Source organism: Camelina sativa, chromosome 16 (genome assembly GCF_030686135.1).
Source record: "Camelina sativa cultivar CO46 ecotype springtype chromosome 16, ASM3068613v1".
Lineage (NCBI taxonomy): Eukaryota > Viridiplantae > Streptophyta > Magnoliopsida > Brassicales > Brassicaceae > Camelina > Camelina sativa.
Genome location: NC_141895.1, coordinates 24,974,605 through 25,225,958, shown reverse-complemented (window position 1 = coordinate 25,225,958; position 251,354 = coordinate 24,974,605). Strand labels below are relative to the sequence as shown.

General features: G+C 34.8%; 39 protein-coding genes, 2 long non-coding RNA genes, 7 other non-coding genes and 14 pseudogenes across 75 annotated transcripts; 28 read left to right on the top strand and 34 right to left on the bottom strand.

The window, feature by feature from the left end:
• Positions 1-10,999: 10,999 nt before the first annotated feature.
• Positions 11,000-12,229, bottom strand: LOC109129545 (uncharacterized). The gene is made up of 3 exons (XM_087492812.1): positions 12,206-12,229; positions 11,549-11,619; positions 11,000-11,156 (listed from the first exon to the last, which is right to left on the bottom strand). The coding sequence occupies exons 1-3, from the start codon at positions 12,227-12,229 to the stop codon at positions 11,000-11,002; spliced, it is 252 nt and encodes an 83-aa protein (XP_087348938.1).
• A 546-nt stretch (positions 12,230-12,775) lies between these two features.
• On the bottom strand, positions 12,776-13,387 carry LOC104751881 (signal peptidase complex subunit 1). The gene is made up of 2 exons (XM_010473929.3): positions 13,254-13,387; positions 12,776-13,174 (listed from the first exon to the last, which is right to left on the bottom strand). Exon 2 carries the CDS (start codon positions 13,170-13,172, stop codon positions 12,894-12,896), a length of 279 nt encoding a protein of 92 aa, XP_010472231.1. The 5' UTR covers positions 13,173-13,174; positions 13,254-13,387; the 3' UTR covers positions 12,776-12,893.
• A 146-nt stretch (positions 13,388-13,533) lies between these two features.
• Positions 13,534-14,901, bottom strand: LOC104751880 (peroxidase 17-like). The gene is made up of 3 exons (XM_010473928.3): positions 14,550-14,901; positions 14,263-14,454; positions 13,534-14,178 (listed from the first exon to the last, which is right to left on the bottom strand). The coding sequence occupies exons 1-3, from the start codon at positions 14,748-14,750 to the stop codon at positions 13,585-13,587; spliced, it is 987 nt and encodes a 328-aa protein (XP_010472230.1). The 5' UTR covers positions 14,751-14,901; the 3' UTR covers positions 13,534-13,584.
• A 2,078-nt stretch (positions 14,902-16,979) lies between these two features.
• Positions 16,980-19,197, bottom strand: LOC104751879 (pentatricopeptide repeat-containing protein At2g22410, mitochondrial pseudogene; annotated as a pseudogene). Its single transcript, XR_015584826.1, has one exon. The product of XR_015584826.1 is annotated as a pentatricopeptide repeat-containing protein At2g22410, mitochondrial pseudogene (transcript).
• Positions 19,198-19,212: 15 nt separating this feature from the next.
• LOC104751878 (uncharacterized) lies at positions 19,213-23,532 on the top strand. The gene is made up of 15 exons (XM_010473925.2): positions 19,213-19,749; positions 19,834-19,922; positions 20,031-20,097; positions 20,189-20,304; positions 20,466-20,532; positions 20,620-20,668; positions 20,833-20,918; positions 21,004-21,263; positions 21,362-21,417; positions 21,508-21,593; positions 21,676-21,768; positions 21,866-22,142; positions 22,226-22,725; positions 22,823-23,057; positions 23,143-23,532. The coding sequence occupies exons 1-15, from the start codon at positions 19,561-19,563 to the stop codon at positions 23,367-23,369; spliced, it is 2,397 nt and encodes a 798-aa protein (XP_010472227.2). The 5' UTR covers positions 19,213-19,560; the 3' UTR covers positions 23,370-23,532.
• A 706-nt stretch (positions 23,533-24,238) lies between these two features.
• Positions 24,239-24,312, bottom strand: TRNAI-AAU (transfer RNA isoleucine (anticodon AAU)). The gene has a single exon. It is a non-coding gene; the product is annotated as a tRNA-Ile (tRNA).
• Positions 24,313-25,567: 1,255 nt separating this feature from the next.
• On the bottom strand, positions 25,568-25,641 carry TRNAI-AAU (transfer RNA isoleucine (anticodon AAU)). The gene has a single exon. It is a non-coding gene; the product is annotated as a tRNA-Ile (tRNA).
• Positions 25,642-25,663: 22 nt separating this feature from the next.
• Positions 25,664-28,917, top strand: LOC104751877 (mediator of RNA polymerase II transcription subunit 18). 3 transcript variants are annotated; one of them, XR_015584827.1, is made up of 9 exons: positions 25,731-25,934; positions 26,080-26,179; positions 26,264-26,321; positions 26,441-26,797; positions 26,886-26,974; positions 27,801-28,132; positions 28,249-28,339; positions 28,421-28,660; positions 28,822-28,917. XR_015584827.1 is itself a non-coding variant. In XM_010473923.3 (6 exons), the coding sequence occupies exons 2-6, from the start codon at positions 25,899-25,901 to the stop codon at positions 26,986-26,988; spliced, it is 654 nt and encodes a 217-aa protein (XP_010472225.2). In that variant the 5' UTR covers positions 25,664-25,748; positions 25,868-25,898; the 3' UTR covers positions 26,989-27,268. The 3 variants fall into 3 exon arrangements, 2 of the variants coding, with proteins under 2 accessions (XP_010472225.2, XP_087348173.1); XM_010473923.3 differs by lacking the exons at positions 27,801-28,132; positions 28,249-28,339; positions 28,421-28,660; positions 28,822-28,917 and having other exon boundaries at positions 25,664-25,748; positions 25,868-25,934; positions 26,886-27,268; XM_087492047.1 differs by lacking the exons at positions 27,801-28,132; positions 28,249-28,339; positions 28,421-28,660; positions 28,822-28,917 and having other exon boundaries at positions 25,727-25,934; positions 26,886-27,268.
• On the top strand, positions 28,810-29,945 carry LOC104753936 (kinetochore protein NUF2 homolog). Its single transcript, XM_010476114.2, has 4 exons — positions 28,810-28,936; positions 29,006-29,163; positions 29,267-29,362; positions 29,635-29,945. The coding sequence occupies exons 1-4, from the start codon at positions 28,810-28,812 to the stop codon at positions 29,704-29,706; spliced, it is 453 nt and encodes a 150-aa protein (XP_010474416.2). The 3' UTR covers positions 29,707-29,945.
• A 264-nt stretch (positions 29,946-30,209) lies between these two features.
• TRNAM-CAU (transfer RNA methionine (anticodon CAU)) lies at positions 30,210-30,294 on the top strand. The gene is given in 2 exon segments: positions 30,210-30,247; positions 30,259-30,294. It is a non-coding gene; the product is annotated as a tRNA-Met (tRNA).
• A 1,098-nt stretch (positions 30,295-31,392) lies between these two features.
• Positions 31,393-31,477, top strand: TRNAM-CAU (transfer RNA methionine (anticodon CAU)). Its single transcript is given in 2 exon segments — positions 31,393-31,430; positions 31,442-31,477. It is a non-coding gene; the product is annotated as a tRNA-Met (tRNA).
• A 117-nt stretch (positions 31,478-31,594) lies between these two features.
• On the bottom strand, positions 31,595-34,906 carry LOC104751875 (DNAJ heat shock family protein). The gene is made up of 8 exons (XM_010473921.3): positions 34,716-34,906; positions 34,149-34,286; positions 33,728-33,869; positions 33,578-33,635; positions 33,373-33,415; positions 32,988-33,036; positions 32,765-32,851; positions 31,595-32,664 (listed from the first exon to the last, which is right to left on the bottom strand). Exons 2-8 carry the CDS (start codon positions 34,256-34,258, stop codon positions 31,813-31,815), a joined length of 1,341 nt encoding a protein of 446 aa, XP_010472223.1. The 5' UTR covers positions 34,259-34,286; positions 34,716-34,906; the 3' UTR covers positions 31,595-31,812.
• Positions 34,907-37,528: 2,622 nt separating this feature from the next.
• LOC147925940 (defensin-like protein 71) lies at positions 37,529-38,024 on the bottom strand. The gene is made up of 2 exons (XM_087492046.1): positions 37,872-38,024; positions 37,529-37,721 (listed from the first exon to the last, which is right to left on the bottom strand). The coding sequence occupies exons 1-2, from the start codon at positions 37,954-37,956 to the stop codon at positions 37,567-37,569; spliced, it is 240 nt and encodes a 79-aa protein (XP_087348172.1). The 5' UTR covers positions 37,957-38,024; the 3' UTR covers positions 37,529-37,566.
• Positions 38,025-46,082: 8,058 nt separating this feature from the next.
• LOC147925939 (uncharacterized protein At4g04775 pseudogene) lies at positions 46,083-46,591 on the top strand (annotated as a pseudogene).
• Positions 46,592-46,861: 270 nt separating this feature from the next.
• Positions 46,862-49,123, bottom strand: LOC109129544 (uncharacterized; annotated as a pseudogene).
• A 5,310-nt stretch (positions 49,124-54,433) lies between these two features.
• Positions 54,434-57,119, bottom strand: CYP79B3 (cytochrome P450, family 79, subfamily B, polypeptide 3). Its single transcript, XM_010473920.3, has 2 exons — positions 55,860-57,119; positions 54,434-55,307 (listed from the first exon to the last, which is right to left on the bottom strand). The coding sequence occupies exons 1-2, from the start codon at positions 56,856-56,858 to the stop codon at positions 54,675-54,677; spliced, it is 1,632 nt and encodes a 543-aa protein (XP_010472222.1). The 5' UTR covers positions 56,859-57,119; the 3' UTR covers positions 54,434-54,674.
• Positions 57,120-70,443: 13,324 nt separating this feature from the next.
• On the bottom strand, positions 70,444-70,930 carry LOC104751873 (uncharacterized). The gene has a single exon (XM_010473919.2). The coding sequence runs from the start codon at positions 70,835-70,837 to the stop codon at positions 70,454-70,456; it is 384 nt and encodes a 127-aa protein (XP_010472221.1). The 5' UTR covers positions 70,838-70,930; the 3' UTR covers positions 70,444-70,453.
• Positions 70,931-72,189: 1,259 nt separating this feature from the next.
• Positions 72,190-74,782, top strand: LOC104751871 (ubiquitin carboxyl-terminal hydrolase 4-like; annotated as a pseudogene). The gene is made up of 6 exons (XR_015584825.1): positions 72,190-72,523; positions 72,832-72,942; positions 73,104-73,202; positions 73,346-73,534; positions 73,813-73,994; positions 74,359-74,782. The product of XR_015584825.1 is annotated as a ubiquitin carboxyl-terminal hydrolase 4-like (transcript).
• LOC104751872 (calmodulin-binding transcription activator 3) lies at positions 74,723-80,327 on the bottom strand. Its single transcript, XM_087492044.1, has 14 exons — positions 79,866-80,327; positions 79,074-79,193; positions 78,871-78,986; positions 78,621-78,709; positions 78,457-78,499; positions 78,149-78,359; positions 77,939-78,049; positions 77,537-77,826; positions 77,338-77,395; positions 76,880-77,244; positions 76,122-76,801; positions 75,516-76,044; positions 75,100-75,420; positions 74,723-75,001 (listed from the first exon to the last, which is right to left on the bottom strand). Exons 1-14 carry the CDS (start codon positions 79,903-79,905, stop codon positions 74,873-74,875), a joined length of 3,102 nt encoding a protein of 1,033 aa, XP_087348170.1. The 5' UTR covers positions 79,906-80,327; the 3' UTR covers positions 74,723-74,872.
• Positions 80,328-82,283: 1,956 nt separating this feature from the next.
• Positions 82,284-83,041, bottom strand: LOC147925938 (uncharacterized). Its single transcript, XR_015585458.1, has 2 exons — positions 82,687-83,041; positions 82,284-82,598 (listed from the first exon to the last, which is right to left on the bottom strand). It is a non-coding gene; the product is annotated as an uncharacterized LOC147925938 (long non-coding RNA).
• A 3,232-nt stretch (positions 83,042-86,273) lies between these two features.
• LOC104753934 (UDP-glycosyltransferase 84A1 pseudogene) lies at positions 86,274-87,518 on the top strand (annotated as a pseudogene).
• A 368-nt stretch (positions 87,519-87,886) lies between these two features.
• On the bottom strand, positions 87,887-89,361 carry LOC104751870 (ras-related protein RABH1d). Its single transcript, XM_010473917.2, has 4 exons — positions 89,109-89,361; positions 88,797-88,867; positions 88,522-88,722; positions 87,887-88,414 (listed from the first exon to the last, which is right to left on the bottom strand). Exons 1-4 carry the CDS (start codon positions 89,223-89,225, stop codon positions 88,180-88,182), a joined length of 624 nt encoding a protein of 207 aa, XP_010472219.1. The 5' UTR covers positions 89,226-89,361; the 3' UTR covers positions 87,887-88,179.
• A 5,323-nt stretch (positions 89,362-94,684) lies between these two features.
• TRNAR-ACG (transfer RNA arginine (anticodon ACG)) lies at positions 94,685-94,757 on the top strand. Its single transcript has one exon. It is a non-coding gene; the product is annotated as a tRNA-Arg (tRNA).
• Positions 94,758-94,921: 164 nt separating this feature from the next.
• Positions 94,922-96,632, bottom strand: LOC104751868 (uncharacterized). 2 transcript variants are annotated; one of them, XM_019237594.2, is made up of 5 exons: positions 96,315-96,632; positions 96,125-96,201; positions 95,829-95,952; positions 95,445-95,744; positions 94,922-95,341 (listed from the first exon to the last, which is right to left on the bottom strand). In XM_019237594.2, the coding sequence occupies exons 1-5, from the start codon at positions 96,435-96,437 to the stop codon at positions 95,072-95,074; spliced, it is 894 nt and encodes a 297-aa protein (XP_019093139.2). In that variant the 5' UTR covers positions 96,438-96,632; the 3' UTR covers positions 94,922-95,071. The 2 variants fall into 2 exon arrangements, with proteins under 2 accessions (XP_019093139.2, XP_019093140.2); XM_019237595.2 differs by having other exon boundaries at positions 95,445-95,735.
• Positions 96,633-98,190: 1,558 nt separating this feature from the next.
• Positions 98,191-100,161, bottom strand: LOC104751866 (putative FBD-associated F-box protein At5g53635). Its single transcript, XM_019238271.2, has 4 exons — positions 100,042-100,161; positions 99,027-99,933; positions 98,798-98,944; positions 98,191-98,690 (listed from the first exon to the last, which is right to left on the bottom strand). The coding sequence occupies exons 1-4, from the start codon at positions 100,068-100,070 to the stop codon at positions 98,394-98,396; spliced, it is 1,380 nt and encodes a 459-aa protein (XP_019093816.2). The 5' UTR covers positions 100,071-100,161; the 3' UTR covers positions 98,191-98,393.
• LOC104702766 (DNA oxidative demethylase ALKBH2) lies at positions 100,118-101,998 on the bottom strand. 3 transcript variants are annotated; one of them, XM_087490358.1, is made up of 8 exons: positions 101,824-101,974; positions 101,673-101,752; positions 101,427-101,520; positions 101,072-101,290; positions 100,856-100,972; positions 100,578-100,770; positions 100,246-100,476; positions 100,118-100,161 (listed from the first exon to the last, which is right to left on the bottom strand). In XM_087490358.1, exons 1-7 carry the CDS (start codon positions 101,857-101,859, stop codon positions 100,274-100,276), a joined length of 942 nt encoding a protein of 313 aa, XP_087346484.1. In that variant the 5' UTR covers positions 101,860-101,974; the 3' UTR covers positions 100,118-100,161; positions 100,246-100,273. The 3 variants fall into 3 exon arrangements, with proteins under 3 accessions (XP_087346484.1, XP_019083474.2, XP_087346485.1); XM_019227929.2 differs by having other exon boundaries at positions 100,118-100,476; positions 101,824-101,998; XM_087490359.1 differs by having other exon boundaries at positions 100,118-100,464.
• A 186-nt stretch (positions 101,999-102,184) lies between these two features.
• On the top strand, positions 102,185-105,013 carry LOC104751865 (bifunctional aspartate aminotransferase and glutamate/aspartate-prephenate aminotransferase). The gene is made up of 10 exons (XM_010473915.2): positions 102,185-102,618; positions 102,770-103,016; positions 103,107-103,200; positions 103,281-103,384; positions 103,472-103,720; positions 103,807-103,920; positions 103,995-104,078; positions 104,171-104,341; positions 104,424-104,537; positions 104,656-105,013. Exons 1-10 carry the CDS (start codon positions 102,488-102,490, stop codon positions 104,794-104,796), a joined length of 1,449 nt encoding a protein of 482 aa, XP_010472217.1. The 5' UTR covers positions 102,185-102,487; the 3' UTR covers positions 104,797-105,013.
• A 2,241-nt stretch (positions 105,014-107,254) lies between these two features.
• Positions 107,255-110,079, top strand: LOC104751864 (inositol-3-phosphate synthase isozyme 2-like). Its single transcript, XM_010473914.3, has 7 exons — positions 107,255-107,799; positions 107,942-108,010; positions 108,086-108,469; positions 108,569-108,911; positions 109,016-109,192; positions 109,292-109,480; positions 109,567-110,079. Exons 1-7 carry the CDS (start codon positions 107,612-107,614, stop codon positions 109,747-109,749), a joined length of 1,533 nt encoding a protein of 510 aa, XP_010472216.1. The 5' UTR covers positions 107,255-107,611; the 3' UTR covers positions 109,750-110,079.
• On the bottom strand, positions 110,071-111,735 carry LOC104751863 (uncharacterized). Its single transcript, XM_010473913.3, has 4 exons — positions 111,401-111,735; positions 111,262-111,322; positions 111,017-111,161; positions 110,071-110,520 (listed from the first exon to the last, which is right to left on the bottom strand). The coding sequence occupies exons 1-4, from the start codon at positions 111,603-111,605 to the stop codon at positions 110,266-110,268; spliced, it is 666 nt and encodes a 221-aa protein (XP_010472215.1). The 5' UTR covers positions 111,606-111,735; the 3' UTR covers positions 110,071-110,265.
• Positions 111,736-111,766: 31 nt separating this feature from the next.
• Positions 111,767-111,840, top strand: TRNAI-AAU (transfer RNA isoleucine (anticodon AAU)). The gene has a single exon. It is a non-coding gene; the product is annotated as a tRNA-Ile (tRNA).
• Positions 111,841-113,020: 1,180 nt separating this feature from the next.
• Positions 113,021-114,231, top strand: LOC104751862 (ethylene-responsive transcription factor ERF056 pseudogene; annotated as a pseudogene). Its single transcript, XR_015585328.1, has one exon. The product of XR_015585328.1 is annotated as an ethylene-responsive transcription factor ERF056 pseudogene (transcript).
• A 10,006-nt stretch (positions 114,232-124,237) lies between these two features.
• Positions 124,238-127,109, top strand: LOC104751861 (putative trehalose-phosphate phosphatase E). 2 transcript variants are annotated; one of them, XM_010473911.3, is made up of 12 exons: positions 124,238-124,391; positions 124,523-124,755; positions 124,855-124,995; positions 125,381-125,452; positions 125,535-125,627; positions 125,744-125,800; positions 125,915-126,016; positions 126,105-126,182; positions 126,290-126,359; positions 126,488-126,558; positions 126,658-126,750; positions 126,836-127,109. In XM_010473911.3, the coding sequence occupies exons 1-12, from the start codon at positions 124,388-124,390 to the stop codon at positions 126,890-126,892; spliced, it is 1,071 nt and encodes a 356-aa protein (XP_010472213.1). In that variant the 5' UTR covers positions 124,238-124,387; the 3' UTR covers positions 126,893-127,109. The 2 variants fall into 2 exon arrangements, with proteins under 2 accessions (XP_010472213.1, XP_019093502.1); XM_019237957.2 differs by lacking the exon at positions 124,238-124,391 and having other exon boundaries at positions 124,462-124,755.
• A 9,974-nt stretch (positions 127,110-137,083) lies between these two features.
• On the bottom strand, positions 137,084-138,208 carry LOC104751860 (NDR1/HIN1-like protein 13). The gene has a single exon (XM_010473910.2). The coding sequence runs from the start codon at positions 138,088-138,090 to the stop codon at positions 137,224-137,226; it is 867 nt and encodes a 288-aa protein (XP_010472212.2). The 5' UTR covers positions 138,091-138,208; the 3' UTR covers positions 137,084-137,223.
• Positions 138,209-139,180: 972 nt separating this feature from the next.
• Positions 139,181-140,667, top strand: LOC104751859 (PLAT domain-containing protein 2). The gene is made up of 3 exons (XM_010473909.3): positions 139,181-139,388; positions 139,528-139,886; positions 140,065-140,667. Exons 2-3 carry the CDS (start codon positions 139,815-139,817, stop codon positions 140,542-140,544), a joined length of 552 nt encoding a protein of 183 aa, XP_010472211.1. The 5' UTR covers positions 139,181-139,388; positions 139,528-139,814; the 3' UTR covers positions 140,545-140,667.
• A 2,574-nt stretch (positions 140,668-143,241) lies between these two features.
• LOC109129543 (uncharacterized) lies at positions 143,242-143,775 on the bottom strand. The gene is made up of 2 exons (XM_087490431.1): positions 143,714-143,775; positions 143,242-143,470 (listed from the first exon to the last, which is right to left on the bottom strand). Exons 1-2 carry the CDS (start codon positions 143,773-143,775, stop codon positions 143,242-143,244), a joined length of 291 nt encoding a protein of 96 aa, XP_087346557.1.
• A 3,650-nt stretch (positions 143,776-147,425) lies between these two features.
• On the top strand, positions 147,426-151,402 carry LOC104751858 (crossover junction endonuclease EME1B). Of its 8 annotated transcripts, none has more exons than XR_015585139.1 (12): positions 147,426-147,819; positions 147,954-148,124; positions 148,224-148,288; positions 148,509-148,658; positions 148,733-148,883; positions 149,015-149,128; positions 149,733-149,908; positions 149,981-150,035; positions 150,133-150,251; positions 150,584-150,673; positions 150,767-150,881; positions 150,982-151,402. XR_015585139.1 is itself a non-coding variant. In XM_087493075.1 (12 exons), the coding sequence occupies exons 1-12, from the start codon at positions 147,564-147,566 to the stop codon at positions 151,168-151,170; spliced, it is 1,647 nt and encodes a 548-aa protein (XP_087349201.1). In that variant the 5' UTR covers positions 147,433-147,563; the 3' UTR covers positions 151,171-151,402. The 8 variants fall into 8 exon arrangements, 5 of the variants coding, with proteins under 5 accessions (XP_087349201.1, XP_087349203.1, XP_087349202.1 ...); XR_015585138.1 differs by having other exon boundaries at positions 147,433-147,819; positions 149,035-149,128; XM_087493075.1 differs by having other exon boundaries at positions 147,433-147,819; positions 149,019-149,128.
• Positions 151,403-153,214: 1,812 nt separating this feature from the next.
• On the bottom strand, positions 153,215-154,432 carry LOC104751857 (putative thionin-2.4). The gene is made up of 3 exons (XM_010473905.3): positions 153,853-154,432; positions 153,681-153,758; positions 153,215-153,559 (listed from the first exon to the last, which is right to left on the bottom strand). The coding sequence occupies exons 1-3, from the start codon at positions 154,076-154,078 to the stop codon at positions 153,462-153,464; spliced, it is 402 nt and encodes a 133-aa protein (XP_010472207.1). The 5' UTR covers positions 154,079-154,432; the 3' UTR covers positions 153,215-153,461.
• A 645-nt stretch (positions 154,433-155,077) lies between these two features.
• On the top strand, positions 155,078-156,268 carry LOC147925937 (uncharacterized). Its single transcript, XR_015585137.1, has 2 exons — positions 155,078-155,708; positions 155,888-156,268. It is a non-coding gene; the product is annotated as an uncharacterized LOC147925937 (long non-coding RNA).
• A 7,138-nt stretch (positions 156,269-163,406) lies between these two features.
• Positions 163,407-171,982, bottom strand: LOC104753932 (protein CELLULOSE SYNTHASE INTERACTIVE 1). Its single transcript, XM_087493073.1, has 8 exons — positions 171,701-171,982; positions 171,156-171,341; positions 170,633-170,706; positions 167,365-170,434; positions 164,659-167,203; positions 164,110-164,564; positions 163,908-164,024; positions 163,407-163,818 (listed from the first exon to the last, which is right to left on the bottom strand). The coding sequence occupies exons 2-8, from the start codon at positions 171,219-171,221 to the stop codon at positions 163,681-163,683; spliced, it is 6,465 nt and encodes a 2,154-aa protein (XP_087349199.1). The 5' UTR covers positions 171,222-171,341; positions 171,701-171,982; the 3' UTR covers positions 163,407-163,680.
• A 3,021-nt stretch (positions 171,983-175,003) lies between these two features.
• On the bottom strand, positions 175,004-175,554 carry LOC109129580 (uncharacterized). The gene has a single exon (XM_019237987.2). It carries the CDS (start codon positions 175,428-175,430, stop codon positions 175,224-175,226), a length of 207 nt encoding a protein of 68 aa, XP_019093532.1. The 5' UTR covers positions 175,431-175,554; the 3' UTR covers positions 175,004-175,223.
• A 5,716-nt stretch (positions 175,555-181,270) lies between these two features.
• On the bottom strand, positions 181,271-184,516 carry LOC147925935 (uncharacterized). The gene is made up of 7 exons (XM_087493070.1): positions 184,127-184,516; positions 183,723-183,808; positions 183,204-183,350; positions 182,989-183,097; positions 182,415-182,538; positions 181,759-182,032; positions 181,271-181,660 (listed from the first exon to the last, which is right to left on the bottom strand). Exons 1-5 carry the CDS (start codon positions 184,251-184,253, stop codon positions 182,426-182,428), a joined length of 582 nt encoding a protein of 193 aa, XP_087349196.1. The 5' UTR covers positions 184,254-184,516; the 3' UTR covers positions 181,271-181,660; positions 181,759-182,032; positions 182,415-182,425.
• Positions 181,553-181,995, bottom strand: LOC147925936 (uncharacterized). The gene is made up of 2 exons (XM_087492811.1): positions 181,759-181,995; positions 181,553-181,660 (listed from the first exon to the last, which is right to left on the bottom strand). The coding sequence occupies exons 1-2, from the start codon at positions 181,993-181,995 to the stop codon at positions 181,553-181,555; spliced, it is 345 nt and encodes a 114-aa protein (XP_087348937.1).
• TRNAV-CAC (transfer RNA valine (anticodon CAC)) lies at positions 184,500-184,573 on the bottom strand. Its single transcript has one exon. It is a non-coding gene; the product is annotated as a tRNA-Val (tRNA).
• Positions 184,574-184,704: 131 nt separating this feature from the next.
• LOC147925933 (UBP1-associated proteins 1B-like) lies at positions 184,705-186,129 on the top strand. The gene has a single exon (XM_087493069.1). The coding sequence runs from the start codon at positions 184,705-184,707 to the stop codon at positions 185,905-185,907; it is 1,203 nt and encodes a 400-aa protein (XP_087349195.1). The 3' UTR covers positions 185,908-186,129.
• Positions 186,130-187,516: 1,387 nt separating this feature from the next.
• On the top strand, positions 187,517-190,875 carry LOC104751854 (UBP1-associated proteins 1A-like). Of its 4 annotated transcripts, XM_087493067.1 has the most exons (4): positions 187,572-188,602; positions 189,754-189,845; positions 190,030-190,161; positions 190,259-190,875. In XM_087493067.1, the coding sequence occupies exons 1-3, from the start codon at positions 187,572-187,574 to the stop codon at positions 190,047-190,049; spliced, it is 1,143 nt and encodes a 380-aa protein (XP_087349193.1). In that variant the 3' UTR covers positions 190,050-190,161; positions 190,259-190,875. The 4 variants fall into 4 exon arrangements, with proteins under 4 accessions (XP_010472204.2, XP_087349193.1, XP_087349192.1 ...); XM_010473902.3 differs by lacking the exon at positions 189,754-189,845 and having other exon boundaries at positions 187,517-188,602; XM_087493066.1 differs by having other exon boundaries at positions 189,754-190,161.
• Positions 190,059-192,175, bottom strand: LOC104753930 (uncharacterized). Of its 2 annotated transcripts, none has more exons than XM_087493071.1 (3): positions 191,694-192,175; positions 191,253-191,396; positions 190,059-190,648 (listed from the first exon to the last, which is right to left on the bottom strand). In XM_087493071.1, exons 2-3 carry the CDS (start codon positions 191,373-191,375, stop codon positions 190,229-190,231), a joined length of 543 nt encoding a protein of 180 aa, XP_087349197.1. In that variant the 5' UTR covers positions 191,376-191,396; positions 191,694-192,175; the 3' UTR covers positions 190,059-190,228. The 2 variants fall into 2 exon arrangements, with proteins under 2 accessions (XP_087349197.1, XP_087349198.1); XM_087493072.1 differs by having other exon boundaries at positions 191,253-191,427; positions 191,694-192,036.
• A 29-nt stretch (positions 192,176-192,204) lies between these two features.
• LOC104753927 (pentatricopeptide repeat-containing protein At2g22070) lies at positions 192,205-194,958 on the bottom strand. 2 transcript variants are annotated; one of them, XM_087493065.1, is made up of 2 exons: positions 194,320-194,943; positions 192,205-194,140 (listed from the first exon to the last, which is right to left on the bottom strand). In XM_087493065.1, exons 1-2 carry the CDS (start codon positions 194,359-194,361, stop codon positions 192,452-192,454), a joined length of 1,731 nt encoding a protein of 576 aa, XP_087349191.1. In that variant the 5' UTR covers positions 194,362-194,943; the 3' UTR covers positions 192,205-192,451. The 2 variants fall into 2 exon arrangements, with proteins under 2 accessions (XP_087349191.1, XP_010474408.2); XM_010476106.3 differs by having other exon boundaries at positions 192,298-194,958.
• A 4,096-nt stretch (positions 194,959-199,054) lies between these two features.
• LOC104751850 (non-functional target of rapamycin complex subunit LST8-2-like) lies at positions 199,055-201,056 on the top strand. Of its 2 annotated transcripts, XM_087493120.1 has the most exons (10): positions 199,055-199,346; positions 199,445-199,549; positions 199,626-199,738; positions 199,838-199,907; positions 199,986-200,063; positions 200,138-200,254; positions 200,353-200,435; positions 200,522-200,601; positions 200,685-200,744; positions 200,833-201,056. In XM_087493120.1, the coding sequence occupies exons 1-10, from the start codon at positions 199,215-199,217 to the stop codon at positions 200,937-200,939; spliced, it is 945 nt and encodes a 314-aa protein (XP_087349246.1). In that variant the 5' UTR covers positions 199,055-199,214; the 3' UTR covers positions 200,940-201,056. The 2 variants fall into 2 exon arrangements, with proteins under 2 accessions (XP_087349246.1, XP_010472197.1); XM_010473895.3 differs by lacking the exons at positions 200,522-200,601; positions 200,685-200,744; positions 200,833-201,056 and having other exon boundaries at positions 199,104-199,346; positions 200,353-200,439.
• Positions 201,057-201,450: 394 nt separating this feature from the next.
• LOC104753926 (F-box/kelch-repeat protein At2g22030 pseudogene) lies at positions 201,451-202,671 on the bottom strand (annotated as a pseudogene).
• Positions 202,672-204,379: 1,708 nt separating this feature from the next.
• LOC104753925 (F-box/kelch-repeat protein At2g22030 pseudogene) lies at positions 204,380-205,903 on the bottom strand (annotated as a pseudogene). Its single transcript, XR_015583917.1, has one exon. The product of XR_015583917.1 is annotated as an F-box/kelch-repeat protein At2g22030 pseudogene (transcript).
• A 1,531-nt stretch (positions 205,904-207,434) lies between these two features.
• LOC104751849 (E3 ubiquitin-protein ligase RKP) lies at positions 207,435-213,401 on the top strand. Of its 2 annotated transcripts, none has more exons than XM_087491271.1 (11): positions 207,435-207,851; positions 208,143-209,730; positions 209,858-210,664; positions 210,780-210,940; positions 211,078-211,216; positions 211,384-211,467; positions 211,601-211,882; positions 211,960-212,091; positions 212,257-212,456; positions 212,552-212,756; positions 212,823-213,401. In XM_087491271.1, the coding sequence occupies exons 2-11, from the start codon at positions 208,237-208,239 to the stop codon at positions 213,129-213,131; spliced, it is 3,813 nt and encodes a 1,270-aa protein (XP_087347397.1). In that variant the 5' UTR covers positions 207,435-207,851; positions 208,143-208,236; the 3' UTR covers positions 213,132-213,401. The 2 variants fall into 2 exon arrangements, with proteins under 2 accessions (XP_087347397.1, XP_087347396.1); XM_087491270.1 differs by having other exon boundaries at positions 212,543-212,756.
• A 751-nt stretch (positions 213,402-214,152) lies between these two features.
• On the bottom strand, positions 214,153-215,286 carry LOC104751847 (elicitor peptide 6-like). The gene is made up of 2 exons (XM_010473893.3): positions 214,751-215,286; positions 214,153-214,472 (listed from the first exon to the last, which is right to left on the bottom strand). Exons 1-2 carry the CDS (start codon positions 214,973-214,975, stop codon positions 214,377-214,379), a joined length of 321 nt encoding a protein of 106 aa, XP_010472195.1. The 5' UTR covers positions 214,976-215,286; the 3' UTR covers positions 214,153-214,376.
• A 2,661-nt stretch (positions 215,287-217,947) lies between these two features.
• Positions 217,948-218,975, top strand: LOC104753924 (protein MIZU-KUSSEI 1 pseudogene; annotated as a pseudogene). The gene has a single exon (XR_015585136.1). The product of XR_015585136.1 is annotated as a protein MIZU-KUSSEI 1 pseudogene (transcript).
• A 1,123-nt stretch (positions 218,976-220,098) lies between these two features.
• Positions 220,099-221,305, top strand: LOC104751844 (stress enhanced protein 2, chloroplastic). The gene is made up of 2 exons (XM_010473890.2): positions 220,099-220,789; positions 220,874-221,305. The coding sequence occupies exons 1-2, from the start codon at positions 220,433-220,435 to the stop codon at positions 221,141-221,143; spliced, it is 627 nt and encodes a 208-aa protein (XP_010472192.1). The 5' UTR covers positions 220,099-220,432; the 3' UTR covers positions 221,144-221,305.
• On the bottom strand, positions 221,255-224,530 carry LOC104751845 (uncharacterized). Its single transcript, XM_010473891.3, has 10 exons — positions 223,224-224,530; positions 223,035-223,130; positions 222,856-222,930; positions 222,684-222,752; positions 222,309-222,385; positions 222,115-222,203; positions 221,911-222,040; positions 221,757-221,847; positions 221,599-221,664; positions 221,255-221,507 (listed from the first exon to the last, which is right to left on the bottom strand). Exons 1-10 carry the CDS (start codon positions 223,389-223,391, stop codon positions 221,388-221,390), a joined length of 981 nt encoding a protein of 326 aa, XP_010472193.1. The 5' UTR covers positions 223,392-224,530; the 3' UTR covers positions 221,255-221,387.
• On the top strand, positions 223,718-225,080 carry LOC104753923 (F-box/kelch-repeat protein SKIP6 pseudogene; annotated as a pseudogene).
• A 180-nt stretch (positions 225,081-225,260) lies between these two features.
• Positions 225,261-228,124, bottom strand: LOC104751846 (shikimate kinase 1, chloroplastic). 3 transcript variants are annotated; one of them, XM_087493063.1, is made up of 13 exons: positions 227,895-227,975; positions 227,671-227,754; positions 227,496-227,530; positions 227,151-227,398; positions 227,012-227,064; positions 226,862-226,916; positions 226,704-226,776; positions 226,459-226,546; positions 226,271-226,353; positions 226,055-226,184; positions 225,881-225,959; positions 225,702-225,766; positions 225,261-225,622 (listed from the first exon to the last, which is right to left on the bottom strand). In XM_087493063.1, exons 4-13 carry the CDS (start codon positions 227,359-227,361, stop codon positions 225,554-225,556), a joined length of 906 nt encoding a protein of 301 aa, XP_087349189.1. In that variant the 5' UTR covers positions 227,362-227,398; positions 227,496-227,530; positions 227,671-227,754; positions 227,895-227,975; the 3' UTR covers positions 225,261-225,553. The 3 variants fall into 3 exon arrangements, with proteins under 3 accessions (XP_087349189.1, XP_010472194.1, XP_087349190.1); XM_010473892.3 differs by lacking the exon at positions 227,671-227,754 and having other exon boundaries at positions 227,895-228,124; XM_087493064.1 differs by lacking the exon at positions 227,671-227,754 and having other exon boundaries at positions 227,496-227,599; positions 227,895-228,068.
• A 6,248-nt stretch (positions 228,125-234,372) lies between these two features.
• On the top strand, positions 234,373-236,031 carry LOC104751843 (F-box protein At2g21930). Its single transcript, XM_010473889.3, has 2 exons — positions 234,373-235,474; positions 235,592-236,031. The coding sequence occupies exons 1-2, from the start codon at positions 234,466-234,468 to the stop codon at positions 235,786-235,788; spliced, it is 1,206 nt and encodes a 401-aa protein (XP_010472191.2). The 5' UTR covers positions 234,373-234,465; the 3' UTR covers positions 235,789-236,031.
• A 687-nt stretch (positions 236,032-236,718) lies between these two features.
• On the top strand, positions 236,719-237,614 carry LOC104753922 (F-box protein At2g21930 pseudogene; annotated as a pseudogene).
• A 3,393-nt stretch (positions 237,615-241,007) lies between these two features.
• Positions 241,008-242,279, top strand: LOC147925932 (F-box protein At2g21930 pseudogene; annotated as a pseudogene).
• Positions 242,280-243,957: 1,678 nt separating this feature from the next.
• On the top strand, positions 243,958-250,871 carry LOC104753921 (putative F-box protein At5g44220; annotated as a pseudogene).
• LOC104753151 (alkane hydroxylase MAH1 pseudogene) lies at positions 246,944-248,592 on the bottom strand (annotated as a pseudogene).
• Positions 250,872-251,354: the final 483 nt, after the last annotated feature.

Genomic DNA, 251,354 nt, shown 5'->3' with positions numbered 1-251,354 from the left:
TCATGTTTGGGAAGAAAGTTCCGCCGGATGTAAGATCTCGGATTAAAACGGTAATTGGAATTTCCAGTGAGGGAGGTATGGGTTCTTATTTGGAAATACCTGAAAACCTTCAGGGTTCCAGGACTAACGTTTTCAGTTATGTTAATGATCGTCTGGATGGGAGAGTTAATGGTTGGTCGGCGAAAACCTTATCGAAAGGAGGTAAAGAAATAATGATCAAGTCGGTGGCGTTAGCTCTTCCAACTCATGTTATGTCGTGTTTTAAATTGCCACAGGCGTTGACAACCAAACTTACGGGTGCCATATCAAACTTCTGGTGGAAGTCTAATGATAAGGCTGGAGGCCTGCATTGGGTAGCTTGGGATAAACTGTGTGAGGACAAATGTGATGGGGGTTTGGGTTTCCGCGCTTTGGAAGAATTTAATGATGCAATGTTGGCTAAGCAATATTGGAGGTTGATTCATTACCCGAACTCTTTAATGGCTAGAGTGATGCGTGGTAGATATTTCCGGAGAAAACATCCTTTACGAGCAACTAAACCATATTCTCCATCTTTTGCGTGGAGGAGTATTTTCTCCGTTAAGGGACTAGTGGAACGAGGGGCACGGTGGATAGTAGGCTCGGGTTATGACATTTCGGTATGGAGGGATCCTTGGATACCCGATCACCAGCCAAGACCAGCGAATGGTAGGGGGAGAGTTCTACATCCTAATTTGAAGGTCAATCATTTAATTAATCCCCTTACGATGGATTGGCACTTGCCCATTCTAGAGGAGTATATGGATCCAGTGGATATCCCGCTTATACAGAGTTTGGCGGTTAGTAAGTCTTTTCGTTCGGATAGACTGATTTGGCATTATACTAAGTCCGATAAGTATTCCGTGAGGACTGGCTATAGGTTAGCACGAGAATTTCAAAAGGAAGCCGAATTTGGGCCACCGTGCACTGTTTTACGAGCACAAGCTTGGAAACTTGAGGTCCCCTCAAAAGTTCAACATTTCTTATGGCAGGTGGCTTCTGGTTGTCTCCCTATAAAGGAACGGATCGCTCATAGGGGTGTATAGTGTGATGTTACGTGTCAATGGTGTGGTTCTGCGGTGGAGTCTATTAATCACGCTCTTTTCGTGTGTGAACGTTCCCGTTTGGTTTGGGAGCTAACGCCGATGCATCTTTCTTCGACAGGGTTTCCCTACGGATCAGTGTATTCAAAGTTGGATTTCTTATACTCCAAGGCCTTGTCGAGCTCTGGGGGTTCGGGTATTGGATTTTTGCTGCCCTGGATTTTGTGGATAATTTGGAAGGATAGGAATAAAAAAGTTTTTCAAGGAGTTGAGGCTGACCCAATTGATATTATAAATCAGGCGTCAACCGATAAACTTTTGTGGGAGGAGGCTAAGTCCTTCTCGGGGAACTTATTGACTCCTCAGCCAGTTCCGGAGGAAAGGGTTGTTTCTGTTCGGTGTTAGGTTAATGGGTCATAGAAAGGATCCGACCCTTTAGAGGGCTTGGGTTGGTGGTATGGGACTTATGAGGATAAGACGTTTCTTTTGGGAGCTCGCAGTCTTCGTCGTAGTTCCTCTTCCCTTCACTCGGAGCTTAATGCTTTGGTATGGGCGATGGAGTCTCTTCGGGCGATGGGGATTAATTGTCAGAATTTCGAGTCAGACAGCGCTGAACTGGTGGCAATGGTGCAGGATCCGGACGACTGGCCAGCAATTTCGCACTTATTGGAAGACTTCCATTCCCTCAGATCATCTTACTCCTCCTTCACTCTGACACAGATTCCGCAAACGTCAAACGCCCGAGCAGACTGTCTTGCTCGTTCTTTTAGATCTTTAGCTTCTGAATCTTCTTTTGTGAATTCTCTTCCTAGAAATTGGACAACTAATCTTGAAGTCACTTTTTAATTTATTTAAATGTAAGGTTGAAAAAAAAAATGTTTTAGATACATGTGGATATATTAATCACCAACCTCGAGTTTTAACTTTTAATAAATCCCCAAAATACAGTAAAACTGTCTTTTTAAAAATGAATACAGTAAACAAATAAATGAAGAAGATATATATATATATATATATATATATATATATAATTAGTTCATACATTTAGGAAAAAATAAAAGTAAAAATAATTTAATCAAATTATGATAAAAAGTAATTAGTTGGAGGAGTTGACTTCATTCGTGTGGTGAATAGTACACTGCCCCGATTCAAGCGCTTCTAAGTAAATGAATGGTGTGACACAAAATTAATGTGTTTTGGATTTTTATACATGTTATATAATCTTCTTGATACTATAGTATAATTATTTTTAATAATATCTTTAAAATTAAGACAAAAACCACGCATGTTATCAATTATTAAATATGCTGTATATGATAAATTCATGATGTTACTAAAAAAAACTATACTTTATTACATTACAAAAGTCACTGTACATTTTTTTGGCTTAGAATTCAAATTAAAGTGGGTTTATTAGTAGTTTACTATATATACTATACTGTTTAACCTTTTTTAAAAAAAAAAAAGTGAGAGAGATATGATTCCAAATTTTATATGTATATATAATTATATATATAAGTTTTTATGATAACAAAAGGAGTATAAAATTTCCTTTTTATAATCTACTGACAAATTGCTAAAAAAGAAGGGCCCACACTGTAGCTACTTTCTTTATACGAAAACTAAAAGGGGCCCACATACCCATGTGACGTGGGACCTAAAACGCATCAAGAGATGTCGTTTTCCATAGTAGCCATTTGTCACTTTCACTTTTGTCTATACATTTTTTAAAAAATTATTGAAAACTAATAAAATAAAAGACCTCGCAGTCGCAGGGAAAGGCTATAGAGGTCGAGGAGGAGGATGATAGGCACGTGTACGGTCTACATTGTATCGCTCGGATCATCGACAGCTCAACTGATATAACTATTCACAGCCGTCCATGTCACCACTTTATTCATCCATTCATCACTCGACACCTCATTACTTAGGAATAGAAAAAGATTATTAAGATACTGTTTGACGTACACCTTATACTTTGTACGTATATTAATATATATATATATATATATATATATAAATGCACGAAAATGAAGTATAATAGTTTATGCAAGAGAGAAATTAATGAGTTACGGGTATAATAAGTTATGATTACCGATGATATAAGGAAAACATGTAGTCAATAATAATTATAATACAAATATATAACTAGTTACTTAAATATTAAACTTTACCTTCTATTTGAAAAAAATTATGCTCGTCGCACCATTTGGGTATGTCGCATTGTCTTTCTCTCTTTTAAAAAAAAAATATATGTCTCATGTAACTCTTTGTATAATTTTTATACTAGTGATATATTTCTAAACTGTCCCATGCACTGAAACGAATAATGAAAATACTCCTCTTAGGTGGCGTGGTGCGTCAATGACCAAGTTGGATCAAGTTTACATATAACTTTAGATTTTAGAAAAAAAAGATACACAAAAAACATCTTTATAATATTTTTTTGCCTAATTAACATTTTAAAATGCATATATATTAGCTATGGAAAAAATAGGATATGAATATAGAAAGCAAAATAAAAAACCATAAAGTAGGGGTCTACAAAATTCTTTTGTTACTAAACTGAAATAGAAATTTTAGACTGAATTCTAAAACTTTAATAGCCTGAAAACCCTAAGCCGGTTTTAATTAATGTAACCGAATAATTTATATATTCTGTCATGGTTTTCCATATCTGCTTTTATAAGTTTAAACTTTCTTTTTGCTGATTTTCTAGTGTAAATTTATTTTTTTATTCACTTTAATGTTTTAGGTGGCGAACACTTGCGTTATGTGTTTCACTTTCTCTAGGCAAATAACACTGAGAATCGTAGGATCTCTATGATCGCTTTTTCATATTTAAATGTTTTAAGCATATATCTTAGATTTCATTATTTAACTAAAAGCTATAATGATCATTTTTTAGGTAAAGCTTTTTAATTGTAATTAATACCTAAAAAAAACAATAAAGTGAATTGCATTTCGACGTGATTCATGCCTTTTGCATGGTTTTATTTCATTACCATGGTAACAAATTTCTGGAAACAAGCATAACAGTATTAATTAGAAAAGCCCGTACTAATTTTTTTTTTGGTGCCAAGCCCATACTAATTTTTAATGGGTGAATCAGGTGAATAACCTAAAAAAAACTAATGAAAAATATAGCCACATATTTAAAATAATTAGAGAAGTTGGATCAAGGGTATGGTAAATTATTTTCAGTGGTGGTCCGGCAATTTTCCGGTGGTGATCCGACGGTTCGCCGGCGGTAGTTCAACAATGGTCCGGTGATTCGCCGGCGGTGGTCCGGTGATTCGTCGGCGGTGGACTGGCAGTTTTCCGGCAGTGGTCCGGCGATTTTCCACCGGTGGTCTGGAGATTGCCGGAAATGACGCCGGTGTCGACGGTGGTAGTAGCTAGAGGAAAACTAAACTCTAGAAGATTGTATATTGCGAATCCAAGTAGTGATGGTGATAAAGAGATGGAAGTGGTGGTGGTAGCAAGGAGGTAAAGGTGGTGGTGGTGATATTGAAATAAATGTGGAAAAGTTGTGGAAGGACAAAATAGTATATATTGTAGTTTAGAGAAGATATATTAGGTTTTAATGGTTAGAGTAGTTAGTTCTTTAATTATAATTTTTTTGTTAGTCATACAATGCAATTTCCCATTTTTAATCTATATACATAGAGCCCAACATAGGTATTAACTGACAGTTAACTTGTTTTTTTTTTTTTGGGACAAAACTGTTAACTTGTATACTATGTAATTTGAATATTTATTGATTATAATTTGTTACAATGTAAAGTTAAATATCATATTGACCAATTAAGTTCATCACATATTGCATTGCAGTGCATTTCTCTCATATATTAGCTTTTTGCTTCTTCATCATATCGGGCTGAGCATAATCACAAGTAAATAAAATGTGATATAGTGATTCTTCTGCTCCAGATTAACAATATCACTTACATGTAAGATCTCTTATAATTCCTTTTCTTTTTAAACGCAACAGGATCCAAAAATTGTTGATAATTTTTTAAGGAATCGACTTGGACGTACCTTGCAATTCATGGAAGTATTTTGCTTACAGTTAAGGATATAAGAATTCCCTTCTAATTTACAGTTGTACCAAAGAGGCTAATTTGATGTATAGCTAAACTTAACTAATTTAATGGAAAATGAAACCAGTGCAAGAAAATACATAGTTAAATTAGCTAGTACAAGACCTTTTGCAACCCTTTTATATTACGTAGTTTTCTACTATTATTTTAGTAGGAAGACTATTGAGGCCTAAGCTAATTATTTAATCGTACTATTTTATCTTTTATTCTCGCTTGTCTTTTAAACTAATATCATATACGTAAACAGTACCATTTCTTTTCAAGAAAAAAATCATATTGAAATACAAAAAAATGTATTGTATACATATAGCAAAAAATATAATATATTTAATTAAGAAAATAAAAACAATCTAATTAACAAAGAAAAAGTTAGGTGTTTATCAAAAATTACTCTTGTTATTGAGAAACAGACCCCGCTTAGCACATGTGTCGGTAGTGGTGGATCTAAGAAAAAATATTAGCATGAGGCATCGTTTATGTAGGCATCGTTTAAAAATAATTTGTGTAAAGTTACTAAAAATTACGTGAATTTTATAATAAAAAATTACTTCCATTGATTTTTATATTTATATATATATACTAATTACATATATATCACAGAAAGTATATATAGATTGTAAATTATTATATAACTTTGACCAAAAATATGTTACCTAAAAAATGATTTTAATTAAATTTGCTCAAAAGAAACTTACATGTAAACATTAGAAAATAAATTATATAATAGAGATAGAGCAAATCAAAATAAAAGTAATAATGTGAAGATATGTCAACCAAACGAAAATGGGAGAAGGAAGACTCTAATTTATCATTGTATATCAAAATTAGAAAAAGCAAACCGACGCGAGAGAGAAAAAAAAGAGAGGGTTGCCGCCGGTTCGTTAGATCTGCCTCTTCGGTTGTCCTTTCGGCGCTGAAGAGGGCTCCGTCCATTAGTTTTTTTTCTTCTTTGTAGTCTCGTTTGCTGTCTACTCCCGCTCCTTGTCTTCCTTTCGCGTTGGTTAGGTGCCTCTCGACGGTGGTGGTTCCGGTGTTATCTTGGCGCGTGAAGTGAAGTTCCGTCCGGTGAAGGCTCTGGTGCGACGTTGGCAGATAGCGTCAGATTCTATGGTCAGATCTGGCGGATCTGGGTTGGCGGCTTTGCTTGCTGTTTTGTCTCCGGTAGTTTGTTGGCTTCGGTGAGCAATGAGGGATGAAGCTACTCTTTGACGAGCTTTAACGGTCGGGTTTGGGTTCTTCAGATCTTACCTCTCATTCCAGCCACGACAGTGTCAAGAAGTAAGGAGCGGCGTCATTTAGTTTTCAGTCCGGCCAAGGTGTGTGCCTTGAAACATGGCGGAAGTGATATAGCTCTTCGATCTTGCACTGTGAGGTGATGATTTGCTATCTTGTGCTCCAATTTTAATTTTTAGAAAATTAGCATTCTGGTTATTAAATGGTTAGTTCGGAGAAGCATCTATTTTGCCGATTTAGCTACATGACTCTTGGTCGGGTCAGTCGGATTTATTGTCCGTTTTTAGGTTCAAGACCAGAACAATGAAAGCCTGAGAGACCAAGCTCTTCTGATGATGCGCCTTTGGGTGTTGAAGCTATTGGGACAAGTTCTTCATATCGATCATGAGGTTCTCATAGCTGGGATTTGATTTTTTCTCAGTTTAGTTTTTAGTCTTCTCTGTGTTAGTATTTGTTTTCGTGTCATTAGGTTAATTTAGGTGGTTTAAGAGATGACTTCACTCCGAGTTGTGGTTTGTTGTCTATCTCGTTGTGGTTAAAAAATGCAATGGTTCTCGATTAGGTTGCGTTGGATCCGCCTAGTAATCCAGTGTTGTACGTGATCAACCATTGCATTTGGTCCAAGTCTTTAAAGGCGAAAATTAATGTGTTATGATTTGGTTGTAACTTGTTGGTTAATGAAAGTTGTTGTTGAGCTAAAAAAAAATAAAAATTATCATTGTATATCTATATTCTGCACAAATAACTAATTGATCTAACAAATAAGTATACATTACACTTGATTATTATTATTTTTTCAAATCAGCATCGGGCATGTGCCCCACCTTTTTCGTATGTGCATCCGTTCCTGTGTGCTGATGCCTGAGGGTGTAAGTGCACAGAGTTCAAGAATCCAATTTTTATTTTATATGTTAATTTTTATTTTTTTAATAGCATATATATTTAGATTTTTTTATAAAATAGCACTGGATCTGCAGAAATTTTGAGCTGGGCCTGTTGAGAAACAATAAGAAATTTGAATCGAAGACAAAAAAATAAAAATTTGAATCTAGCACATCATGTCTATATGTCATTAATACATATATAATACCATACACTTGTTAGGTTTACGTATGTTAATAAAGATCACGTGTTTTATTAATACGTAACCACTATATCTAGCGAGAAATATTCAAGAACACCCAAAGTTATTTGACATGTTACATAACAATATGGTATGCATGGATATGGATTTTTGCATACTTAAACGAATCAGTTCACGTTACAGCCGATCCACGAGAAATCTTAGGAAATTAAAGCGGGAGGAGAGTTGTGAATAAAATTGTTTAGTCAGGAGGACTCATCAAGATTTAATTTTTCTGTAAAAACGAAGATGCACCCAATATTAAAAATAACTTCTTTTCTTATTAAAAATCAATTAAACAATTTTACAAAATATATTTAATCAGATTTATACACAGTCAACACGACTTATCAATGACCAATTCTTAATTTAACCAAAATCTCTAAAAACCCTAAAAACTTATTCATTTAGTTCTATAAAATTATTCTTCAACGGCCAAACAACATGTTTGCCTAATAACACAATATATAGGATACCATCGGTTAAAAAAATTTATATAGCACATGCAGTTAAAGACATAAATATATTACTTGGTTTAATTCATAAATATTGTACGATTGTCAAAAAGTTACTATTTAGTAAATGGGTGATTTTTTTTCCTAATTTCACTATAATTTTAAAGTTACACACGAGATAAATTAAAGAATTACATACTTGTTATTTTTTTACGTTTTATTATATGCAAATTTTTTTGAACGGTTAGTATTTAGGGGTTTGAAAATGTAGAAATGATATATACCATTCATACCTTTTTTTTTTTTTTTATATTTATCATTCATACTTATAATTCACTTGTTTGACTAAATCCAAATATATAATAGTAAATTTTAATAAAACTAAACGTAACTTCTGAAAAAATTATCATTACAATTTGGATTATCACTTATTCGAAGTTTCGATCATATATACGTACTACATAAATTCTAAATTTGCCAGTTTAGTGTATTTAATTATTTGCGGCTGGTAAAAAAAAAGTGTAATTTGACCAAAAAAAAAAGTGTAATTATTAGCAAAAATTTGCTTTTTTGTTTTCCCATATTTGGGAATTTTGATTTAAATATGGGAAATTTTGATGTTTGTTTTTGATGTTTGTTTTTTAATTTGTCCATCTATGCGGTAAATTATTGATAATGCATAAATTATCTTTTAAAAAATAAAACTAACTTTTAATCAATTTTAAAATTTAAATTTCATAAAATCAAATTAACAATTAAGAAAGATGAAGATTTAAAGTTGCCAAAAGGTGTTTTTGATGAAAATATAGTGTTTTAACATTGAAAAAAAAATGTTCTTCAACATTTAGAATACATCTTCTACTAATTGTATATATTCTGAAGATATTAGATTATGAATTTTATGTACTATACAGATTCTTAATATTGTAGATTACAAATTCTATGCACTGTATTTCTAATATACCAAACTTCTAAAAAAAATGTATAGTCGGACAAAATCTAAGAAAAACATTCTATAAAATCAAAATTCCCATATTTTAATACATCCGTGTTTTCGAGGGCCCGCTTGTAGAAAATCAAATGCTCACTAAGAAATATAGCAATGGCATTTGATGGTGAGACGTGTTCACTTCAATATATTTACTAATTAATAATATCATATATACGTTAAAAAGCACATTGTCCCAAATTTTCAAAGATGGTTGTATATTTTATGTAAAGATAAAGATATACAGCTTCGAAGTCACATTAATTTGTCTATATGAAAATTTGAGATGTGATCGTTTTTTTTTTTTTTTTGAACGAAGAGATGCGATCGTTAAGAATGGTCTCTTTCAAGGCTTTTGTTCTTAAAATTTTTCCAGTATTCTAATTTAGGAAATTAGGAGTTGTTGCAAATTTCTTAGTGGTAGTTAATATATAGTAATTTTCTTCGAATAGTTATCTGATCACAATCCAATTTAAATTATTCAAAAATAATTGATCAAAACATGATTAGTTGTAAAATATGTAGGGTATATAGGATATTTGAAAGATATGAAATCTAAGTTTTTGGGATTTAGAAAATACACGAAATTTTTCTGTAAAACGCAATATTTCGAATTTTGAAATATGAAAAGGTATGAAACCCCCATATAACCCGTAAAAAGATAGCCAAATCGTTTAAGAAATGAAAGAAATCTCAAACAATACATCTATAAAAATTGTTTATAGTTTGAAAGATATACCAAAACCCTTAAAAACACACACACATTTTGGCAATAGATAATCAGATAACATTAATAACGAATTTATTCCACACGGTTAGTTTATTGTAAACTTTTTCATCGAAGAGTTACAAAACTAAATTAAACACACAAAAAAAAATTGATTAATCACAAAGTTTAGTAATTAGAAACAGAATATGATTAGTAACAACAACTAATAAGACACGTTGAAGGAGACAGCTTATACGGCTCGTATCGGCTCAAAAAGATAGGTTAAGTAACGCTTTATTTTGTTTTCCTTGTCTTGTGTCTCGAAGTACATGACACGTGTCGGTTTTTACAGGTGGTCCAGAGGGAATAGTTCGAGTCAGCAATTAATTGGGCCAACCTCTTTTTTCTTTGGTTGCAGATGTTCAAAGTCAAAAAATTCGGCCTTTTAATTTTTTTATTTAGAAAAAAAAACCATTTTTAGCCAAAAAGGAAAATTTATTGCTGGCTTGAAAAGAAAAAAAAAAGAAAGAGAAACTTTATCATATGGGTGTGTCTTCTTCACATATGCACACAAGGTGTTACTTTTATCAGTTTTATACTTTTATGTAGTAGACTTAATCCAATTAGAAAGGGAAAATAAAATTCGAGCTAGCTAATGTACATATTTTTAAAGAATTCAATACTTTTAGTAGTTATTTTAACAATTATCAGAAAGCTTATTTACATTTGTATCGTATGAACAAAAAATTAGGATTAAATAATGGGTATTTTTTATAACTTTTCTTTTGCATAAATCATCAATTACTACTTCTCATAAGAAAATAATAAAGCATAGACGACTAAGTAACTCACGCACATACGAAACCAAAATGTTTACATGTTCTTCTATTGCTTTTGTTGGTTTAAAGAACAATACAATTAAAATCTTAATAATAAATTAGATAAAAATATAAGATGTGATAAACATAATTTGGGTTAGGGACTTTAAAGTTAAATATAATTAGTTCTTTGAAGTAATTAACGACTTAAAAAGAAAATCATACTGTTAATAAATATTTAAGAGATATAAAATGGTAAACTCATCACATTTTGTTTTAACAATAAATACACTAAATAACTATACGTTAGAGGTTTATTTGTAAAAGAAATGTGTTAACAAACTCGTAAAGAAATTAAGTATATACTTATAACACATGATTATCTTTAATTATATCACACTTTTTCGACTGTATAACTTTTGCAAACAAAGCTCACCCATATATAGCAAATTAATAAGTATTTTTTAGCAACTAAAGTTTTCGAAAAAATAAAAAAAATAAAGAAAGTACTAAAAAAAGAAAGAAAGATGAAAGAAGAGTCGCTCTCGCTCCGGTGAGGATTTGTCTGTGAGCGACGACGTCTCTTGCTTGAGAATGCTATTTTGCTTAGTTGATGTCTCCATCAACAGTGCCCGCTTCCCACACGCCACGCCAAGATCGCTCTTTCTAGCCGTCGATTAATTTGACTTCTCGACCTCATTTATAGTATACATTAAAATACTTTATAATTTTTTTTTTTTTTTTTTTTTGATATCGATCTTTAGAATTTTTGTGTACTAACTTACGTAGAATAATTAAAAAATAGTCGTCTATTTTTATCCTTTATCTTTCTTTTATTAATAGTAGCTCAACCAGGGTTTTTAAAGGAATGCTAATAAATGTTCAAGGATTCAAGAGCTCATCATCTTACCACTTCAAACTTAGTATTAATTATCTATATAATTGTTTTTATCTATAAATGGATATTTTAACGTTGTCTTCTCGTTTGAAACTTTGAATGCGTATGTTGTTTGATTAGTAGTTAAAAAGGACAGTGATCTCATCGAAATTAGGGGTACGCATATATATAAATATAATCGTCAATCCCCACAAATGCCTCGATGGTCAATGTCTCAGTGAATGCAACAAACTGATCAAATAACACAAAGTACAAACAGAAAATGACTACTTAAAACTCGGATCAAGTAAACGTGTATTCTAATATTTTATCACATCCACACATTTCATCTAATGAATAAACCTTCTATTAACTGTGATCTTTACAAAACAAAAAAAGTGTGTTGACACAAAAATAAATGTATGTTTTACTATCGATTAAGTTAAATAAGGAAAAAAAACAATGATTTGGGCTTTGAAACACCCTTTTCTCTAATTAGTGGGCTGCTCAACTCAAACGAGATCCAAATATAAACAGAGGAAGTTCTAGCAAGTTGTTTCTCTCAAGTTGTCTCTCTAGAGTTGAACATAGTTAGGGTTTCTGTATTTTCCTCTATTGTTCTCATCCACACATGATATGGTTTTGTTGAGATCCCATAGGGGATTCTGGCTATGGCTACTTCCGGAGAGTTGTTTTCTCTTTGTTTTATCCATCCTCACGGTGATGATGAAGACTTTTGAACTGGTTTGTTTCTTTCTATTGCTGATCTAAGTAAACTACCCTTTTCAGTTTTCTTAACAGTTCTCGTTCACAAGCAATCTCAAATCAGATTCTGAACCTGTACGCTGTATCCAACTGTCATTTCGTCATCAGAAGAAGACTGACTTATCAATGGTCCAGTTCTTTCACAATCTTTATGCGGAACTCACACTCGCATCTTCCTTCTCCGAGTATTAGATCTGGTTTGGGCAGAGGTTATGTCCAAACCCAATTTGAGACGGCTGATTCTCAGGTCTCTGTTTCCAACAAAGCAATTCCCCTATCACCCTTGTTCATCTATATTCTGAGGGTATGAGCTCACTACCTATCTGCTTCCCGAACCTCTCCGGAAACCAAACTAGTGAAATCATCTATCAAGAGACTAACTATTTCTACTTTGAGAACAACACTTAACGCTCAATAACAACAAAAGGAGCAAATCACATTACACTTAACGCTCAATAACAACAAAAGGAGCAAATCACATTACTGCCATTGGTTTGTGCTCACAGGGTCAGGGTGGTTCAAAAGAGTCTCATCTAAACTATCTTATGATTACAGCCTAACACATTCAAGTTCCTATGAACACAACATACTGATGATTACTTCAACGAAATCACAAATTCTTTGGCAATAAACATAAGAAAGATAAGAATCAAACCCAGAAAATTTTCAATTAATAATACAATTAAGATTCAGATCCAAAACAATCTCATAGAAACAACTCCTCCGAGAGAGAGAGATAAAGAGAGATTTCAGAATCAGACCTATTTCTTAGAAAATTTCTTCTTAGAAGCAACGGGAACAACTTGAGGTTTGGGATGCTTCTCGGCCTCACTCGGATCTAACCACTTTAGAGGATGAAGATTGTAGAAAGGCCAATTAGGTACAGTGACCAGAGTCGTGAGAACAACACCACCTGCGTAGATCAGCATCATCGTCCTGAACGATTCCGTTGCGTATCCAACAACCAACGCGACTACGCCGGAGATCACCAGTAAGATCTGCATCAGCTGCTCCACCAGTTTCTGCCCTTGCCAATCCATTTCTACAAAAATCAAAATCTTTAGATCCTTTTCCCGATTTGAAATCCATAATCAAACGATAAAAAAACGAGGATTTGGTACCGTATCTGAGAAACCCTAATTCCACAGCAGAAGAAGGATCTGATCTCTCTCTCACGCTTGAACGATGTGCAAGAAGAAGAAAGACAAGACTCGTCTTTAAGACCACGAAATCGGTTTTAAACACAAACCGGGATTTTTTTGACGGTTTGATTACTCTTAAACCGGTTTATGTTTATTTGACGGTTGGGACTTGCGGACACAAAAAGTCTCACTTGTCTGTGTGACCACGAATCTAAGATACAATGGCAGCTTTATTAGGAGAACCAAGAATCTTGGCATGTAATAAAAAGATTAGTATCATTAAGATCTTTTTTCTCTCTCTTTTACAAATTCAAGATTCAAGCAATGCATCAACAGGTCTTCTATTAGCAACCCTACAATTAGACCTAATCTCTCCAGGTTTCCCAGATTGCAAATCACCCATCTTAACCATCCCTTCTTGAAACGCCTTGAAGAACTCGCCTTGGTCCTCACTAAACATCTTCACATACTCTCTCGTCTCAGGAGTCGTGTACAAAGTCTGGTCAGAGTTGAGAAACCCTCTCCCTGAGACCAAGTCTTTAAAGTACATGTTATCAAAAACATGAGGCGTTGCGTCTAGATCTCCGGTCACGTTCTGGTCTACGCTCAAAGGACAAAGCTTTTCAAGCTTGGTACGGTAACCCGGTTCGAGAGCTGGATCCGGTTTACCAGACCCGGATTGGTTATAAAGTCTGAACATGATAGAAAAACACCGAGCTTGACCAATCGAGTGTGACCCGGATAAAGCCACCATGTCTTTAACAGAAAGATTGAATCTTTGGAAGAGATCGATCAAGTAAGTAGCGTTGGCTCTTGGACTCGGCATTATATCGTCTGAATCTTTCTGACTCGCTGTTAAACTGTCTTTTCTCCCTAGCTTCACCTCCCAATCCGGTCCTCCTGTCTGGTTTCCAAAAGACCAAAATCACTAAACCGAAATGACTAAACCGGGAATTTGGAAAAGATTTGATTATATAGGAATACTTACAAGAGCAACGGCGTCACGAGAGGCCATGATAACGATGTCGGCACAAGAGACAGTACCAGGGCAAGCTTTCTCCAAAGCTTCTTTGATGTCGTCAACGACTTCGAAAGATCTAAGAGAATTGATGTTGGAAAGTGCGAGTTTCTCACCAAGCATGTTTGGTGTGTCGTCAAGCAACACAGATGCGTCACATCCCTTATAAGATTTAAAAAAAAACATTCAGAGAAAAAAATAATAAAATAATCAAGAACAGAGGAGGCCAAAAATAAAAAAGATTGTGTGTGTATTACATCGACGAAACAGTCGTGAAATTGGAGACGCATGACTGAAGCAACGCTTCTTGCTTCTCTCATCATAGCTTTCTTCATTTCGCTTCTTACTATGGATTCAGCTTCAAGGCATGTCTTGCTGTAGAATCTTGGCCGGAGAATGTCTCCTCTGACTACCGTCAAGAGTGTTAGGTAAAGGATGAGATGGTGAAGAAGAGACATTCCTTTTTTTTTTCTTTTTTTTTTGTGGTGTTGTTTTTTCAGTAGTGATGATGAAGAAGAAGAAGAGACCTTGTTTTGGTTGGTTATATAAAGAGGTTTTTGGTGTTATTTAGAAGGATCTTGTGCAAGTGCAAGTGTCTCGTGTCGTGGTGGCCTATCCAATTTCCATTTAGTATTTAATACATTTCTAATTATGGACTTAGTTCTAACGAGCAGTTAAAGTTGTAATAGACTTATGGATTATGGTCAATGGTCATAGACTTATGGATCATAGAATTTTGACTAACATTAATCCTGGTCAATGGTCATAGACTTGGATTATGGCAGCTTCTTTATCGTAACAGTGTAACGTACCAATAGCTCAACTGGTAAAAATTCTTTGGGAAGAAATCTTATAAAATGCTCTAATCAAGTGGATATACAGGTCTAGGTCCGAAACCTCTTAATAATTCAAATAATAATAGTAATGTAACACACATTGCCCAGGAATTTGTAGTCAATTTGTAATGAGAGGGACTTGGGAAGCCAACTAGTTTTCAATTTGATCTAAGTTTAATACATTGTTTCTATATATTCATATAGATAGGAATATATTGTTTGTGGCTCATTTAAATATCTAGAAAATGATATAGTTGTGCACCTTCTTTAAATGTTAGTGTAAATCCCTTTTTAGATATAAGATTTATCGTTTGTCCAAAAAAAAAAAAAAAGATATAAGATTTATCGTAAGTTATAAAAAAATAGTGTAACACACATCTATTGATAGGATTTTAAAGGTCATGGAGAAATTTAAATGAAACTTTTCAACCTTTTGACGTAAAACAAAACGAATTAATAGCCAAGGCACTTTTTGACTATGTAAAAAAGGATATAAACCTTATCTTCACATTTGCGTTGGGTTGGCCAATAATTCAAACTATAGTATATACTACCAAAAAAAAGACAATGCATCTTTTATTGTTTTGTGTGACCAGTGTAGTCTGTAAACGTATGTGAGGTTCACACTAAACAAAAAATAAGATGATCACCATAAACAAAATTAAGTATTCCAAAAGTTTCAATATAAATATTATTTTAACAACTTGGCGTAAAATTAATTAAATAAATTAAATATATTGTAGATCATTTCACATAAAATTAAATTATAATCGTAGAATGATACTAGTATTTATTTTGGAACAGAAAGTGTTTTTAAAACAAATTTCCAATTTTAACATTATAAACGGTGTAGATTGTGCTGCTGTGTTTGAATTGAAACACACCTAACATTGATAGAGGCAACATCCGTTAAAGTAATACTCCAAATATATACTGTACTAGCAACTACTATAAAACAATCTTAACTTTAACCTTGTGTGTATCGATAATTGTCAATCTATAGTACACACGACTATACAAAATAGCACAGTTTAGAAAGAATCGTTGGACACGAGAAGTCGATAATTACTTGTTAATTATGGTCTTTTATCTCTTAAGAATACTTCTTGTACTAGAATATGGTGAGTGGGGGACTGAGGGGTGTCGTGAGATAAGAGGATTGTTGTGACAAAAGGAGGCAACAATTTGAGCCATTGGTTCATATTTTTTTTTGCAACCGAACAAATTGAAGTTTTCTTTTAGAAATTTTATTTTTAGTTTATCTGAAACCTCTAAAAGTGACTGACACTAGAAGTCGTCATCATCATGACTTCGCGTTCGTGGGTACCGATACGCTCTGCCGTTTAAAGATATTATGTTGTCCCCATCTTTAGTTGTCAATTTTTTTATATAGATTTATCACACGTCGGACAAAAATCATAATAATTCGTATATATATGACTCGGAGGTACCTAGTTTCCTGAAAAGCCCTAGAAGGAATTCAAATCGGGGAATGGAACGCACATGGAGGTCATTGTATTTGAGGTTCACCAAACCAATACATACCAAAATAAGAGAGGATATTAATAAATACTGACCTACATTTTAATTCATTAAATATATGGGTTTTCCTTAAAATGTATTTGGTAATTAAATGGTACAAACAAATTTATTGAGAAAATTTCAAAGAAGGAAGAGAACAGAAGCGTAGTAAGCAATTCAGATCTGCAAACTTTCTCCTTTACTTTATGGACGCTATGATTCAGAATAGATCCTAAGTTAATAACGACGACCTAGCTTCAAATATGCTCTAACTACAGCTATACATGGTTCCTGATTTTCTACTTTGAGAATGTCATCTTCACTATGCAGTTTCACAAAAACATACATATCGTATTTCATTTAATCCCAATGTATAGCAGTAGTTAGAGCATATTTGAAGCATATTTGAAGCTAGGTCGTCGTTATACATGTATATTAGACCAAACATGCCCTAAATAAGATTCAGCAGTTTCATTTAATCCCAATGGTTCTAACTTCTAAGTAATGTCATGTCCAAATAAAGTACACTCAACGAGCTCCGCCCCATATGTCTTCCAAGACAATGTAAGCAATCATAGATCTTCTCAGATTCCGGTCTCGATTTATCCCTAACGATGAACTCAACGAAAACTCCATTAACCTCGATAGAACTACAACCAGGAATCTTCTCTACACCTCTCTCGTTCATCATCCTCCTCGCTCTCTTTGCATCTTCCCACATATTAGCCTCTCCATACATGCCATCCAACAACACATAGATCCCACTATCAGTCGGATCAAGTTCGAGAAGCTTCTTAGCCGCTTTCTTCCCCAATGCAACATTACCGTGCACCCTGCAACCGAATAATAACGCTCCCCAAACTGCAGCATCCGCCTCCATTGGCATATTTTCCATGAGCTTGTCCGCTTCTTCCAATAGCCCGGCTCTCCCTAGCAGATCAACCATTATAGAGTAATGTTTCGGTTGGGGATTTAGGTTGAATCTAGACTTCATCTGAGAGAAATAATCACGGCCTGCTTGGATCAATCCAGCATGGCAACAAGCTGACAGTAGCCCTATGAAAGTGATCTCGTCAGGGGCTAATCCTGCATCAATCATTTCATCAAAGTATGATATAGCAGTGGATGCATCTCCGTGAAGTGCTAAACCTCCGATTATAGCTGTGTATGTAAGCGAGTTTCTTGTTTGAATTCCGTGAAAAACATTAATAGCTTCCGAGATGTTACCACACTTGGCATACATGTCGACCAATGAAGTTCCTAGCGCAACGTTGAGACTAAGATTGCGTTTCTCGATGTAACGATGAATCCAAATGCCAACATCAAGAGCACCAAGCTGAGAACACGCAGAGAGGCAATGGATCATGGTGATTTCATCAGGCTTTGTGTTACTCGTTTGCATCTCCTGGAACAATGCCAAAGCGTCTTGACCACGCTTGGCTTGGACTGATCCACCGATTATTGCATTCCACAGCACAACATCTTTTTCTTCCATATCATCGAAAAGTTTCCTTGAAACATCAAGCAGACCACTTCTAGCATAGCCTGAAATGATCGTAGTCCATGACACGATTGTTCTCTTTTCCAAGTTATCAAATATTCTCCGCGCCTCGTGAACATCTCCGCATTTTGAAAACATATCCATCAGAGAATTCGCAAGAGGAACTGTTAATCTCAGTCCGTGTTCTTTAATGTATTCATAAAACTCTTTCCCAAGATTCAAATTCCCCAACATTGCACAAGAAGAAACCAAACCAATCATCGTCACATCATCCGGCTTAACTCCTTGAGACTCCATTTTCTTATAAACCTGTATCGCCTTCTCTGCATCCCCAATCTTCTTATACCCATTAATCAAACAATTCCAAGAAACCAAATCCCTCACAGGACTTTCATCGAACACCTTCTGCGCATTCCCCATATCACCACAAGAAGCAAACATATGAATCGACGCGTTATGAACATGACTAACCAATTCCAATCTCAGCTTTAAAACATGCCCGAGAATCATGTGACCTAAACTATTCAACCCAAGATCAGCACAAACCTTGAATAAAACAGGGTAAGTGAAATGATCAGGTCGACACTCACAACAACCATGTCTAAGCATCTGCTTGTATAACAAAAACGATTCTTTAGGACTCTCGCTCTCGGAGAATCCTCTAATCGTTACATTCCAAGAAAACGCATTAGGGTTATCAACACCTCTCAGAATCTTCACACAGTAATCGAGATACCTTGATTCTGATAACGCGCAGAAAGCAATTAACCGGCTTGAAGCGAATGGGTCTAGAATCAAGCTAGTGAGAACCATCTGAGCTTGAATTTGCTTCAAATGGAACAAAAACTTGCATTTTTCGAGCAGTGAAAGAAGAGGGTTGTGGAGAACGAAGCTGTGAGTGGAGTTCCAGTTTATGGGTTTGTCTCTGTGATGGGGAAGGGATCGAGTACGACGCTGAGAATAAGAGTACAGCGAACGATTGAGTTTTGGTATGAGAGGACGATGAAGAAGAAGAAGCTTGGCCTTTCTCACATTCGATATGTTCATCGGCCGTTAATTGTCGCCGGCGAATTCGCCCGGAGAAGATTCAGAAGAACTTATATGTAAGCAAAATTACCGAACCGAATGGTTATTAACAATTCTGAACCGGTTTCATCAAATTGAAGCTGAACCGAATCAAACCGAACCAAATATCTCTAATTAAACCAGATTCAGTGATGCTGTTTTAAATAGAATCTGGGCCATCAAACGAAAGCCCTAAAGCCCATTAACAAAGCCTGAGAAGAAAACGAAGAAGAAACAAACACACTTCTCTTCTTCAGTTCTTGTAAAGTTTTACTCAGAGATATTATTTTTCGAATCCGGCGGCGGAAACCGAACTTTTTTTTGGTTCCATCGGAAGCTGCGAAGATGGGAAGAGGAGGAAGACACAGAGGTCGTTCTCAGAGAAAAGATTTCAAAGAGAACAGAGAAAATGTTTGGAAACGTTCTAAATCCGATACTACCGTTGATGGTTCCGATAACGCCGCCGCACCGGAGCAAAAACCTACTTGGGAACCTATTATCACTGTTAACCCTAATTTCGAAGAGTATTACAAGGTAACATATTCGCGATTCTATATTGGATTAATGGATTTGATTTTTGGTTGTGGTGGTTTTAAACTCTTGTGTTTGTGTTGTTAGGAACAAGGGGTAGTGAAAGCTGAAGAGTGGGATTTGTTCATGGAGATTCTTCGTAAGCCTTTACCTGCTGCATTTAGGGTTAACTCCAAGTAAGTAATGCTACTGTGTTATTTGTTCTTAGTCTCAATGAGGGTTTAGGGTTTAGTCTTGGATTGCTTACGAGATGCTTCTTTGTTTCCCACTTTTATGAACTGCAGTGGCCAGTTTTGCGATGAAATTATATCAATCTTGGAGAATGATTTTATGAAATCACTTCAGGCAGAGGTAATACAATGTTTGTGATTGTCATTTTATACGGTCTATCTCTATTATACTCAGAAACTTATTTATCTCATATTGGTTTTTGCTTTTTAAGGCCATAGAAGGTGGTGAATTGGAGGCTATTAAGCCCTTGCCTTGGTATCCGAAGAATCTTGCTTGGCATTCTAATTTTTCTCGAAAGGAGATTAGAAAAAATCAGACACTTGAGAAGTACGTTTTCACTAACATATGAATGCTTCTAGTCACTTTATATTTACTAGAATGACCTATTAAGGTTATTTAAGCATTTCTAGTTACTTTGTGTATGGTTTAAGAACTAGTGTGTTTGTTGTGCTAGACACATGATGGGTTCTTCATTGTGGTCTTTTCAGGTTTCATGAATTTCTGAAGTTAGAAAATGAAGTTGGTAACATCACTAGGCAGGAAGCTGTTAGCATGGTAAGATGGTTTAATACTCTTTTCCACCATTAACATTGCCTTGTTGTTACAAACATTTACAAAGCGTTGTTTAATTTAATCGTGCAGGTACCTCCCCTCTTCCTAGATGTACATCCAGATCATTTTGTACTTGACAGTGAGTGAATTTTCATTTGATATTGTTTTGAGACCTAGAAATTTCTAAAGGCTCGCTCAAACAAGTATCTGCCTTGCAAAAAGAAGAAATGACCATGACTAAATTCGCTTTCCTGGAAAGTATGAAATCAATGGTTACTGATCTATTATCTTTGTCTCTAACAGTGTGTGCTGCACCGGGTTCCAAAACTTTCCAGCTGCTTGAGATTATACATGAAGCATCAGAACCAGGATCTCTACCTAAGGGACTGGTTTGTGTTGCTATACATATCTTTTATTTTCTAAATCTGGTGTTAGGTAGATAGATGATTTGATTGTTCTTCCCTTAATAATCAGGTGGTGGCTAATGATGTTGATTTTAAAAGATCTAACCTTCTCATTCACCAAACAAAGAGAATGTGCACATCCAACTTGATAGTGACGAATCATGAAGGGCAACAGTTTCCTGGTTGTCGTTTGAACAAATCCCGAGCTTCCGAGAAAGGAATAAGTGAAAGTATGCCCATTAATCAACTTGCCTTTGACCGTGTTCTGTGTGATGTTCCATGCAGTGGTGATGGTACACTGCGCAAGGCTCCAGATATCTGGCGGAAATGGTATTTTCACCTTTGCCATTTTAAGCCTATCGGCAATGTTATGAGGCAATATATGGCATTGGTTCTTGAATTTCTTATTACTTTTGGTTTCTGTACAGGAACTCTGGAATGGGCAATGGACTTCATAGCCTTCAGATTATTCTTGCTATGAGAGGTAATTTTTTTAATTTTTTAACATGTCTCAAATGGAATTGCTTGTAGAATGACCTTGCTATTGTAAACATGTCTGCTTGGTCTTGTCCAGGTTTATCTCTGTTGAAAGTTGGTGGAAAGATGATTTACTCAACTTGCTCAATGAACCCAGTGGAGGACGAAGCTGTTGTTGCTGAGGTAATATTTCAAACAACTTCTTTACGTTTCATTATAAACCTGTTATAGCTGTAACCGCATAATAACCCTTGCTTGAATTCAGATTCTAAGGAGGTGTGGAGACTCTGTTGAACTTTTAGATGTTTCCGATAAGCTTCCTGAACTTATACGAAGACCAGGTCTAAAGAAATGGAAGGTCAGTTTCTACCTTCACTAACGATTGAACAAACCCTCATCTCTAGAATCGAGTCGGATTTACTCATTTTTGTTTGCCTTGTCTTTGTTTAATTCAGGTGCGTGATAAGGGTGGGTGGTTTACTTCTTACAAAGACGTTCCACAAAACCGTAGAGGCGGAGTTCTTGTGAGTATGTTTCCTTCTGGGAAAAACATCAAGGACTTGACTAATGGATCCGAAGAAACAGATAATCCTGTGGTGGATGCTACTCCTGATGAAGCAGCCGAGGAAGTCTCTGATCTTCCACTTGAACGTTGCATGAGGATAATGCCTCATGACCAGAACACCGGAGCCTTCTTTATCGCGGTCCTTCACAAAGTTTCTCCCTTACCAGGTGAACTTTTTTTCTTTTGGGATAACTTCTGGTTTGTTTATTCACCTATGGATCTGTAGAACTTATCTGTAGTTTACTCACAGAATTTCAGGAGAAACCAAATCCAAAAAGGAACTCTTCTGCTAAGCCTGCTGACTCGACAGAAAAGTCTCCGAGTACAGAAGCTGTTGTTACAGTGGATGAGAGTGCAGCGGAAAAAGTTATTGAAGCAGATTTAAACAATGAGAAAGATGATAGCTTAGAGCCTGAGAAGAAAATAACAGAAGGAGAAAGCATCACAGAAGATAAAGAAGCTACTTCGAGTAATGTGGGAGACAAGAGAAAAGTACCGATGCAAGGGAAGTGGAAAGGCTTTGACCCTGTTGTTTTCGTGAAAGATGAAACAGTAATCAATGGCATCAAGGAATTCTACGGTATCAAAGATGAATCATTTCCATTGCATGGTCATCTCGTGGCAAGAAACAACGACACAAGCAGCGTTAAGAGGATTTACTATGTTTCAAAATCGGTTAAGGAAGTTCTTCAGTTGAATTTTGCAGTCGGGCAGCAGCTTAAGATCGCTTCTGTTGGCCTCAAGATGTTTGTAAGTACAATATTCTTTCCTCACTTGTTGTTTCGGTTGATTAAGCGCAAGCTGCAAAAGTGAAACTTAAGAGTTGTTGCAACTAATTGAAACACAGGAGAGACAATCGGCAAAAGAAGGTTCAAGCACGCTGTGCCCATTCCGCATATCATCCGAGGGACTACCTGTGATCCTTCCATACATCACTAAGCAAGTACTTTACACCCCAATGGCAGACTTCAAACTTCTATTGCAAGACAAATCGATCAAGTTTATGGATTTTGTCAACCCACAGTTGGCCCAGAAAGCAACTGACCTTGTCATGGGAAGCTGCGTGGTGATTCTCAGTGATGGTGCGTATTAATTGGTTTTCATAAGATAATATTTTATTTTTGATCGCGTAGTGTGTGAATTTCATGGTTTTGCTGGTAACCTCAGGTGAAGAACCAGTAAAAGTGGATGCGTCAACAATAGCCATCAGTTGCTGGAGAGGGAAGGCTAGTTTGGCTGTAATGGCCACTGCTGCAGATTGCCAGGAGCTGCTAGAGAGATTTGCCGAGAAAACACCAAAAACTGAAGGTGGTTCGGTAAACGAAAGCAATGGCGATTCAGTAAATGGAAGCAATGGCGATTCAGGCGGTCCTCAAGCTATGGAAACAGCTTAAAACTCTCCTATATAACTTCAGTTGTACTGCTTTTTGAAAAAAATTCCTCATCACCTCCAAATTCTTTTTCATATAAGCATCATCATGATGACTTTTGATGGAAGGACATAAAAAAGAAACAAAGATTTTGTTCTAATTTCTAAACCTCTTTATATTTCAAAAATCTGAAAGTACAGGACCAATTAACAATGTTTGATCGTGTAAAAGATCTCAGCCAAAAGAGTGTTTCTCTACATTTGTAGAGTTTAGTGCCGAAGTCTCTAAGAAAGAAAGTCCTTTCTCTGCAAATTCTTTGGCATCTGACCTCTGATTCTCTTAATCCGTCTTGTTTACGGATCAGGATGATGACAGTGTTCTTATCGGCGTGTGCTCGTAGTTCTTCTAACCATCGAGAAATGTGCTCAAACCTTTCGCGTTTTGTCTTGTCGTAAACCAACATTGCACCAACAGCATCTCTGTAATACGCACTTTTAACAGCCAAAGAACAAGAATGTCACTAATCAAAGCACCCACCACATTACTATAATACTATAGTAAAATGATAGCTTTGGAATCCACACTGAATTCAAAAAATGATAGCTTTGGAATCCACACTGAATTCAAAAAATGATAGTGAACCGAGCGAGTAGCTGCGACTTCCCTACCGTCTGAATCGCCGATCAAAACAACCTTGAACTCGTTGTCCACTTTACTTCCTCCAGCCATCTTCTTGACTGAGAGATTATTAATTTTAGATTTAGATTAGCGAGATACCATTACATTAATTACCCAAAGCATTCGGCGATCCGATTTAGATTTCGACAGGTGTATGTATAGCCAGCCGTTAGATGAGAACCAAAAATTGTTTTTAAGAAACAAAATTAAAAAAGTGGCCTATACAGGTATCGAATCTGTGACCTTCGCGTTATTAGCACAACGCTCTAACCAACTGAGCTAATAGGCCATTTGTTCTAAAGTCTCCATCGTATATTATAGTTGTTAAACTATCTAAGCTTAAGATTTTATATCTTTTACCATCCTCTGAAATAATCCCGTAGCCTCACTCTCATCTCCATTATTAATATATACTGAAACAATTTGATTAGTTTACATTAAGAAAGGAGAAAACTGAAACAATATGAACCTGTGACCTTCGTGTTCCATGTGATCTTTAGTTTTACATTTCCATCTTGAATCCTTGTTTTGATTAGCCACCAAAACTTGTTTTGCGATACCATATTAATTACCATTAAATTCCAAATATATACATCCTTATTATCAAGGCCGGTCTGAACAAATTAGAAATGGTGAAATGTAAATAAAAAAAACACACAAAAGCAATGGAGCCAAATTCTATTAACTAAAAAATTAAGCCATACGCTATTATTATATAATAATAGACTCTCAAGATGTGGCCTAGTTAAGTAATTTTCTTTTTTTGAATTGTGGTAATAGGTCTCTCTTATTAACATAACGCTTTAATTGTTGACTGAGAGGATCAGTTCTGCTTATTATTTACGGAATCTAAACTTGGATACCACACACACACACATATATATATATACAATTCAATCAGTATCTAACTGTCTTGTTCTTCTCTTTTGTTTGTAGAGAAGTTTGAGTTTCTCTTCATCCTCTCAAAGAAGGAGAAGAAAGCCAAGCATGCATCTAAGACCATTGAGCTTGCATCTAAGTCCCTTGGATTAAATTAAATCTCTTGTCCATGGGAGTAATCCTATTGCATTGTCCCTTCTTATGTTCACAAACACACTTGTGAGGGAGTTCAAGATGTTTCCAAGAATTTCCATTTGACATGTTTATTATCTAAATTCTATCAGGAATGTTCCCTCACGATGCAAAAATGAACATAGTTGAACAACGATCATAATAAGTTTGGTGATTTAAAAAAAAAAAAAAAAAGTTTGGTGATAAAATTTTAACTTGTTTTTTTTTTTTTTTCACACTTTGAATAGTTGACACTACTTTTTCACATTACGAAACTGGTTTTTTTATTTATAATTATTAATTGAGATAATAAAATACTAATATAACAAATCATATGTATAAAAAAAGAATTATACCAAAAAAGTTCTAGGACTAACTGAGCTAATGAGCCTTTTGGTGATATTTTATCACGTTAACCATAACCGAGAACAAAAAAACCAGTGTGATGGCTCAGTTTAAAAGAAGAGATTTTAAGACAAAAGAAACATAAAAAGTGGCCTATACAGGGATCGAACCTGTGACCTTCGCGTTATTAGCACGACGCTCTAACCAACTGAGCTAATAGGCCATTTGTTTATTTTGTTATAGGTAGAGAATTTAACTACACTAAATAGTTCTTGTAACTCTAAAAGAACCCTGCGATTTACTCTCGAGGACGATGGTATTGATTTCACAGTAAGATTTGGTTAAATTTTATTCAATATCGCCTTCGAATTTGGTTTTGCTCAGAATTCACTTTCTCGGGTTTTAACCGGGAGATTTGTGATCGATCAATCTTTACTGGGTTTTTGCAGAAGTATTTGAACTGGAGAAAACAACAATTCAATGGAGTGTGTAGTTCAAGGAATCATCGAGACACAAGTGCGTTTGCCTTTTTTTTCTTTTTGGGTTTACGAAATATTCCAAGTTAATTTAGCTTTGATTCGTTACCAAATCGAAAAACCCTAGCTTGAAAAATTCAGAATTTGATTAAATTATTGTTTTTTTTTTCTCTCAATTTTTGCAGCATGTTGAAGCTCTTGAGATTCTTCTTCAAGGTCTATGTGGTGTTCAACGCGAACGTTTGAGAGTTCATGAGCTGTGTTTAAAAAGTGGCCCAAGTCTTGGTAAAATCCCTTAATTCACATATTGAAAGCATCCTATGAATCATAACAAAACCACATTGTGAAATCTTTCCCCTTTTCTCTCAGGAGTTGTGTCCTCTGAAGTTAGGCTTTTATGTGATCTTGATCAACCAGAGCCCACATGGTACATCTCCTTCTTCATTCAAAGGAATGTAATTTATGACATCTCGAATCGTAGGACGGTTAGACCTGGTTGTAATAAGTTCTTGCTTCATTCAAAGGAATCTAATTTGTGAACTGTAGGACTGTTAAACATGTTGGAGGTGCAATGAGAGGTCCTGGAGCTGATCAAATCTCTGTTATGGTAAGAACTATGGTTGAAAGTAAAGTAAGCAAGAACGCCTTGCGTATGTTCAATGCACTCGGTTACAAACTAGACCATGAGCTTCTCAAAGTCGGATTCGCCTTTCATTTCCAACGGACCGCCAACATAAGTGTCTCTGTGTCTTCGGTTAATAAGATGCTCAAAGTTCATGCTATAGATGAGGCAGTTCCTGTTACACCTGGGATGCAGATTGTTGATGTGACAGCTCCTGCAACACCTGCGAATTACAGCGAAGTCTCTGCTGCGGTCTCATCTCTCTGCGAATTTCTCGCCCCGTAAGATCATTTTTGTCATTTACCCCTTGTAGTTTATTTTACAACACTCTGATCTTTGATGAGCTGATTCAACAATGTTATGTTTCAGGCTTGTTCACTTGTCGAAACCATTTAACTCCACGGGAGTTGTGCCAACCGCTGCTGCAGCTGCCGCATCTCTTATGTCGGATGGAGGAGGTACTGTATTGTAAACAGTTGGATCTTGTGTTCTATCTTGTCAGATCTTTAAGGTCCATTGTAGTCAATTTTATTTTTCAGATCACACAATGGCTGTGAAATCTCCTGAAGCATTAGAGTTGGATTTTTAATGAGTTAGGGATCTTTAATAATTGCGGAAGATTTTTGTTCTTCTCTCACCCTTTTGATAGTAAGATGTTCCATTGTTGTTACTAGACTGAAAGATTTTGAAGCTTCTTTGATTTGAAGTGTATTGTGTCTACCAGCTTAAGAAAATATGTACGTTTGACAAAAGCTTCGAACATGATTGAGATCAATGTCTTTCAGGAAAACTGAGACCAAAAACTTGATTGTTCATAGTTAAAAGCAATGGAAGAACTGGGCAATACATTGTTTCATTGTTGTCACTTGTGTCAGTAAATTGAAAAATTGGGAAGCTTTAGTTTGGGAGTATTGTGTCCACCAGCTTGACAATATTGTGTATTTTGTAGTAGCTTCGAACATGATTAAAGGTCATTCTTTAGTTAAGCAGAAATCTTTTACAATCTCTTCAATATGATATCAATTAAATTAAACATTTGTATTCGGTATTCATTGTACAATCTCTTAGATTAGGAAAACACTCTCGGTCAATCAGGATATGATATCAAATACATTAAACATTTGATTTCGTATTCATTGTACAATCTCTTAGATTAGGAAACACTTTATATTATATATGTAACGGTTACCCTCTTGAAAAAGATTTAACACAATTCAGTCACTGTCGGGTTTTTGTTTTTCCCTTTCTCTTATACTGTACTCCCTTCGTGTTTTTTTTTGTCAGTCACTGCGACCTTCTTCTTCACTTTCATTCGAAATAATCGAATCCATCCATACACACAACAACAAATCGAAACTGAATTATGTCAGCGTACGAGTATCCGAGGTTATCTCGTCTGAAGAGAAAGGGCAAGTCGATTTTGAGTTTATGCAGCAATTGGAGAATCCAGATCATCACGTCACCACAATGCAATACTCGGATCTCTATTGCAGAGTGAAAGACATGCTAGATAGTGTGGATTGTCCATTACAGATGAATTACAAGGATCTGATACGCCCCGAACCATCCCGGACCGAGTTTTTCATCAGTTCACTTATGAACTTTGCTCTACACAGGTTTGGCCTTCCTTCCTTCTTGCTTACAGTTATACCTCTGCAAAATTGAAGTTAGCTGAGTTCTCTCTCTAGTGATTCAAAAATTGATGCTCTCAATGATTATTTTTATGTACCAGAGATTCAAAAATGAATAAAATAAAAGAAAAGGCTGAGGAGTTGACTCTCCTTGACGAGGAGCGTAAGCAGTCGGAGGCAACGATTGCCCAGGTAATGCAACGAAAAAAAAAAACTATATCTATCGCATTAGATATCCATTTCTCTTCTTTCTGAATGGGTCTCTTCATGCAGTTGAATGCAGAGATTGGAGAATTTGATGAAGCCGCTGAATGGGATTCACCCTTTGTCCAAGAGCTAGAAGCGAGGATTGAAGAATGTTGTTACTTTATTCTAAATGTTGTTACTTTTGATCGTACGTTTACCATCATATTAACATTGAGGTAACAAAGTACATTTAACTATGGTTGCCTTTTGCAGGCATTCAAGAAAATTTCAAAGTCATCTTCGCAACTGCAGTTAATTAACGAACAGGTGACCAAGCAACAGAACTCCTTCCTCTTTCATTTCTTGTAGACTGTGAATCATGTATTGTATATGTGGAAACACACAGACCCTTCCAATTCTTGGTATACAATGTATTGTGTCTTTGGATATATATCTTTCATTTTTATGTGTGTTCAATGATGTTACAGGTAACCAATGCGAAAGCTGTTGACAAAGAATTCAAAGCACTTAAATCTAAGCTGAGCGAGGATGGAGTAGCGTACAAATCACATGAGGCGAAAGTGGCTGAGCGGGAAAGAATAGGCGAGTCATTGTTTATTTCTTCCCTCTTTAGATATTGTTCGTAATGTAATTATCTATTTCTCTCAACAGTGGAACGGTTGAACAAATCATTGAAACAACTAGAGAAGGAAAAAGCTGTCATGTTTGATGATTGGACAAATCAACTCAATAACCTAAAAGTGGAGGTTGAATCCAGAAGACGTGAACTTGAAGCCAGGCAAACGGATGTGGAATCAGTAGTAGCTGTGGTAATGCTCCCTTTCTTTTAATTACCTAACAATATGAGTTTTTGTTGTGTACGATGCTTCATCATCGCCTTCTAAGTTTTTCTTTGTTTATATATATCAACAGGTTGATGACAATAATGCCAAGATTAAGCAGGTGAGAGAGTCAGGAGAAGCTAAAGTGAAACGGTTAGCCGCTAAATATGAAGAGATCGTGAAGCAGGTTTCTTTCGTTACCAAAACCATTATTATTATTATTTCAGTGAATTTCGTCAAGATAAGACAGATCTATTATATATTCTGAAGATCATGAAACGTAGGCGGTTAAAATATGTTGATTCCCTGATCTGAACTTTGGAGTAAACAGTTAAAATATTTAACCATGAATACAAAAATGCTTTATGTTACAGCGAATTAAGAGATTTCCAAAAGTTAAAACACGTACTAAGCTTCTTCGTAAGACATATACTGAGTCTTGTTTTTGATATTTTGCAGTTTCGTGAATACAAGGTGTCGTTTGATGCGGTTCTACCAAGCCTCCCAAAAGGTCAAGGCAGTTCTGACTGAAGCTATATGAAGCATAATGAGAGAGGGATTCTCATCTCTACTTACCTCTTCTTGTCTTAAGACTTCTTTGATCTGCTGATCATTTATACCTTCCAACCGTCACAGGCTTTACGGTCCTATATGTTCCTCGATTAAAAATGATCGAGATAAATTAAGGTAGAGAGGGAAAGAGAGAGAGAGAGAGCTTGTAAATGACCACATTTCCTCTTCAAATGGTTAAAAGAGTCGATTAGATATTATTTGCTACAGTGTGACAAAAAAAAAAGATATTATTTGCTACAAAGACGAAAAGACAGTACTAATTTGATTCGAACTCGTGACCTCAGTCTCAAACACAAAAACAAAAACATAAAATCACCACTAGACTATCGAAATTCTTAATTGTTAAATACAAAGATGTATAAAGATTGATCATTCTTAGTTAATTAAGCAGAAGCTGTAATGTAAGTTTAGCCTTTAGAAAACATTGTTATAAAATATATGCTGTTAATAAATTTCAACTTGGGGTGGTGGCGCAGTTGGCTAGCGCGTAGGTCTCATAGCTACTGAGTGATCCTGAGGTCGAGAGTTCGAGCCTCTCTCACCCCAATTTACTATTTTTACTTGCTTGTCTGCTTAAAAATTCAGACGAAGTCATTCATTTTTTTTTCCATTATATTAGATTAAAGGTTTACAAGCTTCCTTTGAAAGAGGAGCCGACAAACAAGTTTTAAGGCTTGACTTGAAACCATAACATTGAGAAGATAAACGAAGGGGACAACAAGTCCTCTAGATAAAGAGTTGCCCCACAGAGGGAGGCCGCTCGTAGTGAAGGATGACCGACCACTGCTACATAGTCAGCCATTTTGATACCCGTTGACGTTGCAAAAGAACGAACTCGCTATTTGGATTCCGTACGTGTACCAAAGGTCCCTAGAAAGGGTGGTAACACGTTGGACAAGACGAGAGTCTTGAAAGATAAGAACCTGATAGGACACTTGGGGAGAATGTTGTATTGCCCAAATCTTTATGAACCTGAGAAAACACTTGAAAAAGGTCTCGACGTACTTCCAATATTGATTTTTCTGAGTGGACAGCAAACGCCAATGACCCAGTAGACAAACAATGAGAAATGGCTGAAATTCGCTTTACTAGCGTCCTTAGCTTCCACATGTAACCACACATGTTAAATTTCAACATCGGAATGTCTCGATTACCCTTAACCGGAATGTCAAAGATAATGACTAAAGGTTCTCGGCTTACAAGTATGTTCCTCCAGAAATATCTAGGGAGATCATGATATTGCAAGACCGGAAATGGAGTCATTCATTTTTTATTCTTGGAGCTTTGGAACTGAAACCCATTTATCATCATCCAGTCACCAATAAATTCCAATTAGAATGCCTATCTGTAAAAGGATCTTTGATTTGAAGAGTATTGTGTCTACGAGCTTAAATTTTTGAGAAAAACTTCGAGGATGATTAAGATCAATGTCTTTCAGGAAACTGAGACCAAAGCTTGATTGTTCATAGTTAAGCAATGGAAAAAATTGGCAATATGATGTTTCATTGTTGTCACTTGTCTTAGTAAATTGAAAGATTTTGAAGTTTTAGTTTCATTGTCTTTTGCAGAAGTTGTGTTGTAAGTTTCCGCCTTTATAAAAAACATATTTATGAAATATATGCTGTTAAGAATCAACTACAACATGGGGTGGTGGCGCAGTTGGCTAGCGCGTAGGTCTCATAGCTATAGAGTGATCCTGAGGTCGAGAGTTCGAGCCTCTCTCACCCCATTCTATGACTTTTTTACTGCTTGTCCTCTTAATTTCAGACCAAGTCGCAGTTCCTTTTTTGATTCTTGGAGCTCTGGAACTGAAAAACCCATTTCCAATCACCAATTAGAATGCCTATTTTTAAACCCTTTAGTACATTAAGACTCAAAATTCAGACCACAAGAAATGAATTCTAAACGTAACTTTTCCCAAGACTACAACAACAATCCCCCTCCACTTGCTTCTTTAATGCTTCCTCTTTTGCAAGAGCTATTACTAAATATCACAAGCCAGAGTTGAACAATGTATATATATAGAGATTCACATTGTCAATGTCAAAAAAATTGTGTTTCTAATCATCTACTGGTGCTATTAGCAGTCTTGTTCTTGCTCACATCAGCAAGCTCTTCAATAAGTTTCTTCTCCTCTTTGCTCAATCTCTTAGGTATCTCCACTTGCACCCTCACCAACTGATCCCCTCTCATATTACTTTTGTTCAATACTGGAACTCCCTTTTTCGCCATCACAAGCGTCGTGCTAGGTTGTGTCCCCGCTGGTACTTTCAAATCTACCGTCCCATCCACTGTTGGTACTTTCAGTGTTGTCCCTAAAATCGCATCAATATACGATATCTTGCAAGTGTAGAGAATATTTGTATCGTCTCGTTTCAAAACCGGGTCTGGTATAACTTCTATAACAACAAACAGATCTCCCGGTGACCCGCCTCTCTTCCCTGCATTGCCTTCTCCTCTCACTCTTAACCGGCTACCTGAATCAACCCCGGCTGGTACTTTGAGGCTTATCCGTTTCGTCTTCCTCACGCGTCCGTCTCCAGAGCAAGTACCACACGGTGTCGAGATCTCTCCAGTACCGTTACAGGAAGAACAAGTCATGACTTGTTGGAACACGCCGAGAGGAGTTCTTGCCGATGAAACCACTTGACCTTGTCCGCCACACGTGGTGCATTTGGTCGGTGTGGTTCCCGGTTTTGCACCTGAACCATCGCAAGTCCCACAGCTCTCCAGCCGAGATATCTCTATCTCTTTCTCCATCCCGAAAACCGCTTCTTTGAAGTTCAAGATTAGCGAGTAATACTCATCTTGACCATCCACGGCTCTGCTTCTTGAACCTCTACCCATTCCACCTCCTCCTCCCCCACCAAAGCCTTCAAATAGTGACTCGAATAGATCGAACGGATTACTGAAATCCTAATGAAAGTTAATATAAAAAAATCAAAACCAAGAAGTGATCAGAGAGTTGGCTTCGAGTGTCAATAAAGAATAAATCTGTAAATTTTGAACAACATACCCCCATGCCTCCCATCCCACCAGCACCTTTAACTCCGGCCTCACCATACCTATCGTAAAGAGATTTTTTTTCATCGTCTGATAAAACCTGCAGAACAAAATTTTGTTCTATAGTCAACAGAAACATAAAAAGGTTAAAAAACACCTCTAGAATTAAAAAAAACATCTCTAGAAGTTTGAACTTGCATAATGGAAACAAAGGAGAAGTTGGGGTTTCATTTCACCTCATATGCATTACTTATCTCTTTGAATTTCTCTTCTGCGCCAGGATCCCTGTAAGAACATAATAAACATGTAAACAAAATGGTCACAATTTTCTAACTTAGAATTATCAGTCTTGAAGGCACTGAAGACTGATACTTCTATATTTCAGTTTCTGAGCATTTCGTATTTCACTAATGCCTATGAGTTTTGAAGGTACACAATCTATGGAACAACACAACCTAAATTTCTAAGTTTTCCAGTCATCTTATTTTTTTTGGCATATCTTACATTTTGCTAACAGAGATCAAGGTTCTTATCTTGTACTTGAGTATCGATCCTAATTCCTATCCTCTTGTTCGCAAGATATACAGCACTAATCTTCATCAAATGAAGGTTTTCACTTACTTGTTCACATCCGGATGGTAATTCCTAGCCAGCTTCCGATACGCTGAAACAAGAGCAAAAAAAGATAAAATCAGTGTCATACCAAAGAGTACAAGTTAAAAAAAAACACAAAAAAATTAAATCATGGGTTTGATCATGCATGGAAATATATGCAAACGATCCATATACAAGAGAATCTCTCACATTCAGAAAAATGGAAACATACCACTTTTAATCTCAGATTTGGTTGCATTTTTGGAAACTCCGAGTACCGAATAGTAATCCTAGAAGAGCACACAAAAGCAATCAAGATCATGATAAGTAGTGAAGCTGAGATATGCGTATTGTGCAAAGGGAAGAAAGTAGGAACACATACGGCATCAGCTCTAACAGTGAAACGTGATCCTCTGCGAGGATGCATATTTCTGGACGATCCCGTCATTGACAAGAAAGGCAAGGACCCATATGAGAACATACTCGACTTTGAAGCTCCCAAACAATTTATTTGGTTCATGGAACTGCAAAAAGTTGTGAAAACACCCTCCTTTCAGATTATATAACTCTTCCTAAAACTATACCCTCCTTTTACACACTTTCCAAGGAACACTAATAAAACTCTCAGTCTAGAAATCACATAACACTAACTTATAATAGCAACTCTACGATGACTAATAATCTTAAGATGTGCAAAGTGAACAAAGTAAAATTCTTTGAAAGTCTTTAAACCAAACTAGTTTCAATTCTACTCTATGTCAAGAACTACTAAATGCAATCCAGAAAGAAAAAAAAAATCATACTTCTGTTGGCGAGTGGATTGGACTCTGCTGGGGTAATAAGCTCTGACTGCAAATTGAGGACGAATACTCCATTGAGCAACACATGTACTTCCAAATTGTATTGAAGCCATATATTCTCAGCTCAATAATACACACTCCCTGCAAACACAATTAGGTTAGCTTTTATTACTCTCTCTATAAACGCAGAGTGCTAAACCCAAACCCTTGAGCAAAAAACAATACAGATTTCAAAAATTCATAGACAAAACATCAATTTCAATTTCAGTTTAACAAACATACTTCAAAAGTTCAAACAAGCAAGCAAAGACCCATCACAACACATATACATAGGAGTTGTTCATCAACTAGATTTGTATATATATATATATATATATAAAAAAAGGCAAAACATTTCTAACAAAATCCGATGTGGGTTGTTCGAAAAAAACACGAGCTGGTCGGGTAATTAAATTAAGCGGCGGATTCCATACGCCGCAATTTTTGCCCAATCCAGGGTTAAAAGCAAAGGAAACTATGTGAAGACAGAGAATGAGTTCTCTCTCTCTAATGGAGTAAGGTGAATCTTACCGTAATCAATGGTGTACGACGGGAGAAGGAAGAGGCGAAAGAGAGAGAGGGAGAGAGAGAGATAAGAAAACTGATGATGATGAGTTTAGTTTAGACTTAAGACAAGAAGAAACGAATGAAAGGAGTTCGCTAGAAGAACGTAGCCCTTTTTTTCTTAATTTTTACCATTTTTTTTAAAATGAAATCAAGACAAAAAAAAATTATATTAGGAAGGAATTAGGTTGTAAATTATTTTTGAAAAAAAAAAGTTTATAGATGAATAATATGGAAATTCAGTTAAAATGAAAGTGATATCTCTCTCTACTTTGTTGGTATTATCTCCATTTTTTGTTTTTATATTTTATATAATTTGTTAAATATAATAATATTGTCTCTGTTGTAAAAAAAAAAAAATGTTTTTAGGACAAAAATCAACATTTTTTAAAAAAGTAATCAAATGAAAGTATAATTTACTTTTTGTCGCTACCACTTTCACTAGTAAAAAAGTAAGAGCAGGAGCTGATCGAATCTGTGTTATGGTAAGAATGTATATATATATATATATGGTTCAAAGTATAGTAAAGCAAGGACATGTTGTATCATTGTTAATGGTTAGATGTGTTTTGGTTTTATGTAATGAATTGTTCAGATCACGTAATAGGTGTCAATTCTCGTGAACATTAGAGTTGGATCTTGAAAAATCAAAAACTCGCATAAGATTTTTCTTCTTTGTGTCAGTAGTAGATTTGGTTTCCGAGTCTTGTGTCTACACAGCTTAGCAGTCTTGTAAGATCACATTCCCAATATGGCAATATCTATATCTTTTCTTTCGTAATCATCTTTTGGTACTAGCTAGTGGCGATTTAGCAGTCTTGTTTTTTTGCTCATATATATCAACAAGCTCCTCAAGAAGTTTCTTGTCCTCTTTGCTCAATCTCTTATGTATCTCCACTTGCACTCCCTTTTTCGCCATCACCACCGCTGCTTTCATTCTTGTCCCTAGAATTGTATCATTGTAGGAGATATCTTGCAAGCCTAGAGTATATTGGTTATATATAGGTACGTACCAATATACTCTAGGCTTGCAAGATCACCCGGTCACCGCCTCACTTCTCTTCTCCGATATGCTGAAACAAAAGAGCATGGAAGTATGAATCAATGTCATAATTACTAGAAGTACGATTCATAACAAAACACAAAGATCCATTATATCCAGTGATTCTGTCACATTTAGATGAAAAAAAAACTCGAAAACATACCGCTTTTAATCTCAGATAAGGTTGCACATTTTGAAACTCCGAGGACTGAATAGTAAACCTAGAATTGCACACAACCAACCATAAGCAATCAAGATCATAACAAATCAGTGATCTAAGCAAGGCCCTGTTCGTTTCATCATTTAGCATTTACATCTAAATGATCTATTTAAATGATACATCTAAATAGTTCATCTCAATGTCAAATGATCCAACAAACAAGATTAAAAAAATAGTTCATTTGGATGGTTTTATCACGAATTCCCTTGTTATTTTTGGATGAACCATCTTCATCCAAATGGTCCAATTAGAATCATCCACATGAGTTTCAAAATTTTGCCTAAAATTTTAAAACTCATATCAGATGATCTATGTGAATGATTCTAGATGATGCTATTTTTTTTGACAAAAACGAACAACATTTGAATGGTTCATTCAGATGGTCCATCCAAATGATAAAACGAACAAGGCCCAAGTCACAGGAACACATACTGCATCAGCTCTAACAGTGAAGTGAGATCCTCTTCGGTTCCACATATTTCAGGACAACAAGGGCAAGGACCCATGTGAGAACATACTCGACCTTGAAGCTCCCAAAAAATTTATTTGGAACTGCAAGGTTGTGAAATAAGGATATTTAACTCCTCCAATAAATCAAATATATAACTCCAATAAATTTGGATCATAACTGCAAATTTATTTGGATCGTGGAACCTTTTAACGATATGTGATTCAGATATATAACTCCTCCAATAATTCAAAAACCACTAAATAAATCAAGAACTAAATACAATCCAGAGACTTTAACAGTAAAAAATCATACTTTTGTTGGTAGATTGGTTCGAATCTGCTCGGATAATAAGGTCTCACTGCAAATTGAGCAAAACAAGTACTTCCAAATTGTATTAGAGCCATATTAATTTAGTTAGCTCAATTACACTCCCCTGCTATTTACACAACTAAAATAGCTTCAGGGCCTCTTTACTTCTTCTATATACAAATGTACAAGCAATCGTGAATCAAATGCTACAGCCCACCAGTCCTAAGAAGACAAAAAATAAGCCGAAGGGACACTTTGTCGTTTCGATGGGTTTTAAACAAACTAAAACAGAGGAGAGAGATATAGACAAAGAGGCGAAAACACACATAGATTTATGTACCTTAATCAATGGTGATAGAAAACGGTAGCTTCGATACCAAGTCAAGAAGCCAAGAAGATCTCGAAACAATAGGGAATCGAAAATCCTAAAAAATTGTCGAACACGAAAAGTTTACGGAGAGTGAGTGTTCGGTCGGCTAAAAAAGCCCTAACAACTACACTATGTAAATGTTTTATTTTTACATTGGGATTTGGGATAGTCACTAAAATTGGTCTAGTGGTAGTGGGTCTGTAAAATTCACATCTTCAACATATTTTGGTTTTTTTCGTTTTCTTTTCTGCACCCACAACAATATCAATCCAATATATATGGTTTGGTGAATTCATCGTATTGTGAGAACTTAAAATAATTGAGAAATTGAAACATATTTTTGAAAAAAATAATAATCAGTTTGGGCTCCTCATTGATCGTTTCTTACTTTCTTTGTTGTAATCACTTTTATTTTATTAAAATTTTTCATTTCTTACAACAACAGTTAAAATTTGGAGCTAAACCAATACATCCTCCATCAGAATACCCCCTGAATTGTGTACACTCCACCTTGCATTCAACATCTGTAAAAGCTTGCTTACATGGTTTAATGCAATAATCATATCCAAATCCATTGACCGCTGCATAAATATAACTGAGTTAAAAAAATATATATATATATACATACACATGTACATATAAATTGGTTTTTACTAATTTGTTTGTTAAAATAAAATATTCAAAATTTACTTTATAAAATAATCAAAGACAGAGGAACAATAATAACATACATGGTGAGGCTAAAGTGTTGGAGTTTGAAAATGAAGTTGCCAGTACTATAAGAACAAAAAAGAAAAAAGCTTTTGTCATACTCATTTGTTTGTTTCTAAATGTTAGGTTTGTTGTAAAAATGAAGAAGTCCTACAATGCTTTATTTATCATGACTCGGTCGATGGTTTGAAAAGTAAGGGGGACGAGAAAAATAGAAAATTTGACCTACAGTTGTAAAGAGATAAGATTCTCATTATATAGTCAAAAATCTTACAATAAAGATCATTAGATTAAATGTAATATTTGACTGCATGAATTAGAGGGTGTATTGAAACAATGATTTGATAGGATTTTATAGGATTTAGGAAATTTGAGATTTGAAAAGAGTTTTTAGAATATTTGGTAGAATTGTTGGATATTTCATTTTAAGAAAGAGAAAAAAGTTTGTGATTTGGTGAGATTCAAAAAGATTATGTCGGGTGATTTTAAGAGATTGTTTTAGAATAAAAATAAAAAAATTAGATTTCAACACAAAATTGAATAGGCAAATAACACAGGCAGCGATTCAGCAGTCTCATAAACTTCCTGATAATGGCCTAACGCGGTGGAGTACTGTGGTGGTTTTAGACGTGGAGAAGATGGGGAGCCAATGAAGAACAGAACGTCTCGTGTGGGACAGAAAAATCGTAGATATCCTTGTTGGCCCTCCATTGAAGGATGAAGTGATGAAAATCATGCTCATATATAGAAATAATTTATAGTTGGCCACAGTACTAGATTAGATTCAAGGCTTGTTGTCGTTGGTGGTGGCCATCATGCCATGGTCACGTTGAATTGGAAGTAAAATGCAAATGTTGTAAGGAAGAGCTATTATCGTTGTCTCCTTTTTCCAGAGAGGAGTGGTTACTGGATTTTTTTTTTTTAACAAATGCTTCAAATAACACCTCTAAAGGTGTGAATTTTATTATTTGGATTTCTTATGCAAAATTGTATCTAAAAATTCTAGTGATAACGGAAAGAAACAAACAACAAGTAGAGTATACCATTAAAAGAGTTGATTTGAGTTTTTTTTTTTGAAATCTTAATACCATTAAAAGAGGAGTACAAAATTAGGAATGTCCAAAATTTCTTACTTAATTACTCAAATTGTGTGAATTAATTATAAAGGAGATGTTTAATTGAAATTAAGAAGGGTATTTTTTATTATTAAAAACAAATAAAAAAGATTGATCCGTTTATTGTGAAGATCCTCGTGTTTTTGAAGATTCAAACCATGGCTGAATATAGGACTCATTGTTCATTGTTATATCTTAAAGTATACAATATATACAATCTAAACAACCGAGTGAAACGCTGAAAGCTAATGAGAGAAAAAATGATTAGGCAGTTTATCTTGTTGTCTTGGGGAAGTTTCATCGTTGTCATTGTTATGATCCTTGTAATTGGAAAGAAGTAGAAGTGTTTATGTTAGAGATAATTTGATAACTCATAGGTAGAGGATCCATTGAGCCTCTTGATCTGATAAGTTCTTTGATGTTTGAGGACAAACAAAAGTAGAAGAACAATGGTCTATCTACCACGACCCTTGCCACGACCATTTCCACACCCAGGAGGACGTCCAAAAGTTTGTCCTGTTGCACTTGTGTTAGCTAGAGCACTTGAATGTTGTGGAACTTGTGATTGTTGTGTTGATTGGCTTTGAACAACATGTGGTGTCGATTGGCTTTGAGCAACAAGTAGTGTTGGTTGGGTCTGAGCTCTCTGCCACCTCTTTGGTGCATTTAGGATGCTTCATGGATCATCATTATCATATCAGAGTTGTGATGTGTTAACCTTGCCATTACTATTTCATATCATATTAAAAATACATGGCCAAATTAATTACCAAACTTTTCCTCAGTCTTCCTTTCTTGCGTGTATGAGCTAATTACACAACTTGGTTTTTGCAAGTTCCCTTATTGTGACCTATTTGCTTACAATTTCTACAGGTCACAAATTTACCTTCAAGCGTGAGATTTGTTGGATTACTTGATGATTCACCTGGTTCTTTTATCTTATCAAACTTCTTTGGACACCCTCATTTTTTCCTCTTATCAGGCACAAAAATTGGAACTTTGCATGTTCTCCTCCACAATCTTTCCCCATTTACAGAATATCTGTTATCCTTGTAAGTAGCTTGCCAAACGGTTACGAACCCTAGTCGCTTTTTTTCTGGGTTCGCGATTTTTCTGAATTGTGGCAATGAAGAGAACAATGTTCTAGAGACTTTTTAATTAAGTTCTACTTCTGTTAGGTTGCTAAAACTAGAATGATATTGTTTAGAATTGAAGTTTAAGTTCCTTGTTATTCGGTTTTTGTTTTGTGACTTTTAGTGGTTATTTATTGGTTTAATATTTTTGGTGTTGTTTTCGCTGGTTTGCTGTTGATTGTTGGTTGTTTAATTCGGTAGGCTGATTAGTAAGTATGAGATTGTTCATTGATGAATTAAAAAAAATGAGTTGGGTTGTTAACTTAAGAGATCACAATTTCTAACAATTTGTCGAAAGTCACAAAAAGAACATTCTGGTCATGGTGGACCTTCCAGATTTTCATCATTACCAAATCGAAGTCTGACTAACCAAGGTCTATTGCGATAACTTGCATTTATTTCTAATATTTCTCAAAGATCATTTTGATAACTAGGGCTGGGATGACCATACAATAACAACAAATATATAAACCAATTTCATTGAGTTTGAGTATTTGACATAACAATCTACATGGTTTGCTGACTGAACCATGGCTAGTATAAGGGAGGTTCACAATTGGAGGGAAAACCATTTTCTCTCTCTCTCCCTCTCTTTGTGAAATTATTTAGACTTATAACAGTTCAATAAGATTAGTTATTGAGCATACAAGAAATCAAATCACCAATTTATATTAAAGATAATTTCTATCATTTCTTACAACAACACTGAAATTTTGGTGCTAAACCAACACACCCTCCATCCGAGTACCCTTTTAACTTTGTACACTCAAACTTGCAGTCAGTGTCTGTATAATGCGGTAAACATGGTTTAATGCAATAATCATATCCAATCCATTGACAACCAATTTAATGATAAAGAAAAATAATTCACACATATACATATAAAATTGGGTTTACTAATTTTTTTTTTAAATAACATATTCAAAAATACTTTATAAAATGATTCAATATAGAGGAGAAATAACAACATACATGACGAGGCTAAAGCGTTGGAGTTTGAAAACGATGTTGCTAATACTACAAGAATACAATCAGAATTTTTTTTTATCATATTTATTATTTTCTCTCTGATTTTTCTTTTTTTGGTAAAATTAAGAAATCTCTGCAATGCTTTATTTATAGTGACTCTTACTCTCGATGGTTTTGAGAAAAATATAGAATTTGACTGACACTTGTAAAGAGATAAGATTCTCATTAAATAGTCAGAAATTTAACAATAACTATTATTGAATACATTAAATTCAATGCAATAACTTTATATATTGTCATTAATGTTAGAAAAGTTGAAATCATAATTAAATAGCAAATCCCTCCTATTATTAAATCCAAAGTACAAATAAGAAATAATTTTACTAAAGGTAATTAATTACAATCAAATATCATTATAAAGTACATGATAAAATCAAATCAAATCATTAAGGGTTCATTAATAATTGTACATTAGATAGTTAGGATATATTTCGGGTTATGAGTCAAACCCAAAATTAGTTTTTTTCTTCTTTTTCTAAACTATCTAACGTACAATTATTAAAAATCACTTCTCATAATCAAATCAGCATTATATTTTGCTAACAAAATTGATGGTTATAACCAATATTGGTCAAATGCTTCTTTAACAAATCTCTTGCCAATTTTCATTTACATTCACAAAGAGGGAATGCAATAGTGTAGCAATGCTTTAGCAAAGTATGGTTGTATTGATAAATTGTATTATGCTAATTCTGTATTGAAGCCACTTTGGCTACTTGAAACTTTGTGTAATGACATTTGCTAAATCAATATATTTTATTTTGGAGGAAAAAAAACTCAATATTAATCAAATTAAACTTATCTCACACAATTTCCTTACAAAAAAGCAAAAATCATAAGCAATCAAGACCATAACACAATATTGATCTAAGTCTAAATACATATATTGCATCAGCTCTAACTGTAAAGCGAGATCCTCTCCAATTATGCACAATTCTGGAAATGAAGGGCAAGGACCCATGTGAGAACATACTCGACCTTGAAGCTCCCAAACAATTTATTTGGGTCATGGAACTGCAAAAAGTTGTGAAATGAAAAACCTTTTAACGCTATGTGATTCAGATATATAACTCCTCCAACTAATAAGAAGTAAATCAAAAACCTCTAAATAAATCAAGAACTAAATACAATCCATATATTTAAACAGTAAAAAAACCATCCTTTTGTTGGCAGGTTGGTTTGAATTTTCTCAGATAACTGCAATTGAGCAAAGCACCTACTTCCAAATTATATTAGAGCCATAATTTAGTTCAATACACTTCATGCTAATGATACAGCTAAAATAGCTTTAGGCCTTCAAAATCTTGGTCTCTTACTTCTTCTATATATAGTACATAAAAAATCGTGAATCAAATTGTCACACCCTGGTTTCAAACTTGCGGAGAGGTTTAAAAGAATTGATTTGGTCACCTATGTCATCAAAATGCACTTATCTTTTCGGTCAAGGGTCCTGAGAGAACTTTATAGTTAAGCGTGCTTATGCTGGAGTAGTCTTATAATGCGTGATCTTCCGAGTAGTGACTGTCGGAACTGTGCGAGTGAAGACAAAACACAGGGAAAGATCATGTGGTGATTTGTAAAGACGGTAAACAAGTTTTTAAAAACCTTCCAGACGTAGCGAACCGACCGTCGAATATAGATGGGCTCACGGACGTAGTGAGAGGACGTGAGACCCATTAAGAAAAGTTGGCCCATGGACTAGGATTGGACATGGGGCCCACAAAGAGGTGGCGGTCGGGGTGTTACACAAATGCTATAATCCTTTGAGCGACTTGATATTCTTGTTTGTGATATTGCTTGTTGTATGATCCGTGTCTGCATTATCTTAGGTATCACTTGCATTGTTCCATTAGTACATGACCATAGTTGCATTGATGTATTATTAGTTAGGTAACAAGCATTAGGCGGATCATGTTATCCCATACGTCTGCTCTGTGTTGCGTGTAACTCCGTAACGTTAAGGTTTACGAAGGTTCAGATTGGGTCATGCTCGGCCGGACGCTACATGACTATGTAGTATGAAGGGATGTAGATCTCTTTTAGACTTTGTGTCTAGGAGTGTAGGGAATTGCCTTGGGATACCATGTATTCATAGAAGACCTTACTTAGGATAGAAGCATGCATAATCATTATCTCCACTGAATACTTAATTCGAGTCTTCATGCATTTGATTGTATTACTTTGCACTTGATTATACTTGTTGCATTGTATCATTGATTGTTGGATGGATCTGTAATGCTTGCTGCTTGGGGATAGGTAGATGGGTAGGATTTTTTAGGTATCGTTGGGTAAGATTTTTCTAGATATCGGCCTCACTAATTATTAGATTACTTATGATTCTACTTTATTTTTCCCGAAATCATTAGCCAAAAGATCTCCGTAGTAGCGGCAACGTGACCTAATCGAATCAATGTAGATTTTACAGATTTTGTAAATTCTTACTATGTATATTATGTATGGTTTTCAAAAAGGATCCGAAAGCTATATAAACGTTTTGGTAACGATTTTCGCGTATATTATATATATATGTAAAGACTCGAATTTTCAAAATATAAATTGTTATTCCAACTGATATTAAGTCTTGTCCGGACTTAACACAACTATCGCTCGCGGTACGGGCTGCAAAGCCTTAGGCTGTGTTTGAGAGGTCGGCCGCTCGCGGTTAGATGACCAGGGCGATTGGATTCATTCCGAAAGCCTTGGTTGTCTGACTACGGGAGTCCTAAGTAACGTTTCCGATTTGTTCTTATATCTAGAATGGGTCGGGGGTGTTATAGACACTCTTCTGGTTTTGATCGACATGAATGATACTAGGATTTTTGTATGTCCTAGCAGGTTCAATTAACCTTATGTAGTTGTAGTACTTAAGGTGTCAATCCAAATGGGATGTTGCTAGTCACTCAAGATGCAATCAAGATTTCACAAGTCAAGACAATTCAAAGAGAGTGTTTTTATCTAACAATCCTAGAATGATGAAAATGCAAAACGGAAATGTGTTCTAGGACTAGAAACGAAAATGCATGACAGGAAGCGTAAATGAATAAAAACAAAAACGAGTCTAAGCATGAACTAAGAGGCAAGAAATGAAACAGTCTCAGGAATGTAATAAAATTCAGAAAGAAAGAGGTCCTAAGGATGGGAGTAATTGATGTCGGTGAAGTCTCCTAGTCTACAAAGTGTTTAACATGCCACAAGCAATCTATCCCTAGACAATGAACATCACAACTTAGCTAATCCAATCTCTTGGCAAAAGTTACTCAGACTCAACCACTTCCATACCCAGCTCTCGCTAGAGAAACATGGTTGAGCAGGCATGACAAACAAGTTCGTTCATGTCAACAAATATCCTAGACAACTAATCTCTTAGGCTAGGAACGTAAGTCTCTGGCACTTGTTGGTCAGACATTTCATCAAACACCTTTTGGGTGTGGAAATGTCTCGAACCCAGTTCCAATTGATCAGAGAGAAACTAGCATTTCTAACACTAGTCCAGAAGGGAATCATAAAAATCAAAGCTTAAACACTCTACATCTTAAGATCCTCCACCTAGTCTATCCTATCCTCAAGGACTACTACACTACTCAGATCCGAAAATCATTATCCAAGATGCAAACACAGAAAACATTGAAACAAGCATTATTAGGTAGATAAAAATAAGATGAACAACTTTTGAGAAGAAATCAAATACAAAAACTGAATAAACTCGGAGATGTCGGATTACAAGTCTGAGAACGTTTTTAGGTGGCTAGGTTAACCTTAAGAACAAAAACGAAAATGAGATAAAAGATAGGATGTATCCAGCCAAGACTTAACAAAATGTATTTATAGTAAAAACATGTAAATCTCTAAAACTTAAAACGACAAGGTGAAGAGTTGGATTGAGAATCTCCTGAAGCGTGTAAGACAGAACGTATTCTTGACATGTGCGAATGAGTCGGTGTGCGACCAGTCCTCGATTGGTATATGAAAGTGCCTAGAATGATGTGAGTGAAAGTGGCTCGAGCGTGGTTGGTGAAAGTGGCTCGAGCATGGTCGGTGAAAGTGGCTCGAGCTGGATGTATACACATCCACTAAAACGATGATAACTCTTGAACGACACTTCCGATTGGCTTGAAACAAACAGCGTTGGAAAGATGACTCAATTCCCTACAACTTTAATTTATACGTCAAAAGATAATTATCACTCGAGTGGAACGGCTCGAACGGGGTTGTGAGATTGGCTCGAGAGACGGTTCCGGAAGTGTTGTGAGATTGGCTCGAGAGAGGGTTCCAAGAATGTTGTGAACTTGGCTCGAGAGAGGGTTCCGAGAGTGTTGTGCAGCGGATGGGTCGAGTGATGCGTTCCCGACTGGTGACTTGAGAATGGCTCGATTGATGCGTTCCCGACTGGTGACTTGAGAATGGCTCGAGTGATGCGTCTGGAAGGTGTGGCTCGAGCGGATGCGCTTCCAACGTCTCCTAGATACCTGAAATACTTCGAAATGTACAATGTATGCAAGGATGATGCAAGAGCTACCTAGACATGCAAAGTGTATAGAAAAGACTAGAAAATGATACAAAACAATGAGTTATCCTAGGGCCGACGGTCTATTTCCCCACGAGAAGTATTGTATCGAATCAGATAGATCTCGTTCTTTACCCTCGGTCTATATGTCCCCGAAATAAAAGTTCAAAAGCTATATCTCCCCGAATAAAAAGTTCGAAAGCTATATCTCCACAATTCTGGATTATATTGGTTTACCGTCTAAACCTGAGACCAAACAAGATCTGTCTCGAATGTAAACCAGATGTTGAACCAGTTTGGTAATAAAACCCGACCCATTTGATCATAAACCCAGAATCCCCAAATAAAACCTAAAATCGATTTTCGTTGTTCATAATCGATTACTTTTATTGAGTTTGGTTCTTCTTCTTGAGATTACTTCTTCTTTCATTTACGAGTTTGAGTATCACAATGAGTAATGTATCATCCAATTCCACTGAATCTAGTTTGCAAGGAAGAGGAAGGGCTATCGGTGTGCCAAAGAGATGTTGGTGCGGAGAAGGAATCATATCTTTGATATCGAAGTCTGATTCCAACCCTTACAGGAGATATTATCAATTTGCCGTAGCTAATAAGGTAAGTCGATTTTGTTTTATTTTTGATTTTTTCTGTTTTCGTGTATAAAATTAGGAATGTTGCAGCTTAGGAATGATGAACACACTTTCAAATGGGTGGATGAGGCATTTGTCAATGAGATAGACACATTGAATGCAAAGAATGCTGACCTTGAGAAGCAGCTGAAAGAGATCAGAACAGAGAGGTTTGAGTTTGAGAAGATGGTCTATGAGAAGATGGAGAAGGAGATATTTGAGAAGGTTGAAGATGGTTTGTCTGAAGCCAAAGCAAGCCATAAGAAAATCATGATTGTCTTAGTCTTCTTTTGTATGATCATGATTGGTCTCACTAAGCTACTAGGTTGAAGAACGAGATGAGTGTTGTTCCTTTAGTTTGTTGTTGCTATGTTTTTGTTTCAGTTGTAATATGTTGCTATTAAAAGACTATGAGATGGTAATGAGAAGCAAAAGTTAAGAAGTTATGATCATTAATGAAATCCTGAATCGTTCACAAAACAGTTAACAAAAGACATCTCAATTTTTGACAAAAGACATAGGGATTACAAGTCTATGTGGTCGAAAATACATTCAAGACAACCACAAAATTAGAACCCTATTTCTACTTAGCTAGTTTGATTAAGCTTGAGTGAGTGAACCTTGGCTTGGTTCCGGTTGACTTGGCTGCAAAACAAATATAAAACATTGAAATATTAGTAAACCGAAACAAGCTCCACAAACTGAAACCATGAAAAGGAAAATACATTCACCTTGGGAAATTCATTCTTGTGGAACCTAGAATTATGATTAGCTGCTCCACAAATGCCATAATGCATGATTCTTTTTTTCTCCTTTGGTTTCTTCTTAGTTGGCGACTCATTAGCACCCTTCTTCCTTTTTTTGTCAGGCTTTGTCTTCTTCTCTTTAGCTTGATCGTTATCTTCATCTGGTAAACACACATTAGGAGTCTTTGTTTCAGGCCAAAACCGTGGACCTCTCTGTGGAACGAGGCCTTCGGTGTTATTCCTTTTCCATATAGCTGTCCGGAACCATTGACAGACATAGTTCTCAGCTACAAGTGTTTTGTCGATGATGACTGCATAGGCATGTTCACATGGGATGCCACATATCTGCCACTTCATGCAAGAACAAAGCATCTTTTTCAGGCAGACTCTGTGTTTATCTAAGCCATGCGTTACTTCATATGCTCCATTGGTGCTTGAGCTGACCTTCGACTCAGATGCATACTTATGCTCTTTACCTAGAAACAATGCAACATATGGAGTACAAATCCCTGCAAACAAGCATACACAATCATTATCGTGTACAACCATAAACAAACATCATCATTTATAAGAAAAATGAGGAAATTACCTGTGTGAGAATGAGATTCTGCAGACCTTTTGGCAATCCTCACCATCGCAAGTCGTCTGATTGTCTCTAGCATAGCAATGAATGGTTTCTCTCTTGCCTTGTTAATGGAGCTGTTAAAAGACTCTGTGGGGTTATTATCAACATCTTCACAATAACTCCCAATCTTGTGAAATGCCCTGCACCAGCTTTTTGGATTTGTTCTCATGACATCATTGTACACACCAGTATCATAGCAGTAGATCCTCTCCAAGTGCCGCTTGTAATCCACCTCATTGTAAGACCATGCTAAATCCCACAATAGTGGCTTCATTCGGGTTTTATTACCATGATGCTTCTTCAAGTTCCCATAGATGTGTTGCACACACATTCGATGCTCCATTTTTGGTAACTCCAGCTGAATAGCCTTGATCAATCCCTAAACAATAAGAATAATCATTGTTAGTTACCATAAACAAAAGAACTATCAACATCAGTTACAAGCCAAGAGATAAGAAATTACCTTTTGCCTATCAGAAATCAGTATAAAGCCATCACCATCATTCAATCCAAGGTCAGTCTTCAGCAACTTCATAAACCAAACCCAATTGTCTGTGTTTTCAACTTTAACCACCCCCATGCTATTGGATAAATACCATTGTTTGCATCCCTACTTAAAGCTACCAAAAGCTGTCCCTTCACCTTATTCTTTAGGAAGCAACCATCAATTCCTATTAGAGGCTTACAAGTCTCTTTCCATGTTCTTCTTATGTTGTCAAAACAAACATAGAACCTATTGAACATGTCTTTCCCATCATCAGTTGTCACACATTCAACCTCTACATGTGAATCCTTGTTAGATTCTAATATCTCAGCAGCATAATCTCTTAATTTAGCAAACTGTTCATCATACTCCTTATCAATCCAAATTAGTGCCTTCTTTCTAGCGGCCTGACATTGATGCCTAGTGACACTAATCTTCCACCTTTCCTTTATGATTTCTTCCATTTTCATTGGCATGAAGTACTCAGGATTATCTCTAATCTTATCAAGAAACAACCTAGCTATATGTGGAACCTTGAACATCTCACATTCTCCATTAGGGATACAACTATGCTTATCATTAAACTTTCTAATCCTCCACATATTATCACTTGGCAGAATTGCAGCATACACCTTCCACTCACACCGTGAACCATCATCTCCATTACAAACAACACATATAAAGCCAATTTTGTTTTTATCATACCTGTATTGCTTCAGATTGTTTCCAGTTCTGAGAACATAGTCCGTCACTGCTTCTTTGAAAGCGACTCCACTGAAGAATGTCTGCTTATCATACAAATGCCCATCACCGCGCCTGATATGTGTGTGAACTGGCTCTGTACCGTCACCGTTTTCATCGGTATCACTCTCCGGATACACATCATGGCGTACTGGTGGTTCATCGACGAACTCATTCACCAACTGGTCGATGTGAAAGTCATCTCTGTCGTTGGCTTCTTCGTCGAAATCTCCACCAAACTCTGCATCTGAAACGACAATCGCCATTATCGTTGTCTTCGCTAAGGAATTTCGATATTGATTTTGGATTTCACTATCTAGGGTTCTTCGCAAATTGGAGTTTTTTGGATTTCACTATCTAGGGTTCTTCGCAAATTGGGGTTTTTCGATATCGAAGTTAATCGGGTCGAAATCGGGTTTGCTTTGGTATAATGAAGGTTTAGTTTTTTTCTTAATCGGTTAGGTAAATAGTAAACCGATATAATCCACGATTATGGGTTAATTGATGTAGAAAAATTAAACTGTGGAGATATAGCTTTCGAACTTTTTATTCGGGGAGATATAGCTTTTGAACTTTTATTTCGGGGACATATAGACCGAGGGTAAAGAACGAGATCTATCTGATTCGATACAATACTTCTCGTGGGGAAATAGACCGTCGGCCCGTTATCCTAACTAAAGTATGATAAATATATGCTAAGGAGAGACAAAATATAGACATATCAATGAACACCTGGCTAAGGTTGCGTCGACCGATACACACCTTGTGTCGATCGATGCAGACACCTTGTTTGGACCGACATACTCCTTGTATCGATCGACGCATGCTCGACATTTCCCGAAAACCCTAATTAGCGTCGACCAACACCTCCACATGCGTTGATCAATGCTCGTTAGGTTCTTGCGCCGTCTTCTCACTTGCGTCGACCAACACACGCCTTGCGTCGATTGACGCAACTGTCGAGCATCAATTTTCTCGAAGCTCCAAATCAGATCTTCCTTCCCAAACGCACCAAACTCCGTCCAGAGTCACATAGGAGTCTCACAAAGCCTCAAGTACCACGAAAACACTCCAACAAACCAAGAAATCAACCAAAAAATACATTACCACGAAAATCAGAGAATCTCAAGCTTAGATAAGTCATGGTGATGCACTCACCTTTGCAATAAGAAGATTATGACCAAAGAAAACGACGAGAACACACTTCTAGCAAACTTCTAACACGATCCCAATCTCATATCTCTCAAGAACAGCTAGAAATCTTCAAAAACTCACAAGAACTCTCAAGAACACTTTTCTCTCTTCTTTTCTCTCTGGAACGACAAATGAGCGCCTGTGTAGATCCTTAACTCGACTTCCAGCTTATAAATCCCGGTTTAGGGCTTTCCTTAACCCAAACCGCTCTAATTCGATGATTTAAAACAAAACGATCGAACCAAAATTTGGTTGTGTCGATCGATGCACCTATTGTGTCGATCGGCACCCATCCGTAAACCAACCAAATCGGTTTGAGGATGTTACATGTTACTAGTTATTTTGTTTATTTCCAGTTTATCATTTGTGTTATTGAATTGGTTTTGTTGGTATTATAGTTAGCATGTTTTTAATTGGAAAAATTAATTAATAATTGTTGACCAAAAAAAATTAATTAATAATTATGAGATTATTTATTAATTGATTAAAAATGGATGCGATTATTTCAGAATTGTGCAATATTCTTTATATAAAAAAAATATCTAGCATTCGATTAACTTATATATGCATTGCACAAGAAAATTTAAGAGTTCTCTATCATTATTTTTTATCTAAAAAAACAAAATTTACAAATAATGCATTGCTTGATTCATTGAATTTTACTCTCCCTCTCCCCCTCCCTCTCTCGAATAATGCTAAGCCTTTGTAAAATTATTTAGACTTTCTAAGCTTATCTAAGTACAATAAGATTAGTTTGAGCATACAAAATACATTTTTATTTAAGCAAAACCAAGTACAAGATATCAAATCATCATTTTATTATAGATTATCCATTTCTATTATTTCTTACAACAACACTTAAATTTTGGTGCTAAACCCATACACCCTCCATCCGAGTAGCCTAACAACTTTGTACACTCAAACTTGCAGTCAACATCTGTATAATGTGGTAGACATGGTTTAATGCAATGATTATATCCAAATCCATTGACAGCTGCATAAATACAACCAAGTTAAAGAAAAAGAAATATATATGCACACATATACATATAAATTATAAATATTATTTTATAATATAATCAAAAATATATGAACAATAACATCATACATACATGATAAGGCTAAAGCGTTGGAGTTTGAAAACGATGTTGCTAGTACTAAAAGAACAAAAATAGCAAAAGCTTTTGTCATATTCATTATTTTATTTCTTATTGTCAATTTTGTTGTAAAAATAAGAAGTCTCTAAACTGCTGTATTTTATAATGACATTTACTGTCTTCACTTGTAAAGAGATAAGATTCATATTAAATAGATATAAATCTTACAATATACACCATTCAATGTATTATATTAATGCAATATATATGTATACAGAAAAGAAAAGTTGAAATCATATTTATATAGACAGTATATGTTATTATGAGTCAAATTTAACAAATTTGGAATATGGTCAAAGATTTTTTGGGTAACAAATTTAGTAATACAACATATTGAGTCAAAATTATATATATATATATATATACTGTATTAACAAATTTAGAAATCAGTGTTAAGTTGAAATGACAATTATCATATGTATATATATATATATATTTTGAGTCAAAACTAACATATATATATATATATATATATATATATATATATATATATATATGCATGTCTAATAGTATTTGGAATATGGTCAAAGAGTTTTTCTGGTAACCAATTTAGTAGTACATTACATATTGTTAAAGTAAGCTAATGAAGTAGAAATTGAAATAGATGATACCAATATTATAACACTTCATGATTTTCTTTGAAATATTATTTATTAAGTTAAATCTGTAATGAAACTTAATTAGCCTATCATTTATTGTATAACATGATGTTATACACTTAATTTAACAACATCAAAATATAAATATTTGTCTTTTTCTTATTTTCTATTTGTTTTTTTTTTGGTGCAAATTTTTCAATCTGTATATAATATTTAAAATCTATACATTAAAGATATTGGGAGAAAAATATTTTAAGTTCATTATTTTCTCTTTTTATTTATTATTTACTATTTTGTAAATCATAAATTAATTAATATAATTTATAATATTTATATAATTAAAAACTATTTATGCATTAATTGATTTATATATATCTCTTATATTAATAGAAAAACATTCTCACCTAAAATGTTGAGGTGTCGCACTCACAGAACTCGAGACATTTTTTTATTTGTCGTCAGTTTTTAATAATATATACATTTATATACGATTGTATTTTTCCAAAAAATTAAATAACACCCAAACTGATTTAACTAATTTCTAATCTAACTTTGTTTTCTACATTTTTTTATTTTGTTTTTTTTACAAAGTTCTAATATTGTTTCAAGTAAAAAAAATATGTTTTTTTTTCTAAAAACATTTTTTTTACCAGACATAGATGCACCATACAGCCTTTACATATTCTCATCCTTTTTGAACATATTTTGAGAAACGAGAAGACTAATAATAACCCGTTTGGGCTCCTCATTGAGATAATATCCAAATGAGCACCATAACTTAGGTAGCTACAAAAGTAATTAAAATCATACGGGGAAACATCTCCATTTTCACCAATTTTTATATTATTACTATAAAGATTTTATAGTTTTTCAATTATTTCTTACAACAACAGTTAAAATTTGGTGCTAAACCAATACACCCTCCATCCGAGTACCCTCTGAACTGTGTACACTCCACTTTGCATTCAACATCTGTAAAGGCTCGTTTACATGGTTTAATGCAATGATCATATCCAAATCCATTGACCGCTGCATACATATAACCAAGTCAAAAATAAAGAAATATATAAGAACACACATATATATATATATATATATATAAATTGGTTTTACTATCTTTTAAAATCTAAAATATTCAAAAAATACTTTATAAAATTTTCAAAGATATATGAACAATAACAACATATATGATGAGGCTGAAGCCTTGGAGTTTGAAAACGATGTTGCTAGTACTACAAGAACAAAAATAGCAAAAGCTTTTTTCATATTCATTATTTTATTTCTTATTGTTAATTTTGTTGTAAAAATAAGAAGTATCTGAAACTCAAAGGCTGTACTTATTTATATTTTATAGTGACTCTTACTATCCATGGTTTTGAAGTAAAAAAGAAAAGAAAAATAAAGAATCCGGCCTATAATTGTAACGAGATCATTAAATCTTACCATAAGTATCATTCAATATATTAGATTCAATGCATTATTTGACTAGAAAAATTATTGTTATAAAATTATATAACAAGTAGTTATTTTGAGTCAAAATTAGCATATATATTTGGATTCCTACTCTTTGGAATTTGGTCAAAGAATTTTTTTTTCACCCACATATTAATTAAAATATACCTTTATGATTACCCAATCTGGAGGAGAAATGGTCAGAGACTTTTTTTGGTAACCAATTTAGTACAACATTACATATTGTTAATGTAGGCATATGAAATATAAATTTTACTAGATGATACTAATGTAACTACACCAATTGATTTTTATAAAATATTTATGAAGGAGTTTTATTTATATTCTTAAAACTAATGACATTTTCTTTAATTTTCAAAAAACTTGATTTTAGTTATATAAATATACTTTGGCCTTTGGGGAGTGTCTTTAAACCATAACTATATAAGGCTAACCGTGAAACTAAATTACTACATTAAAAACCGTTTAAAACCTCTATCTGGTATATACTGGACTATTTGTGGTTGAATCGATAGATCGGGGTTTGAATGTTATGAATTAGTAATGACTTTTAGACTTGGACTATGTCGGCCGGTCAAATTTAACACATCCTTTCAATGTGCCTGACTTCCTTTGTTTTTTTCTTTCTTACTCCATAGAGAATTATTGTTTACAAATACATGTAATGGTTCAGTTGTCTATTTTATTTGTCTAAGAAAAAATCTAGAATCTCTTTTTGATAAAAGAAAAACAAATGGAGCTAAATATGCAGACGTTAAAAAATAATATAATTTGTTTTGAGCATATTCGAATTCTCTGGCCTCATGGCCCTCATGGCCTCATCATATCCATTATTACAAAGTTTTTACGATTTGGCGATTGTCATGCCTCATGGAATGAGCCTCATCTTTGTTTGTAACCTGTCCAATTAACTAATCCACATCAATAAAACATGTTTGGAGGTGTTCCTTTAAACTAGATCGCATTGCACCAATCCTTTTCTATTCGAAGGTCTAAGTACCAAGCCACTAAAACCAAGCTTTTGCAGAAGAGATGCTCCTACACTTTATAACGCTTGTAGCCTTTTTTGCATGGTCAACGATTTTTGTATGTAACCATTTTAGTAATTATACGTACAGACATATTGCTAATGTTAATGTACACTTGTCGATAATGTTACGAACCAACTTGAAGTGTTGGAGATTATTTTTGCTGAGGTATCAAGCAACAAAAAAAATATATATATAACGCTAGAGGAAACACAGTTTAAGTATTCCCCAAAAGACCAAAACTGAACAAAGTTTGGTGAATCAAGGTGCATGATTTACCAAAATTTTGGTCATACGCTTATACGTACATTAATATTCATATATAATACATGCAAAAGTCTTCCCCGAACATTACCGTACTTCGTCTCACTCCACTGTTGGGTAAAGATCCTTTGACAATCTTAATTCTCCGACCATAAGCAAAGGCTTCGAAAGAAACATATCATGACTCGATTCCATAAGCTCTACTCGTGTCTCACCTCCGACTAGTTTCCATTTAAACCCTTGCAAAAGCCTCGCGAGCATCATGGTGGTTATCGCCGTACCTAACGCCGGAGCAGCACATCCTCTCTTTCCAGTACTAAACGAGATAAAGCGGAGATCATTCTCCGTCAAAGTCACTTCCGAACACTCATTCAGATGCCTCTCCGGTTTGAAGCTAAGTGGATCAGACCAAACCTTAGGGTTACGACCAAGACCGTAACGGCTAAGTAAAACTTGACTTCCTTTAGGGATATGGTAACCTGCGACGGTTGTGTCGGAGAGTGCCACGTGTGGGAGGTTGAAGGCGGCGACGGGATGAAGACGAAAAGCTTCTCGGATAATAGCTTTGAGGTAGTTAAGTTTTGGGATATCAGATTCTTGGACCAATCTTTCTTTGCCGACAACTCTATCGATCTCTTCCATAGCTTTGTGGAGGATCTCCGGTTTGTTTATCATCTCCGCCATGGCCCATTCTACGGCGTTTGATGGATTGTCCGGCGCCGCCATTACAAGTTCCTACAAAATATATAAATGAGTTTTATTATAGTTTAAGCAAGTTGACAAATAAGAAATCCTTCTAATAATCTTATAACCAAAAAAAGAAATGATTCTTATCAGTTTATGATTCTATGAATGGATCCAATACATGGGTAACATGACTTTATGCTGCTATACATAATATGTTTTCTTGATGATATTTTTTTTTATACATGTTTTTTTATCCTTAATATTTGTTGACAAAATTAAACAAAAAAAAGAGTTATTTTGTATACAATCTGTTTTTTTTTTAAAGATGCTATTTAAATCTTGAATGGCCATATCTGGACTCACCTAAATTTTGACGTTACTTGTTTCGCTTTCACGATATTTTACTTTACCAAAACATGAGACATTTAGTTTTTTCAATAATTTTAATTTTATTTTAATGAATAGAAATTTCAACATTCAACTCAAAGAAATGTCAAACTATTTTTTGCGCCGGTATTCTATAATATGTAAAATTTTTACACATCTAATTAAACTTTAAAGTAATTGAAATTTTTATATACGAAACATGTCAAAATATACCTTAATGGTTGGTTTGATTTCATCAGCGGTAAGCAACGGCTGGCCATTTTCGTCCTTGATAGAGATGAAAATGTCTAGAAAATCTTGGATCTGAGTTCTTTTACCTTCTCTCCACATCTTAATCCTCTCGTCAATAACAGGATCGTGATATTTATCCATAATTGCACTAGCTTCTCTCATGATCTTTTCATGTCCGTTTAGATCCAATCCCGTAAGCATCGGTAGATAATCCGATACACAAAACGCAAACGTAAACCCTAACCCCTCGAACATAGCATCCATATGCTCGATATCTTCCACGGTCGGTCCACCGTTGGTTTCAGTCTTCTCCGAGAACGTCCTCGTCCCGAACATAAGCCTCTTGATCGCATTTCCACAGTAATGCCTCGTAACAAACCGGAGATCGACCGGTTCGGAATTTTTAACCATGTTGTAAAGCCAAGCGGTCAAGTGATCTGTTTCCTCGGCTCTATTGTCGTGTAGCCATCGGTGTCTTGCCGGACAAACAATCTCCGTCATGATCACTTTCCTCATCTTCTTGAATTGTTCGCCGAACGGTGTGATCACGCATGTTTTGTAGCCGTTGGAGAGGATCTTTTGAGCATAAGTGAGTGGTCTTGACGCGAACAGTGCGTCTTGTTGCTTGAAAATCTCACGTGCTATCTTAGGACACGTAACGGAGATCACGTGAGTGTTTCCTAGACGTACACAAAGTATCTCCGTGTTAAGCTCTTTCATGAGGCTATGAATCCACCGGAAAACTGGACGGTTTTTGAGCATCGCCGGAATCATTCCAACGATTGGAAAACCGGTGGGTCCTGGTGGGAGAGGATGCAACTTCTTGTTTTGTGAAGATGACTTTATTTTCTTGAGTATCATCATCAAGAGAGAAATGGCCACAAAGGCTTGGAGTATCGTGAGGAGATACATGTTGCTAAACGACGACCCGGGACTTGACTTGCTCGTGAGACCAGAAGAGTTTGAAGCTGAAGTATCCATTAAATATATGATTTGTATGGAAGAAAGAGAAGAAAAAACTATGTGTTTTGTAATTAGGCTAATTGTTTCTGCATGGATCCTTGTAACACCTTGTTATTTATAATGTCACATAAACACAGGTTAAGTGACGATGATACCCCATTTGTTGCGGGGAGGAAGCAGTGTGGAAGGTATAGGTAGAGTTGGACCGACTTGGTCTCTACTGATGAGTGTCACCATATTGAATATATTTTTTTTTGGGCGAATAACAAAAATGTAATTAGAAGATAATACTATTATAATTTATTTATACTTGTAAAATGAATTTGTTGGTGACCTGCCAAAATTCCTCGTGTTATATATGCACTCAAATCTAACAAAACACTAGTGTGTTGATTTTTCTACATTATGCCGTTGTTTCTCTCTACATGCATTTTCTTTGATATAGTAATAAGTTTCAAAACTTTGAGATTCAAAATTTGCTGTTGATGACGAGGCCATATAGCTGATAATTTCCTTGTGTCTGTATTGTGTCCCAACGTCACCAGCCAAATTCTAATTCATATACTGTATTCACAATGGATGTTTTTTTCTTTAAAAATAGTTAGCTATTAGTTAACAGGGATTGAAAAAACCGTATGTACTGTATACCATCATTTTTAAGCACAAAATTATGCTTAAATAGAGCACGTCTATTGAGAATTTTTCATGTGGATATCTTAAAATATAAAACTTTAAAAAAAAAAAGAGAGTGGATGAATTTTCAAATGAAAAACTTAAAAAAATCCAACAGGATTTGTCTTTCATCGCTTGGTTCAATTGTGTTAAATTATTAGTAATTTTTTTGTTTAAGAAACTCAATAGGAATCTAATGGATGAAATGCTCTAACTAACAAAATCAGATTAATATTTTTAACTAATTAATTGACTAATTAACTTAATAATAATACTTTTGGTAGGTCGTGTGATATATCCCCATAAATTATTTGTCTGTAGTATATAATATTCGATTAATATCAACATAGATGTTTTGCTTTTTGGAGAACAACAGTAATAAATGTCTCTTCAGCTTTTGGCAATCAGCCAATTATAGACAATAGTTTCCAATGTGTCGATTAGTTTTTCCGTGGTGTGAACTATTAAAATGAACAATTATTATATGAAAATATCTTATCAATGTAATTCGTATCGTTATATAATACTCTTTTTGTTTTAAAATATAAGATGTTTTGAGTGAAAGCACGCAGATTAATAAATAACCACTTTAAAAAAGTTCAACCAATCATCAACAAAATTGAATAAAATAAATAATAATAAAATATAAAAGTAATCTAAAAGTTACTTAGAAAGTTGAAAATATCATATATTAAAAAATAATGAAAAATCTCTAAAACATTTTATATTATGAAACGGAAAGAGTGACATTAGAGGTGTAAGATACTTTAAAAAAATATAGGTCCGATGAGTAATATTTCTAAGGTCTGTTTAATTTGGTATATCAATTTGAAACAGATGTTACGTAAATGCTATACAAAATCATTAAAATAGAAAAATAGTTACATTGATGTATACAAAACTATAGAATAATGAAAGAAACGAAGTTATATGATGCTTCTTGTCGAGAAGTCTTAGTGGCTACCATAATCAATCTATGCGATTTTTGTTTTTTTTTTTGCTACCATCTTCTTGAGTTTAAGTCTAGGTATCCGGAAAAAGGTGGAATCGTATGGAGTATATATTAAAAAAAAAAAAAATGTTAGCGATGGAAAATATTGGTATAGTTCACCTGCCAAAATGCCTCGTGGAATTGATGGTTGGTCAAGTTACTAACCATGTCAATGTCAAATATAGTGGTCGGCCCTACAAATGTATACTGGTAACGACGACCAGTGACTTTACGCGACGGCTAGACGGTAAAAGGTCGGACATGATCAACTCAGTACATATATCAATACCAAGCGTGAGCTTCACGTGGTGGATATATGGAACGATTACTTTACAATACTTGCATGGATTTCAAACTCAAAATTATTTGATAACGAATATATTAACATGCATTTTTCTATTATTTTGATATTTTTTTATGTGAAAATATATTATATTATTCGAGATGATGGCTTTTATAATCATTTATTTTGATTAATAATATATTTTATAGCTAGGATTAGTTTCATGTTCTATAAACTGAACTAATTGCAGGTCGGGTTGATTAGGTATTTCGGACCAAAGCAGATCAATCGTGGTTTGAATTAGAATTAAGATAATATATACTTTGTGGTTGATACCATAACTGATATCATGTGTTTTCGAACGAAAACAAATTTACGATAAATGAATTAGTTTATATCTATCATATATTACTATACATATATATATATATATATATATATATATATATTATGTGTGCCTCTAATTTTCGATGTTGGATCTTATTTTAAACGTAGTATACATCATTGTGCAAACCGTAGCTATTAGATTTGTACCCAAAAAAAAAAATTCCGTATCAATTAATGAAACCTAACAACATGCGTGCATGCATGCTTGTCTATGCATTGATAGATGAATACCCAAAATCGAGTATATATCCTGGTCCATACATCATACATGATACATATATATATATATATATGTGCATAATTTACATACCTAAATATTTGGTGGTGCATGTTTAACTAAGAAAAGCAAAACGAAGATTGCATTGCAATTGGGAATGTTATGAAAATTGGCTTAGACGGCCGAGCTAATCTAGTTTGTAGTTTTGACAATGGATCACTTGAAATATAAAAGTATAAAACAGATTTAATCAGTCTATAACTGACTAAATAAAAATGATCTGATGTGTAGGCCGATTCAAGTTCAACTTATGGAAATTTTTATTAAATAATATGGTTGATTATCCGAGGTCTTTTTACCTACCTAGGAACCAACCTAGCAAAGTTCAAAGATACGGCACGTGATTACTTTACTTACTGAGTTACACAGTAGAAAAATTATGTTAATTATTTGTTTTCCTGAAAAAATTACTACAAAGGAAAGATTAGAGAAATACTATAGTCTGCCACATGCTCACTTTGCTAGCAATGTCGACTAAAGGCGAATGAATTTGAGAATTTTGTTATATAGTTTATAAATACATAATAACTAAGGATTCAGAACAGATCATGCATGTGGTTGTGTAATCATCTAAATTTGTATATAGTACTTAAAACACTAATCGAAGTAGTAAAAACAGTTGTAGAAACAAGTGAAGCATAGAGTGATCACGTTCAAATATATGACTTGGAGAAAATTTGTATGCCTCAAAATCGTGGCATAGAATCTGCGTTTACAGTATTTTTGGATGAGATTACAACTTCTATTGACTCTTTTAATTTTTTAAAAAAGTGGTGAATAAAGAGAAGCAACAGTAGAAAAATTGCATTAGATTGTAAACTTTTTTTTTTAAATCACATTTTAAGAATTTTGAAAAAAAAAAACAGATAAATTTGATCTAACAAACAAATTATTTTCTTTGACGTAAATTTTTGTTTTTTTTTCTTTGAAGGGTAATTTAACATTTATTTTTGAAGAAAAAAAAGAAGAAGAAGATAACGGTAGATATGTAGACACAGAAGAGGAGCGTGAGAGTTTGTTTTCTGACTTTTGGAGGATTGAAATCGAACAAGACTACAAGTGAACAAACATGCGTATGATAAGCTCTTGTCGATGAGATTGTTTTGCAATTTGACAATTCGTTTTGGGGTTTTGGAATCAAGATGTTTTGTTTCAATAGGATTTCAAAACCTTTCAAATCGTCCTGCAGATTCTTAATCTTGGGATATATTGTGAACAGTTTGGTTTTTGTTTTTGTTTTTGTTTTTGTTTTTCTTTCAAAACCCAAGAAGATTCATGGGCAGACACTAATCTAATAGTGTTCTGTCAGATTCTTTTTGGGGACATTGTCCCTTGCAAACTGTGAATTGAACTGGCTGGGTAGTGCATGCATGTGTTGGGAGTTGGAAAAGAGGTTTCGATGGGAATGACCTACGGGTTTTAAGTCTTAAGACAAAGACTCAATAACACAAAAGAGCTCTAAGAGTTTGAATGGGAATGACCTACGGGTTTAAAGTCTTAAGACAAAGACTGAATAATTCAAAAGAGCTCTAAGGGCATGTTTATAGGGAGATCAGTTTAGGATGTTTTTAGAGTATAAATATTGTGAAAATAATGTAAGATCAGTAGTTAAGAACTTTTGTTAAAAAGTTAGTTATTGGGAGAACATGTTTAAGATCTTAATATTTAATAATATAATATTCTTATAGAAATTTAAGAATGTTTAATAAATACATAGATTAATGTTTAATAAAAATTTTAAGAATGTTTAATACTATTTAATAATATAATGTTTATTAATATTCTTAAACATATTACAATTATAAAAATTTATAAAATAACATTTTAATTGCAAACTTATAAAACTTTTACTAAAATTCAAAATACAATGCCATATTTTTATGAAACAAAAAAAAACATTGTAAATAAAATTTTAAAAAAAAACAAACAAACATATTACTTAATTAATTAAACAAGACAAACATTTTATTTAATTAATACATAGATTAATGTCCAAATTTATTCCATATATTTTCAACCAATCCGAAAGAGACACGTCACACAAGATCAGACCCAAGAGTTCTAGAATAAGATCAGTGAGCCTGATCTTAAGTCCACTATTCAATTATTTTCATTTTTAAAATGCCTAAGAACATCCCATGTGTTCTCCCTATAAACATGGCCTAAGAGTTTTGTACCCACGGCTTTCGATGGAAACGCCTATGGCTTAGAAAAATTATAAGACAAAAGAGCTCTAAGAGTTTGGTACCCACAGCTTTCGATGGAAACAACCTATGGCTTATAAAAATTATAAGACAAAAGAGCAAAGTCTTAAGACAGAGACTGAATAACACAAAAGAGCTCTAAGAGTTTGGTACCCACGGCTTTCGATGGAAACAACCTGTGGCTTATAAAAATTACAAGACAAAAGAACAAAGTCTTAAGACAGAGACTAAATAACACAAAAGAGCTCTAAGAGTTTGGTACCCACGGCTTTCAATGGAAACAACCTATGGCTTAGAAAATTATAAGACAAAAAAAAAGAGCAAAGTCTTAAAGACCAAGACTAATAACACAAAAGAGCTCTGGTAGCCACGGCTTTGGATGGAAACAACCTATGGCTTAAAAAAATTACAAGACAAAAAAAAAGAGCAAAGTCTTAAGACAAAGACTGAATAACACAAAAGAGAGCTCTAAGAGTTTGGTACCCACGTCATTGGATGGAAAGAACCTATGGCTTAGAAAAATTACAAGACAAAAGAGCAAAGTCTAAGACAAAGACTGAATAACACAAAAGAGCTCTGAGAGTTTGGTACCCACGGCTTTGGAGGGAAACAACCTATGGCTTATTAAAATTATTAGACAAAAGAGCAAAGTCTTAAGATAAAGACTGAATAACACAAAAGAGAGCTTTAAGAGTTTGGTACCCACGGCTTTGGATGGAAACAACCTATGTCTTATATAAATTATAAGACAAATAAAGAGCAAAGTCTTAAGACAAAGACTGAATAACAGAAAAGAGCTCTAAGAGTTTGGTTGCCACGGATTTGGATGGAAACAACCTATGTCATATAAAAATTATAAGACAAATTTGGATGGAAACGGGCTTGGAAAAATTAGAAGACAAAAGAGCAAAGTCTTAAGACAAAGATTGAATAACACAAAAGAGCTCTGGTACCCACGGTTTTGATGGAAACAACCTATGGCTAAGAAAAATTACAAGACAAAGAGCAAAGTCACAAAGACTGAATAACACAAAAGAGCTCTAAGAGTTTGGTACCCACGGCTTTGGATGGAAACAACCTATGGCTTAGAAAAATTACAAGACAAAAGAGCAAAGTCTTAAGACAAAGACTGAATAACTTAAAAGAGCTCTGGTACCCACGGCTTGGATGGAAACAACCTTTGGCTTAGAAAATTGTAAGACAAAAGAGCAAAGTCTTAAGACAAAGACTGAACATATTACTGACAGACACACGAGTTAAAGAAGTTATAAGACAGAGATATTTGGCAAACCAATTTAAGTGTGTTTAAGCAGAGGGCCATTTAAGCTTCAAAAAACAAGGTAAGTAAAGGGGCATTTATGTTCAATGGAGACTAACCAATTATGATTTCCTCAGGTATGTGGTTCTGAAGGCGTTCAAATGGACAAACTTTGAGGAGATTACAAGTGTAGCAGACTTCTTTAACAGGTATGTATTTTTAAAATTTGTTTGTAATTAGTTGATTTAATTATGAAAATCACAAGTATGAGACAGAGACGTGAAATAAATACTAATTTTGATTTGTTCAGGTATATGCTTGAAAAAGGTGTTCATACTCAGGTATAGACTTTTCTCAACTTGTCTGTGATTAATTGTTATTATCACCTTTGAAAATTACATGTTTAAGTTAACTTATATACATCTACGTAACGTAAAGATATTAGATATGTATATCTAAAACACCATTCTAATTAAAGATGTATCTTGAATAGTTGTCTTGACATTATTAATTTCATTGATCTAGTATCTGTCCGATTGTAGAAACTTATTGTTAGCATATCCATTGTTAACTTATTGTGTCTCTGTTTCGGTACTTATATGTAACATAGAGTTTCTCATTTCGGTACTTATTGTAGTCTGTCGGATTGCAGAAACTCATTGTTAACTTATTGTGTCTCTGTTTCGGTACTTATGTATCACAGAGTTTCTCATTTTATAAATGGAACTGCTCTTGTAGTCTATTGTAGTTTTGAACGTAGATGAGACTCTTGCAAATGATGGTAGTAGTTTGCTTGAATCTTGAGTGTCTTTGTTTTACCTTATGCTCTAAAAACCCTTTTCGATACTAATACTCTCTGTTTTGGTGCTTCTATGTAATATAATTTTTTTTATTTTATGACACTGATAGAGATCATAATTTTATTTCTACTAAGTACTATCTAAATTAGACTTGCTAAAGTCATATGATTTGTTTCCGTTTCTATATTAGGTTTCTCTTTTAGTAAAGAGCTTAGGTTTTAGAGAAGACAGGAAAGTTAGACATAAAAAAAAAAATCTTAGGATTGGACAAGGGTTTTCGATCCTTGTAGGGAGAGCTTGTCTCTTTGTTTATCTTTCCTTTTTTTATAAAATCAGTTATATTTCCAAGCATTGTGACTTTTAACTCCATCAGAAATGAATGCATTTTGTAGTTGCTTATAGATATTTTATTTTAACGTTCATGAGACTCATGTAGATGATTGTAGTAGTTTCCTCGAATCTTGAATGTCTACGTTTTGCGTTATGTTCTATAGTCTAAACTCTTGGTGATTGATTTATTGGCATTTTGCATTATTAGCAGCTGAATTAATGTGTTTAGATTCTATAAATTGTACATGTTGGCCTCGTCTTTACTGTACAATGATTGAAATGACCTCTGTTAGTTATGGTCAGTTTGTGGTAGTAGGTCTGCGCTTAATCAATTGAATCACTAGAATGTTTTTGGTTTGTTTGTTTGAATAACACTTTCTATGATTCATGTCAAAATCAGAAATTAGTTCATTCAGTTGAATCTAGAATAGTTGCCTTGTTCTTTCTCTGTTTTTAGGTCGACTTAATGTATTCTATATCTATTATTTCTATAATAGCTGTTAGACTTGAATGCTCTTGACATTGTATAAATTACCAATTATCTATGTTTTGGTGCTTCTATGAAACATAAGGTTTCTCATTTTATGAAATGGATGTTTCGTTGTAGTAGATATATTTATTTTAACGTACATGAGACTCCTGCAAATTATAATAATAGTTTCTTTGAATCTTGAATGCCTTTTTGTTTTTGTTATACTTGAAACTCTTCGTGATTGATATTTTGGCATTCTGCATGATTAACTGATGATTAATGTGTTAGATTCTATAAATTGTATCACTACCTTGAGTCTTTACTACAAAATGAATGAGATATTTCTTTGATGGTAACAGTGTATTGATGGAGCTTGGAAATATGTTGAAATATGTTGAATGTGCAATGCATAATACTCTTTATTTCCCTTCCGTGTTGTTCTTTTTTTTAAAAAAAATTCTTTTCTTACAGTAACACTTTCTAAATGAATTCTATATCCAATATTTTAGTTCCGGTTCTAGATTGCTATAATAGTTTTTAGACTTTGTTCTTAACTCTCTACTTTAGTACAAAGGTTTATGTAAACAATCCATTCTTATACTCTTATGTTTGATACTAGGCAAAGGACAGAGTATACATGTCTCTTTTGATTTGTGTTTTGGTTTGTTTGTTTGAATAAAACCTTCTATGATTGATGACAAAATCAGAAATTAGTTCACGTTTATCATCTCATTGTAGGCATGTGAAACATATGCTTTGTTCTTCTATGTTGTTTAGGTCGACTAAAATGTATCCTATATCTAATATTTTGTTTCGTAGTTTCCTATAATAGTTTTTAGACTTAGAAGTTCTTAGATCTCTACTTTAGTACAAAGGTTTATGTACAAAATCCATTCTTATACTCTTATGTTTGTTACTAGGCAAAGTACAGACTCTGTATAGATGTCTCGTTTGATATGTTTCTAAAAGACATATCATTAATTGCTAACTAAAGACTTCATGTGTTGAGGCAGTACGACTATATATAGAACCTTTCACTTTTGGTTTTCGAATTGTGCACCATATAATGATATGATTATTGTGTTATTCTACAAACTGTATCAGTCGACTTGCTTTTTTCTTACAATACATTGACTGAAAATGTCTCTGCTATGGTGTATTCGTGTCTATCATTTGGTCTATTGAATCATGTGAGTATTTATTTACAAAGTGCAATAGATATTTCTGGAATTCCTTACCATACCCTTATGTTTCTATAACAGTTCTATGGTTGATGACTTAATGTTAAAATCAAGAAATCAGAGAAATCAGCAGACAATTTTGTCATTCCCATTGTAGTGTAGATAAACTAAATGTGTTTTTAGATTTGGTCATACTCTAATATGTACATAGTTTATGTTTTGTTAATCCAATTTTATGTTTGTTATTAGGCAAAGTAGCCGATTGAGTTACTAACTTATAATTATAGAGCATTATAGTTGATTGTTTGTCAATGGACATTGGATTTCACTGTTATTTTTGTTGATAAACAATTTTTTGGTATTTGTTTTTTTATATAGCTTTGTGTTAGAATACTAATATGCTTATAGAGCATTATAGTTGCAACGTTCATAAGATTTGTCTGGTGTACACATCTCTCACGTTTTGGTTGGTTGTCTTTTGATTATTCTTTTTGGATGATACCATCTTAATTTTTGCTTCTCGATAATTGAGTTATTTTGCGTGATAAATTAATGTTAACTTTGTATGTTTATCCTAAATTACACCCTTAATTGAACTTTCAGTGCTGTCTATGATTTCGTATGTGTGTGTTTTGATTTCGTATGTGTATGTTTTGATTGAAGCCGGCTTGAATCTTTTGTTTTCATTGCATAGAGTTTTACGTGATTGAACTTAATAACTTGGACACTATTTTACTATATATAAAAAAAAGAAATACACAAGTTGTGTAACACAACTGACCAACATAACAAACATAAACGTTATCACTCACAATGTGCTCATTGCACATGAACTTATCCATGCTTTAAAGGTTAAACGACGATGTGCGAATTCATATATGGCGATTAAAACCGACATCACTAAAGCTTATGATCGGCTGGAGTGGGATTTTCTGCAAGAAACATTGTTCAAATTTGGTTTTGATATCAAATGGATACAATGGATTATGACATGCGTCAGAACACCAACTTTCTCAGTCAATATCAATGATAATCCACAAGGCTTTATTCAACCAGAACGGGGTATAAGGCAAGGCGATCCACTCTCCCCTTATTTATTCATTCTCTGTGCTAAAGTCTTAAATCATTTGATGAAGCGAACAGAGGCACAAGGAATAATTAAGGGTATCAAAATTAGCAATGCCAGTCCGAGGGTGAACCACTTGCTTTTTGCCGATGACTCACTGTTTTCTGCCAAGCAAACACAAGATCTTGCACAGTTTTGAAAGATATTCTTATGCAATATGAACGAGCATCCGACAGAAGATCAACACCAAGAAATCAGCCATAACCTTTGGAAAACGAGTCTCAGCTACAACCAAAACTCATATCCGGCAGAAACTTGATATACATAATGATGGAGGGTGCGGTAAATATTTGGGACTAGCAGAGCAATTTGGAAAAAAGAAGATATAATTGTTTCAATATATTGTGGAGAAGGTTCAAAATAGAACAAAAGGTTGGAACAACAAGTTCTTGTCTCAAGGAGGAAAGGAGATTTTATTGAAAGCAGTAGCTCTAGCGATGCCAGTTTACACTATGAACTGTTTTAAGCTACCTAAAGGAATCTGTGAGGACATTGAAAAGATCCTTGCAAACTATTGGTGGAATACTCAACAGAATGGTAATGCGACTCATTGGGTAGCATGGGATCGTTTGAAGTATTTGAAGAAAGAAGGAGGGCTTGGTTTTAGAGATATTGAAAAATTTAATAAAGCACTTCTAGCGAAACAAGCATGGCGAATCCTTCAACATCCATCTAGCCTTCTCTCGCGTATCCTTCGAGGAAGATACTTTTCTAGTTCTACTATTCTTGATGCTTCGAGAGGAACACAACCTTCTTTTGGTTGGCAATCAATTCTGGTTGGTCGAAATCTTTTAAAGAAGGGCTTACGTTTTACAGTGGGTGATGGTACATGTATTAGCTCTTGGTCTGATCCATGGCTTCCGGTGCACCCTCCTCGACCCCCTCGGAGAGCTAATATTTCTCAAGTTGACATGGACACTGTTGATAATCTCCTTTGCCAGATAAAAGTGGGTGGAATGAAAGGTTAATAAGGGAGACTGTTCATCTGGATGACATTAGCCATGTCCTATCAATCAAGACCAGTCAATGGCAGCATCAAGACTATTTTGGCTTGCACTATATAGACAATGGTATTTACACAGTTAAGTCAGGTTATTGGCTTGCAACTCATCTCCCAGACCAGGAATTTCAAGCCAGACCCCCTTATGGCGACCCACAAGTCAAGTCTGAGATATGGAAGCTAAAAAATCCACCAAAATTCAAACACTTTCTTTGGAGATTATTATCAAATGCTTTAGCTACAGGAGCAGAGCTTGATAGACGTCACATGGCTATGAACCCTCTCTGCAAGCAATGTGTCACAGAACTCGAAACAACAGAACACCTTTTCTTCACTTGTCCACATGCAGTGCAGATTTGGAGAGGCTCAAATATTCCAATTTCGTGTCTTCTTCATCCAACAGTAACACTTGAAGCCAAAATCAAAGCAATCCTGCAATTTCACAGACAACGGCAATGCTATGATCGTTTATCCCTACTGCCATTCTGGTTATTATGGAAAATTTGGACAAGTCGCAACAAGCTCACATTTCAGAAACAAAACCATCATTGGTATCGTGACCTATGAGAAGCAAAACAGGAAACAGACGGATGGGTAGCGATCCTATCTGCAAATATAGAACCTCCATACCATAATCAACCAGCTGCTAGCAGAAGTAGAAGGAATAACACTAACTGGCAGAAACCTCTTTATGGATGGGTTAAATGCAATTACGACGGCAGTTTCATAAGTGAAGAACGACAAGCTACTTCTGGATGGTTAATACGTGATGATCAAGGAGCTTTTAAAGAAGCAGGACAACGAACAGGGAATGTAGTGAAGTCAGCCATTGAAGCAGAATGCCAAAGTTTAGTTTTTGCTATGCAACAAGCATGGAACAGAGGATACACAAACATTATCTTCGAAGGAGACTGTCAACCACTGATCAAGGCAATTCACAACAACAGCCTACGTTTTGATATTTATAACTGGCTACAAGATATACAAGGATGGACATCAAGATTCGACAATATTGTGTTCAGATGGACGTCAAGGCGTTCAAATGGGTTAGCTGATAAATTAGCAAAAACTCAACGTTTTATAGCCTCGAATTTTTCTTTATACAATGTCATACCAGCTTGTATTATTCATGATTTCAACTATGTATCCGCTACTCACTAATCTCTAATGCAATTAAGGGTTTTAAAAAAAAAAAAAAAAAACAAACATAAACGTTACCAACAAAAGAGACAAAAACAAAACCGAAACCACATTTTAAACCAAAATTACACATAACAGCACAACCTCACCCTCAAACACAAAACCAAAAACACCTAAATGAATGGAGCCAAGCCAAGACAAAAAGTTCCAAAAGTTTTCGACTACAGGACCATATGACGTGATCATTTTCCTATCACTTTCGTAAAGAGATCGAAATTAAAGCTAATTCACAGGGAAAAGTCTTCATATGATGTGGCTTGGTCTTTCAAGTACTTCAGATTGATCATGGATAACCAATTTATATGCGTAAGATATTACGTATTGATGCAAACGTCATGGTGCGTTCGAGATTCTCGTGAATTTTTTTAAGATACAAAAAAGTGTTTTCTTTTCTTTTCATTTGAAAGATGGAACTTTCCCCTTTGGTGCTCTAACTGAAAGAATTAAACGTGGAGCCATATTACACACATACTATGTACGTACAGTATATGATTCAGAACATAGCCATCCAAATACGTGCATTTAGGAAAATTTAATATTCTCTCGATATTAATTTTAGATACATATATATATATATATATATATATATCGTTCTGAGATATTGGTTTGCTTAAAAAAGATTGGTAAAATTATAATAGACTTTTTTTTTCAGCAAAATTATAATAGACTATATATAATTTTATAAAAGAAAATGAGCGATAGTTATATGTTAAAACGATACAATTATATTTGAATGAAGGGTATATATGGGGCTAATATATAATTCGAGTTTGGTTGATTTATTATTTTTATTCTATTACAAATATATCATATATACATTGAAAGAGATTTCAGTTTTAGAATTAATATTTCTTTTGTTTTGTAGATAAGATTCATATGTTAGGTAGGTTTACTTGAATCAACTCAACTTATCAAAACTAAATACAACTTACAAATACATTTTTTGTGGCTTTGGCTCCTTCTACAACGTCTAAGTGTTTGTTGACCATGACAATCCAATCATCCATCGATTCCTTCGAGGATGACAATTCGAGTATCCGTGATCTCACATATTCCTATTTGCTTCAGAGCATTTGTTTCATAGTTCTCATGGGTTTTATCTCGATGTTTCTTACTTTCTTGCTTATGGTATTGGGGAATACATTCCTTTGTAACTTTTTAAACTTTGAGATCTTTGAATTTCTATCTTTGTACCTTGATCTTGTTTGAATGAATGAAATCATGTGTTTGTCCAAAAAAAAAAAATGTTAGGTAGGTACGGTTTACTTGAATCAACTCAACTTATCAAAACTAAATACAACTTACAAATACATTTTTTGTCACGAAAAAAATAAAATACTTAGCCTTACATTATACATTAACTCACTCTTTTATGGAAAGAAAACCTCAATTAAAATGATTGACTTAAAAAAAAAAAGCCCCTTAAAAACGATCACAAAAGAAAATAAAGAACATGGCTAAACAAAAACTTCTCAACAAGAAGTGTTAAGAACTTAAGCTGTTTGAGGTGAACAATCATATATGAGAGAGATTGCTCAATCAGTTTCCCAACCGAAGCTCTAATGTCACAAGGGACAACTTGTTTAACTGCTAAGCCATCTACAACTCTATCATCATCATCATCATCTCGAAGATGATCTTCTTTTTCTTCTACTTCAGAATCATTGTTGTTTCGATGATCTTCTTCTTCTTCGTCAGAATCATCAGCAAGCAAATGGGGCGGAACTACAGATTCTTGAAGCTCCCATTCTTCAATACTAAGTCCCCATTCTTGATATTCCACTCCCGCCATTGCTAAAGCATCCATCGAACTCATCTTGAGATTAGAAAGTGATTGTAAAATGTTATTTGCTTTGGAATCACTATAACTATATAAAAAAAAAAGAACAAACTTTTGAGTTCTACTTCTTCTTCGTCTTGTTTGGGGATGAGTACGTACGTGTGGCTAATGACCTTATTATATATAGGCATGTACGGACGTGCGGGTTTCTCTGTTATTTCCCATGAAAGATCACGTGAAATGTTCAAAAACTAAACCACTTGAATTGATTTTTAAATGTCAAATACTTTGGTTGACAAGAAAGAAAAAAAAATGTCAAATACTTTGAACGTACGTAAAAACAATATGAACAACAACATACTCGTGATTCTCCTCGAAGTTGAAGACCATTTGCATATTGAAAGTAGTAATACTATTCTTCTCTAGCCCTCTCATTGTAGTGATCTATTAACCTATATCAATTAAACATACTCACAAATCGATCGAATACATGATGATGAACACATACAAAAAATGTCATTTGGTTTTATCTTTTTTCTTTGTGTGAAAGGATTTAGTTTTTATTTTTCAACTTCTCTTTCTTTATTTTAATAGAACTATGTTTATCAAAGAAAAAATATTTGGCTCGTGAAAACATAAACATTAAGGTTTGTCTCGCCGTGAACACTTATTTCCCGTCACGGTGACGACTTGATTCAACCGGATGGTTTTAAGATCGGAATAAAATGGCTGCGTTTCATGTGCAAGAAGAATAACATTTGCAGTTTTGTCCTCAATAATGTTAAAATGTTCCACACGTACAATTTTATTTACCAAATTACACCAAATATGTATTTAAATTACGCAGAACAACCACATCCAAAGAATAACTAACAATTTGCCCCTCTAAAAATCATTGTAAATGAACTATAATTGTAATGGTTTTTTTTATTTAGAGTTGTCATCTAGTTTTAATTAGCTGTTGGTTAGAAAAATATCAGTTATTTCATAACATTACAATCCAAAATACCTGAAGACAAAAATATGATTTTCCAAAAAGGCAAGTAGATAAACTAAAAAGGTTAGTCCAATCAATCTTAAAATTTGGCAATATCCATCACATATTTTTGTTATATGCTAATGATTCGAGGTAAATGAAAGAAAATTGACTTGACAATTAGACAATTTTATAATCTCTTCCAATTTCAATAACTTTATTTTATAAATTTCATCACACACTTATGTGATTTTTTTTTTTTTTTTTTTTGGATAGAATGTGATTAAAAAATAGTTCTAAGTGGGGGGGGGGGGGGGGGAATATAAGTTAAATTAAAAGTAGCTGTTAAATATAAAATATGGCTAAAATATAGAAATTAATAAATGTTCCCCCAAACAAAATTAATTTCCATATAATATTCGCGTAAAACAAAAAAAAAAAAAATACAATTACGACCCTCTCATCTCTCATCTCTCCTCTCTACTTAAAACATCTTCGAAATCTGAAAAATCTCCAAACTGAATCCATCTCTCATTTGATTCGACTCATCCCTTTGTAGGAGTCTCCGAATCGGAATCGAAACGAAATCACGGTGTTACGGAGGGTACGAGAGGGAGGCTAGGTCTAATATGGGCGCCGCGGGGTCCAAACTCGAGAAAGCTCTCGGCGACCAGTTCCCGGAAGGAGAACGCTACTTCGGATTCGAAAACTTCGGAAACACTTGTTACTGTAACAGTGTTTTACAGGTCTCTCTCTCTCTCTCTCTCTCTCTCTCTCTCTCTCGAGATCTCGATTCCTCATTTTGAGTTTCCATGTGTACGAATCGTTTTTGCTTTTTGGTAGATTTCATCTTAGGTTTTTGAAATTTCTGATTACTATCTGAATAATGAAATGATCATTGCCTTACGAATCACATCGGATTTGAGAATATGTTTGAGAACAAATTGGTTGATATATGAATGTAGAATGTTCTATCTCGATCTTAGGTCTAGTCTAAAAGAAGGGCTGATCTTAACTAATCGTTTGTTTATAAGAAACCTTTTCACTTGTGCAGGCTCTTTATTTTTGTGCTCCATTTCGTGAACAACTGCTTGAACACTATGCAAATAACAAAGCTGATGCTGAGGAGAATCTCTTGACCTGCTTGGCAGACTTGTTTTCCCAGGTAATATTATAGTATTTGAGTATGATTCGTTTACTTTTGAAAGTATGTATTGATGTGTTTGCTTCGTTTAGGCTTTCGTTATTCTTCTCATCATCTACTTGATAATTGCAGTGGTGTTTACTTCTCCTAAGTCTGTTAATTTTATTATCCTTTTCCCATAGATAAGTTCCCAGAAGAAGAAAACAGGAGTAATTGCTCCGAAGCGTTTTGTTCAGAGATTGAAAAAACAGAATGAGCTTTTCCGGAGTTATATGCACCAGGTACTCTGCGTAACTGTCTATCTTCTCTACATTCCGTTTATGTGAGGATAATGAAATTGTGGGAGAAGCAATATATATATATATATATATATATATATATAAACAAAGTGTTTGATTAGATTGTGTTTACTATTTTCATGCAGGATGCACATGAGTTCCTGAGCTATTTGCTAAATGAACTTGTTGACATCTTAGAGAAAGAGGCAAAAACTACAAAAACGGGCCATGAAACTTCATCATCTCCCGAAAAGATTGCAAATGGATCGAAAGCTCCTCTGGCAAACGGTGTTCTTAAAGAACCTATTGTTACTTAGGTGCACAAGATTTTTCAGGTAAGCTGCTGCTTAATAAATTGCATATCTTTTTCTTCAAGGGTACGCTCAGTTCATTTTTGGCTTTCCTTCAGATGCAAAAACATTATTTGGTCATAGACCTATAGCTGCCTTCGGTATAGATGCTTGATGCTTCAATAACATTCCAGGACAAAGCTTAATTTCCTGCATTCTCTCTAGTCCCCTAAGCGAGCTCAATCTCAAAACTGAACATCACATATTATATATAGTCTTTTCCTGTTATCTCAAGTGATTTAGCATGTGCGAACTCGTTACAGGGAATACTTACCAACGAGACAAGGTGTCTGCGGTGTGAGACAGTAACAGCAAGAGATGAAACTTTCCTAGACTTGAGTCTTGATATTGAACAGAACAGTTCGATAACTAGCTGTTTAAAAAACTTCAGCTCCACAGAGACTCTACACGCTGAAGACAAATTTTTCTGTGAACAATGCTGCAGGTAAAAAGTGCTCTTCCGTAATCATTGAGCTTGCATTTACTATAACTGTATCAAATTATACAGCAAAACCCAACTTTTATGACTAGATCTTCACGGCTTCCTTACAGTTTTTTTGGTTTCACACTCGAATATAATCTGTTTCAGTTCAGTGTGCTCCCTAAACTCAAGTTTTTTTGGTTTCATAGTTCTTCACTGCTCCTTTAAATTATACAGAAAAACCCAACCCGTTATGGTTTCACAAGTCAAGTCCTTGTAGTTCGTTCTTCAGTGTGCAAGAGAAAGACTCCCTAAAGTTTTTTAATGGTTTACATGACTGAAGCTTAACTGAAGCTTAACTGAAGCAGTTTTATGATTATTTGTGCAGTTTACAAGAAGCGCAGAAGAGGATGAAGATCAAGAAACCGCCACACATCTTAGTTATACATCTGAAACGGTTTAAATACATCGAACAATTGGGCCGCTACAAGAAGCTATCTTACAGAGTTGTCTTCCCGCTGGAACTGAAACTCAGCAACACAGTGGAAGAATATGTGGACATCGAGTACTCTCTCTTTGCAGTTGTGGTTCATGTCGGAAGTGGACCAAACCATGGTCACTATGTTAGCCTCGTGAAATCTCATAACCATTGGCTCTTCTTTGATGATGAAACTGTTGAAATGATTGAAGAATCTGCTGTTCAGATATTCTATTTGATGACAAGGAAGGTTTACTATTTGGTTATACATAAGTTTTGATTAATGTTCAAATATTATCATTTAAATTAGAGAGTAATGAATGCAGTTACAGAATATGAGAAGAGTGATTACATAAGAATTTACAAGTTTACTGAGTCAATAATACTGTGACAAGTATCATCACATAAAGCTTGAGAGTGGTTTCTAATTGGTCCATAAAGATGAGGACATAGGCAACATCAATGTGTCATCGTCTCCCAACAATGCTTCGATATCTATCAGATCATCATCAAAACATGTTGCTCCTTCTGAATTTTCAAGAGCCTTTTCCACCTAAAACCATAGATACATTAAGAATCAAGACTGCTCAGTTTTGTTGATTCTAAGAAGATAAGCTTAGCTTTTTTGTTAAAAAAAAAATTAAACATTACCTTGCTTTCTTGGATATCGTTGACCACATTTAGCAATCTACGGTATTGATCTCTAGCTTCAGGATATTGAACCATTGATTTCACTCTTGCAAGAGCTTTTTGTAGCCTTTCCTCTGTTTGTTTTCTTCCTTGTTTGAAAAAGTCATCATCTTCTTCTTTCTCTGTTTCATCTTGCATCCTATTATCAACAAGTGCGTCTGACTTAAACCCGCGCAAACCAGCTCCTTTCCGTCTCCAACGCAATATCACCTTCTCCAATATCCCCACTGACCAAATTATCTTCCTGTAGTTTTTCCTAACCTGATAACCTCTCACATGAGCCTGCACCATTACCAGTTAAAACCGTTTAAGAATTCGAGAAACCTTTAAACAAATCAAGAACTTTTTGGTTTGGTTTTTCTCAAAACATTACACACCTGTATTCTGATGATTCTTTGTCTAGTAATCAAATAGTCTTTTCTTCCCTTGTAACCGCGGAACTTGTTCTGAATCCGGATAGCAGCGGCTTGCACGGAATCATCACTATGCGCCCGTCCTGATTTGTGTGTTTTAGGAGCAAGCATTGAAAGAGCACGCTCCTCCGACATTCTAAGCTTTCTATCTCCAAATTCCTTTAATTGCTTCTTCTGGAAAGACTGAGCCCTGAAAACCTGATGAATCCGTGCTGCTGCCTGAGTAGCGTTACGTACAGCTGTCAACGAGTCTGTTAAAGATGAGCTGGATGGGCTTGGAGCAGTCTCAACAGTTTCTGCATTGTTATCATTTAGACTGAGCAAAGAAACATGGGCCCTTAAGGCATATTCCGAGAGATAACCAGCAATTCCTTTGTGACCATTAGCATAGGCTAGATCAGAAGGTGTGCTTCCTGATGGGAAATCTGGATTTGGGTCGGTTAAAGTTCCAGGAGCAGCACCAAGAGCTATGAGTGAACCAATTATCCGCTCCCTGAATATGAAAACACCTTTGTTTCACATACAAAATCAAAGAAAAAGAAGATGAACATTTTTGTAGAAGTTACTCACCTGCCAAAGAAAGCTGCCCAATGAAGTGCGGTCCAACCATTTACATCGCGAAAATCAACGCTTACACCAGCAAGTATTGTTGGTTCTAAGGCCCAGTTGTAACCAAGAGAAGCTGCAAAGTGTAATACACCTTGGCCACCTTCATCCAAAACACTTGGACCTTTTCCACCTTCTGCTATCTTTTGTAAAAGCCATGAGTGTAAGCTTTCTTTCAGAAATTCCTGCAAAAGATTCTTTTTCATATTTTCTTGGGAGATTTCATTCATAAGCATCTGATCCAACTGGTCATCGTTCTCGAAAAGCAGTAAACTAATCTTCTCGCTCACTTGAGACAAATCACTGTCATTCCCAGAAACAGCGCTTGATCTTTCAGATTTCGAGCACAACAGTTTAACAAATCTTGCTTCAAGAATGTCAATAGTGGACTCATCATCTGTTTCTCTGTCAAATATTTGAGTCTCCGCAACCTTATACTCGAATTCACGCACTTCACTGCATGCCAATCTGTTGGAACATGTTACATAAAACGGAACTCTTCCAGCCTCATGCATAGGAGCAACACATTGGAGAACACCATTAGCTATAACATCTGCTGGAACTTCTGTTTGCCCAAACATGCAAGACCACTCACCAATTTCAGCCTCCTCCCGAGTCTTTAAGAATTTTCCAGTGACAAAAACCTAAAAACGTTGAAAAAGAATATAAGCACAAACCTATCTTATGGCTCCCGAGAAGATAAATTGATCAACAGTGCTTACCACCACTTCACAACCCACATACGCCCAGCTTGGAGAGAAGTCACTGATACTAAAGAGCTGTTCCTTAGAGAGGGAAGGACTCATAACATATCCATCCAAGTCCCTCCTAGAGTTGTGACCATTGGAACCATCCTCACTCTCAACTTCTTCCCAGTAGGTTCTCGAACTTGATTGAGTAAAGGACTCGTTTGCATCAGCTAGAACACCAACATCTCCTAGTTCTTTGCTCATCCAGCGATTGAAACTGTCCATCTTTTTCAAACCTTCTTCGCCCAATGCACCGTCTAACAGATGCTGTTTCATCGTGGATAGATATGGAGCTTTTTCATTTGAAGCTAGATTGATTATAGCATTAGGCTCTATATCTGCAGTCAATACAAAAAATGTTGAAAGTTAGCTTTAAAAGACAAATAAATTCCAACCTTTTATTAAAATAACAAGCCGAGTGCAGTTCAAACCTTGTCCCTGGAACCACACAGTATGATCAGATGTAACTCCTAAATTTAACTCCTGATTCTGTAGACGTTTGAAAAGAAAATAAAATTCAGAAACTCAAATGAATACATAGCTAATCAAAAGAGCAAAGAAAACACACACCAATACAAACTGAGCAAGAGGAATGCAGAAATTGAGCAATAGAATCAGAAATGTGTATACCCCGCTTTTGATCATGGACTCTTGTAGACTGGCAAAATCTCGCATAGTAAAAGAAGAGCTTTGGAGTATTTGGTCCAGCACTTCATGCTCACTGTTAGGCTGCAAAGGTAAGCCTTCAGCTCCAGAACCACAATTTCCCAAAATCTCTTCCCAGGTTTGGGAATCAATGGATTTTTTGTTCCTTAACCCATTTGTTACTCCAGGACTGTTTATAGTTTTGCTTTTGTCTACCATAACTGAAGAATGTGTTATGGGGACTGTGCGAAACTCTTTCTGATAACTATCCCTGGCTGAAATTAAATTAAATAAAAAACTATATGTCATTTGGAGGTACCATAGTTACTGAACTTATGCTTCTAATGGAAAGACAAAAGAGCAGAAACCAGGTCACCAAGAACTTACGCGTCAAAGATACTTGATAGTAAGGATCAAAATCAGTAAGGTTCCCTCTAGTTGCAGGCTGCTGAAGTTCTTGATGAGAGTAAACTATGGAGCTTCCATGCTGATTGTATGCTAGAGAATGAATGTATGCAATATGCATAAGATAAGAGACTAAAAAGGTATCTAATCCTCAATATGTAGATGTGACATCATGTGTAAAAGAAGAAGCACCTGATTCAGCATCTTCAAGTTCTGGAGTGTGAAAACCATTGACACTTGCTGAGTCAGTGGTTTGTGAATGATTGCTATGATCATTTTGATTGAAGCTGCAAGAAGCATAACCATCGTGTTCACTGGTTAAGGCTTCCCCAGTTTCTTGAGGAGACCGAGTAGCATCTTCAGTCTTTTGCATCCGGTTAAAAGAAGTAGAAACTCTACTACCCTGATTCATGTACAAGTTTCACTCTCAAGTACTCTACTTCCGTGAAAAGCATAATAAAGAGGCAGAGTAAATAGCAAATAACAGGATGGGGTCAAACCTTAACTTCGAGATAGTGGACAAAAACAATGTGGGAAAGCTCTCTGTATTATTCACCAGCAAAAAAAAAAAAAAAAAAAAATGAGAGAGAGAGAGGGAATCTATCACAATAGTTTAAGAACACAAGCAAATGACATAAAAGTTATAATGCTATAATAAGCTTACTCTTGAAGCAACCAATAACTGCGTCTTTGAAAGTTTTCATTGTCTTGTCCATGGGCATAGTAACAATGTAGAACATCAACGCTTCCCGCCTGCACGGATATTCATGAGCTAGAGACATCACTAATAAGCACCAACCAACATCTTGATGATATTTATATCATTTCGGATCAGAGAATCACAAAGTGCTTCTCTTTTGACCATACTTCTCAAAGAACTACTTAGTAAAAAAGAAATATGTCTTATTTACTACCTTCAACCTCTCGTGAGCTTCTTTCACTGTCTTTCCATCTTTCTTCTTCCTCCAATTATGCCCATCTTTCCTGAAGTATCTGAGCACCTTTCGATCAAACATAAAAACAGACCCACCTGAGAATCAGACAGAATTTAACAAGAACATCAGTCTTCAAACTCCTGAGTTTCATCCTACACGAGCAGGATGGAAAGAAAACTTACTTGATGGTGTAGTAGGTGGCTCGGTAGAAATCTGAAACCTTTGGTAATTCTGTAAAATTTCACATATTTCAGGTGGACGAAGCCATCGGTGACGTGCTTCAGAGAGTATTTGGCCAACATCTGTGGACAAAAAGTATTGCAATCAGAAGACACACAAAACGACTAGTACAACTAAGAAGATATCATCCAAGAAGAAAGCTTTTAAGACATAAATTGATCAACAAAGCTTTAAGAGACTCTATACTGCATTTAGTAAGTAGCTGCAGATCTAGTAGCCAAAAAAAAAGAAAGTCAACTCCCTATTAAGAAGCAGCTAATTACAGTATAAACCAAACACACAGCACACTGATATTTTCAGCCTATACAAGTCATAAATTATAGAGAATAAAAGAGTAAACAAGTAAAAGTAAAACCACTTAAATGATGATCAAGACCTAAACATGATACTATAGATTAGATTAGTTATTCAACTTGGATAAGTATTATAACCAGACTAGTAAGTGATGAACTTAAAGACCAAATCAGAATATTCAGACAAAATATGCTTCCACAAGAACAAATCATCATCACTCAAGACCAATAATGGATAAATAAATAAAAAAAAAGAAGCTATTTTGAATAGATTCCACACATAAAGATTGAAACTTTGATGACTATGAGTGATACCAACATCAACACCAAATAGATCGAAAAAGAAAAAGAAAAAAAAAAAACAACAGATAAAGATATGACCCAGCCAAAACCCCAAAAAATATCCCAACTAGATAAAAAGAAGAAAACATTTCACTTCACCTAATTCACTAACAGGGCTAAATCGTCTTGCTTCCGCCATAGATTGATTCGTTTCTTCGATCTCAGAGCCTCAAAGCAGACATGGAAATAAATATATATATATATAAAAGGTGAAACTTTTAGAGTAAAGGTTAAAGCTTTCTTCTTCTTCTTCTACTTCTTCTTCTTCTTCTTGTTGGTGGAAACAGAAGCAGAGGTACGAATCAAAGACCAAAAATCAAGAAATCAAAAAGGGTAAAAAGTGAAGAAGGAAGCATCTGAGTAGTGAGAGGAGAGACGATAGGAATGAATCCGTACGATGAGAGAAATGGCCGTCTTAGTTGAATTTATTTCTTTCTTTCTAGTCAAAATTCTTCTGACGCAAGTTCCGCGACTCTGCCTTTTTCATTTTTTTTTTAATAATCTTATTTATTTAATCAATCATTTTTTTAATAATCAGATTTTTTTTTGGGGGTTCTCTTTGTACTATTTTATCACGTGTTGACAATATATATTCTTCTGGTTTATAATTTACTTTTCTGATTCTATTTGGTTGAATTAGATTCGGTTTTCTCTTGGTAAAGCATCTTTTGTTACTACAAGTATCTAATTTTATGATTAGTTTGCTTCGAAAAAGAAATCTTGAAATTTAGAATACTTGTGAAATTTCTGAGTGAGAGAATATATATATATATATGTTATAGAGAGAAAAGATTTCGTCGTTCGTATGTCTAAAGTCACTAGAGAGAGTTTTTTTTCTCCAACAACAAACTAACAAACATGTGGTAATCCTGATAGTTCAATTAGTAAAACAGACGACTGTTGTACAGTACTGGCTTAAAAATAAAAGTTGGGGTATTTTGTGAAGATGTGATCGTAAAAGTGGTCAAAATGTAAATGAGATAGTGTCTTCGAGGTAAAATAAAACTTTTATGTTTGTAAAGAAAACCATGAAGAGCTTATGTTAGAAACGAATTTTTTAGAGCATGAGCATGAAAATGATGACTCTTTTTCTCATGGATAGAAATCTTGTTTAATAATTTGCTTATCTTAGCTAGAAATTGGCCGACAAATTAATCTTGATATCAGTTGGGTTGAAGGCAATATAGCTCGAAGGGTATGTATGTACATTAGCTAGTTGTAGGGACTTTCAAAAGTCATTGTTAGTTCATGGTCTACAAAGTTTTTTTTCATGTTTTGTCTAGCTTCTTAGAGGTTTGTGATGCAACATTTTGATATTTTCTTTTCCTTTCCACGCGCGAACAAACAGATATTGAATTCAAAATTCTCAAGTGAATGAACTTAAATTCATCAGGATATGAAGTCCCATCATATCAAGGGTACGTCTAATTTCCTTGAGAGTTGGAATACTTACTTGACCCGAATCCTGATCAAAATTCGGTTAGTAGGTTGGAGGCGTATTGGATCGTCTAATTAGTCATTCTTTAGAGCCGCTTGCACGCATTAACATGGTTGCGTTACCAAGTCGAAAGTGATACTCATTGATTTGGACCACTATAAAGTCAAACCCATATACACGTAACACTAAAAGATTCTCTAAATTTTTAGCATCGTACATGCTAGCCCAAACCTAAGATAAGGAATGTCCGAAATTATGATATTGGGAGGTCGAAGACCACGGCCGGTGTAAGAATCTGCAAAAATGGTTAAAGTCCTAGTTCATTTTTTAAAAATGGGTCTTAATTACATATAAAATTTTTTTGAAAATTTTTTTTTTTGTCTTAAAATACATATAATTTTGTTATAGTCCCAGTGCAAATGCACTTGTTGCACATGTCTATCACCAGCCTTGTCGAAGACCATGCACATGTCAGGTGAAGGGGAGAAGGCATAATTCAAGGTCCGGGCCGGGTGATATGAGTTTTCATTTCATCTTAACTCGTTCTAACTAAATATTAAATACATTGACTAACCAATTGTGTCGCAGTTAATGCGAGCAGGTGAGTTGCTTACTAGCCATGCTTTCGACCAGTACGTTACTCGAGCCGCATACGAAGAGCGTGCAAAGGTTTATTCATTAACTCTATGAAGTCGTGATGATAATTAAGTTTTTTACTCGCTCCACATGGTGTGGCAAAGTCGGGTCAGCTGGCGTCCCAGTCCAGTCAAGAGTTTGAACCAATTATTTTCAATAACTAAGATCAACTTACAATTAACAAAGAGGAAACGTTTTTTTTTGGTATCAATGTTAAACAAAAAGGAAACCTGATTCCATAATCCTGAACAACATATGCCATCATACTATTATGTAAAAAATCCAGATTTTTCCAAACTAGAGGTCCATGCATATGAAAAAAAAAAAGACAAAAACAAAAAAAATCAGAAAGGAATCTACGAATAATCAAAAGATTTTGCATAATCATTTGACAAATCCAAGCAAATCCTCGGATTCTATTCTATCGACTGATCTATCTAAAAAGAATAGAATATCTGCTTTATTAGATTTTTTACCATAGAAAATTTTGGTACATATGTCAAGAAGTTTTCACCATATCTTATCTTAAAATATAAATAATATATGATGAGGTTTGACTTTTAAAAATGGAAATATTGACTATTAAATATATAAGAAAACTACTGTCATGATTCCTAATTTTGTTAAATCCCATCGACATGAATCTGCTTTTTTCAAGTTTCATCTCTCTTGTTCACTTCATCTTCTCCAATTTTGTTTTCTCTTTGTCAGCCTCCTGCTGTTTTTCTCGACATTCTTCCGTACAGAAGGGAGTGTCACTGTTTTGACGACGAGGGAAAAATAAAATTAGATACATTACGATAAAACAAGAGAATCAAATGCTTAGAAGAATAATGAAAAACATACTTGTACATGTAAATGTCATCAAGCTTTGGATAAATTTTTTTCTTGCAGAAGCCACATTCGTTTGTAAAGAAGCTTATTTGATTTAGTTCTGCCGGATGACCCATATATTATAAGAATTAAGAACACTTTATTAAGTTTTCGACTGAAGAAAGATATGAAAAGAGATGTTTTAGTCATGATGAGTTTGTACATGTATATAAAATAAAAGAAATCTATGCAATTTTTCATTTTCAACCTTATCCAATGAAGTTATGCTAAATTATTAAAATTAGCAAATTTCTCCTACTAAGGTAAAATATTTAAGAAAATTAGATATTTATTTTAAAAAATAATAGTAAGTTATTATATTTTGTTGACCAAAAAAAAACAAGAAGTTATTCTTATATGTACTAAAAACTTTTATGAATAGAAAGTACAAATATCTACCCAATTAAGAATACCATATCCATTTATAATTTTATTTAATTAGAAAAAAAATATTTCTTCACTGTATTTCTAATATTAATAGTTAAAATTAGAGTTCAATTTAAATTTCTTTCAAAGCACAAATTTATTTTAGTTAATAAATAATAATTTAAATTACTACATGATCTATAAATAGTTATAGTTACAATTATGTATTGTTTATAGAGAGATAAGCATAAATAGTCACCAAAAAAAAAAGATAAGCATAAATTTATAATTTTAAAGGTGTTATCTCATGTTTTACACTCGTAAGACCGAGAAAAAGAGTCTAATGCAATTTCCTTTTTTTTTTATTTGGGAAGTTTCAAAAATACATTTTTCCAAAAACACTTTTCAAAATGCTCCTCACTTAAATTTTATTAAAAATAACATTTAAAATGTGATATTTATTTAAATATGTGTGCAACCTCATAAAAATATATATAAATTATTTTTATATGTATGTAAAATTATATATATTTTATAAACATCTTATAAATATATTTTAAAAACCTTGAAATATTTGGAACGAATCTCGGAAGAACTACCTTATAAACCTTATAAAGTTTTATAAATTTTTTAATTTAATAAATCGTATTTTTGAAAATGATAGATGAATAGAGTTTTTTTTTTGTGTTTAAAGGTACAGTGGGATAATTCTCAAAAATTCTTATCTTTTTTTCCAAATTCAGTTACTCGATCTTCTAATTTCAAATTGATTATTGCTGAAGATAACTAAAACTACTTAACTTAGATTTCGAGGTGTCAATCAGAACACAACTAAATTCGTGGACCAAGTACAGTATGAGTTGAAATGTTACAAAATGTAACATTTTAGTGCGGCCTAATTGGATGGTTTATTCCGACTTATTATTTAGGTGGATTCAATTCCCCATTTAGATTCTATATAAAATGTAAAACCTGATTATTCATCTCAATGATATTTCTAGTTTAGTAGAAAAAAGAAACAAAAATCACCACACTGAGATTACCGCAAATACCTTTGACTCACTTTTACCTTTCACTCTACTTTGGCGTGTTTGGAAAGCAAGGAATAATCTTGTATTTAACAATTACCGGGAGAGTGTAACAAAAACAGTTTTACTTGCAAAATCTGAAACTAAAGAATAGATCAGTACTCTGCAAACATCGATATCAAGACAGCATACCACACCAAGTGTACAAAACGGCTCTTGGCGACCTCCAATACATCCGTCAATAAAGTGCAATTTTGATGGGTTTAATAACCAAACATATGAAACCACTTGTGGTTGGCTCTTCAGAGACCATCATGGTGAATCATTGGCGTGGGGCGCCTCTAGACTGAACAATGCAAGTTCTGCCTTAGAAGCTGAAACAAAGGGACTGTTAGTGGCAATTCAGCATGCTTGGATCAGAGGATATCAATCAATCATTTTTGAAGGAGATTGTAATGTTTTAATAAAACTAGTTAATGGCCAACATTCAAATGCTTCATTGACTAATCTCTTGGAAGACATACAGCTATGGGCTTCAAAACTAAGACAAGTATCTTTCACCTTCACAAAGAGAGAATGTAACAGTGTTGCACATTCTCTAGCTAAATATGGTTGTATTGACAAAAATTATTATGCTGATTCTGTATTAAAGCCATCATGGCTAGTTCAAACTCTTTGTAATGACTATGTTTAAATCAATATATATATATTATTTGTGTAAAAAAAAAAGATAAAATAGAATATATATATATATATATATATATATATATATATATATATATATATAAACCCATCTTTCTTGCAAGTTATGTAATCATTCGAAACATTTGAATATAAACAATTTTGCACTGTTCATCAAGAAGCTCAAATGGATCCAGAATGGCTAAATTAGTGCCGATAAGACTCATACAAAGAAAGGTCGTTAACGTATATCCTCGATCCTATTATAATATGGACCAACGTCCTTACACAGATAAGATAGATACAGTTAGGATGTTTGCTGATCATGCGTACGATCGAGGAGACACATATAAACGATTATATTTGAATCTAAGCACTACTAACCATCCAATCTGTATCCAACTTGAGTGCTTCATTAACGACACAAGAACTCGATGTAAACGAATATTCTGAAAGAAGAAAAAAAAACGTATATTAAGTTTTCGGTGAGACTCTTGTTGGTATTTGTTATTTATATATGGGTTTGATGTTCGTTTTTTTAGGGGTTTTAGTTTGCGAAAGACAGATTTGAGTTTTAATGGGATTCGGCTCCATCTGTTAAGACTTAGAGTATTCATTAGCTAGATCTCCAAGACTCCAACATGCATGCAACGGCGGGAAGAAAAAGAAAAAACGAAAAAAATATCAAATCTAAAGCCCAACGAGAAATACCTAACCACCACCTCTCTGTTATCATGTTCATGCGCATGAAAAATCAAGTAACGGAAAAACAATCTCTTAGAAGAAAAAAAATGATACGTATTCCCTAGGAAATAAACTCTCTTTAATTTGACCACTCTAGAGAGTTATAAACATATTATTATTATTATTATTATCTGCAATTATGAGTCTAATATTTGAGTGGTCGTTGGAATAAGTCTAATCTCTTGGATATATACCTCAGCTTTGCTAATAATCAAATGCGGTGTATATAGGTTCAATATAGTCTCCATAAAATGCTGAATTGTTTTGTTACTAACGAAGAATAAAAATGAAGAGACGACTGGTCTAATGTTATGTTTTGATGCATTAAGTTGTTTAATTATCATTCGATTGTTGAGATTGACACATATATAATTCTAAAAATGAATCAATTCTTAAGTATCTCAAGCGCGACTAGGGGATAATAAGTAAAAGAGCAACAACATCACTACTATCTTTTTTTTCTTTTTCTTTTTTTTCGTTTTTTATTTATTTACCTTTTATTTTATTTCATTTTGGTTCCTTACCCTCTTCTTCCATAATCTGTGCATAACAATATATATAGTTTACCTTGTTAATTTCATGTTTTTATTATAAAATACCTATATTAGGTCAGGTCAGGTTATATAGTTTGATACTTTGATCCGAGTTTCGTGAACCCCTTTTCGTTATGAATCAGGTTTGCATGTCATCACGCATTAATACATTTCTTGGTATAGCTATATTGGCATTTCGTTAGATGGCATGTCTTATGAAAGAGGTGGTGTACCTTTATACATGTCACATCTAGAGAATATCGGAAAACGTGACGTGTCTAAACTCGTGAGAAGATACAAGGACAAGAACGAGCCCATCTCATGTCTGATCAATCATCCCTTCATTCCATGGGTCTGCGATGTGGCGGAAGAGTTCAACATTCCGTGTGCACTTCTCTGGGTCCAGTCTTGCGTTTGCTTCTCTGCTTATTACCATTACCAAAATGGCGCTGTTTCTTTTCCGACAGAAACAGAACCTTGGCTTGATGTTAAGCTCCCTTGCGTTCCTCTCTTGAAACACGACGAAATCCCTAACTTTCTCCATCCTTCTTCTCAATTTGCCGGATTGCGACAAGCGCTTCTTGGACAATTCAAGAATTTGAGGAAGCCCTTCTGTGTTCTAATCAACTCCTTTGATGCCCTAGAACAAGAAGTGATCCACTACATGTCTACTTTATGTCCAATCAAAACTATTGGACCGCTTTCCATTTTTGCTAAGGCGGTGACCTCTGATGTAAGTGCTGACATGTGCAAACCTTCGAATCAATGCCTCGACTGGTTAGACTCAAGACCAAAATCATCCGTTGTCTACATTTCTTTCGGGACGGTTGCATACTTCAACCAAGAACAAATGGAAGAGATCGCTCACGGAGTTTTAAAATCGGGTTTATCGTTCTTGTGGGTGATTAGACCTCCCATGCAAGCACTAAATCTCAAGACTAATGAATTGCCTCAAGAACTACTAGAGGCGACTAGTAGATGTAAAGGAAAGATTGTGGATTGGTGTTCACAAGAGCAAGTCTTGGCTCATCTATCAGTAATGTGCTTCGTCACTCATTGTGGATGGAATTCGACAATGGAGGCTTTGTCTTTTGGAGTTCCAGTGGTTTGTTTACCCCAATGGGGAGATCAAGTCACCAACGCAGTTTATCTCGTTGACGTTTTCAAGATGGGAGTTAGGCTTGGTCGTGGAGCGATGGACGATAGGGTTGTGCTTAGGGAGGAAGTGACAGAGAAGCTTTTGGAAGCGACAGTTGGGGATAAAGCGGAGGAGTTGCGGAAAAATGCTTTGAAATGGAAGGGGAAGACAGAAGCCGCAGTGGCTCCTGGAGGATCATCAGATAAGAATTTATGGGAGTTTATGGAGAAGTTAGGTGTGGGATTTTCAGAGGTTAATGTACTTAATTCGCAAGAAAAACCCAACATGCATGCATTAAAGTATAGAGGGAGTTGAAAGTAATCCCTACATATTATTAATATGTAGGTGGAGGTTTAATTAATATGGTATAATCTATTTAAAATGCTTATTACTATGAATAAAATTATAATGTTTTTAAGAACAATAATATAAGAAAAATTAAAATTTATACTCTTCCAGTTTCATAAAGATTGTCATTTTGATATGTTAAATTTCATGAATTGTTAAATTTGATCATATACCCTAGAAAACTGCAAAGTTTCTTCACGTAACAATCAAACAATAAAAACCTTAGATCAAATCCAGCTTTCTCCATGCAAGCAAAAAAACATTTGATTTTGAATATCATTTTGCACATTGCACCAAAAGCTATATGGATGAGAGACATACGGACTATATTTGAATTTTGAGCTTAAAACTATGGACACCGTTAAAAAGCTTCAACAATTGTCAAGTAAAAATACACTGACATGTAGAGAGAGTCATTGTAAAAACAACTCAGAATTCACATAAAACATATATGTGTTGACAGTGGAACTGGAAACTAACATTTCACAACTAACAGGCCAAATATAGCAATTTGGACAGATCACAATGATATTTGATGGAACCAATCTGTGATCTAAACCTGACGATATAAGGTTCTTCTTGATCATCAAATCAAAGATATATCTCTTAGTTATGTTTCTTCTGATCATCAACAGGAACAACCTCCTCCTTGCTGATCGCCTTGGGATGAATTCGAAGTAGGTTTCAGGTTTACATCAACCATATCATCAGTTTTAGTGTTTGAATATGATTCCATTCCCGGTAACGCGGCAGCGATTTTTCGAAACAAAGGCTTAATATTGAACCCCGCTTTGGCGCTCGTCTCAATGAAGATAACTCCATATTCACGACCTTTGCTATCTCCTTCTTCAATCGAGACTTGCCTAACCAATTTCCCAAAGAGAAATATATAAGAAGAAAAGAACAATTACAAAACACATGTTCAAATGAAAACAGAGAAGTGGTAATGTTGGCTTATATAATGTTTTACCTTTTTTCAACAAGATCTGTCTTGTTACCAACAAGAACAATGATAACATCACCAGCTCTTTCATTACGAACTTCTTCGATCCACTTGGATGTGTTGAGAAATGAGAGTCTATTAGCTACATCATAAACAACTACAGCAACAGAAGAATCTCTTATGTAACTTGGTATCAAACTCCTGAATCTTTCTTGTCCTGCAGTATCCCTACACATAATTTTTTAACATTAATATTAGCTTTTACGTTGCGCAACGACCGAACTTTTTAAGAATTTTGTTACCATAGCTGTAGACGAACAGTTCGATCTTCAAGGTACATTGTTTTCGATAAGAAATCAATTCCAATAGTAGCCTGCCAATGTAACAATGAAATTTTACATTCAGTATTGTATCAACCACGATCAATTAATGTGTACTGATCGTAATCCTATATTTACGTGATTCACAAATGGGAAGGTTATAATTACGATTTCTTTATATTTTTCATTGATGAATCGTGATAGATGAGAGACAGTGTGGATAAAGACTCAAATCAAATAACAAAAAAAAAAAAAAAATGACAGAACAAGAGGATCTCAATGACTGTGATGTACCTGGTAGGTTGTGTCGAACTTATCATACATGAAACGAGTGATGATGCTGGTTTTTCCAACAGATTGATCTCCTAAGAACACCAATTTATATTTCGCCAATGGTGACACCGACGCCATTCTTCTTCTTTTATTAAAACCGAAAAAAAGTTGGAATCAGGCTCTCAAAATTTTCAGAGATGTTTTAAAAGTATTCGATAGAGAGAAGAAGGAGAGTCTATTTTTGGAAAGTGAAGAAACAGCCAAGCACGACGACGACTAGGACGGATTCTGAAAAGTACATTTTAGCCCTTTCTCTATTAATTTATGTCCGTTGACACCAAAAGAACAGATCAGTAAAAAGCCTCTCGGGTCTCCCCCTCAAATGAACCTCCTAGTGTAAGCCAATACCACATCATGGTATGAGCCTTGTTATATACCATAAAAGACTTACGTGAACTCTTTCTTTTGTATAAAATGCAAAAGCAAATGTCACCTTTATTTATTTCTAAGGAAATTGGAGAACTATTGGATGGATATATCTATAAAAATCTAAAACTAACAATATGAAAATTTTGGATTGGGTTGAACGAGACAGGACAAACAAACATTGTCCTTCATAACAAGTGACATTACTTAAATTTTTTTGTGGTCGGCCAAATGACATTATATATATATATATAGTTATATAGTATATACACTATGTTTTTACACAATAGCTTTTCCATTATATATCTGTTACAAATAGGCACTTTAGAGCATCATTAGTGGGGATTGTTCGTGCAATTGCTATTATTAAAAAAATAACAAAAGGAAGAAAGAGAAGAGAAAACAGGGAGGAACGATGCTTGGTGGAGAACTGGAAGAAACGTTTCTCAGAGTAAAATGACATGTGTCATTTACTTAGTGGTAGATATATTACTAAATAAATAAAGAATAAATATGTATAATAATTTTTTTTTTTTAGTTTTCTGAGCAACATTTACCTGTTCTCCACTAAAGATGGTCTTAGAGAACTCAATCCAAAAGATATGTCTTTGATACACAGAGTTTTAAACCTTATTTTCCTACTGCAAGTGCACAACAAAGAAGTAGTACTTAGGGGTCGAATCCCACGAAGACCAAGTTTTACTCTATGGTTCTATTGGTTCAATTTCAAGCTAAGACAATTCAAAGTTGGGTTTGTTTGGTAACAGTAACGCGATTAAAACGGTATAAAAAGGCAATAAGCAAAACACTAGATCAGGGGTAATTCTCGGGAATTTCAGAGATAGCAACTAAACAACTATTTAGGGCATAGATTAAGTACCAGTCTAGAACTCAAACATAAATATAAACTGATCCACTGTCGTGGTATCAATAACTCTATCTGATCGATTCTGTGCGGAAACGCGGAGCACGTGCTCAGACATCCGGAGCACATGCTCGGCGGTCCATAAACCCTAAACTGTCGTTTGAGCCCAGAATCGCAGACAAGCATTAAAGAACAGGAATGATAAGTTCACAAATCACCTACACATCAACTTTCGCAGGTCTAGGATAATTTGGCCACTAATGTCTTTTCTAGCAACCTATTACACTTTTGATGAATAGATAAACCTAGAATCATAGATTGGGTGATCAAATTAACCTAAGCATTAAGTCTAACAATAGTGAAGACAATCGATTATATAAAGCCCTATTTGTGTTATGTTGCTAACCCATGAAACCCCTTTTGAAACCCCTAATCTAGCAAAGAAAACTACTCAGACATAGAGAAATGAATCATAGCAAAAGATGGGAAATTCAATGACATACAAATAAAAAGGGTTCAGAGAATGCTTCACAAGGTAGCCGCTCTTCTCCCTCTCACAAAAACGTCGCTCAAAAACAAAAGAAAAAGTATATTTTATCTCCTAAAAACCCTAGGTTAAATAGCATACAAGTAGAGAAAAATAAGGAAAGAATCCAAATTCAAATCTCCCTATTAAAAAACGATCTCCTCCCTCTTTCTCTCACAAAGGATCGCCTAAAATAAGGGGAATTAGGTAGGGAATCGGCGCCTAGATGCTTGCCACGTGTCGTCATGAAACCGTAGAGTTGGGAGCATGTGCTCGGAAATCGGGAGCATGTGCTCCTGGGTCTAAAATCAGTTTTTCTGCTCCAATTCAACTCCTTTCTGCTCCCATTGCTCCTGTTGTTCCAATCCTTGCTTTTAGCTTCCTAGCCTCTTATTATAACCTGAAAAGGACTCAAACAACTACAAAACTATCAAATAAACGGGGTCAAAGTGAGTCAAAACCGTAACATATCAGTCTTATTAATTTGCGATTGAATTGCGAGGACCCTAGCGATATTCTCGTATTTCTCTCGCAAAACTTCTTAAAGTGAAATGAACATGTTTTGTTAATAAGTCGAATCCATGAGCCAAATTTTTAACATTTAGGAATTTTATTGTTATTTTTTGTGAAGGGTTGCGAGTATTTTGCGAAGTAGCATAGCAAATTAACAAGGGAGTTGCGCGCGAGAGTCTCATTTTTAATATAGAAACAGAATACCTAGTTCAGCCGCTCAACAAACCCTAACTCGACTTCTTCTCTGTATCTCCCAAACCCTTCTCCGTTTATTCTTCCTCATCTTTCCGTTTACTCTTCCTATTTCATATTTCTTAATCTTTTATTTGTATCAATAGAGTAATATATAATGTATTAAATATTTAAAAGTAAAATGAAAAACCACATGAAAGTTGAAAACTTGTATTAAAATTTTATACGAAAGGATATTTTTAATGAACTAACAAAATGCTAATGTGACAATAAAAAATAGATGGTATGATATATGAGAGTCTATTTTATGTGTTTTAAAATCACATACATAAAAATATTTTACTTATGTTTTGTTTATATTTTACATATGTTTTGCTTATTTTTTTGTTAATATCTATTTAACATTTCAAAGAGCAAAAAAATGACTAATTTCCTGTCATATATATATAAACAATCACACCTATAATTTATATTTATATAGAATTTAATGTAAAACTATATTCAATATATCAAATTATCAAATAATTTATATATATAGATGATTTTATCATAGTCATAAAATAATATAAATATATAAACAATTAAAAATACAAATCATCTAAGTATTGCATCGGTAACCATCTAGTATGTATATATCATTTTTAACTTTTTTTTAATAACAAATGCCATTTTTTTTTTATTCGTCGAAAGCCTATATGAACCTAAGCACCACACTGATTGTTGGTAAATCAAATATGCAACTCATTGAACGTAAACACTTGGGAAAAAGCAAGAATAACATCAATTAAATTTTCAACAGCGGTTAGAAATAGTGTGATATAGCCTTGCACATTTGAACACAGAGTAACTAAAAACAGAATACATCACTAATATAAAAGTCTTACCACACTTTTTCAGATCCTTCACATTTGTTACGGCGCCATGTTGCCTCCAATCCCAAGATTCCGGGACTTGAGGCATGTTCTCGTACATGAAAGGCTTAGGGTCGTGGTTTTTGTTGTAACTCACCGAGTGAAGAAGACAAGTATGGGAATTCATAAACTCACCATGCGTCATAGTGGCAAACTCGTTGAACTCGAGTTTGTACGGCTTCCGTTCCTTATTTCTCTTGACCACGTAGTGTGCATTGCTTTTGAAAATTTGAACCAATCATCCCTCGTTTGATTGAGATTCTTTGGAACTAAGTATTCACTCATCCACAGGACTGCTCATCCACCTTTGGTAAAGAATTTCAACGCTTTCGTCACTTTCAAGATCTTTCTCGTCGTACACGAAACTACTCACACTTTTGATGATAAGAAGAGAAAACCAAGAAAAAGACAAGTCCTTTTTTAAAAACAGGCAACGGGGACTTAGGATATGCTTAGTCCTTTTTTTTTGCTTTTTTTTTTCTTTCTTTGATTTGATTTGATCTTACTGTAAGAAAAATGGATGTATAAATAGGCAACGGAACATATACATATATATATATATATGTTCAGTGATATATATATATATATTAATTGATTTGAACATTTTTCATTGTATAGGTTATATGATTTTCAACCTTACTAATTTATATGAGAATCATAAATTCTTCTCTCTCGTTTTTTCACAGTTACTTCTTTTTAAGAAAAAAGACAAGTTGATGATATTCTGACCATTAACAACACACTAGTAAATAAATTCACAACTACTCAGTTTGTTTTTAATTAATTAGCTCCTAAGGCTTATTAGAAAGTAGTAATGTTTTAGATGCTATGAGGTAATATATGCATTGGAATGGTAGGTAAAAATTTATATTCTTTAAACAAAACAAAACTTGGAATTTTACTTAACATTGTTTGTACATCATCTCTGTGTAACGGGGATACTACTTAACATTGTATAGTCATTTTCGAGCATCTTGATTTCATAATGTAAAAACTATATGTTTTCTTTTAAATCCTTATATAATGAAAAAAATAATATAATTTTGACAAGTATAATTAAAATAATCTTTTTTTTTGTAAATATATATAGTTTTAAAAGATATAGTTTGTTACTAGCTTCATTACTGTATATTTCCATAACAAAATATAAATTAAAACTTAAGCATGTGCATGGATTAGTTCACCTATAAAACACATGTTCACAAGTATATTCCCATATAGTCTATCTGGAAACTGTGAATCACAATTGTTCTAACTCCTAAGGTATTTTATATAAAAAAATTCAATTCACTTTTTGTTTATTTTTCAAATTAAAAAGACAAACAAATGATAACCGAATTTTTCTTTTGTTTAGTGGGTTTGAGTCAAATTTTGTTTAGTTAAAATTTATTGTCTTGTTTAATTGAATCCTTTGTATATAACTATATATACATATATATATATATATATATATATAGATAAAGAATCCTTAATTTGTATATATATATATATATATAATTATATATGGTAGGTGGTTGGTTTCCCATTGAAGACATCAAGGATCCTTCCATTGATCTCATCGCCAAGTTCGCCATTGTCAAGAACAACTCAAAACTCAAGCTACAAATTGTTGTTTCCGGTGTATCGCAGCTGATGCATGGCACTCATTTCCGATTAATTTTTTATGTCAGTGCCGGAGACGACGGAGATAACTAGACCTACGAGGCGGAGGTATATGAATTGATGGATTCCATGGTTCTTAATTATTTTAAACTCGTCAATTAATCAACGTTGGCTCTCACTGTACCAAAATAATACTTTGTTACAAATTTGCAATATCATACGAAAGGTAAATCTAATTGAATAGCATTCTTATATAAAAAAAAAAACCTTCAAAGTGTATAAAATGTAGCTTTTTCACAACAACTCTTAAAGGTTTGTTAATCAAATTTGGATTAATAAGTACGTCTCTATATATATGTGATATTGGTTCATCTTCATAACTCAGTCTATGAAGTTGGGTTCTTATTTAACTCTTATCGACGTCGAACGAACAAGGACTATTTCTCAAAATGATGCCCATAATATTTATTATAAACATCTGTTCCTAAAGCAAATGCTTGTTTGGTCTTCATTCACTCATTACAGCTATTCTTTTATTTAAGCTGATCTACTAACCAAAAATGACTCCATGGCCCAATGGATAAGGCGCTGGTCTACGAAACCAGAGACTCTGTGTTCGATCCCCAGTGGAGTCGTTCGGTTGTTGACATTTTTTAATACTATTCTTTCTCGTCTCCAAACGACGTCGTATACAGACTTCACGAATCATCCTGTAAAGTGTAAATAATTTATGTAGTCTCTCTCTCGTCTTCTCCCAATCAATAATTTTAAGGAAAAGAAAGAGAACAGAACACACAAGTGCGCGTTGAAGTTATCTATTATGAATAATAAAGCGCATACACAAAAGACCACACGCACACAAACGACTTGTGGTAGAGAGTTAAGGTAGAAAAGTAGAATACTAAATCCTAAACATGAACATATTATTAAGAGTCTCGGAGGTTTCATTTTAGACCAACGAAATGCTGCTCTCACCACCGGGAGGTCTCCTCGCGCCACCATAGTAATCCCGATATTCCGACTTCCCGTCTGCAAATATATTGTGGCCGCTCATTTCCCGTTTCTTAGCTGAGCTTTGCATCTTCTCAGAATAACCAGGAGGGATTTTGTCAGATTTGAAGATACCATTGCTTGTCAGTTCTTGAAACTTCTGGTTATGTATCTTCCTTGATGACTTCACAACATGTTCTTCACTAAACATTCTGTTGCCGCTTTGCCCCTGTTAACAAATAAAAAAAAATATGAATCAGGTCAGTTTTTCAAGCCATCCTAACTAATATCATCACAGTACGTACAAAGGAATCATCAAGGACACTACTTACGGTAGAGACTTTGACAGATCCACGAGAGCTCCTCGGTGCGGATTCCTCCGTGTTCTTAATTCCTTTAACTTCTGATTGTGTCACAGCTAACAAGTGGCGAGGTTGGATTTCAGGAGATGCAAAGATATCATGACCTCTCATAGCTTTACACTTGGTGTTGGAAATCTGCTTCTTCTTGCTCTTTGAATCCGCTTCCGTTTCAACGGTCCTGCTCAGCTCCTTTTGCTTTGCAGCCTCGTTTAAAGTAGCTGGTTTCTTAGGAGTCACATTCTCTTCACCGCTGAAAGATATCTGACTTTGCTACAAAACCATTATTCCCATTTTTTCCATCAAACTGAATCCTTAGAGTACAAAGGAGGAGGATGAGACAAATAATAATAATACCTGATCCTGATGGTAATGGATTCTTGTTTGGTGAATTGGATCATCTTTACCATTATCAGAGAATATGTCACTACCAGTCATCTCTTTCAGCTTATGCCCAGAACAGTTCTTCCTATACGAAACACTAAACAGCAAACCATTTTTTCAAAATTTAAAATTTCACATTCGGAAACCCTAATTTCATCATCTAATCAAACCAAAAACCCTAAATCATGCAAATCTGATAGATTCATCAAAATCGAGAAGAGAGACATAGAAACCAAAATTCTCAATGAAAAAGAGATGAAATCGATTACTTCTTATTAAGCGATTCGGATTCCGAGTTGGTGATCTGACCGCCGCCACCAAGCACCTCGCTCATTCCATCAGACGGCTGTAAACAAAAAAACACACAACTTAGGATAAATCAGAACGAAATCGCACTCGTCGGAACATAACCGAAACGGAATCATACGGAAACGATGAGTTATCGCCGGAAAAACAAACCTGGTTAGAGCGGTTAGCGGCGGTGGAATAATCGGGACGGCGGATCTCAGACCAAGAAAGAAGATCGGCGGTGGAATGATGCGGATCGCTTAAAGCCGTGACGTTGCTCCTCTCCTCCTCCATAACTCTCTCTCTGATTCCACTCTTTTGATCAAAAACAAAAAAAAAAGGTTTCACAATTCTAAAAAAAAACTGAAAATATCGTTTGGGAGTGAGAAAAGGTTTTTTTTTTTTTTTCTTTTTCTTATTCGCTTTATGCTCTGTCAAATAATTTTAATTTTAAAATTTTTAGTGGACGTTGCTTTTGTTTTTTTTTTCGTTGTAACGTCTATCTTTAGATTACTTTTAAAACAGAGTTTTACATCATCAATATTCAAATCAAAGCTATCCAAAATACCAAACATTTTTTTTTGTTGTTACAAAATCATATCACACGAACAACAAAATTAATTTGGAAATTTCTAAGATGATTTTGAGATTGTGAAACTTGAAAAACTTAATGTGTACGTGATTAATTCATAATTCTCTTCTCGAGATGTTTACATTATTTTATGAACTGCAATAGATTAGTAATAGTATAAATATAAAATAAAACTATCAATTCGGTTTTAATTAATGTTTTTTTTTGCAGCAACGAATCTTTTTTATATAATATACAAAATTTACTTAAAACTAAAACATAAAAAAATATATATATATATATGACATTTTAAACTCAAATAATTTTTTTTTAAATCTCCTAAATAAATTAAGTACAATACAATACAAAAAAAAAAATCACTATCAAGATATTTTAATCACTAGGTTCATTCTATTTGAGAGGTATCATTGTATCACTATAGGAGGTTTCGTGGTTGGTTTTGTTTAACATCAGTGAGGAAAGGGGGATTTCTCTGTATACCCGCATAGGCCAACTCGAGGAACTGTTGTGAAGCAGTTAGACTCTGTTGCTGTATCTACCATGTATCAGATTCTGGAGAATGTTCCGTCTGTGACTTGGCATATGCTCATTCAATAGGTATGAAACTTAATTACTGATAATTTCTCCTTCATATTAATCGAGGGAATGATCTCCATTTTTAAAAACTGCAGGGATATGCTCAACCTATCAGCTTGAACCTTTCATAAGCCAGATACTTCTTTTACGAAGTTTGGAGCCAATTAGGTGAATCTCATTGCCAATAATTTTAACTTTTAACCATTCTCAAAATCAGTAATACTCAAGTATATATATATATATATATATATATATATATGTGTGCAAAATTGTGCAGGTGGTGCTTAACCTTGTGACATGAAGAACATAAGCTGTAATAAGGTCTGATATCATTTACGACTGTTAATTATGCCATTCTCTTGTTATCTTGCTATTAACTTATGTCTTGGTTTTTGAGATTTCGCAATGATGACATGTATTAGAAAAAAATGAATGTCTCTTAACTTTCTAAATATTCCGGTATCTTTGATATCATGTTAAAAGTTTTGTCTTAGATGATGTTATTATGTTAAAAGTTTGTCGTCAATCATTTTGTTGGTATCCTTTTTTTTTTTTTTTTTTTTTCTGTCAATTCGTGAAACTTATAACATAAAAAAGTCATTACAAAAGAGCCAAAGAAAGACTATCTAACAACAAAGCCATAAGAAAAAAAGAAAAAAAAGTATAAACTAGCAGAGACTCAAACAAAGCTATTCCACACCCTTTCTTCATCTGCACTGTTGGTATCTTCCCCATTTGATTTATATATTTGTACATAGGATTATAGCTTTAAGTTAACTAGTTTTGTTCTTAACTTAACACTCTGCTCGATCACTAGACTTTTTCGTGTATCATGCGTCTATGCTATGTTACTCTTTGAGTACTCTCTAGACGAAGCGGTTAAAATCAAACCGTGAACTATGTAAATTCACGTGAGCAATTAGATTGAATCTTCACAAAAATAGTTTCCTACACAGAATGAGGGAGACAGGGAGCCAAACATGCATGAGAAAATGGGTCTAGCCAGATGGGATTGACGAATCCGTAAAGGTTTAAACTAAGGTCATATGAAATTCAGAAACCAATGAGGAAACATAACAACGCTAGTAAGACTCGACGACGACCTCACATTCGGTAGAGCCTCTAGGGAATCTGAGGAATTTCTCGAAGATGTCATCTCTTCTTGGATGATATAACAAATGCAAATTGAACTTCTTGAGGACTACCGAATTCTCTAGGAAGTACTTCCCTAGCTGAAATGCTAAAGCATATCCTTCGGCTAGGAATGAGAATTTTAAATCAACAGATTCTAAAGATGATAGCAAACACTTGGGCACAGATGAAAAACTGATCTGATTTATCTCCTCAGAGCGCAGATCACTTTCATAATCCCATGGTGCCTGAGGAAAAAGGAAAGGAGAAAACATAGTCAAATGATATATAGCAGAAACTAACTTCATAGACATGAGAAAAATATCATAGGGTTCAACAAAAAAAAATTAATCACCAAGACGAGAGATTTCAGATTCGGGCAGCTCTCAAGAAATGTTGTTGTCAACCATTTCACTTCGGATGCATGGAGATTATCGAGGCACAGGCGTGATATGTAACCAAATTGAGGCAGCGGTTCTAATTTGGAGTACTGATGAATGACCTGTAACCAGACATAACGTATAGTGGGTTAGAAACTTTTCATCATTATATTAAATGTGCATGCCCAATTCATATATATATACCTTTAAAGTGTCTGAAGATATCGTCATATCCATGACCCTCGAGATCTTGGACAGAAAACTGCGGATGTTACTTCTCTTGGATGAAACGCTTTCTCCGTCAGAACCCTTCAAACCAAAGCTGAGAATAACATCTAACTTGGCAATGGACTCCAGAATGTTTGTTATAATGATATTTGCTATTGCATCAAAGAATCCCAAACCACATAGTAGAGGAGCATCAATGACAAGTTCAGGAACATAATAATAAAACTCTCTAGTCGTTATTCGTCTGATAGTGAGCCTCTTCAGTGACTGAGATTGCACCTTATGTACGTTTGGAAGAACTTCAAATCCGGTAATCTCTAACTCTTCTAAGACAGGACAACATGAGACAAGTGCCTCGAAAGCGGCTTCATTAGGAAAAAAATTGTTGTGTAAATGCATAGTCTTCAAACAAGGAAAGGAAACAAACTCAGCATTATCCCATGCCGCCTTATCAAGTTTCAAGGATACCAGTGTTTCACACATATAAAGGCTCAAGGGGATCTCAAAACGATATATATTATATACATGGCACTTAACATCTAGATGTTGGATCCTACGCTTAACTGCAGCATCAATCCATGACGTAAGATAAGAGGCACCGTCTACTATGTCTGAATATACATCGGGAAAAGTTAACTTTAGCTTGTCTATGCATGAAACCCTATTGGAATCGAAAAACCTGTTAGCCAAACTCAAGGCATAGTATTTTCCGATTCCCACAAATGACAATTTCAAACGAGGAAGCCAAAGCCAGAGATTTGTCCATCTGGTGGACAACACACTTGTCCTAACAGCATCCTTAGTGGGAAGATGAGAAAGTATCTGACAGATCAAATCATCTGGTAATTGGCTTATTCTATCTTCCTTCATATCCTTTGTTCTTCTGTATAACACAAGTTTCAGAGAAACAAACAATTCATCCAAAAAAATTCGACTTAACTTAACCTAACCCTAATCAAAGTCGTCCAATTAAAAAGATTGGAATTGAAACCTTTTATAATAGGGCCGCGGAGAGATCATAGGAGTCAAAGAAGAGCAACTATGTTTTGTCCAACCCGAACCAATGGTTTAATCCAAAACATTTCGGTTTAGTAAAGCTTCTTGAAAATGTCTACACCGATTAGTGTTTTATACATTAATTAATAAGAGAAGCCTAGTCAATGTCAATGGAGATCATAAAAAAAACCAAGCCCACCTTCTTTGTCTATGATGATGGCCTCGGATTACAAAACAAGCCTGAAGGTGAGGTTGATACGAGTACCCTCTGCCTTTGCACGCTTTGGCACAGAATGAATCCAGTCCCTTTGAGTGTATCCTCTCATCACTAGCAACGATCCATGCTTCAATGTCAAACTTTGTTGATGATTCTCTCTGCTGCTTTTCTTTAACCTCTTCAATGCCGGTCCACCTTCCCCTGTTGTATTCACTTCAGGTTCACACACAAACAAACAAAAACAAATGTCTGATCCTGGTTTTGCAGGAAAACACTCTGTTTGATGTCCTGACTCAAAAGTTCCCATTCTTTACCTCGTGAAGATTCTTCATGTTTCTTTTTCTTCAAGACAAAATCACGTTCGCATCCAAACGAGACTGAAGCAATTTCAGGAGTTGGACCATAAATCTTTTCATCATCTGCATGCCAAGAAACATAGTCACTTGCACCTTTGTACCTATTCAACAGCAAGCTGTTGAATCTGCTACCAGGAAGCGCTTTGTAAATCTGACAAAACAAAAGAGAAACGTTTTAGTTTCAAACAACCACTAAGAACACACAGGGACATAAACACAGGGGGTTTCAATCTTACAGCATCCAGAATCTCCTTGAGAGGTGGGAACTCATCCCACGAATAAGCATTAGGTTGATATCCACTGTACACCAGCGCAGTCAATCCGCTACTTGCAACATAACAAGTATCTCTCGGCTACAGGTGGCAAATGCATATGGATTAGAAGGCCACAAACACACAAACTATACACAGATACCATTAAGCAAGGCAGGATCCATGTGAAGTGGGGAAAACCTGAAGGCAAGATCGACCGAAGACACGAATGGTGGGCCTGGTCCAAGGAATATGGTTGTCGAGATAATCAAAGAAAGTCCAAGATTGTTGAAAGGGAAGAAACCTTTGAATGTATATGAGGTCGCTTCCATGGCCAAGATCAATGGTTCTCCTAATGGGAGCGTCACTAGATGAAGTAGGAGACTCCACCGCCACAATGGATGTCAAACTCATCCTCCGCTACACATCAAACCACACACAACATAATGTGTTAAAGCTCATATCTAAATTGCACTGGTGAATCTTATATAGAGATAATCTCGAAGTGTATAAATCTAAAGGGTTTTCAACTGGAGTAATGGTTAAGAAGATGAACCTGATCTTGATGGTAATGGTGGAGTCCTGTCTTGTAATTTGAATCATCTTTACAAGTCACTTCTTCTTTAAGCTTGTGCCCTGAAGAGTTTTTCCTGTAAGAAACATTGAAAGAGAGAGAGAGACTTGAAACCATTTCTAATCAGAAAAATCACACTTAATCAGACAAAAACAGACTTTTTAACCAGTAAAAAAAAATGCTTCTTCCCAATCCAATAAATTTCAACAAAATATAGAAATTTGTTACTTCGTCTCATTAAGCGATTCAGCTTCCTCGTTGGCCGTGTTTTGACCGCCACCAAGTACGTTGCCGGTTCCATCAGACGGCTGAACAAAAATAGATAAAATCAGAACAGGAACATAATCAAAACCGATGAGTAAATGGCCGGCAAACGAACCTCGTTAGCGGCGGTTGAGACATAATGCTCCTCCATTACTCTAATTTTTCTGATTCTAAAACGAAAACGGTAACCGGAAAAATATATTAAATCGAACTAAACCGGAAATGCTGAGATAAATTTATATTCCCACCGGTTTCATTAGTTGAACAAACCGATATACGTTATGGGGGATTTCTTTCTCTGTTATTGATTGTCTTTTAATTTTGTTCGAGAAATATTTTTTTTTCCAAGGTATCAACAAACACAAAAAATAATTATTAAAATGTTATTATTTTTGGCTTCAATTGACTAATTTACTTAAGAATTATATATTTTTAATACATTTGTTATAATAGTATAATTTTATAAATAAATAAATATTGAAATTATCTTTATAGTGTATTAAAAAAACAAACGAAAATATATTTGATCTTCCCGGTGACATCATCAGCCGCCGGCGACTAGCTTTTCTAACTCTGGTTTGCAAGATTCATAAAGGGTTTGGTGGCTAATTTACTTATGAAATTATAACTTTTTTTTTATTTTTTATATTTCATTTTCATAACTTCGCACCCACCAACTCCTCCCACCTTCTCTCCGCCTCTGTCCTATACAAATTCCCCCCCCCCCCCCCCCTCAAAGCTCGACTCTTTATCTCCCTTCTTACCTACCCACTTCTCCAATGGCTTCTCAGAGCTCAGCCGCCGTCATTTCCGCCGCTTCCGCCGTCGCTGCTAGAGGCGAATCACACCTAGATTCAAAGAAGCCAATCGGGTCAGCTCGGTTCCAACCCCTTCGTCTCTCCTTCTCGTCGTGAGTTTCGTTCGTCTCTGATAACGATGCATACCTACTCTATTTCAGATATCTAAATCACTGCTCAAAGTTTGGAACTTTGAATTCGGATTAGTGTTTTTTCTTAGATTCAATGTAGTTGATTTAGGTCTCGTGTGTCTGTGATGATTAGGTACTCTAAGTCAGGGAATATGTCATCTAGAATCTGTGCTGTGACCAAACCAAATGATGCAGAGACTCTGTCATCATCGTCGTCATCATCAGTAGATATGTCACTTAGCCCGCGAGTTCAATCCTTAAAGCCTTCCAAGACTATGGCTATCACCGATCTTGCAGCCACTCTTGTTCAATCTGGTGTTCCCATTATCAGACTAGCTGCAGGAGAACCTGATTTCGATACTCCTAAAGTCGTAGCTGAGGTTAGTACATTTCTCCAGTTGTTTGGAATGTTTTATGTTATGTCTATCTCTCTCTCTCTGGTTTGTTCTGAAATCTATTGTTTCATATAGGCTGGGATCAACGCGATTCGAGAAGGTTTCACCAGGTATTCGTTAAATGCAGGTATTACAGAACTCAGAGAAGCCATATGTCGCAAGTTAAAAGGTAAAAAGGAGAACACTTTTGCTTAGTAATTCCTTTATGCTTGAATGGACTCACGATCGTTTGTATTCGTTTCTTTCCAGAGGAGAATGGATTGTCTTATGCGCCGGATCAGATACTGGTTAGCAATGGAGCTAAACAGAGTATCTTCCAAGCAGTGCTTGCAGTTTGTTCTCCTGGTGATGAAGTAAATTAAAGCAACTCTTCTTTTTTTTAGCTTTTTTGTTTTCTTTGGATATGATTTTGTTTCTAACAGTGAATTTGTATGTGTTAGGTTATAATACCTGCACCGTACTGGGTGAGTTACACAGAACAGGCGAGACTGGCTGATGCAACACCTGTGATTATTCCTACCAAGATTTCTGATAATTTCTTATTGGATCCAAAGGATCTTGAGTCTAAATTAACGGAAAAATCTAGACTTCTTATTCTCTGTTCTCCTTCCAACCCTACTGGATCTGTTTACCCCAAGAGTTTGCTTGAAGAGATTGCACGGATCATTGCTAAGCATCCAAGGCTTATGGTATATAGCGTAAAAAGTTACTCAATCTTTTTCAATTTGTTTATCTTAAGCTGAAAAAAGGTCTGTTTCTTTTATTACTTTTGTAGGTGATTTCGGATGAGATCTATGAACACATTATTTATGCGCCAGCAAAGCACACAAGCTTTGCTTCTTTACCAGACATGTATGAAAGAACTATGACAATAAACGGTTTCTCAAAGGTAACAGTTTTGTCATTGAGTTGCTTCTGATGGTATTTAATCAAACTCTTTGCTGATCATATGATATGTAAAAGGCTTTCGCAATGACGGGATGGAGGCTTGGATATCTTGCTGGTCCTAAACATATAGTAGCAGCTTGCAGTAAATTACAAGGCCAGGTATCTCTATATATAAACATATTTCTCTCTAAATCTTTATCGGTAAAAAGCAGCAAACATGAGATGGCATCGGTTCTGGTTTTTGTTAAAAGGTTACTTCAGGAGCTAGTAGCATTTCTCAGAAAGCAGGTGTTGCTGCACTTGGGTTAGGCAAAGCTGGAGGAGAAACAGTTGCAGAGATGGTTAAAGCGTATAGAGAAAGACGAGATTTCTTGGTTAAAAGCTTAGGTGCTATCGAAGGTGTTAAGATCTCTGAACCTCAGGTACTTCTCCTTCTATATTCGAAGCTATTACTAGCTCATTTTATTCTTCTTCTTCCTGACTGTTGGCATTGTTTACTTGCAGGGAGCTTTTTATCTCTTTATTGACTTCAGTGCTTACTATGGATCAGAAGCTGAAGGTTTTGGTTTGATCAGTGATTCGTCGTCTCTTGCATTATACTTTCTTGATAAGTTTCAGGTAAAGTCTGTCACAAGAAGCACAAAAACAGCTCTTGAACTTGCCTTAAGAAAGATTGTGATTTAATTTGTTTTGTTTTAACATGCTCGTGTATTTGGCTCTCTGTTTGTTTTCAAAGGTTGCAATGGTTCCTGGTGATGCTTTTGGAGATGATAGTTGCATTCGAATATCGTATGCCACATCTCTCGACATTCTACGAGCGGCTGTTGAGAAGATCACGAAAGCCCTTAAGCCACTTCGTGCCACTATTTCCGTGTAAAGGTCCAGACACAAAACTGTGTGTTTTTCGATTGTTTATGCTGAAACGAGAACGGCCCTATTGTAAACTATATACACATTTTGTCTTCAACCCAATAAAAAAAAAAAAGTCTCTTTGTATACGGTGTGTTCTTTTCTTCAAGTTCATGTAACAATAAAACCATTCTCTTCATGTAAATCGTTTATAAGAATTTTAAGGTTGTTTCTTATTTCATGAAGTTTAATGGTGCTTTCAAGCATAACGTGCTTTTCCTTTATACGTCGTCGATTGGAAACAACAATTTCTACGCTGATTGCAACTTGTGTTCATCATAGTTACCGAATTCGAAGGCAAATGCTTAACATGAAAGGTTTCCAGACAACAAGGATTGAATATACTTTTTACAAATTAAAGTAGCTGCTAATGCTTATGGAGGGATAAATTACCGAATTGAGTAACCGAACCGACATTTTTGGTTTACGGTTCGGGTTCGGTGTCTTGACTGAACTAATCGGTAGAATTTAATTTTGCTTCGGTTATTCCAGAATTTTGGTTTGGCCCTGGTCCAACGTTCAGTTTCTTCATGTAGTACCAAATTAGACCGGTATTCACCGAATTTAGATCGGTCTTCACCAATACCCAAGCCAAACCAAACCGCACTCGAATTTAACCAGAAATCACTTAATTGGTTGTAGCTTATTAAAAAAATAAAATAACAAACCGGTTAATTTCGAACCAGATTTTACTTTGGCATCCTTCTATCTTTCAATCAATCGATAACCGAACTAACCGGTCCGAAAAGTGAAGTCCAAGAGACCTAAACTCATCGTATTCTTTGCTTTTAGATGATTGTTGGTGTTGGGTTTTGCACTAAAGGGGGGTGTCTCAGTCCAATAAGAAGTCCTCCATCTAGTATCGAAAAGACGAAGTCCATGCGTAAGTGTGTGGAGGAATTCTACATAATCGTGATTAAGTATTACATCTTCGAAAAATATAACTATAAATACATTTTCACGTTTATCAAAAATCGTCCACACCGGAGTCTTACATCGATAATGACCACATTCATTTTATCGTACATATTTTATCTTTGTAGTCCAAGACTTTTTTTTTTCAAAACTATATAAATTCGTAATCATTTTGTGAATTATTAGATAGTAAAAATGTGTATCCAGCAAAATCTTGAATATACTAATTCGCCCTAGAAACTTCTCAAAATTATTCACTCAGTAGAATATAATATATTTCATAAAGTAAACAGTGGAAAGCAAGTAAATAAGCAAACATAAAAACAAGAAGAAAACGACAAGAGGACAAAGCTATAGTTGTGTGTCTTGTGTGGTTTGAAATGGACACGGCTAGGCTAGTAAAAGAAACTGTTTGTTAACAAAAGTTCTAAAACGTACGTATGGTCTAGGATGGATATGTCGTCACTCGAACAACAACACAATGCTGATTTATTAACAAATAAGTATTTTCTCACTGCGCCATAAATTGAAATCCATGCAGATCTGTCGTGAAATATATGAAGTATATATCAACTAAGACATAAAAAATTAAAAACATTCAACTACCAAAATTAAAAATTGGTTTCGTCTCATTTCTAATCTTTAAGTAAAGTAATTAGACAAAAGTAAGTAAAGTAAACATTCAACTACCAAAAACATTCAATGACTCATGTTTACACAAAAGTAAGTCAAGTAATTAATAACCCCACTTTTATTGCTTTAACTACACAATCACGCTTTTGGATTGTGGTCACTGCTTCGGCTGCTGCCTTATGTTTTGTTATCTACAGTTTTACTCACAAGGTCCACAATTATTCACGACTCTCTGAAAATGACGTTTCTAACGTGATTTTAACCATCTCAGTAGTACATTATACACCATTTAAAACATACAAGATCATAGACGTACAATTGTAAAATTGATACTCTACCCTTTATTTATATATAATGGACAAATATAGCTACATGCAAGTAGAGAAATTAATGAACCAAATAAAACCCAAAACAATTTCGTTTCAATTCCCAATTTAACCAAAAATATCTATACAAAACCAAAAGAATGAGACTATCAAAACCACTTGAATCCGAATCGAATAAAAAAAACCGTGGATATTATTGTATTTATTTTGCGGATATCATTCCGTTTTCAGATTTTACCTTAACCGAACCAAAAAGCCATTTTGTAGTTTGGAACTGTTCTGTTTTTATGTAATACCCAAAACTGAACCAAATACCAAATTTAGGTCGGTTCGATTCAGTTTGGTTTTTCGGTTCTCTGATTAATGTGCCCACTGATTTCTTCATCCTTCTAAAAAAACACACTCACGCGCTCTCATCAGACGTGACAGCACATCTTCGCCACGTGTCCATCCAACAAGACCAAATTCCACACAACAGATCGCGTGGCGTCCACGCGTCTCTCGGCGACGAAAACGATGTCGCTTTTAAAACCCATCGTCCCCACAACAACAACCGCTTCTTCTTCCTCATCCCTGGGGAAGAGAAGGAAGGAGCATTCCAGTGTCTTCACGGGTTTAATAAAGATTCAAAAAAAAACAAAAAGAAACTTGTCTTCACGTTGGTCACGCCACGTGTATGGACCCAGCTTCCATCGTGTCTCTCACATTCTCGAATTCACCCACACTTGTGGCTTAGCTCTCCCCCTCAAGTCTCTTTGGGCTTTAGAGTGGGCTCGAACCATCGTAAAACACTGAGAAACCGCCACGTGTCCCTCCCTCCTCTTGCGTTCTTTGTCTATATATCATCGCTCTTTGCTCGTCGATTCGAGATCACACAACCAAAAACACAGAGCTTCAAAGAAAACAAAAATGTTCATCGAGAGTTTCAAAGTTGAGAGCCCGAACGTGAAGTACACAGAGAATGAGATTCACTCGGTGTACGATTACGAAACAACAGAGGTTGTTCATGAGAATCGTAACGGTACATACCAATGGGTCGTGAAACCAAAGACTGTCAAATACGATTTCAAAACTGACACTCGTGTCCCCAAATTAGGGTAATTATTCATAATCCTTTAAAAAGTTCGAATTTTTAACTTGTTTTCTTTGATTTATTCACTAGATTTCATCTGGGTTGGTGTTAAAATTTACGAAATCTCATTCCCATTTTTCGATTTTATGATCTTTGGTGGTGGATAGGGTTATGCTTGTTGGTTGGGGTGGTAACAATGGATCAACACTAACCGCTGGTGTCATTGCTAACAAAGAGTGAGTTTTTAAAATGGAATCTTTGATTTCGATTTTGGCTTTTTTGATTAAACTTGGCAAACTTTGTTATTGTAGAGGAATCTCGTGGGCGACTAAAGACAAAGTGCAACAAGCTAATTACTTTGGTTCACTCACTCGAGCTTCTTCGATTCGTGTTGGTTCTTACAATGGTGAAGAGATCTATGCTCCTTTCAAGAGTCTTCTTCCAATGGTGAATCCAGATGACGTTGTGTTTGGTGGTTGGGACATTAGTGACATGAATTTAGCAGATGCCATGGCTAGAGCCAGAGTTCTTGACATTGATCTGCAGAAACAACTTAGACCTTACATGGAGAACATGATTCCACTCCCTGGAATCTATGACCCTGATTTCATTGCTGCGAATCAAGGGTCACGTGCCAACAGCGTGATCAAAGGTACTAAGAAGGAGCAAGTCGATCACATCATCAAGGACATGAGGTAATAATATTATATATAACCTTACACATGTACAGAGAGTTGTTAATTAGTTTAGTGTGTTGATGTGTTTGGTGTTTGGTTTGATGGAATCTTTTAAAGGGAGTTTAAGGAGAAGAACAAAGTGGATAAGTTGGTTGTGTTATGGACAGCCAACACAGAGCGTTACAGCAATGTGATTGTAGGGCTTAACGATACAATGGAGAATTTAATGGCTTCTGTTGAAAAGAACGAGTCTGAGATCTCGCCTTCTACTTTGTATGCCATTGCTTGTGTTCTTGAAGGCATTCCTTTCATCAATGGGAGTCCTCAGAATACTTTTGTCCCTGGTCTTATCGAATTGGCTATATCGAGGAATTGTTTAATCGGTGGAGATGATTTCAAGAGTGGTCAGACTAAAATGAAATCTGTTTTGGTTGATTTCCTTGTTGGAGCTGGTATCAAGGTAAAGAAATAAACATTGTTTTTTTTAAAGTAATCTAATTTGGTTCTTTCTTTTTAGTAAAAAAAAGTTGATTTATCACTAAGATTGGTTTTTTTCTTTGGCAGCCTACTTCAATTGTGAGCTATAATCATTTGGGAAACAACGATGGTATGAACCTCTCAGCGCCTCAGACTTTCCGCTCTAAGGAGATTTCCAAGAGCAATGTCGTGGACGACATGGTGGCTAGTAATGGCATTCTCTTTGAGCCCGGTGAACACCCTGACCATGTCGTTGTCATCAAGGTTTGATTTTGAATCAGAGGCCAGAGTCATCAATTGCTCCTTTCTTTTGTACTCATTTTAAAAGTCTTAAATCTTGCTATTGTTCTGAATGTTTTGCAGTATGTACCGTATGTTGCGGATAGTAAAAGAGCAATGGATGAGTACACGTCCGAGATATTCATGGGAGGGAAGAACACAATTGTGATGCATAACACTTGTGAGGACTCTCTCTTGGCTGCTCCAATTATCTTGGATCTTGTTCTTCTAGCTGAACTCAGCACCAGGATCCAATTCAAAGCCGAAGGAGAGGTTTGTATTCAGTGAGTTAGTACATGAGAAACCTGGGATTTGCTTTAAACCAAATTTTTTGATGTATAAATCTTTTTATATTTCAGGGAAAGTTCCACTCTTTCCACCCAGTAGCTACCATACTCAGTTACCTCACAAAGGCACCTCTTGTACCACCTGGAACGCCGGTGGTGAATGCTCTGTCAAAGCAGCGGGCAATGCTGGAGAACATTCTTAGGGCCTGCGTTGGGCTTGCTCCAGAAAACAACATGATCATGGAGTACAAGTGAAGGATGAAGATGAGGGACTTAAGACCTTAGGAGATGAAGATGAGGAAGAGGGACTTAAGACCTTAGGAGATGAAGACTTATATGCTCCATTGTTTCGTCTATATATATAATTGTTTTGTAAGTATATTATATGAATGTGTGCGAGAGAGATAATATGGGGAAGCGTTAGCGTTAAATTGTGTGATATGGATCTTAGTCGGTTTATTTGGTGAGAAGATTAGCTAAGCCTCTGGATCAAATGTGTAAAAGAACGAAAAGTAACTATGCTTTTGTGTCTCCTTGTAATATATCCAAATTTTATGATCTATTGTATGAATATGGTTTTCAAAATCACAATTTCTGTATTTATCTCTCATGAATCGTCTTACAAACAGAAGACAGCAATAAAGACACAAAAGACATAAGAAGCTCATATAAATGTCCAAATCATAAAGCTTGGTCTTGTCAACTATTTCGAAAAAAAGAAGAAGCACTAAAAGATCAGCATGTGGCAAGTGAGATCATTCATGGGTGAGATCAAGAACTACCAGCAGAAACCATCATGAACTCGCCTTCGCAAACCAAAGCGCCACCCACATACGCTTTACCTTCCATCTTAGCAAGCCCGAACCGTTTCTGGAACTTGAGAAGAGTCATCCTCATAACAAGTGTGTCTCCTGCGATCACTGGTTTGCGGAATCTCACTTTATCAATACCGGCAAAGAAGAAGTTATCTCGAGAGCCTCCTACTTCAGGCTGCAGCATTACTATACCTCCCACTTGCGCCATTGCCTGCAACACACAAACTCAACTTTTTCAATTAAGTTACACTCCAAGTCTTTTCTACGACATTTATACTAACTCGACTGTGGAAACGATCTTTCATCTAGCATATCATGGCCTATCTATTCCGATTCTACATTTGAAACCTATATCAAATATCCAAATCACAACCTCTTTCAAGCTTTAAAAGTTGCATCTCTCAGTTCCTCCATTGCTCAAAGTAAAAGTTAAATTTTGCAGATATTTTCACACAGATGATCTTAAAGTCCCTCAACAATAATATACTCATCACTATTAGCCACAGAAGGACCACTCAACTCAATCACCAACTAGATGAAGATCTTTACACTAATTTATCAGAATCCAAGACCAACATCAAACTAGCAGATCATCTATTTCTCGTCATTGTAAAAACCCATCTTCCACTAAATCTATTTGAGCTTCTAGAAGACAAAAGTTTGCAACTTTTAAACAAAGTAAACGACTTTTCTTTATTGAAAATTACCTCAATCATGAGAACACCAGGCATGATGGGTCGCTCAGGGAAATGTCCAGGGAAAAAATTGTCATTGATTGTGACATTCTTAATAGCTACAGCAGAAACACCTGGTGTATACTCTATCACCCTATCTACCAGCAGAAACGGGAACCTAATATAAAACCCAACAAAAGGATCAAAATTTTCAAACAATGGGGTTCAAACAAAACACATCAAATCCTCGAAAGCTGTTGTCTTTTTTTAAGTTTTACCTGTGAGGCAATATCTCTCTGATTTGGTTAATGTCCATAACCGTTGGGAATGCTGGGTACTCTGAAGAATTTAAGAGAAACACAGATTGAGATTCGAAAGAATGTCAGAAACATCAGGTAATTGAGAAAAGAATCTTACTGAGTTCGATTGGTGTATCTTTTTCGGATGTGGTGTTATCGCCATTAGTAGAACAACGAAGGGAGAGGGGACTGGATCGTTTGCTGGGTAGGAGAGAAACAGAGTGAGATCTGGAGGAGGAGAGATGCAGGGGCTGACGATGGTGGTGATGATGACTCAATGAGTCAGAGCCTAGGAACAGTACCGAGTTGGAAGTAGTAGCCATTGTTATCAAGTAACAGTGAAGGGAGTTTGAGAAAATGTGAGATGTTTCTGTACTGTGTTAAGAAGCCTGAAGGTGAAGGAGCGGAGAGTCGAAAGGTTTGTGTTAGTTAAGTAGAGATAGTTTGATGAACAATAAGTGAAAATGGAGACTTTAGAACAAATGGCCTATTAGCTCAGTTGGTTAGAGCGTCGTGCTAATAACGCGAAGGTCACAGGTTCGATCCCTGTATAGGCCACTTTTTTAGTTTAACATTACAAACTTGAGCATTATTATCATTGGTATTATTTTGTTGGTTCACAAAGAATCAATAGTGTAACATAAAACTGGACCACATAATAAAATATCTTAATTTGTATACGTTATTTATTTGTCACACCAACATTCACATGGATGATATATAATACAGTATTAGTGGTACCATAACTCATTCTTATTTTCCTCTATCCCGTACGCCTTGAATGTATTTTTGTCCAAAGAACATAACAATAACATAATAAGAAGCCACATTCCAAGAGTTCTTGTGATCTGGTACTAGAATCTCACATATTATATATTATGAAACTTTTTTTATCAATCGATTCGTTTGATGGTTAAAATGGTTCAAAGGCAAAATGGCCTTTCAATGGATCATAGAATCAACATTTTTGACAATTCGTTTGTTTTGTTTTTCTGGCTCTTACAATTTTTTTTTGTAAAATATGTTATATTTGGGGTTTAAATTTTCGAAATTATTAAATAAAAGTTTTAAAAGAAAAAACAGTGAATGTGAAAAGCACGTAGCTATAACAATAACTCCCCAACCAACCATGTGTGATAACTTCACCATTTTATCTTCAACGTTATCATAAGAAAAAAAAACTTTTTTTGAAAGTAACAATCTAAATTTAAGGATTAGATTTTTAAAAAATCGAATTTCCAAACAAACCTAATCTATCAGATTGTTGTAGATTGTTGAAGTTGTAATTTACATTGATGGTTAGCTTCCCTTCGCGAATTATCTCTGGCTTCTCTTACTTCCTCGCAGGAAGAGACCAACTAATCTATCAAACAAAAAAATTGGTTCAATTCAATACTGACTCATTGGAGAACGAATAATTTAAATGTTTTTAATCCATTTTTTTTTTCCATTTCCAATACCGAGTCATAAATTACGTCTTAAAACTTGAAAAACATGTCTAAATACAATCCATTAAGAACTTATTATTATATTTCTGTGAAGACGACTAGATCCAAATCACATATAACCATGGCATTTTCCTATTGGCTTAATTTCGTCCATGGAAATTAAAGGAAAATACAATATGAAATATTGCAGCTGACGATTACTTATTTTTTACTAAAAAAAAAACTAATTTGACATTTGTGAGAATAATTTGTATAAAAATATTTTGAGACGAATTCAATGGACACAGCAGCAGCTTTAAAAGGCCGAGAGCTTCAGAACAAGCAAAGCCACGAGCGCCCCCAAAAAAAGTTAGTTCACATTATAAGTTTTTGAGTTTTTCTTAATTCTACCCTAAAGTTTCGTTTTGATCAATTTCACCCCCTTCTTTGTTCATCCTCTGTCTTTGTCTTTCAAAAGTGTTTCTTGATTTCATCAATGGCGGCCATAGACATGTTCTCAAGCAACAAAGATCTCTATTTCAGACCTCTCATAGAAACTGCTCCAATTTCTTTCCATGAATCCAACGCAAGCTCTGGTTTTAACCAACCTAAGCCTCTCGGTTTAAACCAGCTCACACAATACCAAATTCACCAGATTCAGAACCAACTTAACCATAGACACAGCACAATCTCAAACCGAATCCGAACGAAGAGCTTCTCACCTTCTTCCAAAACCAAGAATCTCTACAGAGGCGTAAGGCAAAGGCACTGGGGAAAATGGGTCGCTGAGATCCGTTTACCCAAGAACCGAACCCGTCTCTGGCTAGGAACGTTCGAAACCGCCGAAAAAGCCGCCTTGGCTTACGACCGAGCCGCTTTTCAGCTCCGTGGAGATATCTCGAAGCTTAACTTCCCGAACCTCAGACACGAAGACGTTAATCCTCTCCCTTCCTCTGTCGATGCCAAGCTCCAAGCTATTTGCAAGAGTTTGAGAAAAACAGAGGATCAAACAGAGGAGACTTGCTGTGTTTCAGATAAAACAGAGTTTTTCCTACCAAAAACAGAGTTTGTCCTGCCAAAAACAGAGTATTTCGACACAAAGGAGTTCTCCGATGTGTCACCAAGAACCGATGAGAACTCGAATTCGAATATGGCATTCCTGGATTTCTGGGACTCGGAGTTTGAAAAGACAGGGAGCTTCGGGCTGGTGAAGTTTCCTTCGGTGGAGATTGATTGGGATGCAATTAGCAAACTGTCTGATTCTTAAAGTCTGTTATTTTTCTTCTGCAACTAAATTTTTTAACAAGTAGCAGAGGATTTGGTAACACATTAGTGAACCGAAATTAGGAATTTAGCATGCTGATTGCTGCATGCATAAGAAATAAGATTAACATTCAAACAGTTTTAGTGTTCTCCCCACTTAAACATGTTTCAAGCATCTCGAACCCATCTCTATTTTTTTCTCTATAATATAGAAAACCATTTTGAAGATGGTCTAAGTGAAGAAATCTAGTTTGTTCAATATTAATCTTTGGACACGCGAATTAAAGATCTTCTCGTAATCATCGGATAATGTAATGTTGCATTAAATAAAAGATCAAGAAACTCTAAATTGGTAAGTTGCGGAGGCCGCCAAGAACTTGGTCGTTGTGCCTTATAGCCTCTAGGGTTTTGGTAGATTCACGAATCTTTCATTTGTCCCTCCTCCCTTTATAAAAAAAATCATTTTTAGGCCTACATTTCTAATAAATACCCTTACTTCTTAATGTTATTTACGTAAATATACCACTGAAATATTATTTGTTTTTTTTATTAATTTAAAAAAATGAAAGATTTAATCAACTATTAAATCCAAAAATATATTTAATTATCATTTTAATAAACTATTTACTTATTATAAGTAAATTACATTTCACAACCAAAAAAAAATTATTCATTTATTTATCACTTTTATCATTTTTCTCATTGCATTTTTAAACTTAGGATTAGTTTAAATTAAACGTATTAGTTTAAAAATATTGATTTATCTATTTAATGGTATAGTGATATTGATAATAATATGAAACATAAAATATATGAATTTGATTTTTAGAAACACAAAAAGACTTCAAAACTTTCTACACCACTTTAAAATTCTTTTCCAAGTTCAAATATTTCACGGATGAGATGTATTTTACAGAAAATAAATGCAAATTTGAATAAACTAAAAAAAACTTTACTTCCATATTTTATACGTAGCGGCATAATGCCGATTGGTACGTAGCGGCATAGTAAGGGACAAACACTCAAAGAGTCAGTAGTCAGTCTTTTAAAGAAGATATACCTTTGGGCCGTTGCGGTCAGCTAGTGCCTAAATTAAATCCAAGGTTTGTTGAAATATATAAACCAGGCCCAAAGGATAAGTAATTGCTAAAGGCGATTAAATACTGTTGTTAACCATATTTCCAGGACCATGTTTTGCTGAAGTAAGTGTAACTTCTTCATTAAAGTTAATTCGAACATAAGAAAAAAAAAAAAAAAAAAGAGGTTCGTAGTAATATTGTTGCCCAAAGTATGATGTTTTTGCAGAAATTTTCCACTTCATAAAATCCAATCTGAAACAACTTGTTTTGTAAAGATGCATCATCGTTACATTTTAGCCAATCCATCGGTGGTCTTTCCCCAGCCAATTAATAGTTTAATACTACTTAGGAAAACTTTTCAGAATTTGTTTTTCTTTTTAATTCATCAAGCATTATATATATTTGTGTGTAACTGGTATGGTGGATATATTTGAGAGATGTATTGATTTATTTTTTAACGACAAAATGATGATTACTTTTAATAGTATATATACTATTAAAATTCATATACAGTATATATTAAATTCATCAAAGTATGTTTTCTTAAATCCAACAAATTGATAGGACATTTCAACCACTACAAAAACACTGTATCACCCTATCTGGTTTTTAATCTTTGAGTTTTCTAATATGATATTCTCTTGGAAATATCCATAACAAAAATTAGCAGACATTATATTTAATCTGCTTTTTGATTAGCTCACGTAAAACACTGGCTTTTCACAAAAGGATAACTTAAATAAGACTCTCCATTTTGCACAAAAAAATAAAAGTTAAAATAAGACTCCATATAATTTTAACTAGTGTTTTTATGGATTTTTGTTTTATTTATTTGATGGTTTCAATTCATATAAAAATCATCATATATAGTTAGTTGGTTTGATTATTTATATTCTGCAATGTATTTTCTTATTGGTTAAATTAGTTTTAGTTGATGATATTTTTGTGTAGAAACGGTAAACTAAATAAAGTTATTATTCTCTATGTAAAAAATCTTACTAATTCTTTAAACATTACTTAACATAAAACCAGAATAAATATGAATTATTATTATTATTATTATTATTATTATTATTATTATTATTCTTATTATTATTATTATTATTATTATTATTATTACTATTATTATTATTATTATTATTATTATGAATTATTACTACTTTACAATTATCACTGTAAAATATTTAGATGTCTATTTTAGAAATTCATAAATCGCCTCAAGTAATTGATAGAAAAAACATAACTCCAACATTAAGCTTACTAGGATTCATGCATCCTACACATTAATCACAAAATATATCTCCATCACCAACTATTTCCGTTGGAACCGTTGAAATCCTTTGATCTACAAAATGCATGATTACTTCAATGGTTTTGTCTTTGTCATTTACATATTTATTTTACATCCTCTTGGCGATTTCTATATTATACATTTCCAACGAGGTGAAGAGATTCTCAAATCTTGTGGTTCCTGATCAATATATGTACTCTAGACTAGAGAGATAGTATATATTATATATTACATAGTCGTTTATATGATCTAATTTTATATCTTTAAAGACCAATCAATAAATAATAGTGGTTGGCGAAAATAAATAAATTAATAGAGTGGTGTCTTCTATACTAATTTCGATCGTTTACATGCTTTGGGTTCTTAATTACCAAATATATAGGATATGGAAGATTTATGTGTAAAACAACATAAAATTGCATTTTAAACTAAACTAGAATGCTAAAAAAGGAAAAACTGAAGAAAAAAACACATTTTTTTTTTCTTTTTTGCATAACCTTATTATATGTTTATTTTGCAAACAAACCTATATAATTAATACGCATATGTTCTTGATTTATGATGCTAAGATGTCCTTTGGGAAATCAACACTAAAATCTATCGTTTGCTGTGTTTTTGTTTGGTAGATTAGTGATTATATCCATTGAAAATTTGAGGTACATTTGAAAGATTAGCGACTTTTGGAGTAAGTGAAGAGTTACCTAAGACATTCTCCTTTTAAGACACTCATTGATAATGCCATTATTGTATGGAGACACTGGCTTCTTTTGTTGGTTAAACCGGTTTTTTTTTAATGGCAAAAATGGCCCAATTGATGAGACAAACACTTTAAAACTTTTATAATTTTATTGTTACAAATTAAAGTCTGTATTATATGAATATATGTTACGATTAGATGAAAAGTATTTCAAATTCTTCTTCGTCTCAAGAAAAAGAGAATCAACAAAAATGATACACACACATTTTGACTAGAATCGAGAAAAAAAAAATTGCAACCAATGGACCAACCTCTGAGGAATGTTATGTGGTGTTGTACCAAACCAAAGACTAAACTAGCCTTAGTATTAGTTATAGTTTTCCCGCTGCATTGCCTCATGCTTTGAGGCACATGTGTCACCCGAAGCTCTTTCACCTTAAACTCGATTGAGAGTTTCTTCCACATTTGGTGATTCTTACTTTAAGAATATATTTTTATATGAAAAATGCAAAAATTGTACCTTAAATTTTATTGACAACATGCATTATGTATATATGAAGTTGAATAGTTACCCAATTCTATGTGAATAATTATGTGTATATGACTTTGATTATGAATGGTGACACAATGATAATACTAGCTAGCACAAGCACAAAACTTCACAAGTCACTAGATTATAAACTTATGCTATATATATCTAGTCATATACAAAAATATAAATCTAGTCATATAAGAAAACAAAACCTATGAAAATGTATTACTATTTGATAACATCATTATTTTACCTATTTTAGCTATAGTTTTAGTATGCATTTAGGAAGAGTTTGATATGATTTCAATGCTTTAATGTCTATTATCAAGTATTTTAGGTTTCAAGAAGGTTTTACAGGTTTTATAGCAAAAAGGACTAAAAGACAAGGAAAATACGTTTTAGGAAATATTCAGAGCTTTACAGTACGGGACACTTTTGAAGACCTTCCACAATCCAAAATATATCATGCTTGGTGTCTATGGAAAGCTGGAAGAGTCATATTTCTCCTCAAAGTGGAATCAAGTCAATCCATTCATTCATCCGGAAGTTATTTCCGATTTACCGTGACATGTTATAAACCGACGTGAAGAGAAGCAACCTGCCGATGGGCTTTTATTCAAGGCTTGACCAGCGACCATCGCCACGGCCCAGTCCAAGCCTCCTCCACGGTCCAGAAACCTCTCACGCCGTCCCTTGTCCTGCACTTATGAAGAGAAGACGTTTCTACCCTTACAAAACCCTAACCCTAAACAAAACCCTATAAATACTCTTAAGACCTAGGGTTTTGGGGTGTGCTTCCTTTGTGCCTCTAAGCTCTTCATCCACGCCACCAGCAGCCGACCTAGAGACGACCAGAGACTCCTCTACCGCCGTCGAAGCTCATCCTCTCTCACCTCCTCTTAAAAGCCATCGCCGAAGACACCAAATCTCTACTCTTCCTTATTTCTTTTATACTTACATTGCTTTTGGGATCAAGTTACTTTTGTGACACATAGAGAAGTTTCCTTTGAACCCCTTTTGTTATTTGATTCGTTTTTGATGCTATTCTTAATAATATCAATGTCGTTTCTTTGCATCATGAGCGAGTAGTTTACTTTGTTGGGTTTTATGGGGTGATTCAAGGGGAATTCATCGTTCGCTTCAATAAGTTTGTTAGATCTTATTTTCGGTTTTATTATAGAGTTCTTTTGGGACATCTTTATCTTAATGTTTATGCTTGGATTGATCACCAAGTACTGATCTAGAGAACGGGAGCGCTAACCGCGTTATCCTACTTCTTCGAACTAGTGTTATACCTAAACCTTGCTTGTAACATGCGTAAGTTGAGTTACGAATTTTGGTGAATGTATCGAACTTGTTTAACTAGCTGGTTGACATGCGTTGTTGCCTGCGAAAGTTGAGTAACAGAGTGTGAAGACTTTAGACTTTCATTCTATGAGAATAGCTTGTTAGTTCATTAGTGTTTCGTAGTTGAGAACCTAGACCGAAAATTAGTATTTACTTGTTAGATCTTACACTTAATATTGCTTAGAACCATGAAAACCTTGAGATGACTCCCAGAACGTCTAACGCCTTAGTTTTATAGTTTTAAACCGTTTTTATTTATTTGCAATAGTTATTAGAAAAACCAAATCCCCAATCTCCTATTTAGTCTTAGCCATAGTTTCTTCTCTTTTAATTCAATTTGTGTTTGCTATTACTCTCTGTGGGATCGATCCTAAAATACTACACTGATTAACTGTGCACTTTCAGTCGTTGTGTAGTCTTTTCAGCTAAAAGATTTGAAATAAAATTCTATACACATCACTATTGTTTAAATTTAGGTTCAGCATACAATTATTAAAACCTTATAAAAAATACTCCTAAGGTAATAATATACTAGTAGTATCTTTTAGTTTTGGTTTTTGAGCACCTTAATTGCAAAAAAAACCTTTAGCAACTTGATCGAATGTGAGATATATTGAGAATAACTTTATTCTTGCTTTCAATTCCAATTAATATTCCAAAAATGAAAGCCAGCCAGCTTTCTATTTCTCCTTTCTTCCTTTTAGTTTCTTTATCGTTAATAGGCCGAAAATGATTGAACGGGAGTTTATTAACTTTGTCTGATATGTTTTTCATTTTTTGCTTTTAGTTTAAATATAAAAAAAACATGATATGATTTTTTAATTCTTGAAACTCTTTCTTATACATTGTAAAGCTTAGCAACACTAAATGTAGGATGGTTAGGTTATATTCAAAAAAAAAAATTCTATTTTTAAATCTATTAAAATAATACAGAAATTATTATTGTGTTTGCACTATATCTAGTCCCATATTTGGTGTGAACTGTGAAGGGAATTGTTCTTTCTTGTAACATTTCTTGTTTTGGCGACAAAGATTCCCACCATATGAAGGAGCTTGGTGTCTCATCAAGTGTCTCGCAAAAAGTTATTTTAAATATCTCAATACAGAAATAGTATACAATTTTGAAAATCAGAAATTTTGCACTCTACAATTATAATAAACTAGAAAATGATTCGCAATGTTAATAATATTTTTGACAAACAATATTATTAAAAATATATTTTTTTAGTTTCTGAATTATGAATTTTGGTTTATGGTTTCTATTTTTTGTGATTAATTTTTTTTAGAAATTGAAAAAGAAAAAGAAAAGTCAAGTCACCTAAAAAGGTGAAAAAGTAATGAAACATAGAGTTTAGATTTTCTCTGAAAATTGACAAAAAAACTATAAAAATCAAGATTCTCTATGTTTAAGGAAAATCACATTTCTCATAATCTTAATAAGTTATAAAGTAGCTTTTTGGAAAAACTAAAACAAAAAACAATTTTGAAATCTACACTCATTCAAGGTCTTAAAATGCTATAAAAAACTTCTGAAAAATCATCAGTTATATTGTATCTCACTTGCAAAATAAAAGCTGTTACAATATAGACTTTGATGTTTTAAAAAAACAAAAAATCTACTGTATTTAAGTATTTAAATAAAAAGTATTAAATATGTTATTGCCACGCGTTGAATTATAAAATATCTTATAAATAAAAGTTTGCATGTTGTTAGAAGAAAAAAAACTAACATTTTAAAAATTTACTTCACAGATTCAAGAATATTATAAATTTTGAAGATTTTGAGGCTTTAGACTTTAACAAAAAAAACAAAAAAAATCTTTGTTTTAGTGACATTCAATCCGTAATAGTAGAATATATAACTACACCAAGCAATGATCGAAAGGCAGAACCTATCGTGACCGTTGTAGACTTGTAGTATTTCACGTGGCATGATAATTGTTTCTTTTTTCAGTCCTCATCATATGCTGCTGAGTTTAGAGATAGATTTCCATTAGCAGTCTCCAGTCCTCTGTAATGAAGTTCATGTTCTCAAGGAACAACAGATCCACAATTAATATTTTTGTAACGTCTGCGAACTGAATTTCTGGTTTAAGCATCGATCGATGCCAAGGATGAGCATCGATTGATGCAACTATGCAGTTTATGTTTGGGTTAACTTCAATTTTTCGGTTTGATGCGGTTTGATGGGAAAAAACTTAGGGCTCACTTATAAAAGGGGAGTTTGACGCCTTAGTGTTGGATGATTAGCCGTTTTGTCGTTCTAAACTCTAGAAAAGAAAAGTTTTATCTCTGAAGTTCCTGTGAGCGTTCTTGAGGATTTCTAAGCCGTTTCTGGAGAGATTTGTTCCTGGAGTGGATATCAGTGGCTAAGGACGTGGTGGGAAGCTTGCTGTGGGTGTTGTTTCGTCGTTTTTGATGCAGAATCTTCTTGTTAAGAGGTGAGTGTGTACACATGGCTGATCTAAGCAATTAGATGTGTGTTTTGTGTGATTTTGGGTGTTGATTTCTTGTGTTCTTGTTTGTGAGTGTTTGGCGTGGTGTTCGTGGTCTTTGGAGGATGGTTTTGGCATCACAGAGCCGAGAGGAGTCAGAGGAGATCGTGTTCGGTGGTGCTTCGCACGGCTGCATCGATCGATGTAAGGTGTGCATCGGTCGACGAAGCTAGGGGTTTGATGGAGACGCGAGGTTGCATCGGTCGATGAAAGGAGTGTGTCGGTCGACGCAAGGAGTCAAGGGTGCAGTGACGATGCATGTGTTCAGAGTTGTCTGTTTTGCTTGCTTTTGTATATTGTTTGTGTTTGTCTTTTCGCTTGTGTGTATAGTCCAATAGCTGGAAGGATCGTCTCACTGAGTATTTGTGATAATAGTCACGTATCTCAATTGTAGTTTGTGGTGTTTGATAAAAGCAAAGTGTGATCGTGAAATCAAGACAATGAAGAGGAATATGTTCTAGAGGCTCGTTGACGTGTTGTCTCGCTTTCTATTAGGTTGTTAGAGTTGGGTCTTTAGAATGTTGCCTAGGATAGCTGACTCCTTGGTTTATGTTATTTTTTTGGAATTAGTGGATTTGTGTTTGATATTGATATTGGCTATTTAAGTATTTGTTGGATAATTGATGGTTTAATTATTAGTTATTTATGCCGTTTGATTTGAATGTTGTTAGGTTGCTAGTGAACATGAAATCACTAATTAGTTATTATGTTAAAATGAAAAATAAAAAGTCGAATCGTTTCAATTTTGTTCTTGATTTAGCAAATAAAAAATTAAGTTTTGGTTTAAATTTGGTAATTATTTTTATCAAAAACTGAACTATCCTTTTATTTAATGGTTGGTGGTGGTTCCTTAGAAAAATATTGATTCTGTATCATCTAAAGACGATGAGACGACGAGTAATAGTAATATGAATAAATATGAAAGGATTCTTTAACAAAAATGAAAACAAAAACAAAAAAAAAGTAACATGATATGTATGATTAGGTTATATGTCTCATGCACGACATTTTCCCACATGTTTTATTACTTGTAAGCATTTTATTTCTCTATTGTTATATCATTGGCTAACTAATTTTGTAAATTGTTTTTTTTTCTTTTGTTGTTATTTAATGGTTTATAAGATTTGAATTTTATGTTTTGTTATCAATGGACGAAATGGATAGTACTAACTCTGTGTCTGTGTAGACATCGGTCACGTGGCGGGTGGAGACAATTTTGATTCGTTGCACGTTAAGTGTCGGTCCAAAACATGGCTTATGTAAACCTAAAATATCATGTACCATATCATCTTTATACGTAAAAGTGAAATGGTAACTTATTTATCTTACTTCAGAGATCCCATGTAAGTATAGAGGTCTACGAAAAAGCGACGGCACAAAGGTTACAAAACAAATTCGTCGTCAAACAAAATATTGCCACCCTTTGGTCACGAATATGATAGTTTTATTGATATCTTGATATAGGGTATCACCGTGTCTATGTATTGGTTGAGTGTAGTAATTAAGAACTTTAGAAGTTTAAGATCTCTGGCTGGCCTACTCACAGTTCTCTTGTATTATTGGAATACAGATTTGATGTGCATGCTGCATGCAACCAACTCTGAAATATCGTTTGAGATATCATTCAAGAAACCTTACTAATATTTTTTTTTAATTAAAACCTATTTTCTTATTATATAAGATTGGAGATTAAGTTGTAAATGTTTGCATCAGAACAAAAGGCATACCAATACAAATGTGAACATACGAGATTCCTCTATTTAATATCTCCTATTTTATTATACAACATGTAACATATATAATTTCCAAAATAAAGTTTGTGAAAAAACAGTATATCTGATTTCGCTGCGAAACGAAAGAAGTGTGACTTGCACCACCAAAATCTTTACAATATTTCTTGTGAATAACTGATAGAGTAAAGGAAAATTAGGAAAAATAAATAAATAAACATTACTAGCCAGATGTAATTAAAATATCTCTCAAGAGTATCAGGAGGATCTCATCACGAACTCAAGACTAAGATCTCAATTAATCAACTTTATTTTTTCGTTAGATCTCCAATGAGAGAAGAGAACACAAACTATTACGGGAATTTGCTAATTAATGTTTTGTTATTGGGACTTGCTAATGTGCCAGACGTTGACTGGACACTAGATAGTTGTTAACTACTTTAGCCATGTGGCGCTTACTAAACTGTAACAGCAGTGAAACCTAATAAGAACAAAAACGTGTTCGATTTTAATTTGGCGATCTCGTTGTATTAATATAAAAAAAAATTGCATGTTATAAGGTGACAATATATTATATATCGGATAAAACAAAGGTTGATCCGTGTATATATACCAAGTCTTGACATATTGTATTATGTAAACAAAATGAAAATATTATTAACGCGTAAAAATGGTTTGTACCATCTCATGTCATGTGTTGCATATCTGCAAATGGTTCAGTCCATTAATTAATCCGTCGTAGACGACATATCATTGGCTGTTAAAATTTTCTCGCTGGCAGTAAAGTTCGACTTCACTTTCTTACAAGAGGTTAGAATACGGACCAGTGGACCAAACAAGAAAACAAATAAACAAAAAAGTTATTTGATTAATTTCCAAAAAAAATATCTATATATATTCTTTTGTCAGCATGATCAAATTGGAGGGGACCACGTGGCACTTGACAGGAACGCTCCAACGCCAAATAACCAAAAGATATCCAAAGCATAGCCAACAAGGAAGTCACCTATGTGACTCACAAACTACACGTGGACAGTATACTGGAACTCGCACTCAATGGTTTCGACTCGGACACATACAATATGTCATTTTCCTTTGTTTTTTAAACTTTCTTTTATTTTTATTTTTCAAATTTTCTTGCAACTATAAAATGGGTCCATACCCCTTAGCTAACAACAACCACATTCAGTCTCATTTCCATAAAAAATTATAACTTCATTTCAAGTTTTGATTCATATCCTAAAATGGGTATTTTTTTTTTTGTTTCGTGCAATGGTCACTAACAAATTGATATGTCTACATTTGATATAAAAACATTCAAGAATATATATACATGTTACTGATCTGTTATTCTTTCTGTTTTAATCTTATCTTCTCAGTTAGATTCGTTGAAGAGAATATTACTACAATGTTGGAGACAAGGATCATCTCAAACTCGGAGGTCTTATATGTCGGAGGAGACGAGGGAGATACGTCACCGGGGACGAAAGTTCTTCAAAATTTTCAGATCAACGAGGAAGGAGGAGGAGGACTGATAAGATCATGGGTTGATTCTATGAGAGCTTGTTCTCCTACTCGTCCCAAATCCTTAGATAGCCAATCTTGTTGGATTGTAATGTCTTCTTACTTCCTCTGTTCTTTTTTTTTCTCTTTTTCTTTGTCTTCTTATCTTTATTATATTATATTAAACGAGAGAATTACAAATTTGCAGAAGGAACATCCATCAGCTTTGAAGATGTTCGAAGAAATACTTCATGAATCTGAAGGGAAGCAAATCGTTATGTTTCTTGATTATGATGGTACTCTCTCTCCCATTGTTGATGATCCCGATCGAGCTTTCATGTCCAAGAAGGTAGTTTGTGATTATTTTTTTTTAATATTTTACCATTTCGTGAGAGTTAATTTATTTTTTTTTTGGACAAAATCATGAGAGTTAATTAAGCAAACGATTATGATACATTTTTTTGTTTCAAAATACACTAAATTAGTAAATTGGGTGCAATACTTCTCTTTTTTTTTTGGTCCAAGTGCAATACTTCTCTCTACACGACATATTACTATATTATATACATATATATATATAATTATAAGGTGTCATATTAATAGAAAAATAATATCACCAACCTTTGTTTTTAAAAAAGAAATAAAAATATCTATAATCATTAACCTATGCTCATGGTCATTTAGTGCAATTAGCCTTAATTTAATAATCTTTGTGATTGAATTATCTTTTCCAGATGCGAAATACTGTGCGGAAACTTGCAGACTGTTTTCCAACAGCCATAGTTAGTGGGAGATGCAGAGAGAAGGTACCATACATTTTAAATTTCACTTTAATTATTTAATAAAAATACACTTTTATTGATTTTTATTTGATTATGTTTAATTCAGGTTTCTAGTTTTGTGAAATTAACTGAGTTATACTATGCTGGAAGTCATGGCATGGACATCAAAGGACCAGAGCAAGGATCTAAGCACAAGAAGGTATGAATACATAAATATACGTTTGTTCAAAAAAAAAAACATAAATAAAACTATAGATTATCATTTTTTTGAAGATATATTTATATATTTTTCTCATTTCTCTAAATAAAATCCAGGGAAATCAATCTCTTCTTTGTCAACCCGCGACTGAGTTCCTCCCGGTTATTAACGAGGTAATCACATTATATTATACCCATTAATCAATAATATATGATTTGTTAATTAAATTTATATCTATATACTATATAGATATGTCTGTTAAATTTTTGTTTTCCTTATGTTTTCAGGTGTATGAAAAACTTGTCGAGAAAACCAAATCAGTTCCAGGAGCCAAAGTTGAGAACAACAAATTTTGTGCGTCAGTTCACTTTCGATGCGTAGAAGAAAATGTATGGATTATTTTTGCTTATACTAGATTAGTCGCATAATAATATTATTGTTTTAAAATAATTAAGTAACTAATATATAAATTAACAGAAATGGAGTGACTTGGCCCATCAAGTTCGATCAGTGTTGAAGAACTACCCCAAGCTCATGCTTACCCAAGGAAGAAAAGTAATATTTTTGTGGAAAAAAATAAATAATTTTAAGTAGTTAATATCTCAACTAAGATTTTGATTTTCATCATGATTATTTACTTTTTTGGTCTGATATAATTTCAGGTCTTGGAGATTCGTCCAATCATTAAGTGGGATAAAGGCAAAGCACTCGAGTTTTTGTTAGAATCACTCGGTAAAACTTTGCTCATGCCTACTTGTTAATTTATTGATCATATCATGAAATGGTGGACTATATAGTGGTTTAAAGTTTAAACTTCTAATGATTTTTCACTAATCGGAATTAGCATTTATCATGTGTAGGATATGATAATTGTACCGATGTATTTCCTATATATATTGGAGATGATCGTACCGACGAAGATGCCTTTAAGGTATGTATATATTCTTATATATATATATATATAATCTCCTTTATAATTCATATATGTAAATAGTTTAAACTAATGATTCCTTAATTAACATTGTAACAGATACTGAGAGATAAAAGACAAGGCCTTGGAATTCTTGTATCCAAATACGCAAACGAAACTAACGCTTCTTATTCTTTGCAAGAGCCAGATGAGGTAAGTTTTCTTACTCTAAACAACATTTGGTGTAATGTGGATCTTTTTTATTAATAACTTGTCTCTTATGCTTTTGGTTTAATAGGTTATGGTTTTTTTAGAACGTTTGGTGGAATGGAAACAGTTAAGATGTGGGTCATGAAGAGTTTACTCCAAGTACAGGAGAATCTTTTTTTTTGTTTACTATGTATTAATTATTAAGATTCTAACGTATCTTGAGAACGAGAGAATGGTTTTTTTTTTTTTTTAAGATAACAAGAAGACAAATATAGAGGGGTTCTTGTTCCTTTCTTTTACAACTTTGGTTTTGAGACTACTAGTCGTTTGTTGCTATCAATGCATGATGTTCAAATCGTAAATTTATAATCTTATGGGGAAATATGTACGTATTACTTCTCCGAAGTCCGAAACATGTTTGATATGTATTGATATTAAGTAATCTTTATCTAATACTGTTACTCATGTCATATAATAAACTTTTACAGTCTTTTGGAAAAAAGTATACCCATACGCTCGATCCAATCTAATACTAAACAGTAAACATTACAAACACAAAGATAGTATTAGTTTTTGAATGAATGTTGCGAACAAAATACACTAAGCTATGTATCAACTGATATAAAAGATGATTATATTCAAAAATAATTAAATAATAGTTAAATTTATAAACTGTGGTAATCATCCTAACAGTTTCAACCATTCAAACCCTTAGTTTTTCCAAATGCATCATTTTAAAACAAAGATAATAATTTACATCATCTATATATATATTATTTCAGAAGTGTATAATAAACTATCCGTATTACATTATCTTTTACTTTACATATCACCACTCATAATTACCAAAACCATTTTTTAGATACTTTAAGAAAATGAAATTCGCGTATGATGCCGAACATTATATATCTTATTTTACGCAGACATGCTTGTGTAGTCCTATGTTAAGATAAAACATTAAAAATTACGATGTATATACTGTATAAACATCTATTTTGCATTTATTTGGTCCAATGGTTATTATATTAGAAGAGGTGTTCGTGGTCATGTGGCACCGATAAATTACTATATCAATTATCTCCTTAAGGCAAATTTAGAGGATTTTGCGGGAAGAACTCACACTATTGCACCCAAACTCTTAAGTTCTAATCTCGGTATGCCCCCAACATTTCATACCTATTTCATATTCAGTCGCTTAGTTTTAGTGTTTTTTAGCTGTCACCCCTTTTGCTTTTCAAATATATAAGGCTTGGCTTGTTCATAAATTATGCTTTTCTATTCGAATTCTGACGCAAAAAAATTGATAGTCTATGTAATTGATCAGGTTGAGTACAATCTCATAAACTATATGAGCATGAGTTTATAAAAACTATTGTTTTTGATCAACAAATTTGGTCAAAAATTAATTAGATGGTAAGACGATATATATCAACATTTTTGGCATGCATGATCACTATATGATGAGATATAATCATACTGACAACATGACATATGATGGGGCTTCAATTAATTATTTATATTCTTAATAAGTACAGTTAACTATAGTGAAACATTAAAATATTTTTTAGGTTTCATTAGTGGAGAAGTTAAGATCCTAATCATTATCTTCGAATGGAATCCTACACATATGTTGAAAATCCACGGACTAAATTTGGACGTGGAGCATGTATATGAGAGCAGCCGGGGCACTAAAGAAATCTCATAAATATAGAGCCTTATTTATATGGTCTACATTCATTGTTAATGTTACTATATATACAGTGAAAAAAAAATTATTGTTTTTATAGAGGATTATTGAATTGAAATACCAGACATAGCTAAAGAATTTGTGTACGTTTACACCCATTATGTTACAATATTAGTCTAATATGACATTCTTTTAACAAATAACAATACAATATATGAAAACCTTTTCAGGAAAAAAATACAACATATGGATTTAAATTTAGATGGTCATATTTCGATAGCATAGTAGCACCAACACAAACTAGTAGGATATATATATTTATTTATCCTTATTATGGACATGATTGGTGGGAGACAGAGCCGGTCCAAAGGCCAAGCCTATAAAGCATGAGCTTGTGGCCTTTTTTTTTGTCATGTATTTTATATATAACTTTCGGCCGTATTTTCCAAGAAATTGTGTTTAGTTTAGTGGTATTAGTCTTTGCTATTGGGATTGAGTACTTGTGTTTGACCCTTACTAGTGCTAAAATAGACTTTTTATTTTGATTTGATTGTGGCTTTATTAACTTAGAGCCGGCTCTGGTGGGAGAATAAAATAAGTGAGTAATAAGAAGAAAAAGTGAATTTTGGAGTAAATACTTTTATTCTATTCTTTCTTTAGAAAATATTTTACTCTGGTATATTTTTATTTTTATTAGCGTGAAACATAAGAATATAATATATACATTTCTTTTGATTGGGGAAAATCATTTCGATCGTTTAAAATCAAAATGCCAATTTTACCCAAAAAAAATCAAAATGCCAAATTAATGCAAACGATTGGAGACATATATAAGTTGTTCCAAACATGTAACTGTAATTTTATTAGATAATATTGCGTTCTGGTTTCATGGATATGGATTATAGATTCAAGACGATAATTACGAATCCCTATTATATATATTAATTGAAAATCTGAATATATGTATAAACTAAACATGGTGGATTATTATGAAAAAGTAAATGTCGTACAATCATGTGACTAATGTAATCAAATTAAATTACTCCATTGACTGGACCAACGCTTGGTGTTGCCATACTTGATTAGAAACCGAGCGGTTAATTTTGTTTGAGAAATTATAAGTTTGTAGACAGACAATCAGAGTCAACATAACATAAAATCAAATTATCAAAGGTAATTAGTTTTGATGTTCTTAAATACTGTCCTATGTATTTTATTTAGCCGGAAGTTATATATCTTACAGCCCATAGTTAGCAGTTAATAATTTCGGGTGCTATGTGGTTTGAAGCTAGGTTGTATGGAAACAGAAACAAATACGCGGACACAAAATATTTTAGGCGGGGAACAATTTTTTAAAAAATTAAGAAATTGAAATGTTTTGGAAACGTGTATATATATATATAAATATATAAAATAAAATATCAAACATAAAAACCTATTAAAAGGAATAGTTGAAATAACACAAATTCAAAACATAAATATTAATAATTAAATTAAAACACTAATAATATTATAGATTTATATATATCATGAATTCTTATATTTGTAATAATTTATTTATTAATTTTTCAAACTAAAACAAAAAAGTTTTGTCGCGTTTCTAAAATAAAAACGGAGTTTCCATCGTGTTTCCAAACAAAGATTTTTAGGAATCTTGTTTCCGTGACTTGTTTCCGTGTTTCCAAGAGTTTTTATTTCCAAAACGTTTCGAAAACAGAAAACGGACCTCAAAATGAGTTTCCAAACAAAATAGTTTCACTTTGAACTTTAACCAATATATATTTTTCTTAAAGAAAAATATAATAGTTAAGTAATTGAGTTACCTGCAAATCCGCTGACTAAATAATTTTTTGTTTAATCCACAAATCATGCTTAAGATTATTTTCTCATTTAACTCACATAATGTTTTAGAATTTCATTTTATTTTTCAGTAAGTGTCATTTTCTTGTTTAAATGCTATTGCTATTTTTTTTATACAATAAAACATCATTATTGTTAATGAATTTTGTTACACAAAGAACATAGATATCCAAAATTAACGAGTTATATACTTTTGGGAAATTTTATTATTATGTGAAAATAACCTAAACTATTGTTCACAAAAAAATATAATTAATTTAGAATATAAATGTATGTACTCCTAGTAAAAAAAAAAAGTATGATCTGTGGGATGTTCCAAACTGTTTGGTAACATGTGGATGCATGTGACTCAGATGCCCAAATTATAGGGAGCATAACACTGATCACCACTCCCTTTACTTGAATAATCATCTTCTCCTGACACGTCTGAAAGGTGGAAATTTTTAGAAAAATATATTATTTTCTGCAAAATCTAAATGTCTTTCTTTTGAGTGGATGGTCAATTTTATCAAACACCAAAATAAAACAAAGTTTAAAGTAACAAAAAAGGTGTTGCCCAAAAGAAAAGAAAAAGTAACAAAAAAGGAAATTTTCTTTTATAATAGGAACTTTGTAATGTGGTGTGAAGGAAAGTAGAGAAACACAAAAATAGAGAGGCTTAGGCATTCCAACCAACATACCATTTCGAATTATATGATGATAAAGAAAGGTTTGTATTTTATTTTTTAAAATCATTGGATTTTATAAGCTAAAAAGTACCGTTCTATTCACCTATTGATTGATTGATCAAAGCAGTTATATATATAGAGTTTACAAAAGGAATTATGCTCTAATTAGGCATGGGAATAATATCCACAATCCGCGGATATTCGATATCCGATCCAGTATCCGACCCAAAAAACAGGATATCCGGTTGAAACGGAGCGAACCCGGATAATGATTTTTCGAATCCGTCGGATCCGGATACAGATCCAGACAAACCCGCTAACTATGTTGATATCTCCGGCTTTCTTTCGCTGCCCCTCCATGTGTTTTGTCTATGATTCAATATTGTTGATATTACTTCCGACGATGATTTCTAGATGAGAGTGATGGTTCCAGCGGTTCTCTTCCTCTTGTTTCGTCGTCACTGTGATTCAGTGCTTCAGGAGAGGAGAGAAAAAAACAAGATTTGTTGATATTGTTTTGGCGGCTAATTTTTTTGGGAAAACAAAAAAATCGGATCCGGGTATCCGCGGATATCTGGCTTTTCTGACGGATATTCGAAACCCGGATATCTATTGTGACAGATTCGGATATCAAAACTGTGTATCCGGATGCGGATACTATCAAAAAACCCGAATATCCGCTCCTCCTTGTACATGATCAAAATCGCCAAAACTTTCCATGTAACATTAATAAAAGTCACATGTTTGAATCAAGATAAATTAATGTTAACATGTGATGTATGATTCGAATAATATTTTGGGTATTCGGGAATTTTTTTGGGTATTCAATATCTGTTTCGATCAATAAAATTGAAAACTTATTTAAAAATACTATATAATTTTTTTTTTAAATTCTAATTTTTAAAATATATCAATATTTCTAAGAGCTATAAAATACATGTAACTAGTCCAACTCAAATCTAATTCACCTACTTACTCCCTATTTCTACTATTTTGGATAATATTGTGGAAAAAGAAGTTCCCTATTTCTACTTGCTTTAATTTGTCTCTATTTCTATAATTACATTTTGGATAATATTATTGATATTCTCAAGCTATTGACAAAAAATATATAATATTGTCTTATTGATATTCTAAATATTTTCACTTATTTGTATAAAATTTTATCCGACTATTAATCGAAAATGAAAAATTCATAAGACTGTCGAGACAGATCTATTCAATTCATCATTTTATCTTCTTGAAATATATGTAATTAGAAAAGGTAACAATAATGTTATCATAATTAAGAATGTGTGCCCTAAATAAATAAATGGACATATTTGTTTCACTTTCTAGTGGAATATCTTTATACACAATTATTGTCTCTCCACTTTGGTTTCATGAAAATGACTACTCAACCTTTTCTTGGTAGATAGTAGTGGCTAAATTAATTGATTCTTTATAAATCTTTATTATTAAATTAAAAAATCAAGTATATTTAAGTAAATACTAGCTCACAAAATTGTTGACAAAAAAAAAAAAAAAAAACTAGCTCACAAAAGTGAAATTTCAAAGGTATTATTGAAATTGGACTAAAATATCAAAAGTTACATTTCGTTTTTGTTAGAATTTAGTAGCACTAATACAAAAGTGAAAGTTACAATATTTTAATTCTAAATTATGTAGAAAATATAATCAATGTAAACCCGTAAGATAAAAAAAATTGACACATGGAAATCTCATGTATTCATAAATTTATAAATCAGATAACTAAATATACGTATATAATTGTGGTTTTTGAACTCAAATTAATTAAGTGAAATAAACTATTTCTCGTAGAGTGAATTATCTAAATAATCAAATTAAAGAACCGAACTAATAACTGATTGCCTATATAATTCTAGTAGATCAGTTCTGTTTCTATAACCAAAATCGATACAAAAACCGAAAATCTAGGTTCACGTCGATTTAGAAATTTTGGTTCAGTTATTTAATTATCCCAACCCTAATTTAGATTTTCAGTGATACAGACAAATACAAATCAGTATACAAAATCACGGTGAAACACATATTAACTGAATAACTGGAAAGATACACACACATTCCTTTTCGCTCGGATTAACCAAATTAAACAAATCGAAGAGTATCATTAATGCTTTTTTAAAAAATAGGACTAATATTTGTTGGTAGATGTTATCATGCGAGTTGATGTAGTTACTGATACATTAAATGTATATGTGGCCATGTCGTAATCTCTAGTTGGTGTAGCTAGCAATGATTTGTGATTTGATCGCAAACAATCCTTAGATACAGTTTTATCACATGTTGTAGATCAATGTTGTTGGCTCTCAACGGGTAGTTGCATTCACAATTGGAGTTACACTCAGACATGCATTAATTCTCTGTGGCCATATGTTTTGTTTGTCATTTCTCCTTCATAGTGTGGTTTTAATCTTTTAAAATTCTCCATTGATGTAAATTTATATTTTTGGTGAATAATAAATATTTTCATATTCTTACCAAAATAAAATAATTAACCGATCAATGAGATTAGATAAATCATTCCCTAAAAAGAATTTATAGTGAACTAGAAAGCCAATCTGCATTTGGGCCTTGTCAACTAAGTAGTGATAATTAATTAACCTTGAATTTGAAATAAAATTACTCCCAAACTGTAAGCTATAGCCTATATGTATGTGTTACTTCCATATATATGTACGCAGGCAAAACTAAATTTAATCTATATACTAGATTTTAACCCGCGGTACACCGCATGCATATAATTTTTATTATAATTTATATTTATATTGTATCTATTTATTAAATATTTGATGTTTTGTAAATAAAGAAATAACTAAATTTTCCGATTGTTGTGCGGATAAATATTTATATTATTTTTGAACCCGCAATACACTTCATGACCATTTGTTTGTTATATTTAGTTTGTTTTGTTTAGTGTTTGAGATTCTATTTTGATTTTTAGTTATTATAGCAAAAAATAAGGGATCTAAATACATAAGTAATTTATACGCTGTGATTAAGTCACATTTTCCTAATGATTCAATTATTTTACACAATCTTAGTTAAATTAACTTGATTTTATGTTAAATATTCTAATATTAGTAGTGTTGATAAATAATTAAATGAGAATTTAACCCGTGTTAACACAAATTTAATAATATTTTATTAATTCAAACATGTCCTCTTTATAACTCATCTACTATATAACCACATTATATAATATTTTAAACTTTTTAATTTTATATATTCGTAATAATTTATTTATTTTTATTAAGTTTATATATGTTAATTATAATATTTAAATGAATGTCAATCGAAGTTTTTCTTACGTTAATAATCAAATCTCACAGGTTTTGGAAAACAAAATGGGAATCAAATTGTTGTTTTCTTTGTTTGCGAATGATTCAGATATAGAATATCTTCAAAACACAACAAAATGTGTGGTTATATATATGATAGTTTCTATTTTCATATTGATTATTGTTATTTATTGTGTTGGAATGAAATGTAAAATATTTAGGAAACAAAATCTGTAGTAATGTTAGTTTTGGAAATTTTTTAGGGGTTAATGTTGTAAATAACTTTTTAAATAAATAAAAGTAAAAGGGCATAACACAAAATGTACTTCAAAATGTTAATATAGATATAAAGTTAACTTTTCTCTCTTCTCTTTCCTCCACATCATCATCCACCTAATCAATATTTTTTTTTGCATTAAAAAAATACTATTTTAAATAAACATTAATTGCTTATTTATTATTTATAATTAATAATATTTAAAAATAAATAAAAACGAATTAAATAAAATTAATTAAATTTTAAAATAGTATAAACAATAACATAAATTCTTTTAGTAAAAAATAAATATATAAAAATGAATTAAGTAAAATAAATGAAAATTTAAAAATATTAAAAATAATAGTATGAATTTGTTATAGTAATAGTGTTATTATCCAAATTATAACCAAAAAATGATCATATTCCAAAATTTATAATGGGTTAATGAGTTTTAGAATGAAAGTAAGATTTTAATGCATGGTGGAGTAAAAAAAACAATTTATGTAATTGTATTTATAAAAATCTAAACAGAAAAATAAAATTGAAGTGGAACATTAGTTTCTAAGAAAAATATACTACAAAGATTTATTATTAAATTTCACTTATAAAAAATAAAAAATTAGGGAAATATCTTTAGTCAAGTGGTTACAGCACCACTTCTACAACCGAACCCACCAGAGTTCGACTCCAGTAAGTCGTGTTACCCTGCGTAGTAGATATTGGTGTTGTCGATTCAATGATGAAAAAAAAATTAATTACTTAACTCAATTTAAAATTTTAAATCTAAAACAAAGATATTATAAGGGTCACATTTTTTTTGGGAAAACTATGAAAAATAATTTGGAAAAGATAATCCATCTAAAAAACAAAATCAATGGTCAGAAAATATAGAAAAAATGAACATCTTAAAAAAAATCAATTTTATTGTGAACATGTTTTTTAGTGAACGGATATTCATTGTCAGGTTTAAACGTTTCCCCATTTAGACATTTTTGACTTGGTCGAAATTCTATTATGGCAGATGATGCACTTGGACAACTCCATTGTAGCGACATAGCACTAAAATTGTTCATCAAACTTTGTATATTTACATTTAATGTGGGATATCAATATGTTTAAATGATCTCTATAATTAGGTCAACAGTCGGCATTCGGCTTTAGAATTTTTAAAAAGATGTTTTCATGGTATATGATTATAGAATGAACTATTCGAAAGATAAAATGTCAGAAGATTGTCGACAATATGGTTTACTTTTCCAGTGAGGTTCTTAAGTCATTTTTTGTTATCACGTGATATATTGTTGATTTGTCAGAAAAACATTATTTTGACACTAGACAATATATGACATATATATAGATTAGTAAAATAAGTACAGTCTTTATACAGATTTATCTTTTAATCGTGAAATAATTGTATTTATATTCAATGATTCTTATTGATAAAAATTTAAATAAAATCTCACGCAAATAGATATAATAAATAAATATTATCTTCAACAATATATCACTTAGTAAAGTAAGTTTAGTGTTTATATAGATTTATACTCAAAAGTTTGAATAATTATATTTGAGCTCAATACTTATACTGATTAAAAAATTAAATTAAAATCCCGCGTGTGCGCCGGTCTAAATTCTAATATATATATATATATATATATATATATATATATATATATATATATATATATATATATATATATATATATTTTAAGTTTTGCGTGTGTACATATATATATATATGTATGTACAATGTAGAGTCCAATACATATTTGTTTAAAAGATAATAATAATTTCTAAGTACTTAAACAACTTATGGTAATCGATTGGTTGAAAATATAACTCTAGAACTATGGGACCTTTTGAAAGAAAAAAAAAAGAATTAGGGGACCAAAATTTGTGTGTGTGTGTTTTACTGTCGTTTCCATCAAAATTGACCACATCAGACATTTTAAATTTTCATATTCATGATTAGGTTATTAGTATGAAATTCCACGGTTTATAAAGAAAAAAGAATTCTCGCACATTACAATTTTTTTTTTTGATAACTCAAAAGTGATCCAGAGTTCCGAAAGACTAGTTTCCTGGAATCCGGAGGATCCATGTTAAATTACTTGAACTTCGTGGCCAATACTATTCAGACCTAGGTGGTGGGACTAGCCGACTTGGTTGGACATTACTAGACTAAAAAATAACAGCAACTTAGCTCAACTATGTTCTCTATATCAGAAAAGAGTAAAAACTAAAAACCAATATATAGCACTCAGAATCATCCCATTAACTTTTTGGATGTAACACTTAGTATCTGAAAAGTTGAAGTTTTACCTTTACATTGAGGCCCAACTATATATAGATGAGCCCAAGTAAAGGAAGAGAAGTTCTTCTTTCTTTCTTGTGAGTTCTAATACGAAAAGCAGTTTTGATTGACCATCTGGACTCAACAGCCTAAATTTGTATGTTATCTCCAAAACAAAGGTACATTCCACAAAAGAAAAAAAGAAAAAAACGCTCTGTCTGTTGTGTTCTCTTCTTGTTCTCGTTTTCTTTAGTCGCTCAACAATAATAGAGTAAAAATAAAGACATTAGCAAAAAAAAAAAAGAACAATTGAACGTAACATTACATAGAAAGTATAAATTAAGTACGCACATTGTAACTCTAACGACACAATCATGTTATATATATAGATATATATAGAACCAATGTCAGTTCTTGAACTCACTCTCGCAATTCTCCGACACAATCTCAACCTTCTTCCCATCTAATAATCCCTTAACCTTAACATCACAAGTCACCGCCACGTTCTTGTTCCGTTTGACCGGCCCTGCTTCATACTCAGCCTTCAGCTCCATCGTCAGTATCATAACCAATGGTTGTTTCGAGCCACGAGGTTGTACAGCTGCGTTCTTGGTCGACCCATCAAGCTTCACATTGACCTTGTCGGATCCAAATGCGGCCTGGGACAACCCCGGAAATTTCCCGCTTCCCAGCCTCTTGTTCTTGTACGTTAGGGAAACGACCCCGTCCTTTTTCATCACATAGCGTACTCCCATGTTAGACGTTGGATTCTCGGCTCTCAACATGACCTCGAAATTACTAGATTTTGCAGTTAATCTCTCGACCGCAAAAATAGGAAGAGTGGGGTTAAATGCGAAATGTAGAATGATAGTGATTGCACCGAGGATGAATCCGAAAACGACCAAGATGATGAAGAACCACATAAGACGTTTAGAGCACCCTTTTTTTTTGTTTTTCTCCGGGTTCTTGCGGCGTTTTTCAACGTATTTTGCGTGTTCCGGAGGAGGGGTCCAATAGACTTGATCTCTCGGGACTCTGACAACGTACGTCTCTAGCTCAGGGATTGTATCCGGAGGAGGAAGAGACGAAAGAGTTGTGGTTGGTAATGGAGAGAGATTAAGAGAATTGTTACGCCAATGGTGTGATGGAGGATCTTGAGAGGGCAATGAAGGGAGGCTGGAGGTTGGACGGTGCCAGACGGAAGGAGGATCATCGGGTTTGTCATCATCGGATTCAGGGGCGGTGGCGGAAGGAGGAAGCCGTGGCCCCTCCATTGGAGAAAGGTGGGAGTTACGAGATGTGCGGTGGAGATTGGTCTAGAGGGAAGAAGAAAGAGAGAGAATTAAGAGAGGATGCGAAAATTAGGGTTTGCATGGGAAAAGTAAGTGGTTGTTGTTGCATGACTCAAACTTTTGGTTGGTTTGGAGAGGATTTTGCTATTTAGAGTTTTAGCCAACTCACCTTACTTTTCATTCTTCTGTTATTTTTCAAAACCACATTACAAAAATCAAATAATATAGTTTGATGGTGATTGATGATCAACGAAGACGTTATTAGCTAGTCTTTCTTTACCAGATATCGTTTTTAGAACTAAAGTATGCATATAAAATGTATCCATATAAAGCATATATGAGTAAAAATTCGCAAAACTTTTGCAGATATTTCTGTCTTTAAATTTCAAATGTAAATTTCAGTGCCAACAAATACCACCATTTAAATTAATTGTTCTATTCATGTTACGAGAAATACCCTGATTAAAATACCAGACCATAAAACAATTTTTTTGTTCCAAAAGAACTAGAAAATAACAGCAAAACAAATTTATAGCGTAATTCGATCTGTTTCCTAAGAGTTTATTAATCATTTAGACTCTCATCCATAATTTTTAAGACACCTTCATAAACCCAGGATATGCGAAATTTTAGAATTCTTATAATTTTGTTTTTACTTGAAATAAAATATTATAGTACTTTTAAGAATTTTCCTACCATCAAGCTAAAAAGATGCCACAAATTCTCTTTTAGTTTTCGAAATTACAACCTAATAATATATTAAAAACAACCAAATTTCATTATGAAAGGGTCTTATTATATTTTGTATGTTTTAAAGTTTTCAAACTTTTGAGGTAGAACTAAAAAAATTTGTTTAATTTGGTGTGATATTTCTCGAGTCTCCTACAATTCTCTTGCAAGTTTCTAATTTCTTAGGAAGGTATCATTTAATGATTATTGGATGGATCGGACATGAAGGTAATAAACGTTTCAGAATATCAATCCGCAGCAACCGGCCATTCAAAATTATGGTTGTGGGCCGTGTTGCTGTTTCTGTGACAATACTATCCAAAATTTATTTCTTTTCTTTTTCGAAGAAAAAAACAGCTGTACATGGAAAAGAAAAATATCAAGAAAATCTTATCTCCATGACTTGATCATATGGTCTCCGATTTTTACACAATCGAATTTAAACAGAAAAAAAAAAAAAAAACAAAAAAAGAAGAAGAAGAGAAGATTAACGTCTGTCTATAATTCTTCCCTGGTCGACCTCGATCCACGTGAAGCATGTTTTGTCTTGGGTGCGTTACAACTTACATTATACTTCGATATCTAGAAACTATTAGTTGTGATTGGTAACTATTTACATACTTTTTTTTTTCGTAAATCCGCTAAAGCTTTGATACTCCTTTGAACTTTTATGTTTGGCGAAAAATGAAGGTGCATATTGTGTATCAATCACACTAGAAATGCAATACAGTATTACGAAATCTGACACCGCATGCCGACCTGTACGCCCAGTAAACGACGTGCTTAAATCATATTTTTCTTCGATTCCAACGTACTAAACACTACCACGTCATCTTCACAAGCTGATCCGAAAGGCAGAGGATAATTACTCCTCACTGAAATCTAAAGTCTATTTAACTATTTTAACATTTTGCAACAAATCTATTAATATTTCCATAAGACTAGATCTCTCTTTCTTCCATTCACATCACCAAAATATGCCTCGCCGTGACGTCCTCTTCCTCTCACTCCTCCTAGTTGCCGCCACCATCTCCACCGTCGCATTCGCAGTAAGTTCCCCAAATCTCATCCTCATCATCAATACTACTTTCGTCTATAACTTAGCAGACACACACACATTACCAGATTTGGACACAACATCAGTTTAAACTAAACTAGGGGGCTACAAACTAATGTTTTCTTCCCATTAACAAAAAAACAAACAAATCATTTTCTTGATTTTCACAGGAGGATGAAGCAGATTGTGTCTACACATTCTACCTCAGAACCGGATCAACCTTCAAAGCCGGTACAGATTCGATCATAAGCGCTAGAATCTACGACAAATACGGAGACTACATCGGGATCAGAAACCTAGAGGCATGGGGTGGTTTAATGGGACCAGGTTACAACTACTACGAGAGGGGTAATCTCGACATTTTCAGTGGCAAAGCACCGTGTCTTCCGAGCCCAATCTGTTCGTTAAATCTTACCTCTGACGGCTCCGGTGACCACCACGGCTGGTATGTTAACTACGTGGAAGTCACGACGGCCGGAGTTCACGCTAAGTGCGCGTACCAAACCTTCGATGTTGAGCAATGGCTTGCGACCGATACGTCGCCTTATGAGCTCACCGCAGTTCGGAACAACTGCCCCAAGGTTTCAATTAGGGAGAGTGTCGCTCGTGTCGGGTCTGAGATCCGAAAGACTCTGTCTTGGATCGTCTGAGATATGTGGATGAACGTTTACTTTTGTAAAACTTGGAGACTTGTTCTTTGTCGTCTTTTGAACGTGTTCATTGGTAATAATGAAAATGATTCGATCAAATAAAAAGTTGTGTTCTTTGTTGTCTATGAGATTTCATCAAACATTATTGAGTTCTTTTTTCTTTCTAGTGATAAATCTAAAAGGTAGTTACTCTGGTTGATATCACAAATAAAATTTTTTTTTTTGACCTCAAAATCTCCATATTTTATTAAGCCGGTTCAAATAGGATAGCCTGAAGAGCTACTCCGGAACCTGCCGACTTACATTGGAAAAATTACAACCTCGTGTTCGAGCCGCTTTCGCAATGCAAGACATTGTTTGTTCTAGAAATAAAACCAATGGAAAACATAGTAAACCTTTTACGCAAAGAATGAAAAAAGTCAAGCTCCGATGCAAAAGCCGGCCAATCTTTTGATTCATCAATAACGCTAGCAATCTCTTGACAGTCTGTCTCAAAGTGGACCATAACATGTCCCATGGAGAGAACTCTGTCCATAGCCCAACACAGAGCCTCTAATTCGGCGTGGAGAGGAGATAGAAGGCATGGCACCGCTTTTAAACCCCAAATAGGCTCCGGGCTAGACAAACGAAATCCTATACCTGAAACAGTATCCTCCTTCCTCCATGATCCATCGACTTGACAAACCAAACATCCCGTCATTAAGCCTGTAGAGCTGGACGTTTCTTCCGCTGGTGTCGTGACTTCCACAATTCCAGTATCCTCCACTATTTGAGCTATCTTCCATGCTTTCATAGTTAAAACTTAAATAGTTAAATCTCACAGACAATATTAAATTGAAAGAAAATTCTTCTTTCTTATGGTTCAATAATTCTGGTTACTTTCTAAAACATATATAGATCTAGACATATAACGGGATAACCGTATAGATCTAAATAATTTTGGTTACTTTATAACCATATAATTTGATCTATAAACAGTAAACACATATAACTGGATCTATATATTTTTTAGAAAGTAACCAAACTTTAGTCAAAAATTTATTAGTTAAGATTTAGAAACAATGCGAAGTCCTCAAGGCCAACATGGAGAAAAAGCCATACAAACTTAATCTTAACATGTTTGCAAATTTGACGAATACTGAGTTTATGAATTCTCACACATGTCTTGATATGAGGGATCAAAAGAAACTTCTCGACTCCAAATCGTTCATTTACGAGCACAAGCACCAGATTCCTTGGATTCGAGACATAAAGATGTTGTAAATAAAATAATGTGAAAGATCAAGGAACGTGAGTTTTTTGTTTTTTGTTTTTTTTTTGTCTAACGTGTGGTAAGTCTTAAGAAAGGTTTTATGGTACTCTCCTTTTGTTCTGTGTTCAAAAAAGAAAACCTAATCTAATTCCTTTTGATAATGAAAGTTTTCTCTATATTCCTCAGTTTTATTTTCAGTTAACTTTAAAATGGTGGTCTTTTTAGTTTTTATGATAATACTGCTATCACGCCATTCCGAAAACTATATTCAATGTGTTTTCATTTGATTTACAAGAGGGTTAAAAAGATGAAAGGTATATTTATGCAATCCTAGTTACGATATGTGAGAAAATTATCAAAATTGAGATGAAAACCGAAGAAACCAAAAGAAAAAATGCAGGAACTGTGCCAGCCGTTAGAGTTTTTTTGGTAAGAAGATTTTTTTTTTTTTTTTTTTTTTGTTAACTGAGTAAATCTCTCCAGATTTGCAAATGGGCGGTAAGCGACTATTCATTCCAAGCTAGAACCACTAGCCCACCACCTCGTAGTTTTGGTAAGAAGATGAATCAAACAAAATTATAAGATATATACATTTATTAATTTAAGTTGAAAATGTAACTTATGCTTCCGATGGCTTCAAAGCATGGTCTAAAGCAATGTTGTTAGAAGGTGATCTGATTAAGCTTTTTAAAAACATCACCAAATAAATTCATAAGTAGTTGATTTTGAGTTGAAATCTTATAATTTCTCATTTGGTATCAGAATCTAACTCCATATAGAATGGATCGGTCGAAAAGAAAGAGCAATTCACTGAACCTAAAGTTGTTAGAGAAACCATGAAACTTGCTCAATCAAATAATAAGTGAGTTATAATCAAACTTAACACAATGCTATAACTTTATCATTTACAAACAAAAAAAAAAACATAGCAAACGATGTCGTTTATGTGTTTATTTATTTATTTATTTAAATTTCGAAAAAGCAAACGTGGTAAAAAAGAATAACCAAACGAAGTTGTTTCATTAATTAGTTTTGGACTTCCGAGTTTTTGATTTATCCTGCACCTACATCAATATACTTGTCGGATGTGCGTTCCATCTTCTCTTTCTCAAAGAAATCAGCTTGCTTCCATCATTCCATTTGTTTATTTGTTGTCGTTCTGATTTTGTTAGTGTGTTTCTAATAATGATTTTACTCTTTTTGTATGTAATATTGTTGTAGAAAAGAGTTTAAGAGAAAAAGGCATTTCTAGAAATAGATTGATTTGATGACGTTGGTTGATGAATTTTTTTACTAGAGCCAAACAATCTTTAACCGCCTTCATTCGTTGTGATTTTATAATAAGAAAAAACAGATCGTGGTTTTATTTAAACAAATACAAAACATAAATATATGAAAAAATCATTTGACAAATACATTAAAGCGAAGCAAATACTCAAGACACTTCAATGCAATCCGGGTTTGATAAGGCATATACCCTTAATCATGAAACGTATGTAAGGCATGCTCGGGAAGATGATTGGCCAACACGTATCAGAAAATGAATTAACGACTAGACAACATTCTTTCCTGATCTCACGAAGAGGAAAATGAAAGATTCCCTTTATGTTTTCCAAACATCCAGGAAATCTTTTCATATCATTCCAACAGTGGTCAGGATACATCGGTTGAGCACTCGAACCAGTGCCGGCCCAACCAATTTTGCTGCCTAAGGCAATTTTTTTTTTTCTCCATTAACAAACATTAGAAAAAAAAAGTTGCAAAAACTGCTACACAAAGGTTCGAACTCTTAACACTAAAGGATAATAAAAGCATACCCAACCACCACAAGTTTTTGAAAATTGATGCCCCTTAAATTGCTAATATAATTTGCCGCCTAAAGCCCTTGCTTTACGGGCTTTAGGTCAGGGCCGGCACTGACTCGAACATAAGCAAGTTATCAACAAAACAGCAACCACCATCAAAAGACTTGTCTTCATCATCTTAGATGGAATTCTATTAATTAAATTATGAATGAATTTAGTTTATATCACTTATGTTGTTGATGTCTGATTTTTATAGGGGGTTCTTTACAATATTTTGCCTAGATATTGACCAACTGGAATTGGTAATTTTGAAATACATGTCACCTAGTTAAAACAAAAAGAGCGTAAATAACTCTATGACTATCATAGTAATTGCTAGTCAATGGTTGACTAAGGGTACAAATTTTTTTTATTAAATATAATACCATATTTACGAATTTATCTTTGAATTGTCGTAGTATATATTTATATATATATACACATTCATATTTTACTCTTCTTTTTAAACTATAACATCATTTTGTATATATACTTCCTTGTAGGTTTCTTAAGAAATCATCTTTACATGGTATGAAAGCAATGTTTGTGACCTTGCAAGCATCAAAATCCAAATTGAAGTATCTATGCATTATGTAGAACAAAGATCTATATATATATATATATATATAATTCCTATATATATATTTATTAGGAATAAAAGGAATATATAGCTATAATATTCCGTTTACTCTTTAATCCTTTTATTATTTAGGAATAATATATTATATATATAGTATAAAACTATACTATTTAGGAATCACTATTAAACATATTTCTATTTATTTCCATAACAAATAAAAAATACATAGTAATAAATATGAAGTAACCATGCTACTTATAAATCATTAACATACATACACTATATATATGTAAATTATAATGACATGTAATCGCTAGAGAGCTCGAGATACATTTTTTCTAATCACCCTCATTAATTAATAATATTTACAATTCATGCTATTATATATTTATCAAAAAATTAAAAAAATTTGTTATTTTCCAAATTAAATAATGTGCACCTCTTTTCCAAATATACTTTTATAAACATTTCAAAATTAACATAAAAAAATAGAATATATGATATAATTAGTAAAAATAGTATAACTCATATCTTTTACTCATATCTTTACTAATAATTGTTGAATATTAATATTAAAATAAGTATTTTTTTTTGAATGTATATTACACCTCTTAGTATATTTTTATTATAACTATATCTTAGTATTTTTATATTAATATTTAATGTGATGGTATTATGTGTTAATAGAATTATAGTTAGATGGTAAAATAGTAAATGAACATAAAAAAATTTTGTGTAAAATGTGTGATAGTGAAAATATAGATTGAGAAAATGTGTTAGAAGGATATATAACAACTCTTATTTATATGTGTTATATGACTTATATCCTTTAGCTCATTCATTTGGCAAATTGGCACCCATGTGATATATATATATATATATATATCACTTATGTGGTCGTGAGTTTAACCCCTCTTTGTACTATATATATATTTTTATTGGGTTAATTTTATTCTTGTTCTACTTCTCTGCCTTTGTTTAGTCATTTCCTTTTTTTTTTTTTTTGCTATTAGATGCATTTTCTTTATTCTATTTTATTTTATTTCTTTAATAAAATTATATACTTTTAGTTTTATTTAAATTTTCTATTTCTAGTTAAATTTTTTTTTTTACTGTACTACACATACATCCGAATTGAAAAAATGACAGTAGATGATAATAAGAGAAAAGAAGAGATGCTTTGTAATTTTTATTTTACAAAATCTCTAAAAGAGGTGGATGAGCTTCTATTTTGTACTCATGAACCTCAACCAAACGAAGGATAATAATATTTTTATTATTTACACAAGTGTTTTATTGATGGTATAAATAATAAAACCAAGTATAATAGACCAACATTACAAACCAAGTATAACAGGCCAAAAATTGATAAAACTGTAAAATAAATTGATAATTCTTGGAACAAAAGCTATACTACAAATCACATATATTAATGGAAACTTCAAAATAAAACTGCGAATAATTTTTAGAAACGTATAACAGAAATCAATAACCCAAAACATAAAAAAATGATGAGACTTGCATCAACGTGAAACCATAGAGGCTATGTTGATATGGATTCACGAAATTCACATATGTGTGCCTATAACACCCTAGTTTGATGGTGCGTGCCAAGAGTTTTAAAAAATTGATTTGGCCACATATATCACAAAAATGCATTTATTTTTTTGATCAAAGGTTCTGAGAGAACTCACAATTAAGCGTGTTTATGCTGGAGTAGTTTCAGAATGGATGATCTTACGAAAAGTGATTGTTGGAACTATGCGAGTGAGGAAAAAATATAGAAAATATCTAATGGTAAATTGTAGGGTTGATTAACAAGTATTTAAAACTTTCCGGTCGTAGCAAACATTCATCGGATATGGATCGGATGCGTCTATGGACCAAGACTGGACGTGGAGCCTACTTAGAGAGGTGACCCAACAAACCGGGAGTGGACATGTGGTCCACTAAGAGGTGACGATTGGACGTTTTAGTATATGTGATGTGTTGAAATAAAAAGAGGAATAGCTTTTAATTGGTATTTTGAAATTAAATAAAAAGTATGGGTCTTTTTGAACGGTTATTATATGCGTAAAAAAACAATACTATTCACAAAATATTTTTAAATATAAATTTTATTAAATATTTTTTTTTATTTCTAAATGATTCGTAAACCATACAAAATAAAATTATTGAGGAAAACATGTACAATCATGTCCACCTGGTATACTTGCACATTTGCAACGACTATAGTAGTTATCTCGAACTTCCTGTTCGCATTGAAAAGAAGCATAACGAGCATCACGATAACATGAGGTTCCTGGAATGAATTCAACAATAAAAGGTGCCCGCTCTCTTGCCTCCACTATTTAAAATCAACCACGAAAATATTAGATAGTGAATAAAACGTCATATATTAAAAAATTATATTGATAATATGAAAATTACAAGCTTTTTCGATATTTTTCTTATCATTCAATCTTTTTATATAAACTAAATAACCAATAGATATCTCACCTTTAGCATTATGCATCACGAAAAATATGAGGACACAAGACACCACAACCAAAGTAACATATTTCATGATGCAGAAATTGATAACTGATTTACTATATTTTTCAGTTTTTTTTTGTTTGTGTATATCTTAGTGAATAATTACTAATCAACGTTGTTTATATATACATACACCACACAGTAATATATTTTTTTATTCTTACTCATATAGAAAAAAATAAATTTATATTTGACTAAAATATTTTTTTGCCCATTTGAAAGTCAAAACAAAAATATTTATTAAGATATAGATACATTAATCTAATATATTATGTATTTAACATATTCAAAGTTAACAAAAAAGGCTATAATTTTATATTTGACCAAAAGAATTAAAGAGAAATTACAAAAATACCCATTTTATGTTTTTTTCAAAAATATCCTTACATAAAGTCTATTTTCAAAAATATCCATTTTATGTACAAAATAATCTAATTACTATTTTTTTAGTGACATCATAGAATGTCTAGTCATCAAAATATTTTTTTAAAATTATCCCAAAATTGAAAAATCAATATTTCCTGCCCAAATTGCTGAAAATTATATTTTATAAAAACCTTTTAAATGATTTTACAAGATTTTTATTAGAATCTTATAAGGCTTTTATTTAATTAAACAGGAGTTGGAAAAAAAAATTAATTAAACAGATAAACCAGCAGCCGAACACTCCATATCTTACGAATATAGATAAACGTGTAGCCAAACAGTCCTTTAACCGATTCCCAAATCGGCGATACCAAATTGGAACCTTCCTCTTCATCTTCCTCGATAGTCCCGCGCTCCTGCAAAAATTCAAATCCTCTCTTCCATGAAGGATCACATTCTCATCTCCGACGGCGAAGATCCGGTTACTCCACTCCCATCACTCTCGAAGCGTGCTCGAAAAGATCCGATCTCTGCGATACTGATTTCGGATTCAGATCCGACACCGCAGAAGCAACCGCCGGAATCTTCTTCCACTCCTATTTTCGTCCCGGAGACGCCTCTCTCCGATGATTTCTCCGTCGTTAAGTGCTCCTTCGGTTCCGGAGCTTTTGCTTCTAACCGCGAAGACAAATTCTCCGGTATGTTGAACGTTCTCGATTCTCAGTTGTTTTAGCATTTGCTTAGTTGGGAAATTGATACCGCAAAGCATGTGATTTATGGGATTTTAGGTTAGTGTTACTTTCTCTGATGTTAATTTTGGAATTTTCGCTAGGCAAACGGATAATATCTCTGGATTCGGAGTTTGAAGATAGTCCTCGACCTGAGACTTCGAAGAAGTATGAGTCTGTGCTTGCTGATTTTAGGGAGCCACGATGTGGATTGGAATCTGGTGAAACCAGTGATGCATACTATAAGAATAATAGAATACCTGAGACCAATTTAGGTTACCCTCAAAACCAAATTCTTGTGCATATCTATCAAAGTATGGGTGATGATGAACTTTATTTGTCCTGTTCACTTGAGAAAAGCTGTTTTCTTTCAGATGATGATACTAATTGGATGCATGAAGTCAGTTTTCGCTCTTCGCAGACCAATGATACTATCGAGGTACTTCTCTGCAAGGAGCTGGTACCATATTGTATATATCATTGGTTCATGATTAGGGAACTTTCGACTCTACTCGTTGTGTGATTTGCATAGTGGTGTTTTAGAGGATAGTTCTGGATTCGAATGATGTCTCGTTTCTTTGTGTCTTCAGAGTTCAGGTTGTGCTGCTGTTGTTTCTTTCATTTCGTTTCTTCGTATTCTGATTTCTAAATGGTATCAGGTCGATTCTGATCAGGAGAAAGAGGGTATAAGCTTCGAGAAAATGGGTCGAAAGAAGAAGATCAGAACTACAGGTGAAGCATTGCCAAAAAAGCAGCTGTCGAAGGAAGACAAAACCTGTGCAATGGAGGAAAAGAAGTTAAGAAAAGAGGTAAGTGTTCTTTATGTAACGTTTCTATTTTTTTTTGTTTCCTGATAAATAGTTAACTGGCTCCCATCATCCAGCAAGAGAAATTACAGAAAGCAGCCTTGAAAGCTGAAGAAGCTGATCGTAAAAAATTAGAGAAGGAAAAGAAAAAATGGGAAAAGGGAAAGCTAGCCCTTAAATCTATTGTTGCCGAGATTGATACTAAAGTGGTTGAAGGATCCATTGGAGGTACGGAATTTCTCTATTTCTTGTGTTACTCTTCAATATATGCTTTAGATTTGGCTCTCTTTTTTGTTTCATATGAATGCTTAGTTAGTTACTTAAGTATAGACATTGAGTGCCTCTGGTATAATGTTAAGATAGGACTTCTGCTTTCAAGGTTCTCTGAGAAAGGCATTACAATCCACGTAGGCCCTAATCCAATCGAGAGATCCATTGTGTGGACGATGACAGTTCCAGAGGATATCGCTCCGGTACAGTAAAATCTCAGTCGCTTTGTTTTTTTTTGGCTTTTATTTTGAATGTTTATCAACTAGCTTGCATCCTGAATCTCACAACTGACATGTACGAAATTTAGTTCTTAGAACCCAGAAGGCCAGAACTTTCAATTCGAATCAGCTCCCCAGTCTGGTCTGTATCCTTGTTTAATTTTAGGATAAACATGTTAATTCAACATGTGGTATAAAACTTCCTTGACGTTTGGATCATATCTTCATAATTTTAGTTGTGGTAGTCAAAGCTATGATCTCAACTCTGCATAGTCTTCGACGGTAACCATTTAAAGTTCATGTCGCTCTAATGCTCTATTCCCTGTGTTTCTTATCAAACTAGTTTGGCTTGAGTGTGTTCCTTCAAAAGTTTTCTTGCACTTCCATCTCTAAGAAGGAGATAATTGTTACTTAGAAAGAGATCGATCAAAAATTACTTCATTGCACCTGACATAAAATTGCGTTACATATTATGAAAAATAATTAAAGAAATGAATCCCTTTTGCTAAGATCAGTACTTGACTAAAACGATATGAATCATCTGTATCTTATTTTACTCTTAATTAGGATCCTCTTTTCTCTTGTGCAGCTTTTTCCTCAAGGACCCAAGATTCCTTATGTGCTCCTTGTGTATGAGGCTGAAGAATTTTGTAATCTTGTTGCTAATGAAAAAATTCTAGAAAACATCTCAAAAGTTCAGGACCGATACCCGTCTTATACTGTATGCTGCCTCACCAATAAGTTAATGTCATATGTAAAGAAAAGGTGTGTTTGGTAAAGTAAATTGGTGTCATGTTAATGTTTCCATCATGAAGCTGAATAAAACTAATCTTCTAGGGAAAAGGAAGAGTACAAGAACCCGGGAAGTTGGAGACGACCTCCTATCGATGAGGTACTACGGTAGCTAATGAGCATTTCTTTAGAGAAACTTTTTTTTTTATCATTGTTCCTCTATTTGTGTCCTTATATGTACTTGATGTGTAATATAGGTACTAGCAAAATTAACTACTCACTATGTTAGAGTACATTCCAGACATTGTGTAGACGAGGCCGAGGTTGCTGAACATGTTGTTGGTTTAACAAGCAGTCTCGCCTCTTGCCTGTTCAGGTACTACTATCTACACTATTTCGGTTCGATATCATGCTGGATGATATAGTTGAATTGGTATGGAAAATCCCATAAAAGTAATCATTTCTTTATAGAAACCTGTGGAATCCATCATATATATCTTGATGCAGTTCAACGACTTTACAGTAAAGACGACCTCACGTCAAAAACTTATGTCATACCTTCAGCCCATCTTCTTATCTTTTAGTCTTAAATCATACACGTGTTCAGCAAAAAGCCATTAGGTTGACAGATGCACGTGTGGCTAATAACAATGTGTTTCTGTATTTTTTGAAGTAAAACTAATCATATATCTACTATCTGATGCACAGGAAGAAACTAACTATGTTATCAGTAAGTGCTAATGGTGCAATAGTCTCCAAGGATTCAATTGACAAACAGTTGATTAAAAAGAGTCCATGGTAACGTAAAGTGAAATCATTCTCAATTTTGAGGTTGTGTTATATAGTCTATCTGAATCTCTTTATTAAGGGAATAATCTTACTGGTCTGTAGGTTAAAAGCTTTAGTAGCAATACCAAAGGTACAGCCACGATACGCGGTAGCAGTGTGGAAGAAATATCCATCCATGAAGTCTCTTCTTAAGGCCTACATGGATCCTAACAAATCTGTGAGTAAACACAAACTACGGATTTTGACTTACTCAGTTTGTTGTTTATATCTATGTCTGAAGCCAATTATGTTATGTTGGTTTTAAAAATGGGGAGAAGGTTCATGAGAAGGAGTTTTTACTGCAAGACTTGAAGGTGGAAGGTTTAGTGGGAGGAGATAGAAGGTTAGGTGAGATTTGTTCAAAGAGAATATACAGAGTTCTCATGTCTCACAATGGAGCCATTAAGACGGATGACGTCGAAAACGGTGCTGCTCTCTTCACAGATTCTCCAGGTGTTGTTAACTAAGAGCCGAAGAATTTTTCAAACCACACTGAATTTTGTACTCTCTTTTTAGATCGGTTTTCACGATTCAAATCGGATAAGCTTGATGAATAAAAATGAGTGCCAGGGAAAAAAAAGAAGCAAAAAACTCATAAAGTACCAAGACAGGATTCGATCCTGTAATATATTTTTATATATCAGAGATAACAATGTACTACTTAACCATCAGATAAAACAAACTATTTTGACTGTGATTCATCTAACAAGATACTTCAAAGCTACTAACAAGAGCAAGTGTCGTAAGAAAACTCCATAACTCAAGAATTGTTTAAAATGTCGGAACCTTAAGTGAAAAGGTTAGCTGAGAAGAAAAACGAAAAACTCTTGAGAGAGAATCTCGAAGTAAAATGATAAGATTATTAAGAAGGACGACATGCATAACAATTATCAAGTAACACTTAAATTAGAAATTAAACACATATTAGCTACATAAAATATAGTTGAGTATGTCCTATATGTCAATTCAATATATTAATAATCTATACAAAAAAAAACAAATCTGATACACACAAACAAACATAAGCTATTATATATGTTGATTAGTTTTTTTCATAATCTTGTAAAGCTTCCCAAACCCAAACAATCTCTATTTTGATGATACTTTTCATTATTTTATTTTATGAAAAAAAAATACAAAATCATAATCTATTAATATAATAATTGAATTCATTAACAATGAGAGATGTTAGATAATATTGTATTGCTTACTATTGATGAATCCATAATAGTAAATGGTGAAATAAGTACATACTACTCCACGGATAAAAACACACCACAGAAAATCAAACTTTGCAGATAAGAGTTCTGAAGTTGCGTATTTCTCTTAAGAGTGCATTTTTTTTTACAGGATCAGAATACTTTAAAACCGGTGGACTAGATCGAGAGGGGAACAACTCATCACTTTCAGTAACGTTATTGATTTTTTTCTAAAAGAAAATGGAGCAAATCATTTAGATCACACAATAAACACAACCCATTGGATTTATGCGTCGAAGTCTCAACAACATTCGACAGTGTCATTTGGCAGTGAAGGGACCGTTTCAATAAAACAAAACTAAATTTGGCAATATATGTTAACATGAATGTCAGCAAGACAGCATATAGTTTACACAAACAACCCTTTTCGATACTTTGTGTACTGTTTAGATTTTAAGTTATTTGTATGATCATTAAAAAATTCAAAAGTAATAAAGAAACAAGCCTATCTTTTTGTGTTTTTTTTTTTTTTTTTTTTTTTTTTTTTCATTTTTAAAATCAACTCTGTTTTTAATATTCAGTTTGATTGTTTCGTTGGACCAACTTTATGAAAATTATGTTTTCTATTACGAAATTATGTTTTATGGAAAATGCACCTGGGGTTCTCTATTATAGAACTGCTGATGTTCTACAGTCTGCTTGATCATAATTTTGAAATGCGCTAAAATTAGATTTGGGTGAATGCTTTGGATGTTGATGATGAAAGAATACAAAGCGAAGCTAGTAGATTATTTGGATACACCTTAGATAGGGTTGTAATGTGTTGTTGTATGAGTTTGACAAGTAAATACATAGAATGGTTGGTGTTGGCTAATTAGTTTTACCGGAATATAAGATTGTCTCTAGTCAGTAGCTTTGCTCCCATCCGATATGGTGTGGTATGATGATGTGTGGATCTCTCGTCCGTTCGCCTAAATGACTTCAAAATAGTAGCCTCAAACTATCCTTTCATCTTTTCTTTATATGGGATTGGTTCATATCATCTATCAATCCTTGCGCCGACTCATTCAAATTTCATGAGACATCATCATTTTGTGGGTCATCTGTGGTTCTTCATCAAGCCTCTTTCCTTACAAGAATAAGATGCTTGAATGGTTCATATGATAAAATAGGGGATTGGAGTTATCTTCAACAAGAATTTGAGATTACATATTATCAGTCGACGTTTGCTAAGGCACATCGGCACATATGTTACTATGATATGAGCTGTAAGCAGTAAGCAAATGAAAATGGTTTAGCCAAGAAAATCAAATTTATGAAGACACACATATTATTTATTTAAAAGATAGAGAATAAAAGGCACATACAATCTAGAGATTGACAACCTTTTACGCACATACACAAACTTGAAACAACTTTATAATTAAAACGCAAGAACGAGAGTCCTAACATTTTTGTCACATAAAGGACAATTATTGAAAACATGAAAACAACACTGCGAAAGATGAACACCCCTTCACCGAGATGTACATGGTATATTCATGGATGAGTATGGTATTCTAGGCAGTTTCAACTGCATTCATCGAGCTCTTGGTGCAGACGGTAGAGCATGCGCTGACACATTTGTTGACCGCTCCATTCACGATTTCACTTGCATCTAATAATGAAAACAAAATGTGAACAAATTATATATATATATATATATATATATATTCTTTAGTCGATTATTAAAGATAACATTGATAATTGTGAAAATGAATTTGGGGAGTTTGCATTACCAGAGTTCTGGAGAGTGGTTAAAGCACCGCACACAGAAGATACACAACCAACGTTGCAGTATTCACTCACAGCATCATCTTGAAACAAAATATATACATCAAAACTTTAAAATCATGATTTGTCTTGTAACAAATAACGTACGTAGTAAAGCAAAACTAATAATCAACTTACTTGTGTTCTCGAGAATGTCCTTGTTGTATCCGTTGGGACATGAACCACTAACGATTTTGCAGCCGCTGAGGCTTGCACATCTTTCCCTAGGAGATCCCGTCAAGCGGCAAACATTATAGATATTCCTAGCAGTGGTTGTGGGACAGCAGCTCTTTGCATCAACTTGAATTTGTGCCATGAACAGACTCAATATGAGCACACTTAGAATCAAAGTTTTGCCTTCCATCTTTCGACTGATTAGCTGTTTGATTGCAAAATGTAAGTGGAGAGTTATAAGCTTGTATTGATGAAATGGTGATGAAACAAAGGCTCGCTTAAATACTAATTGGTCTACATTATGCAACCACAAACTCCGTTTGACACCTTTATCACATGCGCTATAGAACGCTGGAGGGGACCAACCCTATCTCATTGCATACCTTCTTCACCCTTCGCTCAATCTAATTCAGACTAAGGATAGTGTTTTTTGTTTTTTTTTTTTTTTTTTTGTTAAACAGAAATAAAAAAAATTAATAACTATAATCTGTTAAAGTTTTGTGTTACTTAATATTTAAATTGTGATACTTATTATTCACACTATATATGCCGTATTAGTTTTGCTGGTTATATTTGTGTATGTTCGAGCTAACCGTATAATTATTTTGTATGTTCTTATCATATCATCCAGTCTGGTGATCGAAGAAGATTACGACAAGATTCCATACAATCTGTGTACAGGAAAATAAAAGAAGAGACTGTACTCGTCGGGAGTCTCATCTTGCGCGCTTGCCACAAAGTAGACAAGCATAAGTGATAGATACCCAAACCCTAAGTTCTAGCTGATGAAGATCTACGTAAATTGGTCTGATTGATACAAATGTAAATTTGTTACATTAACGATGGTTGTCCTGTTTTATCTATCTCTTGTAAATATTGGAGTTTGGCTTGTGAAGTGATTAGCATAAGGGCTAAGGTGAGAAATGGGTTAGAAAAACATTAATGGATTCGAATTATTAAGAACCAGAATATCGGAAAAGATCAGTGTGGTGTTGGCTTGATTCACTTGAAGAAGAAGCTTAGGTTTGTTGAAGTGATGTTTTACAACGTGTTTTGTGGGGAAGTTTCGAGTTATAACTAACTCTCTTGTGGCTGTGTGGGAGTTTTGATTTTGAATTTGGATATTTTGTTGGGACCAAATTAATGAATGGTTATCTTCTCTTTTGGGAATTCTGTTTATTGAGTGGATAAATCCATATGGGTTCTCTTGTCAATAACAAAGTGTTTATGTTCTGATTACGTGTATGATAATGATGCGTAATACAGTTTCCATTTTCTCGATCTAAACCGTTGTAGGCTTGTAGCCTATTCCTCCACTAATTAAACTTGGTTCAAAGAGGAAAAAAAGAAGAAAAAATGGGACTAATTGCAAACCACATCATCAAATTTTTAGTGTGTGTGTGTGCTGCCCATGATTGGGTGTTAAGAGCATGACTGGTTTAAACACATCTCGGTTGTGATTTCAATTGCGGAAGCGGGCGATTGTAGTTTTTTTTTTTTTTTTTTTGATCAAAAATATTTAAAAATAGGTGAAAGGAAAATATTTTTAAAAAATGAAGCATTCATTGTATAAAACGTTTTTTTTTGGTTTGAATAAATTTTTACGTTCAACTAAAAAAAAAGATAGTTCTGATTCGAATCATGATGTCTCGTTTCTTTGTGTCTTCAGAGTTCAGGTTCTGCTGCTGTTGTTTCTTTCATTTCGTTTCTTCGTATTCCTATTTCTAAATGGCATCAGGTCGATTCTAATCAAGAAAAAGAGGGCATAAAATCTATTGTTGCCGAGATTGATACTAAAGTGGTTAAAGGATCCATTGGAGGTACGGAATTTCTCTATTTCTTGTGTTACTCTTCAATATATGCTTTAGTTTTGGCTCTCTTTTTTGTTTCATATGAATATGAATGGTTAGTTTGTTACTTAAGTATAGGCACTGAGTGCCTCTGGTATAATGTTAAGATAGGACTTCTGCTTCTGAGAAAGGCATTACAATCCATGTAGGCCCTAATCCAATCGAGAGATCCATTGTGTGGAGCTGCCACTGAGATTTTACTCTTAATTAGGATCCTGTTTTCTCTTGTGGAGCTTTTTCCTCAAGGACCCAAGATTTGTGTATGAGGCTGAAGAATTTTGTAATCTTGTTGCTAACGAAAAAATTCTAGAAAACATCTCAAAAGTTCAGGACCGATACCCGTCTTATACTGTATGCTGCCTCACCAATAAGTTAATGTCATATGTAAAGAAAAGGTGTGTTTGGTAAAGTAAATTGGTGTCATGTTAATGTTTCCATCAGGTGTTACAATATTCAAATCTAAAGTTGTTTTATATTATGACTATAGATTTTTGAAATGATTATAATATATAAATTTTAATCAACTTTAATATGTAATTCATGATTACGTCAATTTTTGTTATAATATTTTGTTGATACATTTTCCCTCACGATTAAATAAATTTTATTAGCAAGTTGCATCTACTCATTATAACCATTCCTTTAATATTTTCACTTACGATCACATAAAATGTTGAATTAAAAAGATGAATAATTTTAATTGGTATTTGAAATTTATCTTTTATGATTTAAATTTAAGCAAAGTATGCGTCTTTCTCGAGGGTTATTATATACGTTAAAAATACTATTCATGACACAAGTTAATATATAAATTTATTAATTAAATTTATTTCTAGATAATCCGTAAATCATTTAAAGTAAGATTGTCAAGAAAAACATGAACAAATATGTCCACCTGGTACATCTCTACAATTGCAAGTAGAGTAAGATTTATCTCGAACTTCCTGTTCGCATTGAAAAACAGCATAACGATAATCACGATAACATGATCTTCCTGGAATGAATACATCAATGAAAGGTGCTCGCGCTGCCTCCACTATTTTAAATCAACCACAAAAATATTAGATGGTGGATAAAACGTCATATATTAAAAATATAAATTGATAATATGATAAATTACAAGCTTTTTGTAACATTTTTTCATCATTCAATCTTTTTATCTCACCTTTAGCATTATGCATCACGAAAAACACAAGAACACAAGACACCACAACCAAAGTAACAGATCTCATGATGCAGAAATGAATAACTGATTTACTATATTTTCTGCTTTTTTGTTTGTTTACCTCCTTCTGAATAATTACTAATCAACATTGGTTATATATACATACACCACACAGTAAGATATTTTTTATTCTTACTCAAATAAAAGGCAATAAATTTTTATTTGACCAAAATAATTTATTGCCCATTTGAGAGTCAAAACAAAACTTTTTGTTAAGGGGGAGATATTGGTTTGAGATTTGACTAGATTTTAAAGACTTTAAATGTTATGTAAAATCTGTTGTTATTGGATCAAGATTTTGTTAAAATCTGTTAAAATTTAGTGTTATTAGTTTATGATTTGTAAAAAGTCATTTAAAATCTTATCAATTTTGGGTTATTGTATTCATACTTTTATAAAGTCGTTAAAATTTTTGTGTTATTCAATTAAAACAAAAGAATCTATGATTATTAATGGATTCAATTATTTTGTTATTGGTTCATGATTTTATACACTTTCTTCACAAATGAAATTCATGGAAAATATCAAAAAATTACAAAGATTGTTTGGTGCACTTTGCAAGATTGTAGAAAACTAAACAACAATACTATAGAATACTCTCTAACAATCCTTAAAAATCTTCTACTTGTTCACTTTTGATGATATTGTTGAAGTCTTCAAATTTTTTATAAATTAGAATCCAATAACACCTTTTTAAGATATAGATGCATTAAGCTAATATATTACATATTTAACATATTCAAAGTTAATTAAATAAGGCAATAATTTTATATCTGACCAAACTAAGGAGAAATTGCAAAAATGCCCATTTCTATGCATTTTTCAAAAATACCCTTACATGTTATCAATTTTCAATAATACTCATTTTATGTACAAATGACCAAATTACCATTTTTTAGTGACATCACAAAATGTCCAGTCATTAAAATTGAAAAACAAATCCTGCCAAAATTACGAAATCAAAATTTTCTGCCAAATTGCTGAAAATTATCTTATAAAAACCTTTTAAAAAATTTTACAAGGTTTTTTATTAGAAATTTATAAGGCTTTTATGAGATTTTTATAAGATTTTATAAGGTTTTACTTCACAATAAAGAATGAAAAATGTACAATTACAATTATGCCTAATCATAAGACATAGTAAAAATTTGGACTCACAAATTCATCTATATTTAGATTTATATAATAATTTTACTGAGATCTTTAAATATTTAGCTATGTAAATTTTTAATGTAATTTCTCGTTCAATATAGTTATTTTCCGTTAATAAGCAAGCTATGCACAATGCAAAGCTGTCTATTTATTGACCCAAGGTTAGTAATGTAACATCCGCGAACAAAATATTGCATTTTTGGTCTAAGAGTCGATCGACACCCTTGGTATATCGATCGATACCAACACTTATGGTTTCGATTGGTTTGTTTTAATTGTTGTTTGGTTCGGTTTGGTTCAATTAGAAATCCTTAAACCGCATATATAAGTGGAGAAGCGACGAATTAAGTGTTTTGTGGTGTGTTGTTTGTCGTCGTTGAGTGAGAAAAGAGAAAAAGAAGGGAGAAAATGTTGGAGAGTGTTCTTGAGAGTTTTTGGCTTGTTATTGATGTTTTTGGTGAGATCTCTAGCTATAAAAGGGAGAGTTGTTGCTGGGAAAGAAGGAGAAGCTTGTGAAGGTGTTGTTTCCACCGTTTCTCAATCAAATCTTCCTACGAAAAAGGTAAAGGCAAAGTGTGATCGTGGAATCAAGGCGATGAGGAGAAGGATGTTCTAGAGGCTTGATTGATTGTGGTCTAGATATTGTTAGATTGCTAGTGTTGAGTTGATAGAACATTGTAGGATGTTGGAACTTGGTTATTTCATTGTTGGTTCTGGATTATTGCATTGTTGGTTATTGGAATGTTATTGTTGGAATTCTTATTGGTTTAATGGAATTGTTTTGTTATCCGATGTTGTTGTTTGTTGCTAGGTTGTTAGTGGGTATGAGATCACTAGTAAATTAATATTATTATTATAAAAAAAACGGAAAAGGTTGTTTCAAGTAATTATGGATTTTTATTGTAGTTAGTTTTTTTTGTCATGTCTAGTTACATATAAATTTGTGTTCATTATTTCTAACCCAAAAAAAATACTTTCTACTCTTCCATATATACTTCATCCGTTTAATAATATAAGATGTTTAGAGAAGTTATTTTTCTTTATAATATAGGATGTTCTCAAGTTTCTATGTAATTTTAAGATTAGTTTAATAATTTATATTATTCAGTCTTGTTTATGATTGGTTGAACTTTCTAAAAGTAAATATCTCTTAATTTGCATACTTTTACTTAAAACATCCTATATTTTGAAACTGACGAAGTATATGAAATTGGTATATTTTGAATTTTTACTCATATATAGAGTTTATATAGGCTAAGAGCCTTATAACAAGGAACACCAAATATTTTTCTGTAAATATATTTATTATCTTAAAACATACATCAGAAGCATAAAGAAGTAAATTTTCAAAATAAATAAACAAACAATAATCGAGGAACTCTCTTTGAACTTGGTTTCTGATGCCAGCAGAGGCGCAAAACGCCGGCGTCACGAGATTGCTCTTCTGATCTGCTTGCTCTGGTGACTGATGTTGTTTCTGATACTCTCAGCTTCACTCCCATCCTTGCAAACCTTGTCACAACCTTCAAAAAATTTTCCTCCCTCCTTGATCCTCGACGGTGACCAAGAGCTTAACGATGATATAAGACGATGGGGTCCGAAGTTTTCTCTCCCATCTCAATCTCTGTTCGCAATATCTTTGAGGTCAAGTTTTTCTCCAAGCGATGCAAATCTCAAGGTCAATCTTAACATCTTTGCTCATGTAACGTCCCGACCGCAACTTCTCAATGGGCTCTATTTCCCATCCCAGTCCATGGGTCCACCTTCCTTAATGGGCCTCACATCCTCTCACTAGGTCTGTGAGCCCATCCACATCCGGCGGCCGGTTTGCTATGTCCGGTAGGTTTTAAAGACTTTTTACCGTCCTTACAAATCACCACATAATATTTCCCTGTGTTTTGTCTTCACTTGCACAGTTCCAACAGTCATTTCCCGGAAGATCACCCATACTGAGACTACTCCAGCATAAGCACACTTAACTGTGGAGTTCTCTCAAGACCTTTGACCGAAAAGATAAGTGCATTTTGGTGACATAGGTGGCAAAATAAATTATTTTAAACCTCTTCGCAAGTCTTTGAAACCAGGGTGTCACAATTAACCACCACTAACAGATCGCAACATCCTTGTTGCACACCAAGACCGTCTCCCCTGACGGTGTGAGCCCACTCGACTACACACTCGTTTGGGTTCGGCTTTGATACCACTTCTAACGCCCCGATTACCACCTCTCAGTGGGCCCCATGTCCAATCTCAGTCCATGGGCCCACCTTCCTTAATGGGCTCACATCCTCTCATTAGGCCCGTGAGCCCATCCACATATGACAACCGGTTTGCTACGTTTGGGAGGTTTTAAAGACTTATTACCGTCCCTATAAATCACCATATGATATTTTCTTGTGTTTTGTCTTCTCTCGCAAAGTTCCAACAGTCATTTCCCGGAAGATCACCCATCCCGAGACTACTTCAGCATAAGAACGCTTAATTGTGGAGTTCTCTCAGAACCTTTGACCAAAAAGATAAGTGCTTTTTGGTGACATAGGTGGCCAAATCAATTCTTTTAAACATCTCCGCAAGTCTCTGAAACCGGGGTGTCACAACTCAGCCCTACAGATCTAATTTGACTCCCCCAGAAGAACCCTTACACCGGATTTTGTTGATGGCAGGAGGCATCCCTATTGGACCATCAGATGCGCCAATTTCGGTGGAGTCGGTGATGGTGCACGCCGGTTCATTCTTCTGGAAGGAAAGCTTAGGTTTCTCCGATAACACTTACTCGAGAAAGAAGATGAGATTTATCACCCACTCATTTGGATGTCTCAGATTTTTCCCAAGTAATATATTATCTATATATAGTCTCTTGTAGGTGTCTTTGTAAACTGGTAGATTGTATAAACTATTGGTAAATAGAGTTTGTCTAGATCAATTTAGTGGCTTTGGTTTAGGCCTGGTCTTTGTATATAAACTTACAATTGTATTCTTTTGTTAATTACTGAGAATGATATTATTTGCTAATATACTACTCTGCCAAGATCCAATATTCGGGAGTGTGACCATTCAACAATCTCCCGAAATCTTCGTGGAGTTATCTTCGACTCAACCTTCAATCGTTTGTGGCAAGCTACTTCCTTGTTCTTGTCTATGATGTATGGTTTTATTGTCGATTCATAACTGCTGTGTTTTACATCCTATATATGTTATCTACAAATCTCTTGTAAGATTACTAGTACTTATATTTGTTGTATCCGACTTTGAAGTTGATGTTTGCTTCCTTGTACTTGCTATGCCTTGAATGAATGAAGTATAATTTTGTTAAAAAAAAAAAAAAAAAAACATACATCATTAAGCCATCTATAAGGTTTTGGAAACAAAAACACAGTGAATCTACAAATCATCTCTATTTTTCAAATATTTGACTTCGCTTGCAATCAAACTAAGTTTATAAGCAATATATTTGGTAAGTGTATCCTGATATTCTTTTTCTTCTGTCATAAACTCCTTGCAACAAGCATCAGAAACGATTCCATTCATGAAAACTTGGGCTATAAGCATCAAAGACGATTCCATTCATGAAAATTTGGGCTATAGCATCCAATTCACATTTTGGGCTAATCTCGACAACACATTGATCCTACAATGTTTTTGGTTCGCTTACTTCTATGGCAAATGATGGAATGTTTTTACTCATCGAACAAAGATGACCACAAGTACCATAGACATGTTAAGTTTTTCTATCTTTATATGTTTTTAAAATTTTAAATAGTTTTTTTACTTTGGAGAGGGACAAAATGAATTTTTAGTTTGTATTTTACTCTCCAATTGAAGATCCTAACTCTAATTATAGATATGAAAGATAGTCTTGAAGTAGGTCATTATTTAGATACAGTTATTGCTTTTACTACATTTACTAAGCTTTAATTTTGCTCTTCTGTTATAGACTTATATCAAACAATCAAAAGCGTTAATTTATAGATATTTACTTTCTTTCAAAATAATATTCAAAAATAATATTTTTAAAATAATTTTCTAGTAAAAATTATATTTTAATTATATATGACCAGTTATATGATCCTAAAGGCTACCCAAGTGTTTTCAAAAAAAAAAAAAGCTACCCATGTCCTTAAAAATACACATTTTAAATTTAGTAGGCGAAAGAGAATTGTTTTTTTTTTCGAAAGATAAACTTTTTCTTACCATTATTGGTTTTCGTCTGGGACGATACTTATGTTTACCCCTAGAGGTGAACCCATTCATCCACCTCTCTTATTTAAATTAATCAAAATTATGTCATGTCATATAAAATAAAATAGATATTAATAAATATTTTAAGACATCATTAACCAAAAATTAAAATACATTAATTTAAGTAAACACAAACCGATACATAATTTCGTTGAATTATAAAATCCAAACCTGAATTCTTCTCTATAAACTCAAACCATTACATAACTTCGTTTAGTTATAAAATTAAAACCCTAATTCTGATTTGTCAATCCAAATCGACACGTAATAATCTATTTTAATTGTAAAATCTAAACTCTAATTCTCATTTGTCAACTCAACCCGATGTATAGTTTTTTTTGTAATTGTAAAATTTAAACGTTAACCCACCCCTCCTTTTAATTTATAAACCCAACCGTAAACCATGATTTTTCTTTATAAACCCAAACTCACATATCATATAATTTAATTGTAAAATATAAACTTTATTTATAACTTAAACCTCCACATAACCTTGTAAATCAAAATTTAATAATATATTCTTATTAGTTTTTTAAAAAATGTGAAAATTTTAAATTTTATTTTTTTCTATTTATTAGATGACATAATCTGATTGGTTGGAAAGAGGAGCTGAATGAATGGGTTCACACCTCTAGGTGTGCCCAAGTATTGTCCTTTCGTTTGTATTTTTCCTATGGATTTTTCAGTTCATTTTGGTAGCCTTAATACTTCAATAGGAGTTTTTATTTTAGGAGTGTTTCGGTAGACTAACGAAATATATACTTCTCCATTCTATGTAAAGCCTAAACTTTCATCTAATGATATTTATCTTCTTAGGAAAAAAAAAACAAAAGTTTCTGCCTCGTCGTCCTTTGAAGTGTGAAACTTAACCCACTCTTTATTTATTAACTGCTAGTAATCTTGAATTATTGCTTTTCAAAAAATAATATTAAAAATTGTGAGGTAAAAAAGGCTACCAAGTTTGATCCCAAACTTTTATAAGAAAACGAAAAGGAAAAGGGTTCTCACTTCATTTTGCGTTTTAACATAAAACTAAAAGGCATACCAAAAGATGACTAAATGAAACTACACAAAATACAAATGAGGACAACAAAATGTTACAAATGAATTGAATCACTAACACACAGTTAAGAAGAAGATAAAGAAAAAAAAGAAAAACCCCCATCTGTAATCATTACATTACAAGACAAACTATATACAGTATCATTATAATTAATCAAACAATTTTTGAAAATTTGGCACCCAAAAAAAAAAGAAAAAACAGAAGTTTCGATTGAAGAAATCTCCAAAACCAAAATAAAAAAACACAAAAGATGAAGATGTGGTTTACTTGTTAGACCACTGGAATTCTATCTCAAGATTTCTGGGACCACTTTTACTTTCAGGTAACAAACTGTATTCACCTGCAACTGCTCCCAGCATCACCACCCTGTCGATTTGGATCGTTACTTTTCCAAAGGAACTCTGCACAAAAACAAAACGCAAAGCCAAAGTTTACAGTTAAACCGGCAAAATTTAAAACTGTTATCTATGAATTAAGTTTACTGATATACCTTTCCCATTTTGCTCTTGTTCTTGCATGATATGTGGAGTTTTTGACCTTTGGGAGGGCTTTCAAATGACCATGAGAAACTCTCGTCCCACTCTGGGTTAGGACCTGTAGATATCACCTGAAAAAATCGAAAGATACAGTTGATTTCTAAGAATATTATAAATCACAGTGAATTGAAATAGGGGTGATGAGTCATTTGTTACCTTGGTTTGTCTAGGAGGATTGTTACCGAGTGTGATCTTGCAGAACACGCTCGGGTTACCAACGGATTGTTTCATGTTGTTACCGCGCTTGATAGTGACCACCAGCGTACCTGGCAAACACTGCAAGAGGAATTCAGCTTTCTCCTGGAACCGCGGTGGACCTGATTGGATTAGGTACTGAAGTAAGGGGATGGCGTCTGCAGCAGCAACTGACTGGGCCCTGGAAACTTCGGCCGGACAGGCTGACCAAGCTTGTCTGAGAAGAAACAACGCATCCAAGGCAGCTTCTTGAGTTGCCTCTGATCCTGTCTTCAGGGATGTAACTAAATGTGGTATACTTAGTGTTGCAGGCTCAGTGGCCCTTAGGCGTGGGAAGTTGTTAAACAAAGAGTTTAAAGCTTTTAGATACTCATCATTCACAGTTCCAGTGGCCCATAAGTCCTTCTCAATAGCAGCTGTAAATTAAAAGGAAGCAACATCTAAGATATAAGATAAATGATAAGAACCAGCAGATCAAATTGATAAAGAGGGTACTGAAACTTTTCTCACCAGTTATTGCTCGAACAGTCTCGCTAGATGCATACTCTTGGACGGTGTGATTAGAGAAAAGTATTTTTACGAACATTGCAGCCTGAACAGATGTTTCAGGATCACTGGAACTGATCAGATCCAAGACAACCTGCACACCACCTGCCTCGGCAACTGCTCTTTTGTTAGACCGGCTATACATGACAAGGTTTTGCAGGGCACATATAGCAACAACTTTCATTTCTTCAGTGGGTTGTTCTTCGAGGACATTAACTAAAGCACGGCAAGCAGAAGCTGCGTCAGTGCTTCTAGCGAGTGCTTCATTCTGGAAAAGATCACCGAGGGCCAAAGTTGCCAATAAACGCGCTTGCTGGGCTTGGGTCTGTGGATCCAAGAGGTACTGGGACAAGGGTAAGATTGCAGTCTTGGTGGCTTTTGAATCTCTTATCTTCACGTTGTTGAGAAGTACCTCAAGCAGTCTCGCTGCTGTGTCCTCACACTGATGAGACCTTAAAAGATCAAGAAGAGCTTCGATGGCACCGCTTTCAGCCATGGACTCTGCGCTGGTTCCATCATCACTTTCCAACACTAGAAGAGCGTTAAGTGCACCAACCACGGTGTTTTCAGAAGCAGAACGAAGCAGTCTTACAAGAACAGCGACAGGAACTTCCAGGTAAAATTCGGAGCTAAATTGCAAGATGATAACCAAAATTGATGCTGCAGACTCCCATAACACATTGGAAAGTGATGGATCTGCTTGCAGTATCACCTTTGACAGCTCACTCACACCCCTTTCTTTAGCTATTTCATTTGGCCAAGTTAGAGCAATGCTAACGAGAGCTTTCACAGCTCTTTGCTGTAATAAGTGTATGCCGGATCCCAGCACATGGATTAGAGGTCCGATCGCAAGTTGTGTTAATGGATCCTTCTGCAGATGCTCCTCGTAGAGAAGATGAGACAGAAGCTCAGCTGCCAACTGTTGTACTGCTGGGGATGGAGATTCCAGCAGCGGAATTAGCGGCTCAATCACTTGGTGCGGTGTAAGTGAATAATCAGCTCGGCATTGTGGATGTTCTAAGATATTGACCAAAACTTGCAGAGCACTGTGCTGTCCATCAGCTCCAAACTCCAACCTTGTCAGCAAATTGAAAAGTGGCTCCACCACTTTCGCAGCAGATTGTCCCTTGGCAATCGTAGCATTATTTGTGAGGATGCGAAGCAGTTCCGAAAACGCAGCACAAAGAAAATCTGGAGCTTCGTGGAGGATATCAAGTACGCAGTCGATAACTCCAGCTTTCACCATTTCCAGTTTACAAGCAGGCCTGTCCTTACCTAACTTTACTAGAGCCCTGGATATCGCCTCATGAAGCACATAGTTTTTACCATAGAGAAGGCCAACAAGAGGAACCACAGCACCATGAGCTGCAACTAGTTCAGCCAGTTGTTCATCATCGACAAGCTTATCCAGTGCACGTACAACTGAATGCTGAGCAGGGCTGAACTCAGTCATAAGAAGAGAGACAAGTGGCTCAACACAACGCGCTGCAGCAACTGTAGACCTAATCCTTGTATTTGCAAACAGAACATAACACAGCTCCGCAGCATCCCCCTTCAGTTCCATCGTATAGTTTGAAGAAAGGATCCTGCAGAGAACATCTACCGCATTCATCTCCACATCTGCAACTGCCAAAGCCCGTGATGGATTATCACTCAACAACCTAACAAGTGCAGCAATAGCAGCATGCTGCTCCCTCTCTGAACCAGTGTTGAGAATCTCTACCAATGGCTGAACAGCTTGTCTAGAAGACTCTGCATTTCTTATATGATCAGCGGTAAAGAGACTATCCAATGCCTTGGCAGCACTGTACCTAGCTCCTCTTCCACCTAGACGCAAAACTGCTACAAGTTGGCTGACGGCACCAAATGCTGAGTCATGCCTTCGAATTTCAGCACTGCTAAATAAGATGCCTAAAAGAACTGTTGCAGCTTCCTCTTGCTCGTCCTGAGGTCCAAGGGAAAGATATTTCGATAGGCCCTCAAGAGCACCTGACTCTACCATGACAATCATATTTTGTGGACAGTCTCCGGCAAGCTGAGTTAGAAGATTAAGTGCAAGAAGAGGAGCACCGGGGCGGTCTGGAATTGGTTTAAGAAGTTCAACTAGTAAGGGAATTGCTTTTCGAGAAGTAGCCCCAACTCTAATATCTTCAACTCGGAAAAGTCTTTCAAGGGCAACCTGGTCTGGGTACCGCACTAAATCGAACTCCTGCGATAGCTGCAGAAGTTCTTTTATGTCATCATCAGAACAACCAAGCAATGATATAAACCCAGCCGCAGCACCAGAGTTTGCAACAGATAGAAGAGTTCCCCGACTACCGTTACAGACAAGACTAGCTAGAGCTTGTGCTGCAAAATATCTGTCTGCGTATTCCTCTGACTTCACAAGATTTGAGAGCACTGGAACAGCCTTCATTGTTGCATGTGAGCGGGTGATTTCTCTGTCCTGGAAAAGTATGGCTAGTAATAATGCACAAACCCAAATGTTGGCGTCTTGTCCATTATCAGCCTGAAGTGTAAAAAAGGATTAGCAGCTAAAGCAATATAAAGGACAACCTAGCGTCCCAAAATGAGTTTAAACGTTAAATGCTATCACAGTGGGTTTTCTTTTATCAGTGCTTCTGATAAGCTGTGACCTCAAAGATTGTAATCTATAAGAGAGTTAAATACCTGGAGAAAACGGTTGCCTATCCTGTCAGTAATCAACTCGATGCCTTCTGACTCCAATATTACTGCTCTGCTCTTTTCATCATGACAAGAAAGAACCGAGAGCAACCAGATGGCTAAATTGTCACCAGAAATAACTGTTGCTCCCGTGGAACCCTCCCTATTTTCTGTTGCCTCTTCTTCTTCATCTTCTTCTTTTTCTTTGGGATGAATGCATATGCAGATTCTATCTTTCTCATCCTTTTCCTGATCTTGCACAGAAATCTGAGATGAATCTAGAATCCGCACAAGTGCTTGAACGAATTTGGCACACAATTGTGTCTCATTCAAATTTCCTATCATCTTCTCGTCGTTAACTTTGGCAGCACAAATAATAATAGCAGCTCCACCAATTTTTATTTTCGGGTCCCTGGTATTTATCACCCTTTTAGCTACAGATGACACGCAATCTCTGGCATTGTTGACCATGTTTCCCAAAACCATAGGCTGATCTCGGCAAAGTCTTGACAATACTTCAATAGCTTTGTCCTGTAGTGAAGGGTTGGCAACACTCACTATAGATGAGACTATTGGGGCCATACTGTTAGGAGATTCAGTCAAAACGACCCAAGCTGGTTTTACATTTCCATTACCTCCTGATCTTGAGAATATAGCAAGCGCATCTAGGGCTTCTGATATTGCGTCAGATCTTCCGTCGGCAGATTCAAGAAGAGACACTAAGGCAAGCACTGTTCCAGCACGGTTCACAGAATCTGTCAATGCAGAATCAATTCGGCGACGACTAAGCAGGCGGGCAATTGCAGCAGCAGCAAGTGTCTTTCCAGACACTGTGCCTTCACGTAGGATTCTAGTGGCTGACAAAATAATATCTTCGACAATGACCTTCTCTGACACTTCACTGTCCAATATAAGATTAGCCAAAGCGCACATTCCTTGCTCAGCAACTTCTAGAACGGAAGAATTGGCAAGAGAAACCAGAGTAGGCAATGCTTCTCTGGCAGAAATGGCCACATCCCGATTCTCCTTAATTGAAAGTAAAATTGCAGCCAGACAGCGGCAAGACTCAACAAGAATCTTCTCCGAATCCACATTCAGCAGTTTTATGGCAGACAAGAGAGTTTTGAGGGCTAGAGCGCTCTCACGCAAATCCTTTCTGATCTGAAAGATAGCTGCAAGAGCTGAGGCTGAATTTGCTTGAGTCTCTTCTTTTGCAGAGCTCATTAACTTGATCATGGTCTCAATAGCATCATTCGAAGCACTGCCATCACGTAACATGTCATTGAATGGGACCACAGAAAGCATACTCTTCAATGCATCCAAAACGTAAATTTTCGACTCAGGTAGATCACTGGTAAGCAAAGCAGTAAGCTGACTGATTGTTGCAGTATCTGATTTATGAATCAAATGATTCAATGTCTTGGCGGCTATTTCTTTACCGTTTGCACTACCATTCTTTAGTAGCCATAAGAGAGCAGGGACAGCATCAGCACTTTCAACACAAGCACGTATATCTTCACTATGATTGCACAAGTTCCTAAGGATGGTTGCAGAGTCTTCCCTGGCTTTGGCCGACCCAGTCTCTAGAATTTGAACAAGTGGAGGTATACCTCCAGCAGCAGTGATGGCCCACTTGCTTTCATCATTTTCGTTAGACAGAAGGCAAAGAAGTGCAACAGCACATTCTTGCTGCTGTTCGGACGACAGACCCAGAAGAGATATCAGCATTTGGATCCCTTCACGACCCTGTAAGGCAGGCCACAGGCTACCTTCCTGGTTACACAGCATCAGAAGAGCCTTTACAAGCTCATCTTGAACCTCATTCACCGCCATTGTTATTAGACCAACAAGCAAACGTTTTGCATCCGAGTTGGAAAGTTTGATAGAGAGTATGGAATTCCCATACAAACTTGCAAGTGCTTCAATTGTACGTTCTTGCACCAGGAATGGTAGACGAGGCTTGAACTGCTTTAGCAGAGTCTGCTCAACGACCAATGGATCAGAAGCTCTTGTAGTTTCTGCCTTGCCGTCATATATCATTAATGCTGAAGCTAACGCCCCAAGGGTGTCAGCAGTCTGAGCAGGTGAAGAGCAAGATTCAAGGCTCTGGCCAAGGCTTGATATGACATATGACAAACCACCGGAAATATTAGCAAGGGCACACATTGCATTTTCTTGTAGTGCTTGGGCATATTCACCTTGCATGAATTCTTTCGATGGAGCTATCGTTGCATTAATTAGAACAGGAATACCATTAGAATTAGCGATTTCTCGCTTTGCTTCCTTAGATTGAGCAGAAAGCGACTTGAGAGCAGCAGCTGCCTCCGCCCTCACTGGGGCTTCATTACCTGATCCTAATAACTTGAGAAGCTGTTTTGTAATGTCCGCAGTCAATACACTGGAACAAACGGAGGCGTCCTCCATCATCATACACGCAAGAAGGAAGCAGACATTAGATAGTGTGCTTGACTGCCCGCTTGCAAGCAGCTTAACAAGTACATCAACTCCCCCAGCTCGAATTGTCTCAGACCAAAATCCTTCTGTGGTGCTAGAAAGGTTCTTAAGTGCACCAGTTAACAAACCATCAACCTCTCCTTTCTTATTTCCACTGCGCAATTGGTCCCAGAGAACCGGTACAACTCCCTCAGTGGAAAATATTTTTGATCCAACATGGTCTTTCACACCACCTTCAGAAACAGCATAGATTGTCTTTGCTGCAGCGATCTGCCCTTCAACTGAACTGGATTTGAGAAGGCCAAGCAATGGGGGAATGCATCCCCCAAGTAACACTTTAACTCTAAGTTCGTTCTCCTTGCAGAGTGAACCCAAAACGGTTGCAGCTTGTATCTTCACTCCAAGTGATCCTGATCGTAGAAGAGAGACAAGTACTGGCACAGCTTGGGAGTGTGATCCGACAGCGCTGAATGCATTTTCACGCATTTCTATAAGGTCCAGTAACTGCTTCAGGCAGTATTCTCTTTCTTGTGCAGATGATGAACCTTGGCGCAGCTGCTCGATGCATTGGGCAACACTTGCTAATGTCCCGTCTGGATCTTCCATGCTGGTGGTGCGGTCTCTGCAAGTGATGAAAAAATGTTAGTTACAAAGTCGCTAATAGTTGTGCCTTTCTAATTAAAACGTCTCATCTGAAAAAAATGACATAAGAAACCAGTCCAGATAATATTGATATATATTAATCCACGATTGAGGTGCAACAAATACTGACAAGGCCTCGATTTTTTATCACACTGATTGGTAATCATATATGTGTTACCTCAAACTCATCTTTGTGGTTGAATGTGGAGTTGGGGGCTCTGAATCATGCATCTTCATATCCCCATTTCTCTCCTGCAATCAAGACCAGCCAACAAAAAAAATAAGTTAAAAGATCAAAAAAATTGCAAGACGTTTGCTCCTCTGGAATGGAAAGTGTCCTGCAAAAGACTATCAGGTTTTTGATGTAAAGAAGGAAACTTTATGACATTTCCACAGTAAACCAAAACAAGAAGAAATCAGTAAAGAGATACGCAGACACGTGAAATAACAAAACATAAAGATTACTCACAAGATACCATTCAAAGGAAGAAAAAAAAAAGTACCAGAGAATAATTAATCAACAATGGGATCAGCTCAAGTACAATTCAAAATCTGATTCAAACTCAAGGAACATATCTCAGCTTAATCAATCCTTCTAATACACCAGAAATGGAAATACCACTCTAGAATAACTCAGATCTAATTAATACTGCAGCTAAGCACTGTGATAAAATCGTATATATACTAATCAAGTTAATTACCGTCTCGCTTGGGGCAAGGCCATTCCCATTAGTGGAAGAAAATCTCCATCCAAGTGCACTTGTCATAATATCTTCTTTATTATTACACTTCACTTCAAGATTCACAAAATCAAAAGTAGACCCCAGAGACCTTGACCCTTCCCAGATCTACCAAAACCAGATCGTCAGAACATCAACGCCCCACTCCTGCAAACACAGAGATCAGACGAAGACAGAGCATAAAGATCCATATAAAGAAAGAATGACTCACTGAAGCAAAATGCAACTATCTAGTATCCAAAGATGACTCTACCTAACTGAATTATACTATAAGCAACTGAATATAAATAAAATAAAAAAACTCACACGATCCGAATCAATTCGAACTTAAAGCTAAATCAGGAAACTTTTTAATCAATATGAACTCAAAAAAGCAGGATTCAGATCGGGGGATGAAAGAATTCGAAATCGGAGATTTAAAGTCTCTCTCTCGGATCTCTCATTCAAATTGAAACACAAGAGATCCGATACCAAATCATGCAGATAGGTTGAGAAATTGAACTCACCTAAATGAGAGAATGCGAGAAGAAAGCAGAATCAGTTCTTCTGCATTTGTCTAGTTTCGTAGAAGAGAAGCGAAGAAGACGAGAGAGAGAGAGAGAGAGAGAGAGAGAGAGAGAGGTTTCTTCTTCGTCTGTAATTTTTTTGACTGAACAAAGAATAAAGCGGAGGAGAGAGAGAGAGAGAGAAGGGAGAGAGCTGTGTGTGGGCTGGTGAGAGAGAGAGTGTTGTGTGATTAGATTGGAGCCGGCTTTGTCCACCGACAAAGAAGTGGATTTAACTCAGCTGGCTTTTGTCGGCTTCAGCTCGGCTAGAAAACTAAACGAGTCGTGTACAGCGAATAATAATTGAATTTATTAAATACTTTTGTTAATCAAAATTAGTGACGAAATTGACTTAGCTGAATTTATTATAAACTTTTTTGCTCACCTCAACATATTTTTTTAAACATTTTTTCTTTGGTTAATAATTTTACAAATCACTTCTTTTTTTTTCTTTCACTAAAAAGATATTGATAAAAAGAAAAATACGTTAAAAAAAAACAAATTAAACAATAAAACTAACACAATAATCGATCTCTGACTTAAAAGATATTAGAATGAGAATTTGATGACACATTATTACTAGAAGATACTACCATTCACAACAATTAAGAAAAAGAATTTCTCATAATCTGATTTATAGATCGATTAAGATGATAACTCGAACATAAAATAAAATGTGATATTATTTGTAGATGATTGAAGTTTTTTTAATTTACGGTTACTAAATTTATATTGATTAATATATATATATATATATATATATATATTGATTAAGTTGGCTTCAAAGAAACCATCTAGTTCACTTGTATTGATTATTTGCTTAATTCAAACAAAACTTTTACATTTTATAATTAAAAGTCGACAAAATTGTTGGCTCAAGATGTCATTCCAAATTAATATTGTACAGTATATATGGAGTAGAAGACGTAGTCATTATTTATACTATAAAAAGAAAATTCCAAAAAAAAAAAACATTTTTGGCAGCATATTTGTTTATTCTGGATTTAAATATTTATTCTGATGAAGATATGAAAAGTATCTCTCTTACAAGATCAACTAGATATACAACCCAAGAATTAATAACATCGGATAAATCAATCTATTTTTTAAAGTAAAAGAAAAATAAGTAGATTTGCAGTAGTTGTTATTGGTCCTATATGTTGATTTGTTACCAAACTCGATTAAATAGTCCTTTACGATGGTAGTAAAGGTAACTACCACCAAATCGAATAAGGAAAACATTGTCAACTTGTTAATTATTTTCCCGTGGATAAAATTATAACTATCTTTTATTTGCGGCTTCCTTTGCATCTACATTATTTCCTTGATATGATACTTCATCTTGTCCAAAAAATGACAGCAATTTGGTTTTGTCCGAAAGTGAGAGAAGTCGATCGGGGGAACAAATTAAAGAAGATGGTAAAATAAATAACGTGGGAGAGCTTTACCACATGGCCTCATGGCTCATGATAAATCAAAGATTCTAAATTTTTAAGTATTATTTGTTTACCCTCGACGCATGTTTTGTTTCTATCGACAACTATGCCCATAAAAGCATATGATAAGCACAATTATGATAACCATATGATGCACATGTGCTCTTTCTTCCTAGCCAATTATGATCACAAGACCAGACTGGGGGAAAATAATATCATATTCTATGATCTTCTAAATTCTTATCACAATTTGATGCCACTAGTTTCTTGAACCGTATAAACCCACAAGAAAATAAGAAGGACAAAAAAAAAAAAAAAGACATTCTTTCAGTTGTGAGTTTTCTAATTATCTTTCTCGAAACTTGGCCATTAACACATACAATATTGTGCTCCTTGTTTTCCTCATCTTCTCAACGATGACTTTCAATAGTGGTGCAATTTGTAGGTACATTACACCTCGTCTCCATTGCTTATTTTGCTACTTCTTCACCCCTAATTACTAAACCAAGAATTTCTAAAGTGAGTTGAGATCTTTTTCCCTTTTCCATTTTTGCTTTTATTATAATTCATAAATTACCCTTTATAATTGTAATAAAACACTTTTCACGCATAATTTTAATGGCAACTGAAGTAATAATGATTGATTTTACATATTGTATATAATATGTACTTTTCTACATATATTAGATTTCAATAGCAGATGAAGTAAATAAATGATTGATTTGATATATAAATTAGGATCGAACCCTAAATTAATCCGAGTTTCTAAGAAAAGTTTTTCATTTTCTTAGAAACTTTTATGAGAACCTAAACTTGAACTTTTTAGTGTAAGTTTAATATGAAAAAAAAAGAGGTTATAACGGGTCATGTCTCAGCTCTTACCAAAGAATATAGCCTCTTCTTCCATCAAAAATCTCAACCTTCGGATGACATCTTGAAAATATTGATTTTTGAACATAAACTCTGATATAACTTGTGAGATCGTTTCTTGGGCACCAGCCAACAGAGTCAAGAAAAAAGTTCCAAAACGTGAACAAGATAAAGTTTTTACAATTTTGACAAATGACGATGTGGCTAATTCTATTATTCGTTGGAACTTGTTCTCAGTCTAACCAAAACTCACACAATCAAGCTCTATCTTTGTGTGTTTTTCCGTAGATCATATAAGCCCTCACTCATACGCAGAACTGTCACAAACTTTATGTAGATTTAAATCATGTTTAAAAGTTTTATTAAAGATATATTTACTATTGTAAAAAGATTTTTTTTTGTTTAGTATTATAGATCATACATTATATGCATGCTTTGTTAGATTTAATTTAATTAAGATCATAGATCAATCTTCTTTTTAATTCGGAATCATGTTTGAGTTCGATATTTTCCATTTGCACATGGAAAAAACGATATTGCACATATACATTACAATTAGGTCTAATACAAGTATACAACCATGAGATTTGATTGGTAACTCAAAACAATACAAAGAAAATTAATGAGTAGAAAAAAGTACATAAATCGTTAACAGTTAAAAGAGAGAGTTACATATAACGAAATCGGTACACCTTATACTGCTGAGATATAAGATTATCAGAGACAACCATTATTTCCTTCTTTATATATACATCTACATCTTTACTTTTAGCCGCAAATGCTCCTAACGACACGGAATAAGACATGGAAAGGAATTGTCGAGAGTGTTATTGAATTAGAAAACAAAACGCTAATCGTGTCTAGCTAACCAGGTTCCACTGATTCCCAAATTGACTATGTCTTAAACCGACTGAATTGACCACTCGTGTTTAGTTTGCCAAAACCAAAAACCGAGAAATTCATAAACGATTATTATTACAGAAATATCTTACATGTTGATCACTGGAATATACGAAAATATACAATTTTTTTAATACAAATTTGACACTAAAACAACACAAATTACTTAACTTAAAAGACTAGACACAAAAAGAGGACCACTTATATCACATCGCATCAAGTCACACACAAAGACACATAAAGTCAACTAAAAATAGAAGAAATATCTCACACTCGATTCATTCTTGTCTTTCTACAACTTCATAAGTCGACGACGGAGAAGACTTAACCGGAAATATTCTGTTACCGGCGGAAGAAACACCACCGCCTTCTCCACCATCTACCCCGCCATTTCTCCTCTTCTCTAACTTCTTTTTCATCATCTTCTCCTTCTGCTTCTTCTGCATGACTTGTAGATGTGCGTAGTTTGCTCCAATAGAAGACATTTTTTTTTGTTTATATATAAATTACGATAATTAAATTGATTATTATTAGGAGACCAAAGAGAGAGTGTGGTTAAAAGAATAATGAAGTGAAGGATGAGTTTGGTAATGATGAAGAGAAGTGTCGTAATTTATAGAGAAACGACTCATGCTTTATGACCGTTGGTTATGATTCCATTCTCATCATTATGCTTCTCCATGCTCCATTCTCTTTATCCCTTTCTTTATTTTCCTTTCTTTAATCGATTAGTTCTCTGACTTTGACCCAGCCCAATAAAAAAAATAGTTGGAAGAAATTTATGGCAATTATATTTTGGTGATAGATGAACCATTCAATTTTAATTGGTAATAATATGATTAGTATACTTATAATTTCAACAAATGTTATCAATAAAATTATATTTTACAGTCTAATAATCCAAATGCCGAAGAGAAGAAGACTCAATAAACTTTTAATTTTGATGAATATTCGCCAAACTGAAATCAATTGAAAAAACATATCACTGAAAAAAAAAACATATACCCATTGAATATAGATATTTTGTTTATTTTCTCCGTGTTATATATGTCAAGTTAAATATCTCAATTTGACGTTGAAAAAATGGCTTTTGAATCCTTAGTTATTATTAAACATCAGGAGACGGAAAACAAAATTATGCCTTTAAACTTCATAACCAATAAAAGGGAACATCAATACAAATTACAGTATTAAGCTACAAGTTGGTTTATCTTTCTGAAAAATATATGTTTACTCGTTCATGATAATGTAATTATTCCTGAGTGAGACAAACAATGCATCGAGTTTAAAAAGCAGATTAATTAGCATAGCTAAATGGAAAAATAAAATTTGTTCAAATATAATGAAACAAGTGGGTCAAAATAAACATGCATTAAAGTAATATCAAATTATAAAGGAAGTGTTATCTAAAAATGGTGGCCTTCGCTTTAAGGTCGGCTCTTAAGGCATTATGCATCCATATTATAATAATTTTTAATAATGATAAATTTGTGCACTGGTTTTAGCTAGTATGCTAATTAAAGTTGTCATCAATTTTTAGTTTAAAAATTACCGACCATTGAGTGTCCGAGTCCGCCCAACGCGATATGTATATGTGATCAGTCGTATGTGCCCAACTGTATTGTACATATATGATTTTAGTATATTACTATAGTTAAGTTTATCGAACTAATCTCTAATCTACTTGTGCTTTTCTCGTTTGGAATCACATTTTAATTTATATTATCACTCCATAGTCCATAGTAAAAAGGCGTGCTCAGAGAAAAGAGGAGTTATTTGCGAATCCATCAAGATCGTAGTCTAGGATTCTATTAAGATATCCCACATGCAGAGAATAGAGATTTGTGCGGCAATATATATAGTACATGGGTCTCTCCACACATTGCCAATTGGTTTTGAGTTGGATCCCATGTTTACTAATATGATATCAGAACCCATGGTAAATTTCTCTCGATTGTGGGTTTACCCGTGGATGTGCAGTCCCACAAACTTCACGCTTCAGATGTTCAGCCCTGAGCGTGTGGGAGGTGTATTAAGATATCCGACATCGAGAGAATAGAGGTGTATTAAGATATCCAACATGGGTCTCTCCACTCATTGCCAATTGGTTTTGAATTGGACCCCGTATTTACTAATATGGTATCAGAGCCCATGGTTAGGCCCAACAAGCAATTTCCCACAAAGAAATGGTTTCCACCTATGTGACCCATATAAGTGGCATGTCTTGTTGTATTTCCGCGATGTTGGGCTTGGGCTGTTTCCCGTTGGGCTGTTTTCCGTTGGACCGTTTCCCACACACATTTCGAGGAGGCCTATTAGAATCCCACATCGGTTGGGATATGTTCCTTGGGGTAATATATAAGGATCATGGACCACTCTACTCATTGCCAATTGGTTTTGGGTTGGATGTCCATGATTCCTAATAGATTCTTGTTTATGATTTTGCCAAGTTCTATGGCTATAAGATTTGTATAGGTTGTATGGTTCCACCACATGAGTGTTATGCTTTTATATAGCAAGTGAAACAAACACACAACATCGAGGCAACTTTAGAATTCACGATTTACTATAGACATTGAATGGTATATTTTCTGTTATTAAAGAGTTAAGGAGATTTAAAAAATCTATTTTAACAATAAAAACCAAGATTTAAAAAAACTAATATATAGAAGTCGTTCAAAACCATCAAGAGAAATGAATATTGTATGATAATTCTCCAAGGCATAGACAAAACTCCCAATGAAGCCGAAGTTTCGTTGTTGAGGACTTGGAATATGCAAAGAGCGGGATTGTGTTCACAAATCAATGTTAATCGTTATAATGATATCTTTAATCAATAATTTATTTATACAACTTTTATAGTCATCTCTAAAATCAACAATTGTGATGAAGTTGCATACTCTAGAACAGCAGTCTGATTATAACCTAAACTGTAATGTCTCATGAGTTGAGGAAGTAATAAGGACGAAGGTACAAGGGAGCTACTGATGTGCCACGTCAAATGTTTAGAAGGTGACATAAATCTGGGAAGCTGACTCGATACAAAGTTCTGATGACATAGATGTTACGGTGATACACTAAATATTAACTCACTTGGGTAATAAGAAGTTTAGTTCTTGTATGAATCTGTTTGAGTAATCTAGCTTGTACAATACTAGTAACTATATATACTATAAATATTAAAAATGCATTGTGTCAGTTCAATCAAAGCACAAAGGACAGAAACAAAAAGGTTTAAACTTTTAAGCTATATATACTACCACATGTATTTGTTGTCAAAAAAGCTATGCACCACATTTCATAAATGTTACTATAAAAAATTAGAGAAGAAGAATGATAGATAAGTCGGATAATACTTATTGGCCACTAATCTCCCACCATATCATACAAAGCTATACATTTTGACTTTTAATTTTATATATTCATTAAGTACTCTTAGAAAATTTCACCAAAACAGAAGTATTTGTATGCATGCATGTTTATTATCAAAAAAAAAAAAAAAAAAAAGAGGAAGAGAGTATATGTTGCATGCATGCATGTTTATGTGTAATCTATCTAAATGAGGTTACACATTCACAAAACTATGTATTCAAACACGCATATATAACATGTTTATATGATTAAGAAGTTGATATTCTATTTAAGTAAGTGTTAGTGCTAATGGTGCTGTTATACATATTGTTTAGAGAACTAGTATGAATGTATGATGGATTGACTTATTTATATATTGGTGCTTGTGTGGTTCCAGATTTATGGTGGTTTTTGTGTTTATATACAATATGTTGTTTTAATTTGTACACTCTTTATGTCGAAGTGCTAAGTATTAAAAGCGAGCACTCTGAATTTATTAACTTAATTGGTTCTATTCATTTAGCTTTGTCAAATCATTGCTTATCCCAAGAGAATAACTAATTAATTGTTTGTACGATTCAATTTGATATTTCAATATAACCTCCAAATCATGGTGGTTTAATGGTTGAAGGATGCATCGCATGTTGAAAGACTATAGTTCGAATCTTCCTACACTATCAATTCTAATCATAGTTGGTCATTGAGGTTTTTTTAAATGACAAAAATACATGATTTTCACAAGTTTCGATTAGCTTATCAATGATTATTTGAAACAAGAAAGAAATTAACAGTTCTCGTTTCTCCACTAAAACTCTAGCATATTGGGGTCGTGATATATGCTTTTGAGTTACGGCGGTCATATGCTTATGATTGTTTATTCATTTTTATAGTAAATCTATTGTTAAGTTTAAAAGTTTGTTCCTTGAAGAGTAGCTTACGTACGAAGAGTTTGGATCCAATTAAAAGAGAGTAGGGAGGGGACAATTTGTCCCTAGTTGACCCTAAAGGCCACACAAAACGAAACAACCAAACACCTCTACTGTCTTAATTATCTCTAGATTATTGTTGTATTAATAAATTCGCTAGAATATTGACATGCAAGAAGTGGAAAAAATGAAAGAAACAAAACAAAAGTCGAAAGAAATAATCATAAATAAAAAAAAATTAAAAATTCTTTCAACCAAGCAATTAAACAGATATTACTGATGATAAATGGAGTACATCATTTTACCATATTTTTTAAAATGTGATCGTTATTAAGTACCTTTCACTTTATAGTCACCCTCAAATTTGTTTCAGCGACTCTAATCCCTTTCATCAGCATCGCACTTTTTTTTTTTTTTTTTCTTCTAGATTTTGTGTCGCTACTGCTTGTCCAGTTATTCACAAAAGAACAAGGCCAAACTCTATTCATTTGAAATATTTTATGTTATTATCATTATGTTAATATACAATTTCACTGTTCATCTGATATATTATCATTTTTTTTATCATCTAATCCACTAGGTTTTATATTTACTAAAATTTTATGAGACAATCTTATAATAGTGAATAAGTTGTTGGAGAAAAAAAAAAGAACAATAAAATTGCTAGAAGATTGTTCACTTTTGAATTTAATAAAAAAAACAATGTTGAAAAAAGCGTATTTACTGGCTAAGCGGATACCAACATAATGAGTTTAGGTGATAAAATAAACAATAAACAATATAGTATAAACAATAGGATAGAATTTTATTTATTTATTTATATATAGTTTATGTAGTTGTGTTAGTAGGAAGAATATTTTTCGAACTGGTTAAGCAAATACATTTTTGTGCGTTTGTCATATACAAATTCTTTTTTTTCGAAGAATATTTTTGAACTACTATTTCCTCGTTTTTTTGATCAAAATGTGTTCGTTGATCTCTTCGAAGAACAACTCGATTGAGTTGTAGCTAGGCTTGAAATAACACACAAAACCGTCTGGTCTTCTTGAGATGGGACTTTTAGTATCTGTAACCTCCAAAGAGAATACCCAACGAATAGTGGAAAAAGCCATTCTATTTTCGATGGATGTGGTGGCTGTGAGAACCACGCAGGTCAGTATTGCTTTTAATGACCCTTTTGGCAAGGGTTAGAACATCGCTTTAAAGACGATTTCATAAAAAAAAGATTCCAAAATGCAAAACAATTCCTTTTATTATTAAAAACATCATTTTTATTAGTTATCAATCATTTTTATTAGTTAGCTTTTACTAAATTGAATACTGGTTTTGTAAGTTTTCTTTTCAGTACTATCTCTTACTAACTATTGTAATTTTTTTGATATAGTTTATCGTTATTTTCGTGCTAAATATTTGTTTTTTTAAACATTTATATCACAAAGAAAAAGGTCAAATTGTTAGTTATGAACTTATGAATAAGTTTCCAAACCCAAATCTTTAGACTAGAAAAATCCTAAAATTAAAATAAAGTAAAAAAGCCTATTTGGCTCTCTCTAGTAATAAAACTGAAAACTAATTCAACTATTTTAATACTCATGTTCCTTAGTAATCCAAATTTTAGAGGAAAAATAATTGTTGCAAAAAGATAGAAATTGTAAGATTTCTGTGCACTTTTAGTTTTTTTAATCGTCTGCAATTTAATAAATAAATGAAGGTCCGACATAAAGAAATCAAAGCAACAAAAACGATACATCCAAAAATTAACCAAGCAATGTTTTAGAATCAATTTTAGTATGTGTGGAACAATCTAGAATTTGGATTAATAAAGAGTATGAGAAATAAAATAGTTTTTAAGAAGTTATATTATAACAGTAGCTTTCAGTGGAGTAAATATTTTTACGGAAGTTTTCACTTTTTAATGGAGTACACACTACTTTTTGCCATGGAAATTTTTTGGATAATTTTGTTTGAACAGTCTTTTGAAGTGTAATTCACACTACTGACTACACAGACCTTTGTTTTTTTTTTCAAACGCATTACCCAAAAGAAAATACTACTAACAAATTATTGATATTTACCTATGTTGAAAAAAGAAACTCGTTAGAACAAACATTCACAACACAAGCTGAGTTCGTCAACATGAGAGGTTTCTGACTGAATGGAAGAGATCTCTGACTCTAATAAGTTCGAGTCTTTTCTTTGCTTACCAATACGAAAGATCTATTAGCTTTTAACATTCAGAAACAAACTCTGATTTCTCTCACCACTTAGTCAGATAGATTTCCCTCCGTGCAGTTGAAAAAATCTTCCATAGTTTCAATCACAAGCCATATTTATAGAAGGCCGAGTGTCTTCAGTTGCTGGACATGCTCAGACGGTAAAGCCGGTGGCGACCATTCTGACCCTACCATTTCCTCGTCTACATCCTCGACCACATACTCCTAGAAACACCAACCAAATAAAGAACAAACAATAAAAAACATTGACCGATACAAAACCAAAACGCTAAAGGAGACTGTAAAAGGTTAGCAAATTTCACCTTTGTTAGCATTCTTTTGGCTAGAATGTGGTAATGGCGCTGCCAAATGCGTTGTCCAACCATGGTTGCAACCAATACGCTATAGAATATACCGATAACTGTAAATAAACCGAGAATTACTAATGCCATTATGAAGAGTAATGGTAATCCGGCTTCTCCTGCACCTCCAAGGCAACCTCCACACTCACTAACTGCACTTGCACAGCCTTCAGTACAAGCAGTGCAATCCGCCCACATACAAATAGTTCCCGGTAGATGGCAGTCTGTGCATATCCTGCATTTTGATATTGTGTTTAATAAATGGGTAAAGTCAACTCGAGCTTTAATATTTTTTTGTTGTATTGTAGTCTAGCAGATAAAAGAAGAGAAGAAAAGGAGTTATCTACTTCCTATTCTTATTTCCCACTAGCTTTGGTGTAACAGGCTTCCTCTAGATTGTCTCACAATTTATAGTCTCTGATACTACTTATTCATACAGAAATCACCCAGGAGCCAGGTAAGGCAAAAGCCCACATATTCCGGTAAGCTATATCTTACGAAACTCTATCATGTGACCAAATGAGGAACACTTCTAAACAGGAGCATACCAATAACTTTGTTTCTTAAACAAGAAAAAACTGAAAATAAAAACAAAGGAAGAAGTATGGAGACTGTACCCAGGCTGACTTCAGCAGAGACACAATTCACGGCAAGGCTGTGCTAAATCATTGCGAACTCTTCGATCATAGCAGGTAATGAAGCATCCAGATAGACCCAGCAGAGCAAAGAATAATAAAGCTCCTGTACAAAACAAACATCATCGTGTAAATAAACTTTACACATGTAATTTTTGAGAATCGCTTGGCACAAATTTCTTTAGTAATTCTCATGAAGAGCTGCGTAAAATACAGAATTATGATTTCTAAATTCTAATACACTTACTAAGAAAATTATTCTTTAGTTCAAAAATCTACGAGGTCCATAATTCTAAATGTACATGTCTACGTTATCAACCCCTTAACTTGATCTAAGTCCAACGGATGACAAACCTTTCTTCACTTACTACTATGTAGGGGCAGAAAGGATATGAACGATGAGATAATCTGAGAGCAATTCCTAATATAGGAATCCCAGATTCTGATCGAAGCAAAACAGTAACTAGGACATATGTACAACAACAGACTAAGAGATCTTTATGAAGATACTATATTATCTAGAGGAGAAATTAGATATTGTAGTTTGGGATCATACCACACATGTAATAAAACGTGACCTCACTGTCAAAACCCCAAATATGACGTAGCCATGATTGCTGGTAACTATCGATGAAATAGACCATGTAGGCCAATGCAGCAATCACCTGTGAGAAAATGAGTCATTTAGAGAACATGAGTTAGATATATTACAAAATGAAAGGAAAAAAATACAGTAAGAAAAGAAAGCACAGATGGAAACTGAATACTTACAAGCTGAACAGCAAGAAATATGGATAAAATATCTCGGGTAACAAAGAAGCGAAACTTCAATGTACGCCATTTCCTATCTCCAGCACTATGAACTCTCAGATAATATGGAGCCTTGCAAGTTGTGCAGTGTGCAAACGCAAAACCTTCCTGCAGTAATAAGAGTTTACTGGGCGTTAACATCTCCTATTCATTATTGTACCCTGATACTGACTAAAACACCAACACTCTAATCATCAATCACTTTTACATCCAAAACCATCCTTCGTTAGCCTTCGAATGGTTTTCTTCTTCAACAAAAACAGAATTTTACATCAAGAGGGCAGTTCTTTTTCAGTTACCCTGACCATCCACCACTAATAAAAATTACACAGGTTGTCATATTAGATTGAAAATGGAAGGGGCTAACAACAAATACTAATAGTCAAAGAGTGAAAGCTAGCATTTACAGCTTTCAAGTAACACTAATGGCTGCCAAGCATGGATCCAAGTTGAACTACAACGTACGAAAAATAAAAGCACCTTAATAGCTCTCCAATGATCCAAGCAATCACGATGTACATACTTTGATGTTCCTTTGCATTTGCATGGCGCAATGAAATCCCTACCTGACCATAATCAATAAATGATCTTGAATCAACTCCTTTACAAGAGTTTTATCACTACAGACTAATCTAAATCACACCAGAACCATATACGATCTACCATCTGTATGAGTTTCTTAAGGTCAGTGATTCATGTCTAGTCGCACCAGTGATAAACCTAAAAAGGATTAAAATTTTAATCGAATTATATCATCCGAATCACAGAACTGAGGTTTGACATATCTAAGGGAACAATAAAGGTTCTAACTTATAAGATTCCAACAACCAACGAATCAGTAGGAAAAAAAGCAAAGCAAGCAACGAATCTAGCGGGGACGTTACCATCAGTTTCAAGGCAGATTCGACACTGAATCTGTTCACCAGGTCCAGCTTCGAGATCGATCTCGGAAGAAGGCTCCACGATCGGCGACGGCGGAACCAACGGCGACAATTCCACTTCGTCCGCCATTCAATTCCGAAATCTGGGTAAAACCCACGAACACCCAGAAAGAGAGATGAAAAAAAATCGAAACTTTAGTTGAGCTCTGATCTCGATTTCGTTAAACCCACGAACACACAGAACTGGTTGGTGTTTGTTGCCGTTAAACAAGTAGTATGTGAATTGACCCGTCACTCACCGGTTCTTCGCCGGCACACCTTTTGACCTTTTTGCCCTTATCCCTCCATAAAAATTAATGTTACAAAAAACGAAACATGTCTGAGCTCGTGTTCGAACCGGGGACCTCTAGTGTGTGAGACTAGCGTGATAACCGACTACACCACCCAGACTTGTTTGTTAGAGTTTTAAATTTATTTAATATATAGTAAATTAATCTAGTGTTCTCTGGTCCACCCTATTTTTCAGAGGGGGAGGAGCTTCTTCTAGTTTCTGAGTTTTTTTGTGGACACTGCCGTCAACGATGACGAAAGACAGAGAAGAACGTAAGAAGGAGAAGAAAGAGAAGAAGGAAAAAAAAGAGAAGAAAGAGAGGAAGGAGAAGAAGCGTCGCGAGGCTGAAGAGCTCGCCGTGAAAGAGAAGAAAATCTCGAAAAAGCATAAATGTAAATCCAAAGAGACAGAGAAACCCAAGAAGAAATCGAAGAGACACGAAGCCGAAGAGGAGGAGCAATATCCTAAGAAATCGAAGGAGAGCAAGAAGAAACACAAGAGATCGAGATCATCAGATGATTCCGAAGAAGAGCCAGAGACTCATCAAATCGTCGATACGACGACCGTTACGGTCCCGGTTGTTACAACAAACAACGAGTCGGATTCGGATTTTGAGTTGGATAAGGAAGACATCAAGCAACTTCTTGAGTCTTACTCTAAGGAAGAGCTTATTAACCTAATTTACAAAACCGCTGAGAAAGGTTCTAAATTGATCTCAGCAGTGTTTGAGTCGGCGGATAGAGATAGCTCTCAGCGTAACATATTCGTGCGTGGTCTTGGATGGGACACTACACATGAGAATCTCAAGGCGGCTTTTGAGGTTCACGGGGAGGTAGAGGAGTGTTCTGTGGTTATGGATAAGGATACGGGGAGAGCTAAAGGGTTTGGCTTTGTGTTGTTTAAGACGCGTAAAGGAGCTAGAGAGGCGTTGAGGAATCCGGAGAAGAGAATGTTTAATCGAACTGTGGTTTGTTGTGTAGCTAAGCCGTATAATGCTGGGAAGACGCGAGAACCAGTTGAATCTGTGAAGATTGATTTAACTCATACGGCTAATCAGAGTGAAGTGGCTTTGCCTGGGCTTGATTTGGCTCCTGGACATGTACATGGAATCGATAAGGGTCATCAGCACCAGCAGCAGCAGACTATGCCAATGTATGCTGGACACAACATGCCTTTTTACGGACATGCTCAGCCTCCTCCTGGTTTTAATCCCATGTATGGTGCAATGATGGGTAATCAAGGTGCAATGATGGCTAATCAGATGGTTGCTGGTTTACCCAACTATCATATGTTTGGCTCGGGTATGTTGAACCAGGGACCTATGGTGCCACCAAACCATATGGGAATGCCGGGGCAATATGTTGGTGATGGTAATGTTAATGGTGTTGGTGTTGGTGTTGGTGCTGGTGCCGGTGCTAGTTTTGATGGTGAACGTGCTTGGTATCTGAGATAAGAGAAACCAAGTCGTATGACCCTCTTCTCTGATATTTATGTGGTCTCTTTGATTAGATTTCAAGTTATAGATTAGGCTAACGACTAGTCCGGTATCTTCAACTTGATATTTTGGGAATTTCCGAGTTTTTTTTTTGTGTATCTTTATCTTCTATGCCTGCTCTTTCAAACTTAATTTTTTGGTTTCATCAATTCTGGTCTCTTTTTAAGGAGGTTTTATCCATATATGTCCCATTATTCTGAGGGAAATGTGCGTTTAAATGATGAATTCTCTTGCTCTTAAGTTTCCCATTGGTGTTCTGCTCTGTTCTCATAAACTAGTGACATGTGGTCGTTTTGTCCAGAAGATACAGTTACTATTGGCTTTAAGTCGTTTGCCATCTCTTTCTTTTTGCGGATCGCAAAATCTTGGCGATCTTCTCTATCTAATGAATGGAGAGAAGGAGTCCGTTTCCTTTTGGTTTTCCCCATTATGGTCTGAAGTCTTCCTTCCTCTATACCATCAAGCACACGTTCTGTTTTTTCTTATGTGGCTCTCCTTATGGAATTTTCTCTTCTGTTTTCCCCGTTTTTGGTTTTATGTCTTCCTGATCTACCATTAAATGTCTGGTCTCTATAGCTGGAGAAGAAGCTTATGGCACTTATCGACTATATGTCATAACTGCCAAAAGTCTTTCTCTTCAAGTATAGTTGGCTTGAGACCCGTTTGTAGGATCATATGGTTTAAGATTCTTGTTTGAAATTGTCTTTTCAAGTATTGCCAAAAGTTTTTGAGACTCTTTTAAAAGCTTCCTGTTGATTTTCACCGTAATAAACTCGAGTTTTCTATCTCTCTAGCATTTTTATTTATGTTAACCTTCCCAATCTCTTTCATCACATTTCTCTTTTCTTTTAGTGTTGACCCTTTTTCTTTTGTATTTGTGAGTGCATTTTGTTTTCAGTCGCCAAGTTAACTTGCCTTAAGATTCAAGATTGTTTTGGTTCATTGGTCCTTCGACTTTGTTTTTGTTTTCACCTATTTATCTTTCTTCTGGATATACTATCTTTTACTTGCTCGCTCGTTATGGACAGTAGTAGAGAGTATAGCTCTGCTTGAGCATTGTTATCCAGACTTTGCCAGTTTTCTTTTAAATCGGATTTTCACAATGACCGATGCCCAATCCTCGATCTGTTAGAGAAGATCAATTTTGTTTTCGGTTTTGTATTATGTCTTCCTCCACCAATGTTTTTACTACTGCAGCTATCCATATGAATCTACTCGTATTCATCTATGGTATGCTTCAGCTGTATCAACTTTTGTTTGGTTTGGTTTTTAGCATCAGTTTTTCATTGTTTTGGGATGAGTAGTGAGTTTTCTTTTTTGTAATGTACTAATGTGCATGGAACTCTGAAGATCTAACAGAACAGAAACAAAACTCTATTTAAGATCTCTGGTCTAAGAACGATCTTGTTATGGTATCGATAGCAGTCATTTACATGTGTTCTGATTACCACATGTATATATATTAGCGTTCACCAATCGCGTTTGGGAACCGCGAAATTGAACTCAAACGCGCGGTATCTGCGACTAGAAAACCGTGTATAAATAAATTAGAAGATAAAAGCAAATCAAACCCGAGAAAATAAAAGAAAAACCAAAATCCCTAAAAGCTTTTAGACTTATCCATGGCGAAAACCCTAGAGAAATCAAAGAAGCGCAGACTCGTGAAATCCAAATCCAAGAAAACAGATAAGAAGCAGAAGACTAGCGAACAAGAACAGCAACCTGAATCCTCGACGCCATATTCAAGTTCAAGCTCCAGCTCTGATGATTCTAGCGATTCAGAATCAGAGAAAGAAGAGTTCGAATACGACCCGGAGGAGCTACGAGACCTTCTACGACCTTATTCCAAGGAACAGCTCGTCGACCTCGTTTGTTCCGCCGCGAAGATCGGTTCCTCCATCTATTCCGCCGTCGTAGAAGCCGCAGACCGTGATGTCACACATAGAAAAATCTTCGTTTATGGACTTCCATGGGAGACGACTCGCGAGGCTTTTGTTGAAGTCTTTGAAGGCTATGGAGAGATTGAAGAGTGTACCGTCGTTATAGATAAGGTTACTGGTAAGGCCAAAGGGTTCGGATTTGTTGTGTTTAAGACTAGGAAAGGAGCTAAAGAAGCGCTTAAGGAACCGAGGAAGAGGATTCTTAATAGAACAGCTACGTGTCAGCTTGCTTCATTGGGGCCTGCGGCGTCTGGGAAGGGCCATGATCAAGCGGGTCCGGTGAAGATTAGTTTAGGTTCGATGGGTAATCATGGCCAGCCCCAGCAGCCTCAAGGGCAACATATGTTTAACGGTGGTGGAATGGCTGCATCGCCGTTTATGTTAGGGAACCAGTACAATCCGTATATTGGAACCGGAATGTTGGGGAATCCAGCTTTATCAGCAGTTGGAGGAGGCTACATGTATCCCATGTTAGCCGGTGCTCTGGCTCATGGTGGTATGGGTTCTGATATGTTGTTACAGTCGAGTCAGATGGGTGGGATTGGTGAGCCAGGCGTTGGTGTTGCTGGTGTTTCAGTTCCTGGCAACTACTTTAGAGGTCAGAGTCTACCTAATAATAATGCTTATCCTGATTCTGATACCGGGAAAAGAGGGGCGGGTAAAGATGCGGATGCTGGTGGTTCCTCCTTTCAAGGCTACTCAAACTATTCATGGTACGCTCTCTCTTAACTTTTTGCGTGTTTATATTGCAATGTCTGTGCTCATATTCTGGTTTAAATGTCTTTGGATAAGCATCTGTTGCATGATTCATACATAGTAGGCGCCTAGGCCCTTTGGCTTATTTTTTAGATAAACATGGATAAGGCTTTGTGGTATCATCGACATGTCTTTACTAGTTAATGTGTTGGCTTAAATGGCTAAATAAATGTTTGCTACGAGGAACTGCTACAGGAATGAAATACCTAAATTAGGTTCTTGAGGTAGATTATCATTTTCATCACCGCCTTATTTATTATCAATGCATCTTGCTTGGATTCAAGATTATATATTTTTGGATGGGTGGATAATGTGTCACACCAAGCTTTTGTTTTATTTATTTTCCTCCAGTTTTGTTTGTTTTTCATTTTTGGTTTCTGTTTTCTGTTGTTTTACTTACAGTCAGCCATGGTTTTACAGTTTTGTTAGTACCATTTGTTTTATCAAAGTTACTTTCTTTATTGGTTATGGAAGTTTGGTGATGGCAGGGATGAATGTTGTTACGTTTTGGTTTGTTTCTTGTCTTATTGGTTTTAGCGTTGCACTTGGTTTTACAGTTTGATGATTCACCATCTCTCCCTCATTTGGTTTTAGTGTGAACGTTTTAAATGGACCTGTAACACGTTAGCATTGAGCTGATCTTGCTGCTTCATTCATGATTTTAGTCTTTCATGTTTTACTGTTTTTATGTTTGTCCCTTTGATTTCTTTTGTTTTTATTTTTCGGGGTTATCTGACCGAAAGGATTGGGTATTGCTCCTGTTTGTATATGGTTTCGTTTTTCGTCATAAATCTTTTGATAAATATATGTTTGGTTTTTTTTTTTCTTGAACTCCAACTTTGCAGATGATGTGAGCTGAGCATGAGAATGAAAAACATGCAGTTCTGGAATTTCATTTTTAACAGTTCTTTCTCCCATCTCCGTTCTCTTCAGTTTCACTTTTGTATTAACTTCCTGATATTTCTATTAAAAAGTACTTTTCTAGTTTTTAGTTTTTAGTTTTTTGTATTATTTTTTCGTTCTTGTTTTCTTTTCGGTTTGATTTCACTCTTGCCCGGTACCATTTGAGACGACAGTCTATTAATGTCATTGTGATTATTCGTTAAAGGCCTCTGTGCAATCTCCATTATACCTGTGACTTGCTTCTGCGAGAAGGTTTGCTTCAAGAGGTTTATTCTAATCTATTGTCGAGAACTAATGGTAATGCCTTTTTGTTCCTGAGTTTACTTTTGATCACATGGATTCTCAGATGGCCTGGCTTTGTTTTCATTATTCAATCAAAGTGATAGGATTAAAATTTCTTTCATCATATATAATGACTTAAGTTGGCTGTTGACCCTTGAAGCTGTTATGTGAATTTGATCACATTTGATGACCTCATTAGCTATGCATGTACATGAATAATGATGGGCGTAAGAAAAGAAAGCTGATGCATTGGATCTGAAAATGGTTACACTAGACAAAGCCATAGTCGAAGCTAAAGCTGATGTTGCCTTAAAGATTCTCTCCTCTTCAGGTAAAAAGAAACACATAACAACTTTTGATTTTTGAGTCTAAAATGTTAAGAAGATATAAGTGGTTGTTCACTTCTTCCTCTTCTTTGGTGGCTGAAGTGCTTCCTCGTCATCTTCTTCCTCTTCCTCCTCCTCTACCTCTGCCTCCTCATCGTCGTCTTCTTCACCACCATCTTCATTCTCATCTTCATCATCATCATCATCATCATCATCGTCGTCGTTCTCATGGTTCTCATCATCATCATCATCGTCATCATTACCGTCATCCCCTTCAGGTTCATCATCATCATCATCTCCAGCTTCACCATTCAAATCAGGATCACTTACAGGTCCTTTCTTTGTCTCCTTTCCTTCTGCATCATCTGCACCGCATTCTTCATCTTCTCCATCATCATCATCACCAGCATCATCATTGTTGTTTCCATTCCCTTCCACTGCATCAACCACCTCGTATCCATTCTCTAAAACATCACCCTTCAAGACTGCGACCTGCAACTTCAAATGGACTTCATCACTTAACCAAAAACAAGCTTTTGTTTCACATGATCTTTACAAGTTAACATGATATTAAATTGTTAAATGGGCCGACATGCTAAATTGGGACATGGGCTTCTTCTAGATATTAGATTTGGAAAATTTGAAAGCATAATCTATGGAATATACCTCTTTGATATTTTTTGGACCCACAATTTTTATAATATATTTTTGAAGTAAAATAACTATATCTTCATATTCCCATTAAAGCAACCGTCCTCAACTAATATAGCTATTATTATTATACACACCCTCACAATATTTTCACCAAAAGTTTTAAATTTAATTTACTTTTCCAACCACCCATTCTAAAGATGTAGTAACGCTTCGAGTCGGTCAAGATTAGTTTTTTTTAACAAAAATTTCAGTTGTGTGTGAGCGAAATATATGACAGATTCAGCACATTAAAAATTAGAATTTGGTTTTTATAAGTTGTTTGTTATATGCGACCGTAAAATACTTGTAAGGAAAAAAGAAGTTGAGAAAATTGATTTTTAAAAGAGAGAGAGAGCTTGTAGACGACAAAAAAAAAAAAAAGAGAGAGAGAGAGAGAGCTTGCCTGAGCGAAGAGCTCTAGCAAAGAGGAGACCACAGTAGCCGTTAAAGCCAAAGCGGTGCACTTCAGCACTGAAGCGTTACCAAGAACCAGAGACAACCTCAAACCTTGTTGTTCCAACTCCATTCTTTCTCTTCTTTGTTAACTCTGTATTTAACAGTTAAGAAATCTGTTAGATCTGCAATGATAACAAGAACAAGAAAATAAAATATTCAGAGAACTTTCTTGTACAGTTCCAGAATGGAAACATAATAAAAATTAAGGTCTGAGAATTTCAGAAAGAGTGAAAATAAATTCAAAATTCAAAAAGAAAGAGAAAAATGGCATAAAGAATCAGAAACAGAGGAAAGATTAAGGTCTGAGAATTATAATACATACAAAACAATAATTTGTTGACAGAGACTAACAATAACAGAAACAGAGACAATAAAAAGAAGAGCGTACCAGAGAAAGAGCTTTGAAATTGGGAAAGAAACAAAAAAAGAAAGAGAGAGAGAGAGAGAGAGAGAGAGAGAGAGAGAGGGAGAAACTAGAAGAAGTGAGCTCTGTTCATGAATGGAAGTGTTTTTGAGATTTGTGATCAAAGAAGAGTTGTTCAGAATCTCAGATATAGGAGAAGAAAGAGATGAATGAGAGATGAAAGAGAGAGAGAATGAAGCTGCCCGTAGTTGTTACTACGAATCCTTAGGGCAGAACGGGCAGTGACTCTGTGTATCATCTCCAAATTGACCTGCCACGTAAGCTAAACAAGTGTGGGCTCTCTCTGTTTAGTCAGACATTTTATGCCGACCAAGATCTTTCTTCCTTCATCTATGTATAATGTAGTCAAGTCAATGGTTAGTGTAAAGAAAGGCTTTTGTAACAAACAGAACCATATTCTCTTCTTCTTCTTCTATACTTCTTTCTCATTGTTCCAATTCCATTTACTCTCTCTCTCTCTCTTTCCTCTTTATGCTTTCCCAAAAATATCTCCATCGTTCATTATTATCCCTTCTCCTTTAGCACTTACGACTCACATGCCTTGTCATCTTATTCTAATGCTCACTAATGATGATGATGATGGAACTTGTATACCAATGTAACAAAAACAAAGATAGAGGACAAGTTTGGTTGGTTTCCAAATAAGTCATACCTGTTCTATTGTACGTACAATGTGGCTTGAGTTAGACCATATAAGAATTATTGGATCTTCCTTATTCTTCTCACCAATAATCTCGGCATGAACAAAACCCATCTTTGAAATGGTGAAACCTTGTTGCGTCTCTCACTATTATTTCCCTTCCCACAAGCTTGGAGATGAACTTTATAGCCGTATGGCAATCATTGCACACTCTGAGATTCTTCATGATCGTCAATGTGGTTTTATCTGGAGTGTTAATTAGCCCGAATGCAATTGCTAGTTTCTCGCTGTGGTGCCTTAAAATCTGTTCTTTAACCTCTTCTTCGAGGTCGTGTAGTACAGAAGCAGTGTCGGGAACATATCCCATTTCCTTGATCTCGTCCCAAATCTTCTTCATTGTTATGTAGATCTCATTCTTCTGTGGATGAGTCCCGTCTTCAACTCCAAAGACATGGACTTTGTGCTTCACTTCAATCCAACTAAACCCTTGTTCCTTCTTCACTCTTCCATCTTTCATGGATTTTCTTATTTTGGCAGATTCTTCCCATTTTCCGCAAGCTGAGTACAAGTTAGCCAAGGCTGAGTATGCTCCGCTGTTCTCTGGCTCGATAAGAAACAATCTCTCTGCTGCAACTCTCCCAAGATCAACGTTCTTGTGAACCCTGCAAGCAGAAAGTAGTGAACCCCATGTCACTACATCAGGCTCAATCGGCATCTTTTCAATGAACTCTAGTGCTTCCTGCAATAAACCAGCCCGTCCAAACAGGTCCACCATACAAGCGTAGTGGCTAAGGGTAGGTTCAATCTTATAAACGTCCTTCATTATGTGGAAGTATTGACGGCCTTGGTTGACCAAACCAGCGTGAGTACAGGCAGAGAAAACACCAACAAATGTTATGTGATCAGGTCTTAGTCCTTCCATCAGCATTGTCTCAAAGAGCTCGAGTGCTTCTTCTGCATGACCGTGCTGTGCCAATGCTATAATCATGGACGTCCAAGATACTGTATCTCTTTCGCTGCGTATCAAATCAAATGCCCGCCTTGCCGATGTAATGTTACCCGCCTTTGCGTACATTGTTATCAACGCGTTGCTGACAGAAACCGAATGAATTTCCCCTGACTTGACAGCACTCCCATGGATTTGCTTTCCATGACCTAATGATGCCAAACTTGAAGCTACACTTAACATTGCCGCAAGCGTGTAACTGTTTGGTCTCTGCCCACCTCCAACCATTGATCTGAAAAGGTTTATAGCTTCACCATACAAACCATGTTGCTCGTATCCAACAATCATGGCGGTCCATACAACTACATCACGATCTTTCAACGAATCAAATATCAACTTAGCTTGATTCATATCTCCAAGCTTAATATACCCATCAAGTAAAGCTGTAAAACCTTCGATCTTGAGATCAGCAGTTCCTCTCTGTTCTATCAGTCTCCTGGCAGTCTCAACCCCTCCACACTTCGAATACATCGAGATCAAGGCGTTTAACACAATTCCAGAGATATCAAATCCAGTTGTAACAATATGAGAATAAATCTGCTTCCCAATACAAAGTTTCTCAAGATTGGCACAAGCAGACAACACACTCGCCAGAGTGAATCTATCAGGTGACAACATAGAATCCTTCAGCATCTTGGAAAACATATCTAGAGCTCTGAGATCATACCCTCTCTGATTGTAACCAGCAATCATAGAATTCCAAGTGACTATATCGCGCTCAGCCATTTGCTCGAATCGCTCCATAGCAAGATCCATCTGACCAACCTGCATATGTAACGCAATCATAGCATTCCAGCTTGAGATGTCTCTAACCACCATTCTATCAAAAACTACTTTTGCCATCATTGGATCACCACATTTTGCATACATATTAAGCAGCGAATTCGAGACGGAAACGTTACAACGAAGGCCAAGCTTAACGATGAAAGAATGAACCTTTTTACCTGTCTCCAAACACCGAGTTGCAGCAACCGATGCAAGCACATTCGTAAGCGTAAACTGGGTCGGCTCAATCCCTTCCTTCATCATTTCCCCCATAGTTCTTAAAGCCTTATGATACTGACCAATGTTCTTATACCCAACAACCATCGTGGTCCACGAAACCGAATCCTTTTGAGGCAACCGATCAAAGAACTCACATGTCGAATCCATATCTCCTCGTTTAGCATAGGCAGAAAGAACCGTGTTCCATGAAAAAGCTGTTCTCAGAGGCATTTCGTCGAACAGCTTGCGTGCGTGAAGAGCGTAACCGGTCTTTGAGTAGACGTTCATTAGATTATTAATCAGGTAAACACTGAAAAAGAGACCCGATTTGATAACGCGACAATGAACTAGTTGCGCTGTGAAACGACCATTGGACTTGTTTACAGATTTTTGCAGGAGATTAGTGCAGAGTTCCAAGAGAGTAGATAACGAGAGTGGAACCGGAGCATCCATTTAAACTGTAGTTTATATAAGTTTCTCTGTTATAAAACTTATTACAACTTCAACAAATCTGTACAGGTGACAACTCTTCGGAAAGAAGAAATAAGATTCTTGTCATCAAATAAGTTTATTTTTTGAAAATTGCAATATATTTTGAAATATATATATATATATATAGTTTTAGAATATTGGACTTATATATTTAATATGTTCTTTTTTTCACATGAAAAAAAAAAATCTGAAATAGAATTGGGGTGGTTTGCGAGAATAATCGTATTTGATAAACTTCTTAACAACATATTCATAAACTGAAAAGTCCAAAAACCATAATTAAGTGAAGCCAAACTCAATTTCAGATTTTTCACTGTACGTCTTTGTGACATGAGGAAGAAGAAATCTTTAAGAGTCTCTAATAAAATTATATATATATAAGTGTAATCAAGCATCAATATCATCATTTTCCCTTTGCAAGTCTTTCAGGGTTGTAATTTGTACTTTCTTGGGAAGAAAAAAAAGACTTCCAGTTCGAGTATCAAGAATCCAGAGATCTGTGAAGGTTTAAATTGTCATTTTAATAACCGTGATGTTTTTTAACGCAGTAGACGGCTGCCACATCATCGATATAAAATAATAAAAAGGGATTATACTGCAAGTGACTTTTAAGATTATGATATTGACCTGCATTTATTTGAACTGAAGAGTTGTTTTGCAAAAAAAAAATTACTTGGTGGGTTTTTTTACTCTCTATAGGATATTTTTTTGACAACAATACAAAACAGATACGAAAGAACATTGTTTACATAGGTATTCGAATGTGGTACAGAGCGAACACGTCACGCCAAATTATCCGTTTTACCATTCTGAATATGACTAAGATCAAAGAGAACGATAAGAATTCCTCTTTTTCAAGCTGGATCTCTTGAAAGTAAGGCATGAAAGCTGGCCACTCGGTAGGTGAAGATGGTGAAGTCGAAGCAGTCAGTAAGGAAAACAACATTCTGATTATCCGCTCCAATCATGCATCTCATCGTCCAAATCAGAGCTTTAATCACTACAAGAAAACACGCATTTTGCGACAAAACAACATTCTGATTATCCGCTCCAATCATGCATCTCATCGTCCAAATCAGAGCTTTAATCACTACAAGAAAACACGCATTTTGCGAAAACGAGTTGCGATGGATTATAGCTGACGCAAATTTGCGGTGGATTTGCGAGAATGAACAAGAAATAAAAAAAAATCCCTAGCACATCCCTCGCAAAATTGCGAAACTGGTCGTCGCAAATCCGCAGCTCAATTGCGGGGCATTTACGACAAATTCGCTGGGAAGGTCTCCTTCCTCGCAAATCAATTGCAATATTGCGACGTTTTTGCGAAAACATAATCCATAGCAAAATTGCTATAGACTCGCGAGTGGATTGCAAAAGCCATAGCAAATCCATTGCAAAGTTAGGAAAATTATTTTTTTGTAACTATTACAAAACTTAATATAATTATTCTGAAATACATTTGAATGTGTTCGTTCATAAGGTGAATTATTCTAAAATACATTACTATTAATGATAGAAAAGAGTATGATGAGGCATTGGACCTTATAATATACTTAAAAGTTAGTTTTACTAACTTTTTAAATCATTTTGATGGTTTTTACAAATTAGATGTTAAAGGTTTGCGACAAATATGCGACTGATTTGCTAGAGGCATAGCAAATTAGTCGCAAATCCATCGCAAACTACTCAAAACATAGCAATTCCCTCGCAAACAACAACTTTAAACCCTAAACTCTAAACCCTAAACTCTAAAGAATAATTACATTACAATTAATGATTAAAAAGATGAATCCAAGACTTATAATCTAAGATAGAGCAGTGCAACACAAAATTGTTGGAGAATTGGACAATTTGGAATATTTGGCGAATATTTGTTTCAATGTAATGAACATATATATGATATAGTGTAGAAGATAGTTAATGTTTAGAGGAAGATGCAAATATGGACAATTTTGGATAGTTTGATGATAAAAAAAAGTATGATGAGACCATTGGACCTTATGATATACTTGAAAGTTTATTTGACTAATTTTTTTAAATTATTTTGATGGTTCTTACAAATTAGATATTCAAGGTTTGCGACATATTTGCGACTGATTTGCTAGAAGCGTAGCAAATCCGTTGCAACTCTATCGCAAACGACTCAAATCATAGCAATTTCCTCGCAAATAACAACTTCAAACCCTTGAACCTAAACCCTAAAGACTAATTACATTACTAGTAATGATTAAAAAGATGAATCAAAGATTTAAAATCAAAGATAAGGCAGAAATGACAACTCCAAAACCTAAACCCTAAAGACTTTGTGAGGGATTTGCTACGGTCTCTCGCAAATCTCTTGGAAATCTTTGCGAGGGATTTGCTAAAGTTAAATATCTCGAAATATAAATTATATATTTTTTAGTGGTGTGCTAGGGATTTGCGTGGGACTATTGCAATTCCCTAGCAATATTAGCGAGGGATTTGCGACGCAGAGTTTTTCTATATAAACAGAAAGTCTAGCAAATCCCTCGCAATATTTGCTATGGAATTGCGAGGATATTAAATCTTTATATATACAAAAGACCTAGTTTGAGCGAAGCTCAAACCTAGCCGCCGCACAAAAACCCTAAACTCCGTTTTTCTCCTTCCTTTTTCTTCTCTAGTACTTTTCCAATAAATTCTTCTCTATTTCACTCGATTCTTCTTCTCCTCTCCTTTAAACCTTTTGCCGTTCCACTGAAACCTAGATCTGAGGTTGTCTCTCCTTTTATTTTACTATTTTATTTGTCCGATTTAAGTTTTCTGCTTGTCTCATGCTTGATTTGGAGAGGGCATGGGAAAGATATGATTATGGTGGGGGCGCAGGGAAAAGTAGCGCCGTAGAGGTTTCGATGTTCGTGAGAGAGGAAGAACGAGGAAGGAGGAGGATGGTGCTTGTGATGGAGAGTAGCATATATCATTTTTACAACAGATCTGACAATGGTATTTTTTTCTCAGTTTTTTTATTTCGTTTTGTGTTGTAATTTTGTTTTATAGATTTCCAAAAGTAATGATTTTTGTGAGAGGGGAAGAGCGACATCAACTTTGAGCTGGACAACAACTCCTTCACTGATTCGATTTTGTGATGTTAGCTTGGAAATGAAATCAGTGTTACTTGTTGTGTGTGTGTGTGTGTATGTATGTGTATCTGATTTTTGGAGATCTTTTAGATTCAGAAAAGAGGAAGGTTGATTGTTAAAAAAAAAAGCAAAGAAACGAGGAAGAAGAAGTAGTCATGAAGGAGATGTCAACAAAAGCATTGTAATTTGTAAATTTTGTGTAATTAATTTTTGTAACTTTTATTTTCTAATGTAGATATTTTGTATAATGTTTTTATTTTATATATAAATTAGTATATATATATTTAATTAATTTTTTGTAAACTACATATTTATTTTAATTTGAATTTCAGTTTTATTACTTTTAAGCAAAATAAAATAATCTTAATTACAAAATGGAAACGTCACTAATTATATGATACAATTTTGTCTTAATAATATTGTTCAAAAATTGCGAGCGACAATAATGTTGCAGTCACATCGCAAACTTTGCGAGGGATTTACTAGGAACTAAGTTGCAATGAATTTGCTATCGCTTTTGTTCGTTGCAATTTGCGCTTAGTTTGCGAGGGAATTTTTTTTCTCGCAAAGGTTACGAGGGATTTGCGATGTTGACCGATTTGCGAGAAGCGATTTACGAGGAACGGACAGTCCTTGCAAATCTCTCGCTTTTGTCGATTTGCGAGCGATTCGCTACATATTCGTCTATCGCAAAACCGTTGTTTTCTTGTAGTGAATCTCCGCATGAAGAAAAGTGAGACTGCGATGGAAGTTAGCTTCCCCCATAGCGGGAGACTCCCCTTCGGAGGAGAACAAAACTAACTTATACCTGTATATTGGTCAGTCGTTTTCCAAAATTCATCAACAAAACACAAGTAACTTGGCGCTCGAACAAGAGATCACGACGTCTTATATAGAATATTTTTATAAACATAATTAGTATAGAGGATTATTATAATTTTATAATATTGATATGATTTTAGATAAAATTACATATTTTGATTTTCCCTTTTGTCGGCAATTAATTAAATTTTGTATTTGCCTTTTCATTTTATTAGGAAACATATCCAAAATACGAATTTTATATAAATGATGATAAATATACTTGACCAAAAAAAAAAGAGAAAGATAATGAATACGTATATCTTAATACAATAAATTAAAGGGGGCTTTTCTTTTTGGGTCTGAAATTAACCAAATTGTCTGACCAGAAAAGTAAATCATTTGCGAAACCCTAGCTCTGCTAGATTCTTGTTAGTATCGTACTCCTGCGAAAAGGGAAAATGAATCATGGTCCCGTGATTCTTGCAACGGCTAGCCATGATCATACCATCCGATTATGGGAAGCCCAAACCGGTCGCTGTTTCCTTGACTTTGACTACTATGATCCTGCTTTGGTGCCTGAGGGTCAATTGGTGTGTGGTGATTTCTCAATACTAATCTGTGTGACACTCTTTTAATTTTTTTTTACATTTCATCTGAAACTTTTTTTTTTTTTTTTTTGTGTCTTCAGCATGTAAATAGGCTTGAGATAACCCCAGACAGGCGTGGACTAGTAGCAGCTTGCAATCCTCACATACTACTCTTCGATCTCAATTCCATCGACCCTCATATACCTGTAATTAAATATCCCTTTTATTTTTTTTTGTTCTTTAATTCCTTGGTTGAATGAATGATCTTGATGGCATCATTAGGTGAGGACTTTTGTATCACACACCAACAATGTTGTGGCAGTAGGATTCCAGTATACTGGAAACATGATGTATTCAGGATCAGAAGATGGCACAGTTAAGATCTGGGACTTAAGGTAGCTATGGTACAATTCATGTTTTGTTTCTTTCTTTTTAGCTCAATGCTGATTTAGATTAGTTTCATGATCTTACCAACAAATTGCTAACACTTTCAGGGTTCGGGGATGCCAAAGGGAGGTTATTAATGATTCACCAGTTAACACAGTTGTTTTACACCCAAATCAGGTTTACATCAACTATATATCCAAGTCATGTCATCTATTACTGTTATCTTACTTTGTTATCTTTTTTTTTTTTGTACAGACTGAATTGATATCTGGAGACCACAACGGCAATATACGTGTATGGGATCTCAGAGCAAATTCGTGTAGCTGCGAACTGGTTAGATTTTTATCCTAGCTAGTTACATTTTCTGAGCATAAGTAGATAAAATCACTAAGGTGTATAACTTATAGGTACCAGAAGTTGATACACCTGTACGGTCTTTATCCGTTATTTTGGATGGGACAATGGTTGTTGCTGCTAATAACCGTGGAACTTGTTATGTATGGCGCTCATTGAGTGGAAGACAAGTACTATTCTCATTCTGATTATATGAAAACTTTTTTTTATTTCTTCAACGGCCTTGCTGTAGTTGTTCATGCATTAAATATTCGATTGTTCTTTTCAGACGATGACGGAGTTTGAGCCTCTTCATAAGCTTCAAGCTCATAATGGTTACATCCTTAAATGCCTCCTTTCTCCTGGAAACAAGTAATTATGTGTTTCTTATTCTTTCTCTTGAACTTGTTTTCTTCGTCTTCTTTCTTTTCGGAAAGGTCTTACATATTTGTTAGCAGATATCTAGCGACCGCATCATCTGACAAAACTGTCAAAATATGGAACGTTGATGGTTTCAAACTAGAGAAAGTTTTAACAGGTATGGTATCCATGTTTTTGGAACGGTTATTTCGTTCTCCAATACACTTTCTTACACTCTCAACATCATATATAATTTAACAGGACATCGAAGATGGGTCTGGGACTGCGACTTCTCAGCTGATGGAGAATATCTTGTAACAGGTACAATTTATCTCTATTTACTGGAAAACTTGTGCGAGACAGAGGAGTCTTTTAAACTTGTTAATTTGATTATTGTAATATTGTATAGCATCATCGGACACCACGGCTAGACTGTGGTCGATGCGAGCGGGAAGAGAAGTGAAGGTGTACCAAGGTCATAGCAAAGCCACTGTGTGTTGTACAGTCCGTGGTTAATTAAATCCTGTAAAATCCAAAAGGCTAAATTATGAACAAATTATGACTGTGTTTGTTTTAAATAAAATTATTCTGTACAATATTTCATTTGGATCTTTTTCCAAATTGCTCCTCTGATTTTTTTTGTGATTAAGAAGTGATTCTCTCTACATTAAAAAGACCAAAAAAAGAACTCTGATCAACAATATGAGAGGCCTTGCAAAGTAAAGTATCATTTTTTTTTAAAGACCTTGAAAGACAAGTAAGCTCCGAACCTATCGAACCTCATTATATATGAGTTCGATAAATCAATCCACTAATATGATTAGCTGCCACAAACATAACACAACATCAAAAAATCAATGCTTGTATAGATTTTAATAATACTATTGAAATTTCTAAAGTTGTGAAAACAGGATCGATCAACATTAATTTTTATATAAAAAAAATGTCAATCTACGAATAAATATTATATATAGCTCATTAGCTATATTAATAATATTCTCATACACACTTAAAGGAAGAAAACATTTCACAACGTAATATCATTACCATCTCCTTTAAAGTTTAGATCAGAAACATCTAGACAACGCCAAGTGTCATAGTAAATAGGGACAGTGCAAACGAGATCAGACCGCTTGACCGTTCCACGCATCCCTGATCCACACCTACTCAACACGATGATCGTACACCAAATATTCTTCTTTTTTGTTGGTTGACTAATAATATCTCCCAAATCTTCCCACAAAAAAGCAAGTTTTCCATTGCAATCCACCATTCCAACAGGCATGGCAATCGACTTATCAAGCGTCAAATCACTGACCACTCTCCACTCCTTACCTATAGAGTCATACCACATTAACCCAAACTCCTTGTAATAAACATAGATCACATTGTTTATCACACACACTCCACCTCTGGTCCATGCCCTTTCATTAGCCAAATCAAAAGTATCACATCTACCATCTTTTGTATCGTAGATAATGTGTGCTCTTTTATTATAACTCATACCATAAACCTTCCCTTCCACGGCCACAGATTCGGTCACAACTTTTCCATATGGATCGACTAGTCTTTCTCCATATTGGATTTTCCCATGGGGACTTAATGGTCCAACCTCCCAAGTTTGAGTCGTTGGGTCAAAAACCTCCACTTGGATCTGGTCTTTGCGGCACCCTCCCGTTACATATAATTTTCCATCCACAACTGTCACACCTTGTAAATTACGAGGCTCGTTCATGCTAGGACCCTCACACAACTCCCCGGACCATGGATCCAAGAGCCTAATGCTCGGGGAATAATGATCCATGGATCCACCGATAAAGTAGATCGTGGAACCTACCGAGACGATGGAACAACACAGCATCTGTCGAGGAAAATGCGGAAATGATTTAAGAACACTTCTTTTCTTCTCTTGTGTGTCAAAAGTGAACCAATGAAAGTTCCTGCCAATACTAGTAGGTTCGGTAAAGCAGACACAAAAGATGGGATAATTTTTGGCCATCAAGGATCGCATATGTGCAAATTCAGGAGAACGCACAAGGGATCGGAACCTTTTGCAAACGCAAGAGAGGTTTGGGTAGTAGCATCTTGGGACGCGAACTAAGCAGTTCAAAACTACAGCGTATGGTAATGACCAAAACGACAAAGAAGATTGGTCGGAAGACACAATCTCGTATGGCTTAGGGTTTCCGTTGACGGGCTTTCCAGCTCGTCTCATGAGCCTTTTTTTGTATAAAGTCCTCATGAGTTTACTTTGAAGGAGACAAAAAAAAAAAAAAAAAAAAAAAAAAAAAAAAACTTAGTAAACTAGGGGCGACGATGCTCGATGACTGTAAGCTAGTTGGTGTGATGGTGTCGGAGGCGGCTATATAGTGGAGGAGGGAGAAAAATAAGGAGCCCTAATTAAAATGAGTTTATATATAAATATATATTTTCATGTGTAATTAATACGAGTTTATCTATGTGTTGTGTTAGTTTTTTTCTTTATTTTTTTGCTAATGTAATCTTTCCTTAATTTTAGTGATTTAGTATATAATTTGTGGTATATCGCACAATAATTATTGTTTAATATAATTTTAGTTAAATCAGTTTGAGTTGAGATATTTTATATTGGTGTTATTAAAATAGTAAAATAAGGATTTAACCCGTATTGAAGTATCATATTAATGATATTTTATTTTGTAGTTTATCAATTCAATCATGTAATGTCATATAATTCATCATGTAATATAGCTCGTTTGTGTTATTTTTAAAATTTAATATGTTTAAATATTCATAATTTTAAAATTTTTATTTAGTTTTGATATATCAGTTATAAATTATAAACTTCTTAAAATTCTATAATTAACTATATACAATAAATTTACAATATATGTAGGTTGAACACACACTTTTTATATTAATTAAGTAATATATGTTTGTTTGATATGCATGAAAAAAAATCTACATTTTTATTAACTTTATGCATTATATGACGATTCACTATATTTAAATTTTAAAATAAAAAAAAAAGATGATAGGAGAATAATTTTTTTAATATGGAATAAATCTTCTAAATATCTATATTAATTATAGAATATTATATATATATATGAATAGTAGAGAGAATTAATTAACTTTGTTTGGATATGAATATAAACATTAAATGATATTAAATGTAAAAACTTTCCAAAAAATATTTTTAAGCAAAAACTGCTTCAAAAATACTACTCCCTCCATTTTAATTTAACTGTCGTTCTAGAATTTAATTTTTGTTTCATAATAATTGTTGTTTTAGATTTTCAGTGCAGATGTTTGATGAATATTGTTGTTGTTTTAAAGTTTTAACCAATCAAAAAATTATGAAATATATTAATAAAAGGCAAAACAGAAAATTTAATACTTTTCTTAATTTGTGTGCAAAAGTCTTAAACGACAATTAAAAAAAATCAGAGGGAGTAGTATATATTTCGTTTTGGTTAAATTTGAAAATATAATAAATAAACTAACTATATTATATGCAATTACGATAGATATAGTATATACTGCAGTAAGTTAGTAACTGCGTGTTGAACAAAGCAATTGTGTGTTGTAAATACATATTCCATGATTAAAACATATATCAGAATCTAAGAAGGTTAAAAAAAAAAATCGAGGAAGTTAATATACGATAATTTTGGAGCAAGTCATAATTGAGAGAACCTACTCGCATTGATATTTCGGTGATGTAAAACCTAATTATTTAATTAACTTTCAACATGTGGTTCCTTCAAATGTTAGTTTTCCTAAGTTTAAATGCTTGTTTGATTTTTCAGAATCAGCTTTTGATATATTAACATTAAGTTCCTCTTCATCTTCCTCGATCGTCTCCTTATGAACAAGTTTGAGAGATATTTCTGTAACTTGTGATTAGTTATCAAGTTTCAGAGATAGGTAATTGGTGATATATATGCACAGAAATGCTAAACCAATGCAACATATCAATAATATCGTACAAAGTACGAAAATGTCTCATTAAACAAACATCATAAACATATCAATAATATAGTACAAAGTACGAAAATGTCTCATATTAAACATCCCTTAGACAAACATCATAAACATATCAATAATATAGTACAAAGTACGAAAATGTCTCATATTAAACATCATAAACATATCTCTTTTTGAAGTTTTAGTAAGAAACACTTAGACAACTCCAAAATTCATAGTAGTTAGGGACAGATCCAACTAGATGAGACCTCTCGACCTTTGCATGGATCTCAACTCCACTCCTATCCAACGCAATGATTGCACACCAAAACCCTCTATTACCATCGACCATGCTACCAACCGGCGGTCCACCCCACAGAAACCCGAGTTTTCCATTGCAATCCACCATTCCAACCATGAGATTCATTTTATCAAGCGTACCAAAACCTTTAACCTCTCTCCATACCTTATCTTTAGAGTCAAACCACATTATCCCAAGATTACTGTCATAAACATATATCACACTGTTTATCACACACAATGCACCTCTCCTCCAAAATGCTTCTTCAGTTACCATCTTAAAAGTCTCACATCTACCATCTTTTGTATCGTAGATGATGTGATTCCCATCTGTAAAACTCATCATACCATAAACCTTCCCTTCCAGAGCCACAGCTTCTTTCACATTCATCCTTCTAGACGGCCTCATTAGTCCTTCTCCGCATGGTCCAATGTCCCAAGTTTGAGAATTTGTGTCGAAAACCTCCACTTGGATTTCGTCTTCACAACACCCTCCCATTACGTATAGTTTCTCATCAACTACTGCCACGCCTGGTGTGCTGCGAGCTAGTTTCATTCGAGGACCCTCACACAACTGGCCGGACCAGGAATCGAAGATCCATAGGCCCGACGAAGGATTTAAAGTGGATCCTCCAACAAAGTAGATCTTGTAACCTATCGACACGGATGAAGAACACAGCATCTCTTGAGAAAGAACCTCAACTGAGTTGAGAGTGATCCCACTTGTTTTCTTCTCGTTTGGGTTCAAAGTGAACCAATGAAAGTTCTTAATAAGAATCTCATGAGATTCCAAGAAGGAGAAATAAAAGATGAGATTATCTCTGCTCACTAAGGATAGCATATCTGCAAGCTCAGGAGAACGCACAAGGGAACGGAAGCGTTTGGAAACACAAGAGATGGTTGGGTAGTAGCGTCTAGAGACACGAGCTAAGCAGTTCAAAACTATATCATTAGGTAATGATGAAAACGAGGACGAAGAAGATTGATCATCGGTGGGTAAGAGCTTAGGGTTACCACTGATGAAGCTAAGAGCTCGTCTACATGGGAGGAGAAAACAGCCAAGTAAACCTGTTATGAGTCTACTTACAAATGATGATAACGACGCTCGATGAGCATTCTCTTGCTCTCGCTGTGGCTCTGGCTGGTTGGTGATGGAGCTGGAGGTAGACATCTCTTACGTCGGAGGCGGAGAAAAAAATGGAAGGCGCAGGAACCCTAATTAATCTGTGTTTGTATATTTATATTTGATGAAAATTGAGAAATAAATAAAAGTGAAGTAGCCCATAATCCCAAATCCATGTTGGATTGTATACAATCTATTATAAAAAAAAAGATTAGCCCATAATAAATTAGCCTTTTCTGATACATTAGCGATATGGAAATAGTCACATTAAACGATGCCGTCTTGAGTCACTTTCTGAACAACAGAGACAGCAGCCAGTGAAGTGGCTGTTGATCCACGTGGAACTCGTGGACGATACTTCTTTCATCAGCCACTAGCCGACAGTGGCCTCATCAGGTTATGTCTTATGTGATGTGCTTAGACAGCGTCAGCGAGTGGATATTATAAAGATCAGGTGGACAAGGTCGTGTGTCTATCGGAAGTTTGTAAAAGCTCGGATGACTTGTCAACGGCATGCCCCGTCCCGTTCCGTCGTCTTTACATCACCTTGAACAGTTATCGTGAATACATTATAAACATTCTTCTTTGCATAATGTAATAAGAATATAGCATATGGCTTTTGACAGTTTATTTACAACTTAATTTTAGTTTAAGTCAAAACCATATTATTGTTTTCCTTTTTGTCGACGTCAATATAAAAATAGTACTAGTTATGTGTTTTGTGAACCCTTTTGATAGTTGATACAAAGAAGATTCCTCATCTCCATTCTTTTACATTCCAAGTCTAAACCCTTTAATTGGTTTTAAATATAAATCATAGTAAACTCCAATTAGTTTTTCATTCATAACAAAATTATATGAAATTTTTCCATTGACTGAACTTTTATTTGACATAAAAAAAATTAATGATATCCTAAAAGAACTATTTTAGATAGATGAATTTCGGGTTTGAAACAACAACATTGTACTTGTGTTTTCTTTTAACTACCGAACTTTTTTCTAACAGTATAAGTGTATAATAACTAACGAATATTAACTAATTTGAAACAACAATCTGAAAATATATACATACAATCAGAAAACTTTAAGTCTCAATATGAAAATAAAAAGGACACTCATTTGTCCAACATTTTCTTCCATTTAGGGAGACAATTTTTTTCAAGATTCGTTGAATAGTTTTCCTGATCCCACCTATTCAGTTATCTACGTACGTAAAAAGTAGAACAATATTTTATAATGTCTAATGTCCATAATCAACATAAAACGATTACATCTCTAAGATTTCTATTATAGTATATCAATTGGCGAATGTGAAGTCCGTGAATAGCAAAATCAGGGAGAATTAACAAATCAATGCAAAAAAAAGATATAGATTTGATTAGTCGTAATGTATCAATTTAAAAAAAAAATACAATTTCAAATAATTAAAAGAAAGAATAAGATGTTAAAAATAAATTAAAAAAAAAAACATATTAGAATAGTAAAATTTTTGTTGACAGCCTCTTTTGCTATTTCTTTTACTATTAAACATTTAAACCTAATTTAACACCAAAAATTGTCACGTGTTTAAAAGAAAATTAAAAAGTGTTGTTCACTTCTTTTTTGTTATAAACAAATAGTACAAAAGTATGAGAGACGTCACATCAACGAGAGGACACGTATCCACCAAATTAACGTAAGGAGGCATCGTAGACTTTTCCTCCTCCTTCGAGAAAAGTTACCCAGAACCCGACCGTCGATATCGACACCGACACGTGTCAGTTAAAGACACACAGCCACACGGATCCATTGGCTTGTTCGGTGTTAGCCTCCGGTCTCTCTCTGATTCTCTCATTCCTTCCCTCTCCCTTCCCCAAAAATATTGGGCGCAAAATCTCTCTCTCTCTCTCTCTCCAACGAAGAAGAAAGCGAAAAGTCTTCTCTTTTTTTTTTTTCTTTAACAAAAAAAAAAAATTAATATGAAAAACCCTAACACGAGTCCGCCGTCTTTTGTTCAAAGAATCTGGGGATTGATTTAATCGTTCTGAATCTGCTTCCTTTTGATGTCAATTTCTCCGGTGAGTTTCGATTTTTTGTCGGTTCTGATTTTGTGTGTTTGTGTGTGTTCTTTTTTTTCCAAAATCAATAGCTTTCTGAAATTTTTGCGTTAATCGCTGTTCATCAACCCATTTATGGTAACTAAAATTTGAAAGCTTTTGATTCACTTCTTTGGAAACTTTTTGTTTTTTTTTTTTTTTTATTTTGGAAACTTTTTCTTCTCTCTACAGCTTTTTCTCTTTTCTGGACCATTCATTCACTAATCGTGTCTGATGGGTTTTACTACTCGTTGATGATTTCTGAATTTTCAGACGGTGTGTGTTTCATTGTAATTGGCTGTGTTGAAAGAGCGGTGTTGTTCTTCTTGGGAGTCTTCACAAAGTTGAAACCTTTTCTCAATGTTATATGGCTGAAGACAGCCTACGGGTTGGTATGATTCCTTCTTCTGGTTTGGCTGTTTTACTCAATGGTGATGATGCTATAGATCATAATTCGTCGAAAGCTCGTATTGTTCCGCATTTTGATTATTCTGGTCACCGTCCTTTAGAACGGACTATCGAATTCTTGTTTGGTCTACCAGAAAAGTCTGTTGGTCCCTTGGATGGTCAAGTAGATAGTAGCTTGATTAGAGCCGTTATTAAGAATCAGTTCTCCAAGCTTCGTGGTGAGTTGGATGTTGTTTCAGCTAGTCAGAGAGAAGGAATCAGTGTGATTCATCATGGTGTTGGACCTCCCGTTGTTGGCTTAGAGGAGTATAGCATTTGTGGTGATATCAGGATTGTTAAACCGCCTCTTGTTTTGGAGAGCTTAGCACTCTTTAGCAGCGCCAGGGCTAATGCTTGTATCTGGAAAGGGAAATGGATGTATGAAGTTGCTTTAGACACTTCGGGAATTCTACAAATTGGATGGGCAACACTTGCTTGTCCTTTCACAGACCAGAAAGGTGTGGGTGATGCTGATGATTCTTATGCTTTTGATGGTAGAAGGGTAAGCAAATGGAACAAGGAAGCTGAACCTTATGGGCAATCATGGGTAGCTGGGGATGTCATTGGTTGCTGCATAGATTTGAATGATGATGAGATATCCTTCTACAGGAATGGTGTCTGCCTTGGGGCTGCATTTACTGGTATCAGAAAACTTGGACCTGGATTCGGGTATTACCCTGCTATTTCTCTCTCCCAAGGTGAGAGATGCGAGTTAAATTTTGGTGCTTACCCGTTTAAGTACCCTGTTAAAGGTTTCCAACCTCTTCAAGAAGCCCCACCTCGAAGTTCGTTTGCAACAGAACTGCTACGATGCTTCTCAAGACTTCTTGATAGGCCGGACCGCTCGTTGGCTGATACATTAAGTAGGCTCAGGAGGTTTGCCTCGGTCGAAGAACTGTTTTGCCCTGTTTCCCGTGCCATATGTGATGAGTTCTTCTACATACTTGAGCAAGACCCTTTGTTGCCCGAGTACTTAGGACGGGGAGCATTTCTGTCATTCCTCTTGGAGATTTTCAGAACTCAAGCACCCCATGATTGTTTAAGTTTAGACAGAGTTCTAGATGTACTTCTTGAGTTCTCACAATCTCAGTTGATCTTTGAGCATGTAGTAAACGCTCTTGCTTGTGGCTGCAAAACAGCGACGTTGATTCTAACCGAATGTCCATACTCAGGACCGTACCCTTATCTTGCTCTGGCTTGTCATTTGTTAAAACGGGAAGAATTGATGGTACAATGGTGGAGATCTTTGCAATTCGAGTTTTTGTTTGAAGGTTTCTTGTCATGCAGGAATTCCAACAAACATGACTTACAGCAGTTAATGCCTGTTGTTTGGTGGCCTGGATCCTCTGAAAATATATCCTATGAGACTAGCATGGGATTTACGGTCTCTGCTCTCTCTGAAGCCATTAACAAGGTATGATAGAATATATCTGACTGGTTTTTCTTTGCTCTAAAGTTATCGCAGGCATAACTCCTCTGAATATAGTTTGAAATCTGATATTACAAGGATTGATTAATTAATCTTTTCTTTTTGAATTCAGATTGAGGAGAAGCAGAGGAGCCTCTGTCTCTTGGTCATACAATTCATACCACCCGTATCACCACCACAGCTTCCTGGTTCAGCATTTAGGGGGTTCCTTCAGAACCTTTTATTAAAGAACAGAGGCGCAGACAGGAATCTGGCCCCTTCTGGAGTTACACGCAATTCGGTTCTTGTCTCTCTGTTCTCAGTTATTCTCCATTTTTTGTCGGAAGGTTTCACAATGCTAAAGAGTAGTGAAGCCGCTCATCACAATATTGGTTTTCTTCACAGAGGTCGTCAGCAGAAGTTTCCATTGAGTTTGTTTCTTAAAAATGATCCACATCGAGCTGATATCACTAGGCTTGGCGGGCTGTTTAGTCATATATCAAAGTCTTACCCCACAGATGATCAAGAAGAAGAAGTAATGCGGTGGGAAGAAGGTTGTATGGATGATGAAAAGAATAGAGTAACTCACGCTACTGAGCAGAAGCCATGCTGTTGCTTAGCCTATGATACTGATCTTACTAATTCCTTGAAGGGTCGAGGAAAAAATACTGCTAAAAGTTCTCGTGGTCAATGCAGCTCCATTCCTGAGAGATCCTCTCATGTTGCTGCAGAATGTAGTGCTGCAAGTTTCAGTGAAGAAATAGAGGACAAACCTAGCACAAGTAATCAGTCTGACCCTGACTTTGGTTATCGTCCAGTAAGATTTTCTCGAACTGCACTACAAGAGAGTAGAATCTCGTCTGCTATACTAAGCGAAGAAGAACTATTGGATTCTCTATTGCTATTATACCATATTGCTGTCGCTCCAAATTTTAAGCAGGTAAGTTTAGTTGTTTTCCCTCTTGTTTATATTCAGTTTTACTGTTCGTAATTCGTATGATACATGACGCAACCCTGATAAGATTGATAGGCTGATAGGTTTTCCATTTACTTAGGCATCGTATTACATGTCTCACCAATCGCAATCAATATCACTTCTAGAAGAAACGGATAAACAGATAAGAGAACGGGCTTCAAGTGACCAATTAAAACGCTTAAAGGAAGCTCGCAACAACTATAAGGAAGACGTGATGGATTGTGTTAGACATTCCGCATGGTAAGTTTCACTTAACTCATGGATTGTGTTAACTTCAAAAGGAGGATGTAGTGAAGAGGTTTCAACTATTGTGAGGAAATGTTACAATGCTTATATCTGTAGATTTTGTCTTTACTCATTCTGAATCTTTTGTTCAGGTTCCGCATCTCATTGTTCTCTCGTTGGAAGCAAAGAGGAATGTATGCATTGTGCATGTGGGTTGTACAGCTACTTTTGGTTTTCAGCAAAATGGATTCTGTATTCGTTTACATTCCAGAGTACTACCTTGAATCTTTGGTAAATAGCTTTTTCCCATTTCCAGTACTTTTGGATAAAAATGAACTAGTTTCAATTTTTCTTTGATCAAAACTATGAGATGTTGTTCCAACAACGTATTCTGCTCCGTTATCTCTGTTTTTCCAGTGACATTTTTAAGTTTACAATCTTTTTGATAATTTCCTCAGGTAGACTGTTTCCATGTGCTTCGCAAGAGCGATCCTCCGTTTGTCCCATCAACGATATTTATCAAACAAGGACTTTCATCATTTGTATGCCTAAATCTCTTATCACAGATTCTTTTTTGTCTTTTTGTTTTTTTCTCATGGCTGAGTTTAGTTAATTAGCTTTAGGTCAGTTGGACAACGGCTCTAACATAGTCATTCCAACTTATTGGGTTTCCAGATCACTTTTGTAGTTACTCACTTCAACGATTCGAGGATATCGAACACAGATCTTAGAGATCTACTTCTCCAGTCAATATCCGTCCTGGTACAGTACAAGGAGTACTTAGAAGCTTTTGAGAACAACGAGGCAGCGACCCGACACATGCCTGCAGCTCTACTTTCAGCGTTTGACAACAGGTCTTGGATCCCTGTCACAAATATATTTCTTCGTCTTTGCAAAGGTTCTGGGTTTAGTTCTTTAAAGAACGGGGAGTCTTCGTTTTCATCTACTGTTTTCCAGGTTGGTTAGGTTATTTAACTTTGTTTCTATCTGATCCTCAGCCTACATATTGGATTTTGATTTTATTTTTTGTCTAGGCACTTCTACGAGATGCTTGTGTCAATGATGGTGAATTACTCTCTACTTTTCTTAACCGGCTATTCAACACACTGAGCTGGACCATCACTGAATTTTCTGCCTCGGTTAGAGAAATGCAAGAAAAGTATCAGGTCAGATTATAAGCTTGGATCCCTTTCATTGATTAAGTTTTCATAGTAATTGATTACTTCCCTCTGAATGATTGTGTTGCTTGATCTGCTATACCCTTGCAAGTATTTGAAGTCTTATACGTGCTTTTCTTTAACCAGTTTTTGATTCGTCTTGTCTTTATGTAGGTAGTGGAGTTTCAGCAAAGGAAATGTTGTGTGATATTCGAGATTTCAAGCAATCTCGCAAGGGTCTTAGAGTTCTGCACTCACGCAATACCGCAGGCATTTCTTTCCGGGACTGACACGAATCTTCGTAGGCTCACTGAGTTGATTCTCTTCATCTTGAATCACATGACCTCAGCAGTAGATGACGAGTTCTTTGATTTGTAAGTTAGTTAAAATATCTCAAACAGCTCTAAAATTGATGAAAAAGCGCTCATTTTAAATTGATATGTTTTCTACTGGTTTTGAGCTCAATTAGGTCACTTAGACGGCAAGGGCAACCTTCAGAGAAAATTAGCCGAGGGATCTTATTAGCTCCTTTGGTTGGTATAATCTTGAATCTCTTGGAGGCTAGCGAAGACTCAAAACAGAAGCAACAACATGATGTAATTGGTCTTTTTGCAAGCATGGAGTGCCCCGATACAGTCTATTATGGGTTTCAATATCTCTTGGAATATAATTGGGTACGTAAGCTCTTGAATCTAGTTTTTGCTCGTTTGCTTCTCTTACTGACACAGCTTTCATTTCAGGACGGTTGTGTCAGCGGGGATGATGCCTATGTAAAAAAACTTGGACAACTTGAGAATTTCTTGAGCCATCTCATAGACAGGGCACCGTCGCAAGAACCTGAAAGAAAAGAACAGTCATTCAACAAAGACACGACGGATATAGAAGACAACACTTGCTGTATCTGCTACGCGGGCGAGGCTAACACCATGATTGCTCCGTGTTCACATCGATCATGTTATGGCTGCATAACTAGGCATCTTCTCAATTGTCAGAGATGTTTTTTCTGCAATGCTACAGTTATTGACGTTATAAGAGATAACGAAGAATAAGGCGATGGTGATTCTGAAGCTCAGGGTAGTTGCATTTGGAGGTTGTTGATTGATGTAGTTGACACAGAAGGAAAGATAATTGAGGTGGGAACCAAGGAGGAAGGATTATAAATTTACAGATTTATAGGATTAATAATAAGAAACAGAACAAAAACAAAGGTCTGTGATAATTTTGTAGGATATGGTCTTGTGGTCTCTAGGCCTCTCCTCCGTTTTTTCATTGTATATATGAGAGTGAAATGGAAATGGTTTAAAGGCCTCTGTTTCGTCGCTTGGTTTCTTACTGTTTTTTTAACAGTGTTTTAAATTCCAGGCCGATTTGGTGGGGTAAATGTGTAACCTGGTTTGTAATTCAATTCACTTATACTTTGAAAATCCAAATTAGGATTCATTAAACTTAAAAAGAAATCTAAGAATCTGAAAAACATATTTTGCAAAGATAGCAAGTTCAAAGTCTACTAAACTTCTGTTGAATCAGATCGATTAGTGATTGAAAGGAGTTTGCAGTTGCAGTCTAGTTTTATTAGTTACTCCATATGTTTCATTTAATTAGATGTTCAAAAGTTTGTTTCATTTTTTCCCCCAAGTTCCTATACATAAGTTATATTTATTTAGTATATTTTGATTGTTTGTAATCTAAAGTCTCTATTTTTAAAACTAAATATCAATTTTATATATATATCGAGATAACAAATATTTACCACTTCTTAATCTCGGTATTTTTTTCACTAAAAATCTTTTTTTTTTTTTTTTTTTTTTTTTTTTTTTTTTTTTTTTTGGCAACCACGAAAAATCTTATAAACGAGAATGTAGTGAATAATTTTTTTTTTTTGATAATTTACTGTTTAACTAAATTGAGATATTTAGGGGTTTTTCTTATTTGAGTCATTGGGATAATTGTTTTGAGACAATTGTGGTATTTAAGGCCTTAAGGGTATTTATAAAATATAGAGCTATAAGTAAAACGACAAATTAGATAAGAACAACATAAGAATATATATATCGATATACACGATGAAAATAATCAGCAAGTCACGTATTTTAGTAGGTAAACATGAAAACTATGTTACAAAAGAGTTATCAATTTTGTCTTCTTTCATATAAATAAAGCATGTAGAACATAAACTAAAAAGCAAACCACTCGCAGAAAACAAAAATTCAAGTAAAGAAATTTCAAGATCATAAGTGAGTTTTTAAACAAGAAGAAGACACACACACAGACACAAAACAAGTGTTTATCAGAAATCAATTGTTTTGACCAGGTCGTCCTGAGCTGTATGGTGGTCTTGGTCTCCTTCTTAACACTCCTGTGATCCTCGCCATAAATCCTGTTTCTTCTACCTATATAATCACACATAAATACGATGTTAATTATTGCAGATACTACTACCATCAAATCCAATATAAGTAGCCACTTTTAAAATTAAGTGTGTGGTTGACCCCAAATACAAACACTTAGCTTCCTAAATTAACTTCTTTTTCTCCACGTTTACCTAAACTATGTAATTCTCAAGCTGATGCATCTTTGTTTTATGTTCTTATTATATATATACTTATAAGATAACCACGTTGATAGAGGAAAAAATGAGCTGACAAGATTGTGAACATAGGGAGCTTACGAGTTCATCAGTTCCTGTGTCTTCTTCTTCTACTAGTGATGGTGATGATGATGAAGATGATGATGAGTGTGGTGGTATTGATGATGAATCAAGACCAAGGCACTTCAATATGGCTTGAACAACTTTGTGACAAGTAGAACATGGAAAGTTGAGAAGCGAGTAGTAATCTTCTTTTTCTTCATCTTCACTTCTACTTCTTCTCTCTTCTTCTCCATTAACTTCCATTTTATTTTTTTGGTTCTCTCTTCTTCTTCTTCTTCTTCTTTTGCTCAATGCATTAAGTGTTGTGTCTAGTTTTACCTCACCTGCTTCTCTGTGTTCTTTACACACACACCCTACCTTTCATTTAATACCCTTATATAATTAAACTATATACATTCAGATTTTTACATTTTTTCTATTCATGACTTAAAGTAACGTAATAAGTTGAACAAATAAAAAATAACTTTTAAAGAAATTAATGTATTAGTCGGTGCATTCTAAGGATATTACTAAAAAATTTAGTTATTTTTATAAATTCATAGTTGGGTTGCTGTGAATAAGATGTGTTGGCGAACGCACACATATATATATATATACCATTTTGTTTCTTGCTGTTCATAATTTTGCTTATGGAATTTTATTTATGTCTTTCTCTATCTACCTCTTTGGACCAGTGTTCCATTTGCAATAGAGAGTCCACTCTTGTGAAAAAACAAATGTAGTAAATGTGAGTCTTTATTATTCTCTCAGCGTTTTTTGTCTTCTGTTGTTAATTAATTACTATACTAGTAGTGTTGATTTTGGATATTAGTTACTTATTCATTGGTTCGTCTTCTTATAAATTCTATTTTATTTGAAGTTAGAAAATTAACGTTACAACCTACAATAATTAATTACTGGTAATTTGTTTTATAAGTATGGCTCTTGTCTTCATTCACTTCTCACTTATTGTCCCCTCGTACCAAATACATTGATATCTAGCTACTAGTAGCTGAATATTAGTTTGATGCAAAGGATGATAGAATGTTATATTGATACTCTACCACATTCTAAAATGAATGCATGCTGAACCGAGTTTGTATACTGGTCTCTCAAAGAAAAAGAATATGCATCACTTCTGCTAATCGGATTCATGGTCAGAGATATGCTAACCTTTCTCAGCTATAACCAACTGTTCCTTAGTTGAAAAGTCAAACTATATAAAGCTTTACTTAAAGGATGATATAAATTGCAGAGTTCCTGTATGGAATGGTCAGCAGTAAGTTGGAGGGGGAAAATGACAATATATTGCAACCATAGACAACAAGGAAGGAATTTTCATCTTACTCTTACAGTTTCAATGAGGTTGGAGTTTTCCAACTGTTTCTGGGCAGCGCTTGTATATATATACCCTGAAAGAACTTTTTGGAAGGCCGAATGTACTTGCTTAAACATTTGCTTGACATTAATCCTCATACCCCTCCACATTCTAAATTGAATGTATCTATATATACATTTTTTTAAGACATTTATCAAATAAATCCTGAAGTTCAAACCTATTTACAATCATGTCATTAGCATTAAATATATATATACATTTTTGAAGACATTTATGAAATAAATCATCAAGTTCAAACATATTTACAATCATGCTATTAGCATTAAATATTTTTAATTTTAATTTATAAATATAATTTGATTATATTTCTCTCTCCTTAATGAATCAACAACTAATTGCAATATCTCATTAAATATTTGTTTTGTAAAATTCATAAATATTTCCTAAAATATCGCCTTAATTTATTACAATATTTAATGCTAACAATAAAAATGTATTTGCAAATCTCAATAAATCTTTACATTGTCCGTTTTATCTGCAAAAAAAAGGAAAATAAAAAGAATTATCATATTTCATAATTATTTCTGAATCATATGTAAACAATTCTAAAATTAAGATATTTTGAAGATAATGTATAATTGATTAGCAAGATTTTTGGTAATGTATTTTTTTGCATTTTTTCGTTATTTGGATTTTGAAAAACGTGCCTGTTGTAGTTAAGAAAAGAACAAAAATTGTGTTTGGATATCTAGCGGGATGAATTTGGGTATTAATATAAATTGAAAATTATTTCATTGACTGTTAGTAAATCATCAATTCATTATTTTGTTAATACCATCGACATTTGAATATTAGGCAGATCTAATTAAGTTTATTAAATTACGATTATATAAAATAAACAAACAATACTACGGTATACCACATGTTTTATTCTGAATTTAACAATTTAAACCGGTAAATCTAAATTTTTAAACCAGTAAACCTAAATAATTTAGATATAAGAGATATATATTTAAATTTTTCAAAACATTAGTCATATATAGTTAATCTACTAAAAAGTTACATTTTATTTTAATTATAATATAAAACTTAGATTTGGAATAGTATATATGGTTACTTAGGAGAATATTAAGAATTGAAAACACTAATTAAGCAAATTTAGTTCAGATTAATTATTCGATGCTATTTTTGTTAACTCAATAATGAAAAAAAAAATCAAGCGGAAAGTTTGTCAAAAAGAAAAAAAAAAAATTCAAGCGGAACCAGATTGAGCAACAAATTCATGAAAAACTAATTTTGATTTTTTTTTTTCTATACAAATCAAGAAAGTAAATAATGTATAATATATGATAACGAGGTAAGGTGATTATAAATTGGTTTTGTAGCTTTTATGTTTGTCACCAAATTAAGAAATTTATAGTATAATCTTGGAACTTTATAGATTGGATAGTCCTGGTCTATGCAATTAAGAAACATATGCAGTTAACCGTATTTGTGTTAAATTATGGTTACAATCTAACAAGATCCTCTATACACCACGTTGGACTTGGATATCATGTTTAGAGATTACAGCCTATAACACTGGTTCATTGACCTGACCAATACAAACGACTACAAGTCGTTACGTATATTTTTCTAAATTTGGAAACTCGGTTGATTTGTTTTCACATGTTTTGAAATTAACAGATTTGCAGCTCCAGCTGCTCTTAAAATAGAACATAGAGCTGGCTGATCACACTTCATAATAATAATTAAAAAAACAACTATATATAAACTATAATTAATGTGAACACAAAAATTTAGACCTTTTTTTTTCAAAACCATTCCAATTTCTAACAAGAAAACAAAATTAGAAATCCTAAAAACTCAAAGGTGTATGGAAGGCAAAAAATGGCCAACAAAATCAATAACACAGTACATTAATCAATCTCTTTAAAATAGAAAGAAGATTTTTTCAATAAAAAACGTCGTCGTATCCTCGTCGACGTCTCCGTCTTTGATGGGGGAGCAAAAGCCAAGGTTAAGCGGTGCTTCCTCCTCCACCGACTCAATTTCAATCCCGTCACCGTCCCCATCTCCATCTCCGGCGCCACGTCAGCACGTCACGTTACTCGAACCATCTCACCAAAACAAGAAAAAAAGCAAGAAAGTCTTTCGAGTCTTCCGTTCCGTTTTCCGTTCATTTCCGATCATCACACCGGCGGCTTGCAAAATCCCGGTCCTCCCAGGCGGTAGCTTACCCGACCAGCACAGAAGCGGGTCTAGCGGTTCGAGAGTTACCGGAACCTTATTTGGATACCGTAAAGGCCGTGTAAGCCTCTCGATTCAAGAAAGCCCTAGATGTTTACCATCTCTCGTCGTCGAGCTAGCGATGCAAACAATGGGGCTACAAAAAGAACTTAGCGGAGGAATGGTTAGGATCGCTTTAGAGACGGAGAAACGAGCTGACAAGGAAAAGATCAAGATCATGGACGAGCCGTTATGGACAATGTTTTGTAACGGTAAGAAAACGGGGTACGGTGTGAAACGTGACGCGACGGAGGAGGATCTCAACGTTATGGAGTTGTTAAGACCGGTTTCGATGGGTGCGGGGGTTTTGCCAGGGAACTCGGAGGTCGAAGGACCAGACTCGGAGATGGCTTACATGAGGGCTTACTTCGAAAGAGTCGTTGGGTCTAAAGATTCAGAGACATTTTATATGTTGAGTCCCGAAGGGAATAATGGACCCGAACTTAGTATATTCTTCGTAAGAGTATGATTTGATGTAATGTGTTCTTGATCAATCACGTACGGTTTGTGGATTGATATGTGTACGCACGTATGTGTATATTGCTTGGGTCGTTTTTGTGGTGAGGTATATGATGAGGATGGACTTGGATGTTATATTATTCTTTAGGATCATTTATAAGAAAAGTGTTTCAGGTTGATCATGCGAATTAATTCACGTTTGATTTTTTTTTTTTTTGTTTTGTTTTTGTCTCTTTCATAAATCGACCAGACTTTTAGATTTAGCTTATGCATGGTTGATATCATTGATCAGGAATAGCGTAAACAAAAAGAATATTAGTGAAAAAAACTAAATTTTATTTATTTATTACAAAAGAATCTTTAAATATTGATTTTACTAAAACCATCGTAATTCGTAGATACTAAATATTGTGTGAATATTGAATAATAACTCTTTCCCAAAATTGGAAAAATGTAGGGTTTTTAGGCGAAGGCCTTTAAATCACCCAAAGTATTTCCCTGTTTGAGTCACTCGATTACAGTTGCTTTCTTCTTTGTTTGATTCGAAACAGTTTGAAGCGAGGCCACAATATTCTTTCCACGATGAGCCACACGTCTCCAGTGATCTCTCTGCGGTGAAGGGCTGTTCTGACGCGGCCCGAATTTTGGTAGTGACGCGGCCTGAATTTTGGAAGAAGTATTACAATCAGCTCTTGAGGCAAGAGATGTGACGCGGCTGGAAGAAGTATTACCAAGGTTCAGGTTTTATTCTCTTGCTGTTTTTTTTTTAAATGTGAAAACTTTTATTTTGTTCATTTGTTATATTTTGAATCTAGATTATAAAAAAAAAAAGCTAAAAATGAGTTCTGTTCAACGGTTCAAGTCATTGACTCTCAGTTTTCATCCCCACAGTGACTTGTCTTGTTTAGGATCTCAACTCTGAGAATTTTGAAGTAGGCCATTCATTACCTGTTTTCATTCAAAAATGTTGCATGCAAACCCCATTATGCATCAGTGTCATCCCCACTGCAGTGACTTGTCCTGCTACCTGATGATTGTAGGATTTTTGAAAGGTGCCAACTGAAGAGCATGTTTACTGAACCAAAACAGAGCCACGTCACTATGAACTCATATGTTCCCTTCAAACTGGGTGATCTACATTGTTGCTACTTGTGGTTATCTCAACTCAACTTGTGCTATAATGCAAATTGAAAGGTGCTATATTTCAGTTTTTTTTTTTTTTTTCTCTCTCATTTATAATATGTATTTTATAGTAAATTACAGATATTTTAAATACTCAAGTCACCATATCCATTGTTTTGTCCGAAATGGACCTACCTAAACGTAAACATCTGATAAAAAGAAAGAAGAGTCAAATTAGTTTAGCCTTTGGGTCGAAACTCGAAATGAATCTGGTTCATTCAGCTTCCAGTGGATAAAAGCAAAACGACAGGTAAGTTAATTTCATTTTCAAGTGAAAAGCAAGTTACTGAACTAAAACGGAGCCACGTCGAACTATATCTGGACACCTCACAAAAAACGACACGACGTGTTCACTTTAGCCACCATGCAAGATTCCTTTTTCTGTTTTCGCTCAAAAATTCTCACTTTACTTACTCGCAAAAAGATTCCTCGGATCATCATCATCAGAAACGATGGCTATGGCTATACGCGCGATTCGTTACCAGTTACCGTCTCCCCCGAGATCTCTGGTTACTACTACTAGACGCGAATCATCGCAACCAGTTAAGCAGATTCAGATCCAGCAACGACCTAGAGGAGGCGATTTGGCCGAGAACGGTAAGATCGTTCTTCAACCGAGGCTTTGCACGTTGAGATCTTATGGATCTGATATGGTCGTCGCTAAAAAAGACGGCGGAGATGGTGGAGGAGGATCAGGATCTGACGTTGAGTTAGCATCAGCTTCTCCGTTTTTTGAGACGCTTACTGATTACATTGAGAGTTCGAAGAAGAGTCAGGACTTTGAAACCATCTCTGGAAGACTCGCCATGGTACTGTATATAAAAAACCTATTAAACCCTTCAATTCGAAAACTCTCGAATTCGATTTAACTCGTAAATTTGCTCTGTTTTCAGATTGTGTTTGCGGTGACGGTGACGGAGGAGATTGTTACGGGGAACTCTCTGTTTAAGAAACTTGATGTGGAAGGATTGAGTGAAGCTATTGGAGCTGGTCTTGGAGCTATGGGTTGCGCTGCGATTTTCGCGTGGTTGACGATTTCTCGGAACAGAGTGGAACGGATCTTTACTGTGAGCTGCAACTCCTTCATTGACTCGTTGGTTGATCAGATCGTCGATGGGTTGTTCTACGACACTAAGCCTAGTGATTGGTCTGATGATCTTTGAGTTTAATAAGTTCATAAGTACCACTCTAAAATGTATAATGTATCTACGTCTATAATACAGTAGTAGTACTATATATATATTCTTCAAGATGATATTGTGAAAGTCTGTAACTTTTGTGTCTATAAGATATATATATATAGAAAAGTATGGAATTTTCTCTGATTCAGTCTAGTGTTCAAATTGGATCGATCAAAAGAGAAAAAAGAGATTGTTAACTGTATTTGGAGAAACAAGAGAGCTGTGTCTATGAAGCCGTCTCAATGGTTTGAATGCATTCAAGAACAGTTGCATTGTTGGACATTGCAGCCATTAGAGCTTCATGGATGGTCTTGTTGTTCTTTAGAAGAGATGCAGAGTAGAGAACCTGCATAGCAAAGAAAAAAGATCCATGATTGCTTTAGAAGGAAACATGTATGCAAGATAAAAGTCTGGTTTTTGTTAGAGAGAAAACTTACCGCCCATCTTGTTAGATTTTGCTGCTGCGCGTTGTTGATTTTGGGTTGGCTTCTGTTTATGAATCTCTGTACGAAACAAGAAAAAAAGCTGTAATAACTAAATGGTTGTGAACTTGTGAGTGTTGAAGTGAGTGATTAGATATTGAGAACTAGATGACCTGAAGAGAGAACAAATCTGCAGATTGACCAATTACTTTGTCATACTTCAGACCCTCAGCGGCAAGTCCAGCCATTGCAACAGCCGCCAACCTAAGAAATGGAGAGGGTTGAGATTCGATGTTTCTCTCATTTCTGAGATTAATGAAACTCTACCTGTCAAGCTCCTTTGAGTCAAGCTGGCCACTGTATATTAGTTTAGCTAGCCTCTCGTCGATAAGATTGACGTGTTCTTTACCGATGTCTAACGAGTATCCGAGGATTGGAAGTCCGATTAAGTAAGCCACTGGAAGTTGCAGGTTTTAAAACATGAGAACATTGCATGTTTAGATACCAAAGGTTTAAACTTTTCAAGGGTACCTAAGAAGTGGGCTGCTTCATGTGCAGCAATTCGTTCTTTATAATCAGGAAAGAAAGTAGAAAACCCGGAAATCGCAGCTTGAAGAAGCCTACAAACAAAACACCAAAAGATATCAAATCTGTAGCCAGCCAAATTTACATTATGTTAACGTGAAAACCGAACAAAGTATGCAGTGTTTGAGTTCTTTTCTTACCCTGGTGAAACGCTCCCCACGGCTAATACTACCAACGAAATGCTCCCAACTAAGTAAGGGACAAAGAATCCCCAGTCCTGTCCAAGATTCAACACTTATTCATCTTTATAAGACACATATAGAACCTAACACAATTGACAGAAAGCGAGACACTTTCATGGTTTTTGACATGGTCTATTAGATGAAGTTCTTGGAATAGCCTACACAATTGTCCAGAAGAAAGGACAGGGAACTAGAAATCAACGAGACAAGACGCGACATAATACTGCAAAACATATTCTGTCCAGATGATTCCATGGTTAGCTTATCCAGACCAAAGGTTTGTCATGGCTTGCAACACCAGAGAATACTGTATAGAGATTTTTGAAAGTTTACCCCGGGAAGTTGGCCGGCAAGTACAGCTATGAACCCAGTTGTTCCGACCACTGTGAAAAGAAAAGCCGCCTGCATTACTCAAAATCCATCAAAACAACAATTAAGATACACTATAACCTCAAGAACTCTCTGATTCCAATTCTTGCCAAAGAATGACATGACAGAACCTTACATCGTTCCTGACACTAGGGATGGCCAGAGTTTCTGCATTCTTGATTCCAAGAGTTGTCAGCTCCCGCAGCGATGTCTGATACAAAAAAAAGACACATCACTTCTTCACTCCTACAGTCCTACTTACTAAGCGTTGTAAAAATGGTAAGAGTAAGCTTAGATAGAGAGATCGATATACACCGTACGGCGCGAAAGGTAAGGATGAGAGCTCCATTTCTTAGCCCAGCCTTGTTCACTCAATTTATCGAGAGCTTCCTTGACACCATTACTATCTTTCTGCAGCCACACATGAACCCAATTTCAGAATTACGCTTTAAGCAGAGTTCATCGAATCAAAAGTAAAGCTTCTGGTAGTTACAAAAAATGGACCTTGTTGATAGCGGATTCAAGAGTACTCAAATCAAACCCGGAGGAAGCAGTAGGAGAAGAAGGCGAAACCGCTGCCTGAGTCGAAGGGTTTCGTTGCCGGAAACTAGAATGCCGGTGAAACGAAGCAATCGGAGTACTCCCCAACGAAGAAACAGCTAATGAAATCATAATTTTTTGAAAATCTTCTCACGAAAAATTCGATTTTTAACAAAACCAGAAATCAGATAATGCTTCATCGTCTTCTTCTTCTTCTCACAATTGGAAAACGTCAGGGACGAAGGGAAGACGAGAAAGCGCGTGGCGTCTTTCAAACCACCGGATCATGCTTTCCGCCACGTCAGCACTTCTAGATAACAGCAAAAATATATCGGTTTATTAGTTCCGGTTTAATTTCTAAATTCGTAATTAATCAAACCGAACCGAACCGAATAATGCGAAATTAAATCTCTCTAAATTTGAGAAGAAAATAAAAAACTGATCAAGTAGGAGGATCCATGGCGGCTACAACGAGCGCCGGCGACGAACAAACGGAAACGGAAACGCAAACGCCGGCGCAATTGATTCCGTTGTTACCAGACGACGTAGCTCTGAATTGCCTTGCTCGCGTTCCTAGATGTCACCATCCAATCCTCTCACTAGTCTCCAAGACTTTCCGATCTCTCCCAACATCGTCTTTGCTCTACGCCACGAGATCTCTCGTCGGAGCTGCTGAAAACATCCTCACGTCGCAATCCGTCTACCTCCTGAATCCGGTGCGTGTTGGTTCACTCTCCTCCATCGAACCTTATCTAACTCAACTAATTCGAGTCTGCTTGTTCCAATCCCGTCTTGTCCTTCGCCGTCTCTCGTTGGATCCGCTTACGTCGTTGTGGATTCGGAGATTTACGTTATCGGTGGATCTATCAGAGACGTGCCTTCTTCGAGCGTGTGGGTTCTCGATTGTAGATTTCATACTTGGCGACGAGTCTGTAATATGAGGGTAGGTCGTGAGTTTGCAGCAGCTGGTGTAATTGATGGGAAGATTTATGTGATTGGAGGATGTGTTGTTGATAACTGGGCTCGATCGATCAATTGGGCTGAGATGTTTGATATAAAGACTCAAACTTGGGAGCCAGTGGCTAGTCCTGGTATGGAGGTGCGTGAGAAATGGATGCACGCGAGTGCTGTAATGGAAGGTAAGGTTTATGCAATGGCTGATAGGAACGGTGTTGTTTACGAGCCTAAAGAAAAGAAATGGGGTATGCCAGAGAAGAGGCTTGATTTGGGATGGAGAGGAAGAGCTTGTGTGATTAAGAATATATTGTATTGCTATGATTACTTGGGGAAGATTAGAGGGTATGTTCCAAAAGAAAGGGTTTGGAGAGAGCTGAAAGGTGTGGAATCACTTCCGAAGTTTCTTTGTGGTGCTACAATGGCGAATCGTGGTGGGAAGCTTGTGGTTTTGTGGGAAGGTAAAGCGGGTAGTGGCGGTTCTAGGAGAATGGATATTTGGTGTGCAGAGATTGGTGTTGAAAGGCGCGGAGAAGGGGAGATTTGGGGGAAGATCGAATGGTCTGGTACTGTTCTTACGGTTCCTAATGAATCTTCAATTGTGAATTGCTTGGCAGCTACAGTTTGATGATGATGCATTCATACATGTTTAACGTCTGCGAATCAACATCATCTACCATGCTTTACCGCACAGGCCTGCTTTGATTCAGCGTGATTAGTTCTGTTATGTTTGTCTGTGAATAGCTATTATTGTGAATCACAATTTGTGATGAGCATAGTGACTTACTACACTGCTTCGCCAGAAATGGTGGATCAGCAAAGAATATACCTTCGCCTGAGTCCTTGAGGCCCTGAGCTTACATGAAACAACTCACTGATGTAACGAAGTTTATAAATTTTGCTTCTGAACTTTTGAGGGGTTAAATCAACCCTCTTCTGCACGTTCTTGTTCGTTTCTTTTGTTGTATTCCATGAGAAAGCTACTTTCAGATTTGAATAATACCAGTAAAAACTGTGCCCGTACACTTTGCTTGTTCCTGGCTCATCTTAACAAAACGACGAATACGGCTACTTTTTCTATATTTTGTTCCAAGGAAAAGAGAAGGAAAATGATAGTGAAACAGCAAGAGTATTATTAAGTTATATATACACATATTGCATCTTCTTTAAACAAAGCATTGTTCCAGTCAAAATTAGGCTGGTGTAATGTAAGCTCCAATGACCCAGAACCAGTAACTAGAGGTCGTCTTTGTCTCTGAACTTGTTTCCTGGCCCGGTGATTGCTTCGTTGAGTTGATTGAACAGATAAATGAAGAGACAGAGAACAGGAGGCTGGGAAATTAGAGGTCACCGTCAGGGATCTCCATAGTTTCTTCATTCTCTAGAAAGCTCAGAACTTGCTCAACTGCCTGGTGACGAGTGATTTGTTTTGTTGAGTTTGATTCGAACAGGTTAATGATGAAGTAACAAAGAAAGGACCTGACTTACCTCAATGGCGATTTCAGTTGGTGTGAGATCTGAGACATCTTTATAGCCACGCTTGGCTGCAATATCTGATGATTGGAGTACAAAGAAGAAAAGCCAAATTAGTAGCAGAAGTTGCATGAGTGTATATAGCAGAAGATTGCACAAAAGCTATATTAGCAGATGGATGGAGGAGATAATACTTTCTAACGATACTCTGGCATTTGCATTTGAGTATGCTTCACTGCGCTCATTCCAAATAGTTGAAAGACGCTTCAAAGCCTACATGTAAATCACATACATACCAAAGGAGAAAAAAAAATGAATGCTTTGTCATGAATCCAAAGCATATGAATGTAGAACAGTCGAATCAGTACCACTGTGTATGCATCTCCTGATTCATCATGTAACAATGGTCGTGAATTAGTTCCAACGGCAGCAATTCTATGGGCTAAGGCTTCTAGAGGCACATCTAACCAAATGCTGATTCCTTTATGCATATACTTCCTGATAATACCATTCATTACCAGATACATCTAACAGAGACTTTAGTTTCATATGTATTTACTTTGGGCAGAATGAAGGGAACATACCAGTTAATGGGTCTTATAACTGCACCTCCACCGGTGGAAACAACAACATCATACATCGAAGAGAGTTTCTTTAGTGCATCGGTCTACAAAGACAGAAATAAATTTAGCTTAGAATACAATACAATAAATCACACTAAACAAAGAGTAGACCAAGAAGAAGAGCTTGAAAGAAGAACCACAAAACTAACCTCCTTTCCTCTAAAGAAACTCTCTCCATGATGCTCAAATATCTCTGCCACAGAAGTTCCATTCATCGCCTCCTCAATCAAAGTGTCACTGACACATCCAGAAAACTTAAAGAAGGTTACGCATCTAGAATATCAAACCTCTCATTCATAACTAACTCCAAGTTAGAGAACAAAATTTCCAGGAGACTTCCATTGAGGCTTTTAAAGATACATATAAAGCTTTTTATTCAGTAGCCTATACATACCAGTCAAGGAAGGAATAACCAAGAGCTTTGGACATTAACTTTCCCACGGTTGTTTTCCCAGAACCCATCATCCCTGTGTTCATCAGGTGAATCATCAAATTACAAACAAATATTATAAAGTAACCATATGAAACCAAAGAGCAGAGAAAGACACTAACCAACAAGGTACATAGATCGTCCATTCAAAAACGGTTTAACCTCTTCTGCTTTTCTCTGCAAAGCTCATGTATCTACTGTCCAGTAAGATTTTATAAAAGACAAAAATTAATCTAACACATTTCACTAGAGATGATAGTATTATTACTTGCCTTGAGAATTAAATCTCCATCAAATGGATAAACACTTCCAGCCTCCAACAATGCTACAAAATCCAAAAAATCAAATCAGATTCCCTTAATCAATTACTTACTAGAAGCTATGGGAATTAGTAAATGCTTTTACAAAAACCTGAAGAGTTATCAGCAGAACATGAAACCTCTGAAGAAACTGATCTGTTTCTTCTTTCAGGTTGCAAATGAGCCAAAGCAAGACCCCTGAACCTTTTCTCTTCCTTAGCTCGCTGAGGATACCGCAATGAACCACGCGGCAGCTTCCTCTCAAACTCTCTCCAATCAACCCATGATGGGTACTGAAACCTTTGAGCAATAGCTGCTTCCATCTCAGACAATTTTCAGTACACAAACTATTCAAAACCCCTGCAAAGCAATTATAACTAGATTCAGCTCTTTTTTTTTTTGGCTACTGACAAAACCTAAAAGACAAGAATTTGGCCATAATTAAAAAAAAGCCTACCAAGATTGTTGTCTTCACATCAACCACATCATACCCTGAGCGACAGAAATCGAAAAGTCGATAACTTTTGTTAAACTTCAGAATAAAAATTCAAACTTTACCCACTTCCTTGACAGGATCGATGATATGAGGATTTTTAAAAGCAATGGCAAAAAAAAATCATCATTATTTCAACCTGAAAAATTCGAACTTTCCAGAAAATAATACTAATGATTATCCAAATCAAATTGGAGAAGAAAATTTAAAAATTGACAATTTCCTGACAAAGAAAAAAAAACATATAAAACCAGAACTAAATTAGCGCTAATCAACTTCATTAAAGGATAACAAGAATACGACCTGCAGAATCAAAGAAGTATGAACAAATTAACCAAAAAAAACAAAAAAAAAGGTGTTTACCTGAATTTTTCTCCCGCCGACGGATGAGGAGGCGACTTTTTTTTCTCAGTTTTGTAATCTTAGATTTAAGGTACTTATCTTATTTTAATAAGGGACTAATCCATTTTGGTTGGTCTGGTATCTTACTAGGAGAGAGAGAGAGAGAGAGAGGGGTTGGTGAAGCTGTGAAACAGTAATGGCCTTTAAGCGTGTCATTAGCCGTTTTGACCATATATAAAAACACACTTGACACTTCTTAATCATTTTTTTTTCTTCTATATATGTTTATTAAGCTAAAACGTATAACAAAATGTTGTCTGTTAGAAAAAAGTGTTATCCATAGCAAGTTTAGTAGTTGTAAGTTATGAAATTGTGTGAATATTCATTAAAAAAAAGGATGTTATGACATAATGCTAACATTTGATGTTCTCATATACTTTTACATAAATATTCAAAATAAAATATATATATTTAAATATGAATCTAATTAAAAATCACATATTTGAAATAATTAAAGTACATGAGAGTTTTGAGTTAATCTATTTATCTTTGAAAAAAACTCATAAAATTTAATATGGTATTAAAGCCTACTATATTTTTTTTATACATAGCATAGTCGATTTTATACAAATATATATTGTGTTGATTCATTTCAAAATAGACCAATTATCTAGAACGAAAATAATATTTTGGGAAAAAAAATTCAAATTTATAATATGGGTTACATAAACCATCTTTTTAAATATTTGATTTTTCTTACAAAAATTAAATTTTTTTCTTAGTATTTGATATATTAGAATCTGCTATCCAACTACCTAGTTTATCATAAGACATCAGGATATATAAGGTTTTTCTATTCTATATATTTGTTCTTGTGTAATAATAATCACAAACATACAATAAAAGATTTGATGGCAAAGAAAACAAGACAAAAAAAGTTTCATTATGCCTTCAAGAATTAATAGTGGCTAAAGAATCTAGAAACCTATCTCCTTTACATGCAGAGTTAGACACCTTATATAGGCTATGGAGTGCTTATTAGCCTTGCATTTGGATAAAGCTCTTTTTGCTACGGATTGTTCAGATCTCGTAGCAATAACATCTAATATCGAAGATTGGCTGACCTTTTCATCAGAATTGAAGGACTTTATTCATTACAAAGATCGATTTGCTAATTTTAGTATTAGATATATTCCTCGAGAGGGTAATATCCGTGCCGATAAACTTGCGAAATGTGCAAAAGCACGAAGTTTCTGTTTTTCCCATGTAAGCTCGTCGGTACCTAATTGGTCATCTCCGATAACTTAATATATGGGATTTGATTGGCAAAAAAAGAAAAGAAAAAAAAATTCGTAGTGACTATGAAAGTTGGTGGTCGATGTTTCCTTCCAATGTAGGTTTGTGGCACTCTCTGTTTCCCACCTGCTTTTTGGTATTTGTCCGAACAGATTAATCTTTTCACTTCTTTTTTTTTCTGGGTAAAAATCTACTATATATTTTCATACAAGACTATTAAATATTGGTTGAGACTTATTTTTATGCCCATACTGAATAACTATATAAAATCTAAGAGATACCAAATTTATCGAATGTCTGAACACCTTCATACCACAACTGCTTCAGCTCATGAATCAGAGGTTGCAAGAAGATATCTAGAGATCGCTTCGGATGTTTTGGACCTGGTACCAAAATACTCAAGAACAGAAATTCGCTTTGCATACACATATCTGGAGGAAGATTGTATGGCGTCATTATAACAGGCCATAAATAATATTGTCTCCCTGACATACCAAATGGACTAAAACCATCTGTACACAACCCAAGATAAACATTCCTACACTCTTGAGCAAAGTCAGGATATACCAATTGAAAATGTTTCCACGCCTTTGCATCAGATGGGTGTGTAATTTGTCCTTTTTCAGTAAAATGTTCTGCATGCCATCTCATTGCCTCTGCAGTCCGTTTTGATTGGTATAGGCGTTTCAATCTATCAGCAACAGGCAAGTACCACATACGTTTATATGGCACTCGCGTCCTTCCTTCAATAGGCTAATATCTCGGCTTCCCACAAAACCGACATTCCTGCAACTTATCATCATCTTTCCAGAAAATCATGCAATATTCAACGCACACATCAATCATTTCAGATGGTAATCCAAGACTCACAACCAACTTCTGTATTTCATAGTAGTTCTCAGCCGATACATTATCATCTGGCAAATACTCTTTAATGAGTTCAGCCCAAGAATCCATGCAATTCTCACTTAAGTTATTATCAGCTTTAATTGTCATCATCCTAGATGCCAATGATAACTTAGAATGACCTTCTCTACATCCATCGTAGATAGGTTGATTTGCAGCATCTAACATAGTATAAAAACGTTTTGCATCTACGTTGGGTTCTTCCGTAATATTCTCAGGAAATGCAGCAGTAGTTTCATGGAATCTATTTTCTTCATTATACCCATAAAAACCAAATTGATCAGATTCTTGATGCCCATAATTACTAGGTTGATCAACAGCATAATTCATACTACTACTTCCAACATTACTGTTACAACCCTCTCCATGACGAAACCATACATAGTAATTTGGCATAAATCCTCTATTATCGTTGGACTACTTAGGACATGGATAAAATATTGTACCGTTTTGTTGAGCAAAGTCTTGGTTTGTCGCCTGGTACATGAAAGCGCGCAACCCATCACAAAACTCTCTCATCACATCACCGGTCTCTGGATCTCTGTGATTGTACATCCACCGTCTCGTTGTGTATATCTCATGATGCTCGCCTCCAAACATTATTATAGAATTTAAAAGTGTTTAGGCCTTTTTTTGTAGCCTTTTTTCTCTCACAATATTTTTTTTGGTAGTAAAAATGTTTTTGTTGGAAGTGTTTTGTGTTGTGGTTTCCATGGATCATGAACTTGCTATTTATAGGCTTACTAAAAATAGTTGCTATGGATTTGCTAGGGAAACTTGCAAGGGATTTGCGAGGCTTTTACTGTTATGCCGACATAACAGTTAGACTCGGGAAAAACGTGGCTGCCGACATCATCGTCCCTAGCAACTCCCTCGCAAATTTGCTATGGATTTCGTCATCGCTAATTCGTCGCAATATTGTGAGGGAGTTGCGAGTGTTTTGCGAAGAACTTTAGCGGAGTCGCAATCCCTCGCAAATTTGCGAGGGAATTGCAAGTACCCTCGCCTTCCTAGCAAACTACTCGCAACGCCGTCACAAATTTGCGAGAAACTTTCGCCGTCGCAGATTTCCGTCGCAAATCAACTGTTTTCTTGTAGTGTATGGGAAGATGAATATTCTTATAATTCTTCATCACCCATCTCTAAAATTTCTCTTCTTATATTTTTTTCGTCTTTTCTATGAATTACAGAGTTTCCAACAATTCATACTTTCAGTCTTCAACTGTTTAACACATATATCTAATTTTTTAATGTACATTTTCTGAAGGATATCTTAATAAGATTACTATGTGAGATACAAAAATAACAAGGTAAGTTTTGTTGAAATCAGGTTTGTGTTAATCTTCAAAAGTAAGAAAATACGATGAAAAAATATTCAAGACAATAAACACTTATAATGATAAAAATAAAATAAATTTATCAAACATGTGCGTTGGTGGAGTTGGTAGGTGGAAACTGGAAACCTAAAAATGAATGAAAGGATTAGAGGCCAGACCATCCAAATAAATGCAAGTATCCAACCAAAAACCATAACCTAACATCATTCATTGATAATTACACATTATACAAAAATTAATACTATTGGTACTAATTTATTTATTTTAAATAGTAATATTACAACTATTTATCCCCTGAGAAGATCTGGGGATCTCCAGCAACCTGGGAAGATATTTTGATTGAACTCTGTATCTATTACCATATACGGTACCAGATGCTTAAACTATTAGATACAAAACTCCCACCTACTTATGAGTCAGTAGGTATTCAATCGTTTTCTTGTCTCTAAATCTTGTTACCTTCATTGGTTTGAGTCTTGTTTGAAACTATATAATGGTTCATTTTGAAAGAAAACTTTAAGCTCACGTACATGTTTACATTATGAGTCATGTCTTAAACAATATGTGATACAATTTCAGTTCTTCCAATGCATTTCTTGTTGATTTGCTAAGATTGCGTCCTCCTGCTCGGTAACAATCGCAAAGAGTACTCGCCATTATCTTTTTGCGACTACTTGATGACAACTAGTCAACTACACGAAATGTAACAACCCGTCCCATGGATCCCACTAGCCTCACTGCTAGCTGTCCTAGTGGACCGTTCGCGGACTCCACTAGCCTCACTGCTAGCCGTTCCAACGGACTCCAAGCTGGCCCTGCAGGGCATCGATCCTAATCTGTCACTGTGGATATCCCAATCCACCAGTAGGTTATTGGTGCGTCAGGCGTTCCTCGAACCCTGGTACCCACCCTTTATCAACATTCCCACAGAACAAGCTGTCACCAATTGATTTTTATGTAACAACCCGTCCTGTAGACCCCACTAGCCTCACTGCTAGCCCACTAGCCTCACTGTTAGCTGCCCCAACGGACCCCAAGCTGGCCCTGCAGGGCATCGATCATAACCCCTCACTGTGGCAAACTCATTGATCTGCAAATCAACAACAACAGTCATGCAGGGCCAGCTTGAAGTCCGTTTGGGCGGCTAGCGGTGGGCTAGCGGGGTACACAGACGATCTGTTGGAGCAACTAGCGGTGAGCTAGTGGGGTCAACGGGACGGGTTGTCACACGAAACTTCACACAAATGTTTTCTACGTTTTCTTTCTAATCACTGACTTTCAATCTTTCTAATAACAAGTGTAATTATTCTCGGTTGATTGACTTGACTTATGAACATTGCTGAACTTGTGAAAAACAGTACCCAATACCCGTGACTATGATCCCTATTTATCTTGTAGATTTTGTATTGTCTACATGAAAATTCTTATTAGCATGTTTATCTAAGAGCCATAATTAAAGAGTGTGAACCATCACTATCCTTAAAAAGTATAAACACATAAATAAACAGGTTTGTTTCTTCTCATATTCACACTTCAAAGTTCCAGTTACCAAATTTAGACGACACGAAACCGTAGACATGTTCCTCTATCGGTGTCAAGACTCGTGACTCGTGAGCATTATTGATAATTAAAACAGTTCGTGACAAACTCATTTCCATCCAAAGCCCAAGGAGATTCATTAATATGATGACCTTCTTCCACTTCTTCCAATGCATCTCCATACTTAGGTTATGATCCCATCGATAGTAATTACAAACTGTTGTGTATGACCGAAAAAATGATCGTTTAGCTCATGAGCTTCGGGTTTTGACATCAGAGAATGGGAATAGGTGGAGAACCATTAAATATTGTCATCCTCACTCTCCTGAATCTCTTGATATATGCATCACAACATCAATGGTGTGTTATATTACAAAGCTCTTCTGGACACAGATCAAGCAGTCATGACTCATGAGTTTTGATGTTAGGTCTGAAAAGTTTGATCTTATAAAACTACCAAAAACTGCAGGGTACAGAAAGCTGACAAGCTACAAGGGAAAGCTTGATATCACGTACTCAGAGACCATCTAGTTGTGTAATTTATTTGTGGGTTCTAGTGGATGCTGGGAAACATGAATGGTCAAAGGTGAGTTTCCATTTTGCGGTGTGGGAATAGTGTATTAAATTTTCAAGTCTATTGTCTCACAAATGCAGGTGAGTTTGTTTTGGCACTAGAAAAAATATTTCATGAACCACCATTTTATGTTCTCTATTATGATCCCAAGAAAAATCACTATACAAAAACAAGTCTGTTGTATCTATTAATTACTACAAACATTTCATGAACCACCAATTCATATTCTCTATTATTTTGTATTTTTGTATTAGTTATAAGTCTCACAAAGTAATTTTACATCACTCGGTCACCAAGTCCTTGGCATAACTCCAACTCTGGATTGGTCTTGACATGCACGGTGCAATACACGCTCAGTCACATGGATAATGCATGTTCTTATCCATCTTAATGTATAATATTAATTTGGAGAAAAAAGAATAAAAAAAAATCACTAAATCTATCATATATGGCAGAAGAAGAATGGTAGCCTAGGTGTCACCGAAAAGGGCATCACTCAATTTTCTCACTTAAAACTCAGATTAATGAGAATGTGGTGCCTTGAAGTTTTCCTACGATGTCCATCCTTCACATCACAGTCTAAAGTTTTTCTACAGTGTTCTAGTCAGACGCAGGTACCCCATTACCTACTATTATTTTGATTCTTCCCATTTTATTTCATATTTAGACTTCTTTTTCCATACAAGTTTATATTTCTTGCCATGTAAATATTTATTTTTGTTGAACAATAAGGTTCACATTACAAAAAAAGATTATGTAAAAGTAATCTCATTTGAATTTTATAGTGTCAATGGAATTAATTAATTATTAATATAGATTTGAATAGTCAATTTTATAAAATAAGACCAAAACGAGGGCAATTTCATATTTTACATATCCTCTATGTCCACCAGAAGATAAGCTTTTGCCACTGAGAGCAATCGACACCGTACGTTCTGCCATGGAAGCACATGGAGCTAAAAAGAAAAAGAACTCCGATGATCTAAGAACAATCGGAGACAGCTCACGTACGATATCAATTCCAGCTGATGTTATTCCAGAGATATTCAAAGGATTGCCTGTTAAAAGCCTAGCGAGGGTCGTTTGCGTATCGAAAGAATGTGCATCACTCATTCGCAACCGAGATTTCGTGAAAACGTATTTGATGAAATCCTCGGATAGCTCCCAAAGTCTCATCTTCACATTTGAAGGAAAGTGTTCCGGGAAGCACTTTTTCTTCTCATCGCTTCAGCCCCAAGATCGAGGTGAATCAGTATCATCTTCCTTAGCTATTTACCATATGAAATGCCATTTTCGACCGTACAAAACTTTTGCACCTTCTGTTAACGGCTTGATTTGTTACGGACCTCCGTGGAAACTCATGGTATACAATCCTAACACTAGACGGTCCATTACTTTTCCCAAGATTGAGTCCATGAGGATAGATATATATCATTTCTTGGGTTATGATCCCATCGGTGGTGATTACAAGGTGTTGTTTATGACTAAAGGAGACCCTGTTGGTACGCGATATGGTTTAGCTCAAGAGCTTCAGGTTCTGACATTGGGGAAGGATAAATCATGGAGGATGATTGAAGATTTTCCTCTTCACTTTCTTGATTTTCATGAGTCTCCTGATATATGTATCAATGGTGTTTTGTATTATCGAGCTTTGCTCAACGAAGATGGTACGAGTGAAGCATTCATGAGTTTTGATGTTAGATCGGAAAAATTTGATCTTATCAATGCACCAGAGTTACTTGAATACCATTTATCGTTTCCAAAGCTGACATGCTACGAGGGGAAGCTTGCATTCGTGTTCTCTAAACTTCATATCTATATATATAGCATTGAGTTGTGGGTTCTAGAAGATGCCCCCACACATGAATGGTCGATGCAGTCTTATTCTTTTCCTATAATAAATGGCGAGTCTTGCTATAGTTTCAATCCCTTCTTTGTTGTTGGTGAAGGTGAGACTGTTTTGGTCCTTGAAACTGTATGCACCATTTTATGTTTTGCTATACAATAGATGCAAGACTTATTATTATTATTATTAATTTTTCATTTCTATTGTGCCAATGACGCAGGAGAGTTGGTTTTGGCACCGGCATTTGTGGAGAGAGGACCATTTGATGTTCTCTATTATGATCCAAAGAAAAATAGAGTGAGAAGAGTCCTCATAGAAGGAATCACAGGAAGGGAGGATCCACTTTGGAATAAAGATCCATATCATCGCATAATCTCGGTCATCCCTGGTCATGCTAATAATCTCATGTTTCTCTAAAGAGTGCTGGCTCTTATTACATATCTCCATTGATATGTTTGTTCTTCAGCTGCAGTTGTGTTAATTACTTGAAGGATTCATGATCTTTTGTCATTTTTGTGGAGACAGTTTGTTTGTGTATGAAGACTATTCGTCTGTGTTACGTCCATACTCTCGCGCGGTTTTCTCATGGTTTTGTTGCTGTAGAGAGATTATGAATTGATACTTTATTAATCTTATGACAAAGTTCATATTTATACACAACTTAGAAGATCTAAACTATAGATACGAGTATATATGGTTACAAGATATTGATAGATATACATTACAACTATATCGATCTATACTAATAGTTGCTCAGTCACTCTGTATTGAACTTGTGTATCACTGTCTCATCTTCTTTAATTATGTGATTTTTCCTTTTCATAATTCGCAATCTCTTAATTCTCCCACTTGATAGAGAGATTAAAGATTTGGAAAGATACGTTTTAATTAGAAAATTGTGAGCTTTGATAAAAAGACAAAGAAAAATGTGGAACTGTCAAAAGTCAAAACTACAAAAGAATTACGGTAAAGAAACAACACGTACATAACTAATAATACTGTAGGGTGAACAAAAAAAAAACTAATAATACTGTAGAAAGACGAATTTAGGTTTTTTTTTTTTTTGGTATTTTGTCTCAATTATAAATCAATGTTTTATAAATATTTTTTTTACTGTTTTTACTATATTTCTGAATTTATTTATCCCGCGTGTTGTATTGGTTTAATTAACATATTTCAGATAATTAAATACCAAATTTCAAAAGAAAAGCAAAACGCCATCCATTAAATATTATTATTATTATTATTATTCTTTTTTGGATAAAAACCAGCCATTAGATATTATACTTAATTTTCTTCTTCTTTTGGTCTTGGTTTAGAAGATAAAATTTGTGGAGCGAGAGCACTCGACACCGTTCGTTGGTATCACCGCCATGGAAAAACAAGAACAAGAACAAGAAGCAAACAAGAAGATCTGCTATGATCTGAGAAGCACAGAGCCGATTCCACATGATGTTATCGAGGAGATACTCAAAGTATCGACAGTTGAAACCCTAGCGAGGTTTCGCTGCGTATCGACGCAGTATGCATCCATGATTCGCAGCCGAGAGTTCATAAAATCGTATTTGATCAAGTCTTCTACTCGTCCTAAAAGCCTCATAATCTCATTCAAGGAGTTTGAACCTTTGGGGTTCGGAAAGCCATTCTTCTTCTCAGCCAGTCAACCTCAAAATCAAGGTGAATTATCGTCATCCTCTTCAGCAACTTACCTTTTGAGTTACCAACATCTACTGCACACAACTTATGCTGCTTCTGTTCATGGTTTGATATGCCATGGAAGTCCTTCTATGATTGAGATATATAACCCTAGCACTAGAAAGTCCATTACTTTGCCTAAGGTCGATTATGAGAGTTTCCCGTGTTACAGTTACTTGGGTTATGATCCCATCGATGGTGATTACAAAGTGTTATGTAGGGTGAAAGCAGGATACTTTCAGGTTTTTACAGTGGGAAAAGATAAATCTTGGAGGAAGATTGAAGATTTTCCTCCCCACTTACTTTGTTCTCTTTATTCTCCTGCTTTATGTCACAATGGTGTTTTGTATTATCTAGTTCATCTCAACCCTAACAAGATGATTATTGAAGCCATCATGAGTTTTGATGTTACGTCAGAAAAATTTGAGCACATAAAACTACCAGAGTTACCACCAAACATTGTCTCGTGTAAAAGGCTGACAACCTACGAGGGAAGGCTTGCATTCTTTTACTCTGGAACGCATGGTGATTATGGCATCAGATTGTGAGTTCTAGAGGATGTTGTGAAACATGAATGGTCGAAACACTTGTACGTTCCACCTCCATTACTTGGCCATAATTATGATGGTTGTAGTGCCTTTGGTTTTACTGATGGAGGTAAGATTTTGGCCCTTGAAACATTTTTTTTGGCTACAATAGATGTCTTCGCTTAACTTTCCCCCCCATTCTCCCAATGATGCAGGTGAATTTGTTTTGGCACCCCTACTGGTTTGTGGTACTCAAAAACCATTTTATGTTGTCTACTTTGATATCAAGAAAAATGTTGTGAGAAGAGTCGTCATAGAAGGAATATGCTCAGAACTGGATGGGGTACCATTGTGCATCACACAATCTATCTTCCTTGATCAGATTGATAATCCCATGTTTCTCTAAGTTTGTTCGCTCTTATCTCCATTGAAATGTTTGTTCCCAAGTTGTAATTACTTAGGAGATTTCATGATCTTTTGTCTTTTTTTTTTTTTTTTTGGCGAAACTTTGTTTATATATTCATACTCTCGGCATTGTCTCTGGTTTTGCTTAGTGTTGCATCTTTTGAATGTTCATGTAGCCTCTATGTATTGAACTTGTCTATTGCTGTCTCATCGCATATTCACATTTAATTTGGAGGCCTCATGTAGTTTTCTTTTTCATGATTCGCGGAATCTCCTAATTTTCTTATTTAATTGGATAGATAAATTTGTAAAGATATATTTAATTAGAAAACTATGAGCTAAAAATAAGGAGCTTCACTTTGTTCGTAGAGAGATGAAACACTGTTAGATTTTGTAAGAAACATAAAGGGCAGATCTGACTTGGTAAAAGAAGACACACATTGATTGGTTCAGAAGACACACATGATTTTTTTCAAGACTAGGATGGCTCCAACTCGATTTGGTGAAGAGACGACAAAGAATATCGAAAAAAAAGAAAGAAAGGAGGATGGTTACGGTGGTGGTTCAGGGTTCTAGAGAGATGAGGGGTACAGAGAAGGAAGAGAGAGAGGTTTAGTTGGTGGAAAAAATGAGGAGAACTTTGATAAGCACAAAAAAAAAAAAACGAGAGAGAGACAAATGAGGGTTTGGTTCACTGGACGAGAATGAGAGGACTTACAACACACTCATACCTCACAAACAATTGAACATGTCTTCATTAAATACTACAGCTAATTAACTCTAAAATGTAATAAAAGAGGAAATAAAAGACTAAATCAATTCAAAATTCAGGAAAATTTGACTAATGTATTTCGGGTCGAGATAGTATACAATTCACATTATATTTTCAATATAGTAGTAGATATCTATATATATTTTAGGATTTATTAAAACATTATAAAACTTTAAATATGGTCATTCTTAAACATTGAATTCTGGTTGGAAAATCAAATAAAACTTAGTGTAAATTATCATGAGATATGATAAGTGTACGTACATTGAATTCTGGTTGGAAAATCAAACAAAACTTTGTGTAATTCTATGTACTTGTAGAATTATGTTATGGGTTCTAGTGGATGTTGAGAAACATGAACCGTCTAAGCAGGTTTATCTTGTAGAAACATGAGATATGATAACTGAAGTGTTTTTCAATGCCTTTTGTCTCTTTGATGCTGGTAGAATTTGTTTGGCACAAAATATATTTTTGTGCATGATGGAGAAGCTTAATCGTTAGAATTTTTAATTAATTTCGTATTTATGCTTAAATTATATGGAGTACAATTCAATATTTCTGCAATTGCTTAAACTAGAAATTCATATTCTGCAAACTGATGGAGAGAAAATCATTTTCAGTATTCTGCAATTTGATAGGAGAAGAAATGTCCTTAGTGATCATCTACTAAAAACAATGTTCTTAATTTCTGCACAGCCTCTATATATTGTAAGTTCCCTTTTATGTTAACGTGTATTTCTTATAAATCATACTTTGTTCAGTCTCTACTTTACTGACTGAGTTCTAACCATATTTTAACAGGGAAACTAAAGTATTTCAGAATATACAATATGCTCCTCTTTTGATCAGGTTAGTGTCTCTTCCCTTCCCTCTCTTTTTAAAGTATATACCTTTAATGAAGTTTGTAGTATGAGTTTTTTTAATCTATATTTTTAGCTTCAGAAGCCCAAGAACTGGAGTGTGGATATGATCTTTCTCAGGTTCGACTTCTCACCCTCGGTTTTCAATATCCTTGTGTTACTGGTTGTGTTCCTCTCCGTGTCGAAGCTATAGTCATCCATCATCCGCGGCAGATATTTCATGAAACTGTTCCTCGCCGAGTCTTCTTCTCGACCAGGTCGCTTCTTCTTCACCTTCAGACGTGCAGATGATTGTTTCACTTTCTCATCGCTTCAATCCCAATATCCAGGCGAAGCCTCTGTAGTTACTTACCGTTTCACGCATCCTGCATATATATACCTAATCAGTTCGTCCTTTATTCACGGTTTGTTTTGCTACAAAACTGCTTCTGCTTCTGCACTTGTGGTTTACAATTCCAGCACCAGAAGATCCATCACATTCCCTAAATTCAATTCCCCAAGCGTCATCGTGAAACAGTTGTTGTTGCTATGATCGCATTGATTGTATTTACAAAGTCTTGTGTTTGACGGGACCAGAAGAGCTTGTTTTACAGAAGGAGCAAGTAGTAGAAGAGCTTGTTTTTACAGGTTTTGACATTGGGAAATGGGAATTCGTGGAAGGTCTTTGAAGATTCTTATCCTCACTTTCCTATCTTTAGCCAGATTTGCATCAATGGTGTTTTATGTCATGATGCTTATGTTGACAAAGGTTCGAATGAAGCTGTAGCTGCAGTGATGAGTTTTGATGTTAGGTCTGAAAATTTTGATCTTATTAAAGGACCTGGTGATCCTGATTGCCCGCTTGGCTGCTCTTGTTTTCAACTATGACAAGGTACGAAGGGAATCTATCTTGGTTTCGATATATAGGTTCAGTTGGATTTACATTCCAGACATATGAGTGATAAGGCTGCTAGTTAAAGGTAGGCTCTCAGTTGTAGAGTGGATTAGGCGTGTACAATTTGGTAACTCGATTGTCATTTTGGTGTATTGCAAGAAACGAGAGGCTGGTTTTCTTTTATCATCTCTTATCTAGTCAAGGTTGAGACTTGAGAGTCTTGTGTTTCTGTAAGGATCAAAGTAGTGCACAAGGTGATTGCCTTGTCACACAGTTTAATGATCTTACAAGTAATGTTCTCACTTGACATTGGGTCACAAAACTTAGAAGCATAAAGAACCGTCAAAACGTCCTTTGTTTTAAATTGAAAACGGCACGGCGTTTACTCATACATTGTTCAACCGTTTTATACACTAATTGAAAAATTCTATTATTTAATTCCAAAATTAAAAAAAAAAAAAAAAAACAGAAAGCAACCGTCTTCTTCGTTCAGGAGAGAAAATTAGAGGTTTTTGCGGAGTGTGAGAGTGGGAGTCAAATTCGACGTAGTCCATTCGTGTCTCGGCCATGGAAACACAGAGAGAGAAGAAGAAGAAGAAGATCTCCGATGATCTGAGATCCACAGACCCGATTCCACATAATCTCATCCCAGAGATTACTCAAAGCATCGACTGTTGAAACCCTAGCGAGGTTTCGCTGCGTATCGAAGCAATATGCATCACTCATTCGCAGCCGAGATTTCATGAAATCGTACTTGACCAAAAGTCTCATGTCCTCGACTCGTCCCAAAAGTCTCATGTTCACATTTGAGAGCAAGCCGCACGGGAAGCATTTCTTCTTCTCAGCGATCCAGCCTCAAAATCGAGGTGAATCATCATCCTCTGTAGCGGTGGTTTACCATATGAAATGTCATTCTCAGCCGTACATAACCGTTGCTCCCTCTGTTCATGGTTTGATTTGTTACGGACCTCCTTGTAAACTCAATGTATACAACCCTCCTAGCATCAGACAACACATGACTCTGCCCAAGATTGATTCTCTGAGGATCGATATGTACCATTACTTGGGTTTTGATCCTATCCTAGCAATGGTGATTACAAAGTTCTCTGTATGACCAAAGGAAACCCTGTTGGTAGGCGTCGTGGTTTAGCTCAGGAGCTTCGGGTTTTGACAATGGGAAATGGGATTCTTGGAGGATGATTAAAGATTTCCCTCCTCACTCTCCTGATTCTCATGAGATTAGTATTGATGGTGTTTTGTACTATGGAGCTTTTCTTGACATCGATCCGAGCTTTCTCGGCATGTATCAAGCAGTTATGAGTTTTGATGTTAGCTCTGAAAAAATTCCATCTTATAAAAATACCAGAAACTGCAATCTTTACAAAGCTGACATGCTACAAGGGAAAGCTTGCTGTCATATACTCGCCTCCTCGACTTTATACTGTTAGAAACTGAGTCATGGGTTCTACTGGATGCTAAGAAACATGAATGGTCGAAGAAGGTTTTTGATGTAGATCTCCCCCGAGCTGAGTTGGTTTTTAGAGTCTTTTGTCTCACTGATGTAGGTGAGTTTGTTTTGGCACAAGACTCTTTGTTTGCAGCACGTTTTTATGTTGTCTATTATGATCCAAAGAAAAATAGTGTGAGAAGAGTCTACATAGAAGGAATCAAAGAACTAAAACCTTCCACTTTGGGATAAAGATATTGATCGTTGTACAATCTCTATCTTTCCTGGTCAGGTTGAGAATCTCATGTGTTCTTTGAAGAGTGTTTGATCGTTAGTCTAAAAGAAGATGGCCTTACTGGTTTCGTGATCATCTCCACTTGAATGTTTGTTCTGTGGTTGTAGTTGAGTTTTATTTATTTACTTTGGAGGGTGTCATGATATATATCAATTATTGGCTTTGTCGTTCGAGGTGTTGCATGTATTTGATGTTCATTTAGCTTCGCTGTTTTGAACTTGTGCATCACCCTCTTCATCTTTTATAAATTCAGAGGTCGACTACCTTATGTTGATATGTGTATATTTTTTGGTTATATGTGGATACTCGAATATGACATTAAATTTAATGTCATATTAAGTATAATATGACATTATATTTTGTGAGCTTGATCTACGGAGTTGCGAATGTTATTCAAAAAATGGTTATCAATGGAAGACTTTTCTGGGGCACAGATTTTCAGGGGTCAAGAAGTTGGATTGGATTTGGAGTCGTTTAGTCACGTCCGTTCAGATTCCGTTGTGCTTTTTCAGCATGATGTTTAGACTAAATTTGGACCCTTAGCTAGATATCTCAGGTTCAAATGGCCCTAGAGTCACTGGGGTTTCCTATATGGATATGGTTTCTCAAGTTGTCTAACAGAGCGAATGAATCTTGCCAAGAAACAGCCATCAGATGGTGATCCTCCGCCAGAGCGTGTTTGCCATCTCCTGCTCCAATTCAGTCACCAACAGAACCAGATTTGTTTATGTGGCGAAGCAATTCCAGAGACACCGGGTGATATTCTCAACTTCAAAAACTTGGCTCCCTCTCAACCCTTCTTCTGCCTATGTTCCTTGCTTTCAAGACAGTGTGGTTCCAACAACGATTTCCTAAACATGCTTTCCTAGTTCTGGGTGGAATGATTGTCTTTTATGTGCTTTTAGCCCTGGAGTCCAAAATATTAAATTCGGGTTTTACTGTAGGCTTCCAACTCAAAACCAATTGGCAATTAGTGGAGAAGCCCTAACTCTTTCTATATTAGTAAATCTTTTCACATCTTTCCGATGTGGGATATTTTATACTAACACCCCCCCTCACGCTCAGGTATGATCATCTGAAGCGTGAGCATATATGGGAACAACATCCACGGGATTGCCCAACAATCAACCTGCTCTGATATCATATCAAATTTGGGTTTTACTGTTGGCTTCCAACTCAAAACCAATTGGCAATTAGTGGAGAAGCCCTAACCCTTTCCATATTAGTTAAATCCTTTCACATCTTTCTGATGTAGGATATTTTACACTAACACAAAACTCATCTTCTCTTTGACTGTACTCACAATCATCTCTCTCCTCCTCCCTTGTTGGAACTTGGAAGACGGAGTAACTTGGGTATGAAGCAGCACTTCTAGTCAAACAACAAACTTAACACCATTTTAAACTCATACTTCTCCCATAATCACTATTTTTTCTTCGATCACATAATTCCTAAACGGCGACGAATTTTTTTAAGAAATGAAAAGAAGCGTTTGAGACAATACGGGAACGTGGGATTGATTTGATCAAAATGCAAACCCAGCAAAATATTTTACTCTTTCTAGTTTACTTGTGTGCGTGCAAGCAGCAACGAAGATTCTATTGTTAGACCCCAAAAACAAGAAATCTGACACTTTCTTTTCCGCCATGAAAGAGAGAGAGCGAAGATTGCAAATGACAACATTGTAAGAATATTTCACTACAAAACTTGATCTTCTAGCCGCAACCATGGAATCTCTAACACTGATGACAGAGTTGACTCAGTCGTGGAATCAACATCGCCTATGGTTAGAAAAAGAGAGAGGAAGAAGGTGTCATATGACCGGAGCACCAACTCCGATCTGTTTCCGATTGATCTCATAATTTAGATTCTCAAACGCTTACCAGTCAAAACCCTAGCGAGGTTCCTCTCCGTATCGAAGCTATGGACATCCATCATCACCGGCAGAGATTTCATGAAACTGTTCCTCACCGAGCCGAAACCGGATCGTCTCTTCTTCACCTTCAGGGGTAACAAAGAAAATTATTTCTATTCTCTTCGCTTCAGACCTCTGTAGCTACTTACCATATGATGCATCCTGCGTATAAATACACATTCAGTTTCTCCTCTGTTCACAGTTTGATTTGCTATGGAACTTCTTCTGCTTCCCAACTTGTGGTGTACGATCCCATCTCAAGGAGATCCGTCACATTGCCTGAATTCAACTCCCAAAGCTTCGTCATGAAACACTTCTTGTGCTATGATCCTATTGATGGCGTTTACAAAGTCTTGTGTATGACAGGACCTAGGCTTGTTTTCAATTTGCCAGATCCAAAGCTTCTTCTACAGGTTTTGACATTGGGAGATGGCAATTCGTGGAAGACAATTGAAAAAGATACTACTCCCACTCATTTTCCTATCTGTGGTCAGATTTGTATCGATGGTGTTTTGTATGATCACGTTTATTTCTTATGCTGACATTATTCTCAAGGAGAAGGTTGTCACCATTGTTGAATTCTGATAAAGGAAGCTCGAGAGTATAAATTGCAGAACCCTTCGTCTTCTTCTCTAACCTAATCAATTGGGAAGTTACAGAATTTATAATTATACCCTTTACAATACTCATAATTACAAAAAGAAAAAGAAGATAGTTTAAAGGGTTTATTGCACCCACACCCACTTTGGGTTCAACTTGTTGCACCCACACCCACTTTACAAACTTGCTATACTTTGTTAAGTTTGCTTCTTAGATGTCATTGTTAGTTGGACAATTTTGCCTCTCTCCTCTTTCTCTCTTTATTTTCCCTATTTTTTTTTTGTTATTAACACTTCAAATTGTTATCATAAAACAAATTATCTATTTATTTATATACAATATGTTATGATTATATATTTTCTATATTTTAAGATACATACTGCTATATTTTTGATGAATTTTTAGATTATAAAGTATTCAATTGTCGTTGAACATTTGTTCACAAGACCACAATTACTCAGTAAAATCACAAAATCACAATAAAACCAAGAAAACCCAGATCGAATTTCATATAATCTAAAGTGATAAGGAAAAAGATCTAAAGATTTCACCTTCTCTAGATTTGCACCATTATTGGAATATTTTTTGAAAACTTTAGAAAAGGAATGTGAGAGAGAAAGAGAGAGAAACATAAATAAGCTTTTCTCTTTCAATGGATGAGCAAAAGCAAAACAAGGAAGAAGAAGATGTATTGTTTGGTTAACTAATTGTGAGAGAGAGATAGAGAGAGAGAAAATAGAAGGGGTTAGAAGGAGTGATGGGTAATATGTAATTAAACTTGAGAAAAATATATGAGTAGTAGAAAGTAGATGTGAGTGTTAATACTTTTGGAGAAAGTGGGTTGGGTGCAAAATTCCCTAGTCTAAAATCAGTTGCAGTCGCTACAGTAGCGACTCAAAAACGAACAGGGCCTATATCTTTTATATCATAACTAAATATCTTCTTTTTTTTTTCTTTTGCATTTTACTCTTCTTATATATTTTTTTAAATAAAATTTTCTCTCCCAAATTGACCTCTAGTAATTATTTAAAGAACAAGATATTAAAATTTGCCTATTTGTCCATCCTTTAATCTCATATATAAATGTAACATAACCTTTAGCTTTATAACTTGAGATTTTGTTTTAAGTTTTTAAAGATGTCAAAGATTTTATTTTAGGAAGTGTAGTTATTTGTGTCAATACTTATAGCTATATTTAATTATGTGCATGGCATGATAGTAAAAATATATGTTAATCTAGTAAATTTGCAGGAAATTAAAATTATTACTTTAATTTAGGCTATTTAAATGAAAAAGAAAAGCAAGAAAAAGTAACATTTACTTAGAACTATTAACTATATATATATATGTGCATTGTGCTGGTTAGTTTATCAATCTCTTCCAACCTATCATATTTCAAAAGCCTCTATAACGTACTTTGTTGATTATGCTGGGAGACTTCAGAATACCTGATGATATGATCATATCAAAAACGCTAACACCTAGTGATGTTGACAAACATGGACGTCTGCTTTTACCCAAACACCAAGTGCTCTCCGTCATAAAAAAAAATGAATAATGTTACGGATAAGAGTTTGAAAAAGGGTATTAAACTCGAAGTTCTTGACCGCGTTAACAAAAATTCATACTTTGTTTTGCTAAAATCCATGAAAATGTTCTCGCATCAGCTTGGAGAAACCACCAATGACTATGTTCTCGAATCGGGTTGGAAAGAAATAAAATTGTCATTAGACCTCAAAGAAGGGGACAATATCGAACTATATTGGGATAAATTGAATTACAAATTCATTATTCTCAATTTTGAATACAGCTTAATCCCCCCTTTTGATAAAAATGATGAAGCGTATATGCTCGCTAACAACATCCTTATGCATTAATATCCTATTTTAAGTTGTATCAATACTGTATTTTATTTTATATCTAGATATATAACTATCATTAGATGTAATAATTTGCAATAAATAAATAAATAAAAATGGATGTTCAAATTTAAGATTGAATAAGAGATATGATCTTTATGGAAAAGTAAGAATGATTGAAACTATGAAACATAACCAAACTTGTTATGTACGACGATATTCAACTATGGAACTTAACCTAGCTTACTTGTTTCAAGTTTCATGATCTTTGGTTACTAGAATTCACGGATAATTAGTTTATATTGCATCTAGGGTTTCTCAAATGATGTATCATTTATTAATGATATTTCTTACAAAGTTACAAGTTTGATAATATTGTCCTTCTTTGAGTTTATGAGACCAAGCATCTCTTAGCAACTGTGACTTTGAGGCCATGTTTCATGTGAAGGACTATGGAAGATGCTGGCTCGATCTTGTGCCCTTCAACGACAATGATGTCATAATTTCTTATGATCTCAACAGCCACTTTCTTCATCTGCAAGAAAGACAAGTTTTTCCCCAAGCAATTTCTTGGACCGGAATTAAACACAAAGAACTTGAAAGAAGGTTCATGTTTTAAGCCTCCATTTCTCTCAGAGATCCATCTCTCAGGTTTGAATTCAGTCGCGTCTTCTCCCCACACGGCCTTCATCCTCCCCAACGCATAAACAGAGAACAGAATCTTCCAATTTGCATCGACTTTGTGTCCACTTGGAAGCACATCTTGCTTTATGGGAGACTTCCGCTCGAACGGGATTGGCGCATAGAGGCGTAGTGATTCACACAGCGCAGCATGTAAATACACCATCTTGTTTAACTTGTCTGCATCTAAACTCATTCCAGAACTTGGTAGGTTCGTGTTGTTGATCTCTTGGCGGATCTTTGTCACAGCTTCAGGGTTCTTGGAGAGAAGCCAAAAGAACCAAGTGAGAGTTGTTGCAATGGCGTCTCTTCCAGCAAGCATGAAACTCTTGATGATGTCTTTGAGGAAGTTATCATCTGTTGGCTTCAAAAGCTCATACTTGGAAGCATCTAGATTCATGTAGACGCTTAATAAATCCATATCATGAGCTTCTTCTCCAATATTGGAGCGACGGCGACTTATTATCTCCTCTCTCTTGGCAGATATATACTTTGCACATGATCTGTCGAAAGCAGCATTTGCTTTGGTCATCTTCTTCTCTTCTCCGACTCCAATCCAGTTTTGCAGCTTCCACAAGATCATAGGCTTAACATGTCTATACACGACCACTTCTTCGGCATCATCCATAGCTTTTGCATACTCGTTCATCGGCATTTCAATGGAAAGAGAATTTGAGTCGTAGCCTGCTACTAGAGTAAGGGTTACATCGAATGCTAGCCTCTGGAATACGTCTTGTAAATCAAAAATCATATTCGCCTCTGCAAAGTGATCAAGGACTGGGACAACCCCGTTCTCGATTTTACGTGTGATGGTCCTCAATGAGAAGCTTTGAAACCCTTGATGGCTAAGCACGACCAGTGCGGATTTCCTCATATTCTCCCAGAGTTTCGAGTCAGCAGTGAAGATCCCGTTTCCTAGGAAATCGAACATCTCTTTGAACTCCGGTCCTTTGTCATAATTGGTGAAGTTGGAGCTGAAAACGTGTTGTATGTTTGCAGGATCTGCTGTGATCAACATGTTCATTCCAGAGAACCATGGGCCTTTGAATACAAAAGTTAAGTTGGATAACTCAAGAATCTCTGCAACATAGTCATTAATCCTATGAAGCATGGCGAGAACACCAGGAAGCATCCCAAGAACCGGCCAGTTTCTAGGTAAGATTTGATGGGGTTTCTTGTGGATCAAGAAATGGAAGAAGATAAAGACAAAAAAGGCTATGAAGACTTCAAGTATGCCTGCGTAAGCCATTAGTATACAAAGGTTGTGTTTCTTGGATTTTACGAAAGATAGAGATAAGCGAAACTTAGTTTTGTTATATTTATAGTTATATTTAGTACCACTTTCATCAATGAGATGGCTCCTTGACGATGTAGTCAACTCCTATCTTGTGAGCATGGTGTTCTTAATTACCTCGTCCACGTTCAGAACCTCAGATCTGTCAAACGTCCATGGTATGGAGGCGCCATGTGTAGATACCATGTTAATTATAACATGATGGGTTACATATCATTGACATTTATTATTTTATTTCTACATACATATCTTTTTGGAGGCAAAACATTTCCATCTCTATTATATTTTAAATAGATTGGAACCTGAGATACACAGGTTAATCGATAAATATCTTAAAAAGTTTACATGCAAACATTATATTAAATTTCCATGGAACCAACAATGAATGCTACAAGACATTTTTGGATGTATAAAACCACAAATTAAAATATATACTTTTTAAATCTACTTATAATATGATTGTTTTAGTATAAGAATTCATTTTTATTTGATTAGCTTTATAACATAACTAAAAAAAATTGAAATCTATTTTGGAGGACAATTTAAGAACTAAAACATATTGCTAGAAATATCACATACAACTTATTTTAACATAAACTATATAATAATTTTCATAAAACACACCAAAAAATGTTTTTCTTTCACAGTTTGACAAAGTCATTGACACTTCTCATAGAATAGCCAATAGACAATTTTGGAACAAAAAATACCCTTGTAACTAAACTCTCTTAGTTTGGTTTCTTTCTCAAATATTATATATATTTTAATTGATTTTTAATATTATAGAAATAAATCAAAATAGAGAAATGGAGGAAAAAAGAAACAAAGTGAAAGTCCAGAAATTTTGTAATTAGAAAGCACTTGTTTTCAATCTTTATGTAAAGTCAAAACCATAGATTATTTTTGGACAACTAGAATTCTACTCAGAAAATTATAGTTCTTCCATTTTTATACAAACTGTTTTTGATGTAATTGACTTAAACCACCAAACACTTAAAAAACTCAAAATCTTAGTTTTTAAATTTATAATTTGGTAATATAAGCTAGATTTACAAGATTAAGGTGTAAAAACATTATATTGTAAATGAAAAACAATGCTTATGAAAAATGTGAACAGTGACTGCAATATTAGGGTTGCAGAAGATACCCATGTTGAAGATGACAGCAAAAATACAATTATGCCCTCTGTTAAAATCATACTTGTAGACGTACACAATAAATAAAAAAGCATTATCGACGTACACCAAACAAGAACATAAACTAAATAAAATAACATTACTTTGTACAAACGTACACTAATAAATTATTATCATGTACGTACATGACAATTGTTGTTGTGTACGTATATTTTAATAGATTTGATGCAAGATAAATTTATTTGTTTCATTAGTGTTGTGTACGTATATTTGAAAAGAGAAACTTGGTACACCGATTTATTTGTATCAATGTTGTTGTGTACGTATATCGATTTATTTGTATCATTGTTGGTGTGGACGTATATTAGATTTTGTTCGATATATGTGATGTACGTACATCAAAAACTTAAGGTATGAATTAAAAAAAGATACTATGTGACATAATATAATTAAAATTATTATTATTATTATAATTATTATAATTATTTATTTAATTTTGGTTACTGTAGCAACGAGACTTCATTCAACTCAGTTACTCAAGATGAATAAATGTAATTAGATCAGTTTGAATTTCTTTGTTTAAATGGTATAATTGTCTAAAAACAGAGTAATGACTAATTTCTGAAAATTGCTTTTGACTTTGACCTAAACTGGTTATAAAACTCACTATATGGCTAAAGTATGTAATTTACCCTAAACTATATCCATGAAGCTTTTAAGTTTTGGTGATATATAGTTAACAATTACTGGAATTGGGTTCACAATTATGTTAGATACATAGTTTACAGAAAATTAAAAAATGAAATTATATTTTTTAGTCATGATAACATTATTCCGACCAGAAAACTGGAATCATTCGTCAATTTAAGCCCATCATTTTTCGATAGAAGACTCCTCCTCAAGCAAGTCTCACATCCGTTTTCTTTTTCCTTAGAAGAGAATTTTCATCGTTTAGCTCAAGCAAGTTTAGCTCAGGGGTCACTTAATTTTCATCGTTTCGTTAACGCCACTGATGCGGGTGAATTTATTTTGGCACCTACTTACTTTCGCGAACTACCATTTTATGTGCTCTATTATAATCCTTGTTGTTTGCTATCACATCTCTCTGCTACTCAGGTTGAGAGTCTTTTGTTTCTGTGAGGAGTCAATGATAGCCTCCTCTTCGTCGTCATCGTCAATGTCAGTTAGATTTTTACTTCTTCCGTTGTAGTTAGCTACTTAGGGAGGTCTCATGATCATTATCTTTATTATCGACAGTTTATGTATGCTAAGTATCTACGTGTTATCTTCTTGGTAGCTACTGTAATTTTGACTTCTTGATATGTAATATATATTATTTCCAATTTATCTGTTTGGATTAAGAGCCTCACCTTCACATAACGCGTAGTGGTGCATGTTTGAGTTACGTTTCCAACACGTTTCAGCAATAGTATGCCTGTGTGTGAAGCTACGGAGGCATGATTCAGTTTTAAACTCCAATTATCTACTAATAAGAAAATCAAATGCGGTTTAGCTGTTTCTGTTAGTCTTGGCTAAGTTAGTTTGGCTCAGTTTTAGAGTGGATGTAAAAACTGAACCAATGTCCAATAGACCAAAGAAAAATAAAAAAGAACAAAAAAAAAT

Coding starts and splice junctions, on each gene's coding strand:
- LOC104751868 (XM_019237594.2), bottom strand. CDS start 96,437: ATGGAGGAGGAGAGGAGCAACGTCACGGCTTTAAGCGATCCGCATCAT. Junction 96,202..96,314: donor CCGCTAACCGCTCTAACCAG/GTTTGTTTTTCC, acceptor TTTTGTTTACAG/CCGTCTGATGGAATGAGCGA. Junction 95,342..95,444: donor GATCTGTCAAAGTCTCTACC/GTAAGTAGTGTC, acceptor ATTTGTTAACAG/GGGCAAAGCGGCAACAGAAT.
- LOC147925936 (XM_087492811.1), bottom strand. CDS start 181,995: ATGTGGGCGGATTGCACTGCTTGTACTGAAGGCTGTGCAAGTGCAGTT. Junction 181,661..181,758: donor CCAAAAGAATGCTAACAAAG/GTGAAATTTGCT, acceptor TGGTGTTTCTAG/GAGTATGTGGTCGAGGATGT.
- LOC147925940 (XM_087492046.1), bottom strand. CDS start 37,956: ATGAGTATGACAAAAGCTTTTTTCTTTTTTGTTCTTATAGTACTGGCA. Junction 37,722..37,871: donor CAACACTTTAGCCTCACCAT/GTATGTTATTAT, acceptor ATATTTATGCAG/CGGTCAATGGATTTGGATAT.
- LOC104751847 (XM_010473893.3), bottom strand. CDS start 214,975: ATGGAAGTTAATGGAGAAGAAGAGAGAAGAAGTAGAAGTGAAGATGAA. Junction 214,473..214,750: donor ACACAGGAACTGATGAACTC/GTAAGCTCCCTA, acceptor GTGATTATATAG/GTAGAAGAAACAGGATTTAT.
- LOC104751860 (XM_010473910.2), bottom strand. CDS start 138,090: ATGGAGGGGCCACGGCTTCCTCCTTCCGCCACCGCCCCTGAATCCGAT.
- LOC109129543 (XM_087490431.1), bottom strand. CDS start 143,775: ATGAAGACAAGTCTTTTGATGGTGGTTGCTGTTTTGTTGATAACTTGC. Junction 143,471..143,713: donor ACTTGCTTATGTTCGAGTCA/GTGCCGGCCCTG, acceptor CACTGGTTCGAG/TGCTCAACCGATGTATCCTG.
- LOC104751858 (XM_087493074.1), top strand. CDS start 147,564: ATGAAGGATCACATTCTCATCTCCGACGGCGAAGATCCGGTTACTCCA. Junction 149,129..149,732: donor TTCCAGAGGATATCGCTCCG/GTACAGTAAAAT, acceptor TCTCTTGTGCAG/CTTTTTCCTCAAGGACCCAA. Junction 149,909..149,980: donor ATGTCATATGTAAAGAAAAG/GTGTGTTTGGTA, acceptor CTAATCTTCTAG/GGAAAAGGAAGAGTACAAGA.
- LOC104751844 (XM_010473890.2), top strand. CDS start 220,433: ATGGCTATGGCTATACGCGCGATTCGTTACCAGTTACCGTCTCCCCCG. Junction 220,790..220,873: donor TCTCTGGAAGACTCGCCATG/GTACTGTATATA, acceptor CTCTGTTTTCAG/ATTGTGTTTGCGGTGACGGT.
- LOC104753927 (XM_010476106.3), bottom strand. CDS start 194,812: ATGGATGCTCCGGTTCCACTCTCGTTATCTACTCTCTTGGAACTCTGC.
- LOC104751880 (XM_010473928.3), bottom strand. CDS start 14,750: ATGTCTCTTCTTCACCATCTCATCCTTTACCTAACACTCTTGACGGTA. Junction 14,455..14,549: donor TTCACGACTGTTTCGTCGAT/GTAATACACACA, acceptor AAATCTTATAAG/GGATGTGACGCATCTGTGTT. Junction 14,179..14,262: donor CTCGTGACGCCGTTGCTCTT/GTAAGTATTCCT, acceptor TTTGGAAACCAG/ACAGGAGGACCGGATTGGGA.
- LOC104753936 (XM_010476114.2), top strand. CDS start 28,810: ATGATGTTACAGGTAACCAATGCGAAAGCTGTTGACAAAGAATTCAAA. Junction 29,164..29,266: donor TGGAATCAGTAGTAGCTGTG/GTAATGCTCCCT, acceptor ATATATCAACAG/GTTGATGACAATAATGCCAA. Junction 29,363..29,634: donor ATGAAGAGATCGTGAAGCAG/GTTTCTTTCGTT, acceptor GATATTTTGCAG/TTTCGTGAATACAAGGTGTC.
- LOC104751854 (XM_087493066.1), top strand. CDS start 187,572: ATGGCGAAAACCCTAGAGAAATCAAAGAAGCGCAGACTCGTGAAATCC. Junction 188,603..189,753: donor GGCTACTCAAACTATTCATG/GTACGCTCTCTC, acceptor TATTCGTTAAAG/GCCTCTGTGCAATCTCCATT.
- LOC104751870 (XM_010473917.2), bottom strand. CDS start 89,225: ATGGCGTCGGTGTCACCATTGGCGAAATATAAATTGGTGTTCTTAGGA. Junction 88,723..88,796: donor ACTGTTCGTCTACAGCTATG/GTAACAAAATTC, acceptor AATTATGTGTAG/GGATACTGCAGGACAAGAAA. Junction 88,415..88,521: donor ACAGATCTTGTTGAAAAAAG/GTAAAACATTAT, acceptor GAAATTGGTTAG/GCAAGTCTCGATTGAAGAAG.
- LOC104751843 (XM_010473889.3), top strand. CDS start 234,466: ATGGAAGCACATGGAGCTAAAAAGAAAAAGAACTCCGATGATCTAAGA. Junction 235,475..235,591: donor CTTCTTTGTTGTTGGTGAAG/GTGAGACTGTTT, acceptor CCAATGACGCAG/GAGAGTTGGTTTTGGCACCG.
- LOC104751859 (XM_010473909.3), top strand. CDS start 139,815: ATGCCTCGCCGTGACGTCCTCTTCCTCTCACTCCTCCTAGTTGCCGCC. Junction 139,887..140,064: donor TCTCCACCGTCGCATTCGCA/GTAAGTTCCCCA, acceptor TGATTTTCACAG/GAGGATGAAGCAGATTGTGT.
- LOC104751864 (XM_010473914.3), top strand. CDS start 107,612: ATGTTCATCGAGAGTTTCAAAGTTGAGAGCCCGAACGTGAAGTACACA. Junction 107,800..107,941: donor ACTCGTGTCCCCAAATTAGG/GTAATTATTCAT, acceptor GGTGGTGGATAG/GGTTATGCTTGTTGGTTGGG. Junction 109,193..109,291: donor ACCATGTCGTTGTCATCAAG/GTTTGATTTTGA, acceptor AATGTTTTGCAG/TATGTACCGTATGTTGCGGA.
- LOC104753932 (XM_087493073.1), bottom strand. CDS start 171,221: ATGACAAGTGCACTTGGATGGAGATTTTCTTCCACTAATGGGAATGGC. Junction 167,204..167,364: donor TAGGCAACCGTTTTCTCCAG/GTATTTAACTCT, acceptor TTTACACTTCAG/GCTGATAATGGACAAGACGC. Junction 164,025..164,109: donor ATCCTCCTAGACAAACCAAG/GTAACAAATGAC, acceptor CGATTTTTTCAG/GTGATATCTACAGGTCCTAA.
- LOC104751845 (XM_010473891.3), bottom strand. CDS start 223,391: ATGATTTCATTAGCTGTTTCTTCGTTGGGGAGTACTCCGATTGCTTCG. Junction 223,131..223,223: donor TTGAATCCGCTATCAACAAG/GTCCATTTTTTG, acceptor GTGTGGCTGCAG/AAAGATAGTAATGGTGTCAA. Junction 221,508..221,598: donor AAAATCTAACAAGATGGGCG/GTAAGTTTTCTC, acceptor TTTGCTATGCAG/GTTCTCTACTCTGCATCTCT.
- LOC104751875 (XM_010473921.3), bottom strand. CDS start 34,258: ATGGCTTCAATACAATTTGGAAGTACATGTGTTGCTCAATGGAGTATT. Junction 33,416..33,577: donor CAAATCTGAGATTAAAAGTG/GTATGTTTCCAT, acceptor CTCTTGTTTCAG/CGTATCGGAAGCTGGCTAGG. Junction 32,852..32,987: donor AGATAAGTAATGCATATGAG/GTGAAATGAAAC, acceptor TTTGTTCTGCAG/GTTTTATCAGACGATGAAAA.
- LOC104751849 (XM_087491270.1), top strand. CDS start 208,237: ATGGCTGAAGACAGCCTACGGGTTGGTATGATTCCTTCTTCTGGTTTG. Junction 210,665..210,779: donor TCGCTCCAAATTTTAAGCAG/GTAAGTTTAGTT, acceptor CCATTTACTTAG/GCATCGTATTACATGTCTCA. Junction 211,217..211,383: donor AGTACTACCTTGAATCTTTG/GTAAATAGCTTT, acceptor TAATTTCCTCAG/GTAGACTGTTTCCATGTGCT.
- LOC104751863 (XM_010473913.3), bottom strand. CDS start 111,605: ATGGCTACTACTTCCAACTCGGTACTGTTCCTAGGCTCTGACTCATTG. Junction 111,323..111,400: donor AGATACACCAATCGAACTCA/GTAAGATTCTTT, acceptor TAAATTCTTCAG/AGTACCCAGCATTCCCAACG. Junction 110,521..111,016: donor CTGGTGTTCTCATGATTGAG/GTAATTTTCAAT, acceptor TGTGTGTTGCAG/GCAATGGCGCAAGTGGGAGG.
- LOC104751861 (XM_019237957.2), top strand. CDS start 124,477: ATGTTACTGATCTGTTATTCTTTCTGTTTTAATCTTATCTTCTCAGTT. Junction 124,996..125,380: donor GAGCTTTCATGTCCAAGAAG/GTAGTTTGTGAT, acceptor TATCTTTTCCAG/ATGCGAAATACTGTGCGGAA. Junction 125,453..125,534: donor GTGGGAGATGCAGAGAGAAG/GTACCATACATT, acceptor TGTTTAATTCAG/GTTTCTAGTTTTGTGAAATT.
- LOC104751881 (XM_010473929.3), bottom strand. CDS start 13,172: ATGGATTGGCAAGGGCAGAAACTGGTGGAGCAGCTGATGCAGATCTTA.
- LOC104751866 (XM_019238271.2), bottom strand. CDS start 100,070: ATGATCTCTCCGCGGCCCTATTATAAAAG. Junction 99,934..100,041: donor CCGCGGCCCTATTATAAAAG/GTTTCAATTCCA, acceptor TGTGTTATACAG/AAGAACAAAGGATATGAAGG. Junction 98,945..99,026: donor TATCTTCAGACACTTTAAAG/GTATATATATAT, acceptor GTCTGGTTACAG/GTCATTCATCAGTACTCCAA.
- LOC104751846 (XM_010473892.3), bottom strand. CDS start 227,361: ATGGAAGCAGCTATTGCTCAAAGGTTTCAGTACCCATCATGGGTTGAT. Junction 226,777..226,861: donor ACGATCTATGTACCTTGTTG/GTTAGTGTCTTT, acceptor TGATGAACACAG/GGATGATGGGTTCTGGGAAA. Junction 225,960..226,054: donor CAGGAGATGCATACACAGTG/GTACTGATTCGA, acceptor ATTTACATGTAG/GCTTTGAAGCGTCTTTCAAC.
- LOC147925935 (XM_087493070.1), bottom strand. CDS start 184,253: ATGGCGGACGAAGTGGAATTGTCGCCGTTGGTTCCGCCGTCGCCGATC. Junction 183,098..183,203: donor TATTTCTTGCTGTTCAGCTT/GTAAGTATTCAG, acceptor ATTTTCTCACAG/GTGATTGCTGCATTGGCCTA. Junction 182,539..182,988: donor CACGTTTTATTACATGTGTG/GTATGATCCCAA, acceptor TGTTTTGTACAG/GAGCTTTATTATTCTTTGCT.
- CYP79B3 (XM_010473920.3), bottom strand. CDS start 56,858: ATGGATACTTCAGCTTCAAACTCTTCTGGTCTCACGAGCAAGTCAAGT. Junction 55,308..55,859: donor AAATCAAACCAACCATTAAG/GTATATTTTGAC, acceptor TATATTTTGTAG/GAACTTGTAATGGCGGCGCC.
- LOC104751872 (XM_087492044.1), bottom strand. CDS start 79,905: ATGGCGGAAGCAAGACGATTTAGCCCTGTTAGTGAATTAG. Junction 78,360..78,456: donor TCCACTATCTCGAAGTTAAG/GTTTGACCCCAT, acceptor TACATGAATCAG/GGTAGTAGAGTTTCTACTTC. Junction 76,045..76,121: donor TGGGCAGCTTTCTTTGGCAG/GTGAGTAACTTC, acceptor TTTCATATTCAG/GGAGCGGATAATTGGTTCAC.
- LOC104751865 (XM_010473915.2), top strand. CDS start 102,488: ATGGCTTCTCAGAGCTCAGCCGCCGTCATTTCCGCCGCTTCCGCCGTC. Junction 103,385..103,471: donor TTTGTTCTCCTGGTGATGAA/GTAAATTAAAGC, acceptor TGTATGTGTTAG/GTTATAATACCTGCACCGTA. Junction 104,538..104,655: donor ACTTTCTTGATAAGTTTCAG/GTAAAGTCTGTC, acceptor TTGTTTTCAAAG/GTTGCAATGGTTCCTGGTGA.
- LOC104702766 (XM_019227929.2), bottom strand. CDS start 101,859: ATGGAGGAGCATTATGTCTCAACCGCCGCTAACGAG. Junction 101,521..101,672: donor GAATCGCTTAATGAGACGAA/GTAACAAATTTC, acceptor TGTTTCTTACAG/GAAAAACTCTTCAGGGCACA. Junction 100,477..100,577: donor ACATGAAGAATCTTCACGAG/GTAAAGAATGGG, acceptor GTGAACCTGAAG/TGAATACAACAGGGGAAGGT.
- LOC104753930 (XM_087493071.1), bottom strand. CDS start 191,375: ATGGAGTTGGAACAACAAGGTTTGAGGTTGTCTCTGGTTCTTGGTAAC. Junction 190,649..191,252: donor TGCTAGAGCTCTTCGCTCAG/GCAAGCTCTCTC, acceptor TTGAAGTTGCAG/GTCGCAGTCTTGAAGGGTGA.
- LOC104751878 (XM_010473925.2), top strand. CDS start 19,561: ATGGGAAGAGGAGGAAGACACAGAGGTCGTTCTCAGAGAAAAGATTTC. Junction 20,098..20,188: donor TGAAATCACTTCAGGCAGAG/GTAATACAATGT, acceptor TTGCTTTTTAAG/GCCATAGAAGGTGGTGAATT. Junction 20,669..20,832: donor AGATCATTTTGTACTTGACA/GTGAGTGAATTT, acceptor TGTCTCTAACAG/TGTGTGCTGCACCGGGTTCC.
- LOC147925933 (XM_087493069.1), top strand. CDS start 184,705: ATGACGAAAGACAGAGAAGAACGTAAGAAGGAGAAGAAAGAGAAGAAG.
- LOC104751857 (XM_010473905.3), bottom strand. CDS start 154,078: ATGGAAGGCAAAACTTTGATTCTAAGTGTGCTCATATTGAGTCTGTTC. Junction 153,759..153,852: donor GGACATTCTCGAGAACACAA/GTAAGTTGATTA, acceptor TTTTGTTTCAAG/ATGATGCTGTGAGTGAATAC. Junction 153,560..153,680: donor AACCACTCTCCAGAACTCTG/GTAATGCAAACT, acceptor TTTCATTATTAG/ATGCAAGTGAAATCGTGAAT.
- LOC109129580 (XM_019237987.2), bottom strand. CDS start 175,430: ATGTCTTCTATTGGAGCAAACTACGCACATCTACAAGTCATGCAGAAG.
- LOC104751877 (XM_010473923.3), top strand. CDS start 25,899: ATGGAGTGTGTAGTTCAAGGAATCATCGAGACACAA. Junction 26,322..26,440: donor GATCAACCAGAGCCCACATG/GTACATCTCCTT, acceptor TGTGAACTGTAG/GACTGTTAAACATGTTGGAG. Junction 26,798..26,885: donor CTCTGCGAATTTCTCGCCCC/GTAAGATCATTT, acceptor GTTATGTTTCAG/GCTTGTTCACTTGTCGAAAC.
- LOC109129545 (XM_087492812.1), bottom strand. CDS start 12,229: ATGACAGTTGGATACAGCGTACAG. Junction 11,620..12,205: donor CAGTTGGATACAGCGTACAG/GTTCAGAATCTG, acceptor TTATTTGATCAG/TTTGTTGCATTCACTGAGAC. Junction 11,157..11,548: donor GATTATATTTATATATATGC/GTACCCCTAATT, acceptor ATCGACGGCTAG/AAAGAGCGATCTTGGCGTGG.
- LOC104751850 (XM_087493120.1), top strand. CDS start 199,215: ATGAATCATGGTCCCGTGATTCTTGCAACGGCTAGCCATGATCATACC. Junction 199,550..199,625: donor CCATCGACCCTCATATACCT/GTAATTAAATAT, acceptor TGGCATCATTAG/GTGAGGACTTTTGTATCACA. Junction 200,255..200,352: donor GCTCATTGAGTGGAAGACAA/GTACTATTCTCA, acceptor TGTTCTTTTCAG/ACGATGACGGAGTTTGAGCC.
- LOC104751873 (XM_010473919.2), bottom strand. CDS start 70,837: ATGAGTTCGATGGATGCTTTAGCAATGGCGGGAGTGGAATATCAAGAA.